This window comes from Haemaphysalis longicornis, unplaced genomic scaffold (genome assembly GCF_048455015.1).
Source record: "Haemaphysalis longicornis isolate Haplotype H1 unplaced genomic scaffold, Haemaphysalis longicornis Haplotype H1 scaffold_1, whole genome shotgun sequence".
NCBI lineage: Eukaryota > Metazoa > Arthropoda > Arachnida > Ixodida > Ixodidae > Haemaphysalis > Haemaphysalis longicornis.
In genome coordinates this window covers 17,717,405-17,971,303 of record NW_027526203.1, presented here as the reverse complement: position 1 = coordinate 17,971,303, position 253,899 = coordinate 17,717,405, and the positions used below count along the sequence as shown (strand labels likewise).

General features: G+C 49.2%; 2 protein-coding genes and 1 pseudogene across 10 annotated transcripts in view; 1 reads left to right on the top strand and 2 right to left on the bottom strand.

Moving 5' to 3' along the window:
- Nucleotides 1–16,861, bottom strand: part of LOC144156312 (uncharacterized) — a 31,344-nt gene extending 14,483 nt beyond the window's left edge. The window contains exons 1-6 of the mRNA XM_077688323.1: nt 16,821–16,861; nt 12,371–12,566; nt 11,647–11,726; nt 11,072–11,142; nt 10,060–10,311; nt 7,077–7,222 (exon numbers count right to left, since the gene is read on the bottom strand). Coding sequence (XP_077544449.1) covers nt 7,077–7,222; nt 10,060–10,311; nt 11,072–11,142; nt 11,647–11,726; nt 12,371–12,566; nt 16,821–16,861 — 786 coding nt within the window. The remainder of the gene's footprint in view (nt 1–7,076; nt 7,223–10,059; nt 10,312–11,071; nt 11,143–11,646; nt 11,727–12,370; nt 12,567–16,820) is intronic.
- Nucleotides 16,862–45,071: 28,210 nt separating this feature from the next.
- LOC144175340 (cytochrome P450 3A14-like) lies at nt 45,072–168,370 on the top strand. Of its 9 annotated transcripts, XM_077704462.1 has the most exons (9): nt 45,105–45,230; nt 58,443–58,540; nt 105,451–105,635; nt 118,038–118,227; nt 121,660–121,868; nt 129,817–129,968; nt 140,492–140,624; nt 153,610–153,804; nt 164,169–168,370. In XM_077704462.1, exons 3-9 carry the CDS (start codon nt 105,465–105,467, stop codon nt 164,694–164,696), a joined length of 1,578 nt encoding a protein of 525 aa, XP_077560588.1. In that variant the 5' UTR covers nt 45,105–45,230; nt 58,443–58,540; nt 105,451–105,464; the 3' UTR covers nt 164,697–168,370. The 9 variants fall into 9 exon arrangements, with proteins under 9 accessions (XP_077560555.1, XP_077560576.1, XP_077560588.1 ...); XM_077704429.1 differs by lacking the exon at nt 58,443–58,540 and having other exon boundaries at nt 45,072–45,230; nt 105,456–105,635; XM_077704450.1 differs by lacking the exon at nt 58,443–58,540 and having other exon boundaries at nt 45,090–45,230.
- A 56,104-nt stretch (nt 168,371–224,474) lies between these two features.
- On the bottom strand, nt 224,475–227,935 carry LOC144156255 (uncharacterized; annotated as a pseudogene).
- Between the last annotated feature and the right edge of the window lie 25,964 nt (nt 227,936–253,899).

Here is a 253,899-nt window from a genome sequence, read left to right as displayed (position 1 = left end):
CTTTATTGCAACAACAACAACAACATTGCAACAACATTTATTACAGAAGGAGGTCCCAAAGTTACAAAACTGTCAGGGGGACCTCCTATTAATACATAAAGCAGATGAAAAGTATATATTTACAGGCAGTGGTTATAATGCATTAGTACATCAAAGTAAATTCAAGTCTGGAAGCATGACTTACACAACATAAGTGAGAATAAAAGAAACGAAAAATGAAATCGACCAAATAAATGTACTGCAAAAAAAAAGAAAATTGTGCAACGCAAAGGATCATCAAAACACACTGCTATTATTTACATCATTAATATAAACAACAGCGACATAAGCAATAGGTACTTATTGATTTAGGCAGCCTTAGGTAACTAGGTGGTGTTTGACATGTTTTATGAACGAATAAGATGAAGTAGAGGTTTTGATGTTAGTAGGTAGTTGACCAGCTGCCCGAACCATAAATCCTAACAGGCGACCTTAAAGGCCAACTGCACTCAAAATTTTTTTTGTCCAAATAAGTAGTCTATGCTCTTAAAATCACCATGGCGAAGTCCTTCGCTTCGTAATCACAGAGAGCGCTAGGTACCGCCGTTCAAAGTACTTCCGAGCAGACGACGTTTGCACCTGGCGGAGAGTCGCCGTAACAAGTTCCGAGCGGCCTGTGACGGAGGTTGGGGAACCTGTCCCGCGAAGCTCGCGCTTCTCCGGCGACTTGCAGGGCGTTCCGCCGGGCGCAGGGATGCGTTCGCCCGGGGTTTCTCTGCTACACCAGCACGCTGTAGCGGCGCCGCCATCAAATGTTTAAACTAACCGCATAGGCAGTAATATCCCCCATTTTTCTCAATGCAAAAAAAATTAAATGATTAGAAGCTTAAACCTATTCAGGCGCTTGCGAACGTGTTTTACTTGATAATATTTTTACTCAAAGAAAAAAATAGCGCAAAAGGAGCACTTGCCTTACATTTGTCATTCCTATTGCATTTACCACAGAAAAAAAAGATATATTATAAATTATTGACCACTTGCACTTCCGCGTCCAATATTGGCCTTATTTTTGCTGGCCCAACGCCACCTCTATCCTTTAGACATTTCCAAAAGTTTTACGACCCAAATAGAGTTCTTGTACACGCGGCTATAAACATTTTTGGGACTTTTGTCTCCCTAGCTAAGTGAACCAAAATCAGCCTTTCTCGTAGTAACAAATACACCCGCACAAATATTGGCCGTCGTATTTGGGAAGTGCGAAAACTAAACTGCTCCTCTCCTTAACAATAGATTATATTTTTGTTCGATTCCCAAGTGAAGTATTTACTTTGAGCGTTAGATTTAGTTAATTTGAAAGCAAAACGTTTTCAACAGTACCTGTCTCTGGTTAAAGTAGAAAACAGCGGTAGATAGGAAGTGCTTTCGTGTTTTAGGGCGTCATTTAGCTCTGGAGGCGGGCTTATGGTTTCAGATCCCTTTTATAATTCGATTCTCGATGTGCACACAGGGGAAAAAATACTGGGCCGATATTCACGAAGGTGTTTGCATGTAATGTATAGTAGAAATAGTGATTTATCCCCTCCCGCGTGCGATTTGTTCCCTTCAGAGAGGGCGACGTGATAGCCGAGGGGTCGGCTATAATAAAATCTGCTTTTCGATATCGTATACGAGCAAATAGCTTTGTAAATCAGGGTCCGTGTTTTACTTGCAATGCCAAAAATTGCTATTCCGGCAGTTATTATGATGGAAAAAATTACTGTCGGGCGGTCTACTTCATCTCGATTGATAGCAACGGGATGCCGGAATTGCGCCCAACTCCATTATCATGGACAAACGTTAGTGGAAGTTCTTCTGTGGAAATAAAAAAGCGAAACGCTGCGCTACCACGCGCATTTGAAGGCGGCTCTGAGCGGCCGCCGGTTCTGGCGCGGTCGCTTCCGTTCCCTCACGTACGTCACGTCCGGCCGCCGCAATGGCCGCCTTTTCTATTCAGTTTCGGTTCCCAAAACGCGAATGTCGCGAGCCGTTTGCGTCGCGCGCGTTGATGTTTGAAGCGCAGTATTTTGCATTTCGCACCCTTTTTATATGAACTGTTAGGTGACATTATTTTTACGTTGTCGAAAATTTGAGTGCAGTTGGCCTTTAATACACACAAATCTCTTTGGGCCTTCTCCAGAACGGATGCCCGAGGTCGCCTGATAGAGAAATTCCTTACATCTTCAGGAGCATGCCTTTTCAACAAAAAAAAAAACAGCGTACATACAATAACTTAGGACACAATACATACTCACATCTTGACTTGGATATTGGTTCTGCAATTCTCTTCCCATGTCTTGAGTGGGGCGTGGGCTCTGACCCGTATGGTAGTGACCACTTCCCCACTTCACTAACGTATATAGGTAGAGGCCCAAGCAGTCCATCTTCCCATAAACGGTTTAATGAATCAAAAGTATATTGGAGTACATTTACAGAAACATCTAAACTACACCACACATCCATAAAACACCTACACGTGGAGGAACCCGCCTAACTCATCACGGCGCACATCCTCGACGCCTGCCAAAAGTCCATTCCCCAGGCCTCCAGTGCACCCCAAAACCGAAGGAGGCCCTGGTGGAACGAGGACTGTAGGCGGGCACGAGAGGCCCAGAACAAGGCGTGAGGTGTCCTTTGCCGGTACCCCACGTCGGGTAATCTCATTTCTTTTAAACGCAGAAAGGCTTTTGGGAAGCGGGTGCGTCCTGAGATGAAAATGGAGATTTGGCGCGCCTTCCTCACTTCCATCAACTCCTACACCAACACTCACAAGGTATGGATAAGAATACGAAGACTTAAAGGACAACATACACATAGCCTGCCCCTGGTCAGCACTATAGGGGACACACTTGAAGACCAGGCTAACTCACTCGCACAACACTTCGAACACGTGTCCAGCTCAGCACACTACACAAACACTTTCATAAAACACAAATCATCTGCGGAAAAGAAGTCCCTGCGTGATAACAAATTCCTTCGGGATAACAACCTAGAATACTCCTTTTTCAATTCTTGAGCTGAAGGCCTCTGTGACCACACGTAAGCCTTCAGCTCCAGGTCCAGACAAAATCACATTCACCATGATACAACATGTACACCCATATACTCTTGAAACACTCCGACATCTATACAACAACATGTGGCTTCCGGGGCACCTTCCAAATGCTTGGAGGGAGGCCTTAGTAGTGGCATTCCTGAAGGAAGGGAAGGGCCCTTTCTCTCCCGCCACTTATCGACCCATCGCCCTGACCAGCTGCCTGTCCAAGCTTCTAGAGAACATGATCAACAGGAGACTCGTGTACTTTCTTGAGTACGATGGTCTTCTCGAGAGTTGCCAGGCTGGCTTCAGGGCGGGGAGATCCACCAACGATCAATTGGTTTCGTTGGAATCATATAAAAAGGATGCCTTCGTACACACAGTTCTGTATTACGGTGTTTTTTGACATCGAGAAGGCCTACGACACCGCTTGGCGTTACGGCATACTTAGTGACCTCAATTCATTCGGTGTATCGGGTAACGGGTTAAACACCCTTATTAGTTACTTGTCTAAGAGGACGTTTCGAGTGAGAGTCGGTAGTGAACTCTCAAAGGTTCACGTGCAAGAAACTGGCGTGCCGCAAGGTGGTGTATTGAGCAGCACTCTTTTCATAGTAATGATGAACTCTCTTGGGAAGGCATTCCCACCTACAATCTCTTATTTCATGTATGTAGATGACGTACAGATATCCTTTAAATCATGTAATATGTCCATCTGCGAACGTCACGTCCAGCTGGGTGTCAACAAACTTTCCAGCTGGGCTGACAAGAATGGTTTGAAACTGAATCCCGGAAAAAGCTTTTGTGTTATGTTCTCCAGGAAGCGTAGGGTCCACCCAGACCCAGACATCACTCTTAACAGCATGTCGATTCCTGTGAACAAGGAACACAAGTTCTTAGGTATTTTATTCGACAAAAAGCTTACATTCATCCCGCATATCAGACAGCTAAATGCAAATGCTTAAAAACTGTGAATATTCTTAAGGTCCTCTCACATCAATCTTATGGGGCCGACAAAGAACTCCTGCTGCGCCTTTACACGGCCTTCGTGGGGTCTCGGCTCGACTACGGCAGTGTCGTCTATGAGTCTGCTACAAAGACAGCACTCAAAATGCTCGACCCCGTGCTGCATCTTGGCCTTCGCCTCTCATGCGGCGCTTTCCGCACTAGTCCTGTCGAGAGTCTGTATGTCGAGTGTGAGAAATGGTGCCTAGGGCATCAGCGGAAGTATGTTGACTTGCTGTATGCATCCAAGATCGTGTCTCTTACCAACCATCTTTTTAATCCTATCATGAACGATACATTAAATATACAGCTCTTTTTAAACAGGCCATCTATCTCTTACCTTTCTCTCTTAGAGTTAGGGAGGAGGCTTCTGCACTTAAGGTGCCTCTGTCAGACACGCAGAAGGCACCCATCCATAATTTTATTCCATCATGGCACCTTCGTCCTGTATCATGCGACCTATCATTCACACTAGTAGAAAAAAATAGGGCACCCAGGAGTGCAATTCTGCAGCACTTCCTGTTCCTGCAGGACAAGTACAGGTGCCCAGAATTCTATAGCGACGCGTCGAAAACTGGTTCTACTGTCTGCTGTGCAGCGCACGGACCAAATTTTAGAGTTAGCAAAACAATAAGTTTTCATAACAGTATTAACACGCAAGAAGCGTATGGCATTTTACTCGTTTCAAACCACATAATCAAACGTAAAATTCTCAACTCCATCGTGTACACAGATTCTCTAAGCGTTGTACAGGTGGTGTCATTAGGAAGGTCATCTAAAAACTATGTGATCAATGCTCTTTGCAAGGTGCTAATGACTGCATATGCCTCAAATCTTCATATAACTATATGCTGGGTACCAGGGCACTGTGGAATCCCTGGCAATGAGGCCGCCGATCAAATGGCTGGTGATGCTGCTCTCATGACTACACTTGACATTACAACAGTACCTTACACCGATCTGGAGACACAGATCAGATGACAGCTTCGTAACACGAGGCAATTGTACTGGAGTCAACAAACAGACAACAAACTACATGTAATCAAACCACAATTGAGACGCTACACAACTGACGTACACAACAGATACGCTGAAGTCGCCCTGGCTACGCTTGGATAGGCCACACACATGTAAGGCACTCACACCTGCTCACTGGATCTTCGCGACCCATATGTAGCAGGTGTGGAAGGGACCTATCCGAAGTCCACATACTAATCACATGCTAGGCACTTGACACCACACGACACAAACATTTCCCTGAATTATTTCGACGACACATTTCACTGCACCCATCATACTTTTTAGCCGACGAACCAATGTTTTCGTCACCGTGATCTAAGTTTTTAGATAAGGTAAACTTTCTGCAGCTCTTGTCATATCACGTGTAGTCATCCCGGCCCTATACACAGCCATCTCCATTGTCTTTTGTTTTGCGACACTTTTACTTTTAGTCACATGTTTTAGTATTTACGCTCTCATCAAAATTCAGTAACTTATTTTTTGGCGCTCTTTGCCCATAGTCGGTCTTGCACCCAAAAACCCAACAATCATCATCATTGTTTTTATATTTGTGCTGCATTTATAATCAAAATGTGGTTTCTATCTGACGACTGTCGTTTTACTTTCATGTGTAGGGTCTGGGCAGCGTGGGGCGGGGATATTTTGCCAAATGCACTGCGCCGTATCGCGTTATCACCTTCAACACAGCCTGCCACTCGTGTGAGATTAGCGCTGCGGAGCGACGCCCGACGCTTAATAAGAGTGCTGGATTTCTTTTTCCTTGTTTTTTAGCACTGAAGTGATAAAGAGTTTCTGTGAGAACACAAAGAAGTCTGCTTGGATGCATAATTTCGAAAGACCGACTTACTCTCGAGTGGCTTCGCGGGGTTGCACAGCCATCAGGGCCGCTAGGTTGACGAGCCCGCATAAATCCAGAACTTGGTGTTGTTACGAATCAGCCCGCCGCTGTGCTTCGTACAATACTCCTCGGCGGTGTGGCAAACCCTCCACTACGTGCGCCTTTCAAACAGCCCCCGCCCCCTCCTCACCCCCCCTCTCTGTGACTCACACTTGCAGCCGACAATTCAAACGCGTCGCTACACGTCTGGGTCGCAGGCGCCTCGCTATCGGCGTGATTCAAACCGGCGTTGGCCGACGAGGCAGGCTGCAACCTGTCCCTTGTACCTTTCACAATTGTACCTTTCACAGAACTACTGTTATGTGTTTGAAAGAGGAAACTATAAGCTACAATTTCATACATAGGAATGCTAAATGCGTCCAGTAGCTCAAGACGGAAAAATGCTATGTGGAACCACTCAAAATCGGCGGTTTTATCGCCTAAACGAAAGAGTTCAAAACCGGTTTCGAACATGAAATGTAGTTGAGTGGGCCACCAAAGTCTGGTTCATTGAAAAAAACACAGTTGTACCTTGTCTAAATGGTTCTTTTAATACTTCAACGCTGTCGTCAAAGCCTTGCGTTTCAGAGACTGAATGAAGCAAGAGAAACGCCTGATGAGTTTGACATTGGTAAGACGAGGCAACTGTTGCAGCTTGCTACAAGTGAACACGTGGCTTAGAGGCAGTTCGAGGCCTGTTTAAAAACAAGAGCCAGACAATGGGGAGGAAACTAGCAGGGGCAAAACTACCAGTTACTGTGGTTAGGGTCTTCGCATCCCAAGAAGGAAGAATCACAGGAAAGTGAAGGCTGCAGAGATCACTGAACAGATGTAAAGACACTTGGGAAAACTTTGTTTTAGGACGAATCAATCGCGTGAGTAAACAGAAACTTTCGAAGCAGCGATTGAGAGCACCAACTGGCCCGCCTTCAATCTGTGGATTGAGAGTAACAGGCAGGCTCCCTACGGAATCATTGGTCTGAAAGAGTGTGCAGGAGCGACAAGAAACATGGGGGGGTAACGAGTGGCCGTTGTTAAGGTTCATTATGCGGGGCATAACAGGACATGTTATACAAGAACGAAGTACAAACAAATAATAAAAACGGGCAGCCGTGCGCTCACCTTGAGAGGATGGCGCTCTGGCGTCTTGAGGGGCGAAGGCTTCGAAGGCGAGTCAGCACTCGTCGGAGAGAAGGTGAAACTGGCACTGTAGGCCGGGCATGACGGAGGGGAGATCGCAGCCGAAGGCCTTGTCTCAGCAGTCTTGGCTAGAAAAGGAAAACAACAGTTTTTATGATCAATCGTTTCCCTGTGACGTAGTAGTCTCGGTGCCTTGGCATTTTTGCCAACGGAGATGAAACCGCTGGGGGAAGAGGCACACAGCTTTGCTGAGAAAGTCTCATGGCTCTCAAGCACGAAGCGCTAATGGCCGCGAGATCGACCTATAGGAGGCGACAGCGTCGCGCTGCTAGTGTGGATGCTCCACTGAGCGGTAGCGTGAGAATGCACACTGCGGGCGCGCTTTGTACCTTTTTCGCGCCGTATGTGCGCACGAAAGGCGCAGGCCAGAGTGGTGCGCTGTAGTTCGGTTCCTGAACGTTCAATGTATTGCATGGAAGTGGCAATAAGCTTTCATTCCTTCGTCAAAAAAGCGGCGACCCATCGGGAATCTCAGAACGGTTGAAATAATTATAATGAACCTTCACACCGTGGCTCGTAGCAAGCTCGATCTTTCTCGAGTATGACTTCAATAAAAACAGAAATAGGGACAAATCAGGAAACCTCAACCTCTGGAATTTAGTTTACGACACCAGTTTCAATAACTTTCGTTGGTAACATGAAGCATTATTCCTTTTGCCTGAAACAGAAACAGCACTTCACTGCCCCGAAAGTTTTGGTAAAAGCTTACGATACTTTTTTGGGTGTTCGGAAGGCAAAGTATAATTTCTCAATTTTAACGAACGCAGAGATTATAAATGCAAAACGATCGGACGGGTAAATTACGCGCGAGTCGCTTATGCAAGGCTTCGATCGGAAGTTAAACGGTGAATTAAATTGCTAACTGACGCAGTGCAATCAACATGTCATGTCAAGCTGGATTTCTGCAAAGTGACCAGCGATCTTGCATATACTCGCTCTCAAAGATAATAAACAACACTCAATCACACAACGATAAAGATGGAGAGTGAAGTTGCCCTGTTGCAGATGTGGTAAAACGTTCCTTTTTATATTTTGTTACGAAATAACGCAACGGGTTCCCGGTAACTCCGACGTGTTGTCAACTGAATATCGCTTCTGTATTGGCATTTACTCTTTGAGGAGTCGTTAAAAATGGCACGGATAAATATTTTGTGTGCTTTCCTTTTCTTTGGGATCCTGCCAATGCTCCAAACAAAGCGAGAAGAGAACGAATGTAACGCAAAAAGCCCTTTCGGCCAGAGACTTCCCAGGAATTGCGGCTAACCTTTTTCAAATTAGTATTTAATGCCAGCAATTTGGCGACAAAAAAATCATCATTCGGTTATGCTGAGCGGAGCACATTTTGTACAAGGTGATTCATGTCGTGATTTGAAAATGGGATATGTAAAAATGACACAAGAAATGCCACAGCTCAGACGCGAACTCACAACTGCTTAATTTTACCGAGAGATACCCCTGAAATACTCTTGCGCATACACAGAAACGTATTTTAAATAATACGTAAAATTAGCAAAAATGTTGCACAGCATAAGCAACGCCTGTCCAAAAATGGTATTTATTTTCAAAAAAGTACGGGTATAATTCCCTGACATAGACTTTGCATGTGTAAAACACATTTCCGTTAATGTGTGAACGATAGCGCCCTGGTCGTGCGCAGTGTAATTGTTTTTGTTGTTTCTTTTTTGTTAAAGGGCACAGATCAATTTTACAAGGGTGTGGCAAACGTACGGGTATACGTACGGGTCTTGCCACTTACCCGTTTGATGTGGTTACTTTTCTCTTTTAAATAATCAGCACGCCTCTTTCAAAACCCACCCTATGACGTTCGGGAAACGGCAGGCAACTGCACTCATCAATAAGAAAAGTGCTAACTGCCGAAGCAATGTTTATAAACCCGTTTCACGCTGAAGCGGTGACCACGGCGATGATGCTTTGCGGAACTAAACTAGCGCAGTATGCCACAACGGCGGCTGATTATATCGTTTTTTAAGTGCAATGCACTTCTTCAGCGACCCTGAACCTGCGTCCACCGGCGATGTCCGCATCACATACCCACGTGGGGGATTGGCCAGTTATCTCCTCGTCTTCCTTGGCAACGGGGGGAGATGGGCGCGCGCTGCCTGGCCGCTGACATGGCACATACCCACGTGGGGGATTGGCCAGGAATCGGGCGTGAGAAGGGCTAATGCACCCGCTTAAAGGAGTACTGACACGAAATTTCAAAGCTGATATCCGCTCTAGCAATCAAGTACAACGACAACACAAATAGGTGTCTGTGAATAAATGCATCTTTCTTTCTTTGTAGTTGTGTGTGTGTGTGTGATCTCTCTTTCGCGAACATTACCGAACCACGCAAATTCAACTCGAGCATTCGCACTTTCACATTCTTCCCCTCGGGGAAATGCGGGGAATTTTAGATGAAATCCGCAAGCAGAGGTAACTATTCCATTGCTTACCCGCCGCGGTGGCTCAGTGGCTAAGGCGTTGCGCTGCTGAGCACGAGGTCGCGGGTTCGATTCCCGGCCGCGGCGGCCGCTTTTCTGATGGAGGCGAAAAGCAAAAACGCCCGTGTGTACGAGATTTCGGCGCACGATAAAGATCCCCAGGTGGTCAAAATTAATCCGGAGCCCTCCACTACAGCTCGCCTCATCGCCTGCATTGCGTCGGCGCGTTAAAACCCACAATCAATCAATCAATATGCCATTGCTTACTGCCGAAAAAGGGCGTATATTTTTAATCGTGTGCAGCGCGCGCATTACACCGCACGCAACTTAAACAAGCAGACGATGCGTGGGCGGGATCCACGCTAGGTGCGGTTCGTGCCTCCTTTCCCCCAGGGGCCGACTGTGATCGATCTCGGGGCGAATAGCGCGAGGAATTATGAAAACGAATGATTTTGACTGACCTCGCAGGTATGACCGCAGGTTTCTAAGGACACTGTCCCACGCACTGGCGGTCTGCACCACGTCCTTGATAAATGACTTCGAAGCTTCTTCGAGCGCCAGCAGGGGGCGCATGTCTTCGGTTGCTCCGCACCAGGTGGCATGAAGCACGACAGAAGACAGGGCCAGAGCCGCAGCCAGAGCCAAGATGCCATCACGGCAGTCACTCTTGCTGGCCGACGACAGGAAGCCAGGCGGCAGGTAGCCATGCAAGCCTGCGGAAGAAAGACGGCAAGGTGAACAAGAGGCAATTCATGCCAGTCATTTTCCCCAATGAAAATAGGTTACAGTGCATGAAAACTGACAGTCCCATTTTCATTTGGCAGTCACAGCCACATCGAAGGTTCCTGGATTACGAAGGTAGCAGAAAGTAGCGGAGGAGGTTTCCCCTCTCGACATTCTAGTGGGACAGAGAAAAACAACTGGCCATCTCGTTACTACTTCCCTACTCAGATGTCCAGATACTGGGGTCGGAGATGTTCACCAGCATTTTCTGTTCTTTCCAAAATCCCTTTTAGACAGCACCGCTCTTTGGTTACATGCCTCCTGCTATCACCAGGCCTCTGATTTAGTCTCGGGGTCACTGGAGACTCCCGGAGAAGCAGTCCAGCATTCCTTTTCCCCACATATTCCCGTGGTGCGGAGAATCCTCCGAATACCCAAGGTGCGGCCAAGACTACATAAAGGAGCCCCGTAATCAATCAAGTGGCCAAAAGTCATGCTAAAACATGAAGTAAAATAATTTCCATTTATGACATTACTGCCTCTCTATGAGGCTAACAGTGACTGTTCATCACACAACCACAAAGGGTCATATCTAGAATCAAAAGCATTGAAACAGTCCCTGACTCTGTAGGTCATTGCCCAGGCCTACGTTTGGAGTTTTAATCACACTCTGCGGTTAATTATAACTTTCAAGAAAAACTAAGAGGAGAGCGTCAATGGAAGGTAAAGGCAATTGCAAATTGGACTCACCGATTACAGTCTGTTCGATGGGAACAAACGCTTCCACAGGGGTAACATCCTCGGCTGCACACTCGGGCTTGCTAAAAACCAAACACGAGCTAGGATCAGAAAGCTCGGCCAAGGGGGTTAATGGGTTTTGTAACAATGTGGATCACATCTTTAATTAGGTCCTGTAATTGTTAACCCATTTCAAAAGTTAAACATGACTTTAAGAAACATAACAAGCAAAACTACAACAAACATTTGAAAAGTTCAATGGTTCAGTCAAAACACAAAATGGGTGCCGCACCAACAGCTGCCTTTTTTTCGTTCTTTTTGTAACAAGGCAAGTTACTTTGTGTCCTGGAATGAATACGAGCTTGGATTCATGTTTTAACTCCTCGGCATTTGCTACGGGCTGCTACAACACTGCCCGGGGTTCACCTTACTCATTGCAATCTAAATTGATCTGAGAATTAAAGCACATAGCAGAATTGGTTCCAGGTAAGTGTTCCATAATAGGTTTTGAGGCACCTTAGGATGTAGCAATTCCTGCGTGCACAAAGTTCCGGTAATACAGAGAAGAGTAAAATGACAGAACTCACATGCTTGGAAGGAGCTTCAGTAGCTTGAGCCCATCTCCTAGCTCGGAGAGTTTGGCGTTCTTGTCGTTGAAACAGCCGAGCTGAGATGAACACAAGAAAAGCGAAGCAAAGGAGTTCTAACCAATAAGAAAACAAGCACTGTCACATAGTGTTTCGTCTAAGCTTTGGTTTAATTATTACATTTATTTGAACATGAGCTGCACGTCGCCTATTTCAAACGCCACGGATACCTCGGCTTCTACAGGCGTTCCACGTGAAGTAGTGCACGTTTCAGTTAGCCTTTCGGTATATTCAGCCAGTAGTTGCCTCGACCGGGCGTACGACGTAACGGGGCGTTTACAAAGACCGCACTGCGCAAGTTATCAGCCTAGAAAGCCTGTCAAAAGGGAAAGCCTGCTGACGAGTCCTACACTAGATTCACGTCCAAAACAAAGCACGCGAACAAGTCTTACAGTGAAAGGCGTTTCCACGGCAAATCTCACCACCCCGCGTTCGTCAAAATATCGTCGCTTGAAAAAGTCACACATTCGGCGAGAACAGCACACAAAACGAGGCGGCGTTGGAAAATAATATACTGCGTACGGTTCGTACCAAGACCCGAACGTGCAAGCATGCGTGCTCTAGCAGGCACGATGCAAAGGCGCGTTAGACAGCGTAGATTGACACCGACATTCGTGCCAATTAACATCTGGATGTAGACCAAAGGGGATACTTGGCTACGCACCCACTGAATCAGAACGTTCACCTTTCGGCTCTGGCGTATGACGGAACCAAGCAGCACCTGGATGGCAGGGGCCGGCATGAAGTCAGCGGTACGGCCAACGGACGTCAGAGCTGGTGGTCGGCACTCCTGCAGTGCGAGCGACCCCGATGGCGCCCTTCCTGACCAGTAGTACCAGTTGTACCAGAGAACAAGGAAGCTAGTAGAGCAAGTGCAAGCAGTGCCAAATGCAGCCGGCGGCTTGAGTCGCGCGCGGCTTTGCCGGCGCGTTCAAACCAGCAGCACCAGAGGGCCGAAAAGGAGTAACGGTGGGATTGGCTGCCGCTGGAGAAAAAACACGACTTTATATTTAGATGTCGTTCTCTTCAAAAATTTTGTGTTTCTGCTGGAAATGCCAAATTCATCAACGAGATACTTCGAAATTTTTTCTTAAACATAAAATAGCCATTCCTACTTCCTATTCATACCTAGCAAAACTGGCGCACACGCTTGTTTCCGTTTCGGACAAAACGGAGCTGCCTAGCGTCTTTAGTGAATTTCGCCTGCGAATTCACAGCTGCGGCAGTGCGGCGCTGCGCTACAGCAGAACGGTTTTGCTAGAGTGAACTAGAATCCCTAGAATCCCTAGACACTATAATTTGGTCTTGCTGCGCAATGACTAAACTACCAAATGTTTGGAACAGCCGACGTCTTCTGTGCTCCATGCCTACGAACGCCGCTTGGCATTTGGCAATTTGTCACAGCAGTGGTGAAACACGAAAGAAAAAATCGGTTTGCCACTCGAGCGGCGCTGCATATGAGAAATTTGCAGACGAAAATCGCACCGTGTAGACGCGCCCTCCGGCATTGCAGGTGAAGGCGCTAAGTCGTCGCACGCTGAGCGAGAGACAACAGATTCTACAGCTGAAGGAGTGCACGTACCCGTCGATAACACAGTGCACATGTGGGCTTGGCCATCTGTGCCGACGTTTGGGCAGCATATGCGGTCGTGCCGTGCTGCTGAGCCCGAGGTTGGGGGTTCGATTCCCGGTCGCGGCGGCCGCTTTTCTGGTGGAGGCGAAAAGCGAAAACGCCCGTGTGTTTGAGATTTCGGCGCACGTAAATGATCCCCAGGTAGTCAAAATTAATCCGGAGCCCTCCACTGCGGCGCGCCTTATCGCCTGCGTTGCGTCGGCGTGTTCAACCCTACAATCAAACAATCAATTTTGTTTTAAGTGAAAGATCCTACGTTTCTTAGTTCTCGCGAAGTAACCAGAATATTATTCCGCTGTTACTTATATTATCTTGCCCAACATGATTTTAAAAGCGTTAATGAGCTTTCTGAGTTCATAAACGCATCTCAACCATTTGAAGCGTGGGAGGATAGGAATAGGTATTTTGCTCGCCCATTTGATAAAATTGTCATTTGTCGTACTCCTCAGCATAATTTAGCATAAAGAACGCAATACATACATCATAAAACATTACTAGATTACTTGTATTAGTACCGAGCGCAGTGCATATGCTGTAATCTAATCAAGACGCGAGCGTACACTTCGCTGGCGCAGGGAGCTATGCAGCGACGGTAAAAGTGACGTACCGTTCACAGAAATCCTCACGCATGCGAAATTGACTCCCGCAATCACAGTATACACAGTACCTCCTGCTCAATGTCCTGAAGAACTGGGAAACTAGCTGAAAAAAAAAGCATTTCCCATGTGCGACCCACTTCCTGAAGTAACCAATCTTAACGACGATGCTGTAAACAAACGCGGGAAGAACCGCCGCCGTCAAAAATCGCGGACATAGAAGCGAACTCAGGCGGCCCACGATGAAATGAGTGCTTCACCTCGAACGATGTCCGACTTCTAGGACATCGCGAGCCAGGAAGCCCGCAAATAGTTCTTTTTAGTGGGATAATAACGTTTGTTCGCGTGAGCGAATATGCTTACTTTTTTGGGCTTGCCTCAACAAGAACTAGAAACGTATATTTCTGACACAAACAAAACCAGTTTGAAATGCATCTCAGGGGCCGTTTAACGTCCTTGCTTTTCAGAATCCCACGAGCGTCAGCGATGTGCGCACAACCGGCCTACGTCTCTACCAGTTGCAGTGTCTTCGCCTGCAGCCTTAGTCTTGGTCAACTTCCATGAGGAACTAGAAAACCGTAGCTCACCGTGCTCCCCCCGAGACAACTGTCGTCCGAACATTACTTGCCTGTGGTACCTCATCGAGGCGGAGCTTGCGTCCATGGCGCCGGTTCCATCAGTTACCCATCCCTCGTACCGTCCATGCCATGTCATACTCTGAGGCTGCTTCGAAACCCCCCATGCTAATGGAAGCTCTCCCGCTTCCGTCTTCTCATGGGCATCTGACAGTAATCTCAACTGGTTTGTTTCCTCAGACGCACTACTTGCACGTTTGTCCTTTGACCCTATACGGCGAGTTATCATCCTTGGGCAAATGACCTAACAGTGATTTTTCATTTTCTAACGTACGCCTACAACACTGCTGCTCAATGCATTTTCACCGTGTTTCTCGTGTATGGCTGGCATCCACCATTCGTTCTGCATGCATCTTTCTTTTCCTGCCCGGTTTCTCCATCAGTCAACATGACAGATCAATTTGTTTCGCGGATCGTGCATTGCCGGAGCTTCCCCCAGGTTGAACGCTGAGTCCTGCCAAGACAACCGGAAGTCTTGCTACGATACAGCTATGTACTCCACTGTGCATGTTTCGCGTCTGAAACCGTTTCTTCGCCGATCGCCATCTCTTTGACTTGCGGCTAGGTTGGCTGCTCCGACCGCCGGGTAGTTAATGTGAGCGCCGTTTTAATACCTATCTCTACAGTGGCCATTCTCCCCACTCATAGCATCCGCAAACACTGCTATAATTAGCATCAACTTCAATCACGCGCCACCGGCTGCCACCCTCACATCGTACGTGCCTTGCGCGACCGTGACCTTTACATATATAGTCGAGAGATATAGAGTCGAGTCCTTAGTTGCTGCAGGAATACGCACAAAGTAGAAGTACGCCCTTCGGAGACTTCCTTTCCGAAGAGCGTACTTCTACTTTGTATATATATATATATATATATATATATATATATATATATATATATAGCGAATCAGCATTGGAAATGAGGGGCTCGTTGAAAATAACATAGAAAAACCTCGGAAAGCAAAGGGGAGGATGTGGTAGGTCATTGAAACAGATAAAGAAGTTGGAAAGAAGGAAAGTGCGAGAAAAAATGCCCGCCAGGTGGGATCCGAACCCACGATCTCCAGAATACCGGTCTGGTGCGATAACCACTACGCTACCGGCGGGGCGATTTTCCCCTCCACGTTCTGGGGTATATATGTTAAGGTATTTTTGTTTCCTGTGCTTGGGGCTGGTAGCCAGCGCCACTCGGACTACTGGGTGTGACGGGGACCTTTTTAACCCCCGGGCCGTGACTCGACTCAGTTTTCTTGACTGCCAACTCTTATTTCTGTGTAATATATATATAGGGTTTTTCCAATGAGGGGCTCGTTAGGAAATACAGAAAGAAATGCCGGCTGTCTACAACGCCAACGAAGGCATAGGGGAATGGTTAGACTATCTTTTACCGTTAGTGACGTTACATTATTATTTTTATTAATTACGTGAGAAAGAAAGGAAAACACGCGCCCACAGTGGGGACCGAACCCACGCCTTTCTTTCTTTCTCACGTAATTGATAAAAAAATAATGGAACGTCCCCAACGGTAAAAAATAGTCTAACCATTCCCCTATGCCTTCTTTGGCGTTGTAGACTGCCGGCATTTCTTTCTGTTTATATATATATATATATATATATATATATATATATATAATTAAGCTCCTCAAGAGGAATATCCTTGAAGTGCCCTGTCTCTACGAAAAACAGGATCGGGAGCGCACATATTGCGGAATACTTACATCCGCAATGAGAACAGTGGCACCCTGTAGGCCAAGGCAAGGATAAGCCGTCTCTTGAGGTAGGTCTGCCTCTCTTTAAAATCGGAGCAGGTCACCCATCGGCCAATCGTACACATGCTCGGGCTGCGGTGGAAATTTTTGGCTAACCCCTGTAATGAAAGCGAAGTGAGCGACGTCTCGATGACACATGATGCCGAAATGAATATCTCTGAAACAGCTGCTTCCTTTAAATTTGTGCATGTAATCTTAAAACCCCAGTTCTGCTCACCACAGCTGTTAACGTTTACCTCCATGTAATGCACCATAGCAGATTCTAGCCAACAGTTACGCATATGAGCCTGTAAGTTCAAAAAAAAAATCACGACACTAGCGTGTTTCAGGTGTTCTTTCGCAAGAAAGGGCACGTAGCTTATCCACTTTGAAAATAGCCTACCAATTTTCCTACTCTTCTACCACGAACAATTAAGGCAACATGACCCTGTGTGTTTTCTTCTTGGTATGAAAAGGGCGGTATGACATGTGTTAACACTTACCTCTTCACGAGCTTGATGCTTCCACCGACGTAGACGACCATAGAACTGAGCTAGCGAAGTCTCCGACTTTGCACCGTCGAAGCTGAATGTTCGAAGCTGAGGTGCAGACTGTCGTGAGGCTCGGTAGGACCCTAGGAACTTCAGTTAGAGTAAAAGCTGCTATTCTAAACCACGAAGGCCCTGGCCGTCCGGACGTTCAGTCGAAACGGTCCCGGAGAAGCACGGACCGCACGGTCGGGCACAAAATGCGCATAACAATGTTGTGAGCATGGCTAAACGCCCTCGATTTTTCAGACCAAAGGTCGAGACGTAATAAGGCAAAAGCGACAGCGTTTCCAGCATAGTTCGGTGCATTTAGCCCGATTTGGCGGCGGTCACGGGCGGGTTTTAGTCGGATAGGCTGGCGTTGCTCGGGTCGGCTCGGGTGACGAGAACTTTAGGCTTAGCATTGCCACGGATATTTGATCACCGCTATCTGTGCAAATGCAAATGGCAATCCCTAACACAGCTTTTCACCACACTATCATCCCATTTCTCTCATGCAGAACTGTATTTTCCCGATAACTGCCATTTGAGCGATCGGTGACCAAGACATCTACCGTGGCCTGTTTTGATTCTTCCGCGCACGTAGCGCCATCCTTCGGCCACTCGCCGCACTGAGCGCCGGGGTGCCCGAAATGGCCCGTCGAACCTGCGCGGCCGGCCAGCGTAGACTTGGTATTGCGGCAGATATCTGATCGCCGCTTTTAAAATCAGTGTTGATACACAATGCCTAGTCCAATTTTCCACCACACTAACATCTACTTTCTCGCATGTGGAACTTCTTTTCAGCGATCATATTGATTTGGAAGAGCGGCGACAAGCTATTTATATACTATGGTCTGCGCCGGTTCAAGCTTCAGCGATATTAAAAAACTGACGACGGCGAAGAAGTCGCCGGCCTAATCTCCTCAGCTGTGAACACCTAGAGTTGTTCTGTCTGTCTGTCTGTCTGTCGGGTGGCAACGACTCATCCGAGTATGACGATTCACACGACATGTCGACTGCGCGGGTGAGTGCGGACCATGGGTCCTATTCTCCCCTGCACAAATTCACAGTGAACTGTTATTTGCCGGAAGTTTTTTCTGAATAGCTTTGAAGTTTGGTCACAGGTTCCGGTTGACAAAGAGGTTATGCGTGCGTCGTCATTTTAACGTTTCATGACGTTTACGGGCACCAGTTCTAAAGTTCGTCTTATTTCTCTTTACTGAAACCCGCCGCGGTGGCTCAGTGGCTAAGGCGTTGCGCTGCTGAGCACGAGGTCGCGGGTTCGATTCCCGGCCACGGCGGCCGCTTTTCTGATGGAGGCGAAAAGCAAAAACGCCCGTGTGAACGAGATTTCGGCGCACGTTAAAGATCCCCAGGTGGTCAAAATTAATCCGGAGCCCTCCACTACGGCGCGCCTCATCGCCTGCGTTGCGTCGGCGCGTTAAACCCTACAATCAATCAATCTCTTTACTGAAAGCTCATAATTCTTGCCCGGCAATAAAAAACTAGACTACCGTGGATATGACAACGTATACGCCTGTCTTTGCTATTCAACATCAATGCGGCTTGTATGTCACGCACTTTCTGTGATTTCGTGAGAAGGCGTGACGTAATTTAAACAGCTGGCGGCAACCATCACGTGACACATTGGAAACTTCAGCCTGCGTAAAAGTGACGTAGTGTTACATAAAAGCTTGAAAATGACGGCTGCTGTCGCCGTGATTTAGGGCAAAAAATTTCACCTACCTTCGGCGCTGTGAAAACCACGTGAATTTGCTGCAGGCGCAGGTTCGCATGACGCGCGGTTTAGAGCATATTTTCTACGGAAAGAATTATTATAGTTTTGACTCTTTCAAAGTCAGCTGTTACGGATAATACAAATAACGGGCCGTAGTTTCCTTTTACGTTGGGCAATAAAATAATTTCTTTTTGTTCGGCGGAACAGCAACATAATAGGGCAGTGACAAAGAGACCCGAATGCATGGCTGTTGTCCACACTCCTCCTAGTAAGCTGTTGAGTCACGTGATTTAAGTCAAGAGAAAATAACAACGAAAAGTGACTGCTTTATGCATTACTGTGCTCAGTGCGCTGATTGAAGTCGAGCTCGACGAATGAGTGAATCGGCGACATCAGTACGCTCCGCGGTTATCAGGCGTTGTGCTTCGCTGCCCTTCACGGCCGGGCTGGAGGAGCGGCGGGCGCGCACTTTCATACGGCCTGCGCTTCGGGTATAGTTCCCACCTTTGACCGCCGCTAGTTCGTGTCGCTGCGGACCAACCCTCGCCGGTTGACCTACAGCACGCGCGGGGTAGGTAGAGCGGCGGCGCGCGCGCACTTGCCACAGCTCTAGCCCTGCCGTGGCTACACGCGATACCTGTCCGTGTAAATTTACATGTGCGTCATTAAAATAGGCGACTCCTCCCCCCTTCTGAATTTTCGGTCTAATTGGGTCAAACAGCCTAACATTATCACTCGGAAGCGCCTAATCAAAAAATTGAAAGAAAAATTTTAACTCGGGGCACATGAAGAAAAATATGCGAGGCCTTCATATCTTATCAGCGACTGTATTATATGAAAATGGTGAGACAGGCAAATAAACACGGCACTTTCCGTGACTGAAATATCATTTCTTATTTTTTATTTTTCCTTTCGGATGATGTCTTGGTTTTCACAGGCACAGGGCACGACCAGTGACGCGAATGATTTCCCGTCGAGGGAGATAGGGTTATCGCTTCGCTAAACGTGACTCTGCTATTCACGCTCCGGTCGGGCTGAGCGGCCCGCCGGCAGCGAAGCGCACTGTCAAAAACACACAGCTGCTCGGCCACAGGCGATGCGTCGACTAACAGAAAGGCGGGTTGGAAGGGCAGAGGGTTGGTTCGAAGCGCCCCCACTGTAAAGAATCTGCTGTATTGGTTCCTTCTTGGGTGCGCAAGCCGTATGAAAGTGCGCGCTCGCCGCTGCTCCAGTCCGGCCGTGTGCCCTTATGCGTCATACAAGCGATGGTCGCGACGGTCGCGACCGTCTTTTTCTGTGCTCACGCCATAAACTTGGCACCAGACAATAGAACGGCGGCGGTGGCGGCCAGGAAGATGATAACGCAACAAAGCTTGCATTGAAGCTGAGAGCGCAACTATGTTGCAAAATGAGATTGAAAGAAATAAATAGACACGGTAATTGTGTGTTGTTCTTTAGCTCAACATCCCCTTTCGCTCGCTTTTGGATAAACGTTACTCGATCGCCTAGTGGTGTTGGCGCCAATTTTGACCTTCAGAAATAGTTTCCCTTGCCCGCCTCAGCTACCGTATTATTTTTAAAATACATGCCAAGGGGTTTTATATCTTTTATGTGCAATATTTTATACCTTGGTTGTGATCTTCATGAGTGAAGCGTCAAATTACTCTGCATGTTGTATAGCTGTACGTTCATCACGTCACTGATTGATTACGTTGTGCTTACGCAAAAACATGGCGAATTCTCACTCTAAATTTGTGCAGTCGAGAATAGGGCCCCATGTGCAATCGTAGCAAGACGATGCGGCAAACGTCCCTGAAGTCACGGGTTTTTCATTCACTTTAGTACCAGAGTTCTTGCGGCCACAAAACCGTGACGTAACACCGTCCGTCCTGCATTTGAAGGGCCGTTTGGTGCGTGACGACCTAATTTGAAACTGATTGGATAAATGCGTTATAATTAATTCTTTGCTGGCGGCTGACCGCTTTTGATTCGATTTTTGTAATTACTGGACCAGTGGGTGTTCTTTACAGCATAAAAACCGAAAGCAAGAAATTTAGTCTTTTAAGATAGCCTCGAAAGGTTGACTGAAAACACTGCACCACTTGGGTTTACAAACACGGGCATAAAGTGGAGAAAGACGAAACACACACAGAGAAGCGCACACACGTGCTTTTCTGCGTTTGTTTTTCTGTCTCCTCCATGTATCCGTACTTGTTTGTAAACGTAAGCAGCGCAGTGTTTTCGTAGTTAGGATGTTCGGACGAGCACACAAGCCAGCGCTTGAAGTGTAGAGTCGGGAAGTAGGAATACTTTTATATTCCGCACCTTATTTTGTTGGGCCTGTCCCCCTCTAAGGTCACCCGGAGGGAAGGAAATCTTACACCCTCCCCAACCCATTCCTCCTCCGGAAAGGTTGACGGATTTGCTGCATGCTGTCGCAAGCTGGCTTTTAGGGCTGTAGGGCTACTGGCGAGCTCTATACTATCTGCTTGGAAATTATCGTGCACAAATGTTGTGCCTGTTTGGTAGGTTAGGAAAACCCTGCTAAATTAGGTTGATGTCAATGACAGTGACGTCATGAATCAGACAACGACCAACCATTCCTAATCTTCTTCGCTGTTCGTTCAAGCTGTGAGCCCTTAAAGGAGCCATGAAGAGAAAACAAAAGTTTGGTTCATTCAAAAGATTGTCTCGTTAGAATCATACTGACACCACTTTTAACGTAAACTTCGCTCAAATAAGCTACATAATTAGGAAAGACGGGAATGGTCATGCGACCCACCAGCTCATTTCCCGCAACAGAACCTATGATGTCACATGAGCTGAGCTCAGCGATTGGCGGAGGCTGGCAGAAGCAGACGAAAATTAGGTAGAGCTCACAAACTAGACGAACGAGCGATTTGCGCTTAAATTTAGGGCACATTCTTTACAAAGCAATAAGAATGATGGGACAAACAGTGGAAGTTACGAAAGCACATGTAAATATAGAAGTACTGATGCGTTTCTGTTCGTACTGCGCACAGCATGCTTGGTTTAGCTGCACAGCACTACGGGGCTTGGGGTTGTCTCAGACGACACTGGCCGATTGACGCAAGCAACGGTGTCTTACGTGACCCCATTTGTCGAGCTAGCACTGTTTCAGGGAACGAATATTTTCTCCGAGAACAAAAACAGGCCAGGTTTAAATGCGGGCAAAAACAAACCAAACGCTTGCCACGGTATGGTGGCGCCATCTAGGTTACGGAACGTAAAGAAACGCGGGAACAAACCAACATCGCTGTACAGGGGGGTGGAGACAACCTTTGAACGGTCCCGTGCCGCCGCAATTGGGCCAACGGGCTCAACGCGTTATTCTTTTCGTTTCCCACGAGACCTAGCAACGCGAAACAGACAATATGATTCAAACTTCTTCAGTAAACCGCGTTGCGGCGATAATGTTAGCGCGGTTTTGACACAATGACTTGCTTCGGCGGCGAGCGAGCAACCGAAAATGGCGGCGCCAGCGTATACGTGTCTCTACCCTGTACGGCGGATGCGTGAATGAAGGTACTCTAGGCTGCAGAGCGGTCGGTTAGTGTGATGTCATTTGGGACCACGAAAACGCACGATTGAGCGGGAAAATCAAACTTTTAGCCTAAATTGTTTAATTTCTCAGTGAATAAAGCACCATTTGTATCCGGACAAGCGCTGGGGGCAATATAAAACACGAAATCTTTCGAATAAAACCAACTTGCATTTTCTCTTCATGGCTCCTATAAAAACAAACTTAATGTGAAAATCAATTTCGCAATAATCGGGGCCGTGTTAAACCATATTTTTGTTCTTGTTAGATTTTTTTAAAAGGATGCTACTGAAATGTTTCACAGCCCTAAGCGCCAATTTGCACGAGAAAGGTGACGAAAATTTGTTATTGGATCTCGTGTGCTCCCTCAGCAGTTGAATATTCCACGACTTTCGTGTAGCGAGTGCTGACGGTGAGGTGAAGCTCAGCTGCCGTGACGCCAGCGCCTTGTATTCATCTGTTGGGTCGGCCAGAGGCTTTAGGAGGGTGAGAACGGCTTGACGGCGGGAGATCGAGAACTCCCGCGACATCAGGTTGACGGCCTCGGGAGCATGTTCCTAGTCCTGTTGAAGCGTGAGTTCCACGACCGTGGTGTAGACTTAGCTCTAAAAAATACAAGAAACTTTATCCCAAAAAACCCACTGGCACAGTTATTACGTTACTTTACAAATTTATTTATTATTTGATTGATTGATTCGTTGATAGATTGATTGATTAAAATGATTATCTCGGCCTTCGTTAGATCTCTGCACTCCAACAATTCAAATATGCTGAATTTTATAATGTTGTTGTGTACGTAGAGCACTGCCTTTTCATCCCACAGAAGAGCGTTTATTTGTTACTTTCGCGACAACACAAAGGCCTAATTTTTTTCTTTTTTGTAAAAAAAAAATTGGACAGCTTTGCAATTGAGATGCGAAGACGGAAGTAGCAGCGGAACTGGTAGTCTTCAATAGCTTTACCTTGGCTTTGTTTAGGTGTGCCCCTCTTTGAGAGAAAGATGGTTAAAATATCTACGCTTTCTCCATGCAAATTGAGTGAAATCGAAGTACATAATCTGCCCCCCTAATGTACAAAATACAAACTGCCAAAGTCTGAAGCCAAAGTTCACTTCAACTCAGCCGAAGTCCAAAGTGAACGCACGCACTACGAACTCGAAGGAAATGCTGTGCGCCACGGATGCGATGACAGCGCCAACGAATAGACGCCGGTTTCATAGCGCGAGGAACCCGGATTTGATTCCGATAACGGAAAGCACTTTTAGGGCGCAACCCTTTGGCGGCCGTCTCTGGGCTGAGCCGCGTTGTCGGCTTAACCGAGGGAGCGATGGCAGGACCCGCGTGTGAAAGAAAAATCGAACGATGAAAGAAAGCAAAGAGGAGGTGGTCGCAAAATTGGGAGGCATGGAGGAAAGAATACTCAGGAGAGGCCCCTAGCACCCCAATGCATTGCGAAAAGTGTGGAGGAAGTCACGTGAATTTTTTTTAGCCCATAGACAATGTTGCTTACTTGTTTAGAACTGCGGCGGCCAAATTTGGGCAAATAGAACGGACAAATTTTTAAGGCGCTTGGTATGTGGCTGCCTCGCTACGCTTGCAAACCAACGCAGTAACTACGACAAACGTTTTTAAATTAGGCCAGTGTGAAAACTCTGCCGTCGGAGGCGTCTGCGTTCGCCATCCCGCGAGCCTGTTGCTATGACGACGACAAACGCTACTTTGCCAGGCTTAAGAGCTGAAAAATCGTCCTTCTATCTCAAAAACGAAGGCCGTTTTTCGATTGAAACTTTAAGTGAGTGTTAGAATGGGCAAATTGAAAGCGAAATGAACAGCTTAGAAGATGACATCGCACCGAGGAATTAGCGACGAAGCTGTTTTCGCTTCGAAGCGGGAGGGCAGGGCGACGCCATGTTAGTCAAATCAAACCGGAGACAGCAAAGGATGATGGGATAGAGTGCTGGGCTCCGTGGGCTCAAGTCATGGCGGGACTCGGCTTCACAAATGTGACGTCAAGGCCTCTCCTAACCTTTTCTTTCCTCCATGTTGGGAGGGGTGGATTGTTCGCCATGGCGGCGTGAGCCAGCGCTCTCCGAAGTGTGTGGTGGGGGTGGGGAGGGGGCAGTATGCTGTGCCCGCAAGAGGCGCTCAAGAGCGCGACGCTTGGAAACAACGTGAGGGGGGCGTGCGCGTGACTATGATGTGAAGTGCTTCTAGAATTGGGTAGAAATCTGTTTTACAATCAATACATTAGTTAGTTTATGCCTCTAAAGTTTTTTTCGTCATTTTTAGCTTCGGAAAAGATGTATTCATCGGTAAAGTTGACCCTCTGTGTTATTCACTGCTCCCTCCCGTATAGCCGGAAGAGCGAGAAACCGAGATGAAGCGACCGGAAATAGCGTCGTATTCGGAAGATGGCCAGCGGCGTGCGCCGCCGGTTTCGCTGTGTCTAACGTTGGCTGTGTCCTAGTTTTGTGGGTGAAGTTCCGAATAAAGCGGGTGTGTAATCTGCACTTTAGTTATCTTCATTGTCCAGGGTTGCTTCGGTGTTTATTTTTAACCGTTATGCTACTGTGTTTTTAGAGATTCTCTAAAGCGACTCCTAGATAGCAGAGATTTCCTACCCGAGCGCCAGTGGCTACTACATTGCCTTCACGAGTAGTTGGGGCCGGCCGTGTCGTCGGGTGCTCTGTGCTTAATACGCGAAGCGATGGGCTCAAACAAATACGGAGGTGCCCCAAGTTTCCTGATCCATTATTATTAGGGGATTAGAGAATTTGTGGGACCGCAGCGCTCTGGGTTTCCCGAACTTCTTGCTCGTTTTGCCGATCAACATAGCTGGCTATGACGATAGCTTAGCTAAGTGGGTATATTTTAAGAAAAAATCAAGCAAGCTGGAAAGCATGGAGCGTTTTCTGCGTGTGGGAGTGGTCCGCACACTCGCCGGTCGTGCGTTCCCGTACGGCACACGATGTGGTTCGCACCGCGCATGCCGCGGCAGCAGGCTATACTTGACGATCACGCCGCTCAGTACCCGCCTGTGAGCGAACAGACCGCGTCTCTAGCGCTGCGCGAGCGATTCCGGCCATCACGCCCATCAAGGTCGAGGCGCGCGCATAACGGTGCGCGGCGCTCCGGATTTTGGCCGTGACCGAAAGCTCACTGGTTCTGCGCAGCGGCGGCGCGCCCGACCGCCCCTTTCGCCTATAGGAAACTACGTACCTGTAAACAATGTAACTGGAAGGTTGGCGTAGACTAAACGTTTTCCCTCCGTACCCCACGGATATTACTTTGTCGTCCCCTACTTCACCTGCCCAGTAGTGGGGGTGTTGAGTTCGCGCTACGGCGTTTCAGTCCTGTGAGCGTGCTCAACCAGCTCATACCCGCGGTGGTTTCTCTCAGTGTCACCTGTTATGCTTTGTAATGCATGTGTTATGCATATTGTAATGTACAGACCACAAAACGTCTGTGGTCACATCATAAAAATGTTGTCTGTGGTCACACACAACAGTACCACAACATAATCTGGCTCAGTTGGTACAGAAAATACGATCTCTGACCTATTTCGTTGCAACGTCTTTCCTATGGCAACGTTGCTGCGTTTTTCTTTTCAAGACAGTTTTGTCTGACTTAGATCCGGTTTCTGTATCTGACTCATTTAGAAAAAAAAAATCCTCCAACGTAACGCCCCGCGGCACTCACTAATTGATTTCTATCACTACCCCGGGTGCCACTACTGCCGTATTGTTATTGGAAGGAGAAATAAATGAAAAAATAGTGCCCTTCCACTCTGCGAAGATGGATGACCTGCAAAGCTAGACGCAGTCCACGGAGATCACGAAACAAAACGCGTTTGTTCTAGTTTGCGATGGAGCATAAATCCTAGCCAATTAGTTGAATGAACCTCTGAAGGATCCAAGCTTTGTTCTTGCAGATAAAGAGTGAGCTGCCTGTGTCCCTACCGCGTCGAAAGCATCTTACTATTTGAGTAATACACAAAACCAATCCACTCTAGCACGAAGGACTCCCGACAAATCCCGTTGTGACGTTTAAATTCCTTGTTTAAACCTCGCACCAGCACAACGGAGATGCCATCCATCAGTACGGGTACGAAACCTATATCTGCGCGTGCACGCCCCTTTCCTCCCTCCCGCTATTCTCCAATACAAACCTGTGCACGCATAAACCGGCAACCGGTCATGTGCGCGTGTTCAGAAATGACAGACGCGGTCGAAAATATCCCCTGATAGCCCTCTGAAGATGTGATATTGGCTCAAGCCGGCGTTCCAAGTGGGCAAGTTGCTTTCATCCGGGGGGATTTGCCGCTACTCGACAAACTGAACTTGAGGCACTAACGGCGGAGCCGACAGCTTACCGAAGTTCTTGCGCCCGTTCGCACTTGTGTTGGGGCCAACGCTTCAATTGTTGCTCTTCCTCCAAACGAACGGCACGCGTCCGTCCCATAACGATGTCAACCTGGAAGCCCTTGAGCTTTTCTCTCGCGTACAAACACTTGGCTGTCTGTTCCCTTGCTTCTCGTAGGCATATTGCTGTCTGTGTAAGATGTCTGTGTAACACATCTGCCCACACCAGGACCACTCGATAATGAAGAACAGCCGACTAAGCACATGGAGCCATGTAATTTCGACATCTATATCTCCCACCAGCACAACCGGCATCTCATCCGTAACGGCATGAAGCATAACTGTGCGTGCACGCCCCCATTTTTCACCCGCAAACCGTGCACGCTAAACCAGCAACCGGTGATGGTGCATACTTAGGCGTGAAAGATACCAGCGAAAATGTCGCTCAGAAGGCCTCCCAGGCTGAAACAGAAATATGGGCTCACGCGGCCATTGCAAGTGGGCAACTTTCCCCTCAACCGGGAAGAATTCGCAGCTAATTCGCGAAGTTCAATTTGACCTGAAACGGCGACGGAGGGTTTCAGTCGTTTTAGGGGGCAGCCCTTTGGCAGCCGTTACCTGGGCTTTGCCAGAGCGGCGTCTGTTTATGTCCGCGTTATCGAGTGAGCGAACGCGGCAGCGACGAAAGAAAGAAAACGGAGAGGAGCGTCTAGGGAAGGCTGTGGTGTAGTACGACACGTGCGGCTACGGGGCCATCTTTCTCACTGCCTTTCCCTCGCACATGTCTTATGCGTCGCCACCAAGGAGCACCCTCCCCCTGACACTTTCCCAAAACGCTGTTCCATTACCCGCTAATCCAAGCCACGTGACATTTCAACGGGACGTTCAAACACAATTTCCATCATGCTCGCTGTTCCCTTGTGCGGGGCTAATCGGTATCACGTGACATTTGCTCGGGAGGTTCGAACAAGATTCGCAACATGCTGGCCGGTGGCGGCGGCGCCTGCTAGGTAGCAGCAGAGTAGCGCACGCCGCCGTGCGTTCGCTGATCACGCGAACACGCGAAATGTGCCGTGACCACGGTGTAAGAATATTTAGGTGTTACACTCGCCGGCCGCTGCGGCGGAGAACGCGGCCAGATCGTGTTCGCCCTTAGTACATGCGCAGACCGCAGCGGCGCGGGGGCGCTGCGAATGAGGGGCGGCTAAGGTCCCTGAAAGAACTAAGGTAGCGCCAACTGCTCCCTCCTTCTCCGCTGCCCTCCTCTTTTTTCTCTCCCCTCACCCGCGGCGCCGCCGTCCCTTTAACTCCGCGGCGGGGCCGCCATATTTGTTGGCCACTTGAGAGCAGACGCCCTCGCTACGCTTCAGGGCGCTCGCTGCAGTTTGCTCTTGTTTTCGCACCGAAATCGCTCTTTGGTAGCATTTATAGGATTTCTAGAGCCCCGTTTTACCAACAGGAACTGAGTGATAGTGTTTTGTTTTATATTTTTGTCTACAAGGGGATATTTGCGGGGCGGATGCCGCTGGCGCATACGCACAGCGCGGTTTTTGTTTACGTGTGCGGCATTCTGTAACACCTCAGGATAGCTCGGGAATGCGAAAGGATCGAGCGTGGACATTTCAAACTGCTCTGTTACGGTAGTTCCGTTCTTGCATTCGCGTGACTGTGGTCGTGCAATCACTGCACAGAGGTCTTGCGCACGGTTCGCGGCAGTATACAGTGCGCTTCATTCGCAAATGCCGTAGTTCGAGCGCTGCGCTGGCGTCCTTGCACTCGCCTTTCTTGCGATAATTGTGTATCCTCAGCGGCGTTCACTCTGCGCCCGCTTTTACTAACGACCACGGTGTAAGAATATTTAGGTGTTGACACTCGCCGGCCGCCGCGGCGGAGAACGCGGCCAGATCGTGTTCGCCCTTAGTACATGCGCAGACCGCAGCGGCGCGGGGGCGCTGCGAATGAGGGGCCGGCTATCGCTTGCGGAGTAGCGGGCGCAGCTGCGGTGGATGCGCGGCGTGCTTGACTTTCCGTGTCATTCACGCTGTCATTCACAAAGACAACAAGAATGTTGGTTTGTCAAGAAGTATGGTACCTTCAGAGCCCTGTACGTGCCCGTATTTTTGCGCAGACATTACGTCGACGAAACAAATAACACAGACATTACTAAGGCCGAAAAACGAAAATTGCTTCGCCGCAGGATCTATTTCTTTTTATTTTTTAAACTGTGGCGTATAGCAACCCCCGAAAATAATTTCTGGATACGCCACTGCGGGAAATATTAGACACCGCAATGCAATTAGACACCGCAATTAGACACCGCAATTTGGACCAAATGGGATTATTCAAATCGTACAGAACACGGGCACCAGTTGCATTCTTTCGCTGATGCCGCAGTCAGTGTTACACTCCAGACTCTTGATATTGTGAGATTGAGCTCCCTGATCAGTAAAATCTCACAATATCAAAAGTCTGGAGGTCACAAGGTCCACGGACGAAATAATTGAGGCTTCCGTAAATTTTGACAAAAAAAAAACGTGCATAGATAAGGACAAAAAAAGGAAATACGAACACGAGCTCTTGTTTATTCCTTTATTCGCCCTGTGTACGTGCAGTTCTTTTTTGTCAAAATGGGCAAAAGAACCAGTTAGCCCAAGTTCCAAATTTATTAGAAATAATTGAGGCTACCGATGCCGGTATCTTTTATGTGTTTTCAAAGAAGCATTTAACAAGGCACACCATACGCCGCATGCCATGGCCGCGATGTGGTTAAGTTTATATACAGCCATGGCGGGCCCAGTTTTTACCCGCTGCACATTTTGGTTTAACATAACACGTTTATAAAGCTGTATAATTTGCCCTGACCCTACTAAGTTCGGTGGAGAATTTTGTGGTCCACGAAGTCGCCTTAACACGCCGACTGCAATTATTCCAAACCGACATCCGCCAATCCCAGTTTAGAGTCGCGTCAGTATTTTATGTCTGGGCCTGCACGCCTGTGTTGCTGCGAGATAGACAACCGCTCAGCACCGTCGGTATCGTCGTGAAAGCTGAGCTTGATAGAGAAACGCTTGGGAAATTTTCACTGACCATTTTCGCGTCGAGTAGGCAGCACAGCACTGCAGTGCCTTAGCCATTAAAATGTCGCATATGCATTGTCTTGGTTTAGCGTCATTCCGGGCCCTCGCGCGTACAACGGCGCAGGCGTCCCGCTACACAGCAAAACAGCGCGGGTTGTGTGCCTAGCTATGGAGGTAGCATTTCTGATACAGGCGAAATACGAAAGCGTCACTGACGTCTCTGGACACGTTAAAGAACCACAGTTGAACGAATTTTACCATATTCTCTACACGGCGGGCATTACCACGTCACACATTGGGCGATCTACAATGCTCAAGCAACATTTTATGCTACGCGTAGGCTCTTCGGCCTTAAAGGGCGAGCGTGTGCGTTTGAGACAACTTTTTTATTTTAAAAGGCGGCAAAGTAACTACACTCTCGGGAGTCTTGTGGATGAGCGAAAAAAAATTATTCGCAATAGAAGCGTTTCGACAACGATCTCGGAAGGGTCGCACGACCGCGTCCTCGCTGCTGTTCCGCGGACTGCTGCAGTTTCTGTGAGTAAAAATGAAAGTTGCCCAAAATTATTTGCTGTCGTCAGCATTTTCAATCTGTCTGTGCCTATCTGCAATTAAAAAACTTCACGTACAACACCGCTCCACCGAACGATCCCACAGCACCTGCATAACGGCTGCCGTAGCTCGGCAAGCAGACAGGCCCTCGTGGCGGGGCGCACTCTGGCGGCGATCCGGAGAAGCGCCTAGAGCGGCGAACAAGATGTGGCCGCGCCGCCGCGCGCAGTGTCAACACCTAAATATTCTTACACCGTGCTAACGACCTACAGCCTACCTTAATTACGCGCAGTTTAGAGTGCTTTGCCGTTTTTGTAGAAATGTTTCCTTCACCTTCATGTCGTTATAGGCTGCTGTGAGTAGACTAAAAACATACACATGCTGTTGTGCGTGTGTGCACGTACAGCGACGTGAAAAGCCCCTGCTTCCCCGACTTCGCAGCCGGATACACTAAACTACACTCGCGGCCGTACGTTCATGTGCGAACCTAGTGAAAAACGCAGACTTGTAATTCTGGGAATACGCGCCAGAGAAGACTGCGATCAATCGATCGGGTAAACTGAAATTACAGTCCCTCTAGGTACAAATTATGTAACTAGTTACTGCAGTTAATTAATCATGCAATACGTTTTTTCACCGGGCGCGGTCGTTTACAGCCGTTATTAATGGAGGCGCCTGGACAGAATTGTTTTGTGCTGGGATATATTCTGGCAGATTTGTACATTGCACTAACACAGGGATACACCCGGAAGAAATTCGAAAGAGGACCAATGTCACGATGATTATCAAGAGAAAACAATAAATCCCAAAAATGAATTGGTGCCAGCAAATAGATATTTTATTGGAACAAACGTCCGTAATGACGTCGTGCAGGTGGCTTGTGCTGCTGACGTGGCTTCCCGTGAGAAAAAATGTTGGGAGTGGCATTTGGGTTTAGTTTTTTTAACGCCAAGCTTCTCCAATATCCGTTGCTCAAGTTGATCCGTGAAATAATCCTATTGAGAAGGGAAAAGAAATGTCGCCACCGAGTTTGAGATGCGCCACAAACACTCCGCAAATATAGGCAATAATGCATTGCAGAAGGGAGTTAGTGACTGTTCTACCGTAGCATGGTCAAATTCGTGTTCGCGCATCTGCTCAGTGCCGCGTCCGCCCAACTCGCTACACTAAATCCGTTTAGCAAGCGCTTTGCTGGACAAAAATACGTCTGCTGAAAATAATATAGTCGCCCAGTGTGTTTTGGTTCAAATCGCAATGACTGGATACGCTGCGCCATTGACTACTAAGATGAAGTAAGCGCGCACACTGCAAATGTACGGCATCACGTGTAATGCAAACGTAAGTCGTAATTAACGTTCCTCTGTGCATACACGGAAGAAAGGGCGTACAGCCGTTACGGTGCGAATATGCATTTGAAGTGCTCATTCAAACGTGCGCGAATTTAATAAAGCGATAACAGAAATTGCGCATCAAACGTACGTCAACGGCGCGGTCACTATATTAGCTGACCTTAAATTGTTTTACCTAGCCGCAATTTTTTTTTCTCGCAACAGCCTCAATTTGCGCCGCACCGACCAAGCCCATATTACGCAGCAAATCACTCCGATGTCATAACAACGGGATTATAATACCACCCGGGTAGCTAACACACAAAACATGACTTCACGCCAAAAAGAGCGTACACGCACTCGGAACGCACACGATACATGGTCAGACGCAAGCTGCCGTCGGCCAAAACAAGCATGAATTCAGGTGAACAATTCTCGCGTCACGAAACCCTTACGACAACTGACTGAACATGCTACGCCGCTGATATTGATGCTGGAAGTTAAGCGCGCACATGACAAATACACGGCCTCTTATCCAAACCAAAGCTTACGACGGGACGAACTCGGCGCTGCGCGCAATGCCTACTCAGAACAAAGCGTGGACGACGGTCGCGAAGGGAATACGCATTTCTTCGTAAGTGACCGCTCAAGCTCGCGCAGAATTTAACAGAGCAAGAACAAGCATTCAGAAACTTACCTCGCAAAAGAGTGATGGTAGCGTCGGCCTGAAGTATGCCCGTTCAAATCTATGCAACCAAACTTTTCTCCTTTCTGCGTCGCGTTTCCCGGACGGAATAACGAAGTCTTGTGCCCTGCCTGACGATATTCGCGCTGCCTAAGGCACAACACATCGACACCGAGAAGCAACCTAAAACGACACCGGTGCGACATTTTTTCGAAGCGAGCAGCTAATTCCGGTACTGAAGCACGGTGGCGACGGTGGCTCGGAAGCCAGCAATGGCGTCGCAGCGGCGGCGTTGCGCAATGTCCCAGCCGGCGAGGCATCGGCGAGGCGACCCGGCGGCGGAGCAAAAAAAACAAAACCACGTGACTTTTCCCTTGGCCAATGGCGCGCGGCGTTCTCCGGCGAAAAAGAAAATGGCAAAAAACGAAGTAAGAGAGGAGCGCGGGCGAGGGCGAAAGGCGGCGAGATCTAAAGATGGCGCTACCTTGGGGCGGCTATCGCTTGCGGAGTAGCGGGCGCAGCTGCGGTGGATGCGCGGCGTGCTTGACTTTCCGTGTCATTCACGCTGCGTTTCGGTGTTTTCTGCTGCTAGAGTGAGGAGTAGACATTATGATTCAGCTTCCACGTGGTGTTCGTCACCGATCACTGCGGCTAGCGTTGTGGAACTCACGCGGTACAGCAATGCGACACAGTGCGCGGATATCGCTGCCCATGGGCGTTTTCTATGGCAAATCTCTGCGAACGGCACTTGTAATGCATTGTGTTTTCTCCAGCAAGAAAGGCGACTTGTAGTTAAAAATGTGTGTGAAACATAACGGCTATTTTAGCTCCCGTGGAACAAAAATAATTTTTTTATCCTTATCCTGAATGTATACATTGGTAATCAGGGGCCTAAACAGAGCAATGATGTTAACACACCGAATCGTTGTATTAAAATTAAAAAAAAACAAGGATAACAAGAATGTTGGTTTGTTCAGAAGTATTGTTGTTCTGAGCCCTGTACGTACCCGTATTTTTGTGCAGATATTACGTCGACGAAACAAATAACACCGACATTACTAAAGCAGAAAAACGAAAATTGTTTCGCCGCAGGATCTATTTCTTCTCATTTTTTTACCTTTGGCGTATAGCAACCCCCGAAAATAATTTCTGGATACGCCACTGTGGGAAATAATAGACACCGCAATGCAAGGCTTTAAATAAGGACCAAATGGGATTATTCACATCGTGCAGAACACGGGCACCAGTTGCATTCTTTCGCTGATGCCGCAGTCAGTGTTACACTTATGTGGTTCGATTGAGCTCCCTGATCAGTAAAATCTCACAATATCAAAAGTCTGTTGGTCACAAGGTCCACGGACGAAATAATTGAGGCTTCCGCAAATTTTGACAAAGAAAACGTACATAGATAAGGACAAAGAAAGGAAACACAAACACGAGCTTTGTATTTTCCTTTATTCGCCCTTGTCTACGTGCAGTTTTTTTTTTGTCAAACTGGGCGAAATAACCAGTTAGCCCAAGTTCCAAATTTATTAGAAATAATTGAGGCTACCGATGCCGGTATCTTCCATGTGTTTTCAAAGAAGCATTCACACAGGCACACCACACGCCGTATGCCATGGCAGCGATGCTTTTAAGTTTATACAGCCATCGCGGGCCCAGTTTTTACCCGCTGCACATTTTGGTTTAACATAATACGTTTATAAAGCTGTATAATTTGCCCTGACCCTACTAAGTTCGGTGGAGAATTTTGCGGTCCACGAAGTCGCCTTACCACGCCGACTGCAATTATTCCAAACTTACATCCGCCAATCCCAGTTTAGAGTCGCGTCAGTATTATTTCTGTGGCACCAGTGCCCTGTGCAGTGCGTGACACCCACTGTGGGAATGTTTCGAACTCAGTGTTCTTAGAGAACGCTGGCTAAAGACACTTGGCCCGGTACGACCGGCAGACTACGAACTTTTGGTTAATCCACTTGGAGCCCCAGCTCACAGGAAGCACCTACTGGACACTCTGCTCATTTTTATCAGAGAAGCCGGCATTGAGGACTGCTTCTAGCTGCCTGTCTTTCCCTGTTCTCCCCACTCCTTGCTTCCTATCCCTTTTCCGAGTCTTGACGGAGGCCTACCGTCATTTCAAGAGGACTTCTGACCCTTTCTTTTTTTCTTTCAATAAACGCGTGCTCATTCATTCCATTTCCTTCCGCATGCGTTATGGAACGCGTCACACCAAAGCAAAATTTCGGAGCGCATACCGATGCCGGAAAACGCGCCTCGGCTTTCTAAACGTTAATTGGGAATTACGCAAAGAAGGGAACCTTTACTTGGTGCCATACAAACGCTCAAACTAACGAATCGGCTCCCAGAATCAACAACCACCAATCAAGGTAGTAGGCTCCTTAATAGAAGGATGCACTTTATTTACACCTCTCAAATTTCAATGCATGTCTTCTGTCTTACACAAATGCTTTGAGTGAACCACGGCGCTGAGTGGCTCAGTAGTCACCCGCTGCTGCCCACAACGTCATTCGCGTGTCGGCCGGAACGAACGTTCCTTCGTTAGCAGCTAAACCTGAGCACGTCCTATCACAGTTCATCAGGCTGGAAGCTTCCGCTGGGGTGCACATTCGGAATTAATTTGAGGATCGGTGCCATATAATAAACCCACACTGCCTGCGAGCTGTAGCTAAAGTTATAGTCAGCATGACTGCGAGGTAAAGGCACCCCATACCGTCAATGTCTTAGGCTTTTACCGTTGCATGGCTGCGGAACGCCTATAATTGTATCTCACTCTACACTGGCACCGATAAAGGTTCTTCTGTAAAGCGCAAAGTATGCCCCTGTTGCTGGCGGGGTATATTGTCACGTATGACACATGTGGCTTGTATATTGTCACGTATGACACATGGGGCTTCGAAAGAAGACGGCTAAAGAACAGGTTTAATAGCTGCAAACTCGAAGCTGAAACCAAGAGTCCGTGACGCCAAGCGCTGGCTCGAGTCTTCTCGTCTTCACTGGGTTGCTGGTGATTACGGTAGTGGCGTTGCTCCGCCCCCTCTTCCAGGCATCGACTGTATGCCGCGAACAACGAGGGGCAGTTGGATGGGTTGGTTCTGTAGCTTGTACGTCAGCGTTCGTCGTATGGCATGAGGTGCACGACGTGCACCACGTCGGACCTTGGACTTCGCTCGAACACCGAGTTCGCTACATCGGGGAGTACTTCATACTTGAGGTCACCAATACGACGATGTCTCTTATGCGGGCCAAGTACCGCTTCAGTAGCTTTCCTCTAAGACCATGGCGCCATACTGGACTACCAGGGCACGTCGACAGAGGTTGTAGCAATGGATGTCTGCCGATTGTTGCCGTCGAATCCTAATCCTTGCGAATTACCGTGCTTCGTCTCCTCGCTGTTGTATTTCTTCCGCATTTTCGTGAGTAAGATAAGTCGAAAAGTGAGGCAAGGCCACATCGATCAATGTATTCACGTGTCGTACGTGTGCCAAATAACATAGATACAAGAACGTTGGTTCTTGGATCGCGGTGTTATATGCGAACGTTGCAAAGGGACGCATTTCGTCCCACGTTTGGTGCTCGACGTCTGTGTATATCACGATCATAGGGGTAATGAATTTTAAACACGAAAGAACGACGGGACAAGCGCTTGTCTTGTCGTTCTTTCGTGTGTCGTCTCCGTCGCGCTCTAATTTTATAATCACTATGCACCAAGTTGCCCAACAGCTTGTTTCACTGAAATATTGGTAATGGTCTTGTTCAGGCTCTCTGTGAGCCCATTTGTTTGAGGACGGGTACGGTGTTGTGCGGCGGTGGCTGGTTGTTGCGGAAGCGGGGTATGTCCTTCATGAGTTGGGACGCCAACGCAGAGCCGCGATCTGTTGAGAACTTTAGGAGCACCATACCCCAATACAATTGATTAACTACAAAACTCCGCTATTTAAGCGCTCCTTCCAAATGGAAGTGTTTTAGATTCCGCGTAGCGACTCCAAGAGTCATTTGCTATTACGATCCATCGATTACTTCAGTTAGAAAGAGGAAATGGGCCCAGTAGGTACATTTTTTGGGGTTAGAAATGCGTTCTTGGTGGCTGGATAGTTTCGAGGAGTTCAGCCAGCCGGGTTATTGGTTTTTTACCTGTGGCATTCCCGGCAAGTTTCTTGAAGTTCCCACTAACTTGAACAAACAAAGCCAGTAATTGTTTTCCCGTATCTGCGCTGATGTAGGGCTGTATACAAGATGTCCAGCGGTAATCTGGTCATGATAAGCGTCTATGAGTTCTTCGCGAAGCCTGTCTGGCATGACGAGGAGCCACGAACTTTCGTTCGGGTTAAAGTTCTTGTAGAGCATGTCTTGCCGAAGACATAACACTAAAATTGTTACAAAAAAAAAAAAACATCGGTTAGGTCAACATCATCGCGTTCGAGGTACGCAATCACATTATGCAGCTCAGGATCTCGCCGCTGCCTTGCTGCCATATCTAAATCCTGCAGTATGTCGAGAAAGACGTCCATCTTGCACAGCGTAAAAAACACACGGGATACGAGTAAGAATTGGACACCACAAACGCTTTGTGGTGTCTAATTCTTACTCGTGTCCCGCTCGTGTCCCGTGTGTTTTTTACGCTGTGCAAGATGAACGTATTCCGACTCGCCCAAATTTTTGACCTGATTCGAGGAAGACGTCGTCGTTAGTGTCGACATTTGTAAGGGCGCTTGCCACTAGGACGGGCAGTCCACATCACTGTACTGGCGATCTCACAAGTTGGTTATGGTAAAATCAACTCCCTAGAAGCGAAGGCTGCAGCTGATAAGTCGCCCGCACGGCTCTATGAGGTTAGTAAGTCAACACAGGGGATGCTAATCTGCTGTGACCACACAAAACCACCACTCATACAGATAGGGCTGAAACTTGGTAATTGCGCAAATACCCACGAGGTACTCTTTTTGGTAGTCTAATAGGTTCGTTCCGCCTTCGTAAGTGCCCAAATGGCGTAAGGCGCTCGGTCCATTACTGCATATGAATAACCTGCAGCGCCAAGTTCCGTACCGGATGCAGTATGAATTTTGGTCTAGGCATCTTGGTCAGTGTCCCAATAGAACTGTTGTTCGCGGAGCCGCTTTCAATGCCTCGAATGGGTGCTGCTATTCGTAATTGTAGTGAAATGGTACGTGCTCTTTTGTAAATTAAGTTAGTTGTGTAGCTACATGATAGAAGTTGGGGACAAAGCGTCGGTAGTAAGCAGACAATCCCAGGAATGTCCTCACAACAGACTTGTCAGTTGGTGTTTTGGAAAGAATGAATGGCAGGATCTTTCGCGGGGTGTGCACTGACATCTTGCTTGCTAATAACGGGATCTAAGAACTTGACCTCATCGTACGGGAAACGGAATTTTGAGCGTGAGGCCAGCAGTTTTGATAGCATTTAGTACAGCTCTAAGCCATCGTAAATGTTCGTCGAGTGTACGGGAAAAGGTAACGACATCGTCTAGGTAAACGAGGCATGTCTGCCATTTAAGGCCGTCTAGAACGGTGTCCATGATGCGCTGGACAGTTGCTGGTCATGTACAGAGCCTGAACGGCATCACTTTGAACTCAAAGTTCAGTTTGGGGTAGTATAGACCGTCTTTATCTGCCAGTACACACTCTTCAGATCAATTGGCGAGATAGTCAGGATGATCTAGGGTGTCATCAATACATGGGAGGGCGTGCAGATCTTTTCTCGTAATTTTGTTTAGCCGCCGCAAGTCCACCAAAAAAACCTGTTCCATCCTTCATCTTTAAAAGCACCCGCCCGGCAGAGAAGGGGCTGTTGGACGGCTAAATATCATCGTCCTTCAGTATTCCTTGAACCTACTTTTGGTATTTTTTCTCATTTTGAGGACGAGACTCGGTATAGCTATTGAGAAATTGGATGCGCCACCTCATCAGTGAAAATTCTATGTTTGGTAACGGTGGTACGGCCAACTCTGGAAACCGCGGCAAAACAGTGAACAGTGACGGAATCCGTTGAGTAGTAGAAAGAATTCACAACTTTGCTGCTGCCAAAGCTTCGGGATCGACATCAAGGTCTAAACTAGCAGCTTTTTTCTGTGGCGCGATTTGGCGGCCTTGGGCATAGTAATAACAGCTGAAAGTTCGGTAATCTCTTCCACGTTGGCTGCGGCCATGCCATCGGTCAGATATTGTCGCTTGCCCGGAAAGTTGGGGGATAGACTTTCGCGCCCACTGGAGTAGGTCTCAGGCGACATCAATTCCCCTCTTTCTTGCGAGCCACTCGGTCATGCTGCTCGATGCCATCTTCGACATCTTCGAAGGCATTCTGATGGAACTAGGCGGGAGTACGAGGCGCGATGCGCGACTATGGGATGGGATCACAGGAAAAACTTTCAGTTTGCTCTGACTGCCACGTCATTCCAACTGTATGCTTTCCCTGTGTGTTTTGGTGTTTTGGGGAGCCGCGGTCAGTTACCCCAACTGCGGCGGGTGTCATTTATTGGCGTCGGTTGGTGCGCATACCGGGCTCTCTGAAGGAGGTTCGCCGGCCCGTGCTCGGTATACGGCTGCGCTTGGGGGGTCGTAAGGAGGTACTCAGCGTGAGTGGGATGTGCCCAGCGCCTCACCACAAAATCTCAAGAATGACGTTTGGGTCTTTCAAAGAGGAACACTAATGAACATGTTTAATAGATTCAAACTAGAAGCTGCAAACAAGAGTCAATGATGATAACCATGATTTCCTCGTTTCTTCCACGCACCCACAAGGGGGGATTGGCGAGGGCTAAATCACTTCAAAATCAGGGGAGATAGCACTTACGCGCTAAACTTGAAGGGCGAAGCTTTTGAAGGTGAGCATTGCCGGACACGTCGATAAATTCCCGTATCATTCTTTGTTTACATATCTGCGGTACTAGTAATCGTCGTCATATGCATGGAACAGATCGTCGTCCTCACGCGGCGAGTGGTGGATGGAAAGTAATCATCAGCATAGTAGACTTCTACCAGCGCTTCTTCATTGACTCGAAGCAGCGGTGGTGGGATCTCCAAATCCTCTCGGGAAGGATTGGCACACTCGTAACCATATCTTCAATTATCCATAATGGCGTCCAGGCAATGCGGTGGCCGCTGTGACTTCTCCAAACCAGGGTGCCTTTTAATCTTAGAAGTAGCGTTGTAGTTTTCTTTGGATGCCCGGTTGCGCTTGACGACAGCGCTAGAGTTTTTCTTTTTGCTAAAGCCAATGCAGGAGCCGAGGAATCGGCAGTCGCCGCGAGGTCCGCGCTCACGAGCGCTGGGCGTTTTCTCGCTCCTCGGGGTTTCGGCATATGTTCGTTTTTTGTTAAAGTGACTGCGCGTGCCGGAGACGCTCGGCCGTCGCCACGGCGTACGTGATAACGAGCGCTCGTCATGTTTTTGCATTTTTTTCCTGCAACGGTGAACTTAAAGAGGACGATAAATTAAAGTTCGCTGTGATTAAAAACCCAGTTCTATTAATTATGTATCCTTCAGCAAATAAAACGACCTGAAGCAGGAAGGTAAGCTTGAATAGAATTATAGATATATCACCCGCCGCGGTGGCTCAGTGGCTAAGGCGTTGCGCTGCTGAGCACGAGGTCGTGGGCTCGATTCCTGGCCGCGGCGGCCGCTTTTCTGATGGAGGCGAAAAGCAAAAATGCCCGTGTGTACGAGATTTCGGCGCACGTTAAAGATCCCCAGGTGGTCAAAATTAATCCGGAGCCCTCCACTACGGCGCGCCTCATCGCCTGCGTTGCGTCGGCGCGTTAAACCCTACAATCAATCAAATCAAGAATTATAGATATATCCCCTTTTTCATACCCCAAATTGTTGCCAAAAGAGAAAATATAAGCGGAACGTATAGTGTCAGCCCCGAATTCTCAATTGGCTCCTTCAAAAGCAGATGTCTCGCTTCCGAGAAGCGGAGCAGACGAGAAAAAAAATATTCAATTGTTAATGACGAGTCCGTGACGCGAAGCGCTGGCTCGACTGTGCTCTTCGTCTTCACTGGCTTGCAGCTGCTGATAGCTTAGCAATATGGTGGCTGCTATCATGTCTTGCGATTGTGCTGTCACGAATCAATTGGGAGCAGCCGGTTAATGCTCATATTGTTGTCCACTGTAGTGATGATGCTAAGGTAAATATAAGGACGACTGATTTATTGAAATGCCCGAAGGGAAAAAATATTTTTGCGGTAATTATTTTGAAGAGTTTCCCTGACCTCGGCTGCGAATAACGGGCTTGGTTATGGTTCGCATAACATTGCCACATATATGGGCTGCAGAGCTCAAAAGAGGAATGCAAGCCAGGTGGACGCAGTCTTTCTGAAGCAGTCACCTACGCCATGGTAGAAAGTACCTCATCATCAAGAAAATAGGGCTTTCCTCGAAGACGCGGGCTTCGGGTAAGGATAAAGCTGTAATTGGACAGCAGAAGCCTGCCTACTTCCTCCGGTGCCGAGGTGACGAACTCCATCCACCCACTCAGCTGCTTTTACACGCTTTCTAGTCCCCTTAACCATTTTAGACTTGGATTTTAGAAAATACTTACGTGTGTTTTCTTTTAAAGCAAGGCTTTTTACCTCTACCCCCAAGGGTTCTTTCGCGTCCGTTGGTGTCAACAGGAGACTCCTGCGAAGAAATAAAAGAACTTCCTGGCACCGACAGGAATCGAACCTGGAACTAATGAAGTAACGAAGCGAGAGCCCGTTGTCTTACCGATTTAGCTACGAGCCCACGCGGGCACGGGGAGGACAGGTGGTGCACTTACCAAGCACATCCACGGGTTTACCCCTGCATTCTCGCTGAATGCCACGTAATAGCGTTACACGACCTCTCACGCTGCTGTGCGCTCCGCCCACAGCACGTCTATCGGACCTGTACGCGTTTGCGCATGTGCTAGGAGTTACAAAAATTAAAGGTAGCTCACACCAACGCATGGCATCTCCCCTCTAGTACGCCAATGTGCTAAGGCCTGTGGCCTCCAGTGTTCACGTGAAAAATGGCAGCTCCTTGTCGTCTGCCCTCACGCCAAATGACACATCAAGTAACACATTCAAATACTTGATGGCCAGGCCACAACTCCAAGCCACAGCATCAAGATCCTGGGCCTACATCTCCAGGCCAACACCAAGAGTGACGAATCCTTGCAGCGCCTGAAACACAGCATCAATCAAATCTTCCACCCGATCAGGCGAGTTGCCACCAAGAAGCCAGGCCTCCAGGAATCTGATGCCATTCGATTAATTCAAGCTTTCGTCCTCTCGAGAATCACTTACATCAACCCTCTGTCTTCTCGGCAAGGAGGACATAAACATGCTGTATATAATCATTAGAAGGACGGTTGAGCAGGCCATTGGTCTTCCCATGAGTGCGTCCACAGCGAGGCTGCTTAGCACGAGGTTCCACAACACGGTGGAAGGGCTGATAGAGGGCCATCTTTCCAACGAGAATCTCCGAATGACCAGAACTCCAGCAGCTCGCCGCATCCTTCACCAGATTGGCTGGGCAGCACAGAATGTCTCTCCGCTTTCTGGTCCTCCTCGTCCCGGACTCTTGGCGACAAGAACTAAAGATGCTCCGTTTGCTTGGAAACATGAATTCCTCACACGACGAGGGTTGCCGACAAGAATGGGCTCAAGCTCGCCACACCACCCTCGGTAGTGATCATGCAGTTATCTACACAGCCGCCTCCTAACATTGAGGGCAGCAGTACGTCATCATCGTGGCTACCTCCAGAACCAACCTCTTAGCGTGTGCCTCACTCAAGACCCAAGACATGACGGCAGCAGAAGAGGCAGCCATCGCATTGGCCTGCAGGGATTCGGAAGATAGTCACCGATTCCGAACAAGCCTACCGGAATTACAATTCGACTTGGGTGTCTCGACCTGCACTGCGTGTGCTAAAAAACTCCTCCCCAAACAGTTCCATTCAGCTCATCTAGACAACCGCTCACGCTTTTATGGAGGGAAACGAATACGCCTACCAACAAGCCTGCGTTTTACTCCCCGTACTATGGAGCTGCACGAGGAGTCACCCGCTTGTCTCGTTCAGGGACATAACCCACCATTATCGCCTTCAGAGACACACCCTACCCTCACCTTACCCTGACATTTCAAGAGAACAACAAACTACCCAATGGCTCATACAATCCGGTTCCTTCCCACACCCGACGCGTCTTCACTTGATGCATCTGAATCGCAGCAACGCTGAATATAACTTTTGCCCAGATGTAGGAACGCTCGGCCACATAACCGGAGTGTGCGGCTTTATCCCTGAGCATCCTCCTCTCTTTCCGTCAACTACCCAAGAAGAGCAATGAGAGATGCTGCTGTCCAACCCCTTTCTGCCTACCGAGCTTCAGCTGGTGGACAGAGCACAGGCGGCGCGGACAGCATATGGGCTGCAGTGAAGGAGCCTGGGCCGCACTCCGGGCCATTCTGAATAGAAGTGGTGTGGGTGCCAGGCCATTCAGGGATCACCGGCAATCAGCTGGCTCACCAGCTGGCCCGCGAGATTACTAGCCGGGCGCCGGTGATCCCTTGGCCTTCCCCGCCCTTAGCGGACGAGGCATATTTCTACAAGAAAACCCTCAAACAACACTACAAGCATCTCCGACACTCACTTCAGACCCTTCCGTCACCCCACACTTCCTTATCTACTGCAAAAGTGCACACCCTTCGGGCGATTCAGCTGAACACTCTAATCACTCCGGCACGCCTTTACCTCTATCGTCGTCGCTCAGACCCATCCTGTCCCAACTGCGCCTGTACGTACGCAAATGTTGAGCACATCATCTTCTCCTGTCCAGTCGCCCAGCAGTCCCCTCATTACCCTAACCCGCCTCTTCCCAACTGGCGGGTGTGGTTGGCGTCGGCGGCCCTCGACGACCAGCTCAGCATGGTTCTTCTGGCTGAAGAACACCAATAGGTCTTAGTCTGACCGGAAATAAAGTCTTTTCTCTCTCTCTCTCTCTGTTCCTCCTCATCCTACTCTTCCTGGTGGTGGTGGTGGTGGTTCCAGTGAAATGGCGCGTACCCACTCAGGGGGATTGGCCAGGAAATGGGCGCCTTACCGAAAGAAATTAGGTAATTTTTGAAGGGAAAGAAAAATTCTTAATTATTAGGATGGATTAGCAGTAGATGAGTAGAGAAATAAAAGTAAGGAGAATAGAGAAAGAAAAAAAAGGGTAAAAACGAACACCATTTAATGAAAATTGGAAGTAAGAAACACGAAGAAAGTGGAACAGACGAAGCAGTGAGCTTGGTGCGCATATTCTTGACAAGAAAATCCAGTTAGGCTAAATGCTGTCTAGCACGGCAGACGGCCTGATTCCGGGATGAATGAGTGCAACGCACTGCAAAGATCCCCGTGGCAGAATCCCAGTTCCTTCTCCCCGAATGACAAAAAAACTGTAGCAGACAGCGGGAGGTTTAGCCGGCTGCATGTACTTTCTAGGTATCTTCGTCTTATCGAGGAGAACCGTCGGCAGGAGAAGAAGAAATGGTCGATTGTTTCTGGTTCTTTGCAAAAGGCGCATAACGGCGACGGGGCCAGATTAGAGCGGTGCAAGTAATAATTTAAATTTGGAACGCGACAGCGAAAGCTAGTGAGGGTTACTTCACAAGCTCTCGACTGGCTTATGCTGCACTTCCATGAGTACCGGAGGTGCTCGAGCTCCGAGTCATCGTAGGTAGAATTCCTCCTCTTTTTGCTCCTTCTTCCTCTTCTTCCTCTTCTTATTAATCTTCTTGATCATCATCTTCTTCTTCTTCTGCTTCTGCTTCTTCTTTTCCTTCTTCTTCTTCTTCTTCTTCTTCTTCTTCTCCTTCTTCTTCTTCTTCTACTTCTTCTTCTCCTCCTCCTCCATCTCGGCCGCCGATCTCCGTCCGCAGCGGCAGACAAGGAGAAGTGAGAGCGTCTAACACCGGGTTTTAGCTTCTTTTAATTATATAAAAAATTGTTTCCACTTATGTGCTACACCAATACAACTCAACCAACCACCGTTCATGCACTATGCATTGATTTAACGTTACCAAGAATATCTTTTTGAAGTAATAAAGTGTATGGTGAAGTGCATTTCACTTCTTTCTGGTTTAACTATTTGCAGAGCGACGTGAGTGAATTTCAGTGACGTCCAATAGGTAATCGTTGTGGGTGCCGCTTACAGCTTCGCTTTCCAACCACATTTACAGGGTGGACTGGCGCGAATTTTTTTTTATTTGGACACTACAAGCTTACAAACGAAAAATTGAGCTTGTAGTACAAGTAATTAGTGATTACATGACAACCAATACGGCATCAGGCAAATAAAATGTATTTACAGCGGACAAATTTATTTTGCTTCTTTTCATAAACGTTCGACAGCAATGAGCCCTCAGAAAAAATCAGGCCTGTAGAGCGAGTATTTTTATATTTAAAGCCGTGTCATCAAACTAGGAATTCGGTTCTTTGGGGTCCCCCTGACGTCAGTTTGGCCTTCACTGAAATGGCTTCCTTTTTCTACTGCTTAGCTTTAGCGAAAAACGCACAAAGGTGACATCTATCGAAAGAGTCACCCTTGAAGAGCTATTTTCCAGCAAACTAGCTGTGTTGGTTGTGTTCTCAAATTGCTGGAAGACTTTTGGTTTATGTCCCAAATACCTGACGCCAGAGCCGAAAGGGTTAATAAATACTGGTGGTTAAAAACCACAGCTGTGGCTTCGGCTCTCGGAAGTAGCGGCCGTGATCATCCATAGTCTGAAATTCGGAATTCAGAGATGACAGGTTAGCTAAAAAATAGTAGCCACAGCACGATGATTGCGGACGGCCGGATGTTTGGTGTGCACCCTTGCCACTGATTCGGCCTTTCTTTCCAGCGATAGCTAACCCCGGTGTGCGATAAGAGTGACGGTTGGCTAGACAACAAAGATATGTCCAGAAGCACTTGTAAGTCAGACTGGTATCTCGCGTCTCGGTTGAGCACCAAAACCGCGTTCTGCGACGCACCGAATGTGCATGTAGTCGTCGGCTCGTCCATCCTGAAACCTTTAGACAGTAAAGAAGAGCCCGCCAAGGTATTTATCATGGGTGCGCAACTCCTGACGCAATAGTCGAAACCGAGTCGCTGCATGCAAACGTTGCGCGCAGTGTGAGCGGTAGGCCGAACCACTGTGTATTACGTCGTTGTTTCTGATCTTGATACTGAAAACCTCTGCGTGCCGTCCTTTGACATCATGATGACGAGTAAATACACCGTAAATTGTGACTTTGCCCATATTTGCACGTGTTTGTGAACTAAAACCCCGTTAAGTAACACGCACGAACTTGTTTAGTTGCGCGACGTAAAATTAAACAACGAGAACGTGATAACATGACAAAAACGCATGCAGGAAGCATTTTGTCGAACAGAAAAAAACCGGTTTGGTGACAGTTCGGGTCCAGGCGAATTTATTTCGTTCCGGTTCAGTTCCAGTTCAAAAAAAGTACGCACCGAACCTATTCCCGGACCGGTTCCGAAGCTTGAACCGGTTCGATGAATTGAATTCGATTAGTTGAACGCGCTTGACGAAAAACATGGGCTCGTCAGAGCGGAAAAACGCTGGGTGTACTGGAAGGTGTAATCTGTATAGTTGTGGGAAGTGCTTGCGGCGTGTTGTGTCAAGTACCTTAAATTGAAGGAGTATGTGAACAACGGATAGGGCCACAACGCACATTCTACACAGAGGTCTTGAAGACCCCGTGAGCAGATATGTGTGTGTTGCATATGCATGCCCTATACGTAGCCTATCAAAAGTAACTTCTGTGTATCTGTTGCGTGAGTCAGTGGTGTTTGGTCCCAAGTGCGGTTTTATTACGTGTAATCTGTTGTCTGCTGGTTCACTCCAGTGTGTTTGCCAGGTTTTGCGAAGTTGTTGCCTGATGTCTGGCTTCATGTTCGTGTAGGGCACTGTTGTTATGTCAACTGTTGTTGTACTAAGTTCAGCAGCCATGGCCATTTGATCTACGGTCTCGTTCCCAGTGATTCCAGAGTGACCTGGCACCCAGTACACGGTCACTTCTAGGTATAACGCATATAAAGAATTATTGCTCTAATGAGAAGATTGACTACATGGTTTTGAAAATATTTTTGCGATAGCAATGTCGGCACAACACTTCAGGAATCAGTATAGATTATGAACTGTGAAATTTTAGTTTGGAGAGTATGGTTCATGACCAGAAGTATACCGTAAGCATATGCCGTGAAGACACTAGTATACACATTCATGGTTTTAATAATATTCAATCTGGGTCCCTGCGCAGCACGGGACATAGTTTTTGAGGAGTCAATATAAAGCTCTGCACACTTGTATTTGTGCTGAAGAGCCAAGAAGTGTTGCAGGACCGTATTTTTCGGCCCTCGGTTTTTGTGGATATGTAGAAAAGATAAGTTACAAGGTATAGGACGAGGATAGCATGGGGCTATAGAATTAGTAACAGTCGTTTTCATGGTATCTAAAAAGGAGACAGAGAGTTCTGATGCTTCCTCTTTAGCTCTGTATGAGAAGGAGAAGAAATAGACGGACAGTTTAGAAGAAGCTAGGGTGTGGATGTATCATAAACAACTGACTTAAAAGGATGGTTAGGAATTGATGAGACCTTAAAAGCATAATGAAGGTCCATGTACTTTCGCTGACGTTCTAGGCTCCACTTGTTACATTCTACATACACGCGTTCAAGTGGGCTAGTACGGAAAGCCCCACATGCAAGCAGAAGCCCGAGGTGCAGCACTGAGTCCAGCATTTTGAGGGATGTTTTCGTCGCTGACCCATAGACAACACTGCCATAGTCCAGCCGGGTCCCATCAGAGCATTATAAAGACGTCGAATGAGTTCGTTGTCAGCAGCGTAGGATTGGTGTGAGAAGACTAAGAATGTTCGTATTTTTTAGGCATATCTATTTGAGCTGTTTCAAGTAAGGGATAAATGTGAGTTTTCTATTGAATATTAAGCCTAGAAGCTTCTGTTTCCCTTTGACAGGAATTACTACACCATTAATACAGATGTCAGGGTCCGCATGAATCCCGCGCTTCCGGCAGAACACAACACAAGTACTTCGCCCAGGGTTCAGTTTAAAACCGTTTGTGTCCGCCCAGCCAGCAAGTTTGTTCACCCCCAGCTGTACTCGGCGTTCACAAATCGAGAAGTTACAAGACTTAAAGGTGCACGACAATTCTAAGGCGAGAACACACATACATCAACTGCAAAATATTTGGGGCAAATAAAGCCTAGGACACATTTAAAATCAATTTTAAACTGTGCGAAACGCAACCGAGCAGCCAGCGGAGGAGCTCAAGCAATCGACATTCCCTGGATGTGGAGTAAATAGACAACATCCAAATACTTCACGAGTTCGTGTGCCGCTTCCGCACTGCCGCCGGCTCACCGCTCCGATGGGGCGGCGGTGGTTGTGCTCTCGAGCTACGAACAATCCTATCGTTGGCGGCAGAGGCGCCGAGACGTCGTTGACTCATCGGGCAGCTCACCGCGACCTAAATTCTACAGCGATTCCAGGAACTCTATTTTTATTGTTTTTATTACAATGGACGCGAAAACGCACCGGGGACACGAAAAGTACTCTGTGGGAGCCGCACGGTCGCTGCGCTGGCCGGCCCAGTTAGCATGAGCGATAGCTTGTTACCTCGTCACAAAATGGGACTCAAGTCACACATGCGAGAAAGGAGTTAATGATGCTGTATGGGATTGTATTAAAAATCATCATCTCCACCGCCTACGAGAGCGGCAATCGAATATCCGCAGCAGTGTCAAGCCTAACACATCTGTAGGCCGACCTGTAGGCAGACCCGCTGGGTGCTCTCAGCGCGTGTCTCCCCACCCACTGTCTCGAGTGGTGGTTCGCCGCGGGTGGTTCTCTAGCTGCGGCAGCAATTAGCACTCGCAGCGCCTGTGTCACGTTCACGGTCGCTTTCTAGTAAAGCGGCTGACGAGATGAGTACGTATGGGAATTCGCAGAAACGGCCGGCGACGTGTACTCGACAGTGCTAGGGCAGTTCTGCTCTGTGATATCCGTCCAACGATAACGTGGAGAATTTCGTTTATACAAAATCTCGCGTTTCGCGGCACCCAGTGAAACCAAAACGAGACTGGCCGCATTAAAAGCGTCTCTAATTAAACAACCGTCGCACGCTGAATGAAATGAGGTTTCCACACGTGATAAGCAGGTCATTAGCTATTTACCGCAACAAAAAAAAAACAATATGCAAAATTTTTCTCTGAGTGCCCCTATAAAATATATTTGAACGTCATCTACAGCAGAACAGTTAATGGTTAGTGGCAATGCCTTCCCGAGCGAGTTCATCTTAACAATAACCAATGTACAGCTTACTACACCGCCTTGAGGTTTGCCTTATTCTTGCACATATACACTGGAAAGTGCACTGCCAACCGTCAGTCGAAAGGTTCTAAGATATGTAGCTAGCGAGGGTGTTCAGCATGTTGCGGAAAACGTCAGATGACTTGAGGTCATTCAAGATGCTGTACCGCCAGGCCATGTTACAGGCCTTTTTCATATCGAAGAAGACTGTTATGCCAAACTGGTTATAGATGAAGGCATATTTTACATATGATTCCAACGCATACAGCTGATTTTTCGTGCATCTCCCCGCCCTGAAGCCAGCCTGGCAGCTCTCGAGAACACCATTGTACACTAAGAAGTACATGAGTCTCCTATTGATCATCTTCTCCAGCAGCTTACACAGGCAGCTGGTCAGGGTGATGGTTTGAGAACTTGCGAGAGACAAAGGGTCCTTCCCCTCGTTCAGAAAAACGACTACGATGGCCTCCTTCCAAGACCCTGGAAGGCGCCCCGAAAGAAATATTTTGTCGTTGAGGTGGAGGAGCGTTTCAAGTGTGTCTGCTTGTATGTGCTGTATCATGGTGTATGTAATCTTCTCTGCGCCTGGAGCTGAAGGCTTACAAGTACGCAGTGCGATCTTTAGCTCATAAAGTGCGAAGAGGTGTGATAAGTATTATCTAGCGAGAACTTCTGAGAGGATGTTTTGTGTTATATGAAAGTGTTGGTGTAATGTGCTGAACTGCACACCTGTTGGAAGCATTGTTCGAGTGTCTTAGCCTGGTCTTCAAGTGTGTCCCCTATTGCACTAAATAGGGGTAAGCTGTGTGTTTGTTGTCCTTGGAGTTTTCGTATACGTGTCCATACTTTCTGAGTGTCGGTGTATAAGTTCCGGGTTGTGAGGAAGGTGCGCCAACTGTACTTTTTAACACAAAAGTGTTTTATGACGGGGTCCACCAAGATCTGACTGACGTCATACCGGTCACGGAAATGACATCAACAGAAAAACTTCGGCTGATGCGGCTGCGCCTATATTTGAACCACGAACACTTTCGCCGGGCGGAAGGTACGAAACGCGCCACCGACTGGGCTTTGAAAGCACGCGTAATCAGGAAAACAAATGCGCCTGATATCCTTGCCCATAAGTTTCTTAGTTGCCTTTCAATGGTGCTGCCGCCTAGGAGAAGCGAAGCGAAGTAGTGCATCATGACGCTTATGAGCGGTGACAGTTGACGCCTCGATGCCAGCGCCTACGGGTACGTGGGGCGCAAAGCGTAACCTTTAGAGAAGCCTGTAAGGCAACAACCACAAAGTAAGATCAACGCCGACTTGCGAATGTCGCGCTTGTGGCACGGTCCGCTGCTCATTTCGCTGCGGCGGACCAAGTGTTCACCAAATTATTCGCTGGCAAACCGTTTGGTTTCGTTCGCACTACCGGTTTGTGAGCGCTTGTGGCTATACTGACAAAATATAAATAGCGATGTGCAATTTAATATCGATGCATAATAAACATTCAACGGCTCCCGTGAAGGCCCATTGCACTTTCGTGTTTTACTGTTTCCTATAGAAGAGGAATCAACCACATTTTTGCGTCAGGGCGCACCCGTTTCCCAAGCGCCTGTGCCCTTTGGAAAAATACAAGGTTGTCGTACGTGGGCTACCGACGAAGGACAACCCACGCGTCGTTCTGGGCCTCTCTGCTCGCCGTCAGTGCTGGTTCTACCAGGGCCTCCTTGTGTCGCGCGGGGCACCGGAGGCCTGGGTGATGGACTTTCTGGCAGCATCGAGGATGTGTGCCGTGAGGAGTTGGGTGGCTTCGTCTACGTGTAAGTGTGCTATGGCTGAGCGCTGTAGTTTATATGTATCAGGGAATGGGCTCCAGTTTGCTTTTCATTCATTAAACCTGTTATGAAAAGATGGACTGCTTGGACCTTCAACCAAAATGTGTTAGTGAGCTAGGGAAGTGGTCACTACCATATGGGTTAGTGCCAACATCCCAGTCAAGAGATGGAAAGTCTACTGCAGAGACAATAGTCAAGCCAATGTGTGAGTAATTGTTGTGTCCTACATTTTGGTATGTAGGCTTGTTCTTGTTGAAGAGGCATGCTCCCGAAGGTTCGGAATTTTTTTGATAAGGTTACCTCGGGCATTCAAGCGGGAGGAGCCCCAAAGAGAGTTATGCGGATTCAGGTCTTGTATGAGCAAAAACGGTCGTGTAGTTGATCTACAAGGCCCTCAAAATCAGAGCTCAAAAGCTGATCAGGGGAGATTTAAAGGGAGCATACCGTTATGAACCTATTATATATTATCGTGCGGATTGCTTACAGCATCAAGGATAGTGTTCAAAGAGAGGGGGTGGCTTGGTAATGATTTACGGGCCACAATGGCCACACCACCCGAACAGTGTGTGCAGCCAACCCGGTCTTTTCTGAATTACATGTACCTATTTAAGAAATTTCTTCGTTTAGAATTGAGGTGTGTTTCTTGGGACACATGACACTTGGCTGATTATCATGGTTCATCTCACACACTTCATCGAAAATTTTAAGGAGGCCTCTGCATTTCCAATGAAGGATATTTTCTATTCCTATTATTTACATTTAAGAATGGCTGGAGGGTGTGTTTGTGTGTTCATGTGTTATCTTTGAGGGCTGTTATTCTCTGAATGGGCTTTTTGAGCTTCTGTGTTTGTTTGGATGCCGCATCCCGTTATTTGCGCTGTGATTCAGGCCGGTAGGGTCCGACGTCCATCTCCTCGTCAGATGTGAGGGGGGTGCACGGCGGACCGGGTCCCCTGGACTTGGCACCACTTCGATTGCCCTCCATTTGAGCTGCCACCACCGAGGGCGTCAGGGGCGCCACATGTGTCACGGCCGGTACGGCAGTGGTGAGAGATGATGCGGGGCCCCCGGTGTCCATCCCCTCGGCACCGTGCAATGTATTGGAGGACGGGGAAGCAGGGACGGGAGCGGAATCGGTCCCTATGGAAAGGGTTGGCACCACAACCGCTGCTGGCTCAGAAGGCGTTGTGGTGACGGGTGTGGCTGCCTGAAGCAACCCAGGGGGGGGGGGGGGGGATAAAGTCCGACTCACGGTACTGAGTCCCTGCCAATACCAGACGCCGCTCCGTTCACGGGCGAGCTTCGTCGGCGTAACTTCTCAGAGGGAACGAAGCGAACCTTTTTCGCGCCTGTGGAAAGGAAATGTTCTCGTTAACCTTCACATTTATAATTTTTTTTCTCCTGTTGAAATGTCGCGCATCTCCTGGAGCAGGCCGCGTGTGGACCTTGGTACTTAGCACAAGTCAGGGTAGTAGAGTTGCAGCTGTTCGTGGGGTGGTCCTGTGCGGAGCATTTGGCGCAGGTTGTTTCGCCGCGGCAGGAGTTTGTACCATGCCCGAACCGCTGCCACTTAAAACAGCACGCAGGTTCGGGGTGTAAGGATGGATGGAGCACCGGATAAAGCTTTCATTTATATGTTCCGGAAGTGCCGAGCGGTCAAAGGTCAGGATGATGTGCAGCGTGGGGATTTCCTTATCGTCTCTGCGGATTTTGATGCGCCGCATGGCCGTGACGCCCTGATCCTTCAAGCCCTCAAGGAGGTCTACATACGTTTCGTTCAGCAGATCTGGCTATGAGATCACACCGTGCGAGCTATTGGGGCTCCGGTGGGGTGTGACCCTGATGTCGATATCAACCATTCGAGTCTGAGCTAGAAGCTTTGTGGCCTGCTGCTTGTTGTTTACCTCGAAAAACACCTCGCCAGTCCTTTGTTTTTAAGTCTTGTAAGATGTTTAAATTATGCCTTCAAGATATTTTGCGATCAAGAAAAGTTATTTCGTTGCAAGAGAGTGGGCTGTATCGCAGGATTCCATAACAAGAAATCTAGAGTAATCTTCTGGTTCAGGAAAGATTAGCAACTTTAGCAATAAGGGAAACGATCTTTCGGCACGGCCCCTTTTCAGGATACCGATAACGTTTGGGGAATTTAGAAAATACCATATGCTATAGTATAAAGCAATTAACGCTGGCACGTTCTTCGATTTGGTTACCCTGATACCGAGAGATGTCCCAGAGCTCCCTGCTTGGTAAACAGACAAGGAGCCCATCCGCCGGAGCTTAGCCTGGGCTCCGACGGCCACCGTTTGTGGTTTATTACCCGTCACCTCTAAACACATCACCACGGTAGGCTACAGCTTATGTTTCGGGGCTCGGGCCCGCGGTGTCGCCAATACCGTCACCAAGATTAATCAAGGTGCCCCGTGCGGGGTCTTGAAACAAAGACCTGTAAAGCAATATCTCCCACTGCTCAAGAGAAGAAGAGAAAGGGGCAAGCCTGGGTTGTTGCAGCACTCCCGCATAACGTGTTTGGTAGTGCCTAGCTGGTTGTAGAAATACATTCAGCATAGAGCTGTGTTTCTTATGAGAGCTGCATCACGACTCCCAATTGGATGTGAAATTAATCTGAGTGTGAATTCCTGACTCTTCTTGATTGTCGGGTGTGGTGCGGGATTGTTGCCCGGTCTGTCCTGTAGGGTTGTGTAATGTTTAAGAAGGTCGTGAGCGGCGTGGTTCTGGGATCTCCTCCCAGATTGGTGGGTGAGATCTCGGGCCGTTATATGGGTGTCTTCGTAGCGTCTCGTGTAGGAGTGGGCCGGCAACTACACATTAGCGATCTTCCTGTGCGGCGACGTAATTTCTAGGATGTAGAAGGTCCTGGTGCCGCCCAGCCTGGTATTAAAGGGCCCTGAAAGGCGTTTTGGGCATACTAAATGAACAGCCCATTCGTTATGTTGGGTGGTCAACGTTATCGTGTCAAGTATAACATTTCATGCGCAGCGGAAGACTCACAATTTCGTTGCTAAGTTCGTTGCTGCGTTCCCACCCTCTCCTGCATGTTATTGGGCTCAGCCCTCTTTCCGCGTGTATGTCATCGATTGACCCATGTGCGTCACGCTGCAGAAATCTTGCAATTCCAGGTCTTTTTCTCGCACTTCCGGCGAAGGGAAGCGTCGTCTTCCGAGCGTTTACAGCTCGCGGCGGCACCTTTGATTAATTAGCGCTTCCTGCAGCACGCTCAACGCTGCTGTATTCGTCCATATTTATCTTTTTTACTCTACTGCCACGCTTCTCATTAGGCCGCAGTGGCTAGACCGACACGACGACGACCCCACGGCGACGCCCGCATCCGAGTTCGCAGAGCGATAATTGTTATATGGCGCTGACGGCTACCACGCCGGCCGATCGGAAGTCCGCGTGGTGTGACTGGCTCGCTGACCGAAGACGCCGACAATGCCGATCGGCAGAACGGTCGTCGGGAAGAGATGGAGAAGCGAAAACTGCATGCGTCCCGGTGGCTCTGTTCTGCTAGTTCCTAGAGTGTAATACACATTGTAAGGTCCAAGAAGTTCATGCAACTCACACTAGCGCTGATGTAATCCGTATTTCGGCTTATGGCGCTTCGGCCGTTCGCTCTGGCAACAATTCGTTTCCCGGAGTTTCAAACTGCATATTAGTGTGCTACTAACAAGCTATAAGCCCAGTTAAGAGCAGATAAGCCGTTACGGAGGTTTATTAGGTTATAAGGAATCAATTTCGACCGACGTTTTTAGCGGAAAGCGTAAAACAAAAGCTCGGTGAGCACTATTGTCGCAGCCAAAACAGTGCCGTTTCTATCAGCTATGAAGTACAGTATACAGGTTATTTCCGCGCGTTCGGCGTTGTTCTGTGGCTCAGTGGCCTGGCGCTCGCTCTTGCAAAGTCGTGGGTTGGCATCCAGGAATGCTGTGGCTTTTTTTTCTGCCTTCTCAGGGGAATGGTTTGCAAATCGTATTCGAGAATTCAAAACAAAACTTTTCAGTTGAACTGTGAAACTACTATGTCAAACGTCAAGGAATCGTTTAAGTCATTGGAACGATTTATTGTCTTAAACCCGTGCTTCGTGTATATAAAAAGGCTACAGTACTTTCAGAAGACGAAATACTGATGTGTGTACCTTGCCTTTGATATGTGGTATCTTTGGTATCTTTATATGTGTATGTTGTCTTTATATAAAATAAGCATATTTTTCGCCCATGTACTTAAACAAGACACAAGGTAGACTTGTGTGGGGGGAGGAGGAATAGAGGGCCGCGGCTGGCAACCAAACAATCCACATATGTCAATCGGCAGTATTGAGCACGCAAAATGGACGAACAGCCCTTATATAGAGAAAAGGGGCTCCAGCCCATCAGGGGAAAAAGCCAGAGTGGAAAAGCTGTTTTGTGCTATCACCTGCATAGTCGAACAAATAGGTAGTGCGTACGGCCCGAATACTCACACTACTCTTCCGAGACCACTCGTGATATCTCTTACGGTGTACTTGTCCAGTATTTGATAAACACAGGGTCATGTAGAAGTTTATCGGAAAGTAAAGGGGAAGGGGGAAATGAAATGCATGGCGCACTCTTAAAAAAGTCCCTTTGCCGTACCGTGCACCTTTCTGGTGGTCTTTTGTTAGGGTTATAAATTACTTCTGATAGAATAACGAGATCGAATACTACAACTGCCTTTGTACGCGCGTGCATTGCGTCACCATAACACGACCAAGCTGGAGATTGGCGCACCGAGGGTCCAGTTGGGCAATATACAAACCGACGTCGGTTCTTAACGCATATACGTGCTCAGTCTACCAAATTGTGAGGGGATTTTTTCGTCATTCGCTCAAATATTTTACACTCTAATATGTACCACGACACGTCATCGCCGCGAACGCGCGGTGAAAGGTTCGTTCACTGTTCGCGTGATCATTCTGCGTGGTGTATAAGCATAAACGTGCCACCCCATTCCTTCTATAAGTTTTTCAAGTAGTAAGCAAAGTACAGGACTCATAAAATGAAAAAAAAAACAGCTCAAACGGAACGCCGAAAGTTCGACGCCCCCGTCCCATAGAGATCCTGCGGCGGATGATATCGCAGCAGACGACGCGCGCTAACGGATATTCCTGCAGACGTCACCGAGAAGCGAGGCATCATAGACAGTCACGCTCGCGCGGTGAGAGGACGTGGGCGAAACGAGGCGCGAATCGCAGTGTGAGCGAAAATGTGGCGTTTTTGATTTGCAATAACTCCACTAATACTCGTCGCTGATTGATTGTAAGCTATAACGCGCTGACGCAACCCAGGCGATGAGGCGCGCCGTAGTGGATGGCTCCGGATTAATTTTGACCACCTGGGGATCTTTAATGTGCGCCGAAATCTCGTACACACGGGCGTTTTTGCTTTTCGCCTCCACCAGAAAAGCGGCCGCCGCGGCCGGGAATTGAACCCGCGACCTCGTGCTCAGCAGCGCTACGCCTTAGCCACTGAGCCACTCGGCGGGTACTAACACTCGTCGCTTAGACAAAATTATTGAAGGAGGTGATTACTAGGATATTGCTTTACTTAAAAATGCGAACACCTATATATCGGTAAAACATCTTTCAGAGCCCATTTAGGCTACGGCATGCCGTTTGCGAGAAACAGAAGTGCGATCATCACTGCGAATAATAGAGCTGTGCATTGAATGATTCCCTCGTTTACATTTAATGTTTAACGCACTGATTGGGTTTTTTGGCACAAGGCGGACTAAAGGCAAAGAGCGCCAAGGAAAAGTTGTCTTATGAAAACGAAGTGATAGTAACTATAAAACATTTAACTAACAATATGACTGAAATGACATAAAAGTCAATGTAGCTCACTGGTGTGAAGGGCCAGAGTGTCAACATGCATGGTAAGTAATGAGGTGTAAAAACTGGGCATGGCTAAGAAACTTAAAAGTACACTTGTGGGTAATTATGGGGTGGTCCACTAAAACGTCCGACGTGTGTAGTGGAATGTGTTGTCTGTATAGTTGTGAGAAGTGTTTGTGTCGTGTTGTTTCTAGTGCCTTGCATTGTATGAGGATGTGGATCATGGATAGGGCATTTCCGCACCTGCTGCACCGAGGTCTTGGGGATCCAGTGAGAAGGTGCGAGTGCATTGCATGTGTGTGCCCTATCGGTAATCTAGCCAAAACGACTTCTGTGTATCTATTGCGTGTGTCAGTGGCGTATTGTTCCAAGTGTGGCGTTATTACCTGTAACTTGTGTGCCTGTTACACCAGTGTGTTTGCCATGTTTTGCGTGGTTGTCTGATGTGTCGTTTAATGTAATGTTGGTAATGTTGTTATGTATACTGTATTCAAGGGTGTAGCAGCAGCGGCCATCTGGTCTGCGGCTTCGTTTCCGACTATACTACAGTGACCAGGGACCCAGCAAAGAACCACTTCAAATTTGCGGGCATAAATAGACATAATTGCATTGAAGACAAGATTGAGTACATGGTTTTTGAAAGACTTTGGAAACGACATTGCACGCACGACACTTAGGGAATCTGTATAAATAATGGATTTCGTACTGTGACTTCGAAAAGTATGATTAACAACAAGAAGTATGCCATAGGCCTCTGCCGTGAAGATACTAACTATTCACAGATTTTAGTGACATTGAAGCTGGATCCATGCGCAGCGCAGGACACAGAGGTAGCAGTTTTGGAGGCGGTGGTATCAAATTCAGAACACTGACACTTCTGCTGCAGATACAAGAAGTTCTGCAGAATTGCACATCTGGGCGCTCGGTTTTTCTTTGTATGTGAAATATGTGTCGCATGATACAGGACGCAGATGCCATAGTGCTATGAAATCTGTTACAGATGATAGCTAGAAAAGACACAGCAAGCTCTGACGCTTCCTTTTTAACTCTGTAAGAGAAGAGCGCAGAGAACGATGGTCGTTTTAGGCGGAGTTCTGTTATGCATGTATCGTAAAAAACGTACTTACAATTAGGGTGAGGCATTGATGAGATTTTAAAAGCATAAAGTAGATCTCTGTATGCTCACTTACATTGTAGGTTCCATTTATTATACTTCACATAGAGGCTTTCGACCGGGCTAGTGCGGAAGGTGCCACACGGCCGGTGGAGCACTGGGTTCAGCATTTAACTTTTACTATGGGTCAGCAAGTTTTACTTGCTGACCCATTGACAATGCTACCATAGTCAAATAGGGAATCTACAAATCTAGTAAAAATACGTAAAAGCAGTTGTTTCTCAGCACCATATGAAGTGTGTGAGAGAACTCTTTAACATTGTCATAGCCTTTAAACATTTCTGTTTCAGTTGTTTGATATGTGGGATGAATGTGAGTTTTCTGTCAAAGACTACACCTAGAAACTTGTGCTCGTTTTTGACTGGAATTGAGACACCATTGAGTTTGATGTCTGGATCCGGCCGAATGCCGCGCCTCTTGGAAAACAACACATCAGTGCACTTTCGTGGATTAAATTTAAAACCATTACTACCTGCCCAGCCAGATAGCTTTTTAACACCAAGCTGGACTTGGCGCTACAGTTACAGAATTTAAAAGAAAGTTGCATGTCGTCTACATAAATTGAACAAAATATTGATGGTGGCATTGCCTTCCTAAGAGAATTCATTTTCACAATCAACAGAGTGCTCCTCAAGACTCCACCCTGCGGCACGCCATTTTCCTGCACATGAACTCTAGAGAGTGCAGTTCCAACTCGCACGCCAAACAATCTCTCATACAAATAACTGGCAAGCGTGTTTATCTTGTTACCCGACATGCCAAAAGACTTCAAATCGCTGAGGATGCCATACCGCCAAGCAGTATCGTACGCTTTTTCAAGATCAATGAATACTGTCGTACAGTACTGCTTGTGGAGAAAGGCACCTTATACATAAGACTAAGGCAACATGTTGATCGTTGGTAGGTCGCCCCACCTTGAAGCCTGCCTGGCAGCTCTAGAGAAGACCGTTGTACTCCAAAAAGTACACGAGTCTCCTGTTAATCATCTTCTCGAGGAGGTTGTCATGGCGATGGGACGATAACTTGAGGGTGAAGAGGGTTTTTTCCCATTTTTCAGGAAAACCACTACAATGGCCTCCCTCCAAGGCTTTGGAAGCCGCCCCGAAAGCCAGACTTTGTTGTAGAAGTGACGGAGTGCTTCAGGTGTGTGTGCGTGTAAGTATTGTATCGTTGTCTATGTAATGTTGTCTCCGCCTGGAGCATAAAGGAGCCATGAGGAAAAAATACAACTTCGCTTAATTTGAAAGAACTAGGATTCAGTACCTCACTCAGCTTCATTAGAGCCACAAAAAATGTTTTTTAACAAAAAAAAAAGCAATAAGTATTTAAAAACTTTCAAATTTTGCGCCACAGTGACGTGTTATGAGCAAAAATGACGTCTTACGGGCCAACAATAAAACATAATTTTCAGTGCGTTAACTGCACGTTAGCATTCAAGTGATGCGGTCAAATGGAACTAGAGGCCCCATTACAGACGTCCAGTCATGTGTCGCGGCGAGAGGTCGGTTAGGCGGCCACCAATCGCACAAACAAGGTTCCGTGACGTCATAGAAAAGTTGTGGGAAATTGGCTAAGGGGTCGCGACTGCTTCACACGTTTTCTTTATTATCTCCGTCCTTTGTTCGAAGATTGCGATGATATTGGTATCGTTGTTATCGGCACTAAGCAGTCTTTCTAATAAACCCAACTTGTATTTTGTCTTCATGGCTCCTTTAAGGCTTACATGTGTTGAGACCAGCCTTCAGCTCATGAATTGAAAACATGGAATAGTACGAATTGTGCGACTCATTGTTTTCCCGCAGGGACTTCTTTTCCCAGGGCATTTTGTGCTTCATGAGTGTGTTTGGGTAGTGTGCTGAACTGGACACAATTTGGAAGTGTGCGAGTGTGTTAGCCTGGTCTTCTAGTGTCACCTGTTGTACTAACCAGGGGCAGGCTGTGTGTTTGTTGTGCTTAAGTTTTCGTATATGTGTGCAGACCTTGTGAGTGTCGCCGTATGAATTTATGAATGTTTAGGAAGGTGCGCCAACTCTCCCTTTTAGCGTCACGGCGCACGCGCTTCCCAAGTGCTTTTTCCCGTTTAAAAGAGATGAGGTTGTCCGACGTTGGGTACCGACGAAAGACATCCCACGCCTTGTTCTGGGCATCTCGTGCTCGCCTGCAGTCCTCGTTCCACCAGGGGCTCGTTGGGTTGTGCGGGGAACCGGAGGCTTGGGAATAGACTCTAGCAGCATCGAGGATGTGCGGCGTGAGGAGTCTGGCGGCTTCGTCTACGTGTAAGTGTGCTATGGCTGTGTTCTGTAGTTTAGATTTATCTGTGAATGTGGTATAGTTTGCTCGAGCTTCATTGCACCTTTTATGGAAAGGTGAGCTATTCGGGCCGTTACTTAGGTCTGTTAATATGGTTTGGAAGTGGTCACTACCATATTCGTTAGTGCCAACATCCCACTCAAGAGATGGAAATAGTACTGCAGAGCCAATATCCAAGTTGAGGTGTGAGTACGTGTTGTGTCTGCATTATGTTATGTGGGCTTGTTTTCGTTAAATACGCATGCTCCTGAAGATGTTAGAAATTTCTTAATGAGGCGTCCACGGGCATCCGTGTGGGAAGAGCCTCAGAGTGGATTGCCCACAAGAATGAAATGTTCGGGCAGCTTATCTATCATATCTTCGAACCGGGAGCTCGAGCGCTAGAAATCTGGAGGGATGTAAACGGAGCATAGTGTTATTGGCCTATTGAAAATCGCGGTGCGAATGGCAACATCCTCTGGGATGGTCTGTAATTGGATAGGATAACAAGCCAAGCACTTTCGGGCGATGATGACCACACCACCGGAAGATGTACCATCATGATCCCTGTCCTTCCTAAATACCAAGTAACTATGTACGTTTGAAATTTAAATGTGTTTTTGCAGACACATAACACTTGGCTGAGGGGAGTGCAGTATCTCGTACACATTATCAACATTTTTAAGAAGGCGTCAACAGTTTTATTGAGTTATCTTTTCTCTTCTCAAATACTTAGTCTAAGAGCACCTGGAGTGTGTGTTTTATGTGCTGCCTTTCGGGGCTGTTATTCTTGGAAGCGGCTTTTTGGGCTTTTCTTTTACCTGGGACACTGCAGGCCGTTTCCTTCGCTGCGACACAGGCAAGAACGGTTCGACATTCATTTCATCATCAGGCGTCGTAGTACCTTGCCTGACAGACCGGGATCCTTGGGCCGTGCACCCTTCTGAGCGTTCTTAGCTGCCGTCACCACCGACCAAGGTGTCGGGGCTGCCACATGAGGCACGGGCGGTACGTCCGGGTTTCGAGCCGCCACGGCTTCCTCCGTCTCCATCTCCTCCGCACCCTCGCGTGTGCTTTAGGCCGGTGGAGGGGAAACGGTGGATGCAGAGGTTTCCTCAACAGACGTGCTTGCAACCATGGCCGCTGCTGGCTAAGCAAGTGGTGTGGTGTCGGTCTGGGCTACCAGAGACAGCCCAGCGGGGTTAGAGGCGAGACCAGATCGGACTCACTGAACTGGGTCGCCACCGAAACCAGACGCTGCTCGACCCTTGGCGAGCTGCGTCGGCGTACCTTGGATGAGCGAAACAGGCGAACCTTTATTTTGCTTCCAGATACGAGATATTTTCTGTTATCTACAAAGCGATACTGCATTTTCGAGTTTGAACCTATCACAGGTACACGAGTACGCTGCATGGGGTACTTCACAATTTAGGCATTTCATGCTACTGGATTTGCAATTATCTGGGGGTGGTCGTGATCAGAACAGTTTGCACAAGTCAGTTTCCCGCGACACTGTAAAGTACCGTGCCCATACCACTAGCACTTGAAGCACCGACGTGGTTTAGTAACATATGGACGGACTTGAGAATAGATGAAGCCTGCATTTACGCATTCAGGGAGGTTGCAATGGTCGAAAATGAGGATGACATCTTTTGTTTTTATTTCCTCGTTCTCTCTACGGATGGTGATTCATCTGACTACTGTAACGACTTGCTCGCGCACATCTTCCAGCAAGTCAGAGTATTTTTCGGCCTTAAGGCCGAATTCCGAGACAACACCTTGGCTTGTGTTTAGACTGCGGTGAGGAGTGACCTTATTTTGCAAGTTCCTGATCATGCTCTGTTGGAGGAGGGTTTTGGACAGTTGTTGATCCTGTATTTCCACACGTATTTTACCACTGGTTAGCTTTTTGCTTTCTATTTCGTGCCCAGAATGTTTTCAACAAACTTGGTGATGAGGAGGACTGACTTACACGTAAGTGTTTCAGATTTTTCTGCAGATTTCATGATCAAAAAAGGGGAAAATTTTTCGCGTTTGAGAATCCTAAGGTAGTTAACTATGGAAAATTCACTTCGGTGCGCCCCCTTGTCGGGTACCGATCATTGGGTTTGGGAAATTTTGAAATAACCATTTTAAATTAATCCGGAGCCTTCCACTACGGCGCGCCTCATCGCCTGCGTTGCGTCGGCGCGTTAAACCCCACAATCAATCAATCGAAATAACCATTTTGAAATAAACAGGCAGGCTGCCCATCCGCCGGAGCTTGACGTGGGCTCCGACGGCCATCGTTTGTGGTTTCTGCCCTTCAACTTTAAATATACTAGCCACGGTAGATTACAGCGTGAGTATGGGGGCTCGGGGTCCGTGGTGTCTCAATACCATCACCAAGATTTCTCAAGATGCTCCGTGCGGGGATTTAACGTACTAAAGTTACACTTTCATTATACTCGCCACACGTATAGCGCGAGCACGGAATTAGAGCACTGACAAGTTCATTGGTGCTTTGCTTCCAGCACTGTCCGCGTGACGTAGGATCGAAGGTGCAAATTCACGCATTGCAACGGCTCGGCGGCTACGCAGCCAAGAATGCCAAAGGTGGCACACTAAAGCTCGCTCGTGTTCTTTTAATCTAAAAATTTTAAAATCTTTGAATTTCAAAATTTTAAGAGAGACCTGTAGGCGGTGCAAAACACGCGCCCCGAGTAGCACTCAATCCCACAACCTCTGGATTACGGGGCTGACACTTTACCAATGCCGCTACCGCAGTGGGTTTGTTCTATTTATTTATATTGTTATACACTTGCATGAATGCCGATGATGGCAATTACATCCAGGATGATAAAGATCCGCAGAAGAAGCGAAGGTGGAGGAGTGAACGCCGAGCGGCCGTTGCTTCCCCTGGTGTGTCGTGCACCCGATTGTAAATAATCCTCACTGCTTAGTCGTCCGTAACAATTTCGGTGGAGTGTGCGGCGTACGTCAGCACAGAATCCCAGGATTTGCGCCAAAGCCGACGGGTGGCTGGAATACCTCCACTGCCTCCTACCATTAACGGGAATCAGCAGCCTCAGCAACCGGCGTCTACTGGAAGCTGGGTGCATCACAGAGTCACTTTGCTGGTACAGCTGCCGAAGACGTCGATGACTGGCTCACGCGCTACCAACGCGTGAGTCCCTATAACTAAGTGTCCTTTTACAGCCTCTTTCCGGAAATAATTTCGTATTTTGAAGTCCCCACGTATTCAACAACCGATTTAGCCCTGGCCAATCTCCCCTTATGGGTACGTGCCAAAATCTTTGACGACACCATCATCATCATCGTTATAATCGGTGGGGCGCTGCCCTAAAGTTAGCTAACATTGCGTTCTCTCTGGACGGCACTGCGTTGATGTGGTTTGGAAACCATGAGGAGAAGCTGACGAGTTGGTACCACTTTGTGGAGGAAATCAAGGCCGGTTTGGCGATTCCATTGCCAAGAAAAAGCGGCCAGAGCAAATATTACTTCAGCGGACTCAGATCCCCGGGGAAACTTGCACCACGTATATTAAGGAAGTTTCGAAGCTCTGCGAGATTGTGGATACGCAGATATCCCACGAGAATAAAGTGGGCCATTTGATTAAAGGCGTTGCAGAAGATGCCTATAACTTTTTTTATTGGTTGAGACAATTTAAACGCGGCTTCAGGTTTCATTCGACACTGTAAACATTTTGAAACCCTGAAGATGCGTCGCATTGTTCCAAAGTTTGGTAGACTTCCCAATGTGACCACGGTCTCAACCTGTGACTAGGTCAAAACGACATGGCTGAAACCATACGCCGCGTTGTGCGCAAAGAGTTGGCGCGCCTTCGGGACACTGCGTGTCAGGATAGCGGTCTGTATACAGGGGACGAGCACCACGAATACCATGAGACTTCTGTGTCACCGGTAAGCCCTCGCCGTGAAGAACGAGAGTTTCCAGCTTACCGCGATTCCACCCGCTTCAACCCCAGAATACCCGAGCGGGCCGCACGTACGGACAGGCCCATTTGTCCGGAAAACTCGAACTTGGATCGACGTTTTTCTAACTGCAACACAACCTCTACATTATACAACTACGACAAAGAGAGAGATTTGGAGCAAGATCACGACGGTCCGGTTTGTTATCGTTGCGGCGTGATTCGGCACGATATCACCCACCAACACCTTTTCCACGCCCTAACGCCAACTATTACTACAATAATTTTCGCTTGTCGTCGGGCCGGACTCCGAGAAATCTTCTTTCCGGGCCGCAACCTCCGCGCACCAAGTCTCCAGCGTCCGAACGAAGTGTAACACCGCCTCTCCGCCACCGTTCTCCTTCGCCATAACGTCGTTCCCCGCCTCCCGAAAACTATAGTTGGCGCGGCCGAAGGGGTTCAAGCCGACACTCAGCGCTTATACAATATGCCTTCCCCTGTAGTGATGCTAAAGAACAAAGTTGAAGTGTTTATTGACGGCGTTCCTACATTGGCGTTAGTGGACACTGGCGCGAAGGTTTCTATAATGAGTCTAGCATTTCAAAATCAACTTGGACGTAAAGTGGTCTTCAAAGGGACCGTCCGGTAACTTTTCGTGGCGTAGGCGGTAAATGTTTGCATCCGTACGGTCTTCGCTCTGTTAATGTCGCTTTCGGTGGACGCGAATTCGAAACTGTGTTTACTCTGCCTCCGAGGTGCACTCGTGACGTGATACTGGGTATACAATTTTTAGATCAGTGTGGCGCAACCGTTGATTGTGGAAGTGGCGAATTATACGTCAATGGCTCTCTCTTGTCGGCACTTGTGGATGTCTGTCAGAGTGCAAGGTCCGGCGCGTGTCCGCATTGGAAGACGCGGTTATTCCGAGACTCTGTGCTGGGTTTGTGCCCGTAGGGGCACCAAACGCTGCTCCTAACAAATTCGACGCTATTATTGAGGCTGTCGCCGTGTCCTGTGCTAAGAACGCTGTGCCTCGCTGCATTCTTCCCGTTGAAGAAGGGCGCTCTGCGCTGTGGGTGATAAATTACTCACCTCAGCCGGTAGTTATACCGTGTGGGTTGAAACTCGCCCACTTCGACGAATACGTGACGAGTTCAGTGCTGTTTTAAGCGAACACGCTGATCAGATGGCGCACCCTTCCCCCTGGCGACATGCAGTTTTCACACATGATCAACAAGAGCCTGGCCTGGTATAAACGAAATGCGTGCTTAATGTCATTTCTAAATACGCATCAGTATTCGACTTCTCAAGTAAAGAAGGGCTGTCTCCGATTCCGTGAGCGCCCGTGAGCGCCCGTGAGCAACACCGTGAGCGCCCAACCGATTCGACAGAAGCCTTACCGAGTGTCTCCATCAGAACGCAAGCTGATCAATGAACAAGTTCTAAACATGTTCGCAAAGGGTGTCATACGTTAATCATGCAGTCCAAGCGCAGCTCTGGTAATTTTGGATAGAAAAATGGTGGATCGTGGAGGTTTTGTGTTGATCATCGCCGATTGAATACGAGATGCCATCGTCAGCTTGCATTCCGCTTCCTTCTTTTCGTCAATCGACTTGCGATTGGGTTATTGGAAAATTCCCGTTCATCCAGCAGACAAGGAAAAGACCGTCGTCGTAACGCGAGACGGCCTTTACGAATTCGACGTAATGCCTTTCGGACTTTGTAACAGGCTGCCGGTTTCGCCCATTTATAGACGTTTTTTGCGGGGTTTAAAGCGGAACGTTTGCGTGTGCTACCTGGATGACGTCGTTATTTTTGGTCAGACATTGAAGGGAGCGCCTGGCTATTGTACTTGACTGTATGGAATTGAAAAGCGGCATTGGTGCTCAACTCTAAAAAGCGCCGCTTCGGCGAGCGGGAAACCCTTGTGCTCGGCCTGCTGGTGGACAGCGATGTTATTCGACCAAACCCCAAAAAGATTAATGCCGGCACCTGTTTCAAGCCTTCAAAGTCTCTCAAGTAACTACTCAGCTTCCTGGGACTATGTTCTTATTTTCGCCGCTTTATTCCCTAGTTTGGCCAACATAGCTTCCCCACTGACTGTTTTGCAACAGAAAGATGTGCCTTTTCACTGGACGCCTAACTGTTACTCTGCTTTTTGCCAATGAACCTCTCCCGGGGTACGTCACACGGCGGCCGTGACCTCATGGTGAGCGCACGTGCTGGGTGTGGCCGGGCGGGTGGTTCGCAAAACATTCGGACCGGCGCGCGGCGCGCATGCAGTGAGGCTGCATTAGACGCGCGCAAAAGTGGAGTTTTAAATGTAGAGCATTTCTTTAACTCACGATGTCACCCGGCGTTGTCGGCGTGCCTCGGCGTCCGCAACAGCCGTTCCAGGTGCGCCCTCTCCCCCACTCCTCCTCTCCCGCATCACGCTACCCTCCTCGCTCTCAACAACAGGTCCGCACCCCTCCCCCTACACTATGTAAAAAAATAATACTTACCGGCGCCTGGTTTCGATCCCACGACCCTGCGGGCGGAACGCACGGTACATGGTGCTCTACCCACTGCGCTACAAAGCCGACACAGAATGTAAGGCTACGAACGCGCCTTATATCCTTGACTCATTCAAACTACGTCAAGAAGCTGCTGATACAACGCATTCACTACCTGTGGGCGGAACGCGAGGTACATGGTGCTCTTCCCACTGCGCCACAAAACCGACACAGAATGAAAGGCTACGAACGCGCCTTATATCCTTGACTCATTCAAACTACGTCAACAAGCTGCTGATACAGCGCATTCACTACCACCAACTCCCCAAACACTAAACGTTAACGGAATACACCCACCCCCTATGCGACGCATTTACTCGAGTCCCCCTCGCGGGGAGATGGGCCCTTTTGTTTGTTTATGTGTTGGCTTTTCTGATGCCGATGGGCTGCTGTGCTCTCGGCTACGCAAATCGTGCGAGCAAAATCAGCGGCATCCGACACTTCCGCATCCCCAAAGAGGTAAATTCGGCGGGTATGGTGGATTCACACAATGCACCGGCTTGCGCGAATCCACAATACCCGCCGAAGAGGCTGGCAGCCAAAGCAGCGTCGTCTGCTCTTACTCATAGCAACATTTCCCTTTCTCGAACTTCTGCCCTTCTTCAAAGCGCAGTCATACCGTCTACATTGACAGTCCGCGCTGATTAGTGCCATAAAATTATGCGGTTTATCAACCATCTGCTATCATGCAGCACCAGCAGAAATAGTACGGGGGTTGGGGGCAGAGGGAAATTTTCTTGCTGGGAAATATTGCCATGTTTCGACAAGATAGAGTAGCTGTATTAAAAAGACAATGAATGCCTAACCTGCTTAGGCAACGCGAAATAAATGTTTTGACGAGGTATCCGCAATAGCCGCCTGCCGTCAGATCGACCACGGCAAGTTTGGTCGTATGGGGGATCTGTTCAAAACGAACGAAATTCATTCCTTGTAGATGCAATAATATTTTGCCTTGATCCGGGTGCGGCAAAACTGAGATGCTTGCCGGGCTCGAAATGTAGCATCGTGCCTTCTCAACGAGATGGGTCACTCACACATCTCGAAAAAACTCTAAATATCTGTTTGCCCTAAGCGAACGGACTCAGTAAATGTATTCTTTTATAGCGGCCTCCTGACGCTGGCGTATGCAGCGGGCGTACACAAACTTTAACTATCATCAAATAATGGCTACCGATAATTATTTCAGTGCCGCTGTCGCAAGTTATAGGCAATAAGCATATGTGGCTGCTATGTTACTCTCACAATGGCGATGAACCGCTTCGCGACTTCACTGGGGAAAAAAATTAACAAAACATTCGGTCACTTATTCGACAGCATGACATCATCGCGATATTTTTATTGGAATAATTTTGGGATTTTGCTCTTTATAATTTTATTTCGTTGCTCCTTATTTTACTTAGCAATAGTTTTAATTCTTTACCTTTACTTTTTCCCCTCGACATAAAATCGTGCGTACGCCACTGTCTCGGGGCACGCAAAGCGACCAAGGATAGGGAGCGTATACCCTTCCTGAGGCACCGCGCTCACCTTAAGCGGACCTCAAAAACAATGAATGAGCTTTCCTTGATATGTCTCCGAGCACAAAGCATCTTAAAAAAACATTCTTGGAAGGCGTCGCAACTGTACCAAACTTCAGAATGACTCGTTTAGGCTGTTCTGTCGCGCACTGATTATCCGAAAGCGTCACTCGTCAGTTGACCGAACGGTACACGAAAGGGTTGTGCAGAAAGTTACATGGAGGTGCGACGGCCGCAGCTAGGACAGCTATACCCCCACCTGTAATGCAGGCGGTCAGCGACGGTCCGAACCAACGGCGCACCGTTCCTTTCGGGTGCAGCGCAGCCAGGCCGGGCCGTCGGCGCAGGTGCGTTCTGCCAACCGGCGCCGCATTTCGGGGCTGCCAGCAGGCACCACCCGTCGCGCTCCTGCGCTTCGTGACGTCACGGTGTCTACATGCAGGGAGAGGTCCATTGAAATTTCTCCTAACATCCGGATCCGTACTTAGCCACTCTGACGCTTCCCCCTCAACTGAACTTCACACGGATGCGAGTGGTGTCGGCATAGGTGCCGTGCTCGTGCAGCGCAATTGCGGCAGCGAACATGTCATTGCCTACGCCAGAGAGAGAGATACAACTTCTTTATTGAGCCTGCGTGGAACCGTTAGGTCGCCTACTGTCGCCGCCCTCCAGCCCCCTGTGGGGGGGTGGGTAGCAGCGATTTCGGCCGCTGGCGCTCGATGGCCGCAAGCGCGAGCTCCGCAGCCATCTTCTGGTGTTCGTCAGTTCCGCTGGTCGCCGCGCGCTTCACACGCGGTGGTAGCGGGTCGTCCTCGTCTGCTAGTGGTGATTGGTGGCAACCCCACAGCATGTGCTGCATGGTCGCCCGAGCGCTACCGCACAGCGCACACGTGTCCGTTGGAAATAGTTCGGGGCACACGTGCTTGGCGAACACGGGCGTCCATATCGCTCGCGTTTGAAGCTGTCGCACGAGCACCCCTTCCCTTCTGGTAAGGTTCCGGTGTGGCGGCGGGTAGGCTCGTCTGCCCTCCCTGTACCATGCCAGCACGTCTCCGTAGGAGCTAAGTGGGGTTGTCTCCTCTTCGTCATCCCCGTCTTCATCCGTTTCTTGGTTGCCTTCCGCGTTCGATGGAGGGGGTGGACTCGCTGCGGCCGCAGCCGCCACCGGCGCCGCCGCCCCCATTGCGGGTGCGGCAGCGGTAGCAGCGGCTGCGCCGGCGGCACTGCCGTGACTTGTGAGCACGCGCGCCGCGCGGTCCGCCTCCTCGTTGCAGTTGGTCCCGGTCCCCACTGGTCCCACGTGTGCCGGGAACCATTTGAGGGCCACCGGTAGCGTCCGTCGGGGCAGGGCCCCGCACACCCTGATCGCGCACTGTGACACCGAGTTTCTGGCGTAGTTCAGCACTGCACTTTGCGAGTCGCACAGCACTGTCGCGCACCGTGGGTCCACTAGGGCCAGCGCGATCGCCAGCTCCTCCGCTTGCGTTGAGTCCCGGGCTCTGACGCTGCCCGCCGAGCACAGCTTCCCGGAGGTCGTTTCAATCACGACCACAGCGTACCTGCCCCGGCGGTTCGGATATTCCGCCGCGTCCACGTAGTATGCATTAGTGTCCGTCGCGTGCACGGCCGTTAGGGCTCTCGCTCTGGGCGCGCGGCGCTCCCGGTTCTCTTCTGGGTCCATGTGCTTCGGTAGCGGCGGTATCGGCATGAGGCCGAGCAGCCCGCGCGGCAGCGACCGCGCAGGCACCGGCAGCGGCCGCCGCGGCTCATCTTCGCCGCCGCAATCGCCGCTCCCGCCCCCGCCGCCCTCGCCGCTCCCGCCTTCTTTTTCCCGCAGCGTTCCCGATCGGTAGCCTATTCTGCGGAGAATTGACCTACCGGTTCTAGTGAGTGTAAGCCGCGTGAGCTGTGCGGTGTTTTGCGCTTCCGCGATCTCGCTAAGGGTGTTATGTACCCCCAGTTCTAGTAGTATCTCTGTGCTAGTGTGCGTATACAGGCCTAACGCCGTCTTGTATGCTTTGCGCAGCAGAGCGTCCACTTTCCCGCGCTCCGCCACCGTCCAGTTGTGAAAGGCAGCAACGTACGCCACGTGGCTCACGGCGAATGACTGGACCAGCTTAAGGAGGTTGGCCTCTCTCATGCCTCCGTGTCTGGACGCCACTTTCTTGATTAATCGCATCGCCGTCATGACCTTCAATTCGAGCTTGGCAACGGTGAAGCCATTGTGCCCGTGAGCGTCGACGTGCAGTCCGAGGACTCGAAGCGTCTTCACCCGCGGAATGGCCGTCCCGTCCCGTGTCTTTAGGTTGATGCCGGGCTTCACTTCTTCTTCTTCTCCTCTCTTGTGGCTTCTTCTTCTTCTTCCCTTTGGTGTTAATATCAGCAGCTCCGACTTGGTCTGGGAGCACGTCAGGCCCGTGTCTTGTAGTTGGTCTTCGACCCCGTCTATGGCTTCCTGCAGGGACGCCTCAATCTCGCCGTCACTGCCGCCGGACACCCACAGCGTGATGTCATCTGCGTATATGGTGTGTCCGACCTTCGGGATGCCCTGGAGGCGCTGGGCAACCCCGATCATTACGATGTTGAACAGCGTCGGCGAAATCACGGCGCCCTGCGGCGTTCCCGTGCTTCCCAGACTCTTCTTCGGCAGCTCCATGTCTCCGGCCACGATCTTTGCGGTGCGGCCCGAGAGGAAGTCCCGAATGTAGGCGAACGACCTCTCCCCCATGTTGAGGCGCGAGACCTGGTCGAGGATGGCTGAGTGGCGGACGTTGTCAAACGTGCCTTTCAGGTCTAGGCCGAGCACCGCCCGGTTGTCCATGGAGCCGGCCGGTCGGTCGAGGATCTCGTGTTTGAGCAGCAACATCGCATCTTGAGTGCTGAGCTTGGCCCGGAAGCCCAGCATGGTGTCCGGGCACAGGCCTTCCTCTTCGAGGTATGCTTGCCACCTGTTTAGCAGGACGTGCTCCAGCACCTTCCCCACACAGGACGTCAGGGATATGGGCCGCAAGTTGTCTATGCTCGGTGCCTTACCCGGCTTCGGGATCAGGACCGTTTTGGCCTCCTTCCTGCTGGCTTGCCGGTCCGCCAGCACTTGTTGTAGTACCCCGTCAGCGTCCTTATTGCCGCATCGCTCAGGTTACGCAGCGCTTTGTTGGAAACCCCGTCCGGCCCTGGGGCGGACTTGCTGTTTATCGTTTGGATGACTGCCCGAACCTCCCACTCCTCGATGTCGGCGTCGAGCTTGGCGTTAGCCTTGCCCGCGTAACTCGGGAGGGGGGTCGGTGGGGTGGACGGGAGGTACTTGCCGTCTATGCGCCGGCGGACCTCGGCTTCGCCGAGCTCCTGCTTCGCCTTGTGCATCGTCCGTGCGAGGATGTGGTGTTGGGTCCCTTTCGTTTTACTCTCGTCCAGAAGGTGCCGGAGCAAGTGCCAGGTCCTGCTCTTGTGGATTTGGCCGTCCGCTTCTTGACAGACCGCCTGCCACTGCTGTCGGCAGAGCACTGCGCTGTGCTTCTCGATTTCGATGTTTAATAGTGCAATGCGTTTGCGGAGTCTTCTGTTGTGACGTTGCCTCCGCCATCGGGCTTTCAGCGAGTTTCTCGCCTCCATCAGGGTCGCTAGGGGGCTGTCTATCTGCGGGATCCCTTCGTCCGCCTCGAGTTCCGTGGTGGCTGCCCGCGCGGCCGCGTTCAGGGCTCGCGTCCACTCTTCGATGACGTCTTCCACCCGTCCAGTCAGGGCATCCAGCTCCGCTCTGTACTTGTTCCAATCTGTGGTTGCCTGCTTGCGGGGGGCCGGGGGTCGGCCGTGCAGGGGCACCGCAATCTCGAGGACGCAGTGGTCGCTGCCGAGCGTCTCGCCCGTGTTCCGCCAGCGGACTCCGGCGGTGGCTTTGTTGCAAAAAGCGAGGTCCGGGTTCGTGTCTCGCTGTACCGACGTGCCGTGTCGCGTGTGGGTGTTCGGGTCGTTGAACAAGTGGTATTCTGCTTCGAGGGCTTCGTCGTGTAGGCTTCGGCCCTTGGCCGTGGTCTTCGGGTATCCCCACGCCGTGTGCGGCGCGTTGAAGTCCCCGCACACGAGCGCGGTGTCGTCCCCGGCCAGCTGCTTCGTTTTATGCATGAGTGTCCTGAACGTTTGCTGGAACTGTTTGGGATTACTGTAGACATTAATTATGTAGGTGCTTTCTTTCCTCTTGCGACCCGTCACAACTTCGATTGCCAGGTGCTCGATGGTGCTGTTCTGTAGTAAGCCGTGTTCTACGTAGGTGATCCCTTTCCTTACCAGGGTACACACTCCCTGCCCCGCACCTTTCCCGGCCGTTCTTGCGCTGGGCGGGCTGGCGTAGGAGCGGTATCCCGGCAGGCTCGGGGGGTCTTCTGTGTGTGTCTCCTGTACGAGTATAACGTCCGGTCTTCTGCCGACACTCTTGATGTATTGTTGTAAAGCTGCCTTCTTTGCCCGCAGGCCATTCGCATTCCATTGCCACACCACGAGCTCGCGCGCTCGCTCTCTCTGTAAGTGTGAGCATAATTACACAGTGACCGAACAGAAGTGTCTGGCCGTCGCCTTCACTATTGTGCTTCGTCATGGACCCCCTGGGGTCATTATCAGTGACCAAAGACGCCAGTTTACTGCAGACATCATCGAAGAGCTGCTTCGTCTTTGTGGTATACCCACGGTCGACATTCCATCCCCTATCACCCGCATACCAATGGCCTCACCAAGCGCACAAAACGGACACTAACATGCTTTGCCTGTACGTCGCTTCCGATCACCGAAACTGGGATGCTATATTGCCGTTTATCACCTACGCCTATAATACGGCAAATCACGAGACGTCTGGCTACAGTCTTTTTTACCCCTCTACGCTCCTTTGCCATCCAGCGCTCTCGATACCATAGTTCCTTTCCACGACTATATCAACCCTGATATAGCTGAAATTCTTTGCCGGGCCGAAGAAGCCCGTCGACTTGCCCGTCTCCGTATTCTGGCCTCACAAGAGTGTTCCAAGCGGCGTCATGATATCAACCACAGGGACATTTGTTACGCACCGGGCGACTTGGTATAGCTTTGGACGCCTCTGCTCAAGCGCGGCCTATGTCAGAAGTACGATAGCCCTTTTGTCGTGCCTGACACGTTAAGTGACGTTAAGTATGTCCTGTCCCGACTAACTGCCAGCTGTCGCTGTCACACCAATGGTCAAGTTGCGCATGTCGCTCGCCTGAAACCATTTCATCCCCGTGACACCGAATGACTCGCCCAGCGAGCTTCATCTGCGCAGAAGGAAATGTTATACACTTTCCTGAATACCGATGATCACAATTACATCCAGGAGAAGAGGGATCGTCTAGAAGAAGAAAAGGTGAAGGAGGGAACACTGAGTGACCGTTACGTCCCCTGGTGTGTCGTGATCCCGATTGTAACTAAACCTCTTTGTCGTCCGTAACAGTTTAAATATCAGCGTATTCCCCGCTAGATAGTTGCAGCCAAAGCCGCTCGGGCAACGCGGGGGTGGGCGAGGAAAAATCCTCGGAGTGGGACTCGAGCGTATAAACCGGAATATAGGTCGAGTTTTTTTCAAAAAAAATGCGCACAAAAGTCACCCCTCGTCTTATATAGCGGTCATTGGCAGAATGTAAATCATTGTCTGGCAACAATGTGCAAGCGCAGTCCGTCGCCATCGCCATTCGTGTCGGACTGCTCTCTCGTACTATCAGGCCTTTATTTGATTTCACTTTTCTCTAGTTTTTCGTCTTTTACTCGTTTATTGTGCGTACGTGCGTACATTTCTGTACGTCTCTGTTCCGAGATGAGTGGCGGCAGTCGACGCCAGTTCACCGCGGCGTTTAAGCTGACGGCGATTGAGTCACCGAGCAGAATGGGAATATGGCGGTGCAACGCCAGTTAGGCGTTTCGGAGAAAAGTGTGCGGTACTGGCGGAGCCAGAAAGCTAAGCTGTGCGCGTGCAACCCCCGAAACCGATCGCTCCGTGGACGTCAAGCGGTGCACCCCGAGTTGGAGAACAAAGTGGCGGACTTCGTCCAGGAACTTCGCTCACGATCGCTCCGGAGGCCATGAGCGGACGGGCTCCGCGAACTGTACAATGAGTGGATAGCCGGCGACAACAAAAAGACCTATACGGGCCGGTTGCGACCGTGTCAAGCTGGGTGTCCTTCTCTAGGCAGTCGCTGCCCGACGACATGGTTACACGAGCGTTCAGGAAGTGCTCCATCAGCAACGCGCCTGATGGCGTGGAAGATGACAGTGCGAAGCAGTCATCCTTGGACGACTCAGAGCTCGGACGAGTGACTTCGGCAGGCATAGTGAGTGGCAGTGACAGACGGGCGTCGAAAATAAATATAGACATTGTGAGCGCGCTTCTGTGCCGAATTATTTTTTTTGTCAACTTTTCCCACCTCAAGGTAAGGGGTCGACCTATATACCGGGTCGACCTATAATCCGGTTTATACGGTACTTGGCTGTAGACGATTGTTTTTATTGCACAAGCCTGGGATGTTTGAACTGTGGAGGAGAAAATGAAAGGGGGGAGAGAATAAACGTTTAATTGAGAACACATTCGTATCTTCGTAGTGGCTTACTCAGTTCAATACACCTTGAGCACGGGGCAGCTCAACAGGCCCATCGACCAGCTGATGCTCACACTCGGAGGGCGGACCTGGCCAAGGCCCTCTCCCAAACAAAATCGGACACTTTGTTCCACCGCGCACCGCGTCTCCGCAGTGGGACATCGCGCCGGAGCTGGCCCGTTGCTCGTCGTGCCTGCTTGTATGTGCACGGCCTACGCACTAAGCAACCGCGTGACGATGGCGCTTATCGCGAAGGCCGGGGCGCGCGTGTGTGTGTATGACGCCACGCAGCTCACACGGCATTGCGAGCATTAGTCCTCGTTTATGTGCGTTGACCAAAGTAAAGTATGCGTGCTCAGTACGGACGTCGGTAAAGGCGCTACGTGATGTCCAATTCGCGGTACACCTTCACATTGGGCTTTTCACTTGCGCAACGGAGCTGATCATTTGGTTAAAACAACACAAACGACAAGGGGACAGCGTTGGTTTTCACTGGAAACTTTAAAGTCCACGTTACAAAGCCGGCATACCGGTAGCGGGAGGTGTCTACGGTGTGCATCTTAGCTCCCACCCTTTAATGCAACCTGGCCCACGCCAAGAACTGCTGGTGCGAGTGACCACGTGTTTGCCTGGAGCATCGATACGTTCAACATTTGTCGTTGCGTAACGTATTTCTCGACGTACTCGCCGCTGCTTCGCTCACGTCGATTACCACCTGTGCGCGGGACCCGGCAATTTGCCAGCATTGCTCCACCGCTCAATGGCTACACGGCATAGGTGATTAAGCATATGGGACTGCACCTCTGTTTTCGCTCTGACGTACCAGTTAAATTTTACCTTCGAGCAGGCGAAGCACAGTAGCCCTGTCTACGCCCTCCCCGTCCACAGCTTGTCTTGAGGGCAGCAGGTGAGGGCATCAGCACTGGCATCAGTAGGGCCATGCATCTGTATGCTCTAAAAGCCATCCGCCGGATTGAGTCGAGAACTGCTTTTGGGAAAAGGCTGCACGGGGCTGCACTAGGCGCTGGTCGCGTCGCACATTTCGTATGTGCGCTACATTCGCTTTTTGGTTATAATTGCATTTGATGCTCGCGATGCCATTTCCGTTCTCTCTCTCTTTTTTTTTTTTTGATAATATGACCGCAAGCCTTTCGTCTTCCTCCGACCACGCGCCACCGCCAGAGGGAGGGAAGGCTCCACGTGCAGAGCGCGCTCCTGGAGGCTTCGTAATCCAGCTTTTTTGGCAGCTGCTAGGCCTTCTCCGGGTGCTGCAAGGCCTGCCTTCCTGGACTGACGGTGTCCCTTCGGCTCTACGAGGAATCCCGCCCGGAGCTACTAAGACGTAATGGCCGGCATGTTCGCAAGCACGTCCTCGCACACGGAGCTCTTGCTCCGAGCCAACGACTTTGGCTCCCTGATGGGCCAGCGCAGGAGCCCAAAAACACCGCTCATCGTGGGTTCAGCGATCGCGGTGATCCTAATTCTCTCGATTTCCATTGGACTCGCGTCTAAGCACCGCTCACGCACTCAGAATGCAACGGAAGAGGTCCACCCGGTAATGGCGAGGCTGGCGGCGGCAAAACTCGAATTCGCCGGGGTCAACGTGTCAGCTCCCGCAAGAAACAGCTCGGGGCAAGCCTTCGTAGACTTCCATGGCCGAGGTGGCAAAGGAGATGACTACGGCGAGCTTGACAAAATCTAAGGAAGCCCGCGACGAGAAGGGACGCCTCTCAACCGACAGACAAACCAGCCGTACTTTTTTTGCCCTCTCTGATCAGGCCTGGAGTTCGAATTTTCTTGTAGACTTTGAAGAACATTCCATCAACCGGCAGGTTTTTCCTCTGACGTCGCTGCAAAATTTTTTATGGACATGTAGGGAAGATTTTGGGACGTTGTTTTTTCTCGGGTGGGATCTGTCCTACGAACTTTTTTCTATGCCTGGCAATTAAGTGCACGCTAGCCAAAAATAGCCCTCTTTCTGTCGGACAAAAGAGCCTTTCATTTTTTCTCGCCTTCGCAGCCAAATAAACGTAACAAGGGCATTACTTTGCATTTGATTGATTGATTGATTGATTGATTGATTGATTGATTGATTGATTGATTGATTGATTGATTGATTGATTGATTGATTGATTGATTGATTGATTGATTGATTGATTGATTGATCGATCGATTGATTGATTGATTGTACGTTTTAACACACCGACGCAACGCAGGCGATGAGGCGCGCAACGTAACAAGGGCATCACTTGGCATTTGATTGATTGATTGATTCCAGGGTTTAACCCGCCGACGCAACGCAGGAGATGAGGCGGGCAGTAGTGGAGGACTGCGGATTAATTTTGACCACCTGGGGATCTTTAACGTGCGCCACAATCTCGTACAAACGGGCGTTTTTTTCTTTTCGCCTCCATCAGAAAAGCGGCCGCAGCGGCCAGGAATCGAACCCGCGACCTATCACTTGGCATTTGTCATTCTTAATGAAGGACCAGTTTGTGTAAGTACGCCAGAATTTCACAGCGCTTCCCGATTGTCGGGGAGTCCGCAAGAAGGATTCCTTCCCTCAGCCACGCTTTGGGTCGCGCAATTGTCGCTCTCAAGTGGCCTGCAAATAGTCGGGATGCTTCGTTGTTTCTACGCATTGCTTCAGCATACAAAGCCGCGATGTCAATAGGGTTGGCAGGCTAAGCGCAAAGGGCCGTTGTGGTATCCAAACAGTCTTGCACATCTTTTGGCGCGCTTGCGTACATACACATAAACGTTTTTACACCCTTTTAGACAAAAACGGTGTAGCATAAGTGGAAAAAATGTGTTGGGAGGCCTTTACACCCTTTTGCTTGAATTGTAACACCCTTTTCCTAGCTATACACCCTTTTTGTGTGAAAAAATAATGATGATGATGATGGTTGGTGTTTTATGGCGCAAGGCCAACGAGGGCAAAGAGCGCCAAAGAAGAAGTTATTGAGTTTTCATCACACCGTAAGTACTAAAACATGTAACTAAAAGTAAAGGTGATGCAAAACAAAAGACAATGGAGATGGCTGGTGTATAGGGCCAGGGTGATTACACATGATATGACAAGAGCTGCAGGAAGTTTACCTCAGCTAAAAACTTAAAAACACGTTGACTAGAAAACATTGGTTCGTCGGCTAAAAAATATGATGGGTGCAAAGGAATGTGTCGTCTGTATAATTCAGGGAAATATTTGTGTCGTGTTGTGTCAAGTGCTCTGCATGTGATTAGTATGTGGACTACGGATAGGCCCTTTCCACACCTGCTACACGTGGGTCCCGAAGTTCCAGTGAGCAGGTGGGAGTGCGTCGCATGTGTGTGGCCTATCCGCAGCCTAGCCAGGGCAACTTCAGTGTATCTGTTGTGTGAGTCAGTTATGTAGCGTCCCAGTTGTGGTTTTATTACGTGTAGTTTGTTGTCTGTCTGTTGACTCCAATGTAGTTGCCATGTGTTACGAAGCTGTCGTCTGATGTGTGTCTTTAGGTCGGTGTAAGGTACTGTTGTTATGTCAACTGTGGTCATGAGAGCAGCAGCACTAGCCATTTGATCAGCGGTCTCATTGCCAGGGATCCCACAGTGACCTGGTACCCAGCATATGGTTATTTCTAAATCTGAGGCATATGCAGTCATTATGACCTTTAAAAGAACATTGATTACATAGTTTTTTGACGACCTTCCTGATGACAATGCCTGCACAACGCTTAGAGAATCTGTGTAGACGATGGACTTTGGAATCTTATGTTCGAGGATGTGATTTGACACGAGTAAAATGCCATACGCTTCTGCCGTGTAAATACTGCTGTGAAAATTCATTTTTTGATAACTCTAAAATTTGGCCCGTGCGCTGCACAAGAGACAGTAGAATTAGTTTTGGACGCGTCGCTATAGAATTCTGCGCACCTGTACTTGTCCTGCAGGAACAGGAAGTACTGCAGAATTGCATTCCTGGGTACCCTATTTTTTTCTACACGAATGAATGACAGGTCGCATGTTACAGGACGAAGATGCCATGGTGCGATAAAATTATGAATGGGTGTCTTGTGCGTGTCTGAAAGGGGGACATTGAGTGCAGAAGCACAAGCCTCCTCCCTAACTCTGAGAGAGAACGGTAAGGGAATAGATGGCCTGTTTAAAAAGAGTTGTGAATTTGATGTATCGTTCATGATGGGATTAAAAGGATGGTTGGTCAGTGACATGATCTTGGATGCATACAACAGGTCAACATACTCCCGCTGATGCCCTAGGCACCATTTGTCGCACTCGACATAAAGACTTTCAACGGGGCTAGTGCGGAATGCGCCACATGAGAGGCGACGGCCAAGATGCAGCACTGGGTCGAGCATTCTCAGTGCGGTCTTTGTCGCCGACCCATACACGACACTGCCGTAGTCGAGCCGAGACCCCACCAACGCTGTGTGCAGGCGCAGCAGGAGTTGTTTGTCGGCCCCGTAAGATTGATGTGCGAGGACCTTAAGAATATTCATTGTTTTTAAGCATTTGCATTTGAGCTGTCTGATATGTGGGATGAATGTAAGTTTTTCGTCGAATATAATACCTAAAAACTTGTGTTCCTTGTTCACAGGAATTGGCACATTCGCAAGAGTGATGTCTGGGTCCGGGTGGACGCCACGCCTCCTGGAGAATAGAACACAAGAGCTCTTCGCGGGATTGAGATTAAAGCCATTCTTGTCAGCCCAGCCGGCAAGTTTCTTGACGCCGAGCTGGACTTGACGTTCGCAGATGGACAGGTTACACGATTTAAAGGATATCTGCACGTCATCTACATACATGGAATAAGAGATTGTAGGTGGCAGTGCCTTTCCAAGAGAGTTCATTTTTACTATGAAGAGAGTGCAGCTCAACACTCCACGTTGCGGCACGCCATTTTCTTGCACGTGAACATTTGACAGTGCACGACCAACTCTGACGCGAAAGGTTCTCTCCGACATATAACTACAAAGGATGTTCAACATGTTGCCCGCAACACCGATTGACTTTAGGTCACTGAGGATACCGTACCGCCAAGCGGTGTCATAGGCTTTCTCTATGTCGAAAAACACCGTCAGACAAAATTGTTTATGCACAAAGGCATCCTTTATATATGTTTCAAGAGCTACGAGTTGATCGTTCGTTGATCGCCCCGCCGTGAAGCCTGCCTGGCAGCTCTCGAGAAGACCGTTGTACTCAAGGAAGTACACGAGCCTGCGATTTATCATCTTCTCGAGAAGCTTGCACAGGCAGCTGGTCAGGGCAATGGGTCGATAGCTAGCAGGAGAGGAAGGGTCCTTCCCTTCTTTCAAGACTGCTACAACTATGGCCTCCCTCCAAGACTTTGGAATGAGCCCCGAAAGAAATATCTTGTTGTAGAGGTGAAGGAGTGTTACAAGAGTGTCTGCGTGTAAGTGCTGTATCATTGTATATGTAATGTTGTCTGGGCCTGGAGCTGAGGGTTTACACGTGCTTAGAGCAGCCGTCAGCTCATGTAGTGAAAACAGGGAGTTGTAAGAAGTCTGTGATTGGTTGTTGTCGCGTAGGGACTTCTTTTCACAACAGGCTTTATGTTTCAGGAAAGTGTTTGTGTAGTGTGCTGAACTGGACACGTGTTGGAAGTGTTGTGCGAGTGTGTCAGCCTGGTCTTCGAGTGTGTCCCCTGTAGTGCTGACCAGAGGCAGGCTGTGTGTTTGTTGTCCCTTGAGTTTGCGTATTCGTGTCCATACTTTCCTTGTGTCTGTGTAGGAGTTTATTGATGTTATGAATGTACGCCAACTCTCTCGTTTTGCCTCACGGCGCACACGTTTTCCCAAAGCCTTGGCCCGTTTGAACAAAAGGAGGTTTCCCGACGTGGGGTACCGACGAAGGATACCCCACGCCTTGTTCTGGGCCTCTCGCGCCCGCCTACAGTCCTCATTCCACCACGGCCTCCGCTGGTTGCGCGGGGCACCAGAGGCGTGGGGAATGGACTTTTCGGCGGCGTCGAGGATGTGTGCCGTGAGGAGTTGGGTAGATTCTTCAACGTGTAGGTGTCCTATGGATGTGTGGTGTAGTTTGGATGTCTCTGTAAATGTATTCCAGTTAGCTCGTGTTTCATTGAACCTATTATGGGAAGATGGACTGCATGGGCCTTTACCTATGTATGTAAGTGAGGTGGGGATGTGGTTCCTGCCATATGGGTGAGTTCCCACACCCCACTCGAGAAGAGGAAAGAGAACTGCGGAGCCAATAGCCAAGTCAAGACATGAGTATGTGTTGTGTCCTATGTTATGATATGTAGGCTGTTTATTGTTGAAAAGGCATGCTCCAGAGGATGTAAGAAACCTCTCTATCAGGCGACCCCGGGCATCCGTACGAGAAGAGCCCCAAAGAGAATTGTGAGCATTAAGATCGCCTGTTAGAATGTACGGTTCGGGCAGCTGGTCAACCAGCGCCTCGACGTCAGAGCTCGAAAGTGAAACATCAGGAGGAATGTATATGGAGCATACCGTTATCAACCTATTAAATATTATCAAGCGTATTGCTACAGCCTCAAGGATAGTGTTTAAAGTGACAGGGTGGCAGGCTAAGGATTTCCGGGCGATTATGGCCACACCGCCAGAAGAGTGTGTGCAGCCATCCCTGTCCTTTCTGAAGACCATGTAACTATTCAAGAAATTTGTGTGCTTGGAATTCAAATGTGTTTCCTGAACACACATTACACTTGGCTGATTAGCATGCAGTAGTTTGTATACATCGTCAAGATTTTTAAGAAGGCCTCTACAGTTCCATTGAATTATGTTTTCTCTTCCCATTATTTAGTGTGAGAGCTACTGGAGTGTGTGTGTTTGTTTATGTGTCGTCTTTCGGGGCTGTGACTCTCGCCTTTTTTGGCTTGTCGGGAGGCTTTGGCGTCGGGACGCGTTCCTTGCGCTGCGTTGCAAGCAGGAACGGCCCGACATCCATGTCGTCATCGGATGTCCGAGGGGTGCCTGACGGACCGGGCCCCCCGGACTTGGCCCCCCCTCGGGAGCCCTTCGTTTGAGCCGCCACCGCCGAGGGCGTCCGGGGCGCCAGAGGTGGCACGGGCGGTGCGGTGGCGGTGGGAACCGGTGCAGGGCCCGTGGTGTCCATCACCTCGGTACCCTCCAACGCACTGGAGGACGGGGAGACAGAGGCGGGGGCGGCACCGGTCCCGACGGAAGACGTTTGCACCACAACCGCTGCTGCCTCAGCAAGCGGCGTGGTGGCGGGTTGGGCTGCCAGAGGCAACCCAGGGGGGGGCGGGGCAGGGACCAGGTCAGACTCGCTGAACTGGGTCCCTGTGGACACCAGACGCCGCTCCGCCCCCCGGCGAGCCGCGTCGGCGTACCTCCCCAGAGGGAAAGAGGCGAACCTCTTTCGCGCCTCTGGGAAGGTGATGTTCTCCGTGACCTTGATGTTAATTATCTTTTTTTCCATTTGAAATTTTTCGCACTTGCGGGAGTACGCTGCATGCGGACCGCCGCAGTTCACACACGTGAGGGTTTCGGATGGACAGTTGTCAGTCGGATGATCGTGCGCCGCGCATTTCACACACGTCGTTCGGCCACGGCAAGAGGTTGTACCGTGCCCGAACCGCTGGCACTTAAAACAGCGCCGTGGATTCGGGACGTACGGACGGATGGAGCAACGGATAAAACCTGCATTGATGTGTTGTGGAAGAACTGCGCGGTCGAAAGTCAAGATAATGTGCTTGGTGGGAATCTCCTTGTCGTCTCTGCGGATAGTGATGCGTCTCACGGCAGTGACGCCCTGATCCTTCAAGCCGGCAAGGAGATCCGCATCCGTTTCGTTCAAAAGATCTGTCTCGGATATCACACCCTGGGAGCTGTTGAGGCTCCGATGGGGTGTGACCCTGATGTCTAGATCAGCCAGTCTAGTCTGAGCTAGAAGCTTCGTGGACTGCTGCTTGTCATTTATTTCGATGAGGAGTTCACCGGACCTTTGTTTTTTGCACTTATATGATTTTCCTACTATGGCTTCAAGATACTTGGCGATCAAGAAGACTGACTGAGATGCTAGAGGGTGGGTTGGATTGAGCGATTCCATCACAAGAAATCGAGAAAAATTATCCGGTTCAGGAAATGTTAAAGATGGCAATTGGGGAAAAGATACTTCGGTGCGGCCCCTTTTCAGGGACCGATCACGTTTGGGGGGCGGGGGGGGGGTGTTTTGAAAATGCCATATAGCATAGTATAAAAGCAGGGAGACTGGGGTACTTTCTTCTTTGACCTTACCCTGGTAGCCAAAGAGGTCCCGGAGCTCCCTGCCTGGTGAACAGACAGGGAGCCCATCCGCCGGAGCTTGACCTGGGCTCCGACGGCCACCGTTCGTGGTTTCTAACCCTCCACCTATAAACACATTGCCACGGTTGGATCCAGCGTATGTTTGGGGGCTCGGGGTCCGCGGTATCGCCAGTACCGTCACCAAGATTGCTCAAGGTGCCCCGTGCGGGGTTGTGTGAAAAAAGGGTGTTGATCAACTTCAACACCCTTGGTTTTTCTTAGGGTGTTGAAAGGGTCTGCAGAAGGTGTTCAGCTGTTCATTGAATAAGGCCATGCTTGGATGCATAATGGCACTGTAAAGAACAAGACATCTGCTCATATACTTCTCTACTCGCAAGAAATTTTCACACACAAAAAAATAATTGCTCGTGTGCAATGATCGCTTGTTCCCATATGCGGTGAACCTCATGCCCCAAGTTTAGCTTTGGCACGTTAAACACCAATTTGAACCTTGAAAATAAAAAATTACGCTCTTCCCGCGAGGGAACCCTGATGTGATGCGACGCATTGGGGGGTTTAATTGGCGTTTCCATTGGGTTGATTCTCTAAATAGGGTGAAACGTGTTGTGAACGCGTATGATGCATTCCATCACATGCGGGTGTTCTCATACGCGGGAAGATGGGCGTAATTTTACTTTAGCGTTTGGAGTGACGCTGGTATTGGATTGTGTCACACCACTCGCTGAAGGGACCGTCGCTTCCATCACGTCTTCATCGGAAGAATCGAATCAAGCACGCAGTCGTCAAGCAAAGTGACGCGAAGTCGAACGAGAGCGAGCGCTGACTGAAGCGCTGCAGCGCGCTACCCGCCTATAGTCACAGCGCCTGAAGGAGAGGAGACAGAGGAGGAGAGTCACGCATGCGCGCACTTGCGCGACGGAAGCGGAGCGAAGCGAGCGAAGCACGCGCACGCAGCTGTTGTTTATGATAATGAGACGGAGTGAGAGTGTTGCGCACAGCTGTAGGAGAGAAGAGCGGAGATGAGTCGCGCATGCGCAGGTGGCGTGCGGACGCCGCCGACGCCGACGCAAGGGGAACATGCCTCAGAGCAAGAGATGCGCCGCATCTAAAAGGCTATAGACGTGTGGCGAAAAGGGTGTTTACAGAATGCAACACGCTTGGCTTTCTGTAGGGTGTGGAAACGGTGTGAAATAGACGTTCAGTTGCAAAAAAAAAAAGAACAAAATAACAGTGGAGCGGGGGGTCGACCTAGTTTCTTCCGGTGTTGCTAAGTTTTGTTATATTTGCTAAGCTTTGCTATGTTCTTGCTAAGCTAGGATGACCGCTGAGGAGTGAGGCCAAGTTTAACAGGATTTTATAAGGCTGTTCCAGTGTGTGTGTCCCCCCCCCCCCCCCCGCCGGGGGATCCAAGGGGGAAACAAGCTAGGTCGACCCCCAGCTATGCTGTTTTTCCAGCCTTGCACCCATATTGCAAGCTGCGCCAATTTTTTTGCCTTTCAGAATCCAAAACAGACTAGTACCTTTGAAATGGTACTGTTGATTGTTGTGTTTAACGTGCTGACGCAACGCAGGCGATGAGGCGTGCCGTAGTGGAGGGCTCCGGATTAATTTTCGCCACCTGAGGATCTTTAACGTGCACCGAAATCTCGTACACACGGGCGTTTTTGCGTTTCGCCTCCATCACTTTGAAATGGTACAGTAAGAGGTGCGCATACGCATACGCCCCTTGTGCTCACACTCTAACAAGCTCGAAAGCCGACTTCACTGTTATAATGCCCTATCTGCGGTGGTTCCCCATTTAGAGGTGCCGCAGTTGTTTTTCTTTGTATTTTTTTGCTAACGCCACCGAAACTAGGTCAAGCTTAAACAGCTTCACTGGTAATAAATTATGCCAATTCATATTGCTTTAAAAATCTTGAGGTAAAAACACCCCCCGCTTGTAGAAAATGCTCAGTCCACCCGTGTAAACAGGTACAAAATGCCTCCAAAGTTGGGGGTCTCCACCTTTTTCCTTAGTTGGCGCCCTTTTCTTACACCCTTTTTCTTTACGCCCTTTTTATTATTTAAGAACACCCCAATTTCTAGCTTTACACCCTTCTGTGAAAATGGGTGTTGAAATAATGAACACCCTTTTTGAAGGGTGTTGAGGTGGAAGATTGGTTTGGCATTTAATAAAATTCTATAAGTTATGCAACATAAAAACTACTTCGCGATTATAAAGGTTTTTCAAATCCGCGTGTTGATTTGTACATTCCTATAGTAAAATCCTTAGCTCCAAAATTAGCGCTAAAATATGTTTTCTTGCGACAAGCCCACCGGCTCTATCGGTGGGCTTTGCTTTGTTGGATATAAAACCAAGAGCATATGTATTACTAAGTAAGTGTGCACTCCCTGTGCCGCTTAGTTTTCTTGTTCAATTCATTTGTGTTCCAAGTGTAACTTGTGCGTATTGACTTTATGTGTTGAATGCTGCGCGCTCCCCGATTCACATTGCCACGCGTAGCTGCTGCCCTGGCCACACCCTTATTTTATGGTGTTGAGAAACCGTACACATTCCTTTGCCAAAACACCTTTTAAAGGTGTCCACCATGGGACAAGATTCTGACACCCTTTTCGGCCAAAAAGGGTGTAAGAAAGTTTAGTGTGTAGACTTTCGGCGCATATTGGAAACATAAAACGCCGTGTCCTGGCGGAGACAGAGTCTTTCTAAGTGATGATGATGTTTGTATTTTTATGGACCAAGGCCAACTAAGGGCAAAGCCTTCTAACTGAGAAGCAGGAATGAAAAGCATGCAGTACTCGTGTGGTCACATGAATGAACGTTCCACTTTGTGCTGGGACTCTGAAAGATGCGATTATCAAGTGCTGAAGTTGCAAACATACGCCTCTGTTCGTAGAAATGGCTTGAGTGGAGCCGGGCTTCATCTGCAGTGTTATGTGAATAAAGAAAAGGTGTACCTTCCGAGCGGGCATACCCACTTGGAAACATACGCGCGCTAGGAGGGAGTGGTCGAGAGATTGGGTACCGAAAGGTTGGTTCTTGGTTCCATGAGTTGACTGCTCCCAATTAACTGGTGCGAATAAAAACCAACGAGGATTTATTCTACAAGAATTACTATGTGGAATTAAGGAAAATCTCCTAAATTAGTCTTTACGGATTGATAGTGCTAAATAGCAATGCGGTATGTCTCACTGGCTACGACTTTGAATTCCCAGATAAATACAAGCCCACAACCCAGACACTGATTTATTTATTTATTTATTTATTTATTTATTTATTTATTTATTTATTTATTTATAATGGTATCCCCTTGATATGACTGTGATGCCGTGTGTCATCCCAGCAATCAAGCGTATATACTGGTGTTATACTACTGCTCAAATTGTTTCGCTGCTCATAGAGGCATGCTCCAATTAGATGTTTCCTCCACCAGCATCCGACTCTTGAACTTTTCTCTACAGCCTTGTAGTTTCACTACCTCTGCATTGCTTATATATCCGAAGGCTTGGGGATGCCCATTATGTTCCACAAGTTGATTGCAATAGATACGATCACATTCAAATAAAATGTGCGTGATCTAATTGAAGTGTCTTAACCGGGCAGTTGGTTGGGCTTGGAGCAACTCGGTGCTGTATATCTTATTTTTGCTGAAGCTGTGATTGGCGCTTAAAAGGAAATGGAGCGCAATGATTCCTATTTCCCTTAGGCGGGCCACACGCACCTCTCCAATTTTGGGTATACGTCTCTGCAAAGCTCTCTGTTCTCGAGCAAGCTGCTCTAGCCTCAAAAAAGAAAGCACTTTGCCTCGAGCAATCATTGAGATTTTCTTTTCTGATTAAACATTTCTGAAGAAGTAAAGAAAGGAATCACGGACACTGACCGAGTAAGACAATAAATTTGACGCTTTCGACCGAATATGGTTCCTTGTTCACTCAGATGAGTGGTCGTTGTGGAGAAAAACGCCACAAAAATCTCTAAATTGCAGATTTGAAGAAAAAAAAAATTACAGGTACATAAAAGTAAATATTAAAACAATACTTTGCATCTTTCTGGGATCCCGCACAGTAAATTTTCAAAGCTAAGCTGATCAGGAAGAGTTAAAAAATTTATTATTTCCGAAAATTTTAAATGTCGCATTCTGCGTCAACGCCTTCGAAAAATGTGACAGGGCGCAGAAAAGAGCGACAGGGAGACACTCTTGAAAAACTAAAAAAATAGCAGTTATTTTGAGCAAATACATCAAACCCAATAAAACTGCATCAATGTGGGCACCGACACACTCTCGGAGAGCCCATTAACACGGGATCCAGGTAGGTCCAGGGGTTGCTTCCCTCCCAATGTCATTACACACTATGCAGCTGGAGCCTTACTCTTTGGGTGGCGCTTTGTTCGTCTTTTTATTCCTCCCTATGAACGCACCTGTCTAGTCTCTGTGAGCCCTTCCCTTTGGATGGGCGGACACTTTTGGACTCGCAGTACTTGTAGATGTTATTCCGGACGACATTGTATATGTTAAACCAAAAGGTGCTTCCTCCTCCACAGGTAGGATGTACTGCACATTCAGCTGTTTTTGCGTGACCGAAAAGGCGACGGTTTGCAGCACAGCGCCCTGGACGCGGCAATGTTGGCCAACGTGACGTCACTCGTCATGGCTGCCGTTCTAGAACGAGTTTCTCACCGTCGCTTTGCTAGTGCTCGTGGGCATCGGCCAGCGCCGGCGCGGCTTGGCGGACAAATTTGCAACTTTTTTTGAAGGTTGCTATAAATTCGGACTTAGAGTCCGACTAGGCAGTGTGTGCCAACCTTTGCAGATTACTTGATCATTAAAAATCGCACACAAATGTCGCCTGAGCGCTGTTTCGATTAGCGTCCGTCGCCTAGTTCCCTGATCACGCGTTTCTCCCGACATGAATATTGTACCATCGCTTTAGTTTGTTTTTATGTCTACGTACTCTCTTACAGCAGTAAAAGCAAATAGCCAAGGAGCTGTAACATTACGCAAAATGGCATAATTCTGCATGTATTAATAATTTTCTAAAGCATCTTTCGGAAGGTTTTCTTTCCAGTTAGTGTACGGTAAAATGGTTGGCTCTGGACGCTCTATTTCACGACTACGAAGGGTCGTGAAAAAAATGATGACCTTGAATGGGTATGGAAGTTGTATGTTTCTCCTTGACATCTTTCTTTCGACGTGCGATGAAAAATCTGCAGAGCTCAGCGTTAATTGTCAGCTGTCGCGGTTAGCATATACCTATTACGCATTATGAGCTGTTCGCTTTTCCGTGTGCGTTAAGTTGGTGCTGTGTAAACGCAGATGGTGGAACTGCCGCATAGCGCAGGTAGCTGACGGAAAAATCGCATAGGTGTGGCATTTAACGGGAAGCGGGCTCTTCCGCCAATCTCGAGTACTATTTGTGGCGTATAGTGGATTTTCAAAACGCTCAAAAAGGGTAAGCAAGCATTTGAAATTTTTCCCGCGAGGGCAAATGATGGTGTATTTTGCATTACAAAGTTGATTCGGTAACATATGGGGCGTGACAATTTTCGATCGGGCATTAGTTGTTATTTTGAATTATCTTTTGACGTACTAATTTTTGCCCGATTTGCTACAGCAAGTTTCATGTATTCCTGGCTTAGTGGCTTAACTACGATACCAGCTAGTAGTGGTTTGGGCGAGTTGGTACATAGCGAAGTATTAAAGCGCCGCACAAGAGGAGGGGCAAATAACACGAAGAAGACTGTGTGTCTTGTTTGTGTTATTCGTCCCTCGATTTGTGCTCCGGTTTAACAGTTTGTTAACTGCGATAACCATGCATGTATTCCGCCGACTGGAACATTACGTAGGATATAGACCCTGAGACATAAAGGATTAACTTCCATTTTGTGGCAGCTTTTCAGTTGGGCCATCAGTCTATGCATACGCTAGACTGATCCGTACATACGAAATGTATGTGCCGGTATATCGGTACATACGAAATGTACCGATCAAGATTTCACACGTAATGGTGTCCTCTAGGGTGGCTTTCCCATGGTGGGTGATGCTCACTGAGGGCGCAAAGAATGAATATAGGTTCTGAGACAGTAGTAATCAATAAATTTAAACGTTTTCTCGTTGCTTTTTAACACCTGGTCTGATTTGTAATTAAGCACGCAAGCCTGGTCTGCTGAGGTAATCGGAATTGCTAGGAGTGAATCGTCGCGGCGCACAAGGGCATTCGCATGCTTCCGTACATTGGAGCGCTTCCGCGAACATTCTGTTCCATGTCGCGGTGCCCTATCTTAGCTTCGATTGCGTCGACGGTATTAAATTATGGCTCTTTCATATTTCATGAGCGACGCACTTCTCAGTGGAGCCTGGCAGTCTACAGAATAAACCGAAAAAAAAAAAAACTCGAGTGCACTGAAGGCCAGTATGGAGGCCGTGGCGCAAGCGCCATCTGGTTTAGGCGAGCGTAACTGCTCCCTGTAAACTACATCAACCATGGAGGAAAGAATTTTCTTTCCTCCATGACATCAACACAGCGCGCCTCCCCTCCAGCGCAGCCGCGTGTAAAGCTGCGCTGGACGATGGCAGACATGCAGCGCCCTCTCGGGCCCTGCCGCCGTTGGTAGCATGCCGAAACCTTCAAAAAGTGCAACACTGAAAAACAAGTCACTAACGAAAAGAGCACAGAACGAGCGCTTACTCACAACTAAAGTTTAATCAGGAAACACGAAGAACATAAACCTTCCAGTCACCAGACCACGCATGCGTCAAAGTACAAGAGCAGACGCCCCGCATATGATTGCGTTTACTACCACACAGCCGCTGGAATTTTATTGATTTATTGCAGACTTTAACGAGCTTTATCTGTAAGACAATGGTTGAAATATCATGGCAAGCGGCTTGCCTGGTCAAGCACAATCCGAGAGCTTCGGGTTTCTTTTTAATCCCGAAATTAGCACAGCGAGCGCCCGTGCGCAGTGTTGTCCCGAGGGTAAGTGGTGTAATTTACATTCGCTCGGCGATTTCAAACCGCTCCTTCTTACATGAAATCTTGATGTCACCCCTAGGGATAGCTGAAAACAGGTGCTTTGGTGGTGGACGATGTAACAAGCAGAAATTAATAATACAGAAGTGGCCCTGCTGGCATTCTTCAGATATGCGTGGCGTACAGTCAAAACAGCCGAACGGGTCAAGTACAGTTGAACCTCGATTTAACGAAGTCACCGGGACCCGCAAACTATTTCCTTAAATCGGGAACTTCGTAAAATCTAGAGAACGAAAAATTTATTGCCCCAAGAAAAAGCTTGGGATTTTCGCCCGCGCTCCCTTTGTGAGCAGTGTGAGCACACACTTCTAGTAGCGGGCCAGTGAAGTCAAAGCATCCTCGACAGCCCCGTGTGCCCCAGCAAACCGCCTCAGAAGGTTGACGACGTCCATTATCTGGCTTGGTGTGGGCACGGAAGCTTCGACAGAAGCTGCTGGTGTTGCGGGCTTCTGTAGCCCGCAACACGAGCTAACAGCACACTGCCATACATTCTAGACGCCATAAATTTGGAACCGTTTTCCCCGAAATGCTTCGTTAAATCAGGTTTGGCGGTGAAGTTTGTTTCGTTATTTCGAGTTCATAAAAGCATTAAGCCTATAGGCAACTACGTGTGGAATTCGAATGTTTCGTTAAACCGGGAAATTCGTAAAATTGGGTTTCGTAAAATTGAGTTTCAACTGTATATCGATCGGCATTCTCTTCTGCCGCATCAGTTTTTTAAGTGCGCACGAGCTGCTTTTCGCAGAGCCGCACTCAGCGTACTAACCTGTTCCCTTTCTTAAATCAGCACTCAATGCCACGGCGTCGGGTAAGCCATTGAAGGGACAACAAATTTTCAGAGAAATGTGTTCTTGGAGGAAACTAGATGAGGATTTATATGGATCACTCAATCATGAGTCGTCCAATTATTTCTTTGGAGGGATGCACATAGCAGCTGTAAATCCGAGCAGCTGTAACCCGCCGTGGTGGCTCAGTGGCTAAGAAGTTGTACTAATGAGCATGAGGGCGCGGGTTTGATTCCCGGCCACAGCGGCCGCTTTTCTGATGCAGGCGAAAAGCAAAACTGCCGTGTATGCGAGATTTCGACGCACACTAAATATACCCAGGTGGTCAAAAAATTACGCCCAGGGAACCCTAATGTGATGCGACGCATCAGGAGGGAGCATTTGGACTGACGCTGGTATTGGATTGCGTCAGTCCACTCGCTGACGGGACTGTCGCTTCCATAACGTCTTCATCGGAAGATCTTGCACGGAGGTATCGTCAAGCAAAGTCAAGTCATGTGCGAGAGCGAGCGCTGGACTGATCCGGCGCTTATATTCCCGCTTTTGAAAGGAGAGGAGCCGGGGGGGGGGGGGGAGGGGGGGGAGTCGCGCGCATGCGCACACATGCGCGCACTCAGAGCAGCGAAGCGCACACGCGCAGCTGTTGTTATGATAATGAGACGGAGTGAGAGTGTTGCGCACAGCTGTCGGAGAGAAGAACGGAGGAGAGTTGCACATGTGCAGTGAGCGTGCGGACAACGCCGCGACGCCGGAGGGACATACCCGCGAGCAAGAGATGCGTCGCATCTAATAAATCCGGAGCCCTCCAGAACGGCTTGCCTCATCGCCTGCGTTTTGTCGGCGCACTAAACCCTATAATTAATCAATCAAATCAGAGCAGCTCCAAGCTATCACTTGCTTAAAAAGTTAAAAAATAAGCGCACTCACTGTTGACGTGCTACAGAGGTCAAATGATTCATAATGTATCGGCAGTTTAGGTTACCTACGGCATTGAAAACATACGGGGAAATCTGATATTCAGGAATCGAAACTACAGGGAAGAATCAGGCGGCAGGCAAATAAATGGGGCGCACTAATTTTCATATTTTATGCGTGTGTGTACGCAACCATCAATGCAATTCTACGGGAGTACCAAACCGGTGGGTCGAGGCCAATCTACGGATTTATGTGGTGGCAGAAAATTTTAGAATTTCGGCCCTACATTTTAGCTGTTGAATTTGCGCTTGATGTTCTAACTTGTTTCTGGTGTAGCTGAAACCGTGTTTCAACGAGCACTGACTCGCGGAATGGTCTCTACTTCTGCTCATTGATTCACGAAAGAATGTCCACGCAAGGCTCACCCCTGCCATAACTTTAAGGGGTAAGCGATGTTATGCCACCTAGAGGTGCATGCGCGCAGAAATGAGTCATTTAACGCTATGCAATGCGCGTATCACGGATGAGTTTTACCAGCACTAAATACGGCGAACATCTTACAAAATAGCTATAGCATATTGCCAATTTATGCAAGAAAAAAGAAGCACCTTGAGGTGCGAGCCCAAACCCGCATGAGTAGATTTTTTTCCCCAAACAAGCGCTTATTCAGAGAAACCAAGGTGGGCTAATTCTTGTGAACAGAAGCTACATGACGTAAAAGGGCTAAATAGAAGAAATGAAACCAATACAAGGAAGCAAGACCGGCACTGATTTGGTATCGTCTGTCACGTACAGCCGGTAAAAGGCTTGTCTATAACACAGCGTTCGTACTCTCAGCCCTATCCTGCCCCGCCGGAGCGGGATTTGAATAAAACTACTGCGGAATTCTGAAGTCTTAGCCCTTCGCTTTTTCCTCCGACATGTTTGGAACGGGTATGTTTTGGTAGTTTTCTGATGTAGCTGGTTGAAGTTGAAATCGCTGTTATAGACAAGCGTTTTACCGGCTACTCGCGATTCGCTCTGTGTCCGTTGTATTTCACCATCAGTTACACACAGCCGTCGCTCGCCGTTGCGTACCACGGACCCACACAAAAAGGAAGCCCAGATTACTGCTGCAGCACGTTGCAGTTTTCAATTGCTGCGGTCGATCAAAAACGAGCAAAATCACGTAGTCCGCAGTTTGCACGGCCAGCGCATGCAGAATCCTTCGATCGGCGCTGCAACAAGCCGTCAACACATGAACTGTGAAATAATAGCTCAGTGCACTCACTTTTGCTTGTAATGACACACGGTAACTGATAACTCTATGTCATAAAGCTGAGTAGATTGAGGGAAAAGCGCTCTGCTCAAACTGTACTGCTGTCGTATATATCGGTGAACTTGAGAGCTCCGTCACTGCACCTGCCATTTCCGCAACGCTGTGAACCGATTTTCGTGCCAAATCATTTTTTTTTTATTTTCTGCCAAATGCAGCGTTAAAGAATATATGTCACCCTGGTGGCGGGATGTAGCCCGTACCGCAAGAATATCGAATTGGAACGTATGGGAAATGCGGAGACATGTACTATCGCGGACACGATGACCTGTAACGCTCATTAGTATTCACCCCTTTATGCAACCTTCGTATGGTACCCGGGATAAAAGATCAAGCACGCATTACAGCACAACGTCCTAACGAATCAAACCGTACGTTTATGCCAATACGCCTCTAGCTGTGGTTCTCTTTCGCTTCCTTTTGCTTTTCCGCGCCCTAACCAACTTGTGATGCACACGTATGTGAGCAAATACTACGTTTAGGGCACTTCAAAAAACAGCTGCGGTTTGGTACGGTGCTCGAACGCCAACAAAAGTAATCCGGGGACGCGGTTCTGAGCGCTTCCTCGTCGCTCTTACGGACGTCATCCATGACAGCAGCATATTACCGGTGTCACCTCCCGACATGTCAGGCACAAGTGAATTCTATTTACTCGCCTCGTTTAGACGTAATACTGGCTAAGCGAGAGGTTGGTTTAGTCTTGCAGCGCGTACAACGACTGCGTTTTCGTTTGGAGTATATACGTCGTAGATAAACAAGTATCGTGGGATGTGATTATCCCAACACCTGGCGACCACTGTTATCTTTTAGGGGAATATAAGCCACGCGATAATGCTAGGCATAGTGCAAGGATCTGCGTCGTTAAATGTGCAAACTCAAGCCTCACAGCTAGAATCAAGAAATGTTAATGATACCACGGAATAATAAATGGTCTTGAAGTAGGGAGAAACAGAATAGCTTGTACGGGAATGAAAAAAACCCAGTGCAGCATCGGAAATACTTACGCAGGACTCAACAGACGCAACTAGATGCGAAATTCCCTATTTCGCAGGAAATATGGGGGGGGGGGGCACACTGTTCTGTCCGAATGTGGATGAAAATCAAGGAATAAACGTTTTAGTAACCACATATATAAGCTGTGCGTTCATTGTGGTGCCGCTCGTGGTAGCTGCTGCTGCGACTTCTGTGATTGTTCATGGTCGCCGTAGGAGGCATATTTCTAGTCCAACAGTTGCTTTGCTTTAGCGGAGGGAGAATGTTGAGCTCGTTTTCCTCTCTGGAAAAGTACTGTGCATTGGCTGTGCAGTCATCTGGTGACCGACAACCGTTCGACAAGTTTGAGACGACTTCTGCTCCATGACCGTCTAGGAACAAGTGTTGTGCGCGCTGCGGTTTTACGCGACGGGTCGCTTCCACGGAAGCGTTCGTAGCGACCCCACCAGAGTCTCCACAAGATTCGAAGTCGGGTTTCCACAGTAGCCGCACGATGCGTTGCCGACTGTGCTATCCAACACGTTGATAGCGAAAGAACAAAAGTTGTTGTCGCTGTTGCCATTCCTTCCTTGGTAGCACATGCCCACTCGGGGGATGGGTCCGCAATTGGGAGCTTTGAGGAGCTAATATTCCCGGTTCGCAAAATTGATAAAACTTTGAATTGGAAGAATTGTCTGTGCCGCGTGACACCTGAACAGAATGGTGCGTGAGGAGGGCAGGTGCGCACTACCCGCACAGAACCCAGATACTAGGGAGACTTTGACGTGTGCCAGTCTGCTTGCCCGCGTAATTCACGCAGTGAGACGAAGAAATGAAACAGAAGGAACGGATCGAAAAGTGGTATAGTAGAAAAGAAGCCGGGCGACGTCATTCCTGCAGGAAGAGAGAGAAACAAAAGTGAGGAAAAAGACACGAATAAAATGTATCAGTAAAGAACTTAATGAGTATTGCCAGGCCTTCGACGGCAAAGCACTTAAGCAGATATGAATGGCCCGAAGAAATTTTGTCGACAGAGGGTTTTGATAACGTAATAGCGAGCAGCAGTTATTTTGAATGTGCCGCGTTTCTATTACCGGTTTTTGTTTTCGGTCTTTCGCCATAATCACGTGATTGTCTTGCCTGACACTGACGGCAGAAACTGCTTCTTAGGATGGGAAGTTCCAAACAAAATCACATATTAACGCTGGGGATAAAAAATAAATGAACTTTGTAGGGGAATACAGATAAATAAAATTAAAGCGCAATGAAGTAAAGTAGTTGGATTTTCTTGTCCCCACTATCCATCAGGGCAACAATGGAGCGAGAGAATGCCGCCACGACCTAACCGCGCTTTCTTGGGGCGGGCTGACCTGGAGCGGCTAGGTCACGTCAGTAATACACAAATCGCATAAATTCCATTTTTAAAGAACTTTACCCCCGCCTCAAAATATTGCTGTTACGAGGAGTTGCCACAGCGCGGCTCATACCGAGCTTTCCAACTCGGGCCTTCTGGAATAGAACCCCAGGTCAGCTATTGTAACTGTCACGGAAAAATTGCCACCACTTGGCAGTCGGGATGAAAAGCTCGTAGCTTGTGGCAGGTACGGGAAGATAAAGAGAAACTAAGGCACGTTTTTCTGCCCTTAAACCTACACCCAAAGATTCAATCATCAGCTCCACGGCAACCGTTGCCGCAAGCGGTACGTGGGCTACCCACAGAACTTTCCACAGTGGCTGCGACCTCTCTAGGGTGGTAATTTCCGTCAGCAAACATTTGGGCATATTGCCGAAGAATAGCTGCTTTTAGCGGGAGCACCCAAATAAAAAGCGATGCCATAGCCAGCGATCGCCTTGTTTGAAAATGGGGCTTCTTTTGTCGTTTAATACACACACCCTTTGTGGAGCGTTTTTTTCTGTTTTTTTTTTTGGGGGGGGGGTGGGGGGGGGGTGGCGGATGCTAAACAGCAGATACATTGGTGCACTGTCGTGATGCAGGACTGCTCCGAAGATCGGCGGTGGGAGTCTGCGCACTTAAGTGGTCAGCGCTAACGGGGATGGGGGCAGTGTTTAATGAATGGTTGAATTGAGTGTTATACCTGCAGATTTTACCAAAATTTTACAACGCGCCTCGATCTAGTTCACAGTCAATGACTCTGACGCACTTTTGCGCTTGCTTCCCATAGGCGCCACGCTCTCTCGGTAGCGGTGTGAATTTCAGAAGCCTTCATATTTGCAACCCGATTAAAGGACAGAGAACCGATTTTTGTCGAGTATGTTTTGTTTACTTCAAATGAAAGGGCACCGCCTAAAACACCTTTACCAGAAACGAGTTTGCTAAGAGCGCCCTAGAACTTTTGAAATCGCAATGTTTACACATACCAGCCGTACGTGTACCGTCAAAACGAATGCTGGCAACATGACAGTTAGCCTTGCAGCAACACAAGCAACACACTTGTAACTGTACGTGAGGTTAAAAGAGGTATTTAAAATTTTTCCCCGGCTATAACAACAATAATGAGTTGTTTGGACACGTATAGTGTCATGTTTGGACACTAGATGTCGCCACCTTTCAGACTTCAGAAATTTCAGTGGATTAGTCAAATGATTTTCGCCTCTTTATTTATAAATTCCTTGCGGTTACCCCGCATGTAAAACGCTGGCTTTTATATGAGCTGGAGGGCATGCACTCCACAACAATCGGTTGTCTGTCCATTAAAAAAATTTGATACGCGAGCGCTGCCGCAAAAAAAAAAAAAAAAAAAAAAAAAAGAAAAAGAGAATGTTCAGAAGTGTTTTTCATATGTCTCATTCAGTAGCAATGTTGACTGTAGCCGAAATCCCAGCGGATCACTCTAAACATAATTTCCGCTTCACTGCTGCCCAAACCACGCCTGTTTAGAAGGTATGCCACCTTCGTTTGTCCCAAAAAACAACTTCCTTCCCTAGAGCGCATCACGCAGCGGATAAGAGAAAGGCAAGGCCACTGACGGAAGGACCGATCAATGAACTTCCCCTACGTCCGCCCTGACATGTTCAGGCATTTTTATACAGCTTAGCAAGGAAAGAAATTGGGCTAGTTGGTTTGGCATCTCTGTTCGATTACGCTTCAGGTTACGGGTATACAAAGTTAGGGAGGACACACGAACGAAGCGTACAACACTTTTGCAAGCTATCAACTCATTTAATGCAACAAGAACTTCCTTTCAATGCAACAAGAACTTCAACCACACTTTCTTGGCAGTGTTATTGTGTGAAAACGTAATACCTGGTGTTATAACCCATTTTTACCTGCCAACCAACGTCCGCCCCCCTCCGATCAGGAGACTCGACGGCGTTTTATGTATTTTAGCTCATAATGAGCGTGAATAATGCAACGCATGGCAGTTACTGAGTGGTTTGAGAATGGTTTGGCGGCCTTGAGGTCCCCGATAGCATCTCGAATAGGAGCGGAATGTCGAGCGGTTCGTGCAAGAACTGGAAACACACGAGCATTTCTGTACCGCAGTGTCGAGAAGCGCAACGCTTCCAAGTTGGAGTGTGCGTGTAGCGAGCGTCCTTGGGGCCCGTCGCCGCGAACGAAACGTAGCAGGAGGAGGAAAGTGAGCGCGTGCGTCGGCTTGCGCAATGCGTCCTGCAGCTATCAGCGCGACACCAACTCGCCCGCCCTCGGTTGCGCGCCGCTCTGCTGTTTGTTGTTGACGCTGGTTGTGACGGTCGGACGACAGACAGCGTCGAATATTCGGTGAGTGCGAACAGATTTTCTCTTGCTACACTCTTCGTGGAGGACACGGTGGGCGCCTTTGAAGTGGAAACTCGCTACGACCGGGCAATGAAGCGGACGCTTCGAATCCGGCCAAGCGGGCTCAGCGCGTGCGACTGTCTCACTCTGAGCATGTGTGAGACGCGTTCGATCAACTGCCAGCGGAGAAGCAGCTTTGACAAGCGTTGCTTTTCCCACCTCAGCGAGACTGTTTTCGTAAGGGCAGTGGCCTGGAGGAAGACGGTGACAACACCCCACCTCCCCCTCCAAGCTGCTCTGAAACGGCGAGTGCTACGCAGTGACAGCTGTAGAGTTTTCGCAGCCTTCGGATACGCCTGCCGTCTGGGCCCTACTGGACGTGACGTCGGAGCCGATCATTTTAACTAATGATGGCTATGGGTGTTCGTGTGCTATACTGGTGGAAAAGATGATGCGCCCGAGTCTGTTCGTGCGAGAATCACTTATTTGCGTTCAGAGCCATCTGAACACGTCGCTTCCCCCCCCCCCCCCCCCCCCCCAACCCCAAAACTGTCCTGTGTCGGGGAGCGGGGTCATGTGCACAGCGCAAAGGGCGTAAGACGTGCCGTGTGTAAATTCTATTGATTGGTTTACGGTACTAAAACCGCAGCAAAAACCCTGCTCAACGTGTTCTAAACAATGTTAATGAATTTGGTGTGAACGGTTATATGTCTATTTTAATTTACTCCTACAGCTTGTCATGCTTCCACCTTGTCGTGTCTCTCGTCAAACGGCATTTGAGTGCAATACTGGCGTGTCGGTCTTGAGACAGGAAAAGAGGGGGGGGGGGGGGGGGGGGGGGCGTTTTGGTGATATGCTTGTGGCCGCGTAATATACTGCCATGCGGGCCGCAGGTTGCCGACCTTGGGTTTAGGTCATTGGGTTGTCTGCCTCTATCTTCATCCGTATGTCTGGGAGATTTTTCCATCAAGAAAAATCATTCCTTCAGCCATGCGTGAAGATAGGACTTTTGGCGCGGTTATTGTAGGATGGAGTAGCTCCTTGGCTTTATGGAAGCTATCAATGCTACAAACATTGGTGGGGTTTTTGAAACATCTTAAGATTCTTGACCGGTTACCCCTTTACGATGCATGTAAAATGTCGGGATTCATCCGGAAAATGTTGGAGTTTCCACGTTTTAACAGAAAACAGGTGGTCCATGTATTCTACAACACTCCTAAACTAATCTACAAGTGTTTATGCCTTGCAGCGGAGGTTAAGATCCCCGAAGAACTTCATGTTTTTGGCTAACGTATTGTAATCGAAGTATCATCATGCATGCTTGAAATCTTGAAATGTAAAAACGGTACATAGTTTAGGTAATAAAAAGGGAATTGAAACAAGCATGCCTGTACGGTCCGAGGTGCCATGAATTAAAAGACGGGGTATACTCCGTTTGAGCCCAGAGTTTACAAAAACAAGGTGAAGTGTTGCAATCAGTGTAGTATGGGCATCGACATTCCGGACAAGGTCAAGGTTCAACGAAAGGGTGGTCAACGCTCCTCCGAATGCGGTATCACAGCCAGAGAGAGAGAGAGATAGTGAACGTTATTGAGGACCAGATGGTGGTGATACGGACATAGTCCAGGCTGTCTTCTGAAATGCAGAGATCAGCGCCTTCTCGATGTGGGTTACCAGAAGGAGCTGTTCAGAAAAACTAGGTAGCCAGAATCAGCCAGGTGGGACTCAGGAGGATGCCCTGCTTTGTGTGTGGCTGTACCGCAGACATTTCGGAAATAATTTGGGCCATTCCCAGAGTACGTGTCTAGCATTCATTCTCTTCGGGTAAGTTAACGAGAACCAGTCGATGCCTGTGACATAAAAATGTTCCATCACTTACGGATTATCCTGTTCGAGTCTAGAACTGTGCATATATTGCGCTCATTGTCAAATTTATCAATTGAAAAATCAAGCGGGCGGTAGAGAAGGCCAATAATAATGGGTTCGTTAAGATAAAGTTTCTACCAGACGAATTCTATGTCGGCGGAGAGGGTAGGAATTACAATTTAAAATTTTAACAAAAAAGAATGCAACACACCCAGTGCGCAGTTACAAACGACCAGTTGTAACTGCGATATATCCAGGATAGTAGAATTCGGAGTGGCAGATGTCATGTAACCAGGTAACGGTAATCCCAACAGTATGTTGAATACCCCGCGCGGAGCACCTTGGGTTTTCAAGATGACGGTATTAGTGACACGGTATTTGCCCCGAGCCCCCACACATAAGCTGTAACCAACCGTGGCGACAAGTTGAGAGGTGGAGCGTACAACGCTCGAACGTTTGCCGTCGGAGCCTTGGTCAAGTTCCTGCCGGTAGGCCCCTTGTCTGTCTACCAGGGCGGGAGCTCCGGGACCTCGTTGGCCATCAGGGCAAAGTCAGTGAAGAAATTTCCAAAATTCCCTTTTTTTTTTCTATGCCATATGCTAAATTCAACCCCCACCCCCAAACAAAAAAAAATACCTGATCGGACACTGAAAAGAGTCCGCCCCGATGTCTCGTTCCCACCCCTCTCTACGATCACTTTACGAAACCTGATAACTATCCCCGTTCCCTGATTATCGATCCTGTTGACAAATGAAACCCCCCTTGCTTCCGAGTCAGTATTCCTCATTTCTAAATTCCTTGAAGGTATTCTCGGCGAGAAGATCCTAATAAATTCAGAAGAGGTGAAATTGATTGATTGATTGATTGATTGATTGATTGATTGATTGATTGATTGATTGATTGATTGATTGATTGATTGTCAGGTTTAACGCGCCGACGCTGCAGAGGCGATAAGGCGCGCCGTAGTGGAGGGCTCCGGATTCATTTTGGCCACATCACGATCTTGAACGTGCACCGAAATCTCGAACACACGGGCGTTCTCTTTTTGCCTCCAACAGAAAAGCGGCCACCGCGGCCGCGAATCGAACCCGCGTCCTTTGCGAACAGGTGAAGTCCGGGTCGAAGTGAGCACCCAGCAACAAGCAACGAGCCTCTCGAAACAAAGCGCATAGCAGATCTGGACATCAGGGTCACACCCCACCGCAGCCTGAACAGCTTTCAGGTCGTGAGTGAGTGAGTGAGTGAAAAACGTTTTTTTCAGCCGGGGAAGTGAGAGTGGTTCCCTATTCCAGGAAGCCATGTGGTGTGCGCGCAGCCTTCGCTCAGCAGGCCAGAGGTGTATGGACATCCAGATCGCTGCTGGTCACCAGGTTCTCCCCCACAGCTCAGGGGTAGGAGGGGGGGGGGGATGGAGGAGGGGGGAGGCTGGCGTTGTGCTTGCACTCTAATATGACTCGAGGAATAGTGCCGGATTGTAAACATCTCTGAGCCCGATTTGATTAATGAAATTTATGCTGACCTTTTGGAATTCGCAAAGGATCAGTGTCCAGGCTGTTAGCGCATAACCATACGCCGCAGTAACAAGGAAATAGCAACTAAAACATTATCTTGAAATTCGAATGATCCACCCTTACAGATTGTTTAAACGCACGTTTTTTTTTACATTGTTATGTCCGGCCGTACACCCCGAACCCGCGGGGGTGCTTCAACTTGTGCTAGCGGTTAGGGCATGCAACCAACACTTGCCGCGGCCGACTTATGTGTGCAAAGTGTTCCCCACACTACCACCATAGAGAATCCTGTCAAACCACACAGTTAACTTATAGTAACTGCCAAGGTCCGCACCCAGCATATTTCCGCAGCTGTGACAAGTTTTAACCTAAAAGAAAATATCGAGCCATCTCTACTAACGTGAAACCTGTGGAGTGGCGAAACATGCAGTCTATAAGTATATTCTCGGCACCTTGGCGTTTTTGCCCGCGGAGATGAACCCGTAACGTGAAACCTGGGGAGGGGAAGGGCGAAGCATGCATTTTATAAGTGTATCCTTGGCGCCTTGGCGTTTTCGCCCGCGGACATGGGGGTACAGGTATATAGCTTTGCTGTAAATCTCGTGTCTTTAAAGCACGAAGGGTTCTTTCTAGCGCGAAGCGTTGGAAAACGAGTGTCCCGGTGTGCTCTTTTAGTACGCGTTTTCAGCTGAGTTTAGCTCAGCTAAGCTCAGCTAAACTCAGCTTAGCGCAGCTAAGTGGGGCGACGATGGATATTTGTCCCTACGAAAACACGTTGTGCCGGAGACTCGCTCGGCCGCCCGAAGCGCCGGAGCCACCCGCGGCTTCCTCCAGAGCTGCAAACGCTGATTCGCTACAGTATTTGAAGGCCCCCGGTATTAGCGGAGCCACAGTCTTCAGCACCAGCTGCATCATAGAGGCTGCATCACACCCAAACAGCTACGTCAGTGCTTCCTTGAATGGCGACGAGGATTTACATGTAAACAAGGAACACAAGAACAATTTTCTTGCGTATTTGTACGGCCTCTGCACGACACAGATTGGGAACATTTCTTATATGTGGCCATGAACACGTAATCAAGGGGTTGAGAGGGAAGTCGCGATCTATGGAAGCCTATTAGGACCTCTTCAAAAGTCTGCTTGTTGTCGGCAGCGTCACTTGCCATCTATTTCTCGGCAGTAAACAGCTGTAAAAGCATCTCTCCCATTTCTGGATAGGCGTTAGAATCAGATTTCGAACGAGTAAAGTACCCGACAGCTACAGCTAAGGCAGTGTTTTGTAGGTTTTTAGACAGAGCAAATTGAGGAGGTCCTGGGTTCCACTCACCTTTTCTTTAGCTGTAATTATTGTACTATTCGTACAAAGCTTGCCTTTTTCTACGGTTGTGGTCCTGCTTACGGTGGTGTCCGAGCCGAAACGCTCGCTGAGCGATATCCGCGGGGTTGTCAGATGCCGCTTGCCGACGAAGGCTCAAAGCCTCCACATCTCGTGTAACGCTCCGAGCAGATGGCCCGATCTCGCTCTCATTCATGGCGAAGATCGCATGCCCACGGAGAGTCACATGGTCAGGGGCGAACTAGCTGCTGAGAGCGCATGCGCCAAGGAGGCAACAGCGGCGGCAGCACCGAACGTGACCGGCTCGGCCCGACGAGTCACGAGATGTGCTGCCAAGTATACGGCGCAGTTGCGGTCACGTGAAGATCAAGTTTACCGCGACGGTGAAACCGCTGTACGAGATTAGTAAAGCTTTGCTATACAAGATTTGACTCGACCCATTGCACAATATTGGTGTTTATTTCAAGTGTACCAATTGCGTAAGTAATTCGTACCGGGGAAATCTATCGAAACCTCTTTAACGAAAAAGCATAGTGCGTCAACCTGGTATTTGTTATGCTTGTGCAAAGTCGTGTAGAGTTACAACCAGTCGTGCTACAATTGATTGTTATTACTGAAAGTACATGTTGGTGCGGATAAAATTCTGTATTTTGAGAATAGCGATAACCTGCTTTGAATGCCGTAATGGCCCGAACCACGCCTTCTATTTTGTTTACTTTCGTGTTTTGTTGGAGCAGTGGACGCACCTGGCTGTCATTTGTTTTCTAAGAGGAGCACGTGTTCTCGTCTCCTTTTTTTGTATGCCGCACAGGCTATCTTATCTCACAGGGAGAGTGTTTCGCCGTGTCATCAGTAACGCAGAATGTTCGTCTTTGATCGCCAGTGTTTGGCATCTAATTCGACGGTTCCAGAAATAATTACATGGAAACATAAATGCTCGCAAGGCAAACACCGTGGCATCGGGTTTCCTGTCACTCCTCTGTGCACGTTCCGTTATCTGCTACGTCGCCGCTTGTGTGTTCTCTGAGTTCTTAGCCGAAAACAAGTTCGCTCCAATAAAGTTTTGTTCCTTAAATAAACCTGCATCGTCCTTGGATACGTGATAATATGCTAAAGGAGTTTCCAGCCCATGCATGTTAAAGCAGTAGTGACACGAAATTTCAAAGCTGAGATAACTATGTAAAATGCTTCCTTTTTATCAGGAGATACTCCCAGCACGTTTCAACAGTAGCCGTTCAGTATAACACATTTTAAATCCATTTTAATCTCTGCCTGCACGAGAAAGCCTAGAGCGGGCCACCTTGACATCATCTGCTACTTGTCCCAAATTGCCAACGTCGGGGCTTCCGTGACGTAGCCGATGGGCTGCCCCGGTTGGCGCGCACGGCTACACCCAAACCATGACGTGTACACACGGCTACACCGTGTGTACACGTCATGGTTTGGGACTGACGTCACGCTGCCCGCCCGCGCGGGGATGGTGAAGACCCCGGCCGGTCTGAGCGAGGACGTGCGCTCGCTCGCGCGCGCGTCCAGACCGGCAGCGGTGCGACAAGAATGGTGATGTCAGGTGCTACTTCCTGTCATGGCGGCCGCTCGGCGTTCGTTTTGTCGAAACCGAACCTGACACGAATAAACGACGCCGTAAATCATTGTTTACGCTGCGATCGACCGTCTTGTGTGCCATTCACTGATTAGTGGGCTAATGGGCACCCATATCTGCGAGAAAAAAACGTAACACAAAAATTGCGTGTCAGTACTCCTTTAAGACATTGGCCGGTAGTTTTCAACATGCTCCTAGTCCTGAATTTTTTGCCGGGCATAAGCTGCGCCACAAGTGAGGGATCCGGGAACCGTTTCTGTTGCTGTTTTAGAGATAACCGACTCAGCGAATCTACGCATCTATGGATTTCATCCGGAACCGAAAACTGATGTTTATGTTTACAGGGGTCATAGTATTCTCCCATAACGGATCTGTTTTCGGGCGTATTTGACGCGTACGAAAAAGATACTGCGATAGATGGGATGCCACGGGTAAGAGAGTTTAAAAATTCAGTGTCCTTCCACCTTGTGAAGAAGGATAACCACAAACGAAGGTGGGCGCCGTTTACTTGGCGCACGAAAAAATAAAACGTTTCTTTGTACTTAATTTAATTTAAAACTTAGGCGTCGATACAAAAACTATTGAAGCATGCTTACAGAGATCAAGGCCAGCTTACGCATTTCAAGACAGAGATCTTTGGCTGCAAAAACGTCGCTAAAGCGTAGCTTCAACCGAAGGTTTAAGAACCCATCTTTTGATAGCACTGGCGCCACTTTCGGTGCTGTGGAGTATTTACAGCCCGCTCTGTGCCCGTAAAAGCTGGCCCTTTTTTCTTGATTGCGGATCATCGATCACCACGGTTTAACAGCTGTCAGTTTTCGGTGCGCGGATGGATGATGGAAGGGTGAGCGTGCGTAAGACAAGTAACGGCTTGACCAAAGGTGGAAATTTCTTTAACAGCGTGCGGTGAAGAAGAGCAATGTCGATGGTCGTGCTAGAGACGCGGGCTGTTAGAGGAAGGCGAGGCAGGATCATATGTGTCGCCAAGCGGAAAACGCCGAGAACAGACTCAAGTACCATGCAGCCAAAGTGGACCACTTTAAGGGAGCGTACGCGTCATTCAAGAGAGGCCTTCTGTATTGACAATTTGGTTGTGGGGTGTGGATCGGTAGCATGGTTCGTCGTTCGCACGGGGTTTCTCTTCCCTTGCAGACATAACGGATTATACATGACGTCCGGTCTTTTAACCGACATGTCCTGTTTCAGCAGAAACCACGCAACGTCTTGTAACACATTTTCATCGTCTTCAGCGTATTCACTCCCTGTAATGTTCATAAACGTCGCTTGCCAACCACCGTTTCACACCAGAATATGCCTTGAATTTTTAAACGTTTTCCTGTGCTGAATGACAACATCTTCTAACAGCAGTCCTGCTTTTCAGATGGAGGCGAGAACCGAGAATGCCGCAAGTAGAAATTTCCACGCACGTTAAAGATCTTCAGGTGGTCAAAATTAACCCGAACCTCTCCACAAGGGCGCGCCTCATAGCCAAGGTCGACCCCATAATCTGTAACCAAACTGTTGAAATGTAGAACGAGCAAACAAAAATACTAAACTGTCCCTTTCGCATTACATCAAATGTCCGCAGCAATCACCGAATGTCCAGTCACACCAATTCACCCCCCCCCCCCCCGCGCATACACACACACACTTCACCACTGCTGTCCGGTGAGGGAGGGACATGCGGGGTTTCCCGAATGAAGCTGTGTGGACCGCTCACGGTTGTGAACAAAGCAGGACGCAGTATTTGTCTTTACCGAGCAACCATGGACTGTAGCTGCAGGCAGTCTATCGCGTTTTTGCGTGCCTCAAATTCTCACAGCACGACTCCTGCAGCGCAGAGTGCCGCCATGATGCTGGCCCTGGTGGGAAGCGTGGCTGCTCTGCTGGTAACCTGGGTCCTGCTGTGGGTTAGGGGCCGCCGCAAGGCGCATGGCTTCCTGCGGGCCGCCGGCATCGAGGGTCCGCCCCCGGATCTCCTCTGGGGAAACTGGAAACAGCTCAAGGAAGACAGGATAGCGGTAAGGCTTAAAAATAACTAACGAAACCCTGCCGACCAGTCCTCGAATCAATGTCGCAAGATTCACGACCAAAAACACACATTATTCGCAAGTGCCGTGCGCAAGCTAAGTTGTTGGAATGGGAGAAAAATCTGAAGGTAGCCGAACCCTAGCATTACGATTTAGGAATGGCGTAGATATGTAGGTGTGGCCTCAGCCGCCACGGCGCGCTTGCCTCGTTAACGTTGCAACACTAGTATTCTTCGGAATAACATCCGAACTGCAATAAAGTTACCGTAAGCATAGTGTTTAAGCTTGTGCCTCCAAATGTAAACAACTGACCCACGGGTGTCTCCGCGAGGCATGCTAACGAGAAGAGTAAGCAAGTAAGCAGTTTAGGGAAACTTTGGAGCTTTGACAGAGATGTCGGTTTTTTTAGTTTTGGGAGCCCGAAGATAGAAAATCTAGAGCGCTGGATTAAAGCTGAACAGTTGGAATTTACGTATCTTGGCACCGGGGAGTTCTGAGGAATTTAAACTTTGCAAGGCGTCGCTTCAAAAATTTTTATTTCGTGTGCTTAGTCAAGCTAAAAATAACTTCAGTAAAACGGAAATTTGGGACAGTCGGCTTGAAATCATGATGTATAAGCGCAGAGAAAGAGAGTAGGACCAGAAAGACACAGGACAGTGCTCGTCCCGCGTCTTTCTGTTCGTCTCGTGCCCTGCGCTCTTACATCACAATAAAAATAACTAGACGAAAAGGAGTCCCACACTATTGCAGGCCTTCCCTATTGAAAGACGTTCGTCTAAAATAGCCGCCTAATTCCAACTGCAATCACGATGATGATGAATAAACTTGTATTGAACAGCAAGGTGTTCGGGTAAGGGGCACCCACCCTGTCAGAGGAGCCCTCAGTACAGGATCCCTTAGAGTCGTGCGGCCGTTCTCGCCACCTGCGCCGAAGGAGAACTCAAATACCACCGCTCATCTCGAATAGCTAGCGTGGGAATAAAAACATTCCGCAGTTCTCGGCTAATTGGGGTTTTGGTACAATGTCTCTATAGCTTTTTTATTTGTAAATGGCAAAAGTGTTCAAGAGGGTAGAGCCATCAAGTGCTCTTCGGATTGAAGTAGTTATCCAATAACAAAATTGACATAATACATTCCAAAGGTATAGATTCACTGTGACTAAGACAGCAGAATCTGCTCGCCGCAGCTGCGGTTGCCTTCCTGAACGAAGGAAAAAGAGGCACGTCAGTGCGTGCGAGATTTCGAGACAGCTTAAATAGTCCAAAGTAGTTTATATGAATCTGCAGACGACGAGTATAGCTCTCCGGAAAGCATGTGTGCTGCCTTTGCAAGTGAAAACACAAGTAGAGCATCATAATTTGCCCACAACTTGTAATGACATATCCCTGAAGCTGAGCTGGGAACAATTCGGATATGAGAGAATGTAAAAGGTTTAATGAACTTGGTAGTCCTTGAAGACACGGTGTAGCCAGGGATTGCGCGCATGACCAAGAAAAAATTCTGTGTTGTGTATGAAAGAGCCATGGCATGGTTCTAGGTTTACGGCAAATATGAAAAGAATAGAAGCCGTCATTCCCTTTTCCTGTTCACTCTCGGGGAACAGAGCACGTTTTTCCTCTCCTCTGGTATTTCAGGACTTCAAGTGCCATCGAAAATATGTTCTCTTTGTGAGGAGCATTGCTTACAGAGAGTGTATGTAAGCACTGCGCCAGGCGAAACGGTATCTAAAAAGGAAAACCGTAAACGACGGGCACAGACTTTATTGCACAATGGTAAGCTGGGGATATTTTGTCGTGAGTATTACGTGAGTAGAAAAATGTCAGTAGTGCATTCCCTCCTTCCGTCTGTAGAGTGCGGTGAGAACTGCGATTTATTGGTAGTGAGAAACGACATGATATTCGCTTCTTTTAGCTCTATGGGTAGTTTTCTTTTATTCGCGGCACCCATACTCGACTGGTTGCGCAGAAGCAGTTCGGAACTTTCTCCTAGCCCGCCGAAGTGATTCAGTGGCCAAGGACTTGTTCTTGAATTCACAGCGCAGCAAACAAGGATGAACAGACACACAGGCATATCTGCAGCCAAGCGTCACGGCAAGAAGTTTGGTGGAGAGTCAGAGCCTGCGTGTCTCGTCTTCCCTGCGTCCTTGATTTCTGCGCTGTTAATTCAAGAATATGAAAACGTAACTTCGCCCGTGCATCAACGTTGATAAGATGCTGTGCTGATGAGCTCACAAACTTGTGTTGCATGTCGGCCGCGGGGGCATCTTTTCAGATGGAGGCGAAAAGCGAAAACGCCCGTGTGTCCAGCTTTCGGCGCACGTTTACGATCCCCAGGTAGTGATATTAATCCGGAGCCGTCCAATACGGCGCGGCTCATAGCCTAGCTACCTGTGGCTTCGGCGAGTCAAACACCCAAGCTGCCCTTTGTTGCCTGGGGCCACTCCTCCAAAATCTATTTTGCTGGAATGTTTGCGTCAAAGTGGAGGGCAAAGGTAGGCGGCCTGCTTATAAATCAGCACTCTCTGCGTACCTTTCTCAGTTGTAAAAAAAATGGCTTAGGTTTAACACTCAACCTTGTTCACGAGAAAAAGCACAGGTGATGCACACAGTGTTTGAGGGAAGTTCGTCTTTGCTTGCGATATTGCAGCATGCCGTCTGGCTATGTTTAACCAGGTGATTGGATTCATCCTTCCGCTAGCGCTTACGGGCACGCACCGCAGACAGCCCAGCCGGAATGCCATTGATGACGAGAATGAGCAACCGAGGCTCAGAAAAGCAGTCTGCAAATCAGAGCTTTGGTGTGCGTGCACCATGTGTTCTCTAAAAGTATTCCTTCCTGCAAACTCCATCAGTTTTCTTACATCAGTCGTTAAACCCTCGCCTACAAGCGTGGTTCGCTTGCCCTTAACCGCACGCACAGACTCCCCAGCCACCGCTGTGTGATAAGCTCCCCCCCCCCCCCCCCCACCAAGGCAAAGCAGCCGCTTTACCCTCGCTAAGTGATGTGATACCGCAGCCACGAAGCTCGCAGCAAGCGAAGCGATAAGAAAGGCTCAGCATGCGCAGAAAGGAAGCCGCAACTTGGGTGCCAGCGGCTGAAGGTCATTGCGATGCGATGGATGTCCTTGGAAGATGAAGCGTAGTGGTGCTTTCACTCTGAAGACAAAACGTAAGCGTTCGTCACCAGAACAGGATCTGGCAGCCCTAACAAATACTTATTATTACTCTTCAACTCTTTAACAAGTGTTTCGGAAAGTTTGGAGAGAGTAAAGTCAAATTGTGAAGCCAGGGACACCTGCTGTGTGCATTCGTTTGTTTAATGCTGCAGTTTCAGAATTTAAAAAAAAAATGCGAAGCTTGCACTTAGCCGCGCAAGGCTGTAACCATGGCGGAGATGGAGGATGTCTTTTTATGTGAGCACTGAAAGACACACCACCACGCAATGAACTTGGTTTGAATTTTTTTATTGTCATCTTACAACGTCGCTTTTCATGGTGGTAGTTGTACTCATCGTCATGCTCATCTGTATCGTCGTCTTCCGCATGCATGATGGGCCGGGTCCGGATCGTTTTGTGCGCAGGCGTTCACATTTTTGCCAAAGTGGAACGCGAAACCACGCACTTGAACCGGCGGCAACCGGCTTCGTGAACAGGCAGTCTTTAGTGCGAGGGGGCCGCCAGGGGGCATTGACCAGTGCGGACGTGAAAACGTCGGCTCCCTATTCCGTAAATATCTTAGATCCGAAATTTGCAGTTCCTATGTCTAAACTGTGCATCAATTCACGCGGCTTCTTCTGAGGATTACGTTGATACCGGACGTTTTTCGGTGAGTGGTGGTGGTGGGGGTGGCGGTTGTTGCGTGAGATCAGGCGGGGTTAGCCTGGCTGGATATGCCGGCAATTGCTCCGCCCAAGCTCCTCCTAATAGCCTATGGTAGCGTCCTTTCACCACGAGTTTGCCAGTTCCGTCTCCTGAAGGAAGCTTAGGAGAAGGCGCGACACGCCTCTGCGCAGCATCCAATGTCCCCTTGGAAAGACGATGTGGCCCAGAGTGCTGTGTGGGGCTGCCAGTTTTCGAATCGCTGAGAGCATTGCAGTCCGCTTGACATCATGCTGTGGGCAACACATTACGTAGTGGTGTACATCCCCTGTCACTGCACATGACGACGACTGAGGCGATCGCACGAGGCCCACTTTGAATAGCCATGCTGTGGTCTTCGCTGAGCCCGTTAGGATGCGGTAAAGCAATGTCGCCTACGGTCTAGTAAAGTCCCTTTGTGACGCAAGGCTGGTGATAGGGATTTCCCAAGGACTTCAAATGTTCGGCCACTGTTCGCCTGAAGTCGTTCCCGTGATTGGGGGAAACTTTAACAGTCGGTGCAAATGGCAGCGCACTCCGCGCCATCTGATCAGCGGTCACATTGCCCTTGACGCCAACATGGCATAGAATCCATTGCAACCGCACATTAAAACCCTTTCTGCCGTATTGTTGGAACTTTTCTGACGGACCGCACCGCGGCTGAGATAACCGTAATGGGCTAAACCTACGTCGGCGGCGAGGCATGAGGAGGCTTAGGCCTAACTCGGTGAAGTAAGGCGCCATGCGGCAAGTTCAGATGGTGGAGAAATTAGAAATTTCCCGCCAAGAAGCGCTTAGCCCTGGCTGGACTACAGCGGTGTGCAGAAGTAAGAAGGTTCGCGTGGTGGCCCCGGCCTCAGCGGGCGGGGTATCTATCGCACAAGGACGTGGAGGGTTGCCGCCGCATGGCCACCCTTCACGCGAGCAGCCTGCGGAGAAGAAATATACATAATCAGAAGTAAAAATAGGTACCCGCACTGATTGCGCTTGTTTACCGGCGGCCATTTTGGTTCAAGCTAACAACGTTGCTCCCTCCGCTAAAGCGGGATTCACACGACAGAGAAATCTCGTCTTTCTGGCCCGCGGGACCCGCTCACGTGACCAGTTTTAGGTTCCTCCCCTCGATGGGGATCGCCCGCGGATGTTCCGGGAAAGAAAATGCCGCCGCGTCTTTTCGGCCGACCACGGCGGACCGCCGTTGGGAATGAAACCTGTTTTTAGCACACAGTGCGGTACGGAGTCCTGCAACGCGTAATCGTTGCGGTCACGTGGTTCTATGTCGTAGCAGGCAAAGAGTTTCATACCAATAGATACTATAGGGAAATGTGGTGCCACTGTCTAGGGGAGCCGCGCTTCAGCTAGCGTTCCGTCAAGTACCGGCCATGCACGTTCCATTTTTCCGTGGCATGGCGGCCACTGGTCTAGCCCAGACGCCCGTGTGCGCTCCGAGCTCCGCATGTATTGCGTTTTAGTGCGGTTTTCCTTTTGTGTTGGTGCATATCATTACCAGGACATGTTTCGGAACATTACCGGGACCTCCTCAGCAATTTTTGGGACTCTCCTGCGAACATTGGTGAAGTTACGGCGTTCTTTGTGTGGACCACGTTGGGAGTAGGCCTAGACCGTTAGGCCTAGCGACCACCTCGTCTGCACCAGGACGGCTTCGCCGATCAACACCGCAACGAGAGCCTCACAACCTGGCACGATGAAGGGATTCACTCCTGAACAAGACGGCTGGTTCCGCAAAACTTCCAAAACGAGGGTGAGCGATCCTACATTTCGTAAACTGATACTTCGCTCCCAGGACGGTTTCCCGATTCAGTCCTTCTTACCCAGAGACCTTCGTCACGAACTATGTCTTCAAGCCCAACTCACCGCGAACGAAGCTGCCGAGCTCAAAGTAAGCCTCTTACCCGGCAAAAACATTGCCGTCTTGCTTGCTCAAGAGCCATCCGCCATCTCCAAGCTTAAAAACTGTTCCTTCGTCACGCTCAACGGAAAACAACAACGCATCAGTGTCTATGAAGCCGCCAACCGGGAATCATGCAAAGGAGTGATCCATGGTGTGGCCGCCAACACGTCTCCGGAATTTCTGCTTAAACACCTTAAATCTGTTGGATACGAAATCCTCGCCGCCCGCATGATGGGCTCTACCCAAACTGCGATCATCACGTTCTCCGGTACATACGTGCCTGTGGAAGTAGACTACGACGGCGGCCTACATAGGTGTACGCCACACAAACCACGCGCCCAATACTGCACTAAGTGCCTTAAGCTCGGGCATCGAGCTGACGTCTGCGCGCAAGTATCTCACCCTCTTTGCCCTAAATGCGGATCAGCAAAGAAAGATGAAGAACATGAATGCATCACCAAGTGCGCCCTTTGTGGCGGCCCGCACCCATCCGAAGACAAAGAATGCAAGGTCCGACGTGAAGCAGACGCCGTCACAAGGCTTCAAGCCTACCAAAAGAGGCTTGCCATTCGGAAGGCGACGGAATCACCGAAAGGATCCATGTCCCAACGAGAACCACCGACCAAGAATGACAAGGCGTCAACAGAGCAGGCGTCACAAGAACCCCCACTCAAGAATGCCAAAGCATCAACAGAGCGGACGTCGCACCACCATCGATCGTCCACGAGCACGGGGCTCATGCAAGTGTCGAAGCCCCCTCAGGAGCACCGAACTGGTCAGGTGAGTCAGCCACTCCCTGCTGTAAAAAATCGCAGAGAAACTAACGCCAGGTACGCATCGTTTGCACATGCACTAACAGGCAAGCACACTCAGGACACCACACCAAACAACACGCCAGAACACATCCCAATGAATCTCGAGGAAGGTACTCAGGAAGACCCGACCTCAGAATCTGCCAACATGGACGCGGAGAGTGAGAACAATGCGCACGACACTGAACAAGCGCCTCTCGCCAAGAGAAGCAGATCCCAAACCCCAAGCAGGCCATCGTCCACCCGATCACACGAACTCAGCAAGAGGATGGAGGCTCTCGAAAAGCAAATCGCCGAAAATGAAAAACAAGTGGAGCTCCTGCTAGAGAACAAGACAAAAATGTGCGAACAGGCCAACGCCTTACAAGCCGCCTGCTTGACTTTGCAGCGAAATTTCGAAGCTCAAGCACAGTCAATTGCTACACTAACCAACCTAATTACTCAGCAAGAACAAACATTTGAGGCACGTGTTCTGAAGGCGATAAGCCCTCTCTTTACCAGGGTAGAACAAATAGCATGCCACCTTCAGCTCCCCCCCATGCCCAGCTACGATGAAAACACACAGCAATAACGATATTAGGATCCTACAGTGGAACTGCCGTGGTTTCAAAGGAAAACAGGCAGCATTCTTCTACTGGATCACATCCTTATCCCACTCTCCGGACATCATCCTTTTACAAGAAGCAGGCAAAAACCCAAAAATTCCAGGCTACATGACGTATCAAAGACGCCACAATATCGCCACTCTGGTTAGCAAACGTATACCCGCCAACATTGAACATGACACGGATGCAAGCCTCACAATATCTGTGTCTACACAGCAAGGCCCTCTTCACGTTACCAATGTTTACAGTCCGCCGAAAGACAAGCTACAGGAAATAAAAGAACTCCTCAAACCCAACGACTCACGTGCAGGATATGAACACCTTTTGGCAGGCGACTTCAACGCTCCGCATACAGCTTGGGGCTACCACAGAAACACTACCAAGGGCAGCAGATTACTTCGTCTGCTACACGAAGCCGAATACACGGTACATAACGACTTCAGTGAATATACGAGATTGGGAAATTCTGTCGAGAGAGACACCAACCCGGACCTCACTGTCTCCACAAGACAGCTTAACATCCCATGGTCACACACTCAAGAATACTTTGGCAGCGACCATGCTGTCATACAAGTGATCATTCATGCTACGGCGAAGCGTCTAAAGTGGAAGAAACAGCACATCACAGATTGGTACAAATACAGACTAGACAGACAAGGCTGCGACCCACCTACTATAGACGCCTGGACTGAAGAAATCAAGCAAGCAAAGAATAAGCACACTAAAGCATACTCTCAAACGGAGGACCAACCAGCAGCGGATAAACACATCTCGCATTGCTGGGAAGCAAGAACGGCGCTGGTCAAACGCTGGAAAAAGAATAAGACCAACCGTAAACTTAGGAAGCGGATAAATCAGCTGAACAAGCACATACAAACCTATTCAGCGCAACTACGCCATGAGCAGTGGATGGAAACGTGTGAACAGCTACAAGGCACGCTTAGCACTGGGAAAACGTGGAGGATACTCAGAGCGCTCATCAACCCGGACGCGACGAAAACCATGACGCAGCACAAGCTACAGGCACTCATGAAAGAACACGAAAACGATCCGGACAAGCTCATCAAATCCATCAAAGACACATACATCCCAGCACCTAGACAACCACAATACGCTGAGTATACGGGCGCCCCAAATAAAGACATCGATGAAAAATTCGACATGACAGAACTGAAACGCGCTCTCAGCCACTGCAAAGGAAACAAGGCACCGGGTCCAGATGCCATAACCTCGGTGCATCTAAGGAACCTAGCGGAAGAAGACTTGTCGGCACTTCTGAGAGAAATTAACAGTATGTGGCTGGGGCAACAACCCCTTGCGAAGCAATGGAAGATTGGGAACATGATTTTTATACCCAAGCCAGGGAAGCCAATCCGACTTGCAAACCTACGACCGATTACATTAACCTCAAACGCCGGCAAAATCATGGAACGTATGGCCTTATACCGCCTTCAAGATCACCTTGAAAAGAAAGGAGCTCTGCCATACAACATGGTGGGGTACCGAGCAAACGTTTCCACACAGGATGCACTACTTCAGATCTACGAAGACATCACTAAGGAACCCAGCAATTCACAGCTCAAAGCAATACTAGCAATAGATCTAAAGAAAGCTTTTGACAATGTGGATCATGATTCAATGTTAGAGGAGCTCGCTAAGACTGACTGTGGGGCACATCTCTATAATTATGTCAGAGACTTTTTACGAGACAGGGTACTCACGGTTGGAATTGGCGAGCACACTTCAGAAGAATTTCCACACCCGCAGCGAGGAATCCCACAAGGTTCTGTACTATCTCCGACTTTATTTAACCTGGCTATGCTGAAGGTTCACAGGGCCTTGGAATCGGTACCAGACATCCGTCACACCCTGTACGCGGATGACGTTACCGTATGGGTCAAACAGGTAGTCCTGGGCACATACAAGACCTGCTACAACAAGCTCTCGACGCCACAGAAGCTGCCGCCGTAAGGATAGGACTAAACTGCTCCGTGGAAAAAACAGAGCTTCTGGCAGTCCATAGTCATCGATGGAAACCTCCAGAACTTCGCTTGTTATTGAACGGGCACACCGTCGTCCCGGGAAAGCACATCAAGGTACTAGGACTGCCACTACAGAGTGACGGAGGAGGACACATGGCGGTGAATAACATTATCAGACAGGGAGAACAGATTCTGCACATGTTTCGGAGAATCTCTAACAAAAACAGAGGACTCCTAGAAGACGACCTCCTTCGTCTGAGAGATGCTCTCATCACGTCCAAAATCATATATCAAATACCGTACGTCAATCTCAATAGGACTCAAGAGAACAAACTTAACACGCTTTTGCGGAAGGCCACAAAAATCGCCCTCGGCGTACCTTTGTGCGCCAGTACCAAGCTGCTACTCGACACAGGTACCATTAATACACTCCAAGAAGTATTGGCAGTCCACAGACATAACCAACTGGATCGACTGCGAAAATCCCCGCAAGGCCAGGACATTCTCCGCGCTGCGGGCTACAACCCATTGCGAACCCCTACCGGAGAACTGGCTATACTGCAACCAGAGCTGTCGAACCTCATTCAGACAGCACCCCTCCCGAGAAATATGGACAAGGAACGCAACCCAGCAAGACGACTCATCCGGGCCAAATTTTACGCAAAGAAAGCCACCACAGACGCCCATCAGATCCATGTTTACACCGACGCGGCAGTGCAAGGATATAGCTATGGCATTGCATTCACGAGCAGTTCAGGCCAGGAAGGGACAAACCAAGGCAATGGCTATTCCGTCGAAGAAGCCGAGGCCACTGCAATAGCTTGGGCAGCCGCCTGCACTGCGACACAGCACACTCTCACCAACATATACACTTACTGCAAGAAAGTCTGCACCCTTTTAACACAAGGCTTCATTCCCAAACCGGCTTTGGAAGAGCTTAAGCACCTTAAAGGCACGATAAGGGTACACTGGGTACCGGGACACACAGGTTTGGCAGGAAACGAAAGAGCAAACCTGCTCGCCCGCGAAGCGCTTCTCCGGGCACCTGCCAACTGTGGTCAAACCCAAAAGCCCGTGACACCGCCAAAACTGCAGCTAAAAGAATACGCAGACAGCAAACGCAAATTCACTCCTCCGCACAAGAAATTATCCAGGCAACAGCAAACCACTATAAGGCTGACGCAAACGCAAACGCTACTCACACCCGACAAAGTTTACATCTACAAAGGCTGTATGAACCCTTCCCCGCCAGAGTGTGATGAATGCCACGTACCGATCAATCAAGAGCACATGTTATGGCTATGCCCCAAGGTAGATAGAAGCAGTATCCGCAGGGAGTGGCTGACTCAACCGGCCACGCTAGAGCAGCAGCTATCGTTGGCAAGCTTTGTCCAAAAGACCATAGGCACCCCGCCTTCCCGGCTAGACCCCTGGAAGACCAACTAACGAGGAATTCCAGCGGCCCCCTGGAATGAGGAGGCCTTAGCCAAAAGGGCAAATAAAATTTTCTCTCTCTCTCTCTCTCTCTCCGTGGCATGGCTCCTGCAGAGGTTGAAAAGTTGCCTCTGGCTGCAAAATAGCGATAATATTACTCTAAAAGATTCTTGAAAGTGGTTTTATTATTATAAAATTGAACTTCCAGAAACATTTATTTGTCAGTACTTGTTTAGAAGCTTTATGCACGATGGAGACAAATGTCACCTTTCTGGCTTCGAGATAAGAAAGAAGCCATATGGCTAGCTAAGCCAAGCTAGGCAAGGAACGTCGCTAGCTGCAATGGCGCCGTCCGCGGCGGCCCGCGATTGCAGCGCCAGATTTCCCTCTAGTATATATTAGTATAAAACTCTATGGTAGCAGGTGGCAGCGCAGCTTTTTCGACGCGGCGTGGTCGGCACGTGGGGAAGTCACAGGAGTGGGCGCCGCCTGACGTCTCAACGCACGCACAATGAACAACAACGCATTGTTTTTTATTGTCGGTAATGGAGGAGCGCCCCACTTTTTGGGACCTCAGTAGCGACTGTTATTCTAATACCAAGCTGAAACAAACGCTTTCGGAAAGCATGGCGACGGAGATGACTGCAGCGCGCGTGGCCGGCTCACGCACTGTACAGCACAGGTATGTCAGTCCCTTTCACATCGTGTAAAATTTCACATTTAGATTGCTACCTAACCCAATTTTGACCGCAGTATTAGATATCATATCTCGCTCGTAGCCATGATTTTTGTTTTCGGGTGTGTGCGTGTGTGTTCAGATACACTCACGCAACAGCCGGAGCCATGACAGTTTATGTCGTCACGGCCGGCGGTTGCAAATTGGAGGGGTGCCAGTTAAAGGGAACTTTGAAGGGCTCGCTGAAAGGATGCGCGTTGGTAGGCTTTAAAAACTGAATATGCACGCATGTCGAAATTTAAGCTTCCAGAGTCAGGAATAAAATTTGCAGCGTTCTTAGTGGCGCCTTCAGTACCGTTTGGAAAAGCAATTCTAAAAAATATATATTCTTTTCAAAGTCAGAATCTAATACTGGGCTGCTGTCATACGTTTTTTTTCTTTTCAGTTTGATCTCTTTATCCATAGATAGTTTGTTGTGGCTTTTTCCAAATGCTGTTTAGTATATGTTACCCCATCTCTCCGAAATAATTCCGCTGAAGAGAGTGCGCGCTCAAATCCCTCGGTAGGCTGGTAGCGATGAAGTAAGCTTCTTGCGACGCCTGCTGTCTCGGATGTGGCCGAAGAATTACTTTATTAACCGATGCTCAGGTCAGGTTTTCAGGCTTCATTGATTTTGCAATGCGCTGTGGAGGGCTACCGACTCCCCTCCGTGTTTGCAGGTGGCTCCAGGTTTTAGCCGTTTTTCTTTACCCCCCCCCCCTCCCCCCACTGACGCGGAAGTTATCTTGAAGAGCTTGAACGCAGTGGAAGTGACCAAGAAAAAAGAGCCTGTCGGGCATAGGATTTAACATTCAAGTAGGTTTTATTACCCCTGAGATCACCTTTTGCTACATCTCTACAAAACATCCAGGGCAGTCGCATGGACTTACTTTGTGCCCGGGTAAGTTGAAACTCAAGAATTCCCATTGATTGCCAGGATAGAGCTTGCTCAAGTGCCGCCGCAGTTCCAGTGGCGACCCCGATTTTAACCCGGATTATTTGTCAATCCGCTGACTGGGTACGCGTCATTCGCCAAAGAACATCATCCTCATCAGTCGCCTGAACCCCAATCCGCAGGTGATGGAAGAGTGGATCTCCAAGTACGGCAAGGTGTTCGGGTTTTACAAGGGGACCGTTCCGCACGTGGTCATCAGTGACGCAGATTTGATCAAGGAGTGCTTCATCAAGGAGTCCGCCGCATTCTACGACCGGCCCCCCGCAATCCTTCCCGTCAAGCCGTACACTGACATGTTGCTCTTCCTAAGAGGTAAGCGTGCCTTGGTTGCGGCAAGGGGTACCGAACATGGGCGACGAACGACCTTCAGCGACGGCATTAGTGCAGCGCTCCATTTGGAAGTATGGGTAGTACAAAAGTGGAACTTATCTGGAACGACTAACATGCACTAAAAAAGGTTACGGCTTTAATTGTATGCGTAGTTATGGAACATTGGGAGCTAAATTTGCGTAAGATCTTCAACACATAGAATTTTGGAAAGATGCCAAGTTCTGATGTTGTACAGTCAATTATGCAATGTTTCTTGCTCAGCTGGAAATATTGTATCCAACAAGGCCACTCACCTAAAAGTGGATATGTATATCGGACTCATCTTGAGATCAAATGATAAAATGACAGACTAACAAGACGCAAGAAAGCAGCTGAAGAAGTTCACATGCGCGGTCACAGTCATCCAATGGAATGGCTTTCTTCACACCCAGAAGCGCTTTTCTTTGGTATTGCAGTGAACTTCACGCTAAGAAAAGCGTAATGCGCGACTTTTCGAAATATTTTCCGGGCTAGAAGCAGGGACCATAAAAAGCCTGCATGCTTCCTTTAAAAAAATCTTTGCGTTGCGGCCCGTCACCAACACAAGGCAAAGCGTACTTTCAGAATAAGAATCAGAGTCAGAAACGTTTTTTATTTTCCTCAGAGGAAATATGGACTTTGCTTGACAAGGCCTGAGGTCCCACACACAAAGTGGAAGCGGCAATGCAAAAAATAGGAAGGAGGGCAGAGAATAAAAAAAGAGAAATGCTTGTTCTCAAAAAGGGTGTGATCAGCGAAAGAAAGAAAAAGAAAAGAAATACATACCCAGAAACATAAACATAACATAGTACATTCATGATAGAAATACATGTGCACAAGCAAAAATTTGTAGAGCAACGGTGATTATGCATATACCAGCATAAACACGTATACGCGCGTATGGCGCATGTGCACGCAATTCCAGTACACGCATGCATAACCGGAGGAAAAACGGCAATTTATCCCAAGTTAATTTCGAACAAAAATGACAAAACGTTGACACGCTTTACAACGAAATAAAAAAAAATAGAACTGGAAGAACCAAATGTTCACGCAACGCTGTGAACAACGAAAAAAACAGAAGCAAACAAAAACATACTTTCTCGCCATTAGGTAATCTTCTTTACAAAATATCATCCACCCGAGCCCTGAAAAATTTAGTTCTGGAATACAGTTCATTATCTCGTATTCTAAAGCTCGCGGCAGCCGCTTTTCTGATGGAGGCGAAAAGCGAAAACGCCCATATGTTCGAGATTTCGACGCACATTAAAGATCTCCAGGTGGTCAAAATTGATCCGGAGCCCTCCACTACGGCGCGCCCGATCGCCTGTGTAGCGTCGGTGTGTTAAACCCCCCAATCAATCAGTCAATCAATTATTCTAAAGGTTAGGAAGGAGAGCGAAAATCCGGGATTGAGAGCGGTATTGAAAATCCGGTAGATGAATTTTGTGTGAAACCGGAGCGGGGAAACCGAGTGAGTTCGCTCCGTGACCCGATGCTCTCTTAGCTGGTTTAAACACACGAAACCGGATAAAGAAACCAATCACAATAAAGGAACTCGGCAAAATGACCTGATAGAAAGATAATTCATTAAAGGGGCCCTAAATAGGTTGCTAGTTGAAGCGCGCTATCGCTAGATAGGTGCTCTTTTCTTTCCTTGTTTAAATGTGATTTCTCGTCACAATTCAATGAACCTTTGACGTAGCTTTTTGCCTCTGACGTAGCCACTATGACGCAGCTGTCACTGAAGACTACAGCGCCGCTATTGGCGGGTTCCATCAAATGCTGCAGCCAATCAGCGTTTCCGGCTCTGCGGAAAGCCGCCGGTGGTTTCAAACGTTCGGGCCGCGTCTACGAGAGCGTCACTCCGGCACGGCGTATCTTTGTGGGGGCAAATGCCTATCGTCGCCATCCGTCGCACGAGCCAGGCTCATTTTGTTGATATGGCGCGTTATTTACAAAGTAGGAATAACGCTGAAAAGCACGGAGCGTCTTCTGGAAGCACAAACCCTATGCGCACGATTGTGGCAAGTCTGCACGGCGGACAAGGACCGCGGACGAATCGGGACACACCGCAGCAGCTAAAGCTCGTCGCCGCCCGCCAGATCCCGACTGTTGCTGAAAAGTAGTTTACAAGTGCGGTGAAAGATTTGCTGGGTATCGTCGTCGGCGCAGCTTCATAAAGCGATGATCGAATAACTCGGGCGATACTAAGCCTTTTCTGTGTGACCCGGCATCCGACGCACCTGTTCGTCGCGAAAGCGCCGCATGCAAGAAACGTAAGCTCGCCGCTAGTCGTAGGTGTAACTCTTTAATTATGTCAGGAGAGAGCATGTTGTGTTTCCGGTACCATAACTGTCCTTAAAGCACTCGTTTCCCCTATGCTAGAACTGACCTGCCGTCGCTAGTACGGCCGACACGAAAAGCCATGCCACGATGCCAGCGGTAGGCGGAGCATGCGCACCGGCTGCTATAAAAATGAAAAGCCGAACGAACCGCCGTGCCGAGTCAATGGCTGCGCGTACCTCGGAGGGCAAGGCCCCGACAAGAGTCTCTAGGTTGTTTTGCGCCGAGTATCTACAGCACTCATAGCATCCACCGCGGTTTAAGGCGCGAGGAAATAGCGAAAGCCCTAGGCCTCATACCCTTCGCAACCCTATATATAGGGCCGCTTTAAGTTGATAAAGAGTGATCCTTTGAGCTCCTGATGGTTCCTTCTTGTGCAGGTAACCGTTGCTCGTCTAGCACAAACAACTTGCTCAAGGCGTTCACACAAACCACCGAGGGCGATACTATTATACACGATATATGTTTCACGAGATATATGATATACAGCACGATGATATATAGTACGATATATGCTTCACGAGATCTGAAGCTCAACGAGGAGAGAAGGACTAGCAGCGAGGGTTTTTAATCGACGAGGCCCAGGAGAGACAGGGGCTCTCCGCGCTTCTGTGTCTTAAGATTTGAGCGTGAAAGATTGCCGATGCGTGGTGTTCGTCAGTTTGAGCAAGGTGTGAGAGTTTCAAAGTGTTTATTCGCTGATGTCTGAGCTGGACTGAGCATTCTTTCTTTTGCTGAGGAGAGAGAGAGAGAGAGAGAGAGAGAGAGAGAGAGAGAGAGAGAGAGAGAGAGAGAGAGAGAGAGAGAGAGAGAGAGAGAGAGAGAGAGAGAGAGAGACCCCGCCACAATTATTCGCAGCGCAAAACTAAAAGAAGCCCTCGGCGGTGCTCAAGTAGACGTTAACGCTTTCACCTTTTTTTACTCTGAAGTGCGTACGTGTCCTAGGAATTTTTTTAGTTCTTACTCGTAAAACGTTTTTGGTATCTTTGTCTTTGACGTTTCCTCCTGACACTACTTTCTCCGTCCTCATGTCCTGCCATAACACCGCAGGGGCCGACTGGAAGCACGTGAGGACAGTCCTGAATCCGAGTTTTAGCGCTGCCAAGATGAAGCTCATGACGCCGATCATTAGCCGGTGCGTGGAGGACTTCATGAGCGTCATGGAGCGGAAGGCTGATAACGGGGAAGCGATCAATGTCATGGAGGCGGCCCAGGGACTGTCCCTTGACGTCATCGCGAATTGCGCTCTCGCATGGCAGGTAAGCAGGCACCAAACAATGTTTTATTGCGCGAAGGGGGGATTTATGTTTTCCTCTTAACGAGCGTAGGGGCGAAGCGCAAAAAAAAAAACCCAGTGGCAGCGAACAAAAAGTGACTAGCACAAAGTTCTTACTGATCTTTTTTCCATTCGACATGACCTTAAAGTCCACTGACCCCGTAGTAATTAGGGAGAAACGGGGATTGCGCAGGGTAGTAACAAGCATGCACTTCATATTCGCGTTGATCTGTTTCAATTAATTTCTCCAATAAAAGCCTACATTCGTTGAAAGCCTGCATACTCAACTGTAGGCGCTGGTGGGGAGGTCGATCATCACCAGGGCAGAGAAATGGGAACGAAAGCCTCAAGCATTACGGGCACGACGCCCCTATCAAGGCAGTATTAAAGCTAGGGCGCTACGTCGAGAGTGTAATCAGTGGCAAGCTTACACAAGCAGGAAGGCCTTGAGAGAGGCATTGCTTCTAACTTGATTCTTCACCAGGATGGACAGTAACGTCGACGTCTAGTGTCGCCTTTTGCGTGTGCAGTCCGCGTAGATGTAGGATCGAGCGACGAATTCTCTCCCAGGAAGCGATGATGGCCTCGATATGGAGTTTCATAACGCGCCGCCGCCAATGCATACCTCGAGCTGGCGCATACCGCCTCCACTGTCAACGAAAACACTCCTGGCTGGATGCCATTTTTTTTTCTCTCCACGAACGAAAGTATGCTTTATCAGTCTAGCTGCTGGTTTTTTACGCTTTCTGATAAGTATAGCCATGGAAAGTGGAAATTCCAACACGAAAACGTGAAACAAAACACGCGAAATTAAAAAAAAAAAATATTGTCCGTGGATGTCTAATAACGGCGCGCCATTGCTATATTAGGAAAGCCACATTTCTCAACTTTGTTTTTGTAACTAAGCCCCTGGTCATTTGGACATTCATGAAAAGAAATCGCGCTATTTGTGCGTTCCTGGTTCGCATTTTCGTGTTCGGGTCTCATTTGTGCATGACAGAGTATTATCCTGGGTCAGGTAGGACAAGTTGCTGCGATGCTGTTTATCGGTGCGCCCTTTTCTCGATTAGTCCTTGAATACAAGAGGGCCATGTTGGCAACCGGTGACCCGCAATGTTGTGCGGACTCAAGAACGAAGGAGTGACTGGAGTAGGAAAGAAGAGGAAGAAAGGGGAGCGCGAGCGACGCAGAGTGCACGGTGCACATGGATGGCCAAGCAGCCAGGAGAGCGGCGCCGTGGAGGCCGAGGCTGCCGCTGCAGCAGGCGCCTCGGCTTCATGCCACTCGAGAAACTATCTCCAAATCATCGGCTGCTTTCGGAGGCGTCACGTGGCCGCTTGTACGCGTTAGTGCGTAATGTTATAGGTGAACTGTGATAGGCGAGTGCACAGCTGATTAGGTGGCAAAATGGTCGGATGAGAACGACGGCGCCAGATTGTGGGTGCCTCAGAACGACGAGAACAATAGACCTTTTCCAGGCCAAGTAGAGTGCACATAGCGAGAAATACGAAAAGCACAATTAGAGGCTATTGCAGCCATGTTTGCCGGTGACGCTGCTGCCCAATACTTCCAATCACGAAGCACGCCCGCGGTTATATCCAAGAGGCTTGCTTGACATGCACACCGAGCTCCGCTTTTTTAACTATGCGTGAAGGTCGCTCTTTGAGTGCGCTGTTCACAAAATTCGGCACCTTTTCTTGAGGCCGTCCAATGACTTGGCGCTTCTGTAGCGGCACCCAGAATGCCAACCAGTATGAGTTTGGAGTTGAGCCCGGCGTCCCGTCGCATCGGGTAGAAGCGGTATCGGCGATAACTGAGAGCCCCCAAAAGGAATGGCGGCGCCCGCAAGCGCACGCGCAGATAGGGGTCGTGGAAAAGGCCCATTACAGGCAGCCAGTGCCACAGCTAGGTGAGCTAAGATGATCGCTGGGACAGAGGAACGCGAATCAAAGTTGTCAAGGTCACGGAGCACGGTGCGCGGAAGAGGCGCGTAAACGGCGTGCGAGAAACGCCTGCAGTTGCGGGCCGTTTAAGCCGCAGTAAACGGTTGACCGTCAAAACTTTACGAATATCCACAAGTGAGCATTTATGAAAGCGCTGTTAACGCATCTTAAAGATTCACCCATCTATGTACCACTAAGAGTTTGTAGGTCCTCGCGCAGCACCTTTGGGTGGGCGTATTACGACGATTCTGCGTTTGGACGTCTGCTCAGGCATGAGGTTCCGATGATGTAACGTTTCAAAGATGCGGCTATATAGTGCCGAATAGTATATACATTTCTTATCAAGTATTTCGCGACCTGTTTCAGCAATCTGCCAAATTTAACCACTTTCGCTGGCCGCCGTTGCACGTTGCAGCTGACATGTCGGGGTGCTGTCGCAAGGTTTTCGGGTTCGACTAACGGCTGCGCTGGCTGTAATATGAGCAGGTCCAAATCGAAACACCTGTGTGGAAAATATTTCGCTAGTATTACCCAGCTCCATTTTATTTCCCAGTGTTATGTAGCCTTTACCCGCCACGGTGGCTCAGTGGCTATGGCGTTGTGCGGCTGAGCACAAGGCCGCGGGTTCAATTCCCGCCCGCGGCGGCCGCTTTTCTGATGAAGGCGAAAAGCGAAAACCCCGTGTGTTCGAGATTACGGCGCACGTTAAAGATCCCCAGGTGGTCAAGATTACTCCGGAGCCCTTCACTACGCCGCCCCTCGTCGCCTGTGTAGCGTCGGCGCTTTAAACCCCACAATCAATCAATATGGCCTTTACAGCGCCACTGAGATTCCAAGTATTTCTTCGATGCGGTACAATTTTCTTTACCTCCGATGCCTACTCTGGTCTAATATTTTATCCCTCACTGTCAGGAACGACGTGTTGCTTAGAATAAACGCCGAGTAGTACACGAGGTGGGCGCTCAGGAAATCGGTCTCTGCCCGCAGGGAAAAAAGAATTGTTCCTATGCGAGACTGATTTGCATTCACCGCAGACGACGTATTGAAAATGGAAGTGTTTGTGCCTCTGATTTTATTTTCTGCAGTACGTGTTTCAGGGCACACTTTTTTGCGAAACAGTAGGGGTTATATTTCACTGCGCGTGAATTTTAGCTATTCAGTTGGTTTATAAATCCCGCTGTATTTTGATCAAATCCACTTCCTCTTTCGAGTTTCCCTTGCAAAAGGGCTGGATATACCCGTCCATATGATGGTTTTGATAAGTACTCTGCCATGCAGGCTCCTCGGTGGCCAGTATTACAGTTTTAAGACTTTCGCCGCTTTGTTAGCAGCTCGCCGATTCACTTCACTTCCATGTATTTCTTTAAATACCCTTCGGTTGTGTTTTGTTAAAGCAGTACTGACACCTAAGTTTGACGCCTAAAAAATGATATCATTGGCTTCAGTAGTTTGTACAGATGCCTCACAGAAATTTTTGCAGCGATCCGAGGCCGGAATCACATCTCAAATCGATTTTGATTGCCCAGGCCGCGAGCTTTCACAAATCGGCAGCACTAGCGAAATCGCTTTGGGCGTGGCGAAACATCGGCCTGCGTGTCTGGCCGGTTCAGGGTGACGTCATATAGTCGTTTTCGGAACCGGAAACGATATCCTGCGCTGCTGTTGTCGGTGGTATTCGTTTGGGCAGGAGACGTGGGCGTAGCTGTGTGAGCAATGCTTGTAAACGTTGCGTGTTCGACGTCTTTGCTCTTCAGTTCGTGGCCGGCGCATGGTATTCCCTTGCACTGGTGCTGAAAACTGCGCGGTGCGCGATGTCGACGGGCACCGTCAGGCACCGTCGACATCGGCCACCGTCGCACCGTCGACGGGCACCGCGGCGACGCGGCAGTGCGCGTCGCCCAGCTCACCCAAGTTGTGCTATGGCAAGCTCGCGGTATGCGAAGTACCGCTCCTGGAAGCCTGTCCGAGCAAATCGATGACGACGCCAAGATGCATTATTTTCCACGCGACGACATGCAGCGCTAAACGTGGACTGAGTTCGTGCGCCGCGGCGGCCGCTAGAACTGTCGCCCAAGCCAGCGGGCTCGAGGTTGCACGGGTCACCTTGGGTGTTGGGAACTTTAGGCTTAGTATCGTTGGTATCGTGGTGACTATTTGATCGCTGGTATCTGTACAACTACGAATGACCATCCCTTACACAACTTTTCACCACACTATCATCCCCTTTTTCGCATATGGAGCTTTATTTTGGCAATAATCTCCGTTTCAGCGATCGGTGACCAAGACATCTGCCGCGGCCTGTTTTGATTCTAGCGCGCAGGTGGCACCATCGTTCGGCGGCTCGCCGCACCGCTGTGCCGGCAGTGCTGCGTCGGAGCGCCGAACCGCCGCCGCCGGTCAGCGTAGGCTTACCATCGCGGCAAATATCTGAACGCCACTTTTAAATTCAGCGCTGATAACAACCCCTAGCACAAATTTTCAGCACACTAACATCTACTTTCTCGCATGTGGAACTTCTTTTTCGCGGCCAGATTGATTATAAGAGTGGCGACAAGCTGTTGCTATCACGGTCTGCGCCGGTTCGATACGCAGTGATAGTAAAGGAGCCATGAAGAGAAAACACAAGTTTGGTTCATTCAAAAGACTGTCTCGTTAGAATCATACTGACACCACTTTTAAAGGGACACTGAAGTGATATGTAAACATTGCAGGATTACTAGCGCAAATTGTAGACCGGAGTCCCCAGGCCATGTTTCGACCACTCTAGGCGCGTTTACGCGATTTTATTTAGTAGAAAAACTAATTCGAAAACGCTGTCCTCCTCTCTTTACGCTCGCCCATTTTCTGTGGCGTTTTCGTGTGACGTCAGGAGGGGATGAGCTGGCAATTGGCTGCGCCACGGCTGCGCTACTGCACGGCTCCCCGGCCGACAGAGTCAGTCGGCCCAGCGTTTCGTCCGCCGGACGCCGGCGGGTCGTCGCAATCAAGGAGGTTAAAAAAAAATTGCTTGGTCGCAATTCGTTCGCTTAGTTGAAACGAAGCCAGGACACGTTTGTGAATGGAAGAATGTGCTTTTCTTTACTTGGTTTGTTTGTACACTGTATCTAGCTCCAAGTCAAGGTCGCTTCACACAAGCGCTGCACATGCGACGCTTCGCTGACTGGTACGCCAGTAGGAAAATATAGGCTTCTTGAAGGCGGGAGAAGAGTCAGCGAAGTCAATATAGGTACTAAGCAAATAAAATCAACTGATATTTTTACCGTACAGCGTAAAACTAGGGCGCGGGAAGCACTTTTTTGCGCTGGGCGAACAAGCACAGCGGTCAGCAGCACGACTAGGCATCTGCGAACGCTTTTCCGTCTACGAAATGCAATTGCTAGACGTGAGCTACTGTGGAAACTCGGGCGACGCTTACTGCACGATCGCAGTACAACAAATAGTCACCTAAGAGGCTTGAAATTCCAAAACTAAATAAAAGTGTAAACCGGTTGTACAATATATACCCTATATTAGCAAGGCATTCGCGTCCCGCTCCGTAGCATAGCGGTCTGGGGCGCTAGGAATTCACCGCAAATGTTTTGCGAGTCACGAGTTCGAATCCCCGCGGGTACGTGCTTTTTTTTTGTAAGTTAACTTTTTTTGTTTTCCGCCGATGTTTTCTATATTGAGTTCACCTTTTTTTGGGCCGCAACGTTCATGGCTACACGCACTAGTTCACAAAACGCGCGCAGGCTGGCACTGGCGCGCTAGCGAGTTCTCGTTGGCGTGCTGTTGCCATAAGCACCGACTGCTTGCAGGCAGTGGGCACAGGCCAGAATAAACAGACCCTTGGCCTGGTGCGAACACGCTTTTTACGATACAGGCATGAGGGAGGCAAGCTCCAAATATGGGGGAAAAGCGCATGACATTTGGGCGTCTGCGGGTACGCGGAGGGCGTTCATGCACTGCGTAGGTCTCGGCTAGTGAATGCTACGACTACAAGCCGTCCTGGGAGGCTTATCTTGTGCATTTTACAGCCGACAACATGGCAGAAGCGCGGTACGATGATTACTGAGATATTGAGAATGCCCATCCAACAAAGCCATTGGTTATGTTTTACAGAACCGAAACCGAAACCGAAACTTGTGTGATTGCTAACCTTGGGCATCGTCCAATCACGGCGCCCCTCCTCCCAACGTCACAGCCTTAGTTGGTGCGGCCGCCGCAAACCGCGCATGGTAGTTTTTCTTTTCTCTCGCTTTGTAAAATAATTACCGATTTGTCAACCGGATAAATGATGAAAAGTGTGCTAATTTGAGCCAGTCTACGCAGTGCAAGCAAAAACGGGAGCTTGACAAATTCACTTCAGTGTCCCTTTAACGTAAACTTCGCTCAAATAAGCTACATAATTAGGAAAAACGGGAATGGTCATGCGACCCACCAGCTCATTTCCCGCAACAGAACCTGTGATGTCACATGAGCGAAGCTCTGCGATTGGCGGAGGCTGGCAGAAGCAGACGCAAATTAGGTAGAGCTTACAAACTAGACGAACGAGCGATTTGCGCTTAAATTTAGGGCACATTCTTTACAAAGCAATAAGAATGATGGGACAAACAGTGGAAGTTACGAAAGCACATGTAAACATAGAAGTACTGATGCGTTCTGCTGTTCGTACTGCGCACAGCATGCTTGGTTTAGCTGCACAGCACTACGGGGCTTGGGGTTGTCTCAGACGACACTGGCCGATTGACGCAAGCAACGGTGTCTTACGTGACCCCATTTGTCGAGCGAGCACTGTTTCAGGGAACGAATATTTTCTGCCAGAACAAAAACAAGCCAGGTTTAAATGCGGGCAAAAACAAAGCAAACGCTTGCCACGGTATGGTGGCGCCATCTAGGTTGCGGAACGTAAAGAAACGCGGGAACAAACCAACACCGCTGTACAGGGTAGAGACAACCTTTGAACGGTCCCGTGCCGCCGCAATTGGGCCAACGGGCTCAACGCGTTATTCTTTTCGTTTCCCACGAGACCTAGCAACGCGAAACAGACAATATGATTCAAACTTCTTCAGTAAACCGCGTTGCAGCGATAATTTTAGCGCGGTTTTGACACAATGACTTGCTTCGGCGGCGAGCGAGCAACCGAAAATGGCGGCGCCAGCGTATACGTGTCTCTACCCTGTACGGCGGATGCGTGAATGAAGGTATTCTAGGCTGCAGAGCGGTCGGTTCCTGTGATGTCATTTTGGACCACGAAAACGCACGATTTAGCGGGAAAATCAAAATTTTAACCTAAATTGTTTAATTTCTCAGTGAATAAAGCACCGTTTGTATCCGGACAAGCGCTGGGGGCACTATAAAACACGAAATCTTTCGAATAAAACCAACTTGCATTTTCTTTTCATGGCTCCTTTAAAAAATGGACGACGGCGAAGACATCGCCGGCCTAATCGCCTGGCCAAATAAAGTTGTTCTGTCTGTCGGGTGGCAGCGACTATTCCGAGTCTGACGATTCAGACGACATGTCGACTGCGCGGGCGAGTGCGGACCATGAATGTGCAATCGTAGCAGACGATGCGGCGAACGCATGGAGGAAAGAAAAACGTCCCTGACGTCACGGGTGAGACCGTGACGTAAGGCTGGCCCGCTTGCAGGCTGGCCTTCGAACGGCCATTTTCCCGCGCGGCGACCAAATTTGAAATTGGTTGCTATAAACGTGCTATAATTAATTCTGTGTTGGCGGCTGACGGCTTTCGATTCGATTTTCGTAATTGCTGGGCCAATAGGTATTCTTTACAGCATAAAAACTGAAAGCGAGAAATTTCGTGTCAGTACTCCTTTAACTGTGAATTCAGAGGTCAGCCTACGGACGAAGCGCTTATGGATGCCAGCGGGGGGGGGGGGGGGGGGGTGAGCGCGTTTGTCTTTAAAGTACGCGCACAGATGTGAAACGTGCGTTTAATGGAGGAAAGGAACGACACTGACGTCGCGATGACGCGCCCTGCGCAGCTGGACAGCCAGAAGAAGCCGGACAACCCCCTGGCACAGCTTCTGCGGGGCATCCTGTACGAGGCCGAGACCGCCTTCACCACCGCCTTCGTCGCCTTTCCCATCCTGGGACAGTGCGTCTCCTGGATGTACGGTGCCACGCTGCACAGCAAGTGGGTATCTCACGTTGGCTACTTGGAAGCTTCGGCGCCCCGCGCTGCCGTATACGAGCACACTAGACATCGCTGGCATCCTTTGCCGGGCTAGCCTCCGCCTCCTCTCCCGGGGACACAGTGACGGCACCTACAGACTGGGGCGCGCTAGGTAGCGGGTGCCACGATGTTGGATAATGGTAGAGGTGATTCACCTATGCAGCAGAGGCTCCTTGAACTCGACAAGCCTATTTTGTTGTTCAACACAAGTATAGATAAATTGCAGAAAAATACACATTATTATTGTGTTGTGTACATGAAGCGTTGCGGCTTACAAAGGAGAGGGGGGGGGGGGGGGGGTCAGGAGCTGAAATTCCCTACGGAATGTTCTTGTTGTTTGGAGTCGGGTTGGAGGTAACCGACAAGGCCTCTGTCTATGCCTGTCTTCAGATAGGGCTACCGATATTTGCTCTTCCTTCTGCAGTGATGCGTTATTTTTGGTTTGCATTGTTACGACGTATTCATCTATTCTCTCAAAGAAAAAGAAAAATGATTTTGTCTCTCATTTTTGCTTACCATTTAATTTAATGAATGGTATATCTGCGGTCGTTTCCTCTTCAATATGCCTGTCTACAGACGATTATGTAGTCTATAAGATTATGAACACCCGTATTACTTTACCGCCTATCAACGTGATCTTGAGACTTCTGAATTGGCCCGGGGCATGGGCAATAAACATTCGCCTTCAAAAAACTTTTTTATTTATTTATTTATTTATTTATTTATTTATTTATTTATTTATTTATTTATTTATTTATTTATTTATTTATTTATTTATTTATTTATTTATTTATTTATTTATTTATTTGTGGATACTGCGATCTCGTAACGAGATCATAGCAGGTTGGGTTACATCTTTGTAACGAGTACATAACATGACACAGAATTATACATAAACATAGTCGACGGAAGTAAAAAAAAAGACACAACAACAATCAAAGCAAGTGCGACTCGAATAAGGATAATGAGCTTTGTGAAACAACATCATTCGCCAGGTCATTCCAGTCTACAATGGTACGTGTGAAAAAAAGAATACTTAAAGGAGTTATTTTGCGGGACAAATGGGGTAATCATGAGGCAGTGCCGTTTTCTGGTAGCATAACTTGAAGAATAGGGTAAAATGAGCGAAGTATCTACATGGTAGTGCCCTTTGACTATTTGAAAAAGAAATGTTCAGCGACAGATGTGATTTCTCTGGGAAACCGATCGGAACCTTCCTCCGTTTAAAAGTTCAGTAATGGAGGAGAGACCGTATGAGTTAAATATAAATCGAACTGCTTTTTTTTTTGTATTCCTTCTAATTTTTCTACATTATTCCTAGTGAAAGGGTCCCAAATGACGACTGCGTATTCCAGCAAAAAGAAAACGCCCCATATTAATTGATATTGCATTCGTGGCAGCCATGCATTTGAGTAGAGATATTTCGATGTGTGTCTGACTTCTTTTGTGTATTGGCGTCGGCATGTGAATTATGTATGCGCGAAAGCATGTATTGTTTTGGACGTCAACTTCACATTGTGAAACAATTTCTATTTAAAGCTAAACATTTGCTGTACGAGATCAATGTTCGTACGGTACTAGAGTTTGCGAGTACCGGTACGGGACCCATGCGTGAAAACTGATATCGTGAAGTTAGGAAGGGTGCAAAACTTAGACACACGCTTTGTGTTTAAAGACTGAAAAGGAACATGAGAATGTCGAGTGCTGGGCTAACCTAAGTGGAGATTCACTTCAGCAGCGCAGGTGTGTCCCTAGACTAAAGTTTTTTAGATGCGACGCATCTCTTGGTATGAGGCACGTCAATCCTGCGTCGGCGTCAGCGGCGTCCGCACGCCACCTGCGCATGCGCGACTCTGCTCCGCTCTTCTTTCCGACAGCTGTGCGCAACACTCTCACTACGTCTCATTATCATAAACAACAGCTGTGTGCTCGCGCTTCGCTCGCTTGGCTCCGCTCCCGTCGCGCAAGTGCGCGCATGCGCGACTCTCCTCCGCTGTCTCCTCTCCTACAGGCGCTGTGAATATAAAGCGGGTAGCGCGCTGCGGCGGTTCAGTCAGCGCTCGCTCTTGTTCGACTCCGCGTGACTTGCTTGACGACTTCCTGCTTGGCTTGATTCTTCACTCTTAGGCAAAAAGGACTAAAAGTTCGTCCTTTCGGGGACCAACGGCCTCTGCCACAATCATTAGTCCGTTTGGGGACTAACGGCGAGGGGACGAACGGTTAGTCCCCCACCCGGATGATCCATTCCGATACTCCTCAAGGACGAAGTGCGTAAAGTGCAGGGATCGAACCCCTGACGACCGGAAATATACACAAGGAACCCGACGCGCTATCCGCTGGACCACGCCGCCGGGTGGTAGCCGTGGTAGATAATATTCAAGTGTAGAGCGTGTAGTTCTGTGCATAACGCAACAGATCCATTGCAACTGGTGCCCGAATTTCTATCTGTGCAAGCGAACGTGACCGCGTTTTGCGCCTTGCACTTAGCGCTTTGCTAGGTTTAGGGACTATTGCTCAGTTCGATTCGAAGTAGAGCCTCACAACCATAGTTTTTCTCGTAAATAACAATCAACTCGTCGTCGCCTAGTTGAGATAGGTAGCAGGGCGATCGGATGACTCATTTGTTTCCGCACAAATTAGCGCAAGCTAAGTGCTTTCTTAGTGTTCGATACATATGTTAAGTGCTCTATGTAACGTATGTGAAAAGTGTCGTCTGTGTGAGTGTCAGAATAAGGAAACATGCCATATTTTCCTGCATCGGCGAAAGCGAATTCGGTGGTACTTAGCCTGAATTCTTCAAATTCGCGTCGCTAGACGATTGCGACTGGGAAATGCAAGCGGGCTTTACAGCAGTTGCAGCATTGTCATAGCTTTGGTGCCCAAGGCAATTATGTACCGAGTGTAAAAGATAACTTCGAGACGCTTACCTATAGCGAGCATTTTTGTTTTGCAGTTGTCATCAGCAACATGCGTTTTTTCTCGTCGGCTAAACATACACATATTCATTACGCTCAGGAATGCACTTTTGCAATTGTCACTAATTTTTGCGTTACTGTTAAGGCGCTTGAAAGCTTTTATTGGCCGTTATTACCTCGCACGAATCGTATGCAACACAGCGTATCAACATAACCTCGCCGAGAAGCGTATATGGCAATCGCGCTTCGCCGCTCCTTGCCATTACCCGCCGCTCTACTAACCCTAGGCGATTTCCTTATAAGTAACATCAATAGTTTCTCCCGTGGCACCATCTAAAGCACCCAGTGACTGCAATGGCTTGTGTTTTGGAAATATAAAACTGTTCGCAGACATATGCGCGAAAGGGCAACGACGACGCCATTAGGGGATTAACGACGCAGAAGAGAGACTAACTGGCATGCGTTTCGTCTTCCCGTTACTCCTTATAGATCGGCGGGGACGAACAGTTAGTCCGCATTTATGCTCGCGGCACGTACTCTGCCGCAGATACTCCCCTTGAAGATGAACGGTCGCCCGCGAAGACTAACGGCTGTAATTTAGTTCCTATTTTACTCCTTTTTGCCTAAGAGTGTTCCGATGAAGACATGATGGAAGCGACGGTCCCTTCAGCGAGTGGGCTGACACAATCCAATACCAGCATCAGCGCAAGAGAATCAAGCCAATGGAAACGCCAATTGAACCCCCGATGCGTCGCATCACATCAGGGTTCCTTCGCGGGAAGATGGGCGTAATTTTCATAATTTATTTCATGGTGGTGCTGCGATCGCCGGAGCGAGCGAACGCACCTCACGTCGGCCTCGTCTATTATGACAATTATCGCAGACTTAATTGCCAATCTCCTAAGTATCGTTATCACTGTTCGCCGCAGTATCACCCCGGGTACCGTTTGACACAACCATCGCTCAGGTGAAGTACGAATTTCCTGGTTTACAAGCGTTCGACTGTATCCCGGCGTGGCCGCCTCGCTAAGCCTAACCGAGGCCTAGCTCGAGTACGGCCCCTCGGCGAGCCGGTGACGGCCGCCAGGCCTCGTCCGCGAACGAGATGACCACCAACATGGAGCCAGCCGTCATAAACACCGGAAGCATCCCAACCGACAACGATGGACCTCAAACCTCCAATTTGCAAGTCGACTACAACACGGGGCGCACGGCTATCGTCGTCCGTGGGACCGAGCTTCAACCTACGGACACGGAGGGCTGGCAAGCCGGCAGCAGACGACTACGACAACGAGCTATCTCAACCAACAACGGTGAGCCAATATAAATCCGCGAGGAGCCTGTTGTGAACCACGCCGCGTATGCGAAGAGAGTAACAGCACGAATTAACAAAGCGGCCCGCATGCCCCGTTCGCTAGATCGTGCTACGCCCACGAGGCGGACTCAACGTCGCTCGCACTGAGGCGTCCACAATTATGGCGGCTGTGTTCGCAGCAGCAGGGACAACGCTACAGGAATCCAAAGAAGACACAATCTGCACCAACGCGGCTCAGAATATTATCGTGGTGAGAACCCCCGATGAGGACAGGGCCAAACGATACACAGGCACACGTCGCCTCTGCATAAGTGGTCGATAATACGAAGTGAGTGCCTACCTATCGGCCCCAAATGGGACGGCAAGGGGAATCATCCGTGGCATCGCAAGGACAGACATGCACGAAGACTTGCAAACAAACATTGTCAACGCGGCTAACCCACTAGCTCTAGAAGCGCATCGAATCGGCACGTCAACTACCATCATTGTCATGTTCGAGGGAACGAAAGTACCAAATTACATCAAGTATGGCGCAATTCTAGTCGAATGCAGCCTTTACCGCCAGCACTATGAGGTATGCCGGTGTTGCGACAAAGTGGGACACCGCACAGACGTATGCCCTTTCCCGGACGTCAAAGTATGCTACGCATGCAACGCACCAAACCCGGGCCCTGACCATGAAAAGGAGTGCACGCCACGCTGCAAGCTTTGTAACGGCTCCCATCCCACAGGAGCGGCGGGGTGCAAGAACCGCTACAGGGTTCCATACGTCGTCACGCGTCGTCGATGGGAGCGAAAGCACGTGGAGCAGCAACAGCCGCCATCAGGCCTAGCGGACTTCCCGCAGCTGCAACCACAAGCGCACGAGCAGGCACACGCGCAGGCGCACGCGCCAGCTGCGGGCAGACGCAGCCGCTCACGTCATCGCAGTAGCAGCCGCCGACGCTCCGCCAGCCGCCGCCGCAGCGCCAGTCGCAGCGCTAGTCGGAAAGGTCAAGCGGCGCGCTCAAAAGAGCGAGTGGCGTGGGCTGACGTAGTCAAGCCGCCTGCTTCCAAGCAAGCACCAGCAAAGTCTCCGCCAAGCCCAGAGATGATCGCCCTCCGAACCGAGAACGATCGGTTGAAGCACAGAGTCGCCGAGCAAGATGCTCGCATTGCCGAGATGACCGAGAAGCTGGATCGCTTACTCGCCCTTCAGCAACAATCATCAACGCCTTCCCAAGACACATCCATCGAAGAAATGGGCGACGAAGAATCGGCGACAGATGAACCTGAACCTCAGGCTAAGAGATGAGCCACTGACGCACCCAAGGGCAGCAAATTGAGAGCAGCCTTTCGACGCCTCGAACAGCGCTTTAACAGACATGAAGAGCGCTTCAATCGACACGAAGAAGCCTTCAAATGACATGCCGAAACAACCAACAAGCGCCTAGCAGCACTCGAAGCCACCACGGCGAATGTCAACACACGTCTTACAGCGCTCGAGCAGACGTGTCAAGCTATGCAGAACAACATTCAAGCGATACAAGAAACACTCATTCAGATTCAAGTAGCCATCTCCCGACCCGGCCCCGGTCCGCACTACCCGCAACCCGACCAACGCCCAACAAGGCCAGAGCAACACTAGTCTCCAATCAAGACCTAGTAGTCTGGCAAGGGAACTCAAACGGATTACAACGCAGGCGAGCAGCCCTACAGGAATACATCAGACAACTCCCACGATCACCAGATGTTATTCTGCTCCAAGAAACGCACAGTGAGCCCCCTCCTAATCTACCAGGATACCGCTCCCACGCCAGCCCACCCAGCGCTCGTGTCGTCGGTAAAGGGGCTGGCCAGGGGGTTTGTACTTTGGTGAGGAAATGAATCACTTACCTCGAACAACACACTGCGCAGTGGGACTCATCACCGGCCGGAAAAAGAAGAAGAATACCTTCGTAGTTAACGTATATAGCAACCCCAAGCACTTCCAGCAGAAGTTTCGGACCCTAATACACAAGACAATCCAACTAGCCCAAAACAACACAACGTTGCTCTGTGGTGACTACAATGCGTTCCACACTGACTGGGGCTACCCCAAGACGAACGTCAAAGGACGCAGCCTGCTTGAGGACGCCACAGACGCTGATTACCATCTGCTCAACGATCCCAGGGCACACACCCGCATCGGCTCGTCGACACAACGAGACACCAACCCCGATCTCACTTTCTGCAAATCGACTCACAGCGGTGCTGGGATACGCTGGCGCAATACCGGGGAGACGCTTGGCAGCAACCATTGCATCATAGAAGTTACCGTGCCGCTACAGTCCACAGTGCAAACACTTGCCCCCAAAACACAACGCATACCAGACTGGATCGCCTATCGCAGGGAACTGGAAAGCATCGCAGAACATGTGGACGACATCGAGAAATGAACGCAAGCCCTTAACGAAGCGGCCCAAGCAGCCACCACCGACGTTGAGCTCGACGACTCCACCCCACAAGCTGACAGTCGACTCGCACGTTTACTCGTGGCAAAGAAGTCTCTACAGAACAGACGGAAAAGACAACGACACAACCGGAAGCTCCGCAAGAGAATTGCAATACTCAACCGAGAAATCGAGAAGCACTGTGCAGTCCTCTGTCGTCAGCAGTGGCACGCGGTATGTCAAGAAGCCGATGGACAGATGCATAAGAGTCGCACCTGGCACCTTTTATGACACTTGCTAGAGGAGAACAAAGCTAAAGGAACGCAGCGCCACGGACTTGCCCGTACCCTTCATCGGGCTCAGCAAGAGCTCGGCGAAACTCAAGTCTGCCGACGTCTGAACGCTAGATACCTGCCATCTCCCCCCCTGAGCCTCTCCCAAATTACACGAGAGCAGACAACGCTCTCCTCGACAGAGACATTGAAGAGTGGGAAGTCAGGGCAGTATTACAAACAATCAAGTGTGGATCGACAGCAGGACTCGACAGGACGTCGAACAAAGCTCTCCGCAACCTAAATGATGTGGCCGTCTCCGCTCTCACACGTTTCTACAACGAGTGCTGGCGTGGTGGTCGACTACCCAAACGCTGGAAGGAGGCGAAAACAGTCCTAATACCCAAACCTGGGAAGCCTCCTCACATAGACAATCTGCGCCCCATCTCACTAACATCCTGCGTGGGCAAAGTCCTTGAGCATGTACTGCTCAACCGGTGGCAGCTATACTTGGAAAGCGAAGAGCTATACCCGAACACGATTCTCGGCTTCCGGACGAAATTAGGAACTCAGGATGCCATGCTGTTACTCAAACACGAAGTCATCGACCAGCCGACTCGCACCCTCGACAACAGAGCGGTTCTGGTCCTGGACCTTCAAAGCGCCTTTGATCGAGTCCGTCATTCAGCCATCCTAAAGCAGATATCCCGCCTCAACATGGGACGGCGTACCTTCTCGGACGTCGAAGACGTCTTGTCCGACCGAACCACAACTATCCATGCCGGGGATATACAGCTCCCCTCAGAATCACTGGGCAGCATTGGGACACCGCAGGGGTCGGTGATCTCCTCCATGCTATTTAACCTACTAATGATTAATGTGGCCAACCATCTTGCTAGCCTCCCCGACGTCAGGCACACCATCTACGCCGACGGTATCACCCTATGGAAGACGGGAGGCAGCGACGGCCACATTGAAGCTACATTACAACAAGCGATTGACGTTATCGAGGACCGGATTCAGAGCACGGGCCTAATATTTTCCCCGACCAAGTCTGAGCTTCTAATCCTACCTCCTCACGAGCACCGGACTCGTACCTCCACGGCTGCAAACATCACCCTTAGAACAAGAGACGGAACCGCAATCCCACACGTAAAGACCCTGCGTGTACTAGGCCTCCACCTAGATGCGCTCAGATAGAACGGCCTCACCATCAGCAAGGTGGAAACCAAAGTCGCCGCAGCCACCCGACTTATAAGGAGGGTGTCCACGCGCCATGCAGGCATGAGGGAGGCTAGCCTTCTCAGGTTAATACAATCGTTTGCAATCAGTCACATTGCCTATGTGGCAGCCTTTCACAATTGGAAGGCCGTCGAGCGCCAAAAGCTCGACATCATCATCCGCAAGGCATACAAGGCGGCACTCTGCCTCTACCTACACACGAACACAGACCAGCTCCTCGAACTGGGCGTTCATAACACCCTGGATGAAATAGCCGAAGCTCAGCGCATGGCACAGTTCACGAGACTGTCACAGACCCGCACTGGACGCTACATCTTGCAGCGCCTTGGCTACCAAAGACAAGAATCACAGGACAACAACGTCCCGTTATCCCTACCACAGAGCCTACTGCGCAGCCTCCACGTACCTCCGGTTCCCCGGCATATGCACCCGGAGCATAATCAAGAACGCCGACTCGCCAGGGCGAAGGCGCTTACCGCTACACACGCTGCATACACCGGCGCTTACTACGTTGACGCCGCAAAGTATCCCAACCGACCTAATACCTACGCCGCGGTAGTGATAGCAGCCGCGTCAGGAGAGACGTACGCTGCAGGACGTTTCACAGCCCGAGACGCCCACTACGCAGAAGAGCTAGCTGTCGCGCTAGCCGTCACGAACCCAAAGTGCACTACAGTGCTTAGTGACTCAAGACCCGCAATACTGAGCTATGCCACGAACCATGTGTCCCCCGGTGCAGTGAGGGTGTGCGGTGCCCCCCCCCCCCCCCGGGACGATGCCAATAACTCTACGGTGGTTCCCAGCGCATGTGGGCCCCCTGGGTCTCCGTGAAGGGCATGACAACAGGAACGAGGAGGCCGACCGGGCCACGCACGCGCTCACCTGCCGCGGCGCGCTTGATAGTCCGGCCTCCTCCCGTAAGTCGACCCAGCCTGTGGTCGACCCAGCCACTCATCACATACGGGGACATCCTCGAGTGGTGCCGCATTAATCGCCGGACTCTCCCGCCACCTCACCCAAAATGGACAAGAAAAGAATCAGTGACATTTAGACAGCTACAAACGTACTCGCTATTAGCCCCGGTGCTAGCCAAGCACATGTGCCCTGAAGTGTATGTAAGTGATAACTGTGCATTGTGTAAGAAGGAGAGAGCCACTGCGGCTCATATCCTATGGAACTGCGAAGTGAATCGAAGCAAGGCCATCGCAGCCACAGTGATCCCGCCGCAATTTATGGACGTGGCGAGAAGCAAGGACTACAACATCCAATTTCTGGCCGTCCAGCAGGTGTTGGCTGCCCTCGAACGCCAGCGACCCGAAAGTGCTACCTCCAACGGAGGTTCAGCATGAATAGGTAGCAGGCGACGTGCGGCAGACCGACGCGACGTTTAGGCCACGTCTCATCTGCAGGTCTCATTAAGTTGTTTCCTCCTCCTCCATAATATATTTCATAATAGCCCTGTGATAGACATGAGCTATTTTGTTAAGGGTAACGAGGAAGTTATATCAAACGACTTAGCATGCTCCTAGAGTGCTCCGCCTGCACCGACGCAAGGAGCCGGTTATACCAGAAGATGGAATGTCTTCACCCTGGACGAATTACGCTTAGCCTGATACTTGTGCCATGGCAATTTCCCTTCCCTCAAAGGAAAGTCCCTGGCGCGTTATTTGGCTATCTTGAAGATATTGGCATCGCTGAGACATTATAGCCCCCTTATGCGGACAGTCCTCGCCACAATCAATACCCTTATGTATGACGCTATTTTTTTCTCCTTTCCTTTGCTACTCCTATTTTTACTAATCATTTATCTTTTCCCTATTCCTCTTCCTGCAGAGTAGCATGTCGACGTTCGCGTGTTGGCAAACCTCTCTGCATTTCCTTATTCAATAAAGAGATTCTCTTTCTCTCTCTTATTGTCCATGCGCAGTAAGCACAGATGGTGGTATTGCGACGCACGGTGATATTGGACTGATAATTCCGATGGCTGCCGTAAGGTCTGTCGTACGGAGCGCGGGAGATTAGTGATCAACGGAATTCGCTAAAAGAGCCACCCATTCTCTCCCCTCAACCTTCCTCGCCCCTCTGTCATCAGTCCAGACTGGCCGAGGCTTCACGAATCGCTGGCTTCGGATAAAACGCTGTACAGGGCTCATGACGCCCTGTAGGCACCGCATTAGGCAGCAGAGCTAATCGTATTAAAGATACAGAAGGGACAGCATGCATGCAACCTTGCCATTTACCAAAGTTTGTAAGACTTTATGGAGCCACAAGTTATTTCGTGCTTCCAGAAAGCACATCGACTGAAGCGAGCATGCCGATGTCTTCGCAGGCGCTCCTGGGAGATAATAGACAACGTTCGCAGCGTTGTGGAGGCGCGGCGGAGTTTGGGAGACGGTGTTAGCAACGCCGGTGGCGGGAAAACCCGACGAATGGACATCCTTCAGCTGCTTCTCGACGCCCAGGTATGTTGTTCAATCATCCTGCAGAGTTCTCCGCAGTGAAGGGAGTAGAAATGCAAAAAACACGCCCGCAGCCCGGGGCTTTTTCCTGTTTATTAATCTGACCGTCTATTGTACCATCTTAGTACCTAGTGTACATTACACAGGAAAATGGCGCAAAAATAGAAATACGCAACGGGAAAAAGTTTACGTTGCGCGCAATAATATTAAGTATACACAAAACAATCAAAGCTCATTTGACCACGGGAGGAGTTTTTTCTTGGGACCCTTGACGCGCCTTCGCTTATCACAATCATCATTATCATCATTGTTTTGCGAAACCAATCGTGTAATTTTGGCTCTCTTGCAGTGCGCTTTGGTGACTGGACGGTTGCCATCAGTTAGGCATAAAAAGCTTCGCTTCAAAACAGCAATGATTACAGCACACAGAACGTACAGGCAGGTGTTTCTGTACGGATCACTCGTAATATTCATAACAAAAAAGTCCGATGACACCAAAGCACTTCTTATGGGTTGTGAACGCGAAAGCAATAATATCCAGTTGGACGCCGTAGAGGTCTCGCTTCCCCATCGCGTTTTGGGCTACTGTCTTCCATAAAGAAGCTGGAACGGTGTCATCTGTGCAGTTTGTTGGACAGCTGTGCTCTACGCAATCGTGACATAAGGGAGGAGTTCGTCCCAAATCTTATGTTCAACATCGACGTACACAGACTGCATAGTTGCGATCGCCTTGTTCAAGCGCTCCATTATCCTGTTCGTTTGGGGGTGGTACGCTGTGTTTCTTCGGTAATCCATGGTACTGTAGCGCAAGACTCCTTGCTGATGGAAGGAGTCTTACTCCTTAGTGAAGGCTATTCTGCGGTCCGTGATTAGACCTTCATGTGCTCTAGTCGCAGGGAAACCTGGTTGATGAAGAACTTGGCGACCTCTTGTGCAGTTTCCTTGGGAAGAGCAGCGCTCTCTGCGTAGGGCGTCAAGTAGTCGGTGGCCACAAGAATCCACTTCTTTGTGGCTTGTGACGTAGGGAACGGGCCCAGAAGGTCCATTGCCATCTGTCGAAGGGGCCGCAATGGTACGGCGATGGTCTGCAGGAGTCCTGCTGGTCTCGTCGGCGGCGTTTGCCGCCGCTGGTAATCGCGGCAGCTCCGGACGTAGCGGGTGACGTCGGATGTAAGGCGGGCCAGTAGTATTTTGTCTTGTACGTTACGTACAAGCGTACGTGCCGTGGTGAGGTGCCTTGATGATGGTGCGTCGTAACACGCACCCAAGATTTCGCCGCGGAGGCCGGCGGGGATGACGAGAAGCTGCTTCATTGTCGTTGTAGTGTCGAAGTTCTTCACTAGCACCGAATTTTTTAGGCAGCATCCAGCGGAGTTGCGCGTAAGGGCCCTTGGCAACGCGACGTTAAGTCCTTCGAGGCAGTTTATTATAACGCGCAACTCGGGGTCGGCGCGCTGCTGGGAAGCTAGGTCGATTGTCTTCAGGATCCCGAGAAACGCACCGTATTTGTCGGGGTCCTGTGGCGGTGGGTCGACTGGGGCGCGCGACAGGCAGTCTGCGTACGAGTGTTTCGTCACGTGCCCTATTTTTAAACGGTGGTCACGTCGAATTCTTCGAGGCGCAGGATCCATCTCCCGAGACGGCAAGAGGGGTCCTTCAAATGGGCGAACCAACACAGCTCATGATGATGTGTCACCACTTCAGTTAAATGGTCGGCCATACACGTACGGCCGGAATTTATCAATTGCCCATACGATAGCAAGGGACTTTTCCCAGAGTCTGAGTTGTTTTTTTTTTCTTTTGATAGGGGAAGGCTGGCATAAGCGATTACTTTTTTCCAGCAGCTTTGCCCTTGGACGAGGACGGCCCCCAAGCCTATATCACTGGCGTCTGTGTGCATTTTCGTATCGGCATATTCGTCGAAATGAGCTAGGACAGGCGGGCTTCGCACGCGTTGTTCCAGCTCGCGGAATGCTTCTCGTTGGGCGTGTTCCCAGCAAAACTGGGTGCTATCTTTCGTCAAGCGTGTGAGTGGCTCTGCAATGCGTGCGAAATGTGCGACGAAGCTCCAGTAGCACGCACACAGTCCGAGGAATCTTCGCACGCCCCTCTTGTCCTTTGGCCTTGGGATGTTAGCTATGACTGAAGTTTTCACCGGGTCAGGCAGGACTCCATCGGCATTGACAACGTGGCCCAAAAACTTGAGTTCCTCGTACGCGAAGTGGCTCTTTTCAGGCTTCAGCGTTAACGCCGACGAGCGAATAGCGTCGAGTACAAGCTGCAACCTCGCCAAGTGTGCGTCGAAATTACGGACGGATACCACAACGTCGTCGAGGTATACGAGGCAGGTGTGCCACTTCAGGCTAGCTAGCACAGTGTCCATAACTCGTTCAAATGTTGCTGTAGCCGTAGTGCGTACACAAACGGAATCACGTTGAATTCGTACTTTCTGTCCGACGTTATAAAGGCAGTTTTCTCCTCCACTTCAACTTGCCAGTACCCTGTTTTCAGGTCAATCGACAAGAAGCACTTCGCATGAAAAAGGTGGTCGAGGGCGTCATCGATTCGTGGGAGCAGGCACACGTCTTTTTCGTGATTTTGTTCAGCCGTCGGTAGTCAACGCAGAACCTTAATGTGTCGTCTTTTTCCTTCGCAACCACAAGCGAAGCTGCCCAAGGTCTTTTCGACGGTTGTCTGATGTCGTCGCTCAGCATGTCAACATGCGTCCGGACAGCTTCGCACTTGCCCCGTGCTTCATGTTCTATGATTATTCAGTGCTTCGCAAGAGCAGTCCCACGTAGCTTGTAAGTTGACGAAAAACAGGCGCTCTAACGGTGTAGCGAAGCCCTCAACTTTTCCTGTTTTTCTTGCGACAGCGCTGGTTCACGTTAAAGAAGTGAGCGGGCCTGAAGGTGTCATCCGATTCGCGTTGAAAGTCGGCGACAGCGATATCATGTCAGTCGCTTTCTGCAGTCGAGGAACGGAATAAAAGCGCTTTTGTTTAGGTGCTTATATTCCACTCTAAAATTCGTGACCAAAACTATGCGTTTCACTTCGCTCCAACGCGCAATGCCTCTTGCGACGGAGACAACGCGCTCGAGAAGCATGCTCTCGTCGCTTTATACAATTCCGTCGGTATCATGATCAGCATCTTCGCAATAAACGGCTCATCATCCGGATTGTACTAGGAGGCAGGGTGACGTGTTCATCGGCAATCCTTGGAGCAGGACGGTGTGCGGTGCTTGGCTTTCACGGCGTGGCATGATCATCGAAGAAACATGCTGACTTCCCTTGAAGATCAATAATGGAGAGTTTTAGCTGACCGTTTTTGACGGTCCGCGCCGCTTTAGACGGCCAGCTCAGCACAAGCGGAGCTGCAGAGGCTGACAGGCTTTTAGCTAAACAATAGCTGTATCTCCCTCGGCGGGAATTCATTGGCGTCACTGGTCGTGCTTTGTGCGTTTGTAATGAAAACTTCATTCAAAATTAAATATAATTATAAGTATTTTGGTAGCACAAATGAATTAAAATACCTTGTTTATGGCATTACTTCACTTATTATATGGTTTCGCCGCTGACGCCGTATAATGGCCCTTCATAATTTAAAAGAAGCCATTCAATTTTGGATTAGCCAAGACAAGGCTGTCTTTCAGGCAGCTGCATAGAAGTAGGCTCGCGCTTCGGTCGACGGTTTTCGCTTCCGTTTTAAACCTTGTCGGGATCTCTGACATCTTTGACTATTCGAAAGGGCTTTCGCGGTTTCGTCGCTCACGTTTCAACTAAAGAAGATGCGTTCGCAGTAGCGCGCTCGCCTCATAGGAGCAGCCATATTCGAATTCCGCGCGGGAGCGTGAGTTGCCGCGACGGTCCGCTCAACGTGCCCGGCGAACGAAGCGGGGCCGCGCTCCGGTAACGGCATAGAGTTTCATACTAAAAACTTGAGGGGGCACTGGCGCTGCAATCGTTCAACCACCATGGAGCTGATTGTGTGACGTAGACTCGTCATTTTCGAAGTTGGCTTAACTTGAGGCTTGGCGGTTGTTATGTGCACTTCGCTTCGGATTTCGGGGCAGAAGTGCTGTTAGCGCCCAATTCCAGTGGCTGCAATCATAAAATACTGCTCGGGTGGAATGAAGTGGATGCGGAAACCAGTAGCATCACCGTGTGCAGCCCCTACACTAGAACTAGTGATGTTCGGTGGAATTTGTTAAAAAGGACGCGAACTCGAGATTCCGCACAAGGTAGACGGTACGAGCACACTGTCCCGTCCTAGTCCCGTCCATGACGACGCTTGCGAGAACACGAGCGCGGTAGCCGCTAAGCCAAATAAAAAACCTTTACCAGCAGTAGGTATATGTGTGCAGCCGTCTAGTCTTTCTTCATGTAACAATATCGCGGGAGCTTCATCCGGCGTGTGGGTCACAACCAAGTTGATCGTGGTCAGCACCTCATCACGGTGGAAAGCGGCGAAACAGGAGGTACAGGTCGCATGCACTGAATGATTCCGCCGATGCAACAGCCATCTTCTATAGGCCGCCCTTTCTCGCCGGTAATGAGCTGCCTGCAATTATTGGCGTGGATAAGGCGCACGCACAATCGCTGTCACCGCCCGTGGCTATTATTGAGGAACTAGACCCGCGCCATGGCTCTGCTGAGAACACCTCTTTAATCCTCTTTTTTTCTCGCTCATGATGATGATCTGCCCGTTGGCAATCGATCCTCTTCCTTTTCGCAACATCCTCCCGCCCGCGACAGTGATGCATCTACAAATAAAAAAGACTTGAGGAGAAAAAACATGCCAGAAATATACAATTCTAGTCAGTTCAGTAGCCTGGTTCGAATCCGCCTAGCCGTTCGGTCACCGTTCGTCAGCAGCTTAATTTTCCATCGGTGCTTTGACGCCTGATGCTGCTTTCTAATGACGGTCTTCGTTAGGATCGGCGATGAAGGTAGCGAAGCACTCTGTTGTGTTGCAGCGAAGAAAGTTCGGGCTGTCTTGCGTTGTCTCTCGCATTGTCTTTGTCGGGATCGCACTTGTCTCGACCGAACCACCCGTGTCTGAACACGCCTTGTAAAGGTTGAGGAACTAGTTGCACTCCGCCTGACGGAATTGGGTCGTAGCTTAGGCGAATGTCCACAAACTCTGCGTCTTGTCTTTAGTGTGGCAGTCCTTGTCCTTTTGCTGGGCTTGTCCCGAAGTCTTCGCTTCTTGCGCCGGTTCATGTCGGTGTTCATGGCATCAGTGTTCGTGATCAGATGCATTGAAACAACGGGTTTCTGATGATCGGGATGGGACTCTGGAAGTTGTGTTAAGCGTTCTTCACTCTGTACAGAATCCATCCGTGATCCCAGCGTAGCATTTGTGGACGCGCTCAAGGTTTTTACTGGCAGTGGGATGATTTCCGCCGTTGCCGTATTCGTTGTGAGTAATGGGTCTTCGCACTCAGATACTTCATTACGGGAAGCTGTAGAGGTAATCAACGACCTACATGATGTTTGGACGGGTGCGACTTGAGTGGGTTCCAAATTCGTGGAGCACTGCGTGATTATCCTTTTCCGCATCAAGCTCATCTTCGATATCTTATCAGTAAGCAGCCACTTCGCACTGAAAATCATATATAAGTACCTGTCAGATTCTTCGTAATCCTTTTCGTAATCCTCGATATCTAGGAGGTCTCGTATCTGTCTGTCAAGATTATTTATGTTTTCAAGCACTTCTGTAAGCGATTCGAGGAGGATTTTAAGCATACTAATTCTCGGAGTTGGTGATTCTACAAGGTTGTCTGTTGTTCTGACGAGTTCGGTTATCTTAGCACGGAGAGTGTCCCTCAGCTCTTTCAGTTCACTCACGGCCTCCCTGTGCTCAGTAGGCTGAAGGGCCACAGGGAGGGTGTTCTGGATACGGTGCTGCTGCTGGACACTTCCGGGTTCCAAGTGGTCGGTGCGGTGCGTCGAGCAGCCAGCCATGGGGGGGCGCCGTTCGAGGGCAAGTCCCACGGGATCAAGACATCAAACGGTTTCCCGGGCCTCGCGTGCCTCGAAGTCGCTGTCCGCCGTCATCTCGTGTCCACCAGGCCGTTCCTCCCGGGTTTCACGGCACCAAAAATATTGAGGAACTAGACCCGCGCCATGGCTCTGCTGAGAACACCTCTTTAATCATCTTCTTTTCTCGCTCATGATGATGATCTGCCCGTTGGCAATCGATCCTCTTCCTTTTCGCAACAGCTATGGAAACTTGTGGAATCAGTACAGCCGCCCTTCTTCAGCAGCATGCCATCGCCAACTCGCACGCAAAAAAAAAAAAAGCGATTCGCCGCCTGCTCAGCCTAAAAATGGTCAGCTCCCATAAGCTGAGCCGTTCCCGTCTGATAGAAGAATTCTTCTAAACCTCAATATAAAATTAACAGGAAGTACAATCTCTTTTCACGATTAATAATTTGTACACTAATGAACATTAGTTATAGCTTTTGTATTTCAAAAAGAGTACTTTCAGTCAAGTCAAGGTAACGGCTGGGTCAAGCTAAGTTCGAAAATCACGTATCCTCCAGGCATGGCCGCCTCCTGCGGAGTTGAAGCCGCTATTTGGCGGCTCGCATAAACAATAGCGCCAGTGTCCCCTCCAGCGTTCCCATGAAACTCTATGAGTAACGCCTCTTGCGCCAGAGCGCACCACGAATGCGCAATGACGCTCCTGCTTGCTATCTGAGCGGAGGGCACCGTGAAAAACGGTCAGCTAAAACTTTCAAATAGCACCTTTGTTCGGCAGGAGTCCATTCTGAGAATTACCTCGCGGGAGCAGTTTGGAAGGATGACGAAAACAGCAGGGTGCGTAGTGCCGTGTATGGTGACTCGCGATGCATACCTTCGCCTTGGGATTAAGAGGACACCTCCGGCTGTGGGATACGCGGACCATTCCAGCTGGTCGTATCTTTCTTGAGCTTCGTTCCGAGTTATCCGTCAATTAATGAGTAGTCGCCTCCTGTGTCTACCAGAGCGACCACGTCAAGACCATCGATGGATAGCCGTACATCGAACCTTGTCGTCTTAGAATTCCGATCACGTCGGGGCGCGGTGTCTCGGCTTTTGCGTGTTGACGGTCGGTGGTTGCGCGTCGTGCTTGTCGTCGTCTTGATAATGGCAGGCTGGATCACGTCTAGTGTCGGGTCGGGGTAAGCTGGAGGCGTCGGGCCATGGTCGCTTCGGGAATCTTGGTATTCGGTGCGTCGTTGCGTCGTTGGAGGGTTTTCGATTTTTCGCGGTAGTGCAACTTCACCTCCTGGAGTTGCTTGATTTCACAGCGCAGTTCTTTCGGCCGGCACAAATCCGTCCGGCGTAGACAGAAACCCCAGCCTCAAGAAAATGATTTGGTTAGGGAGGTGCCGGGAATCGAACCCAAACTTTAAGGCGGGAAACCCGCAACCTGACCACTGGGCCACCCCAAAGTCCCGAGGGTCACGGTATGGGCCTCGTGCACTGCAGTTTCAAATAAACATGTGGCGCCACCTGGGAGCGGCGGCGGAATTTTTTCTTAAGAACAAAATAAACATATACAGCAGTTCGCTACGCGGCTTAATTTAAACAACAACCGTAAAATAAGTGTACAACAATTACCACGTTTTTTTTTAAATTCGTAATTGTTATAATAATAGAAATATTACGCTGACGAGTTGTGCGGGAATACAAGCCGAAATAATTTAGAAAGCGCCCCTTCTCCAATACAAGCAGACGACAGCGACGACAGTACACGGATCAGCTGCCTGCGACGCCGACGTTCCCGAAGCACATAGTACCCGAAAAGAAATAAAAAGAACAGATCCATAAATGCATTTGCGTATTTGCACGCTACTTGGCGTAAGACCGCTGAAAAAAAATGCCGTGTATCCAGTGCATATTTTTGTAGCGCCTCAAATATCCTTTGGTGTGCACGCATCTGTGCACGCATCAGAAAATACATGGAACAACCCACGGATATGCATGCTTGAATTGTACGTAGTCATACCAGCAAAATATGAAGCTTTAAAATGAAAACGCAAACGTAAATATTCACGCTACACTGCGACACAACCGTAAACAGATGGACACACACCAGCCACAATTCGGAGACTCGCATCTACACTTTTATTGAAAGGACTCTCAAATATCTCAAACATGTACAACTTGTAGTTTGCGTTTGAAAAACGAGTTCAAGTGGGGCTTGTTGCGCAAAATATTTTTGCTGACAAAGATAACTTGCAGCGTAGTCACACAAACATCACGTACAACTCTGTCAGCTTTGAAACAATCTCCATTATTCAAAATGGTCTTATTTTATCAAGGTCACTCCGAATGCGAGAGGAATCATTCGTGCACAATTAAAGCTCCTGTTGTGCGATCTACCATATTTGAGCCCGTGTCTATGTCGAACGATAAACAAGGTAAATAAACGTTCAGAGGCTTTCATGAAAGCCTCGTCTCGCGCATCTACGTCCAAAATTGTTCGCATATTAAATACGCATATATAAACCTATGAAAGCACTTCAAAAAGCATTGCGATATTTTTATGAGCCCATCCAACGAACTCATCGTAGTTTCAGCAGTTTGAGGTAGAGTTTACTCAAGCAGTTGGCATTTTCAAATACCTGCCTCTACAAACCTGAATCTTCGGGCTCTTGAAGCCGCTTATCCTTGGTGTCGCAATGTATACACACAAACCTTTCGCCGCGATTTCACACACACAACACATCAAATCACTTCCTGGCATGTACAAGGCATAGGGGAGTGTACACACGGGAGAAATTCGCTTCTGCAAGCACCATGAAGTCGCGTAGTCGGTCTTCTCCTCACAATAAGCTTTCCGCCAACTGCTTGGTTATGCCAGCAGTTCTAACCCAGCCGTTCTGATCTAAGGCTAAATAAATCAAATCCACCAAAGCGACCACAGCAACGAAGGCGTTGCTGGCGTCGTTGGGACGTTATGCCGTTTTTTCATGCTCTTCGGGGGCCGGCGGCCCCACAAAAAATTTTCCATTGGTCGAGCCAGCGATCACACCCTCCCTCACACATACATTATCGCTTTCGGGAGGCGATGCACACACAGACGCACACTCCTGCACTCCTCTCGTTCTCTTGGTAACATCGCGGGCTTCCGTCTTTTTATTTTTATATTTTATTTGGGTGGCGCTGCTGGAGTTCAGTGGAAGCCGTTGCGAAATGACAGTGTGACCGCGCGCTGCGCGGAGACAAAACCGCGCTTGTTTAAAACTGTTTCTTGTGTGATGCATCGCTTTCCTGTCGCCTTTGCGAACCATATACCATATTCTATTTAATAAAGTACCGTTTGGCTGTTCGTATCGCATGGCAACAGAATAGCGGTCATTCCTTGTTTCTCTTCTAATAATCGTACTGCGCGGAATACTATCCTCCGGACGTCGTTTGCTCACGGTCTTCAGAAATTATGCCTCCGTTGCCCGCAAGATGGCGCTGAACACAGCGCATCAGTGGCGCCACCATACAAGCGCACGAGGCCCATAGCACCGGTGGGGAACAATAACATATGCAGCCAATAGGAAAAAAAACCGCTTCCCGTGGTCGGAATCGAACCTGGGTCTTTCGCGTTATGAAACGAGAGCCTACTGAGCTATCGTCGTATTCCGGTATTCCGGCCGCGCACCATTTACTCTGGATTTGTAGCACGGAAAGAGAGAGAGAGAGAAAGAGAGAGAGAGAGAGAGAGAGAGAGAGACGTTTATTTGAGCTTTCTGAAGTGGGAGTGGTTCCCTACTTAGGGTATCCGTGAGGTGAGCAGGAAGCCTTCGCTCAGTATGCCAAGAATAGCTGGACGTCAAGATGGCCAGTGGTCACCAGGTTCTCCCACAGCTCAAGTGTGGGAAAGGGTATCGGAGAGACAGAAGAAAGCCTGCGGACGAAACGATCCGCTCCTGCCAGTCATGAAGTTTCAGCGGCAAGTTCAGAAATAAAGGTGAGGTGATTACATATGGAGCAGAAACTTGGCGTATTACTAAACAATTTGACAGGAAAGTTAGGTCGGCTCAACGGGCCATGAAACGAATAATGGCCGGAGTAACACTTCAGAGACAGGAAACGATCTTCCTGGATTATAGAACAGATGAGTGTAGAAGATACCATAGTTGAAATAAAGAAAAACAAATGTAATTGGTCGGCCATGTAATTAGGCGAATTTATAATCAGTGGACTACCAGGATGACAGAGTATAAACGAACAGACGGGGCTAGAAAAAAGAGGAAGGCCAATTACTCGACGGAGGGACGAAATAAGGAAATCCGGAGGCAAAGAATGGGCTCGAGCGGTTGGAGGTCGATTAGAGAGGCCTTCGTCCTGCAGGGGACCTAGTGAGATTCTCCTGCTGATGATAGTGCAACAGCCGGGTCTCCGATGAAGGGAGAGGGGCCGCGAGATCTACTGTTTCTCCAGCCTTGCACCACTAGTGGAAGCTGCGCTAATTTTGTTTAGTTTCCCTTTTCTGGGATGGGGGGTCTTGCATGTGCAAAATCAGCGCTGCTTTGGTTGCTCAGCGATAAGCGACGGCGAACGGTTGTAACGTTCTGGATCTCATTTTCTGCGGTTCAGGTAATGGTTGATCTCCTTGGAGCGCTGTCTGGGGAATCCTGGTATTCGCAGTCACTTGTACGGGCAGCGTGAGTAGATGAGTAGATGTGGTCGGCTTCTCCTCAGTGTGAGCACAGCTGGCGACGGTCTGGGGTTCGCCACACGTAGGTTTTTCTGGGGGTGACGGCTGCACAGCAGGAAATCGGCCGGGGACAGGGGGCAGCGGAAGGACGGCTCCTGCTGACGAGTCGCAACCGGCGGGCGGTGGCTGTGAACAGAAGCGGCGTACGCCATAGCTTGAGGCTCGCGGGGTGGTTCCAGCGACGTAGACGTCCCCAGTACTAGTTCCACTTCTTCGCGGATCACGTCGCTTAGGCCAGCGACGTGAGGTTGCTGCGTCGTTAGAAAAAGTTTCCGGAGATCTTACCTGACCACTTTTGGGACGGTCTCACGCTATATATCGTAGCTAATAGCGAGTGCACCGATGGCCTCCGAGACCAGCGCGTTGGCTGGGGGGTCGGACTGCCTCGCTCGAACCTCAAACGTTTCTACAACGCGGCAGCCTCAGAAGCGAATTCGGCCACCGTCTTGGGGTGCGGGGATGGGGGGTGGGGGGGTTAATAGTGAGGCAACCGAAGAGCTCTTTACCCCCCGCATCATAAACCCGAGTTTCCTTTCTTCAGTCATTTCGGGGTCCGCTCGGCGAAACAATCTCTTCATTTCCTCAACAAAGATCACCACCCCTCGTTGGTGTGTTGAGTGCGCGTCTCCAGCAAGAGCGCGGCTTGTACCTTTCGCACGACGGTGGTCAATGTTTTAAGTTACTCGCTTTTGAACAGTCTAGTCGGTCTGGCAGCTTTCGTGGTTCTCGAACCATGTTGGAGCTGCATCTTCTAAATAGAACAACGCATGACGGAAAGTGTCTGTTTCGTCACACCTGTTGAAACTTGGTACGCGCTCAACCAGCTCTAGCCAATCTTCCAGCTCTTCATCAGGGGATCCCGGAACGATGGCGGCTCCCGCGGCTGCTGCAAAACGACGGAGCAGTGGCTTCGTTTACCATACTGCAGTTCGCGACGTATTCCTTGACTTTCTCCGGTAGTAGTCCAAACTCGGAATGGAGGCCTTGCTCTCGGTGAATGGCACAAGTTAGACTTAGTTGGCGACTAGAAGAGGTTTAGGGTGCATGTTTAAATGAAAGGCAAACAAATAAAAAGGAATATAACACGCTGTCCGCTTCGAACACAGATAAAACCGCCTGGCGCGGCCAGACACTGAATACAAAACACATAAGTAAACAAAACAGGGGCATGCTTGGCGACAGTATTTCTAAATAAAAGAACGTTGCAAGCATTAGTCATGTATTGACTTTTTCCCCTATTATTTACCTATTCTTTGAAATCACTACGCGAGACATAAAAGGGCACTCAGTCCATTTTTCTCCAGGTCAATAACACGACTATTGTTCAGCCAGCAGGAAAGACTCAGTGTGCGTTACGAAGGTTTTACCGTTCTTCATTCACGCGAGGAGCCAGTGCATTTTTTTTTTCTTTTTGCAAATGTCCCACCGGGAAGCATTTTCTCCTTTGGAGGCAGTGAATGGTCACTAAGGTGTATTGTGGCAAAGGAGGCGGACACAGCGGTGTAGAATGTTGTGCCAACACTAAGGCTATTGTTTCGAACGGCTCAGTGTATGGCACTACTCGTCCTCGCGCTTAGTCGATTTACCCTGGAAAACGTGTGCGATGTCTGGCTTACACAGTCGTTTAAATCGCGGCCCACGGCTGCGTCCCTGTTTACTAAGCGTGAATCAGCTGCGTATCTAAAAGTGGTTAGAGAAAACATAATGTTCGTGTAGGCTGAGAACCGCGACTAAGAAACTGTCTCGGCTAGAAGGGTTCATAAATAGAGCCGCCTCGCCAAGACTAAGCTCACAACGGGCGAGCCTGGCTTGCGTTGAGCGCCAGCTGTAAGAAGAAATCCCTAATACATACACCTTGTATTCAGCGCCAGCTGTAAATTCTTCGAGCGTTTAAGTCTGCTATTATTAATAAATGTCTCATATTATTAAGCGCTCATTAATTGCTCCTTTACTGGTATACACCGTGCTCGCTTCCCTTTGTTCGCGTTCGTTTCTTTGTATTCTAGCGCCAATTACTAGGACGGGCAGCTTCTCGCACTTCACGCGACAGCTTCTCCTGAATGGGAGTTCTACAAAGATCGCGTGCACTTGTTCTACCCACGTGCCGCCACTGAATTCCCCTTTCAGGCGCCACGAATCAGGCTAAGCCGGGTTTTCAATGCATTTTCGGGACACCTGGCAAGAAGTTCGTCCTCTGAAGTTCAAAAATTGTGAATCGATCTTTGTAGCCACAAAATCTTCCCAATTGCTCACTCTCGTGTCCTTTGCTTTGCGCGACAGCATGCGGCCAAGCAACCGGCGCCCCAGAAAGCCGGCGATCCCCCAGCGGCCCCCCCAGAAGAGCTGTTGCCCATCGACGACGCCACCTTGTTGGCCAACAGCCTGCTGTTCCTGCTCGCCGGCTTTGAGACCACGGCCTCGACCCTGTCCTTCATTATGCACCTTCTGGCACAACACCCCCACGAGCAAAAGAAGGTACTCAGCATGCTCTCGAGGCGAAAGGGTCAGTCGCAGTGGGTGGCTGGATGCCCAGTACCTGCTGTGGCACTGTACAGGGCGGCTGCCGTGATTTTCGCACGTCCTCAATTAATCTGTTCACCATAACAAATAGCACGTTATGCCACTTTTCTTGTTCCGTCGCAAACGACACCGTAGGTGCGCGGCCATGCAGGCCGACGACATTGCAGGCGAGGAAAGTTTTACTTGTTTCGCTGCTACATCGTGCAGGCTGTCAATCCCAACTTGCAATGCAATCCGCCGTTCGTTCAGCAGCGTTGTTTTCTTTTTTTGGTCTGGGATAAAAGTTCGAATGATCCCTGGTTCCTCATTCGCAGTTGTACAGATAGCGGCGATCAAATATTCGCTACGATGCTAAGCCAAAAGTACCCAACACCCAAGCTGACCCAAGCAACGCAAGCGTTTCGGGGCTGGTGGGGACACTCGCCGCGCGCGAGCGCGTTGCGTTTGGGTTTCCCTAACTTCTTGGGGGCCCCCAACGCCGGCTTCTCCTATTATAAAACTGCCTAATGGCGTCCACTCCGCTTTTACTGCAGCTCCTCCGTCAACTTCGGGCTTTGCAGGGAGCAGCAGAGAAGTGCAACGAGCAAAAGTCTGCTCACTGGCTTGGGTGACAGTTCTTGCGGCCGCCGCCGCGCACGAACTCAGCCCACGTTTCGCGCTGCACGTCGTCACGTGGAAAATAATGCATCTTGGCGTCGTCGTCGATTTGCTCGGACAGGCTTCAACTGAGTAGTACTTCGCATTCCGCGAGCTTGCCATAGCAGAACTTTGGCGAGCTCGGTCTCGGTGACGCGCTCCGGCCGCTCAGATAAGAGACCGCGCAGTTTTCGGCACCAGTGCAAGGGAACAATATGCGCTGGCCACGAGTGGAAGAGCAAAGACGTCCAAAACGCAAAGTGCGCAAAGTTTACAAGCATTGCTCAGAGAGGTACACCCACGCCTCCTGCCGAAACAAAGACCACCGGCAACAGCAGCGCAGGGTAGAGTTTCTCGTTCCGAAAACGACTATATGACGTCACCCTGAACCGGCCAGGCACGCCGGACAATATGTCGTCACGCCGATAGCGATGTCGCTAGTGCTGCCGATTTGTGCTAGCTCGCGGCCGGGACAATTAAAATAGATGTTCGATGTGATTCCGGCCTCAGATCGCTGCAAAAATTTCTGTGAAGCATCTGTACAAATTTCTGAAGCCAATTATACCAGTTTTAGATGTCGAAATTTTTTGTAAGTACTCGTTTAACGTGCCCCGAAATCTCGAACACACGGGCATTAGCTCATTGGCTCCATCAGAAAAGGGCGTGAGATTGCCAGAGCCTTCGCGCTAGACGTTCTTGTAACCTGCTGGAGAGTCATGCATCAGCCGTGGTTTTATAAAACTGTGCAAAATAGTTTCTGCGCCGAACAATGTCATAATTCCTATCAGTAACCTTCTACCACTCGGAGAATGTTTATGTATATATTTATGCTCTCATTTCGTAAAAATCCATTTTTAGACAGAGGAGTGTCCTGTGTGTTCTTGTTCTTCGTTTTCTTTCAAATTCGAGGCGCTTTTCTCCAAAAATGTTCCAACTAGTACGGATCAAAGCCAATCTACAGTACTCATCAGTTGTTCTCGCTAGTGCATGTACTCGTGATTACAATATTTGGGAGTACTGTACTCGTGAGTACTACCACCGAGAGCATGTACTCATGTGTACAGTACCTATACTGCAGCACTCGCGAGCATTGCACTCACGATTACATGCACTCGCTAGTAGCACTCATGAGTTCTATACTCGCGAGTACATGTACTCACGTCTGTTCTCATTCGTCATGGCACTCAGTTTTTTCTGGATCTGTACTCAGTCATCAACGCACTCACTCGGGAGTTTCAGTAACAATGCGTAGAAATGAGAAACTTGACGAAAAAAATCGCGCCAATCCACCCCGTGAATGTGGTTGGAAAGCAAAGCTGTAAACGGCACCCATAACGATTACCCATGCGACGTCACTTAAATTCACTCACATCGCTCTACAAATAGTAAAACCAGAGAGAAGTGAAATGCACTTAACCACACCATTTATTACTTCAAAGAGGTATTCTTGGTAAGGTTAAATCAATGCATGATGCATGAACGGTGTTTGGTTGAGTTGTACTGGTGTAGCACAAGAGTGGAAACTTTTTTTTATAAAATTAAAGTAAGCTCCAACCAGGTGTTAGACGATCTGACTTCTCCGTCTCTGCGCCGCGGACGGAGGCGACGAGATTTGCGGCACAGAAGGAGGAAGAGGAGGAAGAAATACTTCTGTTCAGATTTCTGAACGGCCCAGAGTGCAGCCCTGGGGAGTGATTCCTTCTTCTGTGGGGCCCATATGCAGTCCGCGCGGCCTTTGTTCTGTCCACCCGCTGAAGCTGGGTAGGTAGAGAGAGCCTGGACAGCAGCATCTCCCATTGCTGTTGTTGGTTAGTTGAAGGAAAGAGAGGAGGGTGCTCAGGGCTAAAGTCGCACACCCCGATTACGGAGCGGAGTATTCCTACTTCTGAGCAAAATTTACATTCAGCGTCATAGCGATTCGGATGCATTACGTGAAGACGGGTAGGCTGTGGGAAGGAGCCCGGATTGTATGAGCCGTAGGGTAGTTTGTTGTTCTCTGGAAAGGTCAGGGTAAGGCGAAGGTACGGTCTGTCTCAGAAGACGATAATGCTGGATTATCTATCTGGACGTGACAAGCGGCTGACTGTCCTCGTGCACCTCCATAGCACGGGAGGTAAAAGCGCAGGCTTGTTGGGTGGGCGTATTTGTTGCCCTACATTGAAGCGTGAGGTGGTGTCCAGATGAGCTAAATGGAATCGTTTGGGTAGTGGTTTTTTAGCACGCACAGTGCAGGTCAGGACACCGAACCCGACTGGTAATTCCAGTAGGCTTGATGGGAATCGGTGACTAACCTCCGAACCCCTGGTTGAGTGAGAGCCAAGGTGATGGCGGCCTCTTCTGCTGCCGTCATTTCTTGGGTCCTAAGCGAGGTACACGCAAGGAGATTGGTTCTGGAGGTAGCCACGATGATGGCGTATTGCTGCCCTTGATGTTTGGAGGCGTCTGTGTAGATAACTGCATGATCCCCACCGAGGGTGGTGTTTAGCGCTTGAGCCCGTGCTTTTCGGTGATCCTCGTCATGTGAAGGGTTCTTTCTAGTTCTTTCTACCAACAAAAGGAAGGGGTATCCATTGGATCTTGCCTTGCTCCAGTACTAAGTGATATGCTGATGTCCCGTTTTGACCGGCAGCTACAAGACAACCTCGGTGACCTTGTTTTGTGCGCCTGTTCCGTTTTGTAGACGACTTTCTTGCCCTTTTCAAGTCGGCTGACGACGTTTTGGATAAAGAGTCCGCAAAACAGGTCCTGGATGTATTCAAGGTGACTCTAACCTGGGGGCCGAATGATCACCAGCTGTGGTTCCTCGACTTGGAGCTCACGTTCTCAGCGGACCGCGTCTGTTAGCTATGCTCTCCCCGCTCCAAGAAGGCCTTATTTTCGTTTTTCTCCGGCCACTCCAAGTGGGTGATGAGAGGAGCAGCGGTAGCGGCATTAAGAAACGCGCTAGTAAGGTCCTGCCGGTGCAAGATACACGAACGTTTTGTGTCACAAGTAGATAGGCTGTCTGCGGGGGGCTAGCCCGCATCTACGCTTTGTGGTTTATCAGGAATGCTGTTGGGCGGGCAGCATGTTGGAGCCGTGGAAAGGGAGCGCACACCGAAGACCAGCCAGAATACTGCCGTTGTTTCCTACCTGCATGGAATTTCGCACCCCATTAAGAAGTCTGCGCAGCGTGCCGGTGTACGTATAGTTTTTCAGCGCGCCTAATAAACTGGATGCTATGTGCCGCAAGGTCAACCGTTGTGAGCCTAGGCCACCTGTCTGGAAAAGCGCATCGCACTCCGTTTCAATCATGTTAAAAGAACGTGGTTTACAAAATTTCCTTGAATTTTGTCAGTGTCTATATTATGAAAACGGGGCGGTGCTTCAATTACCGGTTGCTGGAGCATGGCGCTTCCGCGCAAAGGCGCTCAGGAAGCAATTTGGCGCTATATTGCAAGACCCAATTCACCACCGAAGCCTGCGCGCCAAAATTGGAACACACGAAAGTAGTGAAAAACTACAGCAAACAGCACGAAAGGGAATTTTTTGAGGCCTACGTTATTAACAAGACAGGGGAGAGATGCGATAGCAAGCCTTTCATTGATCGGTTTGCTCGCGAGTTTGACTATCTTGACGATAAAGCTGCGCCGCTTGCGTCACGATTTTACATGTTTCCTTCTGTTTTAAAGCAAAGCTTTTTACCTCTACCCTCCAAGAGTTCTTTAGCGACCGTTGGTGTCACCAGAAAACTCCAGCGAACAAATAAAAGGATTTACTGGCACCGCCGGGAATCGAACCTGGAACTAACAGACTAACAAAGCGAGAAGCCGTTGTCTTACTGATTTAGCTACGAGCCCACGCAAGGTCCGGGAAGACAGGTGGTGTATCCACCAAGCACATGGACGGGTTTACCCCTGCGTTCTTGCTGAATGTCACGGGAAAGCGTCACGCGACCACTCACGCCGGTCTAGCGGCCCTGTGCGCACCTTCCTCGTGTGCTAAGAGTTACAAAAATTAAAGGAAACTTACACCAATGCATGGCATCTCACTTCTAGTACGCCAATGTGCTAAAGCCTGTGGCCTCCAGTGTTCACGTAAAAAATCACAGCTCCTTGTCGTCCGCCCTCACGCCAAACCAAGGAATAGATTCAAATACTTCTTGATGGCCAGGCCATCACTCCAAGCCCCAGCATCAAGATCCTGGGCCTACATCTCGAGGCTAACACCAAGAGTGACGTCTCCTTGCAGCGCCTCAAAAATAGCATTAGTCAAATCATACACATGATCAGACGAGTTGCCACCAAGAAGCGAGGCCTAAAGGAATTCGGTACCTTTCGATTAATTGAAGCTTTTTTCCTCTCGAGAGTCGCATACGTGAACCCCCTGTCTTCTTCTCGACAAGCAAGACAAAAAGATGCTTTATATAATGATTACAAAGGCGGTCGAGCAGGCAACTGGTCTTCTCATGAGTGCGTCCACACAGAGGCTGCTTAGCACGGGGCTCCACAACACGGTGGAAGAGCTGATAGAAGGCCATTTTTCTAACCAGAAGGTCCGACTCAGAACTGCGGTGGGTAACCGCATGCTTCACCAGATTGGCTGGGCAGCCCAGAATGTCACTCCGCTTGACGTACTCCCAGACTGTTGGCGACTAAAACTAAAGATGCTCCCTTTGCTTTGAAATATGAACCCCTCACATGACGAGGGTCACCGAAAAGCACGGGCTCAAGCGCTAAACACCACCCTCGATGGGGATCATGCAGTTATCTACACAGACGCCTCCAAACATCGAGGGCAGCAATACGCCATCATCGTGGCTACCTCCAGAACCAACCTCCTTGCGTGTACCTCGCTTAGGACCCAAGACATGACGGCAGCGGAAGAGGCAGCCATCACCTTGGCTCTCACTCAATCAGGGGTTCGGAGGGTAGTCACCGATTCCCAGCAAGCCTACTGGAATTACTAGTCGCGTCGGGTGTCCTGACCTGACCTGCGCGTGCTAAAAAATCACTCCCCAAACGGTTCCATTCAGCTCATCTGGACACCCCCTCACGCTTCAATGGAGGGCAACAAACACTCCCACCCAACAAGCCTGAGCTTTTACCTCCCGTGCTATGGAGCTGCACGAGGACAGTCACCCGCTTGTCACGTTCAGGGAGATAACCCAGCATTATCGCCTTCTGAGACAGGCCGTACCTTCGCCTTACCCTGATCATTCCAGAGCACAACAAACTACCCTACGTCTCATATAATCCGGGCTCCTTCCCACAGCCTACGCGTCTTCACCTAATGCATCTGAATTGCTACGACGCTGAATGTAAATTTTGCTCAGAAGTGGGAACACTCCGCCCCGTAATCGGCGTTTCTAGTTTAGCCCGGAGCACCCTCCTTTCTATCCGTCAACTACCCAACAAGAGCAATGGGAGATGCTGCTGTCCAAACCCCCTCTACCTAGCCAGCTTCTGCGGGTGGACAGAACACAGGCCGCGCGGACTGCATATGGGCCCCACAGAAGAAGGAGGCACTCCCCAGGGCTGCACTCTGGGCCGTTCAGAAATCTGAACAGAAGTATATGCCACAAATATCGTCGCCTCCGTCCGCGGCGCAGAGACGGAGAAGTCAGATCGTCTAACACCGGGTTGGAGCTTACTTTAATTTTATAAAAGAAGTTTCCACTCATGCGCTACACCAATACAACTCAACCAAACACCCTTCATGCGTGCAATAATTTAACCTTACAAAGAATATCTATTTGAAGTAATAAATGGTGTGGTTAAGTCCATTTCACTTCTCTCTTGTTTTACTATTTGTAGAATGATGTGAGTGAATTTAAGTGACGTCGCATGGGTAATCGTTATGGGGGCCGTTAACAGCTTTGCTTTCCAACCACATTCACCGGGTGGATTGGAGCGATTTTTTTTTCTGTTTTTCTTTTTTTTTCTGTAGCATTGTGACTTGTACTTTCACAGCTTTATAATCGCTGTCAGTGCGAGATACAGCGCAGTTAGCGCACCTCTGTCCTGTCAAAATCCCTTTTTTTCCTGAAGTTGTGCTTGGCGCTGAAACCGAATTCATTGGTGAAACTGCATCCTGTATGACTGGGACAGTACATTAGAAACAAAAAAAAACTAGTGCCCTTCCACTCTGTGAAGGTGGATCAGCCGCGAAGCTACTGTGGACGCAGTCCACGCAGTACACGGCACAAAACACGTTTGTTTGTAATTTGGGATTGAGCATACTTCCCGTCCAATTGGATGATTGAAAGTTGGGAGGACCCTAGCTTTATGCTAGCGGAGAACATGGAGCTGCCTGTTACACAGATGCCAGCGCACATGTGAAATCTGCGAGGCATTCTGCATTCGTAGCAGAGGATCATCACACCGCCTGCGGCTCTGGTCGATAAAGAAATAACTTACATGGCGGCATAGGAGAACTTCATATTTCACGTAAAGACCGCGTCCGTGTTAGACACAACCTTTCACAGCCTGTTTTATCTGTACTACACGTGTCGCCATGCACACACAGATAGGCATGCTGAGTTTCTTTCCTCATAAATATTCTTTCTTTCCAAAAATAAACAGTTGTTAGTGAGCGCCTGTGTTTGTCGCGCTTCACTTTGTGTCGCCTCAGCGCTGTTTTATCAATACTGTCTGTTTCCCTCCCGCGTAGTGGGAATCTTACTACTTGCGTAATACACCAACCAACTCGCGCGACTACCGAGGATACCGGACAGGTTGCAAATGGCCGACTGACGTCCATATTTAAACCCCCGCCAGCACAATGGACATGTCATCAGTAAGGGCATGGAACCTATACCTGCGCGTGCACGCCTCCCCACCCTCCCCCCCCTCCCCCCTTCACTCCCAACCAGTGCATGCATAAACCGGCAACCGGTTATGTGCGCGTGCTTATAAGTGAAAGACACCGTTGAAAATGACGCTCTGAAAGCCTTTTGAACTGAACAAGTAATATTGGGTCACGTCGGCGTTCCAAGCGGGCAAGTTGCTGTTCAACCGGCAGGGAATCGCAGCTACTCGACGAGCTGGAACTTTTGCCGCAACGGCTGCGGCAGCGGCTTTCCGTTGATTTTGCGCCCATTCGCGCTTCTGTTCGGGCCGACGTTGCTTCAATTCCCACTCTTCCTCCCCAAAGCGAGCTACATATGCATCCATCCCATAGCAAGTTAAAACCTGGAATGCCTCGAACCTTATTCTAGCAGACAAACATGTGGCTGTCCGTTTCACTTCCCCGTCTAGGCATGTTACTGACTATGACATACCAACCCAGACCTAAACCTCTCGATTACGTTGTAAAGCTGACAGGGCGCATTAAGCGATAAAACTTCCATGTTTAAATCTCCCACCAGCACATCAGGTAAGTCATCAGTAGCGGTATGAAGCCCAGCGGTGCGTTCACGCCCCCCCCCCCTTCCACCCCCAACCCGGTCACGCATAAACCAGCAACCGGTAATGGGCGCATACTTAGGCGTGAGATACGCCGGCGAAAATGTCGTTCGGAAAGCCTTTCAAGCGGAAGAAAAATTTTGGGCTCATGCGAGGGTTCCAACCGGGAAGGTTGCTCTTTAAGCGGAAGGATTTGCAGCTACTGGGTGATGTGGAATTTGAGGCGGCCATGGCGGCGGCGGCTTTTGGTCATTTTTACGCCCATTCGCGCTTCTGTGTATTATCCGCAATAATTTGATGACGGCGCTACCGCCGTTGTCAGCCTACTGCGTAACTTGTGAAAGGCGCATCGGTGGTTGCGAGAGGAATAACAGTTGTGAAAGAGGGGTCGGCGGTGGCGAGGAGGCGCCCCTGAATGACGCCGAGTAAATCGGCTTCACCGGAATGAAAAGTGAGGGAGGGAGGGTTGGGGGATTAGACATATACTGTTTCGCAGTAAAAAGAGGCGCCGATTAGTTAAAAGAAATGTTGGCATTCCGGCTTCCAGCACGGAAGCCTTGCTCACAATGAGGACGTCACCACAAGTGGTTCGTGTAAATGGGCTTGACTAATTGCTGCAAAGGGCGTGCGTAGATGAGGTATGGATTTTCGTCTTTGCGATTAATTGTGTTGGATGTGGTTTGTATGATTAGTGATTCCTGGTCTAGCCCCGTGTTGTCATTTTGTTTTGTTGCAATGGTCTTTGCATTCTATCAGTCAATTTTGTGGTCGTTCATGAACACAGCGTTGTTGCGAGCACCCTTACCCTTTACAATACAAGCATGCTTCTGCAGTCATGTCTTGAAATTTCCTGATCCCCCCTTATAAACACCGTTGCCGGATGCGCAAAGTCACAAAAGATTTTTTTAAAGCGAAGTTTTCTAAGTATTGCTTGTGGCAGTGGCGGAAAAATGCACTGCTGGGAAGCCAACTTTACTGCAGGAAAGCCGATTCCCACAACCGGTTTCGACAAAAGGCACTTAAATAACAAACCGCATAAACAATGGGATGGCTTTACATGCATAACTGACTGCAGGAAAGCCAACTTTACTGCAGGAAATCCAACTGGCACGTTGATCACGCCACATGCTTAACCAATGAGAAGCCAAATCGAGGACAACGCAGAGCTAACCAAATCAACAAATCCAGACGACCCAATCACAAACTAATATATACATCACAGCATCGCATTAGGTTAGCTTTGGACTTTCTTCCAGACAATGGAGTTTGTTAAAGCGAACTTTTCTTAAACTAACCGGTCCATGTGTCGTAACGAAAACGCATTGCAGGTAAGACACCTTTCCACAATGGGAGGGCAGAGCATGATGGTGTAGGCGGCCGATGAGGCGGAGCGGCCGAGCCCACGTTTGTTACGGTTGCGTTGGCTGCGCCATGGACATGACGAGGCGGGTAGAACGCGGGTGCCGTTCCCGAGGTGTCGGGTGCCAAGTGTGTTCCGTGCCAGCTGGCCAATCTGCTCATGATGATGGTGGAGCTTACGAAGATAATGATGGTGGCGCTACAATGGTAATGACAATGAAACAAGAAAAAACGCCCTCTCTGGTAGGAATCAAACCTGAGTACCTCTATCATTATGAAGCCGGCGTCCATTCCAGTGCGCTATCGTCGCATTGGGGTCGCTCACCATTTCCTTGCGGGGCTTGCACGGGCGTTTGGTTTGGACTGTGGCTGAGTTGAAGGCAATAAAATGCAAGTCCATTGAAACACCACAAACCACACTTTTAGATTATTCTCTCTTCACGCAAAGTTCAAATCCCCTCCGTGTAACAACGATGATGAAGGCGGGGGTCCTCATTTTTCTCGTGAGGGATACTTTTCATGTCGTCTGAATGTAGACATTGACTCGCAGGCAATTTGTACTTTGATCATTGGTACTTTGACTTTGATTGCAATGGCTTTGGCTTTGACACTTTGCTGTGTGATTTTCGCACGACAGAAAACTTAGCGTTTCAAACGTCGTCGTAGTTAGACGCAAATGATTTGAACTTTTTCAACTTGCCGGCGTCTCTTTTATGTTTCTAAGGTCCGCAATATAGTTCAAATGAAATATTGCTACGATGAAGACATGTGGCGGAATGGGAAGTCACTTCAGCGGAACTGGAATGAGACTAAGATCGTTCGTATTTATGCAGTCGAAATGAGCAGTGCAAGTGGTTTACATAAGACTTGAGCTCTGCACGTTCCAGGTGAGGTTTTCAGAACACCCTTTTCATTCGCGACTCCCTTCTGTTCATCTAGGTCTACGAAGAGCTCATGCGGAAGTACCCTTCGGACGAAGAGCTCGACTACGGCGACCTGCAGGAGCTACAACGGCTGGACATGTTCGTGAAGGAAGCGCTGCGACTCTACCCACCCGTGGTGTTGCTCGTGTCCCGCCACTGCCGAACCGACACCACCATCCTCGGTCAGTTTTTCCCAGCTGGATGCGAGATCCTCGCGCCGGTCTGGCACGTCCACCACGACGCACAACACTGGCCAGACCCTTTCTGCTTTAGCCCAGAGAGGTTCGCTCCAGAGGTTTCCAAGGATCACCACCCAGGAGCCTACATGCCATTCGGTATCGGCCCTAAGTCCTGCATTGGGAACAGGTTCGCCTTGCTCGAACTAAAGGCGGCGCTGTGCAAGCTTTTAAGAAAGTTTGAGGTCCTTCCATGCGCCCGAGTGAAGGATCCAATGGAACTAGTAGTGAAGACCGTGCTTGCTGTTCCCGCCACCCCAATACAGGTCAAGCTGCGGTACAGGAAGACGGCGTTGCAAGTTTCCTAGACCCCAAGAATTATTGTGCCTGACATTTGGATGAGGAACACACAACACAGAAGTCAGCCCAGCGTGAGTGCTCGATCACGTTGGTTCAGGCTGACGAAACCTCTCAGGGTCAACACAAGCTTTGCCTGATACTGAAATTACAACCCTCAACGTACATTTGTAACGCCTTTCAGAAGGACATTCTCCTCCCTCAGCTTGGCCGCTGCCTTCGGCACCACCTAGACGAATGCGACTCAAGAAGATTGGAGAACAAGAACTATGAAGGCGTGAGCACATCTTCATCATCTCAAAGGCCTCTACGTTATCCTTCCCTAGACACTACAAAACTCGCGAAATCCTTACCCTGCCCTATTAAAAGAACGTCTATATTGTTCGTCATGAAGGCCGCAAATGAATAGAAATGCAGCTGCGGTGTGAAGCAGCACAATTTTGAAGGCTCTTGTATAAGGTGTTTGTTGTTAAGCAAGAATCCAGTGCTTGTCGTAGCAGAAAGTATAAAGGAGAGCGCATGATCGAATACTCGTGCAGTAGTTTCTAGTAGTTTGCATATTCTATATTGCCAGTACACCTCTGAGGACAAGCATGTTTCTTTTCCGTGCCTGTGTTTTTGTAGTGAATATGGGCACGCACAGCAACAACACTGTATGTCTTTGTTACGGGGGGTATTAAGCTGCCTCCACTGGCATAAAACCAGATTTAGTGTTCAAATGCACGGCTCCACCTCAGACTCAGAAGCAAAGCAAGGGGATGATGGTGTTCAATCTTAGTTCATACAGCGTAGCCTGCTTGGTTACCTGGAATGTGTTTAGGCTGTAGTATATGTTCTCACTTAGTTACAAGGGATGCATGGTTTACACTGCCGTGAACTACACCCTCTGGTTTGTTTATTTGTGTGTTCTGGTTGCCAGCTGTGTTATCTAAGTTAGGCGGAAAGCGGCCGTTTCAGTTTCTATTGTATGCCGCCGAGGCTATCTAATTTCATACGGAGAGTGTTTCGCCCTGTCGGCACTTGGCTAAAATAACCATCTTTGATGTCCAGTATTCTCGGTGTACTTTGACTGTTCCAGAAACAATCATGCGGAAAGATAAATGCTCGCAGGGCAGTCGCCGCGGTATTCGTTTCGCCGACTTCGATGTTGAACATAACACATGGGACGAAATAACGACTCACGTCACGTTCGCGTACAAAACAGGAATTAGGGAAATTGCGGAGATGACTCCTTTCGAGCTTGTCTGCTGTCGAAAGCCGGCAACGATGCTCGACGCCATGCTAGCGCATGTTGAAGAAGACAACCTCAACGCCGGCGTTCAAGGATACGCAGAGTGGGTGAAGGAACCCCGCCAGATTGCTCGCGAACGTACTACGCACCAACAGCTGGCGGATGCCGGATGGTACTTCTGATGCGGAGTCGCCGGGTATCACCCAGGTGATTTTGTGTGGGTTTGGACTACAATCCGACGGCGCCTACTAAGCTAACAGCTCCCGCGACTGCATGTCGGCCCCAAACAAAATCAACGATGTGTTCGCCAATTCATCTACGAAGTTGTCCCGGCATAGACTCTGGCACATTGCAAACGCGCCCGCGTACCGTAGTCGTCCACGTGGTTCGCCTCAAGCGCTTCTACGCAGGATGACACTTTTTAACGCTAAAGAGCTGTTAGGCTCATTTTTCGGTTGTTTTTTTTTTGCCTTCTAGCTCTCCGCTATCTGCCGTGCTCATCAAGCGTCTGCGGAAGTAGGGCGCCGATGCCAACACAAAAATACTACTGAGGCAGCCAGATACGAAGGCTCGCCCGAATCAGGAGTACAGAGCAGCGGCAACTCATCTGTAAAAAGACGGACAATGACACTGCGGCCGCGACGAAACATGAGATACCCGATTTAGGCAGGCACCGCGCCTGCACAGTGAAGTTCGGTCTACGCGCCATGGGTAATCGCATGGTCAACAGACACGGTCTCCAGCTGTGCCCGCAACTTATTCCACCACCAAAGAGTTTCTCTAACCATAGTAACGCCGGCGCTGGCTACCATTGTGTCGCAAGGGTTCAAAAGATTAACGCCACTCTAAATCGCAGGAAAACCTAGATGAGAACCGGGCACGAAATACACTGTCCGCATAAATAATAAAACCGAGTATATGGCCTGTAATTAAAAGAAATTGGAAATGAATTTTTGAGTTTTTCGTGGCCCGGTCACCGCCGAAAGCTCTGTCAGGCGAACGATGAATGGCGACACGCGGCCAATGTACAGGACATAAAATTCGCCGGTACGTGATCTCGGGAAACAGTCAAGTAAGAATAATATCGGTATGACCCTGAAGAAAAACGGCAGAGCCGATCACAGAATCGCCAAATAGTAATCACGAGAACATTGCGACCCCATTGTTAAACGGCAATACCGGGGAAGGGAAGTAATAAAAGTGAAAACGACAAAACTTATGTAGGCACTGATCATGAGCCCGATATCGGTCAGCCTGCCGTACCAGAAACTTACCCGCACCGAAGACAGCCAAATAGGCACCGTTATCGCAACAGCATATCAGGCAGCCCTACCCCTCAATTTTCATATTCACTGCCAAGCACACTAATTGTGTCTTATAACTTTGAATGTATGAAAGGCCCCTCTCCTAGTACAATAGGAGCCTCTAGGAAAAGAAATTGGTACCGCCCACACTGTGGAATATATGCCGCGCCAACAGAGAAAAATTTGTACCCCATGATGTAACCGATCCACCGGCTCTCCAAAAAGACCCTCCCGCTTCCACCGAAAAACATGGAGGCAAACCTACACAATGATCTAGGATAGAATTTCGTAGAGGAAAGGTCTGAAACTATGAAAACACAGCACATGCCGACGCCGGGGTATTCGGAAGGGCAAAGGCAACAATTGTTGTAGTGGGCAATCATGGCAATCGCTGTTGCTTCATTACCCTCCTACACACAGAAAAGGAAAAGCAGAATACCTCCAGGCGATCCGCCTAGCGGAACTATCAAATACATGCTTAAACATCGTTACTCGCGCTCAAAATGCCATTAGTCTCCTGTCTGCAGGCATAGTACCTAAACGCAACAGGGCGATTCTTAAATATAGAATGATGAAAGTCCACATCACATGAACTACCAGACAAAGGAGTGTGGAAGGGTGCTACGCAGCGGACGTAGATCCGATCGAACTCTCATACCGTGCTCCCTTTTGACAGCGACTGACACACTGCCCTCCCCCAAAATATTTAGAAAATATTCAGAACGTCCCCTCATCCTACGCCCAGCAACACCATCCTCCCCCGCGCCACACGGGGATCTCTACGCTGAACAATCACAGGCTCTGCGCAGTATAGAAACCAACACATACATCCACAACTGTAGATTATCGAATATGTTCACTAGGAAACCTGCGACTTTAACATTGATCTGTGCTAAATACGGGGAAACACCCACTCTCTTTGCGCAGCCTGGTCATATTGAAGGATATGCTCAGGGGTGAACAACTCAGGCATTGTGTATTACACTTACATCGACACATACGATGCCGTCGTGGGCAGCTTGTGGCCTCAAAATCAGCGCTAGCTGATGCTGGGGCGCTGAAAGTTTGGTTCCACCCTTGGGGCCTATATGTCTTTACTCCTTTTCCCAAACATCCAGTAGATATTACTCAATAAAGGTTTCTCTCAGTCTCCCTGCGTGTGCGAGTTATAAAAAATGGCAGCATCCCCACTCCATGGATGATGGCGAGGGTGCGGAGTTCGGGGACTCGAAATGGCATCCAGGTTGCGCCCCGACTGACATCGCATTTGGCCCCCGACAGTCATTTGATTTGATCCGTGAGTTGCACCTTTATTATTCCCTAAGTGAAGCTGCAACTCATGGCTCAAATCGAATTTCGCTTGATTTTCGCTTGATGTTGTGCGCACGGATGGACGCGGACGGGCATTGGGACGTCCTAAGGTACTCCGCACCGTTACGTACGAGGAAGTAAGCCGTTTGACTCTCGGGAACTAACTCACGGTCGTAGCACAATGGGTAAGCCGACTGACACTAACTCTGTCTGGTCTACTAGACACAGCTTGAAGCGTGCGGGTGCCGGTGTTATTTTTTGCGATTGTAACTGCTATGCGCACGGACGCGGACGGACATTGTGCGGTCCTAACGTACTCCGCACCGAAAAACTAAAATGTTCAGTCAGGCGACGACACTCGAAACTAAACACTTTCCGACACTGACAGTGTCACCGTCTTGCCGAACTGATCAACAGACCGCAGCCGTAAACTTTCACACCCACATCTTAAGCCACGAAAGCGTAAATAGCCTCTGCATTTCCTGTGCCGCAGTGATTAAAAATCGTTGCGGCTAGTGTAGCTCTGATTGCTGAACTGTTGTTCTTGGAAAGCATAATTGGTAAATGCACGAACTTCAAACCGAAATGCTCTCTCCAAGCCGAGGTAACGCTATCGCGTCATACATCTTAAGACCTAAACGTAGATGATGATGATGATGATTGCTATTGGTTTCCCCTTTGAAGCGGGGTGATGACGTGTCATCTTACCAAAAAGGACTAATATAACCATGTTTTACAATTTTGGTTAATACTAGCGCTGCTTAGGGAAGGCACTAAAGCTTTTTAGGCCTGAAATACTTTTTTTTCCCTGTTACAGCGGTAGCTGTCCTAGGCAATATTCCCCTCTCTGCTTTTCGTCCACCAGCATTCTAATCTTCTTTTCGTCCCCTCGACAGCCTTTAAGTTAACTTCCTCTCTGATACCCTTAAATGCTAGGGCTTCTGGAAGCCCAATATTCCCTTCATGTAGATTTGGATGGATACCCTCACATTCTAACACTATGTGCCGCATAGTTTCTGTTTCTTTTCCGCAGACCACACATACCCCATCATTTTGTGAATACTTCCCCACAAAACTCTAGTCTTTCTTAACCACTGCGTGTCCACGCTTTTCAAGTACAGGTACCTATAAACCTTAACCTTAGATATCACCTGCAACTTTTTGTTTGTTTTTGTTTGCTTGGCTTTGCTTTTGCTTATGTCTAGGAGGGAAGTGCGCGTTTCCGTCTCTTTCCTGTGTATGACGCGCAGGCTTTCTAATTTGACAGGGAGAGTGTTTTGCCCTTTCGTTAGTTGGCTAAAATAATCTTCTTTCATCTCCAGTGTTCTCGATCTACCTCCAGTGTTTAAAACCAATCTCGTGGAAACAATTCTCCCAGGGCATATGCAGTGGCATTCGTTTCGGTGACTCTTATCTGTGCACGTCAGGCCGCTGGCTGCTTCCTCGTTTGTGTTTTCTTTAAGTTCATTGAGGGGCACAAGTTCGCTCCAAACAACATAATTTTACATGCAGAGCATTTCTTTAACTCACGATGTCACCCGGCGTTGTCGGCGTTGGCGTGCCTCGGCGTCCGCAACAGCCGTTTCAGGTGCGCCCTCTCCCCCACTCCTCCTCTCCCGCATCACGCTACCCTCCTCGCTCTCAACAAGAGGTCCGCACCCCTCCCCCTACACTATATAAAAAAATAATACTTACCGGCGCCTGGTTTTGATCCCACGACCCTGCGGGCGGAACGCAAGGTACATGGTGCTCTACCCACTGCGCCACAAAGCCGACACAGAATGGAAGGCTACGAACCCGCCTTATATCCTTGACTCATTCAAACTACGTCAAGAAGCTGCTGATACAACGCATTCACTACCTGTGGGCGGAACGCGAGGTACATGCTGCTCTTCCCACTGCGCCACAAAACCGACACAGAATGAAAGGCTACGAACGCGCCTTATATCCTTGACTCATTCAAACTACTTCAAGAAGCTGCTGATACAACGTATTCACTACCACCAACTCCCCAAACACTAAACGTTAACGCAATACACCCACCCCCTATGCGACGCATTTACTCGAGTCCCCCTCGCGGGGAGATGGGCCCTTTTTCCAATAACCTGCATTGCCCTTGGCTTCGTGACCATACAATAAAGCTCACTGGAGTGAAGTCCTGCTTCCCAACAACATACCTGAGTAACCAGCCGAAAAACACCTGTATGATGATGATGGTTGGATTTTTTGGCGCCCAGCTGGGGCAAAGTGCGCCAGACAACAGTAGATAACAGAAAAAGTTGGTAATAAAATGTGTAAGCTTGAATAACAGAAAAATCAATTAAAGGCAATGGTGATGGCTGGTGTATAGGACCAGTTCTGATTATGCATGGTAGAAAATGAGGTTTAAAAACTTAGCATCAGACAAATATTTAGAAATGCGTTTCACAGAAACCATGGCATTGTCACCAAAAAAACAAGGATGGGTGCAGCGGAACGTGTTGTCTGTATAGTTCTCTGAAGTGTCTGTGTCCTGTTGTGCCGAGTGCTTTGAAAGTGAATAGGATGTGAATTAGAGATAGGCCCTCCCCACACCTGCTACACACGGGTCTTGGAGACCCAGTGAGCAGGTGTGAGTGGGTGGCATGTGTGTGGCCTGTCAGTAACCTGGCCAGGGTGACTTCCGAGTGTCTGTTGCGTGTGTCCGTAGTGTATGGTCCCAAGTGTGGTTTTATTGGTGTAACTTCTTGTCTGTCACAGCATTCCAGTCTGCTTGCCATGTATTGTGAAGGTGCTTTCTGATGTGTGGCTTGTGGTCAGTGTAGGGTAAAGTGTGTATGGGCAGTGTATTTGAAAGTACAGCAGCAGCGGCCATCTGATCCGCGGTCTCGTTACCAGCTATTCCAGAGTGGCCAGGTACCCAACACACAGTCAGTTCAAGATTTGAGACACATGCAGAGATAATGGTCTTGAGGACGAGATTGATAACATAGTTTTTGGATGACTTTGTGAATGACAATATTTGCACCACACTCAACGAGTCGGTATAAATTACAGACTTAGGGACATAGTGGTCAATAATATGACTTGTAACAAGAAAAATGGCATACGCCTCCGCCGTAGAGATACTGGTGTTTATATTCATAGTTCTGCTTGCAGTAAAATTGGGACCGTGAGCAGCACAAGACACCGTGGAGGGTGTTTTGGACGCGTCACTGTGAAATTCTGCACTGTGATATTTATCCTTTAAAAACAAGAAGTGCTGCAAAATTGCGTTTCTTTGAACTCGATTTTTCTCAATTTTTACGAATAACAAGTGGCGTAGCACGGGGCGAACTTGCCGCGGGGCGAACTTGCTTCTAAAAAGGAGGCAGTCAGTTCAGACACCTGCTCTTTGACTCTGAGTGAGGAAGAAAAGGTGTAGAAATGGTTGGGCTATTTACAAATATCTGGAATGTGGATGTACCATTAACAACAGGTTTAAAATAATGGTGGTCAATTGATGAAATTTTAAAGGCGTAAAACATGTGAACATAGGTTCGCTGGTGTGATAAGCACCATTTGTCGGGACAGACTCTGGACAGGGCTAGTGCGGAATGCGCAACAACAGAGGCGAAGCCCCAAGTGAAGCACTGGGTCGAGCATTTTAAGTGCTGTTTTCGTTGCGGACCCGTACAAAACGCTGCCATAGCCCAAACGAGATCCCACTAAACCGGTAAAAACACGCAGGAAGAATTTCTTATCGGTCCCATAGAATTAGTGTGAGAAGACCTTTAGAATGTTTATCGTATAGAGCTCCTGCGCTGGAGTTTTGGCGACATGCAGCGCCCCTAGTGGCCGACGCCTTTGGGTAGTACAAAAGCAGACGACATTCTCCGCCATCCCTGTGTTTTCAATTACAAGCCAGAGTGAAAGTTGGTTGTAGTTAGTTTAATCGCTTTGTGGCGCGTTTAAATGACTGCACACTGTATGGAATAGCCCTTAAAGTAGTTGCAGAGGCTAAACAAAATAATATCCGCTAAAACAAGCCGATTTATCGGCTTTCTTTTGAGCGACCGTCGTCGCGCCGTGGGACAGTATCGCCAGGTCGGGTGGTCAAACTTCCTGACGACCATTACCGTTCTTTCTTCTTGCGTGCGGTCGACAAACGAACGTTCACGAGTAGCATAAACAACGCAACGCTGCTGGTAACTGCAGAAGGTTGCTTCAGCGGGAGCATGCAAGCGAACGGAAGAATTGCGCAGCCGACTCAGCTGACACTGCTGGCCTGGCACCGCCTTGAAAACGAGCGGAAATTGTTTTGTATTTTCGCAGACTAAATTACACTTGTGTAAAGTTTTACGCCGCACGTTTTACGAACGGCAGGATACATGTATACTAGCGAGCAGGTGAGGCAATAGCGTCAAATAAACAAATTAAGCGCTATAAAAGGACGCAAAACAAGCACCAAATCGCACGCCCGCTGCCTCCAGAGATGTGTTCTATATCTGCATAACATAACACAGCCGGATACACGGCGCGCGGCCCCGAATATTTACTTACGATCATCACTGAATTTGTTGGTTATAATGTTGTGCAGGGGTCGTCGCTAACAATCTGAACGCCGACACGTAGGCCAGTTTTGTCCTCAAATGGAGTTAGACAGCGAGACAAGAACAGAGAATTGGTCGCTTTCAGTTGAATTGTCCACATTTTTCACACTTCGCCAGATTATTTCAAATATTATTGGCAATTCGTTATTTTTCTTTTGCATTCAATGCACCCTCCCCTCACCACCCGATTTGCCGTCCAGCCCTCCGCCGTGTCGGCTAGCATGAAAGTCAGCCCTGCAATTCAAAACGTTGCTGACCCTCATTCTAGCATATTAATTGCGAACTGGGAATATATGATGCAAGATCGTAATTAAGTAAAGTGAGAGCAAATAAGGAAAGCGAGCGGCCTCTCAGTTCGCCAGGTCACTTTGTTTTACCGTCACTATATTTCGGAATCGCAAAACAAATGTCACGCTTCTGACGCTCCCTTGCATTTTGTCACTGAGGCACGCCACAAAACGGCAAGCTAACGCTGCACCATGTATTCGTAACGGCGACGCAAACTAGAACTGTTTAGTGAAAGGGCACGCATAGTGCGCAAGTACGCAAAAGAGCGGCGCACCACAGCAGGCGAGACAGCGGTCCGCCACACTCGCTGGCTTTTTAAAGCGCGATCATCGCCGATTGCGTCACTCTTCTTTTTTGATCTGGTGTTATTGAAAAGTTCCTTTCACCTAGAGTATTAGTTTAAACTAGAAGTTTCACTTCAAATTTCACTTCATACGACCATCGATCGGTGAACCTGCGAGTGGCAGAGCGCCGTCACCGTCCCTGCACTTTCGTCGGCGCTGTAAAGGTATTTAGCGCTGCAAAGTTTTTTTCCCTAATGCCAAGTTGATAGCCGGAAGAGACCGGACTCGTCGGGGATGGGCTGGTAACCATGTCGCAAAACAATCGGCAGCATCTAGCTCAATTTGCTTATGGGACCTGCGCAGCTTTTCCGGGAAGCCGCTTGCGCAGCGCCCCTTGGGCAGCGCAGGAGGCCTATTGAGGCGTTTATGCTCGAGTTGTTTGATGTGTGGAATGAATGAGAGTTTTTCGTCTAAGACTACACCTAAAAACTTGTGTTCTTGTTTTACGGGTATCGAGTCGCCGTGGAACTTAATTTCAGCGACTGCTTGCATCCCAGGTCTCTTTGAAAATAAAACGCAGGTACTTCTAGAAGGATTAAGTTTGAACCCAGTTTCGCCTGCCCAGGGAGCAAGTTTGTTAACCCCAAACTGGACCTGACATTCACATATAGACATGTTACATGCTATAAAAGATATTTAAACGTAATCTACATACATCAAGCAGGAGATGGTTGGCGGCAGTGCCTTTCGGAGAGAGTTCATCTTTACTATAAACAAGTTGCAGCTCAAAACGCCACCTTGGGGCACGCCATTTGCCTGCACGTGAACGTTTGAAAGTGTCGAACCTACTTAGACACGAAATGTTCAGACAGGTAACTGGAAAGAATGTTCAGCATGTGACCTGATATACCAAAGGATTTGAGGTCTTGAAGAATGCCTTAGCGCCATGCGATATCGTATGCCTTTTCAATATCAAAAAATACTGCCATGGAATATTGGCCATGTACGTAGATATCTTTAATGTAGGACTCCAATGCAACCAACTGATCTTTGGTGGATCTCCCCGCCCTGAAGCCAGCCTAGCAGCTCTCGAGAAGACCATTGTATTCTAAGGAGTACATGAGTCTCCTATTGATCATGTTCTCGAGCAGCTTACACAGGCAGCTTGTCAAGGCAATGGGATGGTAACTTTCAGGAGAGGAAAAGTCCTTCCCCTCCTTCAGAAAGGCCACTACAATGGCCTCCCTTCAAGACCCTGGAAGGCACCCCGAAAGAAATATTTTGTTGTAGAGGTGAAGGAGTGTTTCAAATGTGTGCGTGTAAGTGTTGTATCATAGTGTATGTAATGTCTCCGCCTGGAGCTGAAGGTTTACAAGTACTGAGTGCGATCTTCAGCTCATGACGTGAAAAGGGGGTGTTATAAGATGAAGTCGACTTATTACTATCTCGCAAGGACTTCTTCTCACAGGATGTTTTGTGTTTTATGAAAGTGTTTGTGTAGTGAGCTGAACTGGACACATGTTGGAAGTGTTGTGCGAGTGTCAGCCTGGTCTTTCAGTGTGTACCCTGTTGCACTAACCAGGGTCAGGCTGTGCGTTTGTTGACCTTTGAGTTTTCGTATACGTCTCCAGACTTTGTGAGTGTCGGTGTGAGTTAATAGATGTGAGGAAGCTGCACCAACTGTCCCTTTTTGCCTCACGGTGCACGCGTTTCCCAAGCGCTTTTGCCCGTTTGAAAGATAAAGGTTGTTGGGCATGGGGTACCGGCGAAGGACACCCCACGCCTTCTTCGGTTTCTCGGGCTAGCCCGCAGTCCACGTTCCACCAGGGCCTCCTAGGGTTGCGCGGTGAACCGTAGGCCTGGGGAATCGACTTTCTGGCAGCATCAAGGATGTGGGCCGTGAGGAGGTTGGCGGCTTCGTCTACATGTAAGTGTGCTATGGCTGTGTGCTGTAGTTTAGATGTATCTGTGAATTTACTCTAGTTTGCTTTTGATTCATTAAACCTGTTATGGGAAGATGGACTGCATGGGCCTTTACCTATATATGTTCGTGAAGTGGGGAAGTGGTCACCACCATATGGGCCCGTGCCCACGCCCCACTCAAGACAAGGAAAGAGAACTGCGGAACCAATAGCCAAGTCAAGATATGAGTATGTGTTGTGTTCTATGTTATGGTATGTGGGCTGTTTCTTGTTGAAAAGGCATGCTCCAGAGGATGTTAAAAACTTGTCTATCAGGCGACCTCGGGCATCCGCGCGAGATGAGCCCCAGAGAGAATTGTGCGCATTCAGGTCGCCTGTGAGAAAGTATGGTTCGGGAAGCTGGTCAACCAGCGCCTCGAAGTCTAAGCTAAAAAGTACAAGATCTGGAGGAATGTAAATGGAGCACACCGTTACTAACCTATTGAATATTACCGTACGGATTGCTACAGCCAGGATAGTGTTTAAAGAGAGAGGGTGGCATGCTGATGATTTCCGAGAGACAATGGCCACACCACCGAAGAGTGTGTTCAGCAAACCCTGTCTTTTCTGAATACCATGTACCTATTTAAGAAATTTGTTTATTTAGAATTGAGGTGAGTTTCTTGGAGACGCATGATACTTGGCTGATAAGCATGCAGCATCTCATACACATCGTTATGATTTTAGATGCGACTGCATCTCATTCACTCGCCTTGTCCCTCCATACGGCGTTGTTGTCCGTCCACACCCATCCCCCATTCTCCTCGCCGGGCGGGCTGCGTTCTCCGCCGCTCACCCCCTCTCCTCTCCGATAGCGAACTCTCTCTCGCGAGGTGCATTGGATTGGATTCGATTGGATTGGCTTGGCTTGGCTCGGCTTGGCTTGGACTGGATTGGATTGGATTAAAGTGGATTGTGTTGGATTGTGTTGCGTCATAGCCGCGCCACGTTGCGTCATAGCCGCGGCAGGGGGTTCACGGCACGTTTCACGCGATGGGAGAATCAACCTAACGGAAACAACAACGGGACCCCCTAGGCGTCGCATCTACACAGGGGTTCCCGCAAGGGGAGGGGTGGGAAAAATTTTTTATGGGGGCCTCTGCAATTCCATTGGATCATGTTTTCTGTTCCCATGACTGGAGTGTGTGTGTTTACGTGTTGTCAGACTCACTGAATTGGGTCCCTGTGCAAACCAGAAGCCGTTCCGCCCCAGGCGATCTGCGTTGGCGTACCTGCCCAGGGGGAAACATGAGAACCTCTTTCGCGCCTGTGGGAACGTGATGTTTTCAGTGCCCTCCACATTTATTATCTCCTTCTCCTGCTTAAACTTCTCGCAGTTTCGAGAGTAGGCGGCGTGGGGGCCCTGGCAGTTGGCGCAGGTGATGATTTATGGACAATTGTCCGGTGGGTAATCATGCTGGGCGCACTTTGCGCAGGTCAGACGGCCACGGCAGGAGTTGGTTCCATGCCCGAACCGATGGCACTTAAAGCAGCGGCGCGGGTTTAGGATGTAGGGGCGGACATTACAATATACAAAACCTGCATTTACGTACTCTGGGAGTGTGAACCGGTCGAAAGTAAGGATAATGTGTTCGGTCGAGAATACTTTGTCATCCCTCCTTATAGTTATGTGCCTCACAGCTGACACACCCAGATTTCTCAGGCCCTTGTTGCGACCGGGCGGGGGCACCCGATCCGAGCTCCGTGGCCTCCGACATGCGAGTGGTAGCGTGTATGATGCGAGCGGCCAGCTGCTGTTGCAGCCGTGAAGAAGTCCAGAAGCCGTAGGCTAACGTAACTGTTTACTTCATAGCGAGAGGTGAGCCGAAGCCAAAGATCAATGCCCCGACGGGCGAGGTTACAATACAGGACTCGAGCAGAGCGACAACATCGATTCGCTGCTCTAACAGGAATGAGTTACAACGCTTGGGCAGCTCTATTTATACCCAAAAGCGATAACGGTCAAACGCAACAAGTGGGAACACGCACAACACTCTTTCCAGAGTTCGTAAGCCGTTCATAGCCTCGGGCACGTTGAGTCCGAGAGAGTGGAGAGAGGAGGACTCCGTTGCGATCGACGGGGCCTCTGTGTCCTTGAAGAGCGTGGAGACGAGCCACGCCGCCAGCCCCCGAAGTTTTGATGGGCTGCGAGCGAAGCGTCTGACGCGGCTTGTCGCAACTTGCCACCGACATGGTTGCGCCTGTTTTCGAAGGAGCACGAGTGGCTTCGCTGCACAGCCGAGGAGTGATGCGGGACAGTACGGCGGCGCTGGCTGATTCGTAACACCCTCCAGCAGGTCAGCATCTGTCTCATTCATGAGGTCTAGTTCCGAAATAATACCTTCAGAACTGTTCAGGCTCCGGTAGGGTGTCACCCTGATTTCAAGATTGGCTATGCGAGTTTGTGCAAGGAGGATCGTGGCTTGCTGTAGGTTGTGTACTTCATCATCATCATCATCATCTTCATTTCTACCTCTGTTACTATTAATAATACTTCAACCAGGATTTCTCCAGTTCTTTGTTTTTTGGCCTTATATGTGTCACCAATAATGCCCTCCAGAAATTTTGATATCCGGAACACGGACTGTGATGCAAGAGGCTCTTGTTCAGTGGATTTTAAAGGAGCCATGAAGACAAAAAAAAGTTGGGTTTACTAGAAAGACTGCTTAGTCCCCATAACAATGATACCAATATCATCGCAATCTTCCTACAAATAACGGAGATATTGAAGAAAACGTGTGAAGCAGTCGCGACCCCCTAGCCAATTTCCCGCAACTTTTCAATGACGTCACTGAACCTTGTTTGTGCGATTGGCGGCTGCCTAACTGACCTGTCGGGACGAGACATGACTGGACGTCCGTAATGGGGCCTCTAGTTCCAATTGACCGCATCACTTGAATGCTAACGCGCAGTTAAGGCACTGAAAATTATGTTTTATTGTTGGCCCATATGACGTCATTCGTGCTCATAACACGTCACTGTGGCGCCAAATTTGAAAGTTTTTAAATACTTCTTGCTTTTTTTTTGTTAAAAAACATCTTTGGTGGCTGTACTGGAGCTGAGTGAGATACTCAATTCTAGTTCTTTCAAATTAAACAAAGTTGTAATTTCTCTTCATGGCTCCTTTAATACCAAAAAACGGGAGTGGTTATCGGGCTTTCGAAAACTGAGGGCTGGGAGTGGCAGTAATGAACCTTCGGTGCGGCCCCTTTTCATGGGGCCGATCATGTGTAGTTGGGGTTTTACGATTTATCAGTAAAACAAAGTGACTTGCACAGTTGATAGTGGGAGATTGGAATGCAGCGATATGCAGTTTCCACGCATTTATCTTGGCCGCGCAACCTTTTACAGAAACATGAGTCAAATCTAAAACACCGTTAATTGTACTAGGTACGCCTGGGCAAGTCAGGAACATGTTACACGCTTTCTCTGATGAACGAGATTCTGGTCACCGCATAACGTCAGAAGGAAGCAATGGAATTTCCACTTTCTGCACAAAGTATGAACTGCGCGGTCAGCCCCTGGCAATGAAACATAAACAAAACGATTCACAGTAAATTGTTCGGGGCATTGTTGACAAGCGTTCGAAAAGCTGGGACAGCACTGCTGTGAACTCACGGAGCACATTGTAGACGGCACGGGCAGGGGAGTGAAATTTTGTATAGCGTGCATGGGACGCGATATTCTCTCGCAGCACCGTACAAACCCCTCGTTTTTGGGGGCGGTACTAAAAACATGGTGGCGCGTTGCAGACATGCACTGGGAGACGCCATCTTGATGTGGACTGAAAAGCCGAGTGAGGGGGGGGGGGGGGCGATTTAGCGCCAAATTTAATTGGGACGCACACGAAAGGTAAATTGAGCGAGTAGAATATATTCAGATGCCCAGCACATGACCTTGTTCCTGTTGTGCAACCCCTCCACATTGTCAAAAGGGAAATTGTTCTGTTCTGATTGATGAAGATTTGCGCGTCCACTTCTTTTTGCGCCACTTGTTCTAAGTACGACGTTGTCTAGGTTTTTTTAGTATACGCAATCTAAACAAGAATAAAGAGCACAGGTTTTTACATTTTTATTGCTTAGTACCATTCATACAGTAAAAACACAACTTGGATATTTTACGCTTTTAGTCGCATACACAAGTGTATGGCACATGGCCGCAAGCTAATAACTAGGTATCCAACCAGTGCATATCTATCCAGTGCCTTGTCTGCCGAAGGTCCGCGTAGTCCTTGCTGGTGAAATGGGCAGGAAGATCTGGCGAGGTGGTAAATGAGCCAGGTCCTGCCTTCTCGCACACTTCAGCCAAACGCGAGATCTAGAATATCAACAAGCACGTGTGTATATTTGGGGTTAGAATGAATACTATCTTTATTGCTGCTTTCAGGCGCACATACTATAGGTTTGAGTGAACACTGGCATCTGTATTCGAAATAAACGTTGTCTGATATATTAGGCATCTTTCCTTCTTAAATTGATTATGGCTACAAAGACGACTTGTGAAAACACCAATGGTAAAGGCAAATGTTTAATCAAAATCAGCCTTTATTATTAAGAGACGCGGATACGTTTTTCTAATTGTGCGATCATAATGTTCGTTGGAAACGACCAACCTTTCCTCCTAATCCCAAATACATTTCTGCAGAAAAAAGCAGCCATGCCACACCAGGGTCTCTAAATAATCATTCATGCATATATACTTTCGCGCACTATGTATTCCTCGGGTATTTCTGGAGCTCTGCAGTTAACCGGTTATAAAAACCTTATTTAAAAACCTGTAATAAATTACTAGCACATGTTAAGCCTGCATTGCTTATTATTTATCGGCTTATAGCTGTAACATCGTTCTCGTGAATATATAGTTCTTGTACTTAAAGCTGAATCTCGAAGTACGGAACTGAAGCGTAAATTATAAATTATAAGTTGCGGAATTATAGTTATAATTGTATTACAAATATATACTGTAATTGCTTAGTTCCACGTTCCACGTTCTGCTTGCAACGCACGTGGAGTAGGGAAACGCGGTTCTATAAACGTTGAAGTCGGGCGTCTCGATTAACGCGCGTCTTCGCCGTACGGCAGCGTTCGCATCGAGACACCCGGTTTGGAGCAGTGGAACGCGGGAAATTTAAAATGATTTAAGCAAACCTTTGGCGTCTTTACCTTGGGAGGAGCGCGACGCAAGAGGAACAACATGAGAGGTGAGCGGGAAAGCGAAGGGAGGCATTCACTTCGCAAAAGCCGATAAAGACTACCGTCTTTTGACGGCATTTGCAACGAAAGGAGCAGATATGCGGCCAATTTTTTTGTTCTTCCTTTTCTTTCCGCACGTGCCGGCGTTGCACTGCCACTTTAATTCGCTTACTATAGTAAAAACCAACCCAACGAGCGTTTTAACGAAACGAACGAGGGCGCTCCGGTTAATTCGTATATTTTTGCCTCAAATGTACCAACAGTTTTCTTTGCGCTAAACAAGCGCGAGCGGTTCACGAGTTTCGAACGCTTATGACTGTATAAACCGCTTGTCTTTCGAAGCCTCTGGGTTACGCCGCGACGACGGAACGCCGTGTGGCTCTACTTAGGTGCACCGAGTGGCTTTACTTGGGTCCAGTGAGCGAGCTACGGTGAAAGGCAAGCCCATAAAGGGCTCTACACTTAAAACTTCCACTACAGCACAAGCACTTCCGGTGAGTGAGTGCGTGAAAAGACTTTATTAAAACCGCCTGCAGGCGGCGTCCGTTACTGGGGCGCTGTGACTCGGCCCTACATCTTCCCGGCTGGGCTCTTTAGTAGGCCGCTCCCTCGCTACTCGTGTCGAGGTCCTCCGGCCTGCCCGCGCTGGGCGGCCGGGCCCTCTCGGCTTTGGCTTGGGCGCTGCTGTTCAAGTGCCGCCAGGATCTGCTGGACGGCCTTTAGCTGTACGTCCCTGTCGTTTCTCCGCGCCGCGGTCAGGTATCATGGGGACATTTGCCTCCATTGACGCTTCTGTTGGTCTTGCCGAGCAGTATCACCGGATGTGAGCCATCGTGGCCCACGCACTGAGGCAAACTTCCCTCCACTTGCGGGAGTTTCCCTTCGGTAGAGCCCTCGACGTAATCAAGGTCCTCGGCATCGCCTGACAAGCGGACACTGACAAGCTGGTTTTTACAGTCGAGCTTTTTAAGGCCATTGGCCGCGAGGCCCACCACTGGAGAAGCCGGCGCTGCGATCGTTTTGACGTCACTTGTAGGATTACCTTTCCTATCTTGCTGCGTAGTTGGCTTGCAGCGCGTGAGTCTGTTTAGCACGCGCGTTTTAAAAGTATTTTCGTGCTAATTTCCGTTGTTTGAAGATAATTGTCAGTGCGTCAAGCGCAGTTTGACCTCATTGGGACTTCATAGCCGTATCAACTGTGGTACATTCTCCGCAAACAACTTGAGCGTGGTGCTATATGACGTATCCACCAAAGCGTAAGCTGCGGTTTGTTTCCCCGATCAACAATGTAGACTACGACGATCGCCGAGTTAAGTTTCTAGTTTTCCCTTGTTTGCAAGAAATGTATAAAGCAGGAAATCATGAAGCGCTTACTGCTCGCAGAAACGCTGCGCACACGCACCCGCCGTGCCTGCCCGCATGGCCGAAGAAGCGGCTCGAACCGACGCAAGTCGCGGCAGCAATAACTTGTCGCTGCTTTTTAAAATCTCGCAAGTCGTGGAAAAGAAGCTCCAGATTGGTGAAAGTGGATGTTAGTGTGATGAAAAATTCTGATAGGTAGTGTCTTCAGCTGTGGTTTTCAAAGCGATGCTCAAATATCTGCGGCGATTTACGCCGACCGGCCGAGAAGGTCGGTCCCGGTAACGCCGGCCCGTTCACGGGCTGTGTGGCGAGTGGCCGAAGGGTGGCGTACCTGCGCGCTAGTATCAGCCGAAGCCGTGGCAGGCATCTTGATCACTAATCGATTAAACGGAAATCTCCGCGGATACAGAGTTCCACATACGAGAAGGGGGGTGACAGTTCGGTGAAAAGTTGTGTTAGGAACTGTCATTCGCAACTGTATAGATAGCGGCGGACAAGTTATCGCGGACAAGTTATTGCGGACATTGCGGACAAGTTATCGCGAAAAGTAAACATATCGGCCGTGCAAAGTACATGCTACGGCAGTGATCGTTAATGAAGTCCGGGCTAAACTATAAAAACATTGTAGGGGAAATAGGCTCGGCTTAAGCCAAAGTGCAGATCATAAGAGCACTTTTAAGCATGTGCGGCGAATCAATCGATCACCGTTCGCGCAGAACGCGCGCTGAGGTCATAACTGAGCGGCGCGTTTCCGTTGCTGTTACAAGGTGTTTTCTTCCACAAACAGTATCGTACATGTCCCGTCACGAGTATTTCATAATGAATTTACAGCGTAATTTTCTCGGCATCAGTTGCGTCGTCCTTGGCATTAGGTGGATGCGTGCGAGCTGTGGGTCGCGATGGTAGCAACGTCCTAAACGCGTCGGTGTCGCCGGGAACAAGCGAGTCACTGATTGCTTGCCCGGATTATTCGTTCCGCGGACCACTTTCTTGGGTAATTGGCATCAAATTTACAAGGAGGGGGAGGCGGTGGCTATAACAAAAAAAAAACATGCGGTCGGATACGCACAGGAAATGTGTTGCAGCAGAAGACAACCCGACCCGCGTCGTACAAATGACGTCACTCGTAGGTGGCGCCACGGTATGTCCTCGAGGCCAATAGGTTCTGGGTGCGTTGACAGAGTGTGTACAAAAATGTCGCGTCGACAAAGTCGAACCTTGCAGCAAAGCCACCTTTGTAGTGAATGTTCTGTAGCTCTAAGGAAAATCTAGGTATCTCGAAAAAGACTTAACTGAAATAGGCCACTAAGACGACTCTATCATTATGCCGAGTTTCATTAACTTTCCATGCTAGTTAGCTCAGGGAATTTAAGAAGCTTACATAACCTCTGTCTGCTGTAAATAGAAGGCAATCAACGCAAAAAGTATGGTCGCAGAAAACAGCAGTAACTGTTGTTTCCTGGAAACTATACCGAAACAAATTATATGGCAGTTAGCCGGTAAGATAACTGAAGCATTACGCTGATTTCCATATTTACATAGTTGATAGTGAAGTTGTAACTATCGCGTAATTCCCAGCCTGCTGTCTATACACGGGCTCCTACACGCGAAGAAAACGAACAGCCCACTATTTGCTCGCTAGAATGAAACTCTACTTTGCCCGAGTTTCATTCAGCTATTCAACAAGGAAGTATGCTCAATGGTAAATTCCCAACAACGTGTTTGTATCGTGCACTTCTAGGACTGCGCCAAGCTTCTCTGGTCATCCTTTTTCACACGCTATAAGGGCAGTGAATTTTTTTTATACAGGTAGCGTGACCGCTTTAGTTTCGCGACGCAACGACAGCAAGTGTTTTGTGCTGCAGCATCGGGCAGGTTTTATGACGCACTTAGATTTCTGCTCCGTTTCACCAGCAGTGCAAAATGCCATTTCCAACGAATTCGAAAACAAACGGATTGGGATAGAACGCCACTATGGCAAATGTTGTCAGAATGGCACAACTGGTGCAATAAGTTTTCTTGCTTTAAACAGAGTAGTGGTTACACTGTTTTACCGACACAATGCTGTGCCAGGATCCACAAAAACTGTTCTTCATATATCCGCAGATGCCATCCCCCAATGTTATAGAGCTGCAGCATATTTCTCCACTTTCAAGCAACATGGAGAATCCTCTCGACACTTCTGCTCAGCAGAGGAGGTGGTCATTTGCGTCTCGTTTATTACAAAAGGGCATTGCTCCCAACGCTCCTTGCAACGAAGTGGATAGCAGCTTTGAAGGGGCCATGCAGACAAAACACAAGTTTGGTTCACTCGAAAGATTGCCTCGTTAGAGTCATACTTGCAGCACTTTTAACGCAGACTTCGCTAAAATAAGCTATATAATTAGGAAAACAGAGAATGGTCATGCGACCCACTAGCTCATTTCCCACAACAGAGCCTATGATGTCAAATGCCCAGCTGTGCGATTCGCTAAGTCCGGCAAAAGCAAACGCAAATTGAGCAGGGTTTATAAGCTCAGAACGAGCTATATGCGCTTAAATGTAATGCATATTCGTTTAATAGCAGTGAGAATGGCAGGGTAAACAATGAAAGTTACGAAAATACACGTAACATAGAAGTACTGATGGGCACTGATGTTACTGGGCGCCTATGCTTGTTTCAGCTGCACAGCAGTCCGCCTCTTTGGAGTTGTCTTACACGACACTGCCCGAGTGGCGAAGGAGATGTTGTCTTATGTGATGCTGTTTGTCGACATACCCCATGTTTCACGGAATGATTACTTTCTATCGTAACAGAAACAACCCGTGTGCAAATCCGCTCAACAACAAAGCAGCGGTGGACAACGGTTTGAGTCTCAGTATGGCAACGCCATCTACACTCGGATACAACTCAAGAAAAATGCGCCTTTTCCTCTTCAAAGGATCCCCAACCAGCCAGTGGTGTCAACGGGTCAACGTGACGTCATGGTAGACCGCTTTCACGCCGCGTTCACGGAAGAAATCACAGAGCATGTTCTTCCGCGCTTACGGACTTCTACCAGAATTGCCGCCTCCGCTGTTCGCGTCAATCGCGTCAATCCATCGGCGGCGTCGGGCTCTGAGAATGATTTTTAGTGCCGTTCAATCGTATTCCTTGTTTGCGTGTTGTGTGCAGTGTTCTTAACATGCTCGGTAACGACAATCGCTATGGTGTTTTTTCTTCTGCTTTGTGAGCAACCGGCGTTGCCGGGAAATAGCCGCCGCTGCAGGTACTGGATTCTGTGTACGCTATGTGATACAAAGCGGTCGTCGTCATCCTGTGCGGGCGTTTCGTCTTGAGCGTGAAGTGCTCCTCGTTCTACCGTTTAGTCGCTCCTGTGTCTGTGCTACCCACGGTATTGCGCAAGTGACTGCCACAGGGAGCAATAACTCCTTGTTTATTTCTCGTAGATTACGCCAGTCGTAAATATCTGTGCATAGCGCACGACGTTAACGCCATGGAGGGTTTTGCACGGGGCGAAACACAAACAGCGCGACGTCGCGCGCTGCATTTTGTTAGAGCGTATGTCGAGCCGTGTGTCCCAAGTCCATGCTGGGCGCAAGCGTATTCGCCGAAATTGTGGTCAAGTCGCCAAATACAAGAAGCTGAATTATCGCGTTTTTTGAACGTGAATGCGTACGAGCTGTAGCTTAGCTGCGTGATGTGATTTAATATGCCACCTTTTCTATTTTGATTCTCGGTTACGCTGAGATTCTATTGTTAAATGTGTTATTTCAAGCTGGTATGTTTTCTTAGCCTGTTTTATGTTGGAGCGCTTTAAATTGTTGTTTTGGACAAAAACCTTTGTGAATTAAATACGAATAGAGATCTGCGTTGAGTTTGCATTGTCAGTGATAATAAATATTATACATGAGTATTACCACTGTAAGTTCAATTTCATTGTCTTGCTTAGGACCTTGGACACCAGCAAGAACTGGTCAAGAGGGCCTGGACGGCAAGTCGCAGCCTGGGTATCCCGGAATAAGGATGCCCTCCACCGGGCGAGTGCCCTGCCATCAGCACTTATGCTCAATAAATGTTTATTCTCTCTCTCTCTCTCTTGCTTAGGCTTCGCAAATGAGCTGTGCTCCGCAATAGTGAGTATTTATGTGCTAGATTTCACCTTTACTTCCTTTTTCCTTAGTTTAAAACAGCCTGTTTTTATTTTCAACATACATAATTGCACACTATTCTTCGCGTTTTTCTGGCACTTTGTTTAAATTTGCCGTCACTAAAACGTTTCAATCCAAACCAATGATGAAACTAAGGCGAGCGCAATGTATAATGGCGGCCCATGACTACACAGACGGCCTTGACGTGAGCCTCATAGACGCTAGCGCCAGATTCCTCTCTAGTGTATATTGTAAGAAACTCTATTGTTGAAGCTATCCAGTCAAGAAAATGGCCGCCCCAGCAAAGAATAAATAAAGACGAGATTTCAATCCACGTGTGCTCAGTAGCAGCCCCGCGTAACCTCCTTTTAAAGCGAATCTTTAGTGTCCTCACTGATGTCGAATGTAGGCTAATACGGCCTGCAGGAGCGCGAACTTTCTATGAGAATGGTAATGAATGGTCGTGGGTGAAGTGAAAGCAAAAAGAAACGCTTCGCGTGGCCGGAATCGAAACTGGCTCCCTCGAGTCCATCCGATTGCTCCATTTCTACACGGTGGAAGCGAAAGCCAAGCAGCAGGTACCGATTCGCGCCGTCCACCCCAATCACAAACATTAGGCCTACGGAATGCACACCCGACGGTTGCTGCGGATATTCTAAAAAAGCGGTGTGTACCTCCAGAGTAGCACATACTCGTAGTGCGGGATTGGGCAGCCAAAAAAGCCTTCACGAGAAAGCTGCGCGCTCAACCATGCATCGTCGTCCTTAGGCGGAGCAGTGCACGGTTTTTCGCTCTACCGCTTTCATCGGCGTCGAACTCTCCCAGTGTCCCGAGCACCTGCAGCACTTGCCATACCAGGGCTGACCTACAACATCTAGCATGGGACTACCCACGCTACAACACTCCTCGGTACCGTGCTCTTACCAAAATGCGATTCGGACCATGGTCTACGTCTCTCCAGTCGTGGCCCTCCCGATGCCTGAAGCGACAACCGGGTACGCTTAATTAGCTTTAAGTGAGCTGCTACCCTTCCTCCTCGACCCCGCAGCATCCATCGTCGGTGACCGGCTTTAAACCGATGCGCAGTAGACGAAAACGACTTCGAGCGACTGAAGAATAGTTGCCTCCAGGCCGCGGATACACTAAACAGGAGCCTTCCACTTTCCCCTTCCTGAAAAATCCGTAGACCGTACACTCAGCCATAGCAGCGCCCAAACGCAAACAAAACGGCGCAAACGTGTTCTCCTTCCTCACTAACCAGAAGCGTACTTTGCTTACCAGCTGCGATACCGTTAGCCTGCTGTATTCATTGCTTTAGAGTTGACGCCTGGATAACACAGAAACGCAGTTTGTCTCTTCATGCGTGACGATGCTTCACCGTTATATAGCTTGAAATGCCGGCATAATTGTAATAATGTGCGTACCAGCATCTTTCGTCTTCTTTTCCTTGTTCATCTTTGCTGGTGCTGGACAAGTCCTGGGGGCGTATATGCGTTTGCTAGTCAGTACAGCGAGCCGTCACCTGAGCTTGCTATGGGGGTTATATCACAGCATAAACGTACCTAAAGCATACAAAACCACCCAAACTGAAATAAATAACAGCCAAAACGGACCTGCAATGGTTGAAAACCACGCTGTACAAACATATTCAACAGAAATAGCCGAAACTGACCCAAAAGAGGAAAAGCCGCATAAACGTGCAAGAAGAAGTGGCTCAAACTGACCAAAAAGCAACGAAAATACTCTAAATCCCATTTATAATGCTTCAAGTATTCATAAATATATTATATGCGTGACCACAAATGTTAGTATTTCAACATGACGAACCCCCGAAAAGGAAAAAAGACAGCGGTAACGAGATTTGAACCGGGGTTCGGATGCTTGCTTCGCAGGAGGGGAACTACGAAACCAAGCGGTTCTCAGTGATTAAATTGAGGACCACATGCACGTAGACATAGCTTCAAACATGCCCCCAGATGAAGCCATGCGACGCTTGGCTGTGCTGACTAGGAAACGCATACGCATCCGGGGGTGCGGGTTGTTAGGCATCGCATGAAGTTGAACAGCGCAGGGACGGGACTAAGAGCAGAGGTGACAAACACGGGCGCTGACTAACAACTGCTTATTTTTGGAAAGAAAGAACATTTATACGGGTACAAAAATCAGCATGGTTATCAGAGAACGGATTGCAGAACGTGGGAAGGCATGGCAAACAGGCAGGGAAGCTCTTATCCAGCATGCGCGCGAAGATATGGGCGAAACGTGGGCTCCTCTTATCCAGCAAGATACGCGAGTTCCTTATCCAGCAAAGCCACCGACGGTGTGCTGACGCATGACGATCCTCTGCTGTGAATGAGGAATGCCTCGCATATTTCACGTCTGCGCTGGCCTCTATACCTTTTCAGGACACGGCAGGCTTCAAAATCAGGCACGCATGACTTGCAAGTTTTCACGTGCTGGACAAGCGTGCTGCCTGTTCCGCCGGTTTTCAGCGAGTTGGCATGTTCGCGCAGCCTGTCATTGAGACATCGTCCCGTCTGGCTTATGTACGACTCTTTTACAAGACAGCGGTATTTCATAGACGACCTCTTATTCACATTTGACGAAGGGCGTGGCGTGACTCTTAGTGCAGTGCTTGCGTGCTTCCTCCTGGTTGACTCTCTTGCAGAGCCCGCCCGGCTTGTTGGGTGCCGAAAAAAGGAGATCCACACCAGAGTGGCCGATGATCTTCTTCAAGTCATGACTTACGCCGTGCACGTAGGGAATGACCGCTCTCTTCTTGTGCTCGTCTTACGGGACCTTCTTTGTGGCCGTGTTGCGCAGATCACCCATGATTCTGTTGGCTACGCTGTGTAGGAGCTGTTCGGGATACCCGGCCGATCGGAGACGCTGGATTTGAGTGTGGAAACTAATTTAAACTGTGTGCTCACAGGACCTGGAGAGAGAATTCTTAAGAGCAGAGGTGGCTACCGCCCTCCTCACCAACTTGGAGTGGGCCGATGAGTGCGGTAGGAGGGCCTTCTTTGATCGAGGAGCGTATGTTCAGCAGACGTGCTGACGGTCTAGGTGCAGCCGTGCATCGAGGAATTGAAGCTCACCATTGGTCGGTTCCTCTTTGGTCAGGTCGAATTCTCCGAGCACATCACAAAAAATCTTGTACAACTCCCGCACTTTCTGGGCACTGCTTCCGACGGCTGCTCGGAAAATGATTAAAAAATCGTCCACGAAGCGGAACACCTTCTGAACACCGGACTCCCTGAGCGCCTCCTGTAGCTTCCTGTCAAGCTGCGCCAACACCAAGTCGCTGAGGATGGGGGCGAGGCACGAGCCAATACACACTCCCTTCTTCTGGACCAATAGCTGATCTCTGAAGCGAACAAAGGTGGACTGCAGGTAGAAAAGCCACCGATGCTTACGCCACAGGCATTCTGGGATTTGGTCGCACCGTACGAATCAATGCCGTCTCGTACTACTTCAAAAATGGTGTCGTGGGGCGACGAATAGTAGAGGTCTCGCACATCGACAGAGAAGGCGTGTACGTCACTTGGCCTCTCTTCCCTCAGAAAGTCTGACACTTCTTGCGAACGTCTGACGAGGAAGGGATGGTCCATGGCTAGTACGGAGAACGACTTTTGTAGAAAGGTGCCTATGCACCGCTGCCATGTTCCTCGTTCTGACACAATTGCCCTGAAGGGGCAATCGGTTTGTGGGTGTTGGCAGTGAAGAAAATGCTCAGGCTGGAGGCTTTGCTGCTCCCAACCGAGGCAGCCAACTTCTCAAGGCCCATATCCTCACAAAGCTTGAGGGCCTTCTTCTTCACTTTGGATTCTTTCACGCTTTGGACCAGCTTGAAGTTGCTCTGAATGGTGGCTTCGGCCTTCTGGTAGTAAATGGTGTCAGGAGCCACAACAAACCCGCCTCCCTTGTCGGACTGCAGCAGTTTGAGGTTGTCCTCCCGCAAAAACTTGACAACACTATCGGTCCGGATACCTTTGTTGCTCTTCACTGCAGCAGGAGCAGCAAGGGCTCCAGCCTGAGCATTTTTGATGCTACTGCATCTCATTCACTCGCCTTGTCCCTCCATACGGCGTTGTTGTTGTCCGTCCACAGCCCTCCCCCATTCTTCTCGCCGCGCGAGCTGCGCTCTCCGCCGCTCATCCCCTCTCCTCTCCGATAGCGAACACTCTCTCGAGAGGGGCATTAGATTGGATTCGATTGGGTTGGCTTGGCTTGGCTTGGCTTGGATTGTATTGGATTTGGATTGGATTGGATTATAGTGGATTGTGTTGGATTCTGTTGCGTCATAGCCTCGCAGCGTTGCGTCATAGCCGCGGTCGTTCCAGCAACGGCGTTTCGATTTCGGGCACGTGCACAGACTTGATCTTCGCTGCAAATTGCACGGTAGTCCCGTTACTTCACCATCCACTACCCGTACACTTCAGCGACCACAAGGCCGTCATCGTTAACGTCACGCCGCGTGTTAAATAAAGAATACATCATACGCGTTCCTCACACGTTTCAAGCAATTAGAGAATCAACCCAACGGAACCACCAAGTGAACTCCCAAGATGCGTCGCATCTCCACAGGGTTCCCCTCGCGGGAAGGTGGGGTAATTTTCTTCACTGACAAGACCCACAAAACCGATTGCCCCTTCAGGTCAATTGTGTCGGAAAGAGGAACATGGCAGCGGTGCATAGGCACCTTTCTACAAAAGTCGTTCTCCGTACTAGCCATAGACGATTCCTTCCTCGTCAGACGTCCGCAAGAAGTGTCAGACTTTCTGAGGGAAGAGAGGCCAAGTGACGTACACGCCTTCTCTGTCGATGTGAGAGGCCTCTACTATTCGTTGCCCCGCGACACCATTTTTGAAGCAGTACGAGACGGCACTGATTCGTACGGTGCGACCAAATTCCAGTATGCCTGTGGCGAAAGCATCGGTGGCTTTTTGGCATTGCTTGAGTTCTACCTGCAGTCCACCTTTGTTCGCTTCAGAGATCAGCTATTGGTCCAGAAGAAGGGAGTGTGTATTGGCTCGTGCCTCGCCCCCATCCTCAGCGACTAGGTGTTGGCGCAGCTTGACAGGAAGCTACAGGAGGCGCTCAAGGAGTCCGATGTTCAGAAGGTGTTCCGCTTCGTGGACGATTTTTTAATCATTTTCCGAGCAGCCGTCGGGAGCAGTGCTCAGAAAGTGCGGGAGTTGTACAAGATTTTTTGTGATGTGCTCGGAGAATTCGACCTGACCAAAGAGGAACCGACAAATGGTGAGCTTCAATTCCTCGATGCACGGCTGCACCTAGACCATCAGCACGACTGCTGAACGTACGCTCCTCGATCAAAGAAGGCCCTCCTACCGCATTCATCGGCCCACTCCAAGTTGGTGAAGAGGGTGGTAGCCACCTCTGCTCTTAAGAATTCTCTCTCCAGGTCCTGTGAGCACACAGTTTAAATTAGTAAATTAGTTTCCACACTCAAATCCAGCCTCTCCGATCGGCCGGGTATCCTGAACAGCTCCTACACAGCGTAGCCAACAGATGATGATGATGATGATAGTTGGGTTTTATTGGCGCAAGGCCGACTATGGGCAAAGAGCGCCAAAAAGAAGTTACTGAATTGTGATGAGGCCGTAAATACTAGAACATGTGACTAAAGGTAAAAGTGATGCAAAACAAAAGAAAATGGAGATGGCTGGTGTATAGGGCCAGGATGATTACACGTGATATGACAAGAGCTGCAGAAAGTTCACCTCAGCTAAAAACTTAAAAACACGCTGACTAGAAAACATTGGTTCGTCGGCTAAAAAATATGATGGGTGCAAAGGAATGTGTCGTCTGTAAAATTCAGGGAAATGTTTGTGTCGTGTTGTCTCAAGTGCTCTGCATGTGATTAGTATGTGGACCACGGATATGCCCTTTCCACACCTGCTACACGTGGGTCCCGAAGTTCCAGTGAGCAGGTGGGAGTGTGTCGCATGTGTGTGGCCTATCCGCAGCCTAGCCAGGGCGACTTCAGTGTATCTGTTGTGCGAGTCAGATATGTAGCGTCCCAGTTGTGGTTTTATTACGTGTAGTTTTTTGTCTGTTTGTTGACTCCAGTGTAGTTGCCATGTGTTACGAAGCTGTCGTCTGATGTGTGTCTTTAGGTCGGTGTAAGGTACTGTTGTTATGTCAACTGTGGTCATGAGACCAGGAGCACCAGCCATTTGATCAGCGGTCTCATTGCCAGGGATCCCACAGTGACCTGGTACCCAGCATATGGTTATTTCTAAATCTGAAGCATATGCAGTCATTGTGACCTTTAAAAGAACATTGATTACATAGTTTTTTGACGACCTTCCTGATGACAATGCCTGCACAACGCTTAGAGAATCTGTGTAGACGATGGACTTAGGAATCTTATGTTCGAGGATGTGAATTGACACTAGTCAAATGCCATACGCTTCTGCCGTGTAAATACTGCTGTGAAAATTCATTGTTTTGATAACTCTAAAATTTGGTCCGTGCACTGCACAAGAGACAGTAGAACCAGTTTTGGACGCGTCGCTATAGAATTCTGCGCACCTGTACTTGTCCTGCAGGAACAGGAAGTGCTGCAGAATTGCATTCCTGGGTACCCTATTTTTTTCTACAAGAGTAAATGACAGGTCGCATGTTACAGGACGAAGATGCCATGGTGCGATGAAATTATGAATGGGTGTCTTGTGCGTGTCTGAAAGGGGGGCATTGAGTGCAGAAGCCTCCTCCCTAACTCTGAGAGAGAACGGTAAGGGAATAGATGGCCTGTTTAAAAAGAGTTGTAAATTTGATGTATCGTTCATGATGGGATTAAAAGGATGGTTGGTCAGAGACACGATCTTGGATGCATACAACAGGTCAGCATACTCCCCCTGATGCCCTAGGCACCATTTGTCGCACTCGACATAAGACTTTCAACAGGGCTAGTGCGGAATGCGCCACATGAGAGGCGAAGGCCAAGATGCAGCACTGGGTCGAGCATTTTCAGTGCTGTTTTTGTAGCCGACCCATACACTACATTGCCGTAGTCGAGCCGAGACCCCACCAACGCTGTGTACAGGTGCAGCAGGAGTTGTTTGTCGGCCCCATACGATTGATGTGAGAGGACCTTAAGAATATTCATTGTTTTTAAGCATTTGCATTTGAGCTGTCTGATATGTGGGATGAATGTAAGTTTTTCGTCGAATAAAATACCTAAAAACTTGTGCTCCTTGTTCACAGGAATTGGCACATTCGCAAGAGTGATGTCTGGGTCCGAGTGGACGCCATGCCTCCTGGAGAACAGAACACAAGAGCTCTTCGCGGGATTAAGATTAAAGCCATTCTTGTCAGCCCAGCCGGCAAGTTTCTTCACGCCGAGCTGGACTTGACGTTCGCAGATGAACCGGTTACACGATTTAAAGGATATCTGCACGTCATCTACATACACAGAATAAGAGATTGTAGGTGGCAGTGCCTTTCCAAGAGAGTTCATTTTTACTATGAAGAGGGTGCAGCTCAACACTCCACCTTGCGGCACGCCATTTTCTTGCACGTGAACATTTGACAGTGCACAACCAACTGTGACGCGAAAGGTTCTCTCCGACATATAACTACAAAAGATGTTCGACATGTTGCCCGCAACACCGATTGACTTTAGGTCACTGAGGATATCGTACCGCCAAGGGGTGTCATAGGCTTTCTCTATGTCGAAAAACACCGTAAGACAAAATTGCTTATGCGCAAAGGCACCCTTTATATATGTTTCAAGAGCTACGAGTTGATCGTTCGTTGATCGCCCCGCCCTGAAGCCTGCCTGGCAGCTCTCGAGAAGACCGTTGTACTCAAGGAAGTACACGAACCTGCGATTTATAATCTTCTCGAGAAGCTTGCACACGCAGCTGGTCAGGGCAATGGGTCGATAGCTAGCAGGAGAGGAAGGGTCCTTCCCTTCCTTTAGGAAAGCCACTACTATGGCCTCCCTCCAAGACTTTGGAATGTGCCCCGAAAGAAATATCTTGTTGTAAAGGTGAAGGAGTGTTACAAGAGTGTCTGTGTGTAAGTGCTGTATCTTTGTATATGTAATGTTGTCTGGGCCTGGAGCTGAGGGTTTACACGTGCTTAGAGCAGCCCTCAGCTCATGTAGTGAAAACAGGGAGTTGTAAGAAGTCTGTGATTTGTTGTTGTCACGTAGGGACTTGTGTTCACAAGAGGCTTTATATTTCAGGAAAGTGTTTGTGTAGTGTGCAGAGCTTGACACGTGTTGAAAGTTTTGTGCAAGTGTGTTAGCCTGATCTTCTAGTGTGTCCCCAGTTGTGCTGACCAAGGGCAGGCTATGTGTATGTTGTCCTTTAAGTTTACGTATTCGTGTCCATACCTTGCGTGTGTCTGTGTATGAATTTACGGATGTTATGAAGGAGCGCCAACTATCCCGTTTTGCCTCACGGCGCACGCGCTTTCCCAAGGCCTTTGCTGTTTTAAAAGAAATTAAGTTAGCCGACGTGGGGTACCGGCGAAGGACACCCCACGCCTTGTTCTGGGCCACTCGCGCTAGCCTGCAGTCCTCGTTCCACCAGGGCCTCCTTGGGTTGCGTGGGGCACCAGAGGCCTGGGGAATGGAATTTGCGGCGGCGTTGAGGATGTGCGCCGTGAGCAGTTGGGTCGCCTCTTCTACGTGTAGGTGTTTTATGGATGTGTAGTGCAGTTTAGATGTTTCTGTGAATGTACTCCAGTTTGCTCTTCCCTCATTGAACCTTTTATGAGAGGGGGAAGTGTTTGTGCCTATGCCTATGTATGTCAATTTGGTGGGGAAGTGGTCACTACTATATAGGGTTGTGTCCACATGCCACTCAAAAAATGGGAAAAGAACTGCAAAGCCAAGAGCCAAGTCAAGATGTGAATAACTGTTTTGTCCTATGTTATAATATGTAGCTTGGTTTTTGTTAAAAAGGCATGCTCCCGATGATGTTAGAAATTTTTCAATTAGGCGACCTCGGGCATCTGTGCGGGAAGAGCCCCAGATTGAATTATGTGCATTGCGGTCGCCTAAGACTAAGTACGGTTCAGGTAGTTGATCTATCAGGGCCAGAAAATCAGTGTTCGATAGTTGGTAATCAGGAGCGATGAAGAGGGAGCATACCGTTATTAACCTATCATAAATAATTGTTCGAATCGCGACAGCTTCAAGCATGGTGTTTAGGTGAATGGTATGACAGGCTAAGGATTTTCGGGCTACTATGGCCACACCACCTGAAGAATAAGTGCAAGTGTGCCTGTCTTTTCGAAAAACCAAGTAGCTATTCAAGAAGTTAGTATGTTTACTATTTAGGTGTGTTTCCTGAAGACACATGAGTATTGGCTGATGTGAATGAAGTATCTCGTACACATCATCTAGATTGTTGATAAGGCCTCTACAGTTCCATTGAATGATATTGCCTGTTCCCATTATTTACATTTAAGAATGACTGGAGTGTGTGTGTGTGTGTTCATGTGTCGTCTTTCGGGGCTGTTACTCTGGGATTGGGCTTTTTGGGCCTGCCTGTAGGCTTGGAAGTCGGTGGCCGCTCCTTGCGCTGCGTTGCAGGCAGGAACGGCCCGACATCCATCTCGTCGTCGGATGTCCGAGGGGTTCCCGACGGACCGGGCCCCCCGGACTTGACCCCCCCCTCCCCCCCCCCCCCCCCCCCCCCCCCCGCGGGAGCCCTTCGTTTCAGCCGCCACCGCCGAGGGCGTCCGGGGCGCCAGAGGTGGCACGGGCGGTGCGGTGACGGTGGGAGCCGGCGCGGGGCCCATGGTGTCCATCACCTCGGTACCCTCCAACGCACTGGAGGATGGGGAGACAGAGGCGGGAGCGGCACCGGTCCCGACGGAAGACGTTGACAACCGCTGCTGCCTCAGCAAGCGGCGTGGTGGCGGGTTGGGCTGCCAGAGGCAACCCAGGGGGGGGCGGGGGAGGGACCAGGTCAGACTCGCTGAACTGGGTCCCTGTGGAAACCAGACGCCGCTCCGCCCCCCGGCGAGCTGCGTCGGCGTACCTCCCCAGAGGGAAAGAGGCGAACCTCTTCCGCGCCTCTGGGAAAGTGATGTTTTCTGTTACCTTGAGATTGATTATTTTCTGTTCTATTTGGAACTTTTCGCATTTCCTGGAGTAGGCCGCATGTGGGCCCCTGCAGTTTGCACAAGTGAGGATGTCAGAATTATAGTTGTCGGTGGGGTGGTCCTGCGCGGCGCATTTCGCACAGGTTGTTTTGCCGCGGCAAGCGGTTGTACTGTGCCCGAACCGCTGGCACTTGAAGCAGCGGCGCGGATTCGGAATGTAAGGACGAATGGAGCATCGAATGAAGCCTGCGTTGATATGTTCAGGAAGTGAGGAACGGTTAAAGGTCAAGATAATATGTTTCATGGGGATTGTTATCATCCCTGCGCATCGTGATTCGGCGCACAGATGTGACGCCCTGATCCTTTAAACCTACAAGCAAGTCGGCATCTGTTTCCGTAAGAAGATCTGCCTCAGAAATCACACCCTGGGAGCTATTGAGGCTCCGGTGGGGTGTGACCCTGATGTCCAGATCATGGATGCGGGTTTGTTCAAGAAGAGTGCGGGCTTGTTGTTCGGCATGGAGTTCTACAAGGATTTCTCCCGTCCTAAGCTTTTTAGCTTGATACTTTCCTCCTATTGTGCTTTGCAGGAATTTTGAAACCAGGAATACAGACAGGGATGCGACAGGTCTTGCTGAGTCAGCTGACTCTATCACAAGAAAACGAGCATAGTTATTCACGGTTGTTGAAAAGACACTTGTTGGAAGGGGTGGGAATGAAACTTCGGTGCGGCCCCTTTTCAGGGACCAATCACGTTTGGGGGGGGGGGGGTTTGAAAATGCCATATAGCATAGTATAAAAGCAAGGAGACGGGGGTACTATCTTCTTTGACCTTACCCTGGTAGTCAAAGAGGTCCCGGAGCTCCCTGCCTGGTGAACAGACAGGGAGCCCATCTGCCGGAGCTTGACCTGGGCTCCGACGGCCACCGTTCGTGGTTTCTAACCCACCACCTATAAACACATCGCCACGGTTGGATCCAGCTTATGTTTGGGGGCTCGGGGTCCGCGGTATCGCCAGTACCGTCACCAAGATTGCTCAAGGTGCCCCGTGCGGGGGCGTAGCCAACAGAATCATGGGTGATCTGCGCAACACCGCCACAAAGAAGGTCCCGCAAGACGAGCACAAGAAGAGAGCGGTCATTCCCTACGTGCACGGCGTAAGTCATGACTTGAAGAAGATCGTCGGCCGCTCTGGTGTGGATCTCCTTTTTTCGGCGCCCAACAAGCTGGGCGAGCTTTGCAAGAGAGTCAACCAGGAGGAAGCACGCAGGCACTGCACTAAGAGTCACGCCACGCCCTTCGTCAAATGCGAATAAGAGGTCGTCTATGAAATACCGCTGTCTTGTAAAAGAGTCGTATATAAGCCAGACGGGACGATGTCTCAATGACAGGCTGCGCGAACATGCCAACTCGCTGAAAACCGGCGGGACCGGCAGCATGCTTGTCCAGCATGTGAAAACTTGCAAGTCATGCGTGCCTGATTTTGAAGCCTGCCGTGTCCTGAAAAGGTATAGAGGCCAGCGCACACGTGAAATATGCGAGGCATTCCTCATTCACAGTAGAGGATCGTCATGCGTCAGCACACCGTCGGTGGCTTTGCTGGATAAGGAACTCGCGTATCTTGCTGGAATAGAGGAGCCCACGTTTCGCCCATATCTTCGCGCGCATGCTGGATAAGAGCTTCCCTGCCTGTTTGTCATGCCTTCCCGCGTTCTGCAATCCGTTCTCTGATAACCATGCTGATTTTTGTACCCGTATAAATGTTCTTTCTTTCCAAAAATAAGCAGTTGTTAGTCAGCGCCCGTGTTTGTCACCTCTGCTCTTAGTCCCGTCCCTGCGCTGTTCAACTTCATGCAATGAACCAACTAGCCCAGTTACAAACCCTCCTATTGTTAGACAACGTCATCACCACCATGAGCTTTCATCGGCAACATCATCGGTTGTTTCTGTCTGAATTTTCCCTCTTATTCTTCTCAATCTACTACTTCACTCAAAGGCGCCTCAAACCCCAGCCTTTCTGTGGGTGCGAGGCACTACGTACAGGTGAAGAAGAAGAAGAAGAGGCGCACCCGGCTTGCATTCGATCCTCGTCTTCCGACCTTTACTCTTGAACTGTTAAATGTTCCCCTGAAATTATCCTTCTACAAGAAACTTGGTTGGACTCCGGCACATTTTTTTACGTTTCATAACTACAAAACTTTCCGACTGAACCCTCAAGGTCGGGGTGGGGGTTTACTTATATTAATATCTAATAATTTCTGCCGTAATGCCTTTAAGACTTTTGACTTCTTGTACTCTCAATGTGAGATTCTCGGTATGGATTTGCTTCTGCCGGGTTGCAAGCCTTTTTCATTGGTGAATGCGTATTTCCCCCGCGATGTTTTTGAAGGCAGACCTTTAGATTCGGCTATCTCGGTGTGCCAGAAAGCTGTGGTAGTGGCGGGAGACTTCAACTCGCATCATGTATCTTGGGGAATTATGACACACCCCAGGGAAACGTCTGTGAGAATGGGCAGGCGATAATGACCTTCACTGTCGAAATATGGGCAATGCCACTTTTATTAATGGCCAGTCGCGGTCTGTCCTTGACCTCACTTTTGCAACATCAGGGCTGGTATCCTCGTGGTCAACAGTTGATTGTGAGAAGAACAGTGATCATATCCCTATTCTTTTCAAAATAATTTGCTCCGCGAAAATACCTAGCCACAGAGTACATTCATTCATCAATATAACTAAATTTTCCTTGGCGTTGGGCAATGATTGACTGTAGGGTTTAACGCGCCGACGCAACGCAAGTGATGAGGCGCGCCGTAGTGGAGGGCTCCGGATTAATTTTGACCACCTGGGGATCTTTAACGTGCGCCGAAATCTCGTACACACGGGCGTTTTTGCTTTTCGCCTCCATCAGAAAAGCGACCGCCGCGGCCGGGAATCGAACCCGCCACCTCGAGCTCAGCAGCGCAACGCCTTAGCCACTGAGCCACCGCGGCGGGTGGCGTTGGGCAATGCACTCTCTACTTTTCTACCTATAGAACAAACCTGCAGGGCTGAAAGCGTATTCACAGCTCTTAATGATTCCATACGTAAAGCAAAATTTACTGTTGCATCAGTCCACAACAACTCGTGTAGTCCGGGGTGGAATGAAGAATGTACCAGAGATTTCCGACGTAGAAAAGTCGCTTGGAAGCAGTTTCTTCACAATCAGAGTCCGGCTAACTGGGTTAATTTTAAATTTTACCGCGCAACTTTCAAGCGAACTGTATTACCTGCAAAGGAATGCTTTAACATGGCCGATTTTCAGCCCTATCAGAACCACATCGTAAAAAAGCATTATTCAAGTTTATGAGGTCTAGGAAATCCTGTCCCCCCTCTCTGAACGCACCCTTGATCACTGGTTTGTACGCCGGAAGAAATCGTAGACTTCCTAGAGAATATTGCTGGTGACCTACAGCTGCGATTTGCGACGAGGATTCCTCCTACAAGTCGTCGTACTCCAGGCTCAGTTTATTTTGAAGACGTCACTATAGGCGAACTGGGTAAAGTGATTTCTTCCCTCCTAGCGTCTGCGCCAGGGCCGGATGGTATTACCACCGCAATGATGAAATTGTTGTATAATGAAGCTCCGGCAGATTTGCTAAATGTAGTTAACGTTTCATTTATAAACGCATCAATACTACCTGAATAGCGTTTGGCCAAAATTCCGCCTTTCCCCAAGAAGCCGGAGCTCGATTATTCGATTGATAACATTAGGCCGATAGCTCTAACATCTACTCTAGTTAAAGTGTTTGAGCGCGTTTTGATTCCCCGGATTAACAAATTTCTGATTGAAAAGAATATCCTAAACTGCAGGCAAATTGGCTTTAGAGAAGGATGCTCCATTTGGTGGGCACATATAGACTTAGAAAGTCGCATCCAGATGGCACGACGGAATAAGCAGGGTGCAGCACTGGTCTCTATGGATATTTCAAAAGCTTACGACAGTATGGAATATGGCATCCTCCTAGATCTCCTGGCTTATTATTCGTTCCTCGAGTACATCACTGCGTGGATAGCGGCTTTTCTAGAAAACAGATAGTTATTTTGTTACCAACATGGCTACGCCTCTTCTCGTTACAAGCAGACAAGCAGACCCCAGGGGTCTGTCATCTACCCAGTGTTATTTAATGTGCTCTTGAGCTCCATACCTAGTCAGCCTTGTGAACAAACATACGTTTATGCAGATGACATTGCCTCTTTCTCTTCTTCGCAGGATATTCATTCCCTGTTTCATTCTCTTCAGTCGTATCTGAACGCTCTAGAATTATGGCTGGACACTCTGAAATTAATTATTAATAATTAAGTGTGCCATTAAATATTAATAAGTGTGCCATTCTCGTGTTCCCCCTTACGAACCCAATATCGATTTTGTTATCCTATCGTCAACAATCCATTCGGCAGGTTGATTCACTAAAATACCTCGGAGTTATATATGACAGTAAATTGAATTGGCGCCTCCACATTGATCACATTGCAGAGAAAGGCTCCCGCGCTGTCGCTCTCTTGAGGGTCTTAGCCACAAGCGATTAGGTCTGAGAGCAGATACACTCTTGATGATTTACCGCATGTATGTTCGTCCAGTCTTAGAATTTGGGTGCGTTTTGCTCTCTGGCTCTGCGACCTATAAGCTCTCGCCTTTGGTGAAGCTTGAACCTCAAGCAATGCGCTGCTGCTTAGACCTGCCCGCTTAGTCCCGATTAGGGTGTTGTACTTAGAAGCCGGAGTCCTAACGCTGAACTCCAGGTTCAAATACCTAACAGTCAATGCATTCGCAAAGTTCTTTGAGTCCCCGCTGGCCACACCACAGGCTGTTTTCCTCCAGCATGCAATGTCGTTTTTTGGTTCGTATTGGCCTCGTCTCCGGCGCCCACAGGTCATTTTTGCCACTTCGTTGCTTACTCCATTAAACACCACCCTCCTTTCAGTTCCCGCCTTGCAGTTACCATCCACAGTAGTAAGGATTTCGTTTGATAATATTTTCCCCCAAAGTGCTGAGCTTCTCCCGCCTAACATAATCAATAGCATTCTCCTGGCTCACCAGTCCGAATACCCATCCCACGTGGTCATTGCAACTGACACTTCGAAAAAAGACGAAAAGGTTGAGGTGGGTATTTTCTCTCCGACATTGAATTGATCTTTTTCATTGCGGTTACCAGATTTTATCCCCATTTTTTATGCAGAATTTTTTGCTCTACTCCTTGCAATCCTGAAGCTTGATCCGGCGAATTCTTCCGTGATGTTACTCACCGACTCCTTGTCCGTGTACATGGCTCTCTCCTCAGAAACTTTACATCCTATCCGCAAAACTTTTTATTCCTGCGTCCCCACTCACGTGCGGGAGATTTGGCTCGTTTGGCTGTCCGACCACTGTGGGTTAACCCTGAATGAAACCGCTGACATATTAGCTAAAACAGCTTTGGCTTTACCGATCATCGAGGTTCTTCCCCCGTTTTCTTGCGCGTTGTTGGCACGTTATCGCCAATACCTGATCAATCAAAATGCCTCCGATCATAGTCTGAACACTTCTCCTGAACTTGAACACCTCAGGTACCGCTGGAAGAGAAGTTTATGCCAAACTCGCTTGTGCGAAGTATTGCTGACTTCTTTTCGTTGTGGTGTGCCGCCACTTAATCGATGTTTATATAGGGCAAATCTGATAACCTCCCCTTTATGCCACTTTTGCCAAGAAATGGAATCCGAAGAGCATTTCTTTCTTTTTTGCCGCCGATTTTCTAACCATCGGAGAAGGCTGCTGGAGGTTCCCCTGCTACGTATTGGATTGCCTTTGACTGTACCGGTGCTTTTGTCGTTTAGGGGGACTAGGCTGGGCCGATGCCATAGGGACGTGTGCAACGCTATCCACTCCTTCATTTCGGAGACAGCTCGTCTGCAGTGTTAAAAACATTCCGATTAGGCTGACTTACCATAGTTTTCCTACTCTTCTCTCTGTTGTTTTTTTTTTTTTTTCGTGTTTTTTCTCTCTCTCTCATTGCCCTAGACCAAACTGTTTCTTCTGCTCCACTATTTTGCCTCGCATGATCGATTGTAATGAAAACATAACTCTTCTTGGCCGATCTCTTTAATTGGGTATGCGCCATTTTTCGGGCCACCACCACCACCTCGCGGCTCCTGCATTTTGTTGGTTAGCTCGGGTGCCGAGGCCCACGAAGGCTGAGTGTCCCCTCGTCGGCACGTCGAGGGGGCTCGCATCCACGGCGGCCATCTATCTACAGGGGACCTGCCCACCGCAGGTTCCAGAGCCACGCACAGGCCATCCACAGCGGACCTGCCCACCGCAAGTGAGTTTGTGTCGCGCAACTTGTCGCCGCTTCCCGCTCGCTCATACCCAGCTTTCTCGCTCAAAATTACAACCTCTCGGGAACCTAGAAAAACCACTGTAGGAAAATGATATTTGGCATAAAGCTAGACGCCAACGTGAAGATTATAACGCTAAAAGAATATTTCAGGTTTCTGACTATTTGTTTGTGCAATTCGCTGTCAAATCTAACTCCCCATGCATTTCTATGGGATAGTTCCCATGGCTCAGGAACCCAGTCGCGCAACGTGCGCGACTTGAAACTGTGCATAAAGCAAGTATTCACCCCAAATATTAGCTGTGCAAAAGAAGTTTTCATTTCGCTAAAAAATTGCAGAGTAATCACTGTTGAAAGGACTGCCATGAGCGGGAAAGCTGCACATGTCTAACAGAAGGGGTACGCCACTAAGCTTGCGTCTTTCCACTTGGCGGGGTCCTGTTATCCCTATTGAGCACAAAAGGGCGACTCGGTTCGCTGCGCCTTTTGTAATTCTCTAGCTTTCATTCTTCGCGATGGAGCTATTCGGAAAACTCGGCGTTCGCCTTTCGGAACCTGTTCGCCACAGCTGTGCATGCATACGGCTGATGATTCCGAGCTGCCCTTTGTAGGTGCTCCTCCCACCTCCTTCCCCTCAAAGGGCTTCGTGCCTCCTTTATTAATGAAGCACATACATTCATTCTCTGTAGGCGTCTGTTCGCGAAAAATGGGAGATGGAGCATTGCGCTGGTTAAATACGCGAAAAATAAATCTCAGCGACAAAAAGGCTGCGAGGACGCAAGGTCAATTTTCTGCGTGTTTCGCCGCAGCCATCCTAGTATTCGCCAGGCCAGATTCTGTGGCGGCGGCTCTCCTAAATTTTCTACGCGCTTGTGCCCGTCGCGCTGTCTCTTTCTCGTTCAGCGTTCTCTCAAGAGCATAATTCAAGAGGCTGCACGGCGTACACGGTGCCAAAACTGTCATTTGCTATCTACATAGCTGGCGTGACTTTTCGTTGAAGGAAAACGACGGAATAGGCTTGCGTGTTTTTTGAGTACTGCGTGGCCAAGAGTGTTAGCGGCGTCAGCTTCTTCGTACTGCGCATTATAGAAAAGCCTTCTACACACTCGTTTGCGCACTTTTGGGTGGAGAATGCGTGGTCGCAAACGCATTTTCCATCCACTGAGGTGTTTCATAATTAAAGCGCACACAAACGGTAAACAAGAAGGTGACAACACGACTCACGAGCGCTCGTGTTGTCATCGTATCGTCTGCCTGCGCTGTAATTATGAATCAGATACAACTAGCTCAACTTTCCGTTCTGCTAGGTGTGACCTCGTTGCTGCCGCGCGATATGTGGCGTTTTGGTGCATCTTGCGATACCCATGGGCTTCGGATTAAAGTACCCAGCTATAGACAATATCGCCGCGGGGCTATGGGCATGCAGCATGTGCGGTGGTACAGCGGCCACGGTAGCGGCGCATGCCCCTGGCAAATCTGGGCCTGCTTGCGGCCGACGCTTCGAGTAAGGTCGTGCAATACTAAAAAAATCGCGCCAATCCACCCCGTGAATGTGGTTGGAAAGCAAAGCTGTACACGGCACCCATAACGATTACTCATGCGACGTCACTTAAAATCACTCACATCGCTCTACAAATGGTAAAACCAGAGAGAAGTGCACCTAACCACACCATTTATTACTTCAAAGAGATATTCTCGGTAAGGTTAACTCAATGCATGATGCATGAACGGTGTTTGGTTGAGTTGTATTGGTGTAGCACAAGAGTGGAAACTTTTTTTTATAAAATCAAAGTAAGCTCCAACCCGGTGTTACACGATCTGACTTCTCCGTCTCTGCGCCGCGGACGGAGGCGACGAGACTTGCGGCTGAGAAGGAGGAGGAAGAAATACTGCTGTTCAGATTTCTGAACGGCCCAGAGTGCAGCTCTGGGGAGTGATTCCTTCTTCTGTGGGGCCCATGTGCAGCCCGCGCGGCCTGTGTTCTGTCCACCCGCTGAAGCTGGGTAGGTAGAGAGGGCCTGGAGAGTAGCATCTCCCATTGCTCTAATGGGTAGTTGACGGAAAGAGAGGAGGGTGCTCAGGGCTAAAGTCGCACACCCCGATTACGGGGCGGGGTGTTCCTACTTCTGAGCAAAATTTACATTCAGCGTAGTAGCGTTTCGGGTGCATTAAGTGAATACGCGTAGGCTGTGGGAAGGAGCCCGGATTATAGGAGCCGTAGGATAGTTTGTTGTTCTCTGGAAAGGTCAGGGTAAGGAGAAGGTACGGTCTGTCTCAGAAGGCGATAATGCTGGATTATCTCCCTGGACGTGACAAGCGGGTGACTGTCCTCGTGCAGCTCCATAGCACGGGAGATAAAAGCGCAGGCTTGTTGGGTGGGCGTATTTGTTGCCCTCCATTGAAGCGTGAGGGGGTGTCCAGATGAGCTGAATGGAACCGTTCGGGGAGTAGTTTTTTAGCACGCACAGTGCAGGTCAGGACACCCAACCCGACTGGTGATTCCAGTAGGATTGCTGGGAATCGGGACTACCCTCCGAACCCCTGGTTGAGTGAGAGGCAAGGTGATGGCTGCCTCTTCTGCTGCCGTCATTTGTTGGGTCCTAAGCGAGGTACACGCAAGGAGGCTGGTTCTGGAGGTAGCCACGATGATGGCGTGTTGCTGCCCTCGATGTTTGAAGAAGTCTCTGTAGACAACTGCATGAGCCCAACCGAGGGTGGTGTTTAGCGCTTGAGCCCGTGCTTTTCGGTGACCCTCGTCATGTGGGGGGTTTGACTTTCTAAGCAAAGGGAGCATCTTTAGTTTTAGTCACCAAGAGTCTGGGAGTACGTCAAGCGGAGTGACATTCTGGGCTGCCCAGCCAATCTGGTGAAGCATGCGGTTACCCACCGCAGTTCTGAGTCGGACCTTCTGGTTAGAAAGATGGCCTTCTATCAGCTCTTCCACCGTGTTGTGGAGCCCGTGCTAAGCAGCCTCAGTGTGGACGCACTCATGAGAAGACCAATGGCCTGCTCAACCGCCTTTCTAATCATTATATAAAGCATCTCTATGTCTTCCTCGCCTAGAAGACAGGGGGTTGACGTAAGTGACTCTCGAGAGGGCAAAAGCTTCAATTAATCGAAAGCTACCAGATTCCTTTAGGCCTCGCTTCTTGGTGGCAACTCGCCTGATCATATGTATGATTTGATTAATGCTGTTTTTAGGCGCTGCAAGGAGACGTCACTCTTGGTGTTATCCTCGAGATGTAGGTCCAGGATCTTGATGCCATGGGGCTTGGAGTGATGGCCTGGTCATCAAGGAGTATTTGAATGTATTCCTTGATTTGGCGTGAGGGCGCACGACAAGAAGCTGGGATTTTTTACGTGAATACTGGAGGTCACAGGCTTTAGCACATTGGCGTATTAAAAGTGAGATTGCATGGATTGGTGCGAGATTCCTTTAATTTTTGTAACTCTTAGCACATGAGCAAGGTGCGCACAGGGCCGCTAGACGGGCGTGAGGGGTCGTGTGACGCTTTCGCGTTGCATTCAGCGAGAAGGCAGGGGGTAAACCCGTAGATGTGCTTGGTGAGAACACCATTTGTACTCCCGTGTTCGCGTGGGCTCGTAGCTAAATCGGTAAGACAACGGGCTCTCGCTTTGTTAGTCTATTAGTTCCAGGTTCGATTCCCGGCGGTGCCAGGAAATTTTTATTTGTTCGCTGGAGTTTTCTGGTGACACCAACGGTCGCGAAAGAACCCTTGGGGGGTAGAGGTAGAAAGCTTTGCTTTAAAAATCGCTCAGTCTCACCCACAGTGGGCACACATGCTTCGCACGGCCTTGTAGGAGTGGATGGTGTGGAGGGGAGCCAAGGGGGCGTGCAGGCAACCCGTGATGCTGACACAAGCGAATGCAGGGGGCTACGCCCGGTGACTGGTTCGTACAAGAAGAAAATAACGAGCTTTTCGTGTTTTCTCCAGCTGACCGCATCGCGCATCTGATTCCTTGCCCTGTAGTTCTAACGCCAACAGCTGCCCGTATTGTTCTCCTTGCAAGAAAAGTATATACAGTGCGCTTCGACTTAGCAGCTAATTTAATGGTTGTAGAAACTGTGCGCTGGACGACGTTTGGGCAGCATACTGGGAAAGTTCCCAGTGACGATGCTAGGAGGCCTGGCTATCCTATCACGTATCACATGCGGCCGATGACACGGTCCAGTCTTATTATAGCTTTTCTCTTAAAAAACTCAGCGGCCATCATTAGAGCGGGCTCTGATCCTCCTGGCCTTGAGAGATATGGTAGCGAATTTCTGTTCGTGTATAACACATTTGTGGTCGTACAAAGGCGCGACGTGTGGCAAACCTGACGAATGCAACGCCACTATTTTCTATGCTTAGCACTTTCGCATGCTGTCTTGAAGTACTAGCACACAACTTCCCCCTGGGTGTTTAAGTTACTTATTGTAGCCATGTTCTTTGCTGTTGAACTTCTTCGCCCTCAAAAAGCAATTCAATTCAATCCTTTTGATTCCTGAGCAAATATTTGTTAAAGACGGCTTGACTGAGCCTCAGCAACCAATGCACGGCGTGGCTTACATTGTGTAAACATAGTGTCGAAATAGTTGGAAGAACAGAAACAAAAATTCATTTTGATCAGGGCGACCACTCAATAAACGAGTTCACTTCCGCTGTAAGGCCACTAGACATCGTCCTTGTTCCGCAGGGACGCGGTCCGAAAACTCACTCGAAAATCTGAGCTCTTCGAGTACCAGTTTCAGGATCGCTCCGCATAGCCCTCGGGTAGCCCTTGAATGAATGAATAAAGCTTTATTGTAAAACTACCAGCCGGGTTAGGTACCCTCAGTTCAGTGCACCTCTAACAAATTTCTTTACGAAATCTGCAAGGCGGCGTTGTTCGTTTAGGGCTGTTGATTGGAGTGCTGCTCTCCCTTCTGGGAACGGGCTGCATCCATCGAACCATCGAAGATTGTGTCCTGTTTGAGGGCCTTGGAGCACTTTGGGCAGGTAAGGGTTGGCGTTCCCTTGCAGAGGGCCACTCTGGCTGGGGTTAAGGGGGTACCCATTTGCGCTTGTCTAAAAAGTACTTCTTCGGGTTTCGATAGTTACGGATGTGGGCGAACGTATGGGTTAGGGTGATCGCGGAGGTCTTGGACAGTAATGGGTTTCGGGGGCGTAGGTTCCTGGGGCTAACTGCGGTTGCAGGGAGCCCGGAGTGCGGTGTCACGGGCGAGCTGGTTGATCCCTTCATTGCCCTGCAGCCTGGCATGAACAGGCGCCCAGTAAATCCTTACGTCTCGTTTGATGATTTGAAAGAGGCTATGTGCGCTAAGTGTGATGTGATTGTGTAGTATGCGGGTGCATGCTTCTTGTGAATCAGTATAGATGTTAAGCGGTCTGTGTGGGGATGCATGGTGGACAATGGCTTTTCCAATAGCGTATGTTTCTGCTTCTGTACTATTAAGGCAGGGGCATATGTCGGTGGAGGAGGAGCGAGCTGTCGCGTACTTACTGCCCACGCCAAGATGTTGTTAATAGGGTGGCATGCCGCGTCCGTGAAAACATGTTTTTCATTAGGTTCTACTGATCTTTTTAGAAAAATATTTGGCTCGAATTTGGCGTCTTTCGTCGTTTTTGCGAGCCGCCATGTGCCTAGGTATGGGTGCTACAGTGATGCGGGCATGGTCTTCGCGGGGAATGGCTAGGTTTGCCGTGGTAGCATGATGAGCGGAAAATCCCAAAGAACCTTATAATTCCCTGCCTGGTTGGGTGTTCTGAAGCCGTATTAGTTGGTTGTGACGATGGGCCGCGATTATTTCCTTGTACGTAACATAGAGCCCCGTGTTCTCGGTGTGAGTGTCCGCCATGCAGATAGGAACACCTAAAGCAAATGTGGTATCTTTCGAATGAGGGCGTTAATCCTCCCGTGATGTTGATTTGTGAGAGTGCAGTACGGTAGCTCGTATTTTATTCGGAAGATAATAAGAGCATCTTGTACTCTTAGTAGATTAGTTTCCTTCAGGCCGTGGTTTCGATTTGCAATTCTTCTGCAAACATTTAGTGATTGCGCTCTTTGTCTTACTATATGCGCTACCACCGAGTCTGCTTTGCCATTGCTTTGGATGGGGAGTCCAAGTATCATAATCTCCTTGCTGGTTTGGATTGGTTGGTTGCCTAACTGCAGTTGAATACTTAGGGGATTCCATCGTGGGTGATGAACTGGGAGGAGTTGGGACTTTTCAAGGCTGCAATGGAGACCGATTTCTTTGTCGGCTCAGCTGATGGCAAGAAGGGCTGTTTGTAGAGTGTCTGAATTTGTCCTGGGGAGCCTTTCTAGGTCCAAATCATGATATCGTCCGCGTATAAGTGGTGCTGGAGCTCGGGTTGATTCGTCAAGGCCTTGTGTATATTTAGCGTGGCCAACGCGAACAGTGTCAGGGAGATCACTCCTCCTCGGGGAATTCCTCGTTGTGGGTGTTGGATAGTAGGCGTTTGGTGGTCTCCTACCCGTAGGGTTGGTTTACGTTCCCTGAGGAAGTCCCGGATGTAGTTATACATCTTTCGTCCGCATTTCGTAGCCTACAATTCGCGTAGGATTGCATCGTATGCTATGTTATCGAAGGCTTTCTGTAGGTCCACTGTCACGATGGCTTTGAGTTGCGCCAAGCTGGAATCCTTTGTGACATCTTCATATAGGGCCAGCAGCGCATCCTGGGTCGACAGTTTTGGACCAAAGCTAAGGAAATGATATGGGAGGTGGTGAGCGTCCTCAAGATGGCCCTGAAATCGTCTCAAAGCCATCCTCTCTAATAGTTTTCCCTCATTGGAGGTTAGGGTGATGGGCCTGAGTTTTGTGGTGGCGATGAGTTTTCCAGGCTTTGTATGAAGATCATCTGGCCCGTTTTCCACTACTCGGGGAGCGGAATTTTGCCGGTCCAGATGTCATTCATTTTTTCCAGGAGAAATTCCTGATCGGCATCGCTTAGGTTGCGGTGGGCCGGAGTGGTGATCTGATCAGGTCCCGGGTTCTTGAAGCCTTTGCAGGTGTTGATGGCCGCTTTTAGTTCATACATGATGAAGGGTGTGTCCATGTATTCGTTTTCAGGGCCTTGATATTCTAAATACTTGGGGGAAGCTATTGGTGGAACACGTTTTTGCCGGATTTCTGTAAAAAAAATGACACCACCTTCCCGCGAGGGAACCCTGAATTGATGCGAAGCATCTCGGAGGTTCCGAAACGTTAACGAGATTGGGTATCCAAATAACGGAAAATGACGAAACTCCGGACGGCGCAGCGTGACTCAACCGAAGCAGCAACTGAGGGAGCGGCGCGCGGACCGGGTTTATTATATAGAGCACATGGATTGGAGAAGAGGAGTAGAGAGGAAACGCGCATGCGCGCTTATCGCGCAGCTGCGGTGATGAGTTTCGCGCGCGCTATCACACAGCTGGCATGGAGAGGGGGAGAGGAGGAGCAGCGCGCGCGCTATCGCACAGCTGGCGTGGAGAGAGGGAGAGTAGGAGAAGCACGCGTGCTATCGCACAGCTGGGGGGGGAGAGGGAGAGAGAGGTGCGGACGGACGGACGACGGACGACGGAGCCGACAGCAAGAGATGCTTTGCATCTAATAGTTTTCGAGGCTCTTAATAGGGAAGCGAAGCTAAAGTTTGCCGGGCGAGGGAAGCGCTGCCCTCTCCCCTCCGGGGGAGTACGCGGCGGCGGCCGCCGCTTTGGCACGTGCTTTTTCCGCTGCGCGCGTGCTGCATTTTTCGCGCTAGGAAGAGGGCTGGGTAAACTTTTCTTTTGACTTATGAAACCATACACGTCAGCACGTGTGCAGCAAGTTCGGTTTAAACGTAGAGTAGTTACTGAGTTCATTTTTGTCGACGTTTGTCTTGTCGTCTGCTACAGACCCGCCGCTCGACCGGAAGACTGCCCCGACGATTTTAAGGGGGGAAACGCGTTGTTCGGCGGTCGCCGGCTGCTGTCCTTTTGTCTGCAAGGCGACAGCTGTTCAGCTTGTCACAGAGTACTTTTCTCTTCGCGTACTCCCTTCGCGTGCTCGCGCTTCGGACATCCGGATTTTCTGGACTGCAGCAACACTGAGGCTTGCAAAAAATGTAAGATAAACGTGATTGATTATGGCAATAGGTTATTTCTTACTCTTGAAACAATCAGCTGCATCTTATAAAAACGCATTAGTAAGGCACACGCTAATTAAGAGGTGCGCTGACAGCGCCGCATTTCCATTTTACTTGTCCTTGAAGGAATTTTTGTTCGCAATGTTTGTCACCCACTTGGAGTACAAGTATGGGTTAGAGTGACAATTCGCGGAAACAACAGAACAGCTTGTGGCGTATAACTTTTAATTACTATTAATATACAGAATTTGGTGTATACCTCTTTTAATTACCAGTATTTGTAAATGTGGGAAAAAAACGAACAACGCAGCAATCCCGTCCAGAACACAAGTCACAATGACAAGACGGACCAGAGCTACTACAGCTAGGTAAATCGCTAGAAACAATTTTTTTTCACCTATGCAAAATATCAACCTATTGTGTTATATATGAACGATATCGAATGGCACCAGCTAAACAACTCCGAAGTCAATTTATTATAGCGGAAAACAATGATTGACAGCATGCATTAAAAAGTGTAGAGGGGAGGACTCGTTAGAACACTAGTTCGCATTTTCAAAGCCGAGTAATGTAAACTGAAAGCACACAGATACAAACAAAAATGTGCCAACTTATTTTACCTTTCGAACCGCAGTGATCCATGCTTACCGTCTATCCCTTTGGTGCGCTTTCGCGGGGAGTATGCAGAATTTAACGAATGGATCCTCTTCTTTCGCCTTGTTACTGTCGTGGCAGCTGACCATGCAACAATATGGGGGGTTTGCTTCGCTTTCAGTTTCATCGTTTCGTTTCGGGCTAGTGAGGAGTGTTCCCGCCGCCATTTGTACGTGCTGGCTTAAGTGGCTCGCGCAGCCGGCGGACGCTTTGTTCGCATTCGTGAGTAGGGGGCTGGATGCCTCAGGCGGTGCGGCAGACAGCGCGATCGAGCTGCGCGTGCACGTGCCAGACGTGGAGGAGCGGGCCGGGGGGCGTCTGCTTAGGGCGCTGAAAAGCCGTTCACCAGACGCAGTCGTTTCGCGATGACTGAGGTGGTTAGACCAGCCAAGGGTCGCCCATAAGAGCGCTCTTTATCCCGTGAAACCGCCGGGGCGCTCGGCCGTTCGACTGGCGCGTAGCAGACGACGCGTCTCTAGCAGACGACAAGACAAGCACCGGCAAAAATGGACCCAGTAGCTACTCTACGTGTAAACCGAAATTGCTGGACACGTGCTAATGTGTATGCTTTCATAAGTCGAAAGAAAAGTTTACCCAGCCCTCTTCCTAGCGCGAGAAATGCAGCACGCGCGCAGCGAAAAAAGCACGTGCCGAAGCGGCGGCCGCCCCGGCGTACTCCCCCGGAGGGGAGAGTGCAGCGCCACCCGGCGATCGTTCCGGAGCCAATGTCCGTTGACCAGTTCGGCGATTTTCTGAGTGCCCACTCTCTTGCAAATTGCTGGATTGAGCAGGTGTCTAAGTAGCTGCCATGACTTCTTCACGCTAAGCGTTCCTTGAAGGCTGTCGCGTATATCAGACCATTTCTGTGCTGATAATTTTGAAATGCAGGGTGTTTCAGTGAACAATTTCAAAAATCCCTGAGGGTGGGCTTTTCAAGAAAAACAGGAATTCTCTTAAGGAACAAGCTATCAGGTTCGGCGGACGTCAGCAGTTATGAGAAACATGCAAATTACATAGTTAATTAAGTAAACTTGTCTCATTACTTTTTAGTTAGCGAAGTTTGGCGGTTATTGCCGATGGCGAGTTTGTAGCCACGGAGACTACGATAACCGATCAATTTTTGAAGAAAAGAAAAAGACACTCTGTAGAGCCCTGCAGCCCGCAAAAATCAAATATATTTCCGCATAAAACCGAAACTGAGCGCACATGGTGCGCCAGAAGGCTAGTGCAAACACAACATCCGCTGATGTCGTCTTTCAGTGACTGTGCCGCCCAATTCAAGAAAGATCTGGTGATTCCCCACGCTAGGGATTTAGGTGATATCAACGCCATCGTCTCCTGTATTTTTTCGATGATCAATGCTCACCTTATACCAGGGCTAGCGCTATCTTTTCTCTCGTTGGTAGGCGCAAGAAAGGCTAGCCATCGCTCACAACACGGTCACCCGTTTCTGGGGGCCTGGTGGGCGTTGGCGACAGTTTCGCCCGTTTCGGGAGCCCTTGTGGGCGTTGGCGACAGTTTTGCGTTTCTTTTTTATTATTGTCGTGACCACATCTGACGTGGCTACCAGACGTGCAAGATGTGAGACGAGACCATCCGTTCATTTTTATTTTCGTTGGGTTTATCTGCTGTTCGTTTAAAATCGCTGCGTGTTAGAAAGCGCACCAGAAAAAAGAAATGTTTAATTTCTGGGTGAGGAGGGCTTTCGCGGCTGTGGCTGCATGCTGTAATACGTAGTTCTGGCGGCTTTTCCCTTTAAAATGCTTGTTTACGCACTGTGCGTACGACATAGCCAAGACCGTACCACTGGTGTCACCGAGTCCATTTGAGGATCAATGTTTCAACGCCGCAGAGTTATTATTGTGAAACTGGCCGCGCCAGCTCAACTCCAGTAATCCGTTGCCGAGAAAGTGGACATTGTATACTGGCTTATGTGAGTGCGCAAAAGGACGCGCAGCTGGCATCGATGCTGTATGATGCCCAACATCCTGGTTGTCGTCTGCCAGCTCGCCCCACATTCGTATCGATATTTAATCGGTTTAGGACCACTGGATCAGTCCAAGCTCAGAAAAGGAAGCGGCCAGCCAGTGCAACCGATGTTTTTGAGATCGATGTGCTGGCATACGTCGCTGTCAGGCAGGAAGCAAGCGTCAGGTAAATTGCCAGCGCATATGGAGCGAGCCCAGCTACAGTTTGGAGGTCACTTTCAAGACACAGCTGCCACCCATATCATGTGTGTCTTCACAAAGAGCGGAGTCCAAGCGACTTTCAAAAACGGCTTGATTTTTGCAACTGGTGCCTTATTCAATGCGACGAAGATCCCAAATTTCTCAAGAGAGTGCCTTGGACTGACGAGGCCCAATTTTGTAGGAATTCAAATGTCAATTTGCACAACGCACATTATTGGTGTGATCAGAACCCCCACTGGCTCCGTGAGCATAAGCACCAGGTAAGGTGACAAGCAAACGTATGATGTGGCATTTATAACGGCCGTATTGTTGGTCCTTACTTCATCGACGGAAAGTTTACCGGAAAGAAGGACACAGAGTGCGTCTTTAAGGGCGTCGTCTCTGGGTTTGCATCAGAGTTGCCACTAGCTGCGCCGAAAAAAAGTGTTTCCAGCATGATGGAGCCCGCAGCATTTTTCTTCATTGGCTCGTAAATTCATCGACGCGTCCTTTCCCAACCAGTGGATTGGGCGTGGTGGAACCACAGCAGGCCGCCTAGGTCACCCGAGTTGTCACCCTTGGAATTCTTCCTCTGGGGATATGTTAAAAATGAGGTTTTCAAGACTGAGACGGCCAACCTCGAGGATATAAGGCAACGTGTGAGGATCTCCCTCTACAACATTCCCAGACAGATGCTTTTATCCACTATGAACTCCATGAAAGAGCGCCTTCGTCTTTGCATTGCATTGGACGGAAAACAATTTGAGCCCATCATGTAAAATATTCTGTGTTGCCGTCCAAAATATTACTTTTGTGGTGTGCCCAAATAGGCCCACACTCTAAGAAAAAAGGGTAGAAAAAAGGATGAAATCGAGGGTTTTCTCCCCCGGACCAGCGAGATTCTCCCTTTAGCAAATTACACGTAGCGCCCTCTGTACGGCCTCTACGAAACACCGAAACGGGGGAGAAAATATTCTCCCCTGTCGTCTGCGATCTGCTGTCAGCGCCGACGCCGAAAACGAAACCGTTCATCGTTGCACTGTGGCTTTCGCCGATCGGGCGCATACGACGACTATGAGCAACACCTCCCCTGCGGTATGCTGCTTGCTTGTTTTCTCGCTGTCTTTTTTTATTATTATTATTACCATGTGCCCGCCACGCCAACGCACGGCTCGCCAGCCGTGTGTTTGAAGCACATTCTGTGGGCACCGCTGCATGCTTGCTGTGGGCGACTCGCCTGCGCCATGTTCAACGTTACCACTGCACCTGTTCAACGTTACCACTGCATTTGTGGACGTTTTATACTGACGCCCAGGGGTAAAAGAGGTCAGCGATGATAGCAAACTGCCCCTTTTTTCGTCAACGAGCACGGACCGCAGCATATTGAAGCATCAGTTACCAACAACAAGAGGCCCCCATCCAGCAACATTATGGTCCCTAGAATATGAGCTAGTCTGCCGTCCGCGCCTTCTCTATGGGGAGGCATCGAGGCGTGTCCGCGCCGCTGATGCACGCACAGCGTGGCGCAGAGGGCGCTGCCAGCAATCGGAGCGCCCTAGCGGCAAGAGCGAGAGCGGCCGCCGGCCGGCCTGTGCCGCGCGCTACTGCCGCGGAGAGCCGGCGCGCATGGGGGTTTTACGGCCGGTTAGAGCGGTGAAATCCAGCGGCTCGGGGTACATCAGCTCACAATTGAAGCTGCGAGAGAACTACTATAGGTCCTTTTAATTTTGGTGGCCCGAATATTTCGCGAATCGGGCTACAAAGCCTAGGCAATTTGCGGACGCTTACCTTCGCGAGTGAGACCGAAGGATGAAACCGCAGCAACGAGAGTAGCCGTTTCACTACCGCCGCTGGTACCATTATTTCGCGCATTGTTGAGACAGTGAGATCCGTTCCAGGAGAGCCCGGCGGCGCCACACGCAGTGTTTGTGCTAATTGTGAAAACTACGTGGTTATCCCCGAACGTCATGTATTGAAGGTGGTCTGCATGTACCCGTCCTGGCTGACTCGAGAAAAAAGAAAAAAAAAAGCTTTAGTGAAATGCTTTACCAAGAAACCCGTTCCTAAATACTTCTGGCCGAGCCCTCCTACTTCCCCTAGGGAGGGGGGATGTTAAAGCAAGGTCATCGAAATAAATAAGCCTCAAGAGCTGATCTTTTTAATTTCAAACAGCCGCAAGTAAAATGATTGGCCATAACACAGATGTTCTCCCTTGTTACTTTCTCTGTGTGCGTCTCGCGATTCACTCCGAGTATGCAGGTGATCAAAAAAAGAAAAAAACAAAGCCCTGTGTAATGAAGAATGCAAGCGCAGTTACTGCTTGGCAGCCTGATTCTAGTGAAAAAGTTTCCCGCACTCTTCAAGTTAGCGAATTTTCCAGATCGTGGAATTCACAAAAAATTACAGGCGCGCAAATTAGAAGCTAGTACCACAGTTTCTGTCTGTTGATTGAAAGTGCCAAAAACATCATATGCGGGCCTATATTCCTATTACTTTTATTCGGCATTTACATTTAACCGATATTCCCAACTGAGGAGGCAGCGTTCGACGTGCGATGGGGCCTAATTAGTGAACGATGCGAATTGGTCAGATTCCGTTCAAGCTTCAAAGCGTATACAGTAATCTCTCGTTATAACGAAGTCAGCAGGACGGCGGAAAATTTTGTTATAAGCGGTATTTAGATATCAGCAACCGCTCGAGAAGAGCATAAGCAATTTAGCTTTAATTGCACCACAACTGCAAGGAACCAAAACACAATGTATTTAGAGAAGAACAACTTTATTCGGGTGCAAAAAGGGAAGTGAGTTTTGCCTGTTTCAAGTTTTTGTCGGGCACGAGCAACCCCGTCTCCGATTTGACCAGCAACGCATGCAGCCGTGGTCGTGGCCCATAAAAGTGGCAGTGGCTGTGGCCAATTTATAGGGAGGCGTGCGGGCGCAACGGAATGATACGCGAATTTCGCGCTGGAAACCGCCGCAAATGCCGTGGCTAGAGTCTAGGGTTGTGTGCTTGTTGCGCTCAAAAAACGATTACCCACTCACTCTGGGTACACAGCGCAATCATGAAAATTGACGGTTTTCGCACTAGAGGCTTAGCATGATCACTGGGCAAATTTTCCTCGAGGTGTGAAGCCGTGAAGTTTGCAATACAAGGGCTTTTCAGCGTTTCCTCGTCAACGACACTGCTAATTCTACTGTTCGAGTGTCGGTGTTCGCACACCGTCGCGCCCACGCCATTGACCAATGTCTAGGAACAAAATTTAAGCACCATACCACGCAGTTGGACCGTTTGTCTAAAGTCGGTTGACGCAAATCGAGCATGAACTGACTCCAGAAAATCGCCCGGGGAAAGACCAGTTAGCGTTGACCGGCCATGTTGACCGCCTGACTTGCCGGTGGGTCGCCGCCAATGGGCGACGCCTCCGCTCGACACTTCGCTCTAAGCGGGTCAGGCTCTTCGAGCGCTTCGAGTAATGTGGCCTTAAAAGCATGCGTTTGGGTTGGGACCAGAAGAAATTTCGAATAAAGCGATATTTCGAATAAAGCGATCTCGTTTTAACGAGGGAATACTGTATTTGACTCCCAAGCAAAGAGGAGTGTGGATGGTTCCCAAGTGCCTCAAAAAAAATTACGAGGCGCCCACACACAACACAAATATTTTCACGCGCTATATATCCACGAGGTCGCGGGTTCGACTCCGGGCCATGGCGGCCGCTTTTCTGATGGAGGCGACAAGCAAAAACGCCCTTGTGTACGTGATTTCGGCGCACGTTAAAGATCCCCAGGTGGCCAAAATTAATCCGGAGCCCTCCACTACGGCGCGCCTCACCGCCTGCGTTGCGTCGGCGCGTTAAACCCTACAATCAATCAATTATATATCCACGGCAGTGTACGGCGGGGGTATACACAAAAACGCTTCTTTGTTAGGTAACTTAGTCGAAATACCTCGTGGTGCGCCCCAGCTAGCAAAAGGTTCCGTGCCGACAGTGTTTCCGATGCCCCCCAGAATGTCTGGAAACTTTTTCCTTGGAAGACGATATCGAGGATAGAGCGCAGTGACACGATTCCATGGTTTGGCGGCTTGATCGTTCTTATTTCGCAAAAAAAACGTACTGGCATCAATTCATGCTTCGGTAACAAACTCTTCGTATTCGTAGGAACCAATTTATTTGGCTAATCCGTTTTGTAGAGGACGAAAATGCGCCCTTAAAACTGGCTGAAAGCGCACATACCTACGAATGCAGCACAGCGATGCGCCGTCCGCTGCACTGCTCCCCAGGCCGACACCACCGACACTGGCCGGCCGCGCTCCGACTGCGTGCAGCCGGTGCAGCGCCGCCGCTGCATGCATCACGGAGGAGCCTCCTTCGCGGCCGGCGGACGGCAGACTAGCACATATTTCTAGGGACCATAGCAACATATTGGCTGAATGGTTGCCACAGTTGCTCTACGGTAAAATAGCGAAGGCGAGGCAATATATCATTACCCAAACATACCTGCCGCACTGTTTCGTGAAACGTTTTTTCTTCTTTGAGCTATTTTACTGCTTCTTACAAAACCTCAAATTAATAAAAGTTTGCAATTGCACGGGTTACATTTGATGAAATAACAAAACCCACCTAAGGCTTACGCACTGCCGTGGGGTATCGAAACAAGCAACGATCTCACTCTTCCTACCTGCATTCTCGGCGATCAGGGTTATAAATACTTTGACGCCGTTTCAATGTTTAGTTGTGGCTTGTGATCATGCGGACATGTGTAAAGTGTACTATATGTTGTGGTGTATTATGCTTGCGGTGTTGTGTGTTGCGTGTATTGTGCGTTGGCAGTGCCTTTAATGAAGTGTATGTCGCTGTGTTGTGCTATGTTTCTTCCCAATATGTGCCCGCCCACACGCGGCATTTGTGATGTTGGCTATAATAATATACGTTATCCTTAAAGGAAACCAAGGAACTGTAAGTGCCCACTGCTGGTGATGCTTAGTAGCTGCCCCTCCCCACCCCTACTTTTTTTTTGCGTCATCTATCGGTCATTTTAAAACGTTTAAAACTTCGAGCACGCCAGGGGGCGAGCTTTGTCATCTCCTCGCTCGGACGGTTGCGATGGTTGCGACAGCGACGGATGCGTTTTTCGTGTTGCCTGCATTGCCTTTGCGCTGAGATTGCAGACGATCCGCGTTTTGATGCATCGGTTGTAGCAAGGTAAGACGACTAACAACAACTGGTTGTTCTCAAACGGCCAGACTGGATGCTTGTGATCTCGAGTGCGGTGAACGGCGGGGTTACGAGCCTTTCGGAAATAAACGCGGCATTTTGGAAGCAATCGGTATGACTTCTACTTTGTTTACGGCGGCGCGTTCGCTCTGAACGCGTGGGCGGGGCGCGCTGCGAGACGAATTCAAGAAGTCGCGCATATACGATTGGCGACATCGCTTGCTAACCGCAGTTCTGGTGCTCGGTAGGTAATTTCTTTGTTATTTTAGCGCAGTTTAAGCGCACACAACCACGGTAACCTACGTATTTGTACTTCCTCGATCCTCAAACCGATCAGCTCGCTAGGCCTTTCTCGCATGACAAGCCTTGCTTGGGCGACGCTGCCAGGGGAGGAACACTCCTCCATTAGCTCACGAAAGGGGGAAATCTTCCTCCACTCCTAGGGATAGAAACGCGCTCCTCCCTCTTAAAGGGAGAATCTTTTTCCCTCTTAGGGACAAACATATGATACATTCCTGTTCCACCCTTAAGGGAGAAACTACCACACCCTTTTTTCTTAGAGTGCACAACCAAATGAAACATTAAAATAAACCATTTTTGTTCATTGATATTTGTTACATGACTCAAAACAGCTAAACATAGTATGAATTCAAGATTTCCTAATCCTATGCCAGCACTTCTTACAACAAATGGAACGGGAGCTGGTACAAAATAACGTCGCGCTACAATTCCAAAAAGTTGTCAGCTACAATTTTAGCTGTCAAGCCGATACCACGTAAAAATAACTCGAGTGTTGCATTCCACAATACCGGCGCCGCAAGACAAGCTCTGTACTGTCACAAAAGCGTGCCTTTATTCTTTGAAAAAAGCTAGTGTATTGTAAATGGAAATTAAAGGCTGCTTCCGGAGGTAAGTGCACTGGCGGACCGCCAGGTTGGCTCCTAACAGCATTTCAAAATCGGCTTCTCCGCCGAGGCGATGTCTAGCCCCTGCCTTGTGCCCAGTGACTCAGCAAAAGATACCGCTGGATGCACTACTGCCTATGCTTCGTGCCGAGGCTTCGTAGCTAGGGAAAATTGCACTTACATTTCGAATTGGCCGCCACATTCTTTGAAACACGTAACCAGCGGGCGTTGCGTTCGCTCAAAACGTCCAACGCTCCTAGAAAGCCGAGTTTCGTTTATGAGCGAAAAAACAACGGCAGATTTCCCCGCGCTGCAGGGCTTTAAACACCGACTTTTTCGTTGTTTTGAAAACTGATATGAAATCCGCATCTCCGGTGCTACAAAATCACCATTGACAATAACCATCAAACTCCGCTAATTAAGAAGTTCATTAGTAGAGTTTAATTACCCACCTAACTAATGTGCACGCCCTTGATATTACCTGGCGTCCGCCGCAGCTAGCAGTCTCCTGCTGAAGAGGGTTTCTTTTTTTCTCGAAGAGCTTATTTTTAAGAATTTTTGAAAGTGTTCGCTGAAACACCCTGTATATTGCTGAATGTAATTGTTCAGTTTGTTGATATGAATACGCAGTGAGCGATTCGTTTTGTTCCTTTTCCAGCGTTCTGTTAAGCTATGTCGAGCTTGCCAGCAGTGAAGTACATGTTTGTCTGCAGCAGGTCCCCCTTGGTATTGTCCTGGATATTGCGTAAATTTTTTCCACGCTTGTTGGGGCTGATCAGTCCACTCTGTGATGTATTTTGCAGAGACTTGCGAGCGGATGGCTCTGAATTCGTTCCAGTCTGTGAGTTGTTGTCTTCCCCACCTGATTTGAGTTGGTGCGAAGTCGATGTCGATCAGGATCATGATATGATCACTACCGAGATGTTCCTGTGTGTTTTACCATCGAATGTGTAGTCCTGCAGTGGAAAACGTCAGGTCGGGGGACGTATCGCGCTCTACCGAGTTCCCGTGACGTGTGCGCTCATGGAGGTCGTTGTGCAGCAGGTACTAATTGGCAGTGTCGTATTTCACCAATAGTGCCCCTTTATTCGTATCTCTGATGTATCCCCACGAGGTGTGGGGCGCGTTGAAGTCGCCGAGCAATACATGCCTATGGGGGCTTCCTACTAGGAGGAGATGGGAGGAGTTGTCTTGCAGTTGGTGTTGAGGCCCCTGTAGATATTCGTAATTATTAGCATCTGCTTAGGAGGGCCGATTTGTAATGTGAGAACATGCGCGTCGTGATGAGTGATGTGAACTAAGAGCTGCTTGCTCGTCAGTATTGCAAGATTGGGGTCGTATTGATGCGTTACGTATCCTCTGATGTTCGGTGTTTTGCCTGTTTCTTGAAGGGCGATGATGTCTGGTGTTCTGTCGTGTGTGTGAAGCCATGCCGTGAGCTCTCCTTTTTTCTTCGGTAGGCCTGGGCAATTCTATTGTAGCACTCTAACCGGTTGTGCCGCCATGCTGTTGGTGAAGAACGCCTAGAATGGAATCCATCTTTGATTCGAGGTTGTTGATACGTTGTGAGAATTGAGCGTTTATTTCTCCTTGTTTCTGGATGGATGACAGGATGGATTCGAGTTGAGTTTGCTTCTGCTGAAGGATGCAATTTTCCCTCTTTATCTCTTGTACGGATGCAGCGAGTGTCTCAATAGCGGACTGGATGGAAACAATGGCTTTCTGAATGGAATCTACGGTAGCACTGGGGAAGCCTTGTCTTGCGTAGGCTCTTCTCTGGTTCGCTTCTGCGATAGGTGCTCTGTGTCCTGAGTGTCCTCAGTGTCCATCGGAGGGATGTGCTGGCTGTACGCAGCCTTTTCATATATCGGTGGCGCTGGAGATGTTGGTACATCTTCTGTTTGTGGCTCCATCCAACTAGGTACTTGCGGCGGGTTGGTATCACATGGTGGTAGTGAGGGCGTGCGGGGCTTCTTAGCAGGCGGAGAAAGTTGCGGAAAATGTTCTGCTGTATCGGGGGGTGGTGCTTGTATCTTGGTTTTTGTTAGGGGTTCGAAGGGGTTGTGTAGCTTTGTGAACGTGGCCGCTCGAATAACTTGCGCGTAGCTAAGCCCGTTCTGGCGCTTCGAGGGGTTAGGTGTAGAGTTTTGAATACTGTTGGGAGGGCTCTGTCGTTCGGCCTGCGCTTGCCGGTACTTTCGGGTGGCTAATCGTTTGGCACACTTTTGTTTCCGAGTAATTTTGCTTGACTCGATACGAGCCGGACATAACTCATCCAGTGCTGAGTGGGGGACAGAGCAGTTATGGCACTTCGTAATGCAATTGTGTGCTTTCGATTTGTTCTTGAAGCCACATTCAGGGTATTTACCTGTAGGTTGGGTACAAACATCCTGTCGGTGGCCCAACGCTAGACATTGGTAGCACTGTTGTACCTTTGGGCGATGAGTGTAGCATCTTGTTTGTGCGTACTCATATCGGACGGGGTAGGGACGTAAGTGCCCTGTAATGTAATCAAGGATGAACTGGCTTGTCCCATCATACGTGAGGCCAAGATTTGATATCCAGGGGCTGATAAATTGCGAAGTAGTGTGTCCGAAGGGGTGTTGGTTGGAATTTGGTGAATTACTCCTCGACACGTGTCGCGGTCTGCTGCGTGGTATACGCTTACAGGGTACAGGTGGCCAGAAAATTCTGTTTTACCCGCAGTAGCTTCGCTTTTTCGGTAACGGAATGCGTGATTATAACAATTATGTTCTTCATGGCTTCTACTTGCATGGTGGGGTTAGCCGATTCGTTCTGTGCATGCTGAGAAGTCAGGTCTAGCTTCTGCGTCACACTAATGGGGCTATGTGAGGCAAGCGAGAGGGTACCCCCTGCCCGTAAAATCAATTTGGTGGCCCTCACCTTTTGGTACTTCGTGAGGGCATGGTGCCATCCGTTTTCGTCCAGTCGGTAGAACCTTTTTTGGGGCCATGGCAGTCCTCGCTCAGGTCGGCGTGGTCGGCACTACCGTGGTAGGGTCAGCGTCAGGGAGGTTGACCGAGCGGCCTTCCAACGTGCAAAACCGGAAATTGGCTTTAAAAATACAACTTTTCGACAAAACCGGAACATTTTGGTGTCATCTTGTTCCGGAAGGTACTCTGAGTCTTCTGGTGCCGATGGTTTTGGCTGATGATCAGAATTTCTGGGCGATTTTGGTGGATTAAGACGGAGCGATGTGAAGACCTGTTCAGCGCTCCCAGATATCGCACGTGCTCGGGTAACCCATGACTGCTCGCCCCACGAATGCATCTGAAGCACGAGTACCGGATTGCGTCCTGTACAATATTCGGGTGGCCCCACTGTGAATGGTGGCGTGAACTAGAAGAGTCTCGGTTTACAGAGAAACCGGGATGAGGCCTTTTACATAATTCAGAAAAAAACGCGTGGCTTTTCTTGGCGTACGAAAGCGTAAAACGGAAGGCTGGAGTGTCATTACTAAATTCACGCAAAGCCCTCATCGTGTTAAACGACCAGTTTTGTGGAAATCGCCAACGTGGAGGAGTAAGCTAGCGCGAAAGGAAAATTTAAAGTCCGCCTGAAATGAAAACAGTACGGCTACAACGAAAGCTATACAGCTTCCTCAAAAACTTCGCAGGCAAAAAAAAAATCCCACGTACTCCCGCTTCTCTTTGTAACCGCACGGTTTCATTAAAGGTGGATCCCAAATTTTTCCTTCCGAAAGCCCTCCTCGATAGTGCCACACCGAGAGCAGCCATTTCCCGAACGGTATATGTCGTGTTGCGGCCTAGAAGTAGGCCGAGTGCAGCTGGGCTGCCGCAAGAACCGGGAAAGGGGCAGTGCCACCGACGATGCGGGCGAGATAATGACAACCTTTATTCCATGCCACCAGCGTACATATATAACAAACACACATGTGACCAGTGACGTCACGTACAAACTGCACGTTGCACGTCGGGGCGAAAGCATCAATAACACAGGCACACGATACGCGGCATAGACGCTATCACCACATCTCCCCTTCTTAAAGAATACGCTGACAGTGGCAACGAAACTTAGCCGTACCGCCAGCGAAAGAGGAACCTTATAAAAGAAATAAACAATGCGCAAAAGGAAATAACATTCAATTACTGAACCCGTAGCGGTCTAGCTGTCGAACAAGACGACCAGATCGCGTTGTGTATTCTGGGGGGTCAGTTCGCGGTAACAAAGGGCTAGATGAATCGTCAGGTACCGTGCTGTCTAACACGCGTCGACCCCTGTTCGATTATTACCCGACTGTCTGTCTGAAGGAAATCGTAGCTACCTCCATCGTCCTCAACGCCAATAGGCTGCGAAACAAAGCGAAAAAGAATTTCCTGTTTCTCTTCAGAACTACGCCGGTGGAAGTTCGAACCACATACAACCTCGGCCGCTCAGCAGGACGCATGCATGACTCGCGCTTTCGCTTTGCAGTCTGTCACCCAGACTTCCGCGCCCGGTTCGAGCACTGGCAACGAAGTAGCTCTATGGCGACGGTTGAAATACGTACGCTGCCGCTGTCGAGTGGTTGTATCGTGGTTTCTCAACCTGCTCAGGCTCACTTTCTGAGGCAGAAGGCTCTTTGGATGGACAGGTATCGTTGTGCGTAGCCGCCTGCCCATTACAAGTCCTGCCGGGCTTTTTCCCAGTGGCCCCGGAGTGTCCCTGTACGCTAGAAGAGAAAGATATGGGTCATTCGCTTTTGTAATGAGACATTTAACTGTTTGCACCATCCTCTCTACTTCTCCATTTGCTCGGGGTTATCTGGGACTGGACGTCACAGTGCGGAATCCGTAGTTGCGAGCGAACAACCTGTATTCCTGCGACACGTATTGCGCTCCGTTGTCAGACATAACGACCTCTGGTATGCCATGTCTTGCAAAGAAACTTTTCAGGTGCATGATGACAGTGGCACTTGTTGTCGAAGATAGTAAGGCTATCTTTGGGTATCTAGAAAAATAATCCACGACCACCAAATACCATTTTCTTTGAATATGGCAGAGATCAGCACCTCGCTTTTGCCAAGGACGCTGTGGAGTGGTTGTCGGGATCATTGGTTCTGACCATTGTTGTCTGTGCTCTGCGCATACGCGGCAATCGGTCACCAAAGCTCTCAGCTGACAACTCAACCTAGGCCACCATACGGACTCTCTGGCTCGAGCTCTGCATTTCTCGATTCCATGGTGACTTTCATGCAAGCGTATCAATATGTCTGCGCGCAATTTCTGTGGAATTACAAGCCGTGCACCTTTCAGTAGCACACCTTTTACGACTGTCAGCTGGCTCTTTCCTGCCAGTATGGACGCAAAACCGTCGAAAGGGACGAGAACTTCGGCCACCCTTTCCGGCTGAATCCCATGAGTGTTTGACAGACATCATCAGCTGCTTGTTCTGCTTTCACTATTTCAAAAAGGTCAGCTTCTACGGCGTTTGACAAACAGCCAGAAACGTGCTTGCTGACGTCACCAACAGACAGTGCATGATCCATTTGTTTACCCCGAATCGGGGCTCTGGACAACATATCTGCAGTAACAAGACTCTTACACGGGACATGCACAACCTCATAGCTGAACCGCATGAACTTCATGCGAAAACGCTGAATGCGGGGCGGTAAAACATCTTAGCGAGATTTTCCCAACAAGGATAGAACTGGTTTGTGGTTGGTTTAACAAACAATTTCAAGACCTTTGATGTACCCTTCGAATCTTTCTGCCGCCCATGTCATTGCCAATGCTTCCTTTTCAATCTGGGAATACCTGGTTTCGGCAGTCGTCAACGAGCGCGAGGCAAAGGCAACTGGTCGTTTTTCTTTGTCTGGTTGAATTTGCATAAGTACTGCCCCCAAACCGAATGAAGACGCATCAGCGGAAAGAATCGTAGGGTACTTTGCATCATAGTTAGCCATGACGCGCGCCGAACCGGTAACGTCTTTGACGTATGACAGCGCTTGCTCTTGGGCTGGTCCCTACGTCCATTCAGAACCCTTCAAAAGCAAGTGGCGTAAGGGCGCCGTTTTCGAAGCCAACTCTGGTATGAACCTTGCCAGATGATTAGTCATACCGAGCAGCCGTCGAACGTCAGATACGTTAGTTGGCGTCGCCAATTCTTTGATGGCCCGAACCTTTTCAGGGTCCGGCTTGATTCCATCTCGACATATCACACAGCCAAGAAACTTTATCTCCGTTACTCCAAAACAACACATTTCTTGGTTTAGCGTAACTTACGCCGGCACTTGTGAGGTGGTCTAAAGTTAGACTCAGACGCTCGTCATGTTGAGCCTTGTCGCAGCCATAAATGAGCACATCATACATCATGTTTACCACACCTGGGATTCCTTCCAGAATCTGCGACATTTTCTTTTGAAAAAATTCAGGTGCTGACGTTATCTCAAACGGTAGTCTCTGAAAACAGTACCGCCCAAATGGCGTTATGAAGGTAGTTAACAATTGGCTTTCGGGCGACAACTTGATCTGATAAAAACCAGAGTTAGCGTCTAGCTTTGAAAACACAGATGCCCCACTTAACAGACCGAGGCTATCCTTTACCGTTGGCAAGACATAGCGCTCGCGAAGTACACTTTTATTTAATTGCGTCAAGTCAACGCAGATACGAACATCTCCAGACGGTTTGAGTACTGGTACAATACCCGCGCACCATTCTGTAGGTTCGTCTACTTTGCGGATTACATCATCCCGCTCCATACGCTCCAGCTCCTGCTTAACCCGGTCCCGCAAGGGCAAGGCAACGCGACGCGCTACCTGAATTGCAAAGGGAATCGCGTTCGGCTTCAGTCGAATATTGTATTCTCCTTTCATAGCTCCCAAGGAGCTGAAAAGCTGCGGGTAGGAAGCCTCGATGGCTGACGCGCAACTGACCGAGTCAGCGAACTTAATGAGCTCGAGAGTTTCGAACGCTGGGAGACCCAAAAGTATGGAGCGTAAGGGTGAGACAACGTACACAGTTTGTCGGACCGTGCGTTGTTTCCACTGGATATTGGCAACAAACTTTCCGAGAACATGGAGTGGCTCATTCGCGGATCCTGTTAAGGCTATGTCGCACTTGTCTACCTGGTAGGCAATACAGGAAACGTTGAGGGTACCACGGAAACATCTGCACCCGAGTCTAGTTTAGCAAACACCGGAGTGCCGTTTGTGACGGCCTGAGCATACCGAGAATTAGAGTGCTCCCCGTGCACCGCGCCAACAAAATACGCCCCCTTTTCCATATGGAGAGAAGAAAGTTGTACCATCTTTAGGTCGCCTGTAGCCTTTTTCCGACACACCACCGCAAAATTTCCGGAACAACCACAGTAGTTGCATTTCGCAGCTTTTGCCAGGCAGGAGGTCCTGGGGTGCGCTCCTTGACCGCAGTTGGGGCATGGAACGGGGATGAGTGGTCGGTAGGACTGTTCTCTGGTGCGCTGACCTTGTATGCCAGGTGCACTGTTCCTTGACGAGCTGCCGGGACGCTGTCCTGAAGAGTTCTTCCGGGGCTGCCCTTGGCTGCTGACCGCGTCCAGGTTGCTGGCTGCCGCTGCTGAAGGTTCGTCGCTGGTTTCTCGCAGCTGCTGCTGCTGTCGTTGGACGGTCTCCTTCAAGCGAGCTTTTGCCAAAGCACTGGCGAGTATCAAATTTGCACCCATTTGTAGCGACTCGGAGAGCTTCGCATCACTTAGGCCGACGACAAACCTGTCGCGGATCATGCGTTCCTTTTCCTGGTAATCGCACCGGTCCGCCAGCGTGTGCAACGCAGGGATGAATTGTCGACTGATTCGCCAGGTTGTTGAATGCGTCGGTGAAAACATGCGCTCTCATAAACTAGGTTCCGTGCGGACACGAAGTGGTTGTCGAACTTCTTTTTGACGACTTCGTACTGCTTCTGTTGCTCTTCAGATAAAGCGAAAGTTGAGAAGATTTCTCTGGCTTGCCTTCCCATCGTATAAAGCAGAGTCCGCACTTGTGCTTCTTCACTTCTTTCGTTTAAGCCCGAGGCAAAGCGGTAGTCATCGAAGAGCTGGATCCAAGAAGGCCATTCGGATGTCCGGTCGAAGTCAAATGTTCGCGGAGCTGGAACAGCGAACATGCCGTGGAATGGCTTGACTCCGTTGTCTTCTGACATGGCGGCGCTTGAAGATTGGTGCAACGCCCCTTAAATATCAGAAGGCGCCATCTTCTGACACCATTGTCCCGGCCTAGAAGCACGTCGAGTGCAACTGGGCTGCCGCAAAAAGCCGGGAAACTGACAACCTTTATTCCATGCCACCAGCGTACGTATATAACAAACATACATGTGACCAGTGACGTCACGTACAAACTGCACGTGGCACGTCGGGGCGAAAGCAGCAGATAACACAGGAACACGATACGCGGCATAGGCGCTATCACCGCAGTATACGGGTGCGCGCACATTGGAAAGGGGGCCTTTCGCAGTACATTTTCAGCTGTACCGCCGCGCTTTTTAATTAGGCGGATGATGAGATCAGTACCTAGAGGCATCGGCGGAAACTGCCGCCGACGCGGAATCTACAGTGCTACGGCAGCTCTGGTCTGTGATATCGTCCCACAATATTGATTGATTGTTGCGTTTAACGCGCCGACGCAGCGCAGGCGATGAGACGCGCCGTAGTGGGGGGTTCCGGATTAATTTTGACCACCTGGGGATCTTTAACGTACGCCGAAATCTTGTACACACGGGCGTTTTTGCTTTTCGCCTCCATCAGAAAAGTGACCGCCGCAGCCGGGAATCGAACCCGCGACCTCGTGCTCAGCAGCGCATCGCCTTAGCCACTGAGCCACCGCAGCGGATTTCGTCCCACAATAACGTGAACAGCTATGTTAATACAAAATTCAACCTTTCGCGGCCCCCGCTGAAACCGAAACTGTGACTGGCTGCATTCGAAACGTCTGTAATTAAGAAACCGCCTCGCGCTGAAGCAAAAGATGTTTCCACATGGGATAAATAGGTCATGAGCTACTTATCGCAACAAAAAAAAAACAATATCCAAAATTTTTGTGAGTGCCCCATTCCGGTGTGTGCGTCCCTACCGCAGGATGTCATCGGTTATCGCTCCCGCTGGGCCCGGCGACTCCCAGAATTCGGCAGGGGGGGGGGGGGGGGGGGGTGATAGGGGAGGGGATGCTTAGTTCCTGCGTGCATCACGTTCTCTGGGCATGGATCTGGTGGCGTCATCACCAGAAATAAAAAGTTTGCTTACGTCTCGTATTTTCCGACTCCTTACCACGCACGCCGTTATAAATAATAAGCAACTATACGCAAACCAGAACACACTAATAAATGTCCACGCCATTTCCTTTCAACACAGGTATTCCACGCCGAAAGCTTCGCCTTACGTCAATTGCTCCGCCTCAAATCCACGAATTTTTCAGAAGAAGTTGAGGACCTCATACGAGGGAGGTGCTCGCTGTGATCCGCGAGCTCCCTGTCTGTCTGCTGCCCAAGCAGACTGCCCGCATTTGAAGACAGGTGCGCCCTGCTGCCCAGTGCCCTATCCACCCTCACGACGGTACGGACACCCGCAAGGAGTCTTTCACTTTTAAGCGGACATTCTTTTCAAATGCGAGCAATTATCTATTCGCTAGTTCTACTACATTAGCAGATATTGGCCCGTGGAGGGATGTTATTCAATCCTGGTCGCTTTCAGCCACTCCGGCCTCGGAGGTGCTCTCATTACACGCGCTATACAAGCCAGTGAACATAGTGGTCAGTGGTTCAAAAAAACTACAAACCGGCTGGTGGCCGCTGGTACTTTCTCGTCGAACAAGTGGTCACTCAGTTCTCACGCCACTACGCGTTGGTTCCCTTCGCGTGCGTGGGACGTCGGCTACACCCGTTGGCAACTTAGGAACGACAACGGATGTTGCCCCTGAACCTCATCACCGCATGCGGCTATTACTCCGCGCGGCGCAACAAGTTCTTTACTCCGAGTATTGTGAACGTGACACGGACTCTTTCCGTGATTTCTCGTGCTTAAGTTCCTTTTCAACTTCTGCAGCGGCTGCAAAAAGACGAGGGGTGAAAAATCAGACGATGTTACGCATTAATACCAATCTCGTTTCAAAACGTGCGCGCGTTGACATTCGGGTCTGTCGCTTCGGCGGGGCGGTACACTACGTGAGCAATTGCCTTTCTTAACTTGTCTCGAGTATAGAGGGGAGCGCGAGCATTTTTCTCTTTTAGACGCTTACTTCAGGCGGCCACAGGGAAGTCCATTACTCTTTCGCCTTTTGGGGTACCGTCATGACTGCGCAACACAAAAATCGTTTATACCTTTGCATATAAACCATTCCACCGCTGACGTAGATGAATGCAACTGGGCTTACACCACAACGCAATGGCATGCAAACGGCATTTTGGGGGTTTCTGTTCTAGGTGTTGCTTGGACGAAATTCTGGGGGCACTGTCCAGGTGATGCCGGCGCATCACCCATCGCCGACACGGCAACCGCAGTTTCATCTGCTGCAGTACAGCCAACGCCTTGGGTTCCAAGCACGACGCAGAAGAAGCGAGGGCAAGCCCCTGTTACTAAAGAAGCCATCCCCGGAAGCCCTTGCCAGCCACTTTGGGAGGAAAAAGTTCACCTTCATGCTAGTGCAACCCGGCCTGCCCTGCAAGTTCAAGTAACCCAATGGTAAATAAGTGCCCTGAGCGGCGGCGGAAATTTGATCGATTTATTCGGCTATGTGCGAATGGTGTGTTCTGTGGCTAGCCATGAAGACAAAATAGAAGTTTGTGTTATTCGAAAGATTTCGTGTTTTATAGTTCCCCGGGGCTTGTCCGAACGCAAAAAAATGCTTGATTCCCTGAGAAAAAACAATTACTTTAAGTTAAAATTTTGACTTCCCCGCTAAATGGTACGTTTTCGTGGTCTGCAATAACATCACACGAACCGACCGCTCTACAACCGATTGGGAAGCCTTGTTTACCGTTAGTGAACCTAGATGACGCCACGACACCGCGGCAATCAGTTTCCTGCGTTTGGTTTGTTTTTGATTGTATTTAAACTTGGCTTGTTTTTGTTCAGGGAGAAAATAATCGTTTCGTGAAACATAGTGCTCCCTCGACAAATATGGTCCCGTAAGACAATGTTGCTTGCGTCAATCGGCAGCGTCGTCTGATACATCCCAAAGCCCCGCAGTCCTGTGCATCTAAACCAAGCATAGTGCCCGCAGTACCCACACCAGTGCGCATCGGTACCTGTATGTTTACGTGTGCTTTCGTAACTTCCGCTGTTTGTCCCGCCATTCTTACGGCTTTTAAAAGAATGTTCCCTAAATTTAAGCGCACTCGTGCGGCAAACTTATAAGCTCTGCCTAATTTGCGTTTGCTTTTGCCACTCTCCGCCAATCGCTAAGCTGGCTGGTATGCCATTATAGGTTCTGTGGCGGGAAATGTGCTAGTGGGTCGCATGACCATTTACTTGTTTTCTAATTATATAGCTTGTTTCAGCGAGGTTTACGTTAATAGTGTGTCAGTATGATTCTAACGAGGAATTCTTTTAAATGAATTAAACTTCATTTTTCTCTTCATGGCTCCTTTAAAGTCACCGGATGCACCCCCTCTCTATGCTATGAACTCATGTTACCAAAAAGGGCAGTTTGAGCAATTGCTTGAACTTTTGGACAATTCAATCAGTGTTGAGGAATTGTTGCATATAAAAAAAAACGTGTCTCTTCTCCCGCTTGTGGTAACGCTGGGAAAGTTGCAGTGCGTTGTCTGGGGGCGATGAGGAGTGGAGAAGGGAAACTACTTTCGCCCAGTGGTTTCGCGGAGAATGCGCAAGTTAACTTTTTGACCAGAGACACACTCCGTTTGACACACCCCTCGACGCGCACCGCGTGATTCGCCGGCCCCTGTCGGCGCTGCGCGCAATGCCCCGTTTTAAGTCGTTATGCTCACGTAGCGGCGGCGACAGAGACGGAAGCGGCCGCTCTGCTGATCGGTAGCCGATCAAACCCGTAGCCTACGACGCATGCTGCTGGCTCGTCTCGGGCTACGTGACTCATCTTGCATTGCGTTGGCCGTGAAAGTGGAAAGGAACGCCGCGTTCTTCGAGAAAGAAAGCGAAGCTTGCCCTCCTTCTGTGAGCGTTGCATGGGACCGAACGGCTTTGAGACCTGGTCGGCTATACAGCTACATCAAAGGTTAACCAAGCGTAACCAACACTCAAGTAGAAAAGCCAAGCTTTTCCTTTGCATATCCAAGGTTAGCTGAGCGAAGGCGCAGCCATTTATTCTCCCTAAGGATATTCCTCAACCTCTTGCGGTCTGAGATTTCATCACTTCGTAAAATTGTGAGAAAGGTAAATGTAAGAATTATCAAGCAATTTGTGCACAATGTCGAACACTGAACTAAATAAACAAGTCGGTTCGAACGCGGGGCGGTGCCCGTGAACGATCCTCAGACGTGAGCAAAAAAAAATGCCGTTCTTTGGGGTATTTTTGTGTTTGATTTGTGTTTGTGTGGTTTCCGCGACTTGCGACTGCAAACAAAGGGAACATTGCGGGAATGTTTTTATCGACTTGTTTCCCGACTTCATCATATAAACATCTTTAGACGGTACTTAGGGTAAAGACAAGATGATCCCGCTATCGCGTAAATATCAGTATAAAGCTTTACATACGGGAACGTTACGTGTGTATTTTTTGTGTATTAGCTTATGACACAATAGCGAGTTTTAGCTGCCCGTTTTTCCCGGTCCGCTCCGCTCCAATAGTAAGCGGGAGCCCCATTGCGCCTGCGTGGCGTGCATCGCCGCGAACGGCATTCGCACCGGTTGCGCTGAGCGGGCGACCGATCGCGGAGCGGACCATCGCAAACCGTCAGATAAAACTTTCCATCGACTATAACGAAGATCAAACAGGACCGTCAACACTAATGTGCGTTATGTAGCACAGCTGTGCAAGGTCTATATGACCTCTGTGGATCAAAATGTATTGACATTTTTAAGTTCAGGAATTGCTGCTGGCAGCTTATTCGTTGTAAAATATTCAGCAACAGTGAGAAAGCGGTACAACGATGCTTTCAAGAACTTTGAGAGAATTCCTACTAACGAAAGTGGGTCGCAATTCTTTGCGCGTCCGAAAGGAAGTTTTTATTAAGTAGTGCGTGGTGGTCTTTGTTATCCCCATTATCACATTTCGTGGTCTTTCAGTGGTCGGGCCTAACTTTGTTGTCACAGATTTCAGTGTGTATTCAAACATATATGCTGCATTCAATTCAGGTTCCGGAGGCGGAGAAGAGCTGCACGAAGACTGCAAAGACGAACAGAAGGCGAAGATGGGGCTCCCATGGCGCACTTGTACTCTCCGCACTTTCTAGTTCACTTCATATATCAACAAGAACTTATCAAAGTTTCTATGTCTACTGTTCCCATTGTGCTTTATTCCTTGTCTGTCAGAAGGTGGTTGAATGTGAAGGAGAATGCCAAACTGAATACAAATTCTTAACGCTGGAAATAGCCACATCCTCCTTGCTATTTTCGCGATGAAAGAGAATCGACAATAGGAAGCGGCGTTAAATTTGTGCACAGCAAAGCTGAGGCGAGACAATTCGTTGGCCGCTGACCGAACAGACAGCGAAATAAAAATTACGCCCACCTCCCCTCGCGGGAACCCTGGTGTGATGGGACGCTGAGGGGGGTTCAAGCGCAAGCGGAGAGCAACCGTCGACCGAAAGGCCGCCGGAGAGCGGCACACCGGTTATATGCGCAGCGCGCCCAAAGGAGAGGAGACCGTGGAGAGAGAGAGTACTGCACATGCGCAGCACCACGCGCAGCGCCGCCCACCGGCGGATTGAGAGCGCGCTGGGCCGTACACCCGCAGATGCTGAGAGAGTGTGTTCGCTCTCACCTGGGCACGCGCCGGCGCCAGTGCGCCTGCCGCGGCTGTGACGCAACACAATCCACTTTAATCCAATCCAATCCAATCCAATCCAATCCAAGCCAAGCCCAGCCAAGCCAAGCCAAGCCAAGCCAAGCCAATCCAATCGAATCCAATTCATTGCCCCTCGCGAGAGAGTGTTCGCTATCGGAGAGGAGAGGGGGTGAGCAGAGGAGAGTGCGGACGCCGACGACGACGACGGACGCACGCAGGAAGGACAGGGCCGCCGACAAGAGATGCTCTCAGCGTCGCATCTAAAACAGGGGAAAGAAAACAGCCTTCACTTTCCAAGCCTGCGAGCACATCTTCGTTGCAGAATTCATGAAGGCCGATTGCTTATCAGAAATTCTTGAAATTCGGCTAGCACCAATCCTTGAGGTGGCGTAAGGAGGTGCAACCCATACTCGAATATAAGCCTTGCCAGCTTGTTTAAATAGAAAATGGTGGATAACACTCGCTCATCCCTTATACTCTATTTGAGAAAACTGCGTGGCCCTGTCGAGAAGCAGCACAACTGTTTATTAAGCTGACACATCACACTCGGTAGAATCATATCGTTTGAAAACAGCGCGGAAGACGACACTACAGAAAAGCAAACCCGAGGGAGGCGCAATACTGATTTGGAAACACCGCTTATCTAGCTGTACCTTATCTATAGTGTAACACTGAGATAATGAGAGCCCCGATATTACCTCCTGGACAATCGCTACATGACTGGAGGACTGGAACCGTGTCCGGGGGCTAATCAAACTACCCAAAACCCAATGTATAGTGCATGATGGTGTGTTAAATACATTATATGCGTGATACAAAACACTTCAATTATGAGAGAGAAAGAATAAACTTCTTTATTAGCAAGAAAATGTGAAGTGGTGTCCTCATTTCAGGACCCCATTCGTGGTGCCAGCGGCGACAGCCCTTTCAACCTACTGAAGCTGGTCTTCCGAACTGGAACTGGACAACACGCTCTCCCACTACTCATAAGACGGACGAGGAATTCTGTCTAACTTGGGCTTTTTCTGACAACCCCACGTCATATGGTGGAGCGTGCCAGGTTTGCTACAAAACTGACACAGAGCGAAGTACTGGGTCGGATACAATAGGCGCAATTTCGTCAAGTGGGGAAACCTATTTGTTTGAAGCAGCCTAAGTATTCTCTCCTGGGCTTTCGTTAAGGATTCGTGGGCCGGGGGGTAAATCCTGCGCTCGAGCCTGTAATGCTGACTTATCTTGTGGGCGGTAGGTGAGCAATGGGCTCGCAGCCTCTACCCCTCGTGGTGCCCGGCGGGATAGCTCTCGGGCAGTATTGCCCTGGAGGATCGAATTGGCTGGAGTTCAGAATATTTTGACTCGTCGGTGAACCGGACTTTGAAGGAGAATATTTAGGGCACATTTGGATATTCTTCCATGGAGGTAATTTCGGCATGCCTGTTGCGAATTTGTTACAACTGTATCTGCGGGCGTCGGATAGATGGCCAGGGCGATGGCAGCCTCTTCTGCTTGGTCAGTGGTCGTGCAGGGTAGGGTGATGCTGGTAATATGCGACGTTGCGGTTGTCACAATAGCAGTCATCGATCCCCTTCTGGCGTAGTCTGCTACATCAGTATAGACTGTGCGGTCCCTGTTGTCGTTGACCCTTCCGATTGCACGAACTCTTCCCTCTCTTCTGCCTGCATAGTGTACTGGATGCATGTTGCGCGGTATAGGCGCTACTGCTATCTTCTCTCGCAGTTCGATTGGTACATCCCGATACTGTATCTCTACAGGGGAGGTCATTCCTAGTCTGCCTAGGAGGTTTCTACCAGTGATACTTGACCCCAATCTTTGTAGCTGGTTTGATAGATGAGCCTCGAAGATTTCAGCCACTGTGTTGTGAATACCCAGCTTTAAAAGTTTTTCATTAGAGGTGCTTACTGGGAGCCACAGAGCCTGCTTATATTCCTTTCTGATGAATGTGTCCAATTTACCTTGTACAAGTTGTACAAAATTTTTTGTGATGTGCTCGGTGTTGTACAAGATTTTTTGTGATGTGCTCGGAGAATTCGACCTGACCAAAGAGGAACCGATAAATGGTGAGCTTCAATTCCTCGATGTACGGCTACTCCCAGACCGTCAGCACGTCTGCTGGACGTACGCTCCTCGATCAAAGAAGGCCCTCCTACCGCACTCATCGGCCCACTCCAAGTTAGTGAAGAGGGCGGTAGCCACCTCTGCTCTTAAGAATTCTCTCTCCAGGTCCTGTGAGCACACAGTTGAAATTAGTTTCCACACTCAAATCCAGCGTCTCCGATCTGCGGGTATCCCGAACAGCTCCTACACAGCGTAGCCAACAGAATCATGGGTGATCTGCGCAACACGGCCACAAAGAAGGTCCCGCAAGACGAGCACAAGAAGAGAGCGGTCATTCTCTACGTGCACGGCGTAAGTCATAACCTGAAGAAGATCGTCAGCCGCTCTGGTGTGGATCTCCTTTTTTCAGCGCCCAACAAGCTGGGCGGGCTTTGCAAGAGAGTCAACCAGGAGGAAGCACGCAGGCACTGCACTAAGAGTCACGCCACGCCCTTCGTCAAATGCGAAGGAGACATCGTCTATGAAATACCGCTGTCTTGCAAAAAGTCGTACATAGGCCAGACGGGACGTTGTCTCAATTACAGGCTGCGCGAACATGCCAACTCGCTGAAAACCGGGACAGGCAGCATGCTTGTCCAGCATGTGAAAACTTGCAAGTCATGCGTGCCTGATTTTGAAGCCTGCCGTGTCCTGAAAATGTATAGAGACCAGCGCGCACGTGAAATATGCGGGGGATTCCTCATTCACAGCAGAGGATCTTCATGCGTCAGCACATCGTCGGTGGCTTTGCTGGATAAGGAACTCGCATATCTTGCCGGATAAGAGGAGCCCATGTTTCGCCCATATCTTCGCGCGCATGCTGAATAAGAGCTTTCCTGCCTGTTTGCCATGCCTTCCCGCGTTCTGCAATGCGTTCTCTGATAACCATGCTAATTTTTGTATCCGTATAAATGTTCTTTCTTTCCAAAAATAAACATTTGTTAGTCAACGCCCGTGTTTGTCGCCTCTGCTCTTAGTCCAGTCCCTGCGCTGTTCAACTTCATGCTTACCTGTTTCAGTCTTATTGAGTATGGCATATGGAAGTGTGTACGCCAGTCGGTACATCACAAAGGACTCAACGAGCTGAAGTGTGTCCGCTTCTTTCATACCCGTAGACTTTGTCGTTATTCTTCGGAGCATATGTGGGATTTGTTCGGTAGAGCGCTTGAGCCGGCTAATAAGAATTGTGTTTCTCCTCTCCGCCTGGAAGAGCATTCCCAAGATCTTGATATGACGGGAAGGCCTGATGGTATGGCCATCCATGACGATCTCGATGCTAGGGCTTGCCGCCTTCCCTTGTGCACCAGGAGAAGCTCTGATTTTCGCGGTGAGCAAGAGAGGCCACAGCTCTTCGCGTATTCATTTACTACGTCGAGGGCAAGTTGTAAGCGGTCCTGCATTTCCCCCACCGAGCCCTTTCCAGTGCACACCATTATATCGTCGGCGTACAAGCCATGGTGCAGGTCTGGTATGACCCCTAGTTTAGCGGGGAGGCCAATAAGGGCGATATTGAACAGTAGGGTTGACAGAACCGCTCGTTGTGGCGTATCCCTCCCACCGAGGTCGATGGGGTCCGACGCATTGTCTCCGATGTTGATAACAGCTTTCCGTCCTGACAAAGCCTCCGACATAGTTGTAAGTCCGGTTCCCACAGTCTAGACCATTGAGGTTTACTAAGATAGCCTGGTGGGTGACATTATCAAATGCCCCCTTTAGGTTGAAGGCCAGTATGGCTTTTGGCGTGTGGCTGTTGGCTTGCATCATATCTTCATTCAGTTGTAAGAGGATATCATGAGTTGAAAGATGTGGCCTACAGCCAAACATGGTGGATGGCAGTTTTCTGGTGCTTTCTAGGTATTTCTGCATCATCGTGAGGACAATGTGTTCCATGAGCTTCCCCACACAAGAAATCAGAGATGGGACGGAGGTTTTCGATGTCTGGTTCTTTGCCAGGTTTGGGAATGAATCGCACTTGTGCGGTCTTGCATTCCTTTGGGAGGGTTCCGCTCTTCCAGCAGGTGTTCATGTATGCGGTGAGAGCAGTCACTGAGGAAGGCTCGAGGTTCGCTAGCGCTTTGTTGGTAATTTCATCTTGTCCCGGAGTGGTGTTGCGTCTAAGCCTTGCCATTGCATCTTCCACTTCGCATAGATGTATGTCCCTATCCAGATCAGGATTAGGCCTTCCCGAGTAGTCTGCGATAGGCGTTAACAGGGGATGGTGGCAAGTATTTGTCCTGCAATTTTTTAGTAGCTCTTAATGCATCCCGGGAAATGAGTGCAGAACCGCCGTCATTGTGCGGCGAGATTGGCCTTTGCTGTTGGCCGGGTCTATCAAATATCCCAGCAGCCTCCACGTCTTTGAGCTACTGAGAGTCCCCTTTAGACCGTCGCAAAGGGAGAGCCATTTCTCTCGACTCAGCTGTGCTGCGTATTTCGTCGCTTCCGGTGTGAGTCCGGCTATGCGCTTTTTCAATTTTCTGTTGTGGCGTTGTCTTTTCCACCTGCGAATCAGTCCTCTTCTAGCCTCCCATAAGTGAGGCAGCTTGGGATTGACGCTAGGCACTTGTGTGGTGGTCTTTCCTTTCTGGGTCGTGGATCTCATGTCCTCCCGTACTCCTCTGGCCCATTCCTGTATGCTTGTAATCTCGCTAGATAATTCTTGGGCATCCAGATGTTCACAAAATTTGTGCCAATCAGTGATTCCGGCTCACCTAGGTGGGCTCGGTACTCGGGACCTAGGATGACTGTCAACATGATATCATGGTCAGACCCTAGGTTTTCCCCTGTATTGGTCCAGCTAACCTCACTAATATTGCCGCGAACCATGTATGGGTTGGTTTATTGTTTGTTTTTACTGCCGGGCCACGCCCGGCTGTGTTATCTGCGTTACAAACGAAGCGCGTCTTCCATTCTTTACTTTTATGCCGCACGGGCAATCACGTTCACATAAGCAGACTGTTTCGCCCTAACGTCACTAGCCCAGAATAATCTTGTTATCTACAATGTTCTGTATGGGAATCGACGGTTCCAAAAACACTTGCGCCGAAATTTAAAAGCCTGCGGAGCAGACGCCACGGCATTCGATCCCCGACGAACGCTTGCGTACGTCGCTTTGCTGACAGCTGCTTCGCCGCCCGTGTATTATTTGAGTTGTTAAGGGAGCACAAGTTCGCTCCAATAAACTTGTTTTTCTTGAAGACAACTGCGTCGTCTTTGGCAACGTGACGATATCCTTGACTAACGTGAGATCAGGGCAAGTATCCCTGGTGACGCTGTTACCCATTCGTGTGGGGACGAAGTGGTCAGTGAGAAGGGTGAGGTCTTCTTCCTCCATGGCGAGGTTGAGTTCCGTGCTTCTTATTGGTGCAACCGTAACCCCACAGTGGGTGAGCGGCGTTGAAGTCGCCTACAATGATGAGTGGGTTATCAGCCGCTATTCGTACCGCCTGTTGAATTATTTGCTTTAGCTCCGCCTGTTTCCTCTTGGGTCGACAGTACACGTTGAGAACAAACAGGCTCTGGGCTCTTCCTGTTTTTTGGGGGATCAGTTCGGACAGTACTTAGATTTGTTAATGCGGGGTAACGAATGCTGTATGGCTGTGCTTTCCTTTTTGATGATTGCAGCTGAATTATTGATTTGGGAATCTTATGAGAAACAATTGAAAAATAAACAATTTCACCATGGGAACTTTGAGTACTAGTATGCGAAGCAGCCATGGAGTTGACTTACGTTCCCATTAGTTTTCAGTTCGTCGTTTCCGTTAAGTTGAGGTTCGTAGCTACCATTATATTTACCGGCATCGGCTCCGGTGTTTCTAGGTCGCAGGAGTTGCTTTAAGCGGCTGGCTGCCTTCGCCGCCGACTCGCTTTGGCGCGCCGCTTCGGGATCCGCTGCTCGGCGTTGACGTTTCATTTCGGCTTCGCGAGCCTTCGTTCCATCCGTAGCTTCTTCACGGTGTTTACGGCGCCCTCCAGCTTCCCAGCCTGCAGCTCAGGATCGTCTTTGCCACGTTGACGTGCCGCTTCAGCTTCCCGAGCGCGAAGTTCACGATCTGCTTGCCGGCGTTGACGTGCTGCTTCAGCTGCGCGAGCCTTTGTTGAATCAGTAGCAGCTTCTTGGCAGCGTTGACGTTTCCTTTTGGCTTCTCGAGCCCGAAGTTCGGGATCGGCCTGTCTTCGCTGCCGTTTCGTGGCAGCGGCTCCAGCCCTCTTCTCCGCGGTGCTGTCCGCGGCGCTGACACTAGCGTTGCAGGTGACGTTACCAGCGGTGTTGCCCGTGGCCATCATCGCGGCGCTGCGGGAGGAGGTTCCCCTACGGGAAGATGACGACTGTGGTTGAACGCGAAGATATCTCGTGGTGGATTCTGTGGTTGGCCAATCCCTAAGAGCAACGTGCCACAATCATCATCAGCGGTGCCTGGTCAGGCATGCGCAGTGGAGGTGTGGACGCCGCACAATGGCGGCCACACAACGGCGGTGGTTACAGGCGCGACCATAAGCTGCTTCGCATCTAAAACAACACGGCCAACGAGTTCTGAACACTGATTTCATGATCACTGTGCAGGAGCAAAGCCACTTTATTACACGACCAAGCCATTCTGAATGAATAAATAGTATTTCACATGCTCGTGGGTATAGGTGGTATTTGTCTGAAGTTTAGCTAACACTGGAAACTGCCACAGGCATGGCCGCTGCGCCATTGACATGGCGCGGCTTGTGCCTCTCCACCCGCTCACCGAAGAAAAAAAAACCGGCGTGCGTCGTCTGCTCCGTTTCAACCCGATTCTTAATGGTGGTGTCAACAGAGATGGTATTAATCACACTCAAATCGGACTCGAGGCATTACTTCGCATTCGGTGGGGCAGAGTTTGGAACGCCCAACACAAATCATGTGGCTAGCACGGACAAGTACCGCCATCCTGCGTAGCTTGACGTTACCAGTGACGGCGCACTCACATGGTTGCCTGCATGCGAGTCTCACCAGTGAATACAAGCTATAGCTTCAACCTTGCCCCATATAGATGGCACCATGTGTCGTCTGGCTGCACTCTCTAGGAAACGCCTATGGACCGCTTACAGCAAGCAGTTAGCCCCGCCCCAGGCAGATGGAGCAAGCGCCGAACTCGCCTCTACTGGCCTTTCCCAGTTTCGTTTTCGCTGTGGACTCACATCGCCCGCTCGAAGTGCGTCGATAGCAAAATGTGTTAGGCACGAAGGAAAGTCATAATTTAATATTGTGAACACAGTTGGGGCTCATGTTCGCCGTCGCGAGATTGAACGGGACGTTAGTGGTAGCACTCCAATGTATACGGAAGCATGTAAAGTCTCCGGCGCAGCACTACCAAGCTTGATTTAGTCATTCGTTCCCAACAGTTCAGGTTCCATTCATAGGACCCGTATGACTTCCTGATTACGACAGGTAGATCAGACGAAGTTTGGAACAGCAGAGAAAAAACACGCCGCAGTGGCTCAGTGCTTAAGGCGTTGTGCTGCGGCGTACAAGGACGCCGGTTTATTTATTAGATGCAAAGCATCTCTTGCTCTCGGCTCCGTCGTCCGTCGTCCATCCGTCTGCCGGCCCAGGAAGGCACCAGCAACACTGCCGCTCCAGAATCTATTGGTCGGGGCTATGTCCCTCCCTTGTTGTGGCGCCGTCCACACCCCCACTGCGCATGCTCGTCTCATCTCGGGCCGGCCCAGGAAGACATTGGTAACACTGTCGCTCCAGGAGCCATTAAAGGGTAAGACATTACTGGGTGTTCAGCAAGCCGAGCATGCGCAGTAGGGGTGTGGACGGCGCAACAACGACAAGGGAGGGACATAGCCCTGTCGCATATAATAGAATTACACCATCTTCCCGTAGGGGAACCCTGAGTGGTATGCGAAACAGCCATGGGCTCAACGCAATTTCCCATTCCGCAGTTCTGGTAAGTGAAAAGTGTAGTAGTTACCACGGAAACCAGACTGTAAATATAACGGTAGCGACGTACCTCAACCTAACGGAAACGACGAACTGAAAACTAATGAGCACTTGAATCGACCCCATGGCTGCTTTGAATACTACTCAGGGTTCCCCTACAGGAAGATAGTGCATTTTTTTTACCCCCAGGGTTTACAAGAAGCGTTATAGAGGGGAGGGGCGACATCAGTACAAGAATACAAGGCACGTAAAATAAGGAAACTCAAAGAAATAAACCAACAGCAAGAAGGCATGAGCCAAGACCCGCATGTTATGCATGGTACAGTAACAAGTATGAAGTGAATATGATCAAAAAATTAAAAACACTGCTAAGCAACAATACAAGTATTAAGTGAACATAAGCAAGAACTCACAAATAGATCGCTGTGCAAAAATCCAGAGTTGAATTTAGTGCGCGCACTTTCACGTCACAAAGATTAAGGGAAAAAATATGAGCAGATACGGCAACGCGAAAAAAGATTAGTGTCTGTGATAGTAACCCGTGAGACAGGCAGTTCCAATCAGCGCACGTCTTCGGAAGAAATGAGTTACTGTATGTTGCAGTGCGCTGCAATGGAATGCAATCTTTACGATGATGATCAACACGGGTAGATGTATAGGGAGCGGAAGCGATGCAACGTGATCGCAGTAGCTGCAGATGAACACGTTCGGCGCAGGTGAAAGATCCCCAGGTGGTCAAAATTAATCCGGAGCCCTCCACTACCGGGTGCCTTATCGTATGCGTTGCGTCGGCGCGTTCAACCTTACAATTATTCAAATCATCAAAAGCAGAGACAAAAAGTTACAGGTGACATCTACGTATGGATCTTAACATGTAAGACACGACAGCGTTACTTTAACTCCCAGGCAGCATTTTCGAACGCAGTTACTGTATTTATGATCAATGCTTCAAGAGCACTGAAGGTCAGCCAGAAGAGAGAGACTAGTAGCGAAGGTTTTTAATCGCCGTGGCGCAGGAGAGACTAAGTCTCTCTGCGTTTCTGTTTTGAGATGTAAGCGCAAAAGGTTGCGGCTGCGGGTTTATTGTTGGTCAGTTTGAACACGAAAATGTGAGTGTCAGTGTTTCAGTGTTTATTCTCTGATGCTTAAGCCGGACTGAACATATTTACTTTTTGCGAAGAGAGAGAGAGAGCCAGAGAGAGAGAGAGAGAGAGAGAGTGAGTGAGTGAGTGAGTGAGTGAGTGAGTGAGTGAGTGCGTGCGTGCGTGCGCATGCGCGTGCGCGTGCGTGTGTGTGTGTGTGTGTGTGCGTGCGTGCGTGCGTGCGTGCGTGCGTGCGTGCGTGCGTGCGTGCGTGCGTGTGTGTGTGTGTGTGTGTGTGTGTGTGTGTGTGTGTGTGTGTGTGTGTGTGTGTGTGTGTGTGTGTGTGCGTGCGTGCGCGCGCGCGCGCGTGCGTGCGTGCGTGCGTGCGTGTGTGTGTGTGTGTGTGTGTGTGTGTGTGTGTGTGTGTGTGTGTGGATATTTGTTACGGAAGAAATAGTTGAGGTTTAGGAAAAGGGGGCAAATATATGCTGGGGAGTTTGAGGGTAGAACCTGCAGTCTAGAGCGCCAGATGCAGCAGCTCCTTCCCTTGCGCTGTCATCAGCTCGCGCTGATCTTGAGTTAACGAGCTGGTCAAAGCTGCCTGCCATGTCTTAATAGAGGGGGAATATGTAATGTTTGAGTTGTTGTTCTCCCCTGAGCATACCCTTGGACGTAGCTAGGTTGCGTGGAAGTAGATGAACGTTTCATTTATTTTAGCAGAGTTAAGCTAATGTGCGGTGTTCCCATCAAACAACTTCGCCCACATAACTTTGTAGATACTTGTGTTGATTTATTCTCCACAGAGTTTGCAATTCTTCAGCATTGAGACCTCCTTGTAGCGAGGTAAAAATTATGTTAGGCGTAGGATGAGGAGATATTCTTGTCGTTTTTCTTGGAGGGGAGCGCGGTATCCGTGGTCGCAAGGAGCGCGGTATGTTAGTTCCCGTGCCTCTTGGTCGGTGCCTCGTTTTCTTACAGACCGTTGCGCCTAGGCGCCCAGGTGACGTTATTATTTTCTGAATTGTAGAAGTGAGTATATTACAGAAGCTTTTAATAATTCTGCCTGCTGAAAACAGGTAATGGCCTTTGAGAGCCTGTAACAATTCTTACGCCTCTATTCGATACCTCCGCTAGTAGGATTGGAAGAGGATGTCTTACTCCGTTTATCTGTTCCTGTACTTACAAGGGTCATGCATTCATAAAGATTGCCTAAGTAGTCAACTACGACAACTGCTTCCTCGAACTTTCGTACGCGCCCGAGTCGTTGTATACTTTGGTCTCATGATTTTGAAACTTTACTCAAATGAACTTAGTCCTGCATATGTCTGTTCTTGTGTAGGTTTGGATCCACGTTTTTGGTAGAGGAGAGTTTTTATATGGAGTCACTGAATTGGTGACCTGTCTATCAAGACGCGCAGGCGTTTCTTTTCAGAGAAGTAGCCTGTGTTTCATGCGATCGCCCGTCCCAATTTTGTTTTCCCAGCCACTCACTTGCTGCTAAGAGAGTAGTTTGGTTGATTTCTTCAAGAGCGTTATGAAGACAGAATTTGAGAGCCTATTCATCTCTCATCATCATCAACATCCGATTTAGGTAGACTGCAGGACGAAGGCCTCTCGCACTGACGTTCGCCGCTCTCGTCCTGCGCTGCCCGAGTACATTCTTTGCCTCCAAATGTTGCAATTTTTCTTCTCTCCTTCGAGTTAACGGCTTTCCCCTTCTTCTAGACCCATCTCTAGCTGCCATTTCTGTAACCCTATTGAACCACCGGTTGTCATTTCGTCTCACGGTCATAATTGCGAGGTTGAGGACTGTCCTATATGCATTCCCGATGGTGGTCTTTTTTATTTTCTTCGGCACGCGGAACTTTCTGGTACGGTAATTTCTGCAATATCCAGCTCATGGTCAGTGGCTCAACGAGTGCTACCGCGTCTTCTTTCTTTCTTTCCTCCCTCCTCTCGGTTAGGCGTTTTTTTTTAAGATAGCCAGGTGGTCGAAATTATTCGGGCAACTTCTGCTACGGCGTGCCTCGCCCGGTACCGTACACCAGCCGTAATTTCACCGTAGGTCCTCGCCTGCCGTAACCTCGAGTGACGGAAAAATTACCGTATTTAAAAAACAACCATGATTAACCTTTTATTGTGTATAACTGGAAACGAGTATCGGTATTTACCAATGAATTGAGCATCTATGTTCATAGCTACAAATTTTTGCAACGCGTTTTCAACAGAGCGAGTGTATTATAAGGAACTACTTTTTCTTTTTGACGAACATGGGAGCAGCTAAGCGGCGAAGCTGACGGTTGGATATTTGCACTCTGTATCAACGCGCGAGCTACTCGCCGGCACCGGTACGGACAGATTCGCGCCTTCAATTTTTGTTGTTTCGGTGATTTTACTACCATAGATTTATCTGCCGGACGAAGAAATACTGCCGAGAAGTCAAGGTAAGTGAGTAGTCAAGCTCGTTTTCTTGCGTTATGTATGTAACAAAGAAGACTTGGTCTCTAACTTCGGTCCGCGTAAGTGGTTAGCCCTAACTTTTTCAGTGACTCGTTCGGAGCATTCCGCAGATTTTAGGGGTGACTTGTACGCGGGTGTGACGTGTGTGCGCGAGAACAATTGTTGCACAATTTCTAGCCGTTTGTTGAAGTGGTTGTGCCCTGCTTTGCTGGCGGAACGGTTTGATTTCAAATGAAATCAGGGAACCTCGGGCGTGCGAATACTCCGCCTAGGTATTAAAAGCGCGTCGTGTACTCCTAGCGACTAATAAGGAGTATTCACATGAAGTCACCGCAGCGCAAACGTATGCTGACAACCGGGGTTGTGCAAGCGGTGGCCATAACGGGGGCGGCGATCAAACTTTCTTGGGCGAACTGGGAGGCGGTGTCGTTACGTTAATGTTATCGTGCACGGAGTTGACAGTGATCAGACCAGTGGTGGTTGTTTGGTTGTGTTTGAACACTTCTACTTCAATTTGGGTGCAGGCGCTTAAAAGAGCAATGAAATAAAAGCAGCGGTGCTGGTGGTGTCGATCCGTAGCTGCTGGAGAACCTCGAAAACCGACGCTGTGCAGTGGAAGGCTCGGACATTGAATATTGTCACGAAGCCAAAGACGACACAGCTGTCTTGAAGGAGAAATAGGTTTATTGGAGCGAAATTGTGCTCCCCTAACAACTCAAAAGAAAACAGAGGCGGCGAAGCAGCGGTCAACAAAGTGACTTGCACAGGCGAGTGTCGTCGAATCGAATGCCGCGGCGTCTGCTCTGCAGGCTTTTATCTTTCGGCGCAAGTGTTTCTGGAACCGTCAATTCGCATCCAGAACATTGTAGATCACAGAAGATTATTCTGGGCTAGTGACGTCAGGGCGAAACAGTCTGCTTATCTGAATGTGATAGCCCGCGCGGCATAAAAGTACAGAATTTAAGACGCACTTCGTTTGGAACGCAGATAACACAGCCGGGCATCGCCCGGCAGTAAAAACAAACAATAAATAAACAAACGCATACATGGTTCGCGGCATTACCCCCCTCTAAGAGTGCATCGACCCGATGCTAAAATAAAACACAGTCCGAACGAACAACAAAAAAAGTCCGTCATCTTGCATAGTAAGGTTTCAAGCGAACCACGCGGACGACTTCGGGCCGCGTGCGTCGTCGTGATGTTCCGGAATCACCATCGGGGATCACCTCGTAGGTAAGTTGTCCGACACGTGGTAGAATCTGGTAGGGCCCGAAATTCTGTCGCAGAAGCTTCTCACTTAGTCCGCGTCGACGGATGGGAGTCCAAACCCACACACGATCCCCAGGGTGGTACTCGGCGTCTCGTCGTCGGAGGCTGTAGCGCCCGGTCTGTCGTACGAACTCGAGCCAGCTGGCGGGCCTCCTCCGCACGTTGAAGGTATCCTTGGACGCCGGGGTTGAGGTCGTCGTCTTCTACGTGCGGAAGCATGGCGTCCAGCATCGTAGTCGCCCGTCTTCCATAGACAAGCTCGAACGGCGTCATCGGCGTAGCTTCCTGGATAGCCGTCTTGTACGCAAACGTGACATACGGGAACACTTCGTCCCATGTCTTATCTTCAACGTCAACGTACATTGACAGCATATCTGCGATTGTCTTGTTCAGGCGTTCTGTTAGTCCGTTCGTTTGGGGGTGGTATGCCGTCGTTCTTCGGTGATCCGTGTTGCTGTAGCGTAATACTCCTTGCATCAGATCCGCAGCAAAGGCCGTTCCGCGGTCCGTGATTAGGACTTCCGGGGTTCCATGTCGCAGCACAACTTGGCTTACGAAGAACTTTGCAACTTCTTGTGCAGTCCCCCTCGGAAGAGCGGCGGTCTCTGCGTAGCGCGTCATGTAGTCTGTCGTTACAACAATCCACTTGTTCTCGGATCGGGATGTAGGGAACGGGCCCAAAAGGTCAATTTACGAGATGTCAACGTACGAGATGCTTTAGGCCTTTTTAGATGAATAATTTCAGCGAATGTGTGCCATGTACCTGCATGTGCAGGAGTTCAACGATAGTCAAAGGATAGTGCGGAGAGGGTGGTTGATCAAGCATGCTGCTAGCATTGCCTCATGGTACCTGGCAGTTGTTTACCCGCTCCTGCTTCTTGCAACCATGTTTACTTGTTTCGAACAATCTGGTGCTTAAATGGTTGTATCTTAGACTATGAACTGTGCGATCGCTAGCTATCTCCGATCTCATTTCCAATAGGTTTGGTTATTCTGTGTAAACACATTCCTTTTGTTTAGACATTCTGAGCAGTGCATGTATGAGTGCACGGATTTCTTTTCTGTTAAAACTATATTGGTTATTGTCCTGTCTAGGGGGTTGCGAAAGCAATTTTCTTAAGAACACTTCAATAGTATTGAAATGTATTTGTCTCAAGTCGGTTTTCAGGAAGAAAATAGATTGTGGCTGCATAGTAACTCAGTTATTTGGTGCAGCCCTACCTAATATGTGTTGCTTATGAAAGAGTATGGCACTTGTTACCTGTGCTTTGATTTTCATGTTTCATGTACTTTTATGCACTGAGGCTGAGCTGTACAAAAGAACCTATGAACTGAAGATAATTTGAGAGGACAACTTTTTGCATCAACACCGTGTTTGGCAGGATAAAGCAACAAAATTCTGATTGGGAGGCTTAGCGCAAAAAAGACGAGGACGGTGGCAAACGTGACAGGCGCTATCACGTTTGCCTGTCACGTTTGCAACCGTCACGTTTGCCAATGTGACAGCGCCTGTCACGTTTGCCACCGTCCTCGTCTTTTTTGCGCTAAGCCTCCCATTCAGTATGTACCAACTCACCCAACAGCACGTTCCAACAAAATTCTGTTGCACTTTGTGTGAGAAGTGTGATGTTTACTTTGCTTAGTAGGCTGCGCAGACCCCTTTAATGCCTTTCAATACCTGTATTTGTAACCCATTGGTCTACAAGACCACAAACAGTTTGACTCTTTTACTTCAAACTTTTTTTGTTTAACTTGGAGTTTCTCTGAACGGGAAAGCTTTGTAAGTTACGAACCAGGCACCCTTCTTCACCTGCTTTTTATGGGTATCTGTCGAAGTTTTGAAAATACGGCTTAGAGGGCTAGGAAAACATAAGTGTCCTTCATGCACTAGAACCCAATTAAAAACACTGCTCGATTCGTAAGTACAAAACAATCATTACAAATGAAAAAAAATAAAGTGGTTTTTTCAAGGAACGAAAAAAACAACTAATCAACAAATACAGCTGATGTTATTAGCATTCTTTTGGTTGTGAAAGCATTTGATGACGAACTAAATTACGTCACCCACTCTCCCCTTCCTCCACTCTGCTTTGAAGGTGGAATTGACCCCTCAATGCGCAAAAACAAACACTTACGGACCAAAAGCTGGGGGAAGTTTTCCACCGATGCAGAGGACATTAATCACAATATCTCAGGTAGAACTACCTGCAATAACTCAATGACACACCTATCGTTGTAGGCACTTTTACCTGAGGTGTTCATTTTCACCGTCTTCCACAGTAAGGGCGGTGAAGCACAAAATGTTACAGAAAACTTACAGAGTACGCACACAAGTACAAAGGCCCACAAGTACAAAGGTTCAGAAAAACCACATACAAAGTAACCATAAAAGTATGTGATTCAAACTAAAGTAAAGAAAAGACATTGAGCTAGAAAACTGGTACAGGAATGGCTAAGTGACAGCTTTGAAGTTTGCGCAATTTCTGCGTGAATGACGTATTGTGGAAGGCCATTCCATTCGATGCACTCTGAATGGTACAGTGTGCGTCAGGCTTGTCTAGGGCAAGCGAGCGCGCGGATGCGGAGCACGCTGGCGACACCTGCTGATAGAGACTGGGTTGGAGACAGTTCGCAACTTCGCGTGCGCGCCCCTCGGACAGGCTCGGTCCGGTCGTCGCTTGGCATGGTCCCGTCTAATTTACAAATGCCACCATCCACGATCAGGGCTTGCCTCGCGTGGTGCCAGCCGTGAGCGGTGACACGGGAGACTCGCGCGTCGTTTCACGCGGTGCGATAACCGGAAGTAGTACGTAATCGCACAAAAGGTTCGACAGAAAGCACTGCAGCCCAGTATTGCTACGCGTGATAGAGAATATCAGCGCGACGCGAGTGGCTTGGTAAAGGAAACTTTATTAGAAGAAACTTCTAAACACAACCTTTTTAAAGCAAACTTTTTTACCTCTACCCCCCAAGAGTTCTTTCGCGACCGTTGGTGTCTACAGAAAACTCACGCGAACAAATAAAAGAATTTACTGGCACCACCAGGAATCGAACCTGGAACTAATGGAGTAAGTAACAAAGCCAGAGCCCGTCGTCTTAGCGATTTAGCTACGAGCCCACGCGGAGTCGGGAAAGACACGTGGTGCACTTACCAAGATCATCTATGGGTTTAACCTCTGCATTCTCGCTGAAGGCCATGCGATAGCGATTAAAGGACACTCACACCGACTCCGTGGCATCTCACTTCTAGTACGCCAATGTGCTAAAGCCTGTGTCTTTCAGTGTTCACATAAAAACCTCAACTCCTTGTCGTCCGCCCTAACGCCACACGACACCTCTAGAAACACATTCAAATACTCCTTGATGGCCAGGCCATAACTCTAAGCCCCAGCATCAAGATCCTGGGCCTACATCTTCAGGCCAACACCTAGAGTGACGTATCCTTGCAGTGCCTCAAACACAGCATCCATAAATCATACACATGATAAGGCGAGTTGCCACCATGAAGTGAGGCCTCAAGGAATCAAATACCTTTCGATTAGTTCAAGCTTTAAGCCACTCGAGAATCGCTTACGTCAACCCCCTGTTTTCTTTTCGGCAAGGAGGACATCAAGATACTTTACATAATGATTAGAAAGGTGGTTGAGCAAGCCATTGGTCTTCCTGCTTGAAGACGCTGCTTACCACAGGGCTCTACAACACGGTGGGAGAGCTGATAGAGGGTCTTCTTTCTATTCAGAAGCTCCGAATGACCAGAAGTGAGGCGGGTCGCCGCATCCTTCACCAGATTGGTTGGGCAGCACAGAATGTCACTCCTCTTGATGTACTGCTGGACTTATGGCGACAAGAACTAAAGATGCTCCGTTTGCTTAGAAATATGAACCCCTCACACGAAGAAGGTCGCCAACATGCACGGGCTCAAGCGCTCAAGACACCCTCGGTGAGGATCAGAGCAGTTATCTACACAAACGCCTCCAAACATCGAGGGCAGCTGTACGCCATCATCGTGGCTACCTCCAGAACCAACCTCCTTGCTTGTGCCTCACTCAAAACCGAAGACATGACGGCAGCAGAAGAGGCAGCCATCGCCTTGGCTCTCACTCAACCACAGGTACGGATTCCCACAGATTCCCAACAAGCCTACCGGAATTACCAGACGGGTTTGGTTTCGCGTGTGCTAAAAACCCACTCCCTAAATGGTTCCTTTAGCTTATCTGGACACCCGCTTTCACGCTTACATGGAGGGCAACGAATACGGCCACCAAGCCTGCACTTTTACCCCCCGTGCTATGGAGCTGCACGAGTGCAGTAACGCGCTCGTCACATTCAGGGACATAACCCAGCATTATCGCCTTCAGCGACAGACCCTACCTTCGCCTAACCCTGACCTTTCCAGAGAACAACAAACTACCCTACGGCTCATACAATCCGGCACCTTCCCACACCCGACGCGTCTTCAGTCTTCAGTTAATGCACCCGAATCGCTACGATGCTGAATGTAAATTTTTCTTAGAAGTAGGAACACTCCGCCACATAATCTGGGTGTGCAACTTTATCCCTGAGCACCCTCCTCTCTTTCCGTCATCTACCCAACAAGAGCAATGGGAGATGTGAGGTCCAGCCCCTCTCTGCCTACCCAGCTTCAGCTGGTGGAGAGAGAACAGGTGGCGCGGACTGCATATGGGCTCCATTGAAGAAGGAACCACTCCCCTAGGTCGCACTCTGGGCCGTTAAGAAATCTGAATAGAAGTGTTTCCTCCTACCCATTTTCCTCATCCTCCTCCATCTCCTCCTGCGTCTCTGTCCGATCTCATCGCCTCCGTCCGCAGTGGCCGAGACGGAGAATTGAGGTCATCTAACACCGGGTTCCAGCTTCTTTTAATATTATCAAAAGAGTTTCCATTCATGTACTGCACCAATAGAACTCAATCAACCACCACTCATGCATCATGCATTGATTTAACCTTACAAAGAATATCTCTTTGAAGTAATAAAGGGTGTTGGTTAAGTGCATTTCACTTCTCTCTGGTTTGAGTATTTCTAGAGCGACGTGAGGGAATTTAAGTGACGCCGAATGGGTAATCGCTGTGGGTGCCATTTACAGCTTTGCTTTCCACCCACATTCACAGGGTGGATTGGAGCGAACTTTTTTTTAAATTGACATTGTCAGGAAGCCAAAGGCGGCGACCACATCACTGCTGTGCCCAAACATTTGCTCAAACATTTGTTGAATACCTCAAACAATGTGCATTGTGAGAGCAAAAAAGCGTAATTACGTGCTTTTGTTCAGTTCATTCGCTGATATCGTGTTCATTTACGAAGAAAAAATGTAATCAAAGCCTATTGATTATTAAAACCGGAAGTGGCAGTGACTTGTAGAGTTTTTTAGTAGTCAATGGGATCACCCCCGCTCGCCTGGACCTTCGTAATTCTTCCTAGAAGCAAGTTGTACAAAGAATCCACTAGATTCGGAAGCTGGCGTAGGCTGTTCTCTTTGGCCTCAATGGAGGCCCACAGCTCGTCTGCGGTCGTAACGCCAAGCCTAGGCTGTCTGGCCAAGTTTTTTTTTTCATGAGGCCCGAGACGTTTTTAATTATTTTTAAATCGGGCTCCTTGACAGCCACGGCTACGTCATGATGCTCAGATTCTCAAGCGTGGTCTGCGCTGCCCTTGCAGTGTGGACTGGGACTCCATCTTGTTGAAGGTGAAACAGTCCGTCAGGAAAAGGAACATCCAGGACATAAGGAATGAGAAGGTTTTGGATTATGTCGGAGTACGTTTCAGACGTCATCTCCTCATTTACCCGGTAAAGAGGTCAGAGGCTCTCATAGCTCCCCACACGAGAACGGACGTGCGACCGCTCGAACGGACCTTCCATGTGTACTGTGAGTCATTCCTGAAAAGGGGAGATAGAAAAGTGGTGAGTACTACGTGGAAAAATAATCCCGGGTTAGCCCCATCAAACAGAGAAAACAGCACTTCGTGCTAGGTGACTTCGAGTAGTAATGAAAATTTTTGCAATTCTGCGAGTCCGACATTTTGGTTACACCTGGCCGTGTAATTCCTTTTCAAACACTAGCTATGCCTTTCTTAGTACTAGGCAACGTTTAGGTTTTATTTACGTTATTGAAACCTGTCATAAACCTGTCATAAGTAATGATTCCGAGCCATCATGCTCAGTAATATTTGTATGGAATGATAATCAGTTAAAAAGCTGCCAATTATCAGGTAATTCCTCAATGTTCATCCTATTGTCCTTTCAGTGAAGATTAAAGCACCAGTACTCTGCATAACAGTCCACAAAATTTACAAAGGGAGAGAGAGAAACAGAAAACGAGCAAAGAAGCTATTTTAATATATCTATATTTATGCAGTGTCAGCCCTTGGTGAGCGCTATATTATCTGCTGAACTTACCGACTGCGTTGCGGACACCAAACTTTCCTTTCTTGATGCCAACGGGCACAGAAAGAAGCCTCATCCGTAAGTACGACCGCACGCCGGTTTTCCGGCGTCCAGGACTCGACGACCGATGCGAACTCCATTCGCTAGTCCAGATGGCTGTGCTCCAGCAGTGTCTTTTGCACAGCGATCTGGTTATTCAGTCCTGCTTCGTGCAGTCGACGTCTAATCGTAGACACGCTGACGTTGCCAACACCCACTTCGTTTCGAATTTCACGTGCACTGCGGAAGGGGTTCTCAGATGCCGCTCCGACAATAAGCTGGCCCTCCGTGGCAGTCGTTTTTCTTCCAACGCTTGCACGCGTTGCATCGCATATTCGGCCCTCGCGGTAATAGGCCTGCAGCACACGACTTACTGTGGCCTTTGGACGTCACGTCCTGTTGCAGCGCATATACTTATTTGCGTCATGCTGCGTCCCATAAGAACTATGGCCCGGCGTTCTTCATGTGTAAGTCAGGGCGCCATTCTTCGAACTACGAATGCACAGGCCTGCTTTTCGTATTTGTACCTTCGGGCAAAAATTACCACTGTCTGCTTGCTGACTAATCGTTCTTACACCGGCCGTCGAAAATTTAGGGTGGTGGCCGCCTCTGCTGTTTCCACGCGTACGGCACCAGTTACGTCGCAATAAATGCTATTGTCAAGGTGGCGGATATGAAATACAGCAACGAATGTGGCTGTGCGAATAAATGAGTGCGCATCGTCTTTGCGCTCTCTTGGCAGAAACATTAGCCTTTTTTTATCATTTTGACAAAACAATTTAAATGTGACGCTGCGGTGCCTCTACTTGTTTTGAAGAAACGTAGCACTTCTAGGAATCACCCAAATGCCAAAAAAGTGTTTCCAT

What these genes read in the sequence shown, in the direction of transcription:
- LOC144175340 (XM_077704429.1), top strand. Translation starts at nt 45,087, where the DNA reads ATGTCCAGAAGCACTTGTAAGTCAGACTGGTATCTCGCGTCTCGGTTG. An exon ending in ATTGCGCTCTCGCATGGCAG is followed by an intron (nt 121,869 to 129,816) that starts GTAAGCAGGCAC and finishes CGCCCTGCGCAG; the next exon opens with CTGGACAGCCAGAAGAAGCC. An exon ending in AGCTGCTTCTCGACGCCCAG is followed by an intron (nt 140,625 to 153,609) that starts GTATGTTGTTCA and finishes TTTGCGCGACAG; the next exon opens with CATGCGGCCAAGCAACCGGC.